Source organism: Haliotis cracherodii, unplaced genomic scaffold, assembly GCF_022045235.1.
Source record: "Haliotis cracherodii isolate W230 unplaced genomic scaffold, xgHalCrac1.p SCAF_6, whole genome shotgun sequence".
In the NCBI taxonomy this organism is placed as follows: domain Eukaryota; kingdom Metazoa; phylum Mollusca; class Gastropoda; order Lepetellida; family Haliotidae; genus Haliotis; species Haliotis cracherodii.
The window spans coordinates 7,607,878-7,896,235 of NW_027266319.1; the positions used below are offsets into that span (position 1 = coordinate 7,607,878).

Sequence of the window (288,358 nt, forward strand, 5' to 3'; positions counted from 1 at the left end):
TTACTGAGGTAGCTCCTAACATACCTTTCTCGTCCAATGGTGACATTATTTGAAGACATTTGTGGTAAACAAACTACAACAGATATTCCTGTAAAGCAAGTTGAGCTTGCATACGCTCATGTCACCTCTGTTTTTCGGGAACTGTTTTATTCCGCGGCACAACTGGTTGTTGTATGGCTGTCTGTGTAAACATGAAGTCACACGTACCACTTTAAATAAAAAAAACATTAAATAGATCCTTCGAGGCGAAAAATAGTGATATAAAAAATTATAGGAATTGACTTTCACTTTGTGTGTATTCATTGGAGTATGAGGTGAGGTGAAATGGGGTTTAACGTCGCGTCCAAGATTATTGCACTTATATAGCGTCGTTTGGAGCCCGATTCAAATTATATAACGGTAAAATGGCATTTTAGTTTCAAAATGTCAGAAAATGCGGTATCGTGTCACATGACTGTCTGGTCCATCACTTGATTTTCGGGTTAAGAATCGATTGTTCACAAGCAACTCTCGTGTGGCAGGAATATTTCTGTCGGCATCAGGACACCAAACACATTCTGTTTTATTGTGAGTGGCGGGTGCTGCCAGTTGGGCATGACGTGCTTACCCTATTCGCGAGCACTGGATCTCATCACTGATTTTGAGTGATCCATTCATATTATTTTCTACCCTAATTTGCCTTTAACGCCCAATGGACTCTGTTTCGGTGGATGGATAAGACTGTTCTCTGGCGTTGACGACAGGGATTTCCAACCACACCATTCTTTAACGAGAGAAATTCTGTACTAAGTTATTATATTGTGATAAGAGATATTGAAATGGTAACGTCACCCCTTAAACGAAGCATTTATGGTAAATGAGTCTTGGGGTATTTATTAGAATAGAATGGAGATATATTATACCCTGGAAAACCGAGGATGATTTTCCATATTTCGTTTGTAATGAAACCACAAATTGCCACCAACTGTGTGTTCCGGATTAAAAGTCACGATTGAAGGGTATCTTGACTATTCAACATATGTGGTTTAAATTATTTGTAGACTGCTAAAAAAGTGTATATTTTAAAAGCATAAGTGTGTAAATTAATGTTCGAAGATAAAGCATCTTGAGTGACAATGTCCGTAATATTAAGATACACATAAATGTGACTTGCGGCCCTTGATAGACATCGAACGTTGATCAAACGAAAAACAAACAAAAAACAAGAAAAGAAAAAAAAACAGCTTTGGTATATGCTGTGTTTAAGAATAACACTACTGTTACTGTTACTACTGTGTACTCGAATAAATTATGTCGTTCGCGAGATAAGGTTACTGCTGGTATGCGATGTGAGGTGATGAGGTCATGTGTAATTTTAGGTCTTCCAGCTACTTGGTATGACTCGATGACTATCTTTAATCATACTGAACTAACATTTCAATTCAGAAAAACACGTACGCGAATTGTAAGAATACCGAAATAAATTGTATTTATCCACTCCCAGAAAAAAATATTACCTTACGAAATGTGATTCCCCATCCTCCGGCCATTCATACATTCAATACAGCATGTACGCACGTGCTGTACAAATACATCCTGAACTGTATTGTAGTGAGGAGAATATGTCAAGTGAAGACTTAACACTCAGCCCACCACGCTCTCTATTGACAGCGCGACTTGTAAGAGTGGACTTCAGAACGCTATATAAATCTACTATAGGTTAACTGGTACTTACAGCGAGAATGTATAACGCTCTTCAAACAAATACTGAAACCCTTATTTAATTTATTGCGAATGGGGGTTTATGAATTTATATGGGTGTATGGCTGTTGCGAGAGCCCATTGAAAGGACGTTAAATTGATTTGTAAGTGTGTATGAGTGTGTAGATATGGTAGGTATGGAAAATACGTGGAGATGTTTACATAATTATTAATAACTAAAAACGTGTTACACACTAAATGTAACATTATCGGAGTGAGTGAGTGGGTTGGGTACTACACTGTTTTTAGTAATATTCAAGGAACATCACGGCAGGGGACATATTATTGGTTGGTTGGTTTGTTGTTTTACGCCGCACTCAGCAATATTCCACCTATATGACGGCGATCTGTAAAAAAGGGAGTCTGGACCAGACACTCCAGTGATTGATATCATGCGCATCGATCCACGCAATTGGGATCGATGACTTGCTTCAACCAAGTCAGCGAGCCTGACCACCCGATCCCGTTAGTCTCCTCTTATGACAAGCATAGTCGCCTCTTACGGCAAGCATGGGTTGCTGATAACCTATTCTACCCCGGATCTTCACGGATCCAGGGGGACGTATTAAATTGGGTTTTAACACTGTACCCATGTTGGGAACTAACCCGCGTGATAAGCCAACGCTTTGACAACTTAGGAACCCCCCCAAAATACTAAGCTGATAAGTAATAACAAACAAATTATGTAAAGGGTTTATTCCATCGACGAATACTATTATAGATATGCCAAGAAAATTGTACTTGGAAGGAAATAATAGGGTCAGTAAGAAAACTATAAAACAAACCATGAAAGTATACAAGGATGGCAAATCTCTGAAAAAGCAAGACCGCCTCCGTGGTCTAGTGGTAGAGCGTCCGCTCGGAGAGCGGAAGGTCCGGGGTGCGATCCCCGACCGCGTCATGCCAAAAGACGTTAAAAGATGGAACTTGTTGTTACCCTGTCTGGCGCTCGGCATTGACGACATGCTCATTTTTTTTATTGTGAGTGGCGGGTGCTACCGGTAGGGCATGACGTTTTATGTCATCGGTCCCTGCTAAAACAAGTATTGGTCGGCTCGGAGTCAGTATACTGTGTCTGAGTGGGGTATTCATGTTAAACTACGGCATGGTATCTCAGTGAGCTAGCACTATAAATCGGCATCAGTCCGGACTAGTACAAACAGCCACACAAACACACACACGTACATGCACGTCGCTATATAAGTGCAATAATCTTGGACGCGACGTTAAACCCCATTTCACCTCACCTCACCTGAAAAAGCAATGGATAACTGGAAAGGGTATAAATACTTTCTTAAACGGTTCGTGTTTACGTGTTACGCGTTTAATCCTCAACAAAAGGTGCTAAAACCAACAAGACGTGGCTTAGTCTACAAATTAACCGCTGTTCTTGACATCGATTCGTTTGCTACTATTTGAGTTAAAACAAACACTTTCAAATATATTTAAACGTGGAGTGGTTGCTGATAGTAAATAGTAACTCGCGTTGAGAGTGCTTGAGAATCCGCACATCGCTACCAGTACATGTTTGCCTCGTTTAAACAGCCGGGGTAAAGAAAGTATTTTAAAAAAATGGATTTAAACAAAAAATGACAAATTATCAAAACGTTACTAGGCTGAAAAAAGTCACTGAAACAAACAAATTTAAGGTCCAAAACACAACGCTGATGCCCTTATCAAATACATCACCATCGAATAACCATTTTTTGTTTGTTCCATTTTTGCCACCACCAAACATGGGTATACTTTATTTGCCCGGCAGTTTATACCCCGATATAACGCGTGTTTGCCACCATATGCCTCAGGGAAGTATTTATTTACAATAGAACATTCACCCATGTACTTGTCAGCTGTATAAGGGGGATTGGGCGTGACTGGTCGTATTTGTACATATCGATATTTTACTACTCTGAGAGGGAACTACTGAGACGGAGACTGGTTATGATTGTACATTGTATACACACTAGCATCATGCTGACAACAACAACGACCATGAATACGTTAACGACGATGTGGTTGCGGATGTTGCTTTCGCCCTGCTGTGCATTATGATATATTGTAATAATGTAAATGATACCAACACAGTGTATAATGCTGATGCTGTTGTTGTTGTTGTTGTTGTTGTCGGGCTGATGGTGTTGTTGTTGGTGATGATTTATTGGTTGTTGTGATGATGATGATTATTATGACTACGATGTGGTTGTGATGATGATTATGATGATGTGATGATGATGATGTGGTGGTGGTTGTGATGATGATTATGATGACTATGATGTGGTTGTGATGATGATTATGATGTGATGCTGCTGCTGATTATTATTATGACTACGATGTTGTTGTGATGATGATGTGATGATGATGATGATGTGGTGGTTGTGATGATGATTATGATGACTATGATGTGGTTGTGATCATGATTATGATGATGTGATGCTGCTGCTGCTGATTATTATGACTATGATGTGGTTGTGATGATGATTATGATGATGTGATGCTACTGCTGATGATTATTATGACTATGATGTGGTTGTGATGATGATTATGATGATGTGATCCTGCTGCTGATGCTGCTGCTGATGATGATGATTTTTTTTATAAAGACGTCCTGAATCTGTAAAGTAACCATGACTGTTCGGCTACAATACTGCACAGTTCTGTCACGATGACACTTCACAGCTTCTGGTCAGTAATGGGTCAGTGGGGTGGGTCACAGCTAACTAAGTCGATCACGTCGGTGCCCCAAACACCTTTAAATGTCGCGCCCCTCACATCCGACCTTTCACAGCCCTGGGAGTATGTCTATTCCTGACAGTGCTGTAGCATCTCTCACATGACAGGGGCACATGGCATACCGCGAGCCCCGCCCACAGGGATCCCCTAGCATCTTGTACACAAGCACCATGTATGGAGGTTCCCGGTACAGCACGCTACGATGTCCTGTATAATCTTTTACTTAGTTATCCTGTAAATCATAATCATTTTCAGTAAAGGGTGTGTATTAATATGTACGTGACGAAATGTTATCATCACTTAAGGCCATCTATCATTTGACATGAGTGACGCTGTATCATCACGTATGGCCATTTATTACTTGACATAAGTGACGCTATATCACCACGAAAGGCCATTTATTATTTGACATGAGTGACGCTATATCATCACTTATGGCCATTTATTATTTGACATGAGTGACGCTATATCATCACTTATGGCCAATTATTATTTGACATGAGTGACGCTATATCATCACTTAAGGCCATTTATTATTTGACATGAGTGACTCTATATCATCACTTATGGCCATTTATCATTTGACGTGAGTGACGCTGTATCATCACTTATGGCCATTTATTACTTGACATGAGTGACGCTATATCATCACCTAGACCGCCTCCGTGGTCTAGTGGTAGAGCGTCCGCCCGGAGAGCGCGGGGGTTCGATCCCCGTCCGCTTCATACCAAAAGATGGTAAAAGATGGTACTTGTTGTTACCCTGTCCCCAGCTACCACTATAAATCGGTATCAGTCCGGACTAGTAAAAACAGCCACACGTACATGCACGTTGCTATATAAGACCAATAATCTTGGGCGCGACGTTAAACCCCATTTCACCTCAACTCACCATCACTTAAGGCCATTTATGCAAATAAGGTAAATACCTTAAATAACTTTGTATGTGTCTTCGGAGTGTCCCCGGAGCAGAAAATGTCCTCCGTATTCCATTTCTGTCGTGAGAAGCGACCACTCTTGGCTTAGGGTGTTTCACTGTACACCGAGGATGTTACATCGATGTTCATGCTATCAGTCATTGATCTGTCTGTCCCGCACTCACAAGTCACCATGGCACCCACTTCATGTGCACCCAATCCACATTTGTGAGGGTTTTCGTTTTATCAGGAATACACTGGACACAAGCCTCAGAATGCATCTCTTCTCTTGCAATAGCGAGATGGTGTGGTAGCCCATTGGTTTAAGTGTTCACTTGTCACGACGAAGGCCCGGGTTCGATTCCCCACAATATATTTAGCTCACATTGCTGGAATACGACCCAAAGTGTATTAAAACCTAAATCACTCACTCATTCACTTAAAGATAAACGTAAACCCGTTTTATTCACTATGATTATGCTACTTGATAGCACCATGCCCGTATTCGTGCTACCACCGCACCCGAGCTCGTATGTTTCAACAAAATGGCCTCCGACTTCAGCTGACACTCCGTGATGCAACAGAAGCATTGTTCAACACGGCGTTAAACCAGTCTCAACCACTCAATCACTTAAAATATCACATTCTCGAGATGACGACCAACACATCTTAGACGCTCATCACAACAAAACATCGTAATTCCCCAGAAATTATCTTGGCATGCCGAGCCAAACCCAATGCAGATTATTTCCAGGAAAGAGCGTGTACACAAGCGCTATTAATAAAAAGGCTGTTCACATTATTCACATATGTCGACCCGTGTACATAAAAGTTTTCATTTCCCGCCGTCCATTGTTAGCCGGGAGGTGTGGCGACGCTCCCTGACGTGAGGCGAACTGTCGCCGCCAATGAGACACTGGCATCTCCAAACGAAATAAGATCCATGCACCCGGAATTCATCAACACTTTTTAAATCATTATGGGACGGGGTATTCATGGTGTTGTATTTCATTGCGTGCATTCCACCTTTTTCTCAGAAATTGTAAATTCGTTTTCAGCAACATAAAGGGCGCTTATTATGACGTAATGGGCATGCGTGGAACGGGTTGACCGTGTTGTAGTTGGTTGGTTGGTTTGTTGTTTAACGCCGCACTCAGCAATATTCCACCTATATGACGGCGGTCTGTAAATAATCGAGTCTGGACCAGACAATCCAGTGATTAATATCATGAGCATCGATCCACGCAATTGGGATCGATGACATACATCAACCAAGTCAGCAAGCCTGACCACCCGATCCCGTTAGTCGCCTTTTACGACAAGCATAGTCACCCTTTACGGCAAGCATGGGTTGCTGAAGACCTATTCTACCCCGGAATCTTCACGGGTCTGACCGTGTTGTACCACTCGGGGGATGATTTCATCTGGTTTTTCTTCTTTTTTCTTTTCTTTCTTTTTTTTCTTCTTTTTTTTTTTTTTTTGGGGGGGGGGGGGGGTGTTTGGGGGGTTGGGTGGTGGTGGTGGGGGGGGGGGGATTTCTAATTTGATAGTGTTTTTACCGTGTTTTGTGGCGTATTGTGACATACAGCACGAGTCCTAATGCACACATTGTTCCTAAATGGGATTCGACCCAGGCTGTGTAGGGGCGAGGAAACGCACTAACCACAACGCTAATACACCACAGCGCATAAGGAGTGGTTAGAGTTCCACGTATACCCGGATATATCATGTAGTATTGGTCGATTGTCGAATTTGTAACACAGATTAGTGTTCTCACGCAGCTTCCGTAGAATCTGATTTATGGTGATTTCACGGTAATGAAATTCAACACTGTTACGTATACTTGTGAAGGTCTCCTGTGATAGCACTATACCTCACTGAGTTCCATGCTCAGTTTTAAGAAAACAGAGACATGGATTGTGTACTTTAGTGGTTGTGTGATACGACTTGATTGTGCGAGTGGGTGGATGGGATAGGAAGGTCACTTTCTCCACACCCAGCTGTTGGGTGGAGCAATGGTGTATGCTCTTAACACAACCGTGGACCACATGTGTCGTGGTCGTGTTGTGTTGTTGGATGAAAAGGACTCGTCTGCTAACTCGTACATAAATAACTATTTCAAGAAGAAGAGGGTAGGGGGCCAGATAGAGAGTGAGAGAGAGTAGTGAGTGAGTGGGTTGGTGGTGAGAGAGAGAGAGAGAGAGAGAGAGAGAGGACCCACAGATAGAGAGTGAGAGAGAGTAATGAGTGAGTGAGTGGGTTGGTGGTGAGAGAGAGAGAGAGATAGGGGGTGACCCACAGAAAGAGAGTGAGAGAGAGAGAGAGGAGTGAGTGAGTGAGTGGGTTGGTGGTGAGAGAGAGAGGGGGGAGAGAGGGGACCCACAGATAGAGAGTGAGAGAGAGTAATGAGTGAGTGAGTGGGTTGGTGGTGAGAGAGAGAGAGAGTAATGAGTGAGTGAGTGAGTGAGTGGGTTGGTGGTGAGAGAGAGAGGGGGGGCCACAGATAGAGAGTGAGAGAGAGAGAGTAATGAGTGAGTGAGTGGGTTGGTGGTGAGAGAGAGAGAGAGAGAGAGAGAGTAATGAGTGAGTGAGTGGGTTGGTGTGAGAGAGAGAGAAAGAGGACCCACAGATAGAGAGTGAGAGAGAGTAATGAGTGAGTGGGTTGGTGGTGAGAGGGGGGGGACCCACAGATAGAGAGTAATGAGTGAGTGAGTGAGTGAGTGGGTTGGTGGTGAGAGAGAGAGAGAGAGAGTTATGAGTGAGTGAGTGAGTGGGTTGGTGGTGAGAGAGAGAGAGAGAGAGAGAGAGAGAGAGAGAGGGGCCCCACAGATAGAGAGTGAGAGAGAGTAGTGAGTGAGTGAGTGAGTGGGTTGGTGGTGAGAGAGAGAGAGAGAGGTGATCCACAGATAGAGAGTAAGAGAGAGTAATGAGTGAGTGAGTGGGTTGGTGGTGAGAGAGAGAGAGGACCCACAGATAGAGAGTGAGAGAGAGTAATGAGTGAGTGGGTTGGTGGTGAGAGAGAGAAGGGGGGACCCACAGATAGAGAGTAATGAGTGAGTGAGTGAGTGGGTTGGTGGTGAGAGAGAGAGAGAGAGTAATGAGTGAGTGAGTGAGTGGGTTGGTGGTGAGAGAGAGAGAGAGGGGCCCACAGATAGAGAGTGAGAGAGAGTAGTGAGTGAGTGAGTGAGTGAGAGTGAGTGAGTGGGTGGTGAGAGAGAGAGAGGGGACCCACAGATAGAGAGTGAGAGACAGTAGTGAGTGAGTGAGTGAGTGAGTGGGTGGTGAGAGAGAGAGAGTAATGAGTGAGTGGGTTGTGGTGAGAGAGAGAGAGAGAGAGAGAGAGAGAGTAATGAGTGAGTGGGTTGTGGTGAGAGAGAGAGAGAGAGTAATGAGTGAGTGGGTTGTTGTGAGAGAGAGGGGGGACCCACAGATAGAGAGTGAGAGAGAGTAGTGAGTGAGTGAGTTGGTTGGGGATGAGAGAGAGAGGGGGGGGGGGCGAGGCACGGAGGTTGGTTGCTGGCTGCCCACCAATACAAAAACAAACACTGTTGTGTAAAAATATAATTGCTTTAAATAAAATCAATGGGCTTTATATTTTCAGCAACACAAAACACTTAAATAAACACGTCCATATGAATCAAGTGCACGAGCGATTGATCGTCATATTATTAAAACAGTTCCATGCCTGATTAATGATAGCCTCAGTGTTATCTTTGACTGAGATTGTACGTGAAGTTTGTTTACTGACGAAACCAGTTCACTTACATTTCATTCAGACTGGGTCGATGTCTTTGCGGCTCTCGGGATTGTTTGCCGTAATTATCCGCTACAACTTTTCCGCCGTTTACATTCGGAACACACTCAACGAGATCGGGAACTAATCACCCAGACACACAACTAAAGGTAAAACGAAGAGGGATTAACAGCAACTAACGCCCGGAATTGTTAGAGATTATCCCCCGTATGCGAGAAGGATTATCGTCTTGACCAGACACATGGACGCCAAACTGACCGACAGGTGTAAATAGTCGACCGCATTCCAGCGTTTATCTTTCTGACCGAGTCTTGCTAATTCAAAGAGCACCAATCTTGCAACGAGTACTTGTAAAGTTTAAAAGGCCACGTATGTTGACTAACGCTCGGAAAATTGTGTTTCATGATAATTCATTAATTGCTCAAAGGTCATCCTTTGTTTTATGAGGTTAACGTCGCATTTAAGGGGTTAACGATGACATGTGTATTGCTGTAGGATTGACACCAGCCCAGTATAATCGCATGCGGCAACATAAATAGGTAAACATATCTACACAGTCTTCATTTAACTCAATGTAGAAAAAAAGAGTCAGTGAGTATTGTTTTATGCATGCCGCTTTTAGCAATATTCCAGCAATATCACGGCAGAGGACACCAGAAATTGGCCCCATACAGTAAACCCGGGCTCAAGTGTGAGGACCGCCTCCGTGATCTAGTGGTACAGCGTCCGTCCGGAGAGCGGAAAGTCGAGGTTCGAGCCCCGGCCACGTCATACCAAAGAATATTTATTGTTAATCTGTCTGACTCACTGTATTAATCGATAAAACAAGGACTGGTCGGCACGGTGTCAGTTTTCTGTGTCTAAGTTGGGTATTCATGTTAAACTGCGGTGTGGTAGCTCAGTGGCCTGGCTTAACAAAATCGGCATTAGTCCGGACGTGTACAAGCAGCCACACAAACGCACGAACGCACGCACGCACAAACAACAATCCCATTTCACCTCACCTTTAGCGTGATGAGCGAGCACATCAACCACTAGGCTTCCCACAGCCCTAATCACTGCAAGAAATATACTAACATAGATATGTTTTCTTGGTGTTTATGTGTTTGTTGTAATATTATTTTTCTTGTGGAATGTAGTTCAGAAATAGCTTCTTTAGACTAACATCTAGTCTTTGAAATGAACATATCGTACAGAAAAAACAGTTGTTCAGTTATCTTAATAAAAATATATTAAAAGGGAGCCCAGTGACTCTCTTCATTTTCAGATACTGATACTGCAGTAATCTAGACTTGCCAAACATTATAGACTTGCATGGGCTGTATTTGATATATATTTGTATCAGGGTCTGTCAGACAGACTATAGCTTCTTCAATGCTTGCTTTATTCTCTCGCATTTACGTTACACACACACACACACACGCACGCACGCACGCACGCACGCACGCACGCACGCACACACAATTGGTATTATTGGGCCACGTATGTATATATATTTACCCATGCGGAACTGACATGCCTTGATCCATTGGGCCATGGATGTACATTTACCCCTCCAAAATGTTCATGTACTCACGTTAAGGATAATTAATATACTAGCCAGGAAACATCTCCGGATATTTCCCATTGCTAGTGGTTCTCAAACGTTTGTATTTCCCCACATTGCCGACATAAGCAAACCGGTCTGTCCGGCGTGTGAGGCGGGCCCAGATCGCGGGGTGTGACGACAAGGAAGATGAAGCCAGATAATCACCGGGGCTCCTGTGTTGAAGTCGCCCATTCATCTTAAGTATGGATCCCCACCTGTGCCGTTCAAATGAAACTGAAAGCCTTATGATAATAGTGAGTGAGTGAGTTGGGTTTAACGCCGCTTTTAACATTATTCCAGTAATATCACGGCGTGTCTGCTTAATGTGGGAGGAAAGCTCGAAGTGATGCAGGTCTTAGACGTTTACCACTTCGGTGAAACCCACGAGCACGGGTATGGTGCTGACAATCCTAGAAATATAATCGGGGAGAACCGGGATTCGAACCCACAATCATAGGTTTCTGGCGTGTCCAGGGGACGCAACTCTGCACAGCGAATCGCGGCGCCTTAGACGACTGGGCTACCCGTGCCCCTGTCGGTATTGGCGTCAGCAATATTATGTATGTCTCGGCGGCTATAGGTAATCGAATCTGACCATGCAAACCAGTGGTTGACATTATGAGCATATCCCAATACGAAGTTACTTACATGAATTAAAATTGTAATGATTACAGATATATACGAACATTTTTTAATTGAATGTAAAATTGTAGGACTTGTAGACATGTAGAACTGGTACGGTAATCTAATGGATAAGGGCGTACATTCGTCGCCAAACAGCGGGGTTCGATTCCAATGATCTTAGCTTATCCACGGGTGAGTGAGTTATTGATTTACGCCAGTCAGCAATATGCCAGTCAAATCACGACAGCCTGTAAATACACAAGACTCAACTGGACAAACCAGTGGTTGATAGCATGAGCACCGTTCGACGCCGTCAGCGAGGTCACGTGACCATTGTTACGTCAAGCATAGGATGTTTGGGCCGATTCTGACCCGCGTGTTATATCCGAGGTGTGACGGAGAAGCGAAACCCCCGACATACACCTGGATGTGGTCGGGTTTTTTCATCTGTTCACCTCGAGAAAAAAACAAAAATGGTTATGTCTGTGCCAGTAAAATACTTTTAATCTCTATTATGGTATAACATGTCGTGTTTTGTGAGAATAATATCATCAAATACGAATAATTTCAGAAATTGTCTCAAGAAGTAATATTATTGTTGAAACGAAAGAGACCCGACTGGGCTTCCGTACAATGTAATACTACAATGAAAGTGATGTGGAGCGGAATGAATTACTGCGGAATGTGACCACAGAACCAGTTCTGGTGGCTCGCCTAGACAAACACTGGCCTGATCATGTTAAGGGATAATGTGGTCACGGATCTTAATTCATTCCCATTCAGGTTTTGAGTCCTCGTCGTCTGTAAATAAGGGTAGAGTTGGGGCGGGCCAAGCAGACTTGTGTTCATTGTTCAGCCGGAGCGCCTAATTTTGCTGTGCGGAGTTGCGTCCCTTAGCCGTGCCAGGAGAGGTTATTCGTGTGTTTGAATCCCAGACAAGCCCTGATTACTATCCTTACTTGGTCTATCAGCACCATGGTGTGGCTTGTCGGTTTTATCAAAATGTTAATCGTCTAGAACCAGGGCCAGTCACTCACTCACTCACTCACTCACTCACTCACTCACTCACTCATACGCATGGGTTAAAGCATTATCCTCTCATTTCCAGACTGGGTCAATGACTGTCCAAGTGAAATAAGAGAAGAAGTCTATAGCTCTCGCTCTTATATTGTTTAATTTCCCTTTTGATTTCGTGTTTTATTTAAAACTTTTCATTTTAAATATAATTTTACAAACCACGCTCTCGTTGTGCATTTGCCATAATGGATACTTCTTGAATAGCTTCAGAGAAAACTACATCACAATGTCTGCCATGTTCCTTCTGAGCAGCACTATACAGTTTGATGTATCGTAAACATCATTATATCTTCTCGTTACGTTTAGAATGTTAGACATCCTACCAAAAATATACATACCTGACTTAACCGCAATCAGACAATGGTCAAACATATTCCTCGAAAACCTGTTTAATAAGTTCGTACGTGATAAAGCGATTCCCCATAAAGCTATGTCCCAGTGACGTCAATGATAATGTACATCTACTCCACGGGCACAAGCTACCCATGAGTCCATTAACTCCTTTATTGGGAACTCTTCTAGTTATGGACCATAAACTCCTTTATATTATATTATATTTATAGTGCACATGTTTAAGGGGAGCTCATCCCGTGTCGCGCATGCGTATATTGAAAGGATCCGTAGTGGCCATTTGACTGAGCTCCTGTCTACCTAATCGAGTCAAGAAAGCCATGTTCGCTGCGCGAAACAACACTGGAGCCAGTTTAATAGACCATCTTACAGAGAGGGGTTAACTGTTTCGGTTGCATGCATGGGATGTAAAATAGAAAACATGGGTTTGGAGGGAAGAAAAACATTTGATATGAAAGACGTGGATTTATTGTGCAGAAAGGGTGTTGTTGACTTCTTAAATGTCACCATGCCACCATGTTCATGCTAAAACAACGGACCCGTGAAGATTCCGGGGTAGAATACGTCTTTTGCAACCCATGCTTGTCGTAAAAGGTGACTATGCTTGTCGTAAAAGGCGACTAACGGGATCGGGTGGTCAGGCTCGCTGACGTGGTTGATGCATGTCATCGATCCCAGTTGCGTAGATGGATGCTCGTGATATAAATCACTGGATTGTCTGGTCCAGATTCTAACTTTACAGACCGCCGTAATATAGCTGGAACATTGCTGAGTGCGTCGTTAAACAAAAAACAAAATCATGCTATAACAGCATTCTTTTATTGATTATTGACGTCGATTTCGAAAATAAATGATAGCTTATTTGTTTGTTATTTAATTCTCCAGCTATATGGCGTCGGTGTTTAAATAATCGAGTGTGAACCAAACAGTCCTGTGATTGACATCATGAGCGTCTATTTACGCAAATGAGATACGATGAAATGCATCAAACAAGTCAGCGAGCCTGACCACCCGATCCCGTTAGTCGCCTCTTACGTACGACAAGAATAGTCGCCTTATACGGCAAGCATGGTTTGCTGATGATCTGTTCTACCCCGGATCTTCGCGGCTTTCATCGTCTAATTTGTGTTTCATTACCTAACCCTAACAAATTAGATCAAGTGGTCGACACCCTCGTCTCACCAGTTTGCATAGGATCCAATGTCTCTGTTACGGATAGATGACACTAAACCTATAGAACACAGTGTTTATACTGTAGATAAAACAATAACATCCACCCGGGCGGTACAGTGAACTGACGCCATCACATATTCCAAATACCATCTAACCAAGAAACTCTGCTATGGAACGTGTCAGAATGTTCAAACTATATTCAGATGTAAATATTTCGGGAATGGAAATTAATAAATATCATCGAAACATATATAGAGAGGTTTTGGGGGATTTGTTTTGAGATAAGAGTCTTAGCCCTTTGTTATCACTACCAGTCCCATCACTCTACTTTCACTTTACTTACTTGGCTCTTCCGTTAATCATGTTTGCTCCCTCGTTACAGTGTTATCTTTGTACATAACTAAGCCCTAACTTGTGTGAACATACCCGCATGTTTATATATTATTGAATATTATTTGAATATTGAAGATGACGAGGAGGTTATATTTCCATCTCCATTATGCGGTGATCTTAGCTTCGTCTTACTTACGAGTTTAGCGACCAAAATGTCCATCTTTGTAAACCCGTGAAACCACGAGAAGTTGGGGTATATTTCACAGTCAAAACTGTGCTGAATATTATAAATATTGAATATTGTTATAAAGATAAATATTTCTTTTTTTTATATACCATTTAGTTTTGTATCGTGTCTCATAACTGTATAAGTGTGGCACTGTCCTATTTTCTATGTATATCTCCTATTGTATGCATTGTCTGAAGATGTACAGCGGTGAGACGAAAATAAATTGTCTGTTTGTCTATGTTAACTCATACGCTTACTCAGCATTCACCTGACCCGTGAAGACCCGGGGTAGAATAGGTCTTCCGCAACCCATACTTGCCGTAAAAGGCGACTATGCTTGTTGTAAGAGGCGACTAACGGGATCGGGTGGTCAGACTCGCTGACTTGGTTGATACATGTCATCGATCCTAATTGCGTGGATCGATGCTCATGATGTCAATCACTGGATTGTCTGGTCCAGACTCAATTATTTTACAGACCGCCGTCATATAGCTGGAATATTGTTGATTGCGGCGTTAAACAACAAACAAACAACAGTATTCACCTGATAAAGGGACAAGAAGTATCCCAAACACGCCGTTACTGCAATGAAGTTGTTATCCATTAAGGCTTCAAGCTTTCATAGTCGCCCTTCTTCTAAACTGCCTACCAAAGACTTCATCAATGACCCGCGAGTGTTGCGTGTGTCCTGTAACGGGTCCAGTTCCAATTACAGACCCCCCATGGCACCTGAGAGTATTTGATACCGTGTTCAGCAGCAAGTAGGGGCGTATATGGTTGGTCTTCCATACAACTATTTGTATCATATGGGCCGGATCATATGGCGGACCCAGTGATCGACTGTGACGTTGACTGCATCACGTGACGTTACAGCGACTTTGTATGTGGAGTTTGAAGCAAATGAAACAAGGGGAGACAATCAATAAGATACTTTAATGAATTAAGCAAAAATCTTTTGGATGTTGAATTTTCATGGGTACCTGCTGATACATGGGTGACTGCGTGGAAATAAGAGGGCGAAAAACGTTGCTGAGTGGGAAAGACCTTACCATCTCCATCAGAGAGTAATGTTAATTTTATTCAGTTTAAAGTAAAACAAGTATTCATTATTAAGCAAAATGGCAACAACAATGGGCATCATCCATCTCTTTAGCATGGAACCTTTATTAATAAATACAACATCTAGAAACAATAGGAGAGAAGAGGTTCTCTAAGCCAGATTTCGTCTGGGACATTGCTGTCTTGGTGTTCATGTCGGCTTTTTCTTCACGGGTCCTGCCTAGGACGACACTACCTGGATATTCGCGGGTCCTGACCAGCACGGCGCTACCTGGATCTTCACAGGTCCTGCCTAGCACGACGCTACCTGGATCTTCACAGGTCCTGCCTAGCACGACGCTACCTGGATCTTCACGGGTCTTGCCTAGCACGGCGCTACCTGGATATTCGCGGGTCCTGCCTAGCACGACGCTACCTGGATCTTCACGGGTCTTGCCTAGCACGGCGCTACCTGGATCTTCACGGGTCCTGCCTAGCACGGCGCTACCTGGATCTTCATGGGTCCTGCCTAGCACGGCGCTACCTGGATCTTCACGGGTCCTGACCAGCACGGCGATACCTGGATCTTCGCGGGTTCTGACCAGCACGGCGATACCTGGATCTTCGCGGGTCCTGACCAGCACGACGATACCTGGATATTCGCGGGTCCTGCCTAGCACGGTGCTACCTGGATCTTCACGGGTCCTGACCAGCACGGCGATACCTGGATCTTCGCGGGTTCTGACCAGCACGGCGATACCTGGATCTTCGCGGGTCCTGACCAGCACGACGATACCTGGATATTCGCGGGTCCTGCCTAGCACGGCGCTACCTGGATCTTCACGGGTCCTGCCTAGCACGGCGCTACCTGGATCTTCACGGGTCCTGACCAGCACGGCGATACCTGGATCTTCGCGGGTCCTGACCAGCACGGCGATACCTGGATCTTCGCGGGTCCTGACCAGCACGACGATACCTGGATCTTCACGGGTCCTGACCAGCACGACGCTACGTGGATCTTTGCGGGTCCTGCCTGGCACGACCTACCTGGATCTTCGCGAGTCCTTCCTGGCACGACGCTACTATTCCTGGATCTTCGCGGGTCCTGCCTGGCACGACGCTCCCTGGATCTTCACGGGTCCTGACCAGCACGGCAATACCTGGACTTTTTATGGGTCCTGACCAACACGGCAATACCTGGGGCATCCGATGCCCCGGAATCTCAAGATAAATTTTATTTATATACGAGACTCATTTCTCAGTCCCACTTGTGACATTGTGTGTACTTAAAGAAGGCGTGGGTCCACGTTTTAGGTATGAACGTGACAGTGATCATTATTTATATGCCCTCGCGTAGAAATTCGAGTAACCAAGGTAGGCCATGCGACCCACAGCTGAACAGAGGGACTGAGATTGTCAGATATTTAATTGCGATAAAGAGAAACGGCGAAAAAAATGACACAACTTTGCATATTTCGTCAAAAACCAGAGGAATTCGTGACGCTTTTATTACCTCGTTTATAATAAATACATCACATACATCATGTTAATTTGAATTAAATGTTAATGTGACGAAGAAAGTACACGGTGTTAACGTCTCGCAATGTGAGGGATGTCGTGTCGGAATGGAAAAAGTCAGGGTTTGCCATAAAATCAAAGCCGCCTCTTATCATTGAGGTTCCAACAGATTTATTATTAAGTTTATCTATAGTTTCCTGGCTTACTAACCGCTGTTCGTGTATTTATCGCAACATTACGGTATTTGCTTTGTAAAACCGCTGCGAAAATAGGACTTCAATAACGAGATCTTACTTTTTGAGACGACCCCCGGAGTGGCCTGGCACGTGCAAGTTATTCATATCCTTCAGTATGGAACTGACACGTGACGTCATAGCTGACACCTGCAATGATGCTCGTTATGCGAAACATTACGAGGCATTCGTTTGCTCATTTATCTAGTCAGTGAATTGGATGTACGGCTATTTCAGGCGTTGTGACGCGATGTGCAGAGTTCCATCCCTTAGATGAATGTCGTTTTTCTACTGTTTTGTTTGTTTGTTTATTTGTTGTTTAACGCCGCACTCATACATATTCCAGCTATATGACGGGGGTCTGAAAATAATCGAGTCTGGACCAGACAATCCAGTGATTGACATCATGAGCATCGATCCACGCAATTGAGATACGGTGACATGCATCAACCAACGCTCACCCGATCCAGGAAACATTACCTACTACTAGCACAGATTTTTTAGCAACTGTGAGCTAGTACTTGTAGGCACAAGGACGGTCTCTACGTCTCTGGAGACTAACATTTACTGCTACTTCTAGCTTACACTCGATCCTGTTAGTCGCCTCTTACGACAAGCATAGTCGCCTTTTACAGCAAGCAAGCATCTTCCTCTGCAAAAATAACATATCAAACACCCAGAACACACCCCTATCCCCAAATGGAGTTTTGCAATCATTGACTCGTGATCTGTACATCATGCTATACAGTAAAGCACACGTTTGAAATAATATTTTCAAAATGAAACTTGATAATGCTAAAAAATATCTACCCTTTATCCGGTATCCGGGTGTATCTAAAAGTCGGACTGGGTCAAATCGTGTCTCCTTGAGTTGCACAGAAGGGAAATGAAACGTGTTTGGTTGAATAGCAATCCCGAAATAGATTATGTGTCTTTGAAAACTGGAATAGAGATATTATGTTTCGAAGATAAGACATGCGTGTCTTTGTTACGTTTGCTTTGTTACTATATATGGCCCTTTATTCAGTGTTGCCGGCGGGTTCGGGGCGTGTCATCAGCGTGAGTGGTGCACCGCCATCTTGTTGGGGGACGTTGTTTACGGTATGGTGGACACCTGTAAAACAATATGTCGCGTTGCCGGCTTGTTTGCCAGCATAAATGCTGATGTCACAGATGAATTAACGATGGTGTGATTGTAAACCGTCACATGACACATGTCAAGACAACATGCTCGGAACACTTTAATGTAACTATGCTAGTACAGTAGACTACGGTTAAAACGAACACGCTTATAACGAACTGACGGATAGAACAAACTTACTTTTTGGTCCCGACTATTTGCTGTAGTTACGCTGTATATATTCTTGTAACGAACTACGGTTATAACGAACTAAAATTAGTAGTCCCTTTGAGTTCGTTTTAACCGTAGTCTACTGTATCTCTTTTGTACATTTCTTTTGTTAGCTATACACTCATCTTCTTTTCTGTTTTCCCTGGTATATGACTTACTGTATAAGCTTTTGTAAATACCATGGAGAGGGAGTCCTAAGTTGGATAACTTGTTCCCAATCCATTTCAATCTGAAAATATGTTTTAATTAAACATGCTCGGAATCTCTTATTAAGCTGTGCACAGCCAGTGATAATGACAACAAGTACTTAAAATGAAAATCAAGTGATCACTGATCCATTAGCCGGGGTAATAATTCTCTGTGGGCTCTGAGCATGATAACCAGCAAGGAAAGGCGCCATACAAATCGAGTAGTGAGTGAGTGTGTGAGTGAGTGAGTGAGTGCGTGAGAGTTTAAATTTAGCCGCTAAGTAAATATACCAGCAATATCACAGCGGGGGACACCGGAAAATGGGCTTCACACCTTGTACCCATGTGGGGAAATCGAACCCGGGTCTTCGGCGTGACGAGCCAACGCTTTAATCACGAGGCTACCCCACCACCCCCATTGGTATTAGTTTTAGTAGTGAGTGAGTGAGTGAGTGAGTTTGGTTTTACGCCGCTTTTAACAGTATTCCAGTTATATCACGGCGTGTCAGCTTAATGTGGGAGGAAAGCCCGAAGTGATGCAGGTCTCAGACTTTTACCACTTCGGTGAAACCCACGAGCACGGGTATGGTGCTGACAAACCTAGAAACATAATCGGGGCGAACCGGGATTCGAACCCACAATCATAGGTTTCTGGCGTGCCCAAGGGACGCAATTCTGCACAGCGAATCGCGGCGCCTTAGACGACTGGGCCACCCGTGCCCCCAGTTTTAGTAGTAGTAGTAGTAGTAGTAGTAGTAGTAGTAGTAGTAGTAGTTGTGGTGGATCGTTGCTCACAATATCAATCACTGGATTGTCTCGTCCAGGTTCCATTATTTACATGACGCCGCCATATAGCTGTTGAGCGTGCATTAAACAACAAGAAAAACAAAGAAATCTAATATTTACAGGCCGCCGTGATATAGCTGGATTGTGGCACCCTGCGGCGTAAAATAACAATTACAACATGCCCACAGTGCACATAGGCAGTCAAATATTAGAGGGGATGTGTCATGGTTAACGGTCCTCGAGAGTCCACCACAACTCGGCACTATCAGATACAGTGTGCAAAGTGTTATCAGCGTATCCACGGTTGATTGGGGACGGAGAAGTTGTCCGAAAGACATGCAAGTGAGATTTTATGAAAGCTTCATTTATCTCATCGTTCTGGGAGCATCAGTTTGATGTTTGAAGCTGCACTCCGCAATAAATTCGAGCCATTTGACGGCGGTCTGTAAATAATCCAGTCTGGACCAGACACTCGCTCTGGTCTTCAGCAACCCAAGGCGACTATGCTTGTCGTAAGAGGCGACTAACGGGATCGGGTGGTCAGGCTCGCTGACAAGGTTGATGCATGCATGTCATTGCTCATGATGTCAATCACTGGAATGTCTGGTCCAGACTCTATTATTTACAGACTGCCTTCACACAACTGGAATATTGCTGAAAACGACGTTAAACAACAAATAAACAATCGCTCTGTGTTTAGAGCTACCATGAAAAGTGTAACATGATTTGTTTAATGATGTAACAGAAGAAGACTTCTCTGCATACAAACCGTCATTGATATACTTGCTGTGGACATTATTCCGACACTTTTTATACATACATACATTCAAGACCTAAATAGATATATTATGTGAAGCAATAAACCGTGTCCGAGGGTTTTATGGGTTTTAAACCCGCATCTGAGGGATAAAACCGAGGGCGTCAGATAAAGGTTTTTTATTCAACTTAATAACCGATGTTTGCATTTTAAAGTTCTTGAAAAGGATGAACATCTTTTCAACGAAAAACGAATGATATACAATTCAAGAGTTGCATGCACAAGTCAAGGGTTGAGTTGTTTGTCCCCTGTACAGAATTGAACTCGACCGGCCCCTTGTGAATTTTGCACGTGCAACACAACTTTCTCGTGCCAACAACACATTCTCAACCGTAAGTTTCAAAAACAAAGACGGCAATGTGTATCTGCTTGAATTATTCAGATGATAATTCACGTTTCAATTCATGATAATGCAGAAAAACAACAACATAGTTTTCACACACTACAAAAAATAATAGTCAAAGTGGTAGTGAGTGTGTAAGTGAGTGTGTTTTTTTACGCCGCTTTTAGCAACATTCCAGCAATATCACGGCGGGGGACACCAGAAATGGGCTTCACAAATTGTACCCATGTCGGGAATCGAAACAGTGTCTTCGGCGTGACGAGCGAACGCTTTAACCACTAGGCTACCCGACCGCCCTAGCAATGGAACCGATTCCTTTATCTTTAAACATTGTAATTTTAATAATATTATGATATTCTACACTCAACAAAAAACTAACATAACTCGCCAATTCTCTGATTTACTCTTAAACATGCACTCACAGTGCCATTTGATTGTGACGTCATTGTAACCAACGATGTCACAATCTCCTGGGAAACATAGCTTGATATCTCATCCAAGCGATATCTCACGTGGATTGGTTGGTTGGTAGGTATATTGTTTAACGCCGCACTCAGCAATATTCCAGCTATATGACGGCGGTCTGTAAATAATCGAGTCTGGACCAGACAATCCAGTGATTGATATCATAAGCATCGATCCATGCATCAACCAAGTCAGCGAGCCTTACCACCCGATCCCGTTAGTCGCCTTTTACGACAAGCATAGTCACCTTTTACGGCAAGCATGGGTTGCTGAAGACCTCTTCTACCCCGGCATCTTCACGGGTCTATCTCACGTGGAAGCAATCTTGGGAGGAAAATATTATATCAGGATATGTTATCTTTAGTAACCAAAACAATGATCAATATTTATTTTACAAATGGTCATGCTTCTGTTTTAGTGAACTTGATAATATTATCGTCCCTAAGTAAGATATGATTTTCTTGTAGTCTGTTGTTACGTACGAAACATTCGTTCTAAACTATGCACCTTGCTAGGTTCTCGAAATGCCCTACAGGTGCACGAAGCGCTCGTATATGCACGTCAGCTTGACGGAAACGGAACTCTTTCACGCGAAAGACAATAAAGTAGACCAAATCAAAATGGCTGATACTACTTTAATCTTGGTCGGGATCGGTGTTTTGGTTCTTTGTTTGTTAATCACAGTCTTCTTACTGCTGGTGTATTCTGGCCTGTTCCGGACGGTGGAAGTTGGAGCCGGGCGCCCACCCATCGCTGATGTCGTCGTTGCTTACAAGTTCCTGAGGGGACCGTATAAAGAGTCGGGCCCCCAATTCACGGAGCTCGCGAAACTGGCTCCTGACAATAAATGCCTGGGGATCTTTTATGACGACCCCAGCACAGTAAGAATCTACATCTTATTTGTTTCATTATCATTGCTGCTTCTGTGCGTTTGTGAATTTTAAGGGCGTTTAAGACAGCACAATGTAGATTTATAATACTGCGCAGTAGGTGTTGAATTGAGCTGATCAATAATGCATTATGTCTACGATGTTTACATCTGTTGCGTCATTGAATTATTGATGCTGAATGTCGGAGATAACTTGGCATATTCGATTTTATAGATTCTGTGTTTGTCGTGTATACCCCAAAGGCACCTAAATACATTGCACGTTCTTGAAATAAGCTTTGTGATTATCCATGCATGTACAAACACCTGTGCCATGTCTAAATGCACATACGAAGTGGTAATTGATTAATCATCATAGTTATTTTTACACCGACACCTACATAGCATGGCTCTATGAACAAGGATGGTACTACTTACAGTGTAAACTGTTTTGAAGTTGATGATTTGTGTGTCATGGCTGTTGCATGCTATTTAAAATATTTTGTGTGGTCTATCATGCTTATTCTTTGGTTTAGCAACCTACCTGTAATATGTCACTTTCACGTTTTGGGCATGTCTGTTTAATACTAGTTCCTAATATTATAGTGACTCTCAAGTGCTGAACTGTGAACTGGTGCCTTTCGCTATTCATTATGTTTTAAATTTTTATATTCTGTGTTTCCATGGCAAAAGATTAACCTCATTCAAGTGTAGGTCATTTGGGTCAGGGAGGGACATGACCACTTGCCTCTTGGCCCAAGACTAGGTCAAATTTCAAGGGATAGGTTGTTTTCATCCCAAATCTAGTTATGTATCATAGACCACTGGTCCAAATTGCAGCAGTTTAGTTGAATGGTTTCTACTCATGTAGGTTGGGTCTCCTTCTATCATCAGATCAGCAATGATCATGAGATTAACATCAAACTTGGTATGTAGACCAGGCAACTGCATATTCTCAGCTGGTGCCTTTTCATATTCACTGATTTAATATTTTCAGTTTTTTCTCTTCCTTTGTAGAAATTTCAACTGAAGACAGGATTTAATTGTCTAGCTTATCTGGTGGCAGACTTATATACCTTTGAGTGTCAGTATTTTTCAAAGAAATGTAATACGAAATAATTCTACCTCCACATTGTGAGAACTGTTCTTAAATTTAAGAGTGAGTAGGTTTTGTTTCAAGTGTATGGCTAACAAATCTTTCACATGTAATTTTACATTCGAACAAGTGAAATGACTTAAGACAGTGTAGTTCAATATATAGGGATTTTTCTATGTGTGATTCAAACATTTTCCAAACTCATCATAATACTGATGCCTATGTGTAGCAGCCGTAAAATTTCTGAATGCCGTTATGGGATTCGATCATGGACCTTCAGATCCGACATCGGACGCCTTGTCCACATGACCAAAGAGGTTAACCCTGTCGGCAAGTTTACAGGGTAAGGGGGCGGTTGGGTAGCCTAGTGGCTAAACTGTTCGCTCGTCACCTGGTTCGATTTTAGACATGTACAATGTGTGAAGCTCATTTCTGGTGTCCCCCACTGTGATATTGCTGGAATATTGCTAAAAGCGGCGTAAATCCATACTCACTCAGAGTCACTCACTACAAGGTAAGGATGTCATTTGTTGTATGACTCCACGCCCCGCTGCAAAGGTGCGGCCGTATTCTTTATCTAATTGTTGTCACGGTTCTGATGAGCTACAGTGTTGACAGCAGCTGCTCTGTGTCAAATGGTTATTATGTTATTGTTAACTGCTCCAGGGGACACGTGTGGAGAGAATATGTTCTGACTCGGTTACGACTGCCGTCGGCTGTCACAGTAAAAGACAGTAATGAGTACACGGAACGTGAACTGTCATCATTATTGCAGAATCATGATGTTATGATTTTACATGTCAAATGACATTATAAAATATTGAATTCTGATGACCCAACAAAAGCAATAATATTATATTGACATGAATGACCACAGACATGTTATTGTTGCTGCAGCCTGTGACGTTAGATTTAAGTCCAAAGTCCAAGTCTAGTAAAATTCTGTGGTCTCACAAGCTCAGCTGATAATTAGGGATGAATGATACATCAGTGCACCGGTGCATCTTTGGTTTTCATGTGACGATATGATACATGATACAAATTATCTTCTGTATTGATACAAGATGATACAATTTCTAAATATATTACCTACAAGTACTACTCATTTTATGATGCCCACCCCAGCACTTTTGTAAGTCAAATATTCCAAAATGTTTTCAAATTCACTACTAAACATAACCACTACAAACATGTGTCTATCTTCTCCTTTTAAACCTGCTCTGGAATATTTGTAGTCAAGAATTTTCTAATGGTCGACGTAAATATGCGTATCATGATACGTATCAAATCGTAACCTAGGTATCATGTATCGTATCATGGCCTTGCTGTATCGTTTCACCCCTACTAATGATAGTCCATCTGATAACACTAAAATGTACTAGGAATGATGCTAGGACAAGGCCAAGTTAGGATAAGAAGACTCAAAAGTTTTTGGCATAATCTGTCACTGAAATTGATAATAATTAGAACCAATAACCAGTGTCGTTAAGGAGGGTTCTAGAGTGTTTAAGTTTTTTTCCAATCTCATTAAAATCAGACCTTAGTTCTCGCAACCGCTAAACAAAGATCTGAGGACATCCCATTAGAGGTCACGTCAGAACGACCTTTCATCCGACCAATCAGAGCGTCGCTTACCAGATCATGAAAGTGACAGTCGGAATGTGATTTCTAATCATGCATCCTCGAAAACTTTAACACGGGGTGTTCGGAATGATAGTTTGGGGTTTAACGACTGAATCCATATAATCAAGATCATCTATTAGCGATTCTAGAATGTTCTTTTGTTTAGGTTTCAAATTTTTAATCGATAATTTGTCAAAATATGTTTCGAAGCATTGTCGCCAATTTGAAAATAGTGCCGCAAAGCACGAGAAAGCTGCCTTCTGATTGGTCATTCCATTGGTCGGTCAAAGTTTGCGCAAGGTCGGTCTGACGTGACCCGTAATGGGATGTCCTCAGATCTTTGTTTCGCGGTAGTGAGGACTAAGATCTGATTTTAATGAGATTGGGTTTGTTCCCATGCTATTTAAATCTTGTACTTGCCTAAATTATAAACCGTTAACATTAGGGTAAGCAATGGTAAGGAAAAGTTGACTGTCAAGGACCCCTAGTAGTAAGTTTGAATCCAAAATTCACCTTGATTATATTTCTGGGTTTGTCTGCACCATTCCAATACTCATGAATTTCACCAAAGTAGGAAACGTTTAAGGTTTCCATCACAGTTGAAACTCACCCATTGCACTCATTAAACGTTTAAAGAAAACAAGAGTTCAATGCTTCGAAAAACATCGTAAGATTATGGGGAATATAAGGACAGGACCCTTTGACATTGTTTGAGTGTATGTTTGTAAATAATAACATGTCTCCTCGTTCAATTTCTTTGAGACACATGAAGCACTGGGTTAGAATTGGTCTTCAGCAACTGATGCTTGTCGTAAGAGGCGACTAACAGGATCGGGTGGTCAGGCTCGCTGACTTGGTTAATTGAAGTGAGTTAGCTACATATAACATTCACCAATGTAACTGCATTGAAAAATGCAACCTAATAGTTATGTCTACATGCACAAAGTGCATGTCAAACAGACCAGTGAAGATTCCGGGGTAGAATAGGTCTTCAGCAACCCATGCTTGCCGTAAAAGGTGACTATGCTTGTCGTAAAAGGCGACTAACGGGATCGGGTGGTCAGGCTCGCTGACTTGGTCGATCCCAATTGCGTGGATTGATGCACATGATATTAATCATTGGATTGTCTGGTCCAGACTCGATTATTTACAGACCACCGTCATATAGCTGGAATATTACTGAGTGCGGCGTTAAACAACAAACCAACCAACCAAGCATATCAAACATATAAAAATTTGCAACACAACATCGATCTTTGAACACACACAATACCTCTAGGCATTATTTACCATACTACATCACTAATCCCTGTGTGATGTGTAATTTGTCATGCTTTCGTGGGCTTGATGTCATCAATATTATGTACTGTACATCTGTCACTGAAGTGGACCACCAAATCACGTGATATATTTAGATTATCCTACTATGATAATAATTATGCATTATGTGACAATTGCCATTGCCACATAAGTATTGTAACAGTAAGTACTAACTGTATTATAAATCATGACACAGTCTCCAGATATCTGAGATTTTGTTTATTAAGACGAGTTTATGCATCAATGTTTCAACTTTGATATATTTATGGGACCAGGGTGAAACCTGGTTTTGTCAGTTGCAACTAGGTTTTAATGTCAACATGCACATGGTAACCATGGTAACAGTTAAATCAAGTTCCTTATATGGAGCCCTGCGTGTAATCATGCACCAGTTGCGTAGATCGATGGATTATATTGTCGAGATGGCCACAACATTTGACCTTGATAATCTCACACGTAGCCTGAGCAGATTAGCATAATATTGGCCATTAATGGTCTGGAGTGGTCATTAATCACTGAATTGTTTTGTTGAGACTTGATTATTTACGAACAGCTGTCATATATCAGCATTAGAAATTGGTACTAGTCCTTTTGTCCTTGTCAAACTGCCCAATAGTTAAGCCATCATAAGAGCTAGTAGAAATTTGCTATTTTTAAGAGTTTTGCTATATGGTATTATTATAAGGACCAGTGGGCTTAAAATGTTAGTTTCTACTGCTGTATATATTAGGGCAGTTATGATTCACTCGTGTATTCAGAGAATCGAACCATATCCATTCATCAATTGAATTCGTTATTCGTGGCCACTAGAATTGAATATTTATGAATATGCCAGCATGTGCATTTACATAAAAATGCCCATAAGAACATATTATATGCTTAGATTTCTTTAAAAGACAACACTCTTATCCTATTAAATTTGACAGTATTGTGGTAACCATGTCATCTGGTCATTGTCACATTTGAGCAGATACTAGTACCTGGATAAGTGCAGTATATAAATGTATAATATATTGATAATTAACAAACCATGTCAAATAATTTATGCTGTTAATGTTTCACTGAATATAACAAATAATACTTCAGCTGCTGACTTGTTATTGTATTTGTGAATTGCTATTCGTATTCGTTACCCTATATTGGTGATACGAACCATATTCGCCTCATCATTGCTCATAGTGTATTCGTTGCAACCCTAGTATATATGATGCTGGTGAGTGCAGCATTAAACTAGAAACAAACAAACAAATAATTTCCTTGAGAAATACACTATGGATGATAATGGTGTTTTGCAGGTGCCGTCCACAAAACTTCGCTATGTCGTAGCCTCCATACTGGCCGAGGGGGGAGCTCCCATTGATGAGGAGATGAGAAAGAGGTTTGCTGATGAAGGCTACAAGATTCACAACCTGCCATTTGTTACCAACGTTGTGAAGACAAGCTTCCCTTACATCAGCCTTCTGTCTATCTTCATCGCCATGTCGAAGGTGTACCCAAGGATAGCCGAGTATGTGCAGGTAAACACAGACAAGTATTTTTCATGTCTTATACTCACGTCATTATTACGAAGTGTAAGGGGTGTATAGGAATGGGTGCTCTCCGTCGGTCATGTTTTGTTTCCGAAGCAGAACTAGAAAATCATGAGAGTTATCTTAAACAAACTTGGCACATAGATAGGTCTAGTGATGAACTGGTGCGTTTTGATAGTTTTGTTTTTTTTGAAAAATCTATTTTTTTAGTTTCCATAGCAACCACTTTGACTTAGACTAATGATGGCAGTAGTGCTCCTTTCCAGAGAAGATCTTGAAAACTGTAAAATATTTCTTCACAAAACTTGGCATGTAGATAGGTCTAGTTGTAAACTGGTGGTAAACTATGGTTTCCATAGCAACAACTTTTGAAATCTTTTGAAAACTGTACAATATTTCTTGCCTTGCACACAACCGGACATGTCATATTGGTGGTGGATATGAGTATTTCATGCTTGTTAAAACCCTAAGAAGTCCTGGAATTTTAGCTTCAAATTCCCAGGTCTGGAATAGTTTTGAAAAGTAGAAAATTGTTATCAAGTCATAGGTAATTCAGTGTTAGAATTTGGCGCTAGTTTGGTAGTCCTTGCCAAACTGCTCAATAGTTAAGGTATCATTGTATGTGTCCATAATAATGATAATGGACCAGTGATGATCCAGGTAGAATAGGTCTTCAGCAACTCATGCTTGTCTTTAGAGGCCACTACATGGACTATGCTTGTCGCGCGAGGCAACTACTGGGATTGGAATGATGGTCAGACTCGCTGACTTCGTTGGTGCATGTCATTGTATCCCAATTGAGTGGATTGATGCTCATGATGTCAATCACTGGATTGTCTGATTCAGACTCAGTTCTTTACAGACAGCCATCATATAGCTAAGTGCGGTGTTAAACAACAAACAAAAAGAGAAAACTGCTATACAAACATTGATAAATGTTTATTAAGAATTTTCAACTATATTCATAGTTCATCAGGGACTCCTACAAGAGACAAAATTTATCCCTTTGGACAACTCATGCTAATTATTGCTTTGAACTGTTGAAGTTTATCAATGTAATTCATTCTATTACTTCAGAAACTCTGAATATTACGATCCAAAAACCATTTGAATATTTCAGGAACACAAACTGTGTGCCCACCCGTGCTTGGAGATTTATGATGGGAAAAACATCCACTTCATGGCCCCCTTGGCCAAACAAGACGAGTTTTACGTCCCTGAATACAACCAACTCGACCCCGAGGAAGATCCCTCGGAACTAGACGACCCAAGTCTAGCCGACAGCCTCCCAGACGACAGCATCTCCTACAGCGAACCATCCTTCAGCGAAATTAGCCAGAGCCTGTCCACAGATCTCACAGTCAGCACTGAAGATAAGGAAGGGGAGGTAATCAAAATGGCCGCCGTTCAAGCTGGTGCAGGAGAAGCAAAAAATTTAGCCGACTCCGGATTTTCTTCTGATGCAGTTCCCTCCCCTCTTTCTGGCTCTCTACAGGTGGAGGATCGTGCAGACACGGGGTCAGAGGGCAGCTCAGGGTCACCGTTTGAAGATATTAAAGGTGAAACCGATGAACTAATTAAAGAAATGAATGAACAAGCGGAGAGTAAAGAATAGTGGCTGATTTTGTTGCCGAAACAGAACAAACAAAACATGACTGGTAACGTTTTATTGTTAAGGTGTATGTCTTCTACTTGTATGGGTGCACGCTGTGATAGATGTGTGCTCTGTCAACATTTGTAATACTATATCCAATGGTGCATAACAATTAGCTTGCTGTTGAAAATGTATGGTGCATTGATTAAACATATCGTGATAGATAGGCTATTGATGACCTGGCGTTGGTAGTGTAGTTTGTGGTCCGTGTCTGTAGAAATATTTTTCTATTGTGAAGATTGTTTATTTATCACTTCAGATATTAAAATGTTTTCAACTATTATTCATACTGGTAAATATGGAATAGAATTCTAATTACCATATTTAACGTAATAAGCGCACCGCTCTTATAAGCATGATAAGCGCCTACAGCGATATTTTCTAATATATTGGCTAGTGAACAATCCCAATTAGCATCCTTCTGATTGATCAATGTACAGTAGACTTATTTATTCATGTATAATATGCACTCATGTGTTATATGCACCCTTAATTACAGGCAATTAAATTCTGGAAAATTATATCTGTCATGTATAATACGCACATACTTTTCTTTTGTATCATTAAGCCTAAACCACTATATTCTAAAAAGAGCCCCCTATTTCTAATTTTGAGAGCGTCCTGAGTGCTTATAACGTTGAATACGGTATTAAAGAGTTCATTCATGAGTACTGGTCCCCAGGCACCTGTTCTTGTTGTACGAGGCAACTTCATGGATCAGGTGGTCAGACTGGTGACTTGGTTGATGGTGGGTCATTGTATCCCAACGGCGTAGATCGTTCGTGGTTCACAATGTCAATCACTGGATTGTCTGGTCCAGACTCATTATTTACAGGCTGTCGTCATATACATACAGATGGAATATTGCTGAGTGCGGCAATAAAGAACAAAAACAGACACCTTTATGAATAATAGTTCTGTTAATCATACCCAAGTGTGATCTGTGACAAGAGAATCTGTTTCTTTGATTCCAAAATGTACGCAATAGTACAAGACCTACAATCGGGCTGACTCCCAGTCTGCCTGCTTCTGCCTCGGGTTTTGAAATGCACATCTTTTCTCTGTCTGCTCATCCATTTGATTACCCTGTCCACAATTTACGTCACCTTGGTAACAGCACTGACGATGCCTTCAGTTGTTTACTGAGGCAATTAATCCCTGGCAGGCATTTATTGTGAGCAATAGGGCTAAGGGCAGCTGGTGTATTATAACCCCCAACAGATTCCGAGGTAGAATAGGTCTTCAGCAACCCATGCTTGCCGTAAAAGGTGACTATGCTTGTCGTAAAAGGCGACTAACGGGATCGGGTGGTCAGGCTCACTGACTTGGTTGATACATGTCATCATCCAAATTGCGGAGATTGATGCTCATGATGTCAATAACTGGATTGTCTGGTCCAGACTCGATTATTTACAGACCGCCGGATTTGTAGGGTTAACAGAAATAGCAGAAACAGTATATGTTTAACGGCTAAGAATCACAAGATAGATAAGGCAGCAAATGTAACAGCCAATGAAAACAGATGTTAACGCTGCGCCGGTGGCTTTAGGCCATGCCCCCAAACAGGTTGGTTTTTGAAGGCCAATTACAGAGCATGTTATTGTAGCACTTTCAGTTGGACATTTAAATACATTCTACGAATATTATTAATTTTTCGAAATTTGATTGTATCAAGGAAAATTAATATTTGCAAAAGAATCGCAAACATTTTTTCCACTTTACAAGCCCTTTAAAATTAGGCGCCAGGATGTAATCATACCATTGGAAGGGGTGAAGTCAGACTTGTTCACTCTCTGATTAGGATGTCATAGATCAAGGGACCAAATTGTGTGTCACATCTTTAGTCACAAACGTATTAATACCATGCATGTGTAATGTGGTAGTGCATTGATCAGTTTGAAACAAAAATGTATTAATATTGTAATCTTTTTTTAAATATTCCCTTGAAGGGAAATGTTTTTAATTATACTACCAACTGCTGGCTAGTCAAGTGCAATTTATTTGTGTTTCAAAAGATTTATTTTTTGTTTCAAAGGATTTGTTTATCTGTAATGAAGATGCTTTCATCTCCGTAACCATGGCAACAATAGATATATTAACTCCCCTTCCTTGTTAAGCTAACATGACTTATTGTGTGCAATATTTACGTATATTTAAGATAATAAAAAAAGGTATCATACTAATTGATTAATTTATCATTTTCTAAGACATATATCATATTAGAAGTGAATGCAAACAGATAAAATTGATGAACCATGTTGTCCCAGTTTGTGATAGTTGTTTGTACAGAGAGGCCAGCACAGTATGTTTTCTGGTACAGATTTTCTAAGCGACCAAGCCAGGGCGTCTGAACATAATGACAGGTTACATGATGGTCAGTTGCCAAGTTGAATAATCAATGTGAAATCAGCAACAAAACATGCCAGTTTATGTAATTTTGAAATTGCCAACTTATGAAAACACAGGTGTTGATCCAGGAGAAGTGCAGGGGTTGGTAGCCTTTCTCACAGTCCCTCAACCATATTACCGTATCTCCCTTTTTGCCCAGTCCTTACTGTAATACTATAGCCCTAAATAAAGAAAGTCTAGATTTTCCTCAGATTCAGGTGCTTAATATCCTATCTCCCATTTTAAGGGTTTTGCTATATGTTATCATTATAAGGACTAGTGGACAAAAACTGTTAGTTTCTAACCCTTTTCAGGCCTTATAAAAAATTTTGATGGGTTTTTAAGACAATTGTATATTTAGAGAAAAATAATATTATTATTTTTGTAACCACTGTCATAAAGGAATTGTGAATAATATTATACAGATCTTTATTCCTACAAAAAAACCTATCAGTTATCTATTGATATCAGCCATGTTTGTTTTTCAACCATCGGTTGCAGTCCTCATCAGGAAGTAGAATTGTTTTATTTATTTTTGTCCGACCACATACATTAAATTTTCGGTAAATGATAAATATAAAAAATCAAAGGACTTACCAATTTATGTACTAACCATACTTATGTTTACAGCATTTAAAATGTTCATGATTATACATTGTAAATGTTTAGATGATATTGTCAGCATTAACCTCATTGAACAGACTTGTTTAAATGTGGATACTTCGGTAATTTGATCATTTCTTTAACTTTAATGTTTTAAATAACAAAGAAATAATTTATGTCATTTGTATTTAAGACTTACCACTGCTCTTGTGAATAGTAGTTTGAAATGTAATGCTGGGTTTTACATACATGTATTCCTCGTTGAGTCTGAATGTAGCGCTACATCTCGCTACAAACTTACATGTTTGCTGTTCACAGAAACCACAAGCAAGAACTTCTTGCATTAATTTTTTATTTCCGGGTACAAGGCAAACACATTTTCACAACACAAGAAAAATGTCTCGACCCCACTCTGAAATTCTGTTTCCTTCTTATTGCATTGGGGTTGTTTACCCACGTTGTGCTTGATTACCCAGGAAGTGCTTGATTACCAAGGTAGCGCTTTATTACCTGATTACCCAGGTAGAGCTTTATTACCTGATTACCCAGGAAGTGCTTGATTATCAAGGTAATGCTTGATTACCCAGGTTGTGCTTGATTACCCAGGAAGTGCTTGATTACCGAGGTAGTGCTTGATTACCCAATTACCCAGGTAGTGCTTTATTACCTGATTACCCAGGTAGTGCTTGATTACCAAGGTAATGCTTGATTACCAAGGTTGTGCTTGAATAAATATTAAATTCACAATGTACTGGATCTTTGTAAGTCATCCTTTTCCTATGATAGAGATTTTTCCTAAGTCTATATTCTCTGATTGGAAACTGGTTATTAAAGTTAATTACCGTACTTCATTTTCACCACTAGTTTGCCTTTTAACGAAAATAATAATTAATTTAGCGTAGCCTGAGAATAATGTTTGCATGTATCAAGTGGTGGATATATCTTCTCCTCTATATTTTGACCAGCCCTTCTCAGGTATAACTCGACATAATCACTTGCAGTCTTTGCATTTACCAGGAAATATACTGTTTGTGTTTACATTGAATTGTCTTACGCTTATCTGCTTATTTTCCAAATGTTGACTTTTCTCTTGTTTAATTTACACATTTTATCACAATTATGTGTCAAGATTTCAGCTGACATTTTGTTTTGTAGTTTATTCAGGTAAAAGTGAGGTTAACAATATCATTTTGAAAATGACAAGTTATGATTTTATGTATTTTTTTTTTCTTCGTAAATTGCATGTAACCATGGTAATGCTAAGAGCTAATGTTTTATTTATTATCTTGGTTGGAATAGGCAATGGCACATTTTAGGTTGTCTTGGTTACAAATGATATAGTTCGCCTGGATATATTATCCTCATTATCATGATAATGTATCAAGTTTTTGACTCAAAAGGAAACGATTTGAACATTTCATTATTTCATCATCTTTTGACAAGTTGGAGTTGCTGTGATTTTTCTTATCCAATTTCCATGACTGGGTTGTAGTTGTTCTTTACAGATTGACATAGGTGGTGGGATAGTGGTTAAAGTGTTTGCTGGTCATCCAAAGAACTGGGTTCAGTTCCGAATGAGTACAGTGCATCTTGGTGTCCCTAGCTAGAAATGGTATGAGACAATTCTCACTCACTGATCATCATACAGGTGTTACACAAGTGTAGTAGGGCAGGGGTTTATCAAGGATTCCAAACTAAGTGACAAGTGACAAGTTTATTTACAATTGAGGCCACATGGTCCAAACTAAGTGTCCTTGAAAGGCAAATTGAGAAATAAATATTGTTTTGTCCAAATTATTTTTAATTTTGATTTGAAGATCTTATTTTCTTATATTTATTGGTATTTTGACATTGCATTCAATGACTAAAACTAAGCAGTAACGCCGCGTCCTCTTTGTTGGCCCTTTTATCCGTGAAGTACAAATCACCTCAACAAACCCATGACTTTAGTTATAACTATGAGAACTAGAATTGTGAAATGTTCAATTCAAATTAGGGGAATTGTACTGACATTTGCTGCAGGCTGAAGCTGGTACATTTATATTGTAGATGGACATCCCGTCTAATGTTTTGTTCTGGGTTCACAGCCTTTGAATACAGATTCTCTCAGAGAAAAGTATTCATTAGACTTCCAAGCGAATCTAATGGAAATGAAATCAAGCATTGTAAGGGTTTTAGGAATGTTTAGTTACCTTGGTTTACATTGATATGTATGTTTTCGAACTGGAAAGGCGGGTAAAGAAAATTATAGTGAGACAACACCATTTAGCATGTTTAACATGGTTTGGGACTGCAGTCACATGTGGATCCAGAGGAGGGGTCCAGGGGGTCCATTGACGACTCAGGTTCGATTCCCACAGGGGTACAATGTGTGAAGCCCATTTCTGGTGTCCCCTGCCATGATATTGATGGAATATTGCTAAAAGCGGTGTAAAGCCCAACTCACTCACTTAACTGGTCAGCATAACTGCCCCCTTGCCTCTATGCTTGTGGTGACATGTAGCATCTCATATACTTACTCTTTGTTGAATAATATACACTAGTACATTCCATTGCTCTGATGTCTAGGATGTGTTGTTTAATATGCCCTCAACCAGAACATAATCTGACTTGGTGTGCGTTGAAGGATCAAGTATTTATATTACACTACTAGCTGTATGTCCTGTATATTAAGAAGTTTTATCTGTTGTAAGTTTTATTACCTACCTAAAAAACACAATGTTTTTTGTTTACAATGTTAACAATGGTTAAATTACATCCTCTGTTGTCAAGGGTAATAAATCTTTCAGGGTAAATAATCTGGACCACCACCATACCTTGAGTGCTTAAGTTCCCAGTGCTAAAAATAGATTTCCAATCAAACTGCACTGTTCTTTCAGGATTGAAACAAGAGGTGATATCACCAATTTTTTATTTGACTTTTGCTTGCCAGCACATCTGGAACGACTTGTAGTATGACGATTTCTCTTCCCTATCTGAGTACTGAAACATCTTATCTAAAAATTCTTTTATTAGTCTCGCATTCAGTGTTCAGAAGAGGCATTTTGATAACTTAGTACTCAGGAAGACATCTTGTCTGGCTTAAATATGATTTATAACAGTTTTGTGATTCGTTAAAATACATATTTAGAATTGCTCAGCTAGGGCTGCAATTGTGAATTTAGATCTATGCCGAATGTATGTTCGGAAGAGCCAATACAATTAGTTATTGATTTCAAGGTTAAAAACGAGAAAAATTCTGTGCCAAGTTAGTGATAAGACAGATGGATCTGGTGACATCACTTCCAAAGTGAAATCTGGTAATCTGGATGATTCCCCGAGAACATGCTGAAGTAGCTCACTATTGATTACCAGAGTTGTGTTGCATTGTTTAATACAGAACCCATGTTGAGCTGGAACCCTTATCAGGGATGTGCTGAAATGCACCAATGATGGTCAAAATTTACAAATGTAATACTACTTATTTCAAGACAACTCAAACCGTTTCTATTTTTCCACTAGGCAGAATTTCCCGTTTCATTATTTTGTATATTACATTTGTGTTCACTGTAATTCCTGTACATAGTTTCTTGTGTCAAGTACTCTTGGAAAGATGTTTGCGTCCAATGTACACATAAGTCAAGTGGTGTTGTATAGATCTTATTGCAGTAGCCACAAGCACATTGTATATACTTGTCCTGAAATATTGTCAGATTCTGTTGATATTATATTTAAAAAATACGCTGATGGTTTCAAATATGTCTTTACCATATTTGGCCCTATTTGGTGTTTTGCATTTTTTTTTTATCGAGGGCAAAATCATATGAACGTAACATTTAGTATTTTCATTTGTACAACAAAATATTTATACATAAATATTCTATGTTGTTAGTCAAACAGTATATTATTGCTCTGGATGAGCTATGTTTTGCCTTTCAATGGTCATGTCACTTATAATGGATGCGTAGTTTTTGTTTTATCTTAAATCATTGAACTAATTCGTATTTGCCTATAATAGATGAATGGTGGATATTGGGGAAATATTGTGTAAAACTCGCTCTCTGAGATAATTGTTATTTCAGTGTGAAAAACAATTGTTGTGAATGTGATTGTCAGAAAAGCCATGATTTCAGAAATGCCAGCTAGTTAAAATAATAACATCGATAAATTGGAAACAAAATAGTGTTCAGATAATTTTTCTAAAAACTTTTTTATTCTTTTTAAAACCGAAATTTGAATTATTTTCAAGTAAAAAGTACTAACAATAATTTTCAAGTTTGGACATATCCGCCACCCACTTATAGCACAGTTCATATTTATAAGTCATCATGATTATCATACATGTAATCACTTGTGGGGGCACGGGTGGCCCAGACGTCTAAGGCGCAGCGATTCGCTGTGCAGTGTTGCATCCCTTGGGCACGCCAGAAACCTATGATTGTGGGTTCGAATCCCGGCCCCAGTTGTGTTTCTAGGTATGCCAGCACCGCACCCATGCTCATGGGTTTAAACGAAGTGGTAGCAGCATTAAACCCAACTCACTCACTCACTGTTATCACTTGTATATTGTAGTTTGGTAAGGTTAAGCCTGATTCCGTGAGAACCATGCGCAACTATCATGTACAGTGCAGGCTTGTGAGCAGTATTTAATGTGACGTCAATGACCTTCAGGTTGTGCAACTCTGGTCTTTGGTGAGTGTGCCAAGAAAGTACATAAGAAACGAATCAGTAAATCGCCGGAGGTAGATTGTGTTAGTGTTGCAGTGTTAAGGTGGTGGAGTCATTGCTGGTTATGGGGTACATTGGGATTATTTTATTAGTTGACATAATTCCCATGTTTAGATCCTGCAGAGGGTTGTCTCTCCCAGGGGTCCCAGGCACACTCAGATTTCCCAGGGCAGAATAATAGATCCTCAGAAAACAAACGATCGGTTGGTCACAATGTGTGATGTTGCTGATTGTGTCACAACTGCATAGGTCCCCAATACCCCATGCTTGGGATAAGAGTCACATGTGGACGTGACCTGTCTCTACTGCTCCATACAAGATCAAATTAAAATCAAATTGTTTATAGGGAGCACCACAGAGATAGGCTACTGCAGCTAAGAGATCCCTGGATTGATAGGTTGCAGTATCTGTGGGATCTTGCTCATGCTATTGTCCACTGGTTTAACATACTAGCCCCATTATTTAATGACATGATATGGCAGTTAATACACCAAGGATCCCTGGGAAAGATGACTGATGGCGATATTTCCTTTTATACGTGTATAGATAGACCCATCCCAACAATACACAAGACCCTACCCAACCAGATTTTGCCCGATTTTTGAGTAGGACCTTGGGACTATACCCAACACTTTTTTTTGTGTTGATTATACAGATAATACCACCAATGAGTTCAACTGTTACAATTTAATTCTAGTCCAAAAAAGCAACCAATTAACCAAGTTATTTTCCACCTGGGCCAGTTCCACGATCGCAGCGCTAAGATGGTAACTCGTGTACTTCAACATACCTTTCTGTAGCGCTAAGATCGCTTTGTGGAACAGGACGCTGGAATCTTATTTGAGTACCTTGCATTGCTTTAATGAAATGAAGTATTCAGTGTAAATGTTTTGTAAATAAATGCTAACTTTATTAACAACAGTCATTTATGGTCATAATCGAACATGCGAACAAAGTAATTGTTGTCGCCACAATGTATTTCAAAAATAAAAATCTCTTAAATATAATTCATCATTGTTTATTGTTATTGAATTGTTCAGCAAGTGTAGCCAAGGTGTAGATGGCAAGAAATACCTGTTTGGAGAAGTCGTTAGGACAGTATGTTCTGTCATATGCACGTGATGTCCGTGAAGCTTGCTGATTTACTGGGCTCCTGTCTACCTAAACAAGTTAAAGCCAAAAGCGCCCAGCGCGTGAAGCAAAAGTGGAACCAGTTTAGCTAGCAGACGACAAGTTCAATTTGGAAGGAATATTTGCAAGTTCGCATGACTTGTAACCCGAGTTGCATATAGTTTGGTTGTCCTTTCGGACTTCAGTCTGTCTGTGAGAACATGAGAAAACATCTAGCCAGTGATGTTTTGTCTCATTGTGGCTGTGAGTGGTGCAGAATCGGAAAGGTGAGTAATTTCATGTGAACATGACTTCGGTGTTCTTTCCCTACGTCATGTACATGATCCATGTGGACCTAGTGTGGTAAATGTTCCTTTGCCTAAGTTAAAGACTGCAGCAGCTTGAACTACGATCTATTTAGAATGAATGTAAAAAATACTGCTGTGTGGCTTTTCGGCGGATTTTGTGAGAATTCCTATCAGTACTTACTAGAATGTCCATCACAGAGCAATGCAGACGGACATGTAACTTAGAGAACATAGTTTAATAGACTATTAATTGTCAAATAATTTGTTTGATATATTGTTGAATGGAAACACTCAATTGACACACCGAATAAACTGTCAAATATTCAAAGAAGTCTACCTGTAATCAAGGAAAGTAAACGAACTAAAAACGATGTCGATCACCTGTTATAGCAGCTATCAGAAGGTAAATTAGCACCACCTCTATTGTATGCACGTCATTTTATTTACACTGAAAAGGAGTCGATCATTATGTACATCCCGTAAGATGCTAGATACAAGTAGCTTTATTTAACGTCGTCTATTACATACTACATGACAGACCAACTACAGTCACATGAAAAGATCGGGTGTTGTTTAACTTTTTGGAATAGTAAAGTACAATGAGCTTAAGCTGTAAAGCTATTTTCCCAACGAAACGGTTTGAAAAATGTACAATACTGAAATACAAACAAGTAAAAGAATGTACACAAAGAACACGAATTAATGAAAAGATGACGAGGATGGTACCTGAGGATGAATAGAAGATAAAAGCCTTAAATAAAAATTTAATATAAGTAGTGAGTATACTAGAATTGACGAGTTTACGGCCGAGGTATCGGCGCAGTCAGCAAATGCACATGGGGCCGTGCCAGTTCCGGTAAGGACGAGTTTTGTTTATCGTGTTCAGTCATGAAGTCTTGCATAATGGTGTTTTTGATATAAATTAAGTTTTGACCCGTGAAGATTCCGGGGTAGAATAGGTCTTCAGCAACCCATGCTTGCCGTAAAGGGTGACTATGTTTGTCGTAAAAGGCGACTAACGGGATCGGGTGGTCAGGCTCGTTGACATGGTTGATGCATGTCACAGATCCAAATTGCATGGATCGATGCTCATGATATAAATCACAATGACTCGATTATTTACAGACCACCGTCATATAGCTGGAATATTGCTGAGTGCGTCGTTAAACAACAAACAAACAAACCAATCTTCGGTGTGCAGGCGGTTGAGAAAGTAGCCAAGTGGTTAAAGCGTTCGCTCGTCACGCCGAAGGCCCAGGTTCGATTCCCCACATGGGTACATGTGTGAAGCCCTTTTCTGGTGTCCCCTGCTGGAACATGACATTAATATTGCTAAAAGCGGCGTAAAACCATACTCTTCGGTTAGCTTGGCAATATTATTCGTATAATGCTTATATTACGGTATTTCCAGTAGCCTCAACCCTCAGCAGTCGTTGGAGATACTTCGGCATCAGCCATCCATGAACAGTAAATTGACAACACAAGTGTAAAGTATATCTAGAGCTTTATATACGTGTAAAACATGTAATATGAAAAAAACAGCTTATCACAGGTTGGCTTGTATTCATATATAATATATTGTGATAAACGAGGGTTATAAATGGTGACTTTGCAACACCACTAATTCTACGTTTTGTGCATATTTCGAATTTCATTTTTTTTTTTTAAATTCTTGTCAATCCCAGACCATTAGAGTGATGTTCTAGTTTATCTACCAAAACTGGATTCCAAAGGAGATATCGCTTGGGTTATATAACCTTGGAAATATTGCTACAATGAAATGACGTCATCGGTTACCATGACGTTACAATCAATTGACATCACTAATCCATCTGCTACCGAAGCTGGCAAGCTGTATTTGTTATACTCAACACACTGGTTATTACCGTTTACAAACTGAACAAGATGGAAGAATGAATTTGGATGGTAGATAAAATGTCACCTTCGTATATTCACATAGCTTCAGAGTTTCAAACTTTTATCAATTTGTATTTGATATTCAAAAAGACACTCGGGTGAGATCATATATTTGTTCTGTTACATGTGAAGCAAATGTAAATTCTCAAGCAACACGAATATATGTACAAGACGGCAAACCTTCTATAAATATAGGGGAACGGATGGCCAAGTCATACATAAGGGGCCGCAAGTTGATGTGCAGAGTTGCGTCTCTTGAGTGTGCCAGAGCCCTACGATCGTGGGTCCGACATCCCGGTTCGTCTTGATTATGTTTCCATTTCTGTCTGCGCCATACCCAGTCTCGTTGGTTTCACGGTAAACGTCTAACCAGCATCCTTGAGGCTTGATTATGGAAGCGTGTTTTTGTCAGTTCATTCGCATACCAAACTGACACACGGTTGCACGTATATAGATGCATTTGCTGTAGCCACGGGAACGCATCTTCTTACCTCTAGACCCACACTGTTATGGGTAAGGTCTTCCTAAAGATTAGAAAACTTGGAATTGTCCGAAATACCACCCGTTCTTAATCTTACTGCGACAATCAAGAGCCCGTGTTTCTGAACCAAACCAGAAAATGAATGGAAGTAACATTGATGTGTAATGTTGTAAGAGCATGTTTCAAGTCTCGCAAGCCGTGCTTGATTACACGAAACATTCACAGGGAAGCAATGCAATTGAAAAGTGTGACTTCCTAATTTAGTAGAATGGTATCGATATGTTTCTGACTGGGAGATGTTAAAGGACTGTCTGGTGAGGGCGTTTATGAAGAATGCGTGAAGGGGTTGACCATGCCAAGGGCAGGTCCAGCATTTTTAAAAGGGAGGGCTCCAAAATATCAAAATCCTCTCTCAGTCAGTTTTACTGCCTTCAACATACTACGTTTGGTTTCCCTGGACACCCTGGAACCCCTCCCCCAACCCCCTCTGGAGGTGCCTATGCATTGAAAGTATCTCAGTCCCGTCACGACCCGTCAGCTTAAAATTAGGAAAGCCCAAAGACACGCTGGCCAGAGACTACCACTTTTATGATACAAGAATCGGATGCCAACTGACCGAGAATCATGGATTCGAAACCTTGACCAGCGGATCCTGACAGCTAGCGGACATAATTTATTATTACCTCTGAATGTTCCCGAGAGGACACACCCGTATTTGATAGAATTCTTTCTATCTGGTAGAGCTTGATGGAAGCGTTGATTCCGGGAGCCCGGGGTAAGGAGGAGGCGGAGTGTACGGCTGAGGGGGTGGGTACTGTTCTGGGGTGTTGTACTGCGGAGGGGGTGGGTACTGTCCCGGGGTGTTGTACTGCGGAGGGGGTGGGTACTGTCCCGGGGTGTTGTACTGCGGAGGGGGTGGGTACTGTCCCGGGGTGTTGTACTGCGGAGGGGATGGATACTGTCCCGGGGTGTTGTACTGTTGAAGGGGTGGGTACTGTCCCGGGGTGTTGTACGCAGGCGCTGGACCGTACGCTACTGGCGGAGGATGATAGCCATAGGACATGGGTTGGTTGACCACAGGGGCGACGGTTGCTCCCGGATGTCCTTGACCGTCTGGTGGATTGTCGTGGTAGTACTCGGCTGGAAGATACATAATACCATATAGTGGATAAATATAATACCACACCCATTATCCTTTGTATGAGCACAAAATCCTGTAACAATAAAAATTTAAAAAGTCGCAAAAAAATCATAGACGAGGCACAGGACCCTGTAACAATAAAAATAAAAAAAGTCACACAAAAATCATATTTTTGCGACTTTTTCTATTTTTATTGTTACTGGGTCCTGTGGTATGAGATAGTTCAGTTTGAAGTAAGTTCCCCGTTAAAGGCAAAGCAGGTCTGATCAAAACATAATGTAAATCACTACTGTCTCCAAATGATTATATTTGTTTTTGTCGTGTAAATGAATACTTTATAGACACACATGACTGCGAAATCGCTCTCCAAAACGTACCAGTAAATAACACGTCTGGAAACTGGAGTTAACTCAGTTAACTCCCTTGCCTCGGGAAGATAATTCTGGACATGGTGACAAACGCAAGGAGATATAGAAGGAAGACAAGACTAACTGAAAACGGATGTCGAATCCCTTTTCTAATGTCCCCCGCCTAGATATTGATAGTAAATTGTTTAAATTTGCTTAAAACCTCGCCCACAGTTGAAACATTTGTTCCAAGAATGCTGGAAAAAATGATGTGAGCGCAAACTTGTTGGTAAAGAAACTTTGGCTCCCCATTTCAGACAGAACAAGTTTTCTGAAAGACTGAACGAGAGCCTGCATGGTAATTGTCATACTGTTGGTACATCCCGCTTCCCCTGTACTCACGCTTCCATTATTTCCTGGGGCGGCCGGGTAGCCTAGTGGTTAAAGCGTTCGCTCGACACGCGGAAGACCCGGGTTCGAATCCCGACAAGGGTGCAATGTGTGAAACCCATTTCTGGTGTCCCCCACCGTGATATTGTGGAATATTGCTAAAAGCGGCGTAAAACCATACTTACTCACTCACTTACACTCACTCCATTATTTCCTGACCGCTTCCGTGGTCTAGCGGTAGAGCGTCTGCCCAGAGACCGGAAGTTCGGGGGTCTGAGCCCCAGCTGCGCCATACCATAAAGACGTTAAAAGATGGTACTTGTTGTTATCCTGCCTGGCGCTCGGCATGAAATGGATAAAACAAGGTCTGATTGGCTCTGGTTCAGTATACTATGTGTGGGTATTCATATTAAACTACGGCATGATTTCTTAGTGGGCTAGCTCTCAAAGTCGGCATTAGTCGGACCAGTCAATCAGCCATGCGCGTAATCCCCAATTCACCACCATCTTCAAATTGACTTGTTTGTGGGTTCGAATCAGGGTTCACCCCGATCATGTTTCTAGGTTTGTCAGCACCATACCCGTGCTCTGGGTTTCACCGAAGTGGTAAACGTCTGAGACCTGCATCACTTTGGGCTTTCCTCACACATTAAGCTGACACGCCGCGATATAACTGGAATACTGTTAAAAGCGGCGTTAAACCCAACTCACTCACTCACTCGCTCTAAATGACAGTCAGAGAAGGCCTAATGGTCCTTGCTGTAGCTCACCTGACATGGCTATCATGAAGACGCCCCACACACAGCTCCACACCCAGCCGATGAGACAAGTCACTGTTGTCAGAAGTTGCAGGAATCCTATTCCAAGACCGATGCAGCAGGATCCGCATCTGGAAGAGCCGTCCATGTCCTCGTTCCGTGCACAGCAGAACGACGAGGTACCAGCTACAACTGTCCCTACACGACAGAACAACAATAAACATGGAACCTATTCTTCCAACTGACTAAAACATTTTCTTAAGACACCTCTGCCAAACGCAGAGTGTATAGTACGATTCCGACTATTATTATGAACATGTGTTTGTGAATCATTATCATATCGTGCATGGTGGAACCAGGTATCCTGACCCACCGTTGCCACCCGTCACAAATACATGCAAAGACAAGTCAATGTTTTACCTGAAAAAACACGGGAACATATAGTGTGTACTTATATTGCGCTAGCATGCTCAAAGCGTTAACATCATTACCCTGCTCATTGGATCAGTGTGCGTCAATTTGCATTCTCAACTTCCTAGGGAGTATACAACCCAAGCTGCCTTGTCAGGCGCATGAAGGTCACATTTCCATCTCATACCACCGGGTACCCTTTTTCTGCTGGGTGAACAAAGGCACATCTCGAAGACGAAACTTACTTGAACCCAACCCTGTGGTTTTACCGTATATACCCAGTAAATCGACAGCGGTCCAAATAACCGTGAATACTTTTGCCATAACTTCATATTTTAGCCTTGTGTATTACGCTAAACATTAAAAAAATAAATTCATCAATAAGTAGCCACCTACCTAGGCCAGGTACGAGGAAGTTGAGAACACAGCACACGACAGCGAGAGGCATCGGCATGGCCGGCACGGCCAACCTCTCATCCTTCCCGCGGGCTCTACCTCCTCCCATTGTGCCGCTCCTGGTCCAACACTGACAATCTGGCACAAACCACCCAAATAATCAGGCGTAGCTCCTTGTGAGGTTACAGAGGGATAGTATACTTAACCTCCTGTAACACTGGATGAAAGTGATAATCTTCACACGCTGTCTTCAAACGCGACCCCGTAAGACATTATACTGTCTCCCTGCAAAATTAAAAATGTATTAGTGGGGCCATTTCAAACGGGAAGACGCTTTGAGTTTTTTCAACTAGCCCGAGGCTCATTTTTGGATTAGTGATCAGTGTCACATAGCTAAGTTTGGGGTAAGAACAAAGTCCTTCCAGAATAAAACAAGCGCACTGACCCTGTGAATATAACAAATTCCATGCAGGCGTGTCAGCAGTACACACAGGGTAAAATTAATGATCGGTGAAGGATAAGTATTCCAGTCGTAGCGTGAACGCCATCTAACAAGCTACGTGACTATACTGGTTTCAGGCAGTTGAAACAGTAACTGTTGCAGTCTTAATCAATAAAGTATCCACAAATAATCAATACAAGCAACCAAACGTGTCATTTGGCAGCCATGTATATCTCCGTATTTGACACTGCACGAGAGTGTGAATGAACAAGCGTATACACATTTAAGAACGTGCTTCTGTTTATTCTTGGGCTCGTTCCATGGAGCTTAGACCTACGCGTGTCGTAAGTCTGTTACGATAGTCTTAAGTAAGTACGATAATCTTAGCGCAAAGATCGCTTTGTGGCACGGGACCCCTAGTCTCGAAAAGCCTCGTGTAAACTTGCACATTAGCAATCATTTTACGTTTCATTCAAGTTGTTAAAAGATCTTTGTCTACTACTTCAGCATTATATGGTATACATTAATCTATGTCAGTTAACGATCAGCGTAATTACCTTGACAGTGTCTTAACCATGAACTGAAAATGGTTACTCGACCGCGGTGAATACATATCGTCGCTCTTGAAGCAAGTATAAGTCAGAAATACACGACTGGCAAACTGAACTAATATCGACCATATATTTTCAATTTTACCTTAACACGAGACGAAAGTGTGCCGAATATCAACTCGCCTCACCGGGATCTCCATGAATTGTATACCCTATACATGACATTCAATTTTGGTCCTGGATATTAATAGTTCAGGGACCGAGTCTGTGTCTACGTGAATACATTATTCATGTCGGGGCGAAATTACTGAACGGTTGAACTGATATCATACGTCATGGTACACGCTTATATATAATGTTCTGTAGCTTTAAGGGCTCCACATATAGTATGTACGTGAACCGAAGGCACATGGAGGTCCATTGCTCAATACATTTTGTTCCGCAAGGTGTGTGTTGCTCGACGCCGCACTTGTCGATATTCCAACTCTGTGACATAGGCCTGTAAATAATCGAGTCTGACCTAGACAAACAAGTGATTGATAACATAAGCAGCGTCCCACTCCGTCTCGGTACGATGATAGGCAAACTTGTCACCGAGTCTTGACATCGGGGCACGCAACTCTTTGTGTGTGTGTGTGTGCGTGTGCGTGTGTGTGTGTGTGTGTCCCCGTGTCCAGCATGGGGGCATGTGTATATCGTGAGTTCGAATCACGGTTCGCCCTGATTATGTTTATGGATCTGTCAGCACCGAAGAGGTAAACGTCTAATACCTGAATATCTCCGGGCGTTCCCCCATATCAAGCTGACACACCGTGATAACACTAGAACTAACGTTCGAAGTAGCGTTAAACCTTATCACCCCACGAGAGCCGTTATTCATCTTGTTCTGTTTTTGTTTGTTCATTTGTTGCTTAACGCCGCACAATATTCCAGCTACATGAAGGCGGTCTGTAAATAATCGAGTCTGGGCCAGACAATCCAGTGATTGACATCATGAGCATCGATCCACGCAGTTGGGATACGATGAGGTGCATCAACCATGTGAGCCAGCCTGAATACTCGATCCCGTTAGTCTCCCCTTACAAACATAGTCGCCTTTTACAGCAAGCATGGGTTGCTGAAGACCTATTCTAACCCGGATCTTCACAGGTTATTTCAGTCGTAAGCATGTGTTCTATATTCAACGTGTGTGAGCCGAAGGCCAAAGACACTGCATCGGTTGACTGTTCTTGTGCCATTGTACCCTGCTGCATCGGTTGACTGTTCTTGTGCCATTGTACCCTGCTGCATCGGTTGACTGTTCTTGTGCCATTGTACCCTGCTGCATCGGTTGACTGTTCTTGTGCCATTGTACCCTGCTGCATCGGTTGGCTGTTCTTGTGCCATTGTACCCTGCTGCATCGGTTGGCTGTTCTTGTGCCATTGTACCCTGCTGCATCGGTTGGCTGTTCTTGTGCCATTGTACCCTGCTGCATCGGTTGACTGTTCTTGTGCCATTGTACCCTGCTGCATCGGTTGACTGTTCTTGTGCCATTGTACCCTGCTGCATCGGTCGTTTTTTATGCTGCTTCCAACCACTGGTTTGTCTCACCCCTGGTTAAGGAGATGTAACGCTGTTGAGTGCGGTGTAAAACAGCATTCACTACATCGACGTGAGTGTTGCTCATCTCAGATCGATAAGTGTACACGTGGGCCGACGACCACCGCGTGTTTATTGATTATTCAGATTGATCAAAGATTTTGTCATTTAATCTTTTTAGTAAACGGGCGAATTTTACACGTAGGGTATATTTCCAAATGGAAGGTTCGGGGGACAGTTCCACCTATACTTTCTGACATCAAAACGATGTTCTAAGCTCTGGTTAATTGCACGTTTGATTCAGTCCGATTATAGAAACACCCTGTTTGTCTGGTAATGTTATGTCGTAAATCAATCTATAGCGATTACCGAGCGCACTATTTACTGTCATTGCATACGTTTCAAACAGGGCACTAATTTATTATGTCGATTGTCTAGACCAACACTTAAATGAGCACCAGACTGGAGCAGACTCACTTTGGAAATATAAAGATACACTTAAAGAATATTTTCTTGTGAGTTTAGTTTCCACTAATAACTAGACACTGAAGATGCAGAGAGTTTTTAATGTAGATTGTTAATGCACTTATTACTTGTATGGACTCCGAATGGAGTATGATGAATCATCATTTGCAGTATCTTGAGGCAGAGGGATAAATTGACAATGGATCTGAATCACAATAAACAAAAGCGTCATGTCTAGTCGATACTATAGCATTCTTCTAGTTATTGTACTGTCCATCGTTGATAGGTTTTTATTTAATCTAAATATATGTAATAATGATCTTCTCGTCACGATATGGCTGAAATACTGCCGATGTGATGTTAAATCTTAACTCACTCACTCACTCACTGATACTAGCATTCGGCAGCAAAAGAAGAAGGGGAGCCGAAGTGCGTACTTTCTAGTGGTATTCATCGTACTGTAAGTTCGGAGTTATGCCCCTTGGTTGCTAGGAACGACAGCCTATTTACTAATGGTGGTCGAACGAAATCAACACTGCAGACGAATTTTAGAAAACATATGAAATAAAGACCCAAGTAAGACGTTTTCAGTAAGCTGTTGTCTTGCGATCCATTGAGCAACTACAACTGTCGTAACTGCTAAATATTGATTTTGATGCTTTTGAACTGGTGAAGTGGTATTTTATCAGAAGTGGTCCAGGGTGATATTATGTGCATGTTGACGTGAGTTATTTCACGAGAGGCTTTTGTTTAATTTAGTGAAGCCTCTATCTGTGTTATTTGCAAATATATTATGCAGATTAAACTGCACTGATAATACAGGCCAAGCAGTATTATTATACAGTGCATTTTTTCTCGGTAATGTTTTTCACACGGATTATTCATTGCTGATTGTTGTGTATGTGTCATTCAGACAAACTATGGCAGACACACCAAACCAACGTTCAACAGCTGTGTCTCCAGCTGTATCGGAAACATCTGGAAAGAAATCAAGTAAGTTATTGCTGCATCCCACATATTTATATTGGAAAACCCACAGGTATGTTGAAAGTATGGTTGTAAATGATGTTCTCATTACAAATGCTCCTACCATACCCACTCTGAACAAAAAGCCTTTGAGGTTAAGAAACTTGTCTAGTTCAACATATGTACATCTAAATTGATGGATGACCAAGGTTTATGAATCCCACCAGTTGTATTGCAGCATTAACTATCTATCTGGAAAGGATTGTAACTTCTGAAACACTACACAAAGGCTCATTATTTCTTATTGTTGTATGTATGTGCAGGGGTAGACACCCAGAGCTTAATCTAACTTGGCCACAACTCACTTGGATGAGGGGTTTATGTTATGTTATGTTATGTTTAAGTTTTGAACCAAACACACTCACTCACTGAACCTTTCTATTCTGTGAACCAGGACAAGACAACTCATCGCGTCAGTCTGGAAGAGTGACATTTCCTAATTCTGCCAAAACAGCATCAAGCGTAGGACTTGCAGAAGGTAAGTTTTTCATTGTATTTGTTATGTAAAACATATTCTCAGCAAGTCATATCTTGAAAAGAGATTTGAAATATTCTTATGATGAGAAGCTTTTTTTTAAATGCAACTTAGCAAAGTATCAAATTAATTTTCTGTTTCAGATGAATTTGCTTCTCAAGGCAACCCTTTCAAGATGCCCCCTGACAGTGATATCTTCATGCTGCGAGATAAAGAGAGACAGAGAAAAAAAGTGGTATGGCTCTAATTTTATGAATCATTGTAACAAATGTTTATATTTGTATATATTTATCATTCACTTTAAAGCAATAAATAAGTGACTAAAGATTAATGGAATGAAGATTACTATTGATACTATTGCAATCATATTATTTGTTTCTCCAAACAGATTCTGTGTGAATTGTTTTCAAGTGAAATGTTATTTAAGATACTCTGATGCTTTTTTAGGAAAGAGAAAAACAACGCAAACTCCATGTTCATGAGAAGACAACATATGCATCACGTGTCAACTTCCGCACAGCTGCCATGATCAACCCTACAGAATCATCAGACGAGGATGGGGAAGACGAGTCCGACAAAGCGGTTGCTGTCAAAGATGACCCTCAGTTCACAATAGCTGTCACAAGAGGTGATGAAGCAATCTAATCAAACATCTGTGTCTATCTGCACATAACTCGTTTAGATTGTGTGTGACAAGATTCTTGTTATTTGTTGAAATAATATGATCCTTTTATGTCCTTTGTTGCAATATTAATATTGACACTTGTGAATGATACATTATATATAACACTTGAAACTCAGGTGTCAAAGATTTGATACACTTACAAGTTAACTTGGTTTAAACTTCAAAGTGCTGATGAACCGTTCTGATTTGATCAGTATAGTAGTATGTTCAAAAGATCTTGATAAGGCTAATTCAATATTTTAGACTAAGCTTAATCTACAAAAGTGAAAACAATAGAAGACCCATCAGATTCAGTTTTCTTATATGTTGTTTTTAAGGCAAAATAAATGATTACCTTAGTAATTTAGAGCCATATACTGAAAGATTTCTACAATTCATATTTAGAATGACTATAAATTCCAAAGAAAAAGAAAGCAAAGTTTGAAATCAATTTTTAAAATGTATTTTCTTTCCTTTGGAATTGATTAAGGTATACTTACCTTTTAACAAGTATGTTGACCTGGACAATTCATGACAAGAAATAGACTTGGCCTATCTTAAATGTATAATTCCAGTCGTATCCACTTCATGTAACCTGTTTACATGTCTTTCACATGTCTGTGTTTCAGATCGCCATGTAGAAAAAGAATCCCTAGCAGAATACATCAGCAAGAAGAGAGAAATGTTTCTAGTTCAGGTAAAGCACCAATACATTAAAGTGAAGTCCTTTTAATGAAGACATTACCATATCCAATGAAATTGTCTGAATTACCAAAATTTTGAGATAAACCAGTCATGATTTTGTAGTAATGATGGTAATGTCCCTTAGTTCCTAAGTAGCATTACTAAGGAGTTATCACCTGGCAGGTTTTCCATCATCTTCCTGAGTCAAGGGAGATAACTGACAATAATAGTCCAGTTTCCACCCTTGACGAACTAGGCTGGAATTATGGAGTCATATTTTGGCTGGACCAATGAGTTTATGCAAAGCCCAATCAAATTCGTGTACGAAAACAACATTCGGCTCGTAAACTGATGATTTCGGTCGATTGCAGGGTTTGCAATGCATATGTACTGTCAACTTAAGAGTCAGCAGATATTTTCAAAATCTTTTCCTGTTTTAGATGATTTGATGCACTTTGCAAAGCTAGACTCGTTGTATTACAATATTGATCTTGATTATTGATCAGATCGTCTTCACTGTGCGCCGCCATTTTGTTTGAAGCAAATGCAAGTCATTTCAGAGGTGGCATAGAATGTATTGTAAGGCAACACTTTTTTTTATAGAAAAATAAAAATGGCTTAATGTGACGTGACCCGTAATGGGATGTCCTCAGATCTTTGTTTGCCGGTAGGCAGAACTAAGATCTGATTTTAATGAGATTGCCCTAGCACCGACTTGGCTATTTATGGACCACTGTTATACATCTGTAAACACTGATCTCTGTGGTATAGAACAACGTTCACTGTTTACGTGAGATAAGTTGTCTGTTCTGTTTTATTTGATACCCTGAACTATTTTTGTCTGAACACAATGAGTCTACATGCCTGATGTTCCTGTTGACAGTACTCGCTGGGAGTGAAGAGGGATGAGATGAGGAAGCTGGAGGAGATTGCACAAGCCGAGGAGCGCAAGCTGGAGCTGGCGGAGCAGTACCTGGAGGAGGATGCTGCCATGTTTGACGAGTTCCTCAAGGAGAATGACAAGAATTCTGTGGAAGCCATTAAGATGTGAGTTCTGTTCTTGGCCACAGCCCGATGGATATGGTCCATTCTGATTTCATTGTTGAGACTATGTCAGAGAGTTCGTGCACTTGTTAGCGACTAGTAATTTGTGATAGGGTAGGGCAGTAAGGTTTGGTCACGAAAGTTTGACAGCGACAGAGTGGGTGGTTCACCCAAATTTATCACAACTATTGAGGGGGGAAAGGCCATATATTATAGGGAAGGGGGTGGGGGTGTGTTCATTGAAAAATACTGCTATCAGATGAGAAATAAGTTTCCATTTCTACACTCAAGGACAACTTGTTTGGAGGTAGGGACTTGTTAGTCACTTTTGCTTTAATGGAAATACTCTGCTATTGAAAGCATTTTGCAGGTATGATGCTTTGAGCCAAACAAAGTTGATGCAAGTCATCATCCATTCTCTCTTGACTACTGGTATATATACTGAAACACTTTGAAAATTCATATTCCATTTACAGTGTATTGTAACATTTGGCAAAATGGCCACTAAAATCAAATTATGTTGTTCTGAGTAGTTAGGCATGAGATAATCAAACACACAGTTGTGTGGTACAGGTTCAAATCTCATTTGATGTGTTTGGTGATGGACCCGAGCACCAAAGCACATCTTTTCTGTGATTATGGTTGAAATGTTTGGACAGATTTATTTATACCGGTATGCAGGCAAGCCATTCATTCAGATATATGCTTACATTAAAATATTTAAACTAAGTGTCTAGATACACATAGGTAGGGTAAAGGGATTTATGTGTAAGCAGGTATATTGAGGAATGACCAAATCAGTTGGTCGAGTACAATTAGTTGAACATTACTCAAAATGTTCGCATGAGATTTCATCACATCAGATAATCCTAACTCAGGTGTGCACCCAGACAAGTATGATGAACCTACTACAACAAAATACACATAAATGATGCAATCTCATATCAGAAATTATTGAGAAGATAATTATAAAGAAGTTACCACTCTCACAATGTAAAAAATCCTTGAACAGAGGACAGTAAATGTTTACTTTTTAAGAAGAATTTGTGAAATAATCCAGTTTATTAATAAAGACTTACATAAATAAATTTCAGAGCTGAGCAGGAGACGAAGACAAAGTTGGAGAAAGTAGCGGAGATCAAGAGAATCAACGCCCAGATGATGTCAATCAAGTCTGAGATTTCCAAGTATGAGGACACACTGAAGGAATACCAGTTGTACCGGAGATTCCTGGAGGCTCTCACACCACCGGTAAACAGTCATGTTTGATAATACAGTCATGATGATAGCCATGGCGTACTTGGATCCAGATGCAGCATACTTAACATATAAACATATCCAGAATTGTCATTACATGCTATGTAGTTAACTGAAGAACTATCTATTGTAAATTATTTGTATCTATCTAGCATGTTGTTTTTAAGTGGAGCCCCATTTGCCAATAGGCTGTATCTGCACTTGTATTGGCAGGAATAGTTTGAGAAAAATAAAATTCAGTTTAACTTCCAGTAAGTTAAAACCATAAAATTGTTCGTTAAATGTTATAAATTAATTCCTTGGCCACCCTCCCACCCAAGACTTGTAACATTTATGCAAGAACCGTAATGTTTTTTCATTTATCTTTTTCCTGATTATTTGAAAAAAGTGAGCAACCTTTTTGTTGACAATGCAAACAAAGGTTCTGTTTTCACTGGATTGGTTGGGAGATGAAATGTACCAAATATTCATGAATGCACATCAAAAGAATGGTGAATCCGATTCCTTCTTCAGGAGTTTGCAGAAGAGAAAGACAAAGAGAGGCAAGACCGGAGAGAAGAGAGGAGGAAGGAGAGAGAAAAGAACGCAGCTAACCAGAAGAAGGGTGGATTGCCGGAACTTGGAGGGAAGCAGAGTTCAGCAGGGGACCTCAAGCAGAAGAAGAAGGGGCTAAGGGGGGCACTGCAGAAAGCATCAACAAAATCAAAGTAAGAACAACTTAGATTTTAAAAATCAGAACGTTTCTTTTTAATGATGCATTGAACGACAGTGGTCTCAGATGTCAGTTAGCCATGCCAGGATCCACTGGTCCATCGATTATGATCCTTGGCATATTGACACCATTTTGTGTTTTTTTTCTCACCATTCCACGACCTGCATCTCATTTGTCTAAACTTTGTCAAAATTGGCTGTTGGGAGTTGCATCCCTTTGGCATGCAAGGATCTAATGATTGTGTATTTGAATTCCATCTTTTCCCTGATTATGATCTTTGGTTTGTTATCACCATACCCATGCTCATGATATACCAAGGTGGTAAATGTCTCTGATCTGAGTCACTTCCCACTTTCCAACTACAATAAGCTGATGAATTTTGTTCAAAGCAATCTCATTAAAATCAGATTTAGTACTCTGATATGATACCTCTCTGACAACTCCTCCCCTCTGGAGGTCACGTCAAATGAGCTTTCTAATCAGCCACCCAGTGAAGATCTGGATTAGAATTGGTTTTCAGCAATACATGACACACAGGATTGTCTGGTCAAGATTCAGTTGTTTACAGACTGTAATCATATAGCTTGAATATTGCATGGAATATTAGAGTGCTGTTTTAAAAAGATATAATCTAATCAGTATCAAGGCTTGGAATGAATAAAGTAAAGCATTTGGAGCAGTATATCTAATTCCTGTATCTTGAAAATATACATAAATGGACAGCCCTGAATGTAAATAATAAAGGCAGCATGATTCTATTGTTGAGGATACACTCTGACATTTCTTAGCACCATGGAATCTATACCAAAAGGTATAATTGAAGGTATACTTGGGTTCTGTATGGGTTTTCATTTGTTGAAATATGAAATTTCAGAGGGGTAGGGGGTGTTAAATACCAAATGTATGTTGTAGGAGGCAGTAAAATTGACTGAGAGAGGATTTTGATATTTTGGACCCCTCCTTTTTAAAAGTGCTGGACCCATCCTTGGAGGTGGTAAAGAAGTTAAGCTAAATCAGGTTAGAAAGCTGACATCTGATTGGGTGAAGAAACCAGTGATCCTTCAGCTAGATTGGGCCATCATAGTTGGCTGAGGATTCACCTAATGCTGCCCTCTGTGGAGGGGTTGTCAGGTCTTCATGCAGATAGGCATCATACTGGAGTAAAACACCTGATTTCATTGAGATTGTGAGCAATCACTCACTCACTCACTCAGGTCAAGTTGGTTGTTCTGTACTGCTGTGTTCACTTGGTCCGTGTTTGTGTTGTAGGTCGGGGGAGACAGACAGTATTATTTCCTCAGGAGATCAGTCAGATGATGACAGTGATGAGGTAAGCTTCAGATTAATCATCTTCAAACATGTAGTGATTTGTCTTAAACAATATGTCTAGAATGTACATGGTGTCAAGGTCCAGACTCTTGTCCAGTCTGAAACCTCACTTACTCCCTCACTCACTCATCCCTATTGCCATGTGCAGGATCTGGAGCTGTTTTTCCAAGACCCCCAGCAACTCCTGGACATCTTTGCAGAGTTGGAGGAGCAGAACCTGTCCCTCATCCAGAACAGTCAGGAGACCGAGGAGGCTCTAGAGGAGATGAAGCAGACCATCAAACAGACCAAGAGGAAGATGTAAGTGTTCTGCCTTCATACTACCCCAGTGATCTGAGGCAGCACAACATGCTTATCTCTGCCAAGTGTGGCTGTCGTGGGTTCAAATCTCTGTTGTCATCACCTTACATATATTCATGGGTTTCATCAAAATTGAAATGTCTAGGACCTACTTCCTATCAGGCTTTCCTCCCACATCAAGCTGACAAGTCGTCATATAACTGAAGTAATGTTCCAAGCAGTGTTAAACCCAACACACCCGCATACTCATTTATAAGTGTTGAATCAAGATGGAAGATACAGTAATCTGGGATGCTGCACATGTGTTATGCCATCGATGTAGGGGTCAGTTATCCTTGGCAAGTAATATATGGGTCAGACCAGTAATATTTAAGACGTTCTATCACAAATATATCATCACTGTCAATTAAGTTGCAAACTCAGGCTTCCCGAGTAGAACTGGTGAAAGGTACACAGACATGTAATCTGAAGGATTAGATTTGAACATGTAAACCTCATGCAAGCACTTATGTCAGTTGACCAATCAGTGGTCAGGAAAATTATCAACAACCAATCAATATTTAGAAAAATATTTTGACAACTGCAGGTATGTAAAGATATGTCTCATTCAAAGCCAGTATTGGAAAATATAAGATAGCTACGCAATAAATCTGAAAGAACAATGAAGAACGAAGCTTCTTTTGATGATTAAACCTTGTTCTATCATGTCATCATTTCTGGAGATTTGAATATGCGCTCTCAATTTGATCACATCATATATTGGACAACGTTATTTTTTAGAGGGAAGTTTCTAGCTATAGTAAGTTGTTACCAATATATGTAGCTGGGCTACTCAGATAAATGCATCACTTCCAAATGCAGGAGAGATATGGTATTAGGAGAAAAGTTACAGATAACCGACGTGAGGATTGTGAGAATATGCGGGAAATACCAAACTGAACCCGCCTGTTTATAAAATGGACTTGTCTGACATTTCCGAGTTTGGATTCTATTCAGGGAAATCATCATTATTAAAACTTGCATAAATATTTTTAAAACTTGAACATTTTATCAACATCCTTATTGAGGCTATACCTAATGTTGATATCTCATTTAATAAATAAACGACTCGAAGTAATTTTTTATCACTTCACCCCTCATGGTTTATTCTCTCTGCACTGTTTTTTTGCACGATAAACAACTCTCACTTGTCATTTATTTCTTAAATATGGTTTATCTTCATATAATAATAGTGTACAGATATCCATCTAACCAGATTCTTCATGTTGCAGGGAGAATGAGACCTCAATACTACGCGAACAGATAGACAAACTAAACAATTCTATAGTCCGAGAAGAGGAGAAAGCAGCAGATTTACAAATGAAGGCAAAGTGAGTACGATGTGTCCCCCTGGCCACTGTCAGTCCATCAGTTCACCAACATTCTCTATACATGCCCAAACAACAACAACAACAACACTGTTTTCTACACTTGCTTGTACATCAGACCTCAGTTATCAACAGTGTATGAATGATTGTCTATTGCAGAATGTTCAACTATGGAGAGTTCAAGGCAGAGGACCAGGAGAAGATGCTGGGAGCCCTCAACAAGAAGGTGGAGGATGTGTACAGGAGCTGTATCGGGGACAATGAGGCCAACATCAGGTCAGTCACGTGCAGGGTGGATTGGCATGACTCTCTGTGTCTAGGGGAATTCCGGGGAAGAATAGGTCTCCAGTAAAAATGATTGTCGTAAGAATGAGGATCGACAGTGAAAATTTGTGAGCAGGTTTATTGTTTTCAGTAGCATGGATGGTTTTTCATGCTGTATGCCACTAGTTTACCTGGGACACAGTGAATTATTTCCTGGTTGAAGTTATGTATTTAGCTTATTGTTGGGTGGCAGAAAACAACATTCGCTCTCATTCATTAAGCGCATAGCTTCATGTTCAGAGTGTGTATCTCACCTATATGTGTTCCATGGAAAGTGGGGTGGCGGGGTAGCCCTGTGGTTAAAGCGTTTGCTTGTTCGATTCCATTCATGGGTATAATGTGTGATGCCCATTCCCGGTGATCCGCCGTGATATTGCTTGAATATTGCTAAAAACTTGATAAACTCATCATACTCACTCACTCATTCCATGAAAAGTCTTAGCACTAGTGGGAAAGTGATCATCCCACTACCATCATCTCAAATCAACAACAGCATATTAATTTTTGATTGATGGAAATGCAGTGGTTCAAAGCAGCTACCATGCATATAATGATTGGTTAAATGAAACTTTGTTGCTTTATGTTAATCTTTCCCAGTATTAGTGTAGCAGGGTCTATGTGTTACACAACACCTCCAATTCATACGTCAATGTGAAACTATAGTTACCACTGTTGATGGTTACAGTACGCTACAGATGTTGACGAACATCGAGAACCGTCTGGAGGAGCTGTTTGAGCAGATCGAGACAATGCCACAAGACAAGGTGGAGGCAGCAGAGAAGGTAGGTGGCCGAGTAATGGTCAGGTCGACCCTACTGATAACATATACAGACCCAGGGATTTAGGGAGCATAAGGAGACAGTCTAGTGATGTTAAATGGCTACTTCTAATGCCCTTATTTGACAGTTTATGCAACTGGAATATATGTTCTTTAGTTTGACACTTCTCAACAGTCATGTTTGTTGTTTGTATGCTCTCTGACACGTAAATAGGATTTTGTGTGGGTGTGGATGTGTGCTTGCCAGATGTGTGTCATCTTCCCTAGGCAAGGGAGGACTTCATAGGTCCAGTTTCCACCCTTGCCGAACTAGGCTGGAATTATGGTTATATTTTGGCTGGACTGACAAGTCTAAGCACAGTCCAATCAAAGTCATGTGACGAGGTCGACAACCAGTTGGTAAACTGCCGTGCAGATTTCAGTCAACTGCAGGATTTGCAAAGCATCTGTACCATCAACTTAGCATCAACAGATATTTTCCAAATCTTTTTCTGTTATTAATGAAGGTACTCACGAGATCTGATGCACTTTGTGAAGTAAGACCAGTTTTATTACAATATAGATCTCAATTATCGATCAGATCGTCTAGACAGGGCGCCGCCATTTTGTTTGTAACAAATGCAAGTTATATGAGAGGTAGAATCTGATAGGTCAAAAGGAGGGACATAGTAGAGAAATTACTCGTAATATAGCCACTTGTGGTGCTACGATCGAGCCCAGAAACTCCAGCCTGGTTCGGCAAGGGTGGAAACTGGACATTTACGGTCAGTTAGCTCCCTTGCTTTGGGAAAATGGATGGTGTGTGTGCATGTCACTTGGCGTGTCTTCTACATGGTGTGTCTGTGTGTTCCAGGCGAAGGAGAAGGAGCGACGGTTGAAGATGCGGGAGGACAAACTGGAGCAGCAGAGGATCCACCAGGAGGAGCGCGTCCGCCGTGCACTGGAGAGAGCCAAGGCCGAACCCAAGAAGAAGGTAAGACACGAGCCTAGATGATACCCGGGGGCAATGATGTCCGGGACGCAATGGTTACCTGTGCACCAAACAGTGACTGCATAGGGATTGGGTCATCACAATGAAAATTTGCGGTATTTAAATTTTGACATTTCACGGATACGATTTTAAGCTGGCACCCCTATAAATTAAAGGCTGTGAGACCCCTAATATAAGTAACCCCTGTAAATCCCTGCTACTTTTAAACTATTGTACATTACTGCACTATCACAGACTATAACACTTGTTTCACTTTACCTCAGACTGGCAAGAAGCTGGTGTTCCGTTCCGAGCCTCCCCGCCTCAAGAAGAAGGAGGATGAAGGGGCAGACCAGGCCAGCAAGGAGGAGGAGGAACTGGCCTACTTCTTCCAGTGGTAGCTGCCCCCATCACGCCTGGCCTAACTACTTGCTCTTGTCCCTGCTCAACACTGCCTTGTCCAACACATTTATGTTGGCTCAACTATACATTAATATTGTCTCAGCAGCTTCATACTGGAAAAGTGTTGATCACTGATGTTTGTTCATACCAAAGACTTCTTTGATTAATTGTTGGATATTCTTTCTGTATGTTTACTTAAAAATATTTTCTCAAAAATGAGGTACATCAAGTTATAATGGGACTTAACTTATTTCAGGTATCAACCGTACATATCATTTTCAGCTATTCTCTGTTGGTCATTTTAAATTAATGAAGAACATTTTTATCAATGTCTGTATTTGCATGGTAATAGCACTATTGTGTTATAAGCAAACATTCTGTATGTACCTATTTCCAACAGACTCTACTGACATTGCTGAAAGCCTTAATGAAAAAAAGTCAGAGGAATATATGGATCAGCAATTATTGTCATGATTTTCAACAATTGTCTTTAATGTATATTATTTTACATGACTATCAAAGTGCCAATGTTTTTTCAACAAGAAAACTAATTTCACAGAACTCTGATTATCGGGTATATAAAAAAAATGTGAAATTAGGGCCTTAATTATTGAAGAGCCTGTCTCTGTCTGTGCTTACAGTATACAATGGTAGTTTTATGTTGCATTGAACATGTTAATGACCAAATCATGATCCTACATTTCTTGACACATGGTATTCAAAGCCCATCGATACTCTGAATTAACCATGCAAGTGTCAGATTGATTCATTGTAAGAATACTTACTGTCTTGCTGTAACAAATCAATATACTGATCAATATAAAAGTATCAAAGATCTTTTGAAACCATTGTTAACAGGACAAGAGCAAGTGATGATATACAGGTTTTACTTATCTGAGAAGCATTTGGATTCAAGGGAGGCTACTCCTACAAGACCAATGAGACTGCAATATAAATGGGGCCGACATTGTGTATAGACTTTCTAGTGCTCATTATCCATTGGAGATCACTGGAAATATGGCGGCAAGCTGTCTTGTATATTATTGATTGTTATTTGTGATTGTATGTATGAATGTACATAAAGAGAATGAGCTTTTTAAGAGATGTTTCATGTAGTTATTTAAAGATTCAAGTTGTCATATTGCCAGCACAAACAGATCAGCAGTAATGAAAAGGCTGACGATTCTTGGGTAGATTAGCCTCGACTATCCAGTGTCAAGTTGCAATTCTATTATAACAAGCATGAAATACTCACATCCCCCGCCAATATGACATGTTCGGTTGTGTGCAATGCATTAGCTCCTGTGAATTATGTTCACTGGGCCTTTTTGTAAATGGCCTAATTGCAGCACTAAAAAAAGTTACTGCTGGTGTTGTTTTTCCATCTGCAGTTTATGATAGAATATGTAACTGAATTTGTAATGAGTAAGGATGAGACATATGGACAACAACTTCTTTATTACAATTAGGAGCGATGGTTTCGGTATAGGTTCCAACACTTATCTAGCAAGTGAGGTACAGAGTATGGTTGACAAGAATATATAGTGTTTATACAGTTGAGTAGGTTTAAGATCAGTTACACTGTTGTATTTGTAATGAGTTGTGTTTCTGCATTAAGTTAGTCAGTGAATGCAACAACTGTGTCCATGACACTTTTGGAGGAACATACACTCACGCAATCCAGAACTTACCAACAAGAAAGGAAATGTATTTAATACTGTGAAATGACATTATGTGCCAAGTGTGGTGAAGAAATTTTTCAAGATCTGCTCCGGAAACGAGGACTACCGCCATTTTCAGTCTAAATCAAAGCCGTTGCCATGGAAACTCAAAAACTATTTTTGTTAAAAATCCCAAACTATCAAAAGGCACCAGTTCACCACTAGACCTATCTATGTGCCAAGTTTGGTGAAGAAATATGGTACGGTTTTCAAGATCTGCTCCAGAAACGAAATGTGACAGACGGATGGCACCCGTTCCTATATCCCCCTTCCACTTCGTGGCGGGTGATAATAAATGCACTGGACCCAAGATGAAGCTAGGATAGCAAATGGGTCCAAGTAACTGAAAAGAGATTGATGGAGTTTGTGGTACAGAATTACTCTCCCGGTATTATCGCTGCCATTATTAGAATCTTGAAACTTTTCTCTCGACCCCAAATGTAATGACATGGGAAAAGGTTTATGACGACTGGCTTACTACTTCCTAGATGAATTTATGTTTGTGTTCTGCATTACGACAGTCATCACTTGTTGTAAACAAAAATGCATGGTTGTAGGCCATCCAGCACGGTGGGCAGCCGACAGTCTGTACAGTCTATCCCAGATTACCAAAGTTGCTCATGGTGGATTGGTGATATATATATATAAGACACAGACATGATATATTTCAGCATATATTTATTTCAGTTATACAAAATCCATGTGGTAAGTGATACACATGAAGTATGGTACTTACAGTGAATGTAGACAAAGTACAGTCAGTTCCGCTATCTACAAGACGATTGGTAAAGCCCTCCAAAGACATGAGGATACCCTTAACACACACCTGATGCTGGCTCACTACTTGTATGTGTGAATTTCTGTATTTCTCTGGGATGTTAATAGCATGAAAGAGACTGGTATGAGAATGAGCAAATATTCTACATGATGTCTGATGAAATTTTCAAGCAAGAGATTCATCAACAGGTCTTCAAGAATGAACCTCCACATCTTCCTTAGCTGCCTATGGTGCTAGTATACGATCTGATAGTGTACAGGTTCTTTGATAAATTATAAGTATGTTCTATGAAGGGGGCAGGTTGATTGAAAGTTGCAAGCATGGCCACGGAAAAGGCTTTCATTGATGATGCAAGATTGTCACACATGAAAGAAGGATGTTGATGAGTTTTGGCAGTTCCATTAGCATGATGTGCTATTTGCAAAAACAGCTTTTAGATAATCGCTGTGTGTCTTGAGTAGATGAAGCAGCACACAGTTCTATTTGTAATGATCATGTAATTAATGAACATGCCATAAACAAATAAGAATTTTAGACAAAATAGAATCAACAAGCAATGACAGCCATTGGTATTTCTCTGTAAACTGCATGACAATTATTACATATTTCTACAAAACAATTTGAACTGCTTACTGGATGGACAAAATTCTTGAACGTAGCCATTGTGTCCAAATAAATATCAGAAACAACACAGAAGAAATCATAAATAATTAGGAGAGTACTAAAACTGCCTTTCATGCCATCAAAATATAGGGGGCAAAATAAACAAACCATTAGATTCAATCTGAAGTCGTCGGAACTGTTTGGTATCTCATATATAGTGGGACATTCTTGAATCTCAGACACCATAAATAACATTCAAATGTTTTGATTATCATGCTTTGAGCATTCAGGATGCAATAAGAAAATACTACGTAAATTTCATGTGTAGTCTGCACGTTTAGGCGTTAGTAGTATATATAGACATACTTTAATAAGGATAAAATACACTGATAAAAGTAACAAATAGTCCGGGGACTAGCCAGATTTCATAAACAATGTGGATTGATCACTTTCTTTGAAACAATTTTGGGTACATCAGTACTACTCATAAAATATGACATTGACATTGTATTTTCAGAATAAAAATGGGAAAATGTTTTGACTTTTACTACAAGAATGGGAACAATGCGGGTTACAATGCATAGGACCTCCCAGCAGGAAGTCTGGACAACAGCACTGGTGCTATGATTGTAACATACCCACTGAAGTAGACAAGGTGGAGGCCTCTTTGCTTTCATTAATCATCACCACAGTAAATCAAGGCAAAAATACTAGATAATTAATGCTTAAAGAGACGTACAAAGAGTGAGTATGGTTTTACGCCGCTTTTAGCAATATTCCTGCAATATCACTGCTGGGGGACACCAGAAATGGGCTTCACACATTGTACCCATGTCGGGAATCGAACCCGGGTCTTCAGCGTGACGAGCAAATGCTTTAACCACTAGGCTACCCAACCGCCCCGACGGTACAAAGAAACTGTTTTGGATTCAGTAATGCAGAGATTAAGTACTGACTTTACTCTAAGTATGTTCATATCAACTATACTTGAATTATTCTTCATTACAGGAAGCATTGTGTTTTATATTGATGTAGTTGACATCCAATTGTGTTAATAGAAATTACTAAAGAGATGGTACAAAGAAAGACACTGTTTTGGATTCAGTAATACAGAGTTTAATAAGTGCTGACTTTACTTGAAATACCATCATATCAATTAGATTCTAATTCTTCATTATTAAAGAAAGAATTGTTTTTTTATTTTTATATTGATGTAGATGACATCAAATTTTGTTAATAATAATAAAATATTATGAATCAAATATCAGTATTGAGTAACCATAACCTCTAATGATGTACAAAGTACATAACTCAGACTTGTTAAAAGTAAAATGTTTCAGACAGACACAAACCTGTCAGTTTGACATTGTGTGATATATGAAAGCAAAGAGGCCCACCTTGTGGAGAGTATTGCGATAGTGTTTTAAGAATCACAGTTCTGCAAGACATCCAATCCATGCACTTCATCGTTGCATATAAGCTTTATTATTTGTTTATTTAACTGAGACTCATTGCATATAGTCCTCCGTCGTATCACCCAATTGTCGGACCCCATCATTTTGCTGACTCATCACTCCGTCGACTAGTTCAACATAAAAATAGTACATAATAAATTCATCTCTCTCTAAGAAACCGTTCAACGTATGTTCACTACATATGTAAAAGCTCATTCATCCAAGCTACAAGGCTTTCTATATACACTGTACAAAAATCTATAAAATACCCAGTAAAGAATATACTGGCATTTTTTAAAATATAGACAAGTAAAATCCAAATTGGACAAATACATCTAATCCAATTGAAATGTCTGAGATCCTTCACAAGGACCTGTTGTCAAGACAACCAAGGTAACTGTACAACCTCCGCAGTCTGGCAGCCAATCCATCTGGTTGCTGAGCAACCATTTTCCCACACACCTAATGTCTGTCCTCAACCATCCAGGCCTGCACTCGGCTCCCGTCTCATCAACAAGTTTCACCTCTTCCGCAAAAACTGATTTGCCACAAAGATGCTGAAACTGTTTCCATTAAGACTCTTAAATCATAAGATAGTGCACAATACTCAATCTTATTTGCTTTGATGGCAACTCAGCATTGAAATCAATTTCACCTAATCTGCCAAATTAATGTCCAGACTGTTGCCCTTTGACTTCAAAAAGGGTGCACCATCTTGTATTTGGCCATCTCTGAGTTACATTAAACAGCAATTCAGTATTGGAACGGTCGTGAGTTAGGCGGATAGCTCTGGAAGTAGTCCTCTCGATTCTCGGGGATCTGTCTCCGGCCCAGGTGAGGGGAGCTGTGGCCGATCGGGCCGTTAGCAGCAGTCATTCCGGGCGGATAGCGACTCATCGGGGATGAACCAGCATCTGAAAGGTGCAACAGAATCAGTTAACATCGAACTGAGATGTGTCAGTGCATGATAATGTCAAGGTCACAAAACGCAACAGAATGGAATCCATTCAAATTTCGACATTTCATAATACAATGAATTAGTGTAATTAACAAAAATAATTATTAATTTCTCACACATATTGCATGTTTTATAAACCTTTAAACTTTGACAGATCTCTAGACAATGAACTCACAAAGCAGAACCATCTTTCATGATTACAGCGCTTAGAAATTGTTGATACTTTTTATGTTATCCAGATACAAGAGATATAAAGAGATATATATCGACCAGTAGAATGGTCTACAGATATTAGTGTGAACAAGACATATATTGACAGTGTAGTTTTAGAAGCAAATGTCCTTATATATCTCTTCAAACATATACAAGCAGTTCCTCCCATAAAGTCTGATACAAAATACAGCTGCAAATAAAAGTCACAACATTGTCTGCAGAAACTGTGAAACTATCAGTAGTGGAAAACAGCTAGAATGAATGAAATCCTTATTCCCTGGCCACTAATGACAGGTACTGTAGATCCAAGTCTTGGGTTGAACCAGTGAAGATGTGAGTACGTGGAGGGATCAGTGTTGTTATATGGAAATCATTAACAAGCAATGTTGGTTGTTTGTACTTTAACACCGCACTCAGCAATATTCCAGCTCTATGTCAGCTGCCCATAAACAATCCAGTGATTGATATTGTGAGCCACGCTGTAGGGGTACATTGACACACAATAAACCAAATCAGCAAGTCTGACCACTTGTTCCATGTAGCTGTCTGACAAACATGTTGCTGGAGACTCGTCCTAAACCAGAATGCCCAATTGCAAGCCATGTTGTGACATTACTGACTTGATCTTGACCTTATGTACATTAAACTTGACTTTCCTGTCTGTATTCAAGGTAGATCATTAAATGTATATTATCAATATTATCAAGTTCAAACACACATATTGCAAGTTACAAATCACACATGTTTTGAACTGAGCTGAGGAGTTGTGTTATATATTGAGTTGAGTATAAGCATGATAGAGAGGATGATCCAGGGCCAGGAGGAGGGGGATGGGGGGTGGGGTGGGGGGTGGGGGTCTTGACCCCTACCCTTCATTCCCACGTTAGAATTTCTTAACACATCTGTCATAGAGTGAGTGAGGTCTTACGCCACTATTAGAAATAGTCCTGCAATATCACAGCAGGGTAGTCCAGATATGGGCTTCACACACTGTACCCAAGTGGAGAATCAAACCCGGTTCTTTAGTGTGATCAGCGAACACTTTAACCACAAGGCTACCCCACCCCCATTTCTGTCAATGATTTTGTTTGTTTGTTTCATTCATGCCGCACTCAGCAATATTACAGCTAGTCACCTCTTACAACAAGTAGGGTTGCTGAAAACCAATTCTAACACAGATCTTCACAGGGGTATCGGTCAATGAAAATACCCCCCCAAATCCCATATAATACAAGAAGTATAGAGCCCCTTCCGAGTTCCTGGATCCTTCCTTGATGTTATAAGATTACAGGTTTGTAGTGGGCCGGTGTTCCATCAGTGACATGGCCAGGAGGGTGGTTATACTGAAGCAGCTAGGGGATCTACTCCATGGACAATGAGACACAACGTCACGGTTCAGGACAAAACTCAGGGTTATTGTTTGTTAACTACACACAAGTACCTGGCAGGGTGGATGAAGGTTGCACAAGCTATCCTACAATGTGGGAAGTATTGAATGAACCGATAACATTTGATACCAGATATGACACAGAAACAAATTGATTTGAAATGGGACAAAAAGCTACTCTATCAGAATATAACATGTATGTCAAAAACGATTGTCACTTTGGTGCTGCAGTGGCTTATCAAGCATGACCTTTCTGTGTACACAGTGGGTGAGTGAGTGAGTGTGGTCGATGCCCTCATCTGCAAGAAGCAGTTTGTATGATGGCCGATTGTAAAGAGATCAGGATGGGATCTCACAAACCGGTGGTCGATAGTGTAAGCACCAATCCATGTCACAATAGTACAGGTCACTGCCAAGATATTATCAGGGGTACAAACTAGCTTACTAGTCCTTACAAAAACATCTCCCAGCCTAGGTCATAAAGTATTAATTATTAGATTTTCATCTCCGCCTACCTCAAGAAATGCCACCTCATATCATTTTATTGTTCCCAAAATACCTGCAGGCGAAGAAATTGTTTTGCATACCCACAATCCTTCCCCACATCCTTGCTTCATATGGATCCCTTCCATCAGCAGCTATACAGAGATGCCGTGAACCAGTAGTTTGAAAAAATAATTCCTCTTTACATAGGGAAAAATGAACAACTAACTAATATTTTCTAAAAATTTGGATGAAACTTTAACAGTCCATTATTCATGAAGCATTATGAATTTTCATTAATGGAACTATAGCAATAGTGCTAGATAACCAAATGTTGATTTATTTACCTCACAGCCATTGTGACCACCCAATACCCAATCCAGAATTTTCATTAATGGAACTATAGCAATAGTGCTAGGTAACCAAATGTTGATTTATTTACCTCACAGCCATTGTGACCACCCAATACCCAATCCAGCCTAACAAAATATGAACAGTGAGCACTAGAATCCCACAACTATCGATGTACAATTACTTAGCAAAACATTTTATAGAAAAAATGCCATTTCACACAAACATTGGCTACTGCAGTTAGAACTGCAGCACCATATATTCTCCACAGGTACATTAATCACATGCATAGACGTTGGATAAGAACCACCACAATACCATATAAAGTCTTAGCACACAGTGGCCAGCCAAATACAATGTGAAAATAATACCCTCAAGGGAAGACAGAAATCAATATCTAGTAAATACAACTTAAATAATAAAACTTGAAATCTGAAACTTGAAATCTACGAAATCAACTCAAAACAGACGAGGGTGCAACAGAATTAGAGTAAATGATCCCTCACACCCTGACTCATGGCATACCTCTCGCAGACACTCACGTATCCATGGTTACAGAGTAGTGGCTGCAATTATACAAGACATTACTTAGAACAGCCAGTCAGCGTTCAGACACCACAGATATGATGGTGTACCTTCTGTGTAAAATGGCTGTCAATTTGGATGGTGATATCAACATTGTTTTGATCATAAAATAATATCTCTAGTATGTTGATTTGTCCATCTGCTGTCAATTATCCCTTATCCAAAATGCATTTTCATTTATGCCAGTATATTCTAAAGGATAGAATGGTGGAGGCTATTCGTCTATTGTACAGTGGTCTGTCTACCAGAGGATGATAGTAAGAGCATCGATCCACAAGGGTACGACTTCACATCAGCCACGTGATACGGCAACGCTCCACGACCATCATAACCATCCAATACCCATATATGGCACCTCTTACAACAAGCATGGGTGCTCAGTGACTTAAGTTAAGTTTACACCTATGTTATTCAGTTTAAAGGATCAAAATGTGAGCCATTACAAATTTAGAATGATCTGAACTTGTCCCGTGGCCTGATCAATTCTAACACATCAGCTCATGACAACTGGTCAACTACTTAAGGTAAAAGGCTACAATATTTACGCTAATTCAAATCAAATTCCTAGGTATTAAACTTAACTGAACTTGAATTAGTAATCACGTCTATGCCAGGGAAAGACATCTATTGGAATACAAGACACAGACAGATGAAGAGACGTACCAAACACTGGCGGGGGCTTCCCCGTCCTCCGCATCAGCAACTGCACAGACTGGCCGCCACCTTGGATGATGTCAATCGCTTCTGTGTGAGTCATGTTGTCCGTCTGGTAACTGTTGATTTCAAGAATCTGATCTCCAACCTGAAGAGCACACAAGGGAGATAACCAGTGCTAACTTGTGGCCTTGAGTCAACTTTCATATTAACATCAACATATCGGCTTTAACACAGTGTGGACATAACAAATGTTTCCTGATACAGTTACTATGGGAACATCATTTATCATCAGTATCAGCTGATGAACTTGGAAGGTTTGGGGCAAATAGATGGAATAAGTTCAATATCAGTGTGAGCATTTCTTGTAAAGAGGATACAAAAATATATAATTTTACTCTACACAACCCAAGAGCGGTAAATGCTTTAATTGATGACTTGATGTTAACAAAATATTAATAATTTTCCATTTAAATTTAAAAGTATATTTTTGTTATCATATTGTCACCATGTCAAAATGAAATCTTAAACACAAACAAATTAAATAACAAACAAAGTAAAATGCATACACAAACATATACAAAGAAATTCACGAACAAATCATTCATTTCATTTGAGATGACTACAGCCACCAATATGAAAGTTCTATTACAATGGCTGGCCTTGGGCTCTCTGAACAACAGCCCAGTGGTATGACAGAGAACCATGAATGAAGGAAAGGTGAGGGGAAATGGGGTATGACATCCTAAAATTTACTAAACTCATATAGTGATGTGCATGCACGCATGTGTGTGTCTGCTTGCACTAGTCCAGACTTATGCCAGATTTATAGTTCCAGCCCACTGAGATACCATGCCGCAGTTTAACATAGATACCCCACTCAGACACAGTATACGGACTACGTGCCAACCAGTCCATTTTTTATTCCCTTTATGCTGAGGGCCAGGCAGGGTAACAAGAAGTACCATTTTTTTGGGTATGACGCGGCCAGGGGATCAATCCCCCGACATTACGCTCATTAGGCAGATGCTTTATACACTACACCATGGTGGTTGTAAGTGGAATTTAACTGAGTTCAATTCAATGCCACAATTAGTCAGCTGAATGTACGTTGTTCATAGTGGTATGTTGTTGACAGTCATATGTTGTTCATAGTCTATATTGTTCAAAGTGGTATGTTGTTGACAGTGGTATGTTGTTCACAGTCTATATTGTTCATAGCCGCATGTTGTCGACAGTGGTGTGTTGTTCATTGTTGTACGTTGTTGATAGTGGTATGTTGTTCACAGTCGAATGTTGTTGATAGTGGTATGTTGTTCACAGTCGTATGTTATTCATAGTTGTATATTGTTCATAGCCATATGTTGTTCACAGTGTTATGTTGTTCACAGACCAAGGACAATAATTTCATTGAATCTATGAATCTCAGCATCCTGGCATGGGTAAGGGGTGCAACTCTGCACAGCCCACCCGTGTCTCCACATAGCATGCTGTCACACAGATCAACCAGGACACTGTCTACAGCCAGCACTCAATCAAACAGCCACAGTGCTGAGGACCTGGTTGACCCAAGGGCCTCCCAGGGACAAATATGATTGAAGAGAACAAATCTGACGCAGCTCCTGTACTTATGTTCTTACTCCAAACCACTCGCCATGCATCACAGAAGCACATTATCTGGGGGATAGTCAAGCCATGCTCAGCGGGCCTAGCACCATCTTGTTTGAACAATCGGGTCTTTGAGTGGAGCTATAAATCTCATCACACTTCCTGCACTTCAGTAAACAATTTACAAATGTAATTCATCACCTTTACATAGTAAGGTGTAAGGTTGTGTTTTAATAAGCTGATGACAACATGAAAATTCGACAAAAACACACCATGCCCTTCAAGTGAAAATAATTCTTACACCTTAAAAAAACATGCATAAAATGTGATTTTAAAGAAGCGAATCTGAGAAAAAGGATTATCCTCATGACACAAACAGACAAACAATCGGCTCTAATCCTTCTACTTTAAAACCTTTCAGTTACCTACAAATAATATACAACATGCGGTGATCACCAAAAATGATATGGAGTTATCTCCCTTCCTACAAACACACACACACACACGACAGGCACTCTATTTATTCATGACAACCAACTTCAATGTGTTCAGTGCTTATATGGGATGAATAACAGAGTTATGCCCCTTGCTCACCCGTAATCTACAATCCACATCCGCCGCCCCGCCCTCTGCGATTCTTAACACAAATAGCGGCATGTTGTTGAACTCGCGGCCCCCACGTATGGAGAAACCAAAACCTCTCGACCCCCGATGCAGTTCCACATTGTACAGTTCTCCTTCCTCAGGCTCCTGGGAAAAAACACACGGATTCAGACATAAAGCTTCCTTACAAGCTGCAGCAGTTGGTGGGAGGCTCTCGCATATATCACCTTTCTTAATCAGCGTCTAAATATCAAATATTTCCTACTTGTTTCATCTTATCCTGCATAATACCTGACTGTGAATATCTGTTTACCGTATTTCTTAAACTAAGTAACCTATCCCTTTAGCACCAAAAAGACCTATTCCATAGCAGTCTAGGCACCAAGTCACCAAAGTGCTTGTAAAATATCAAAAGCCTACGTTGTGATGGTTCAGGGCCATAATTATTTTGACCATGGTACATGTAATTGAGTGAGTGAGTGGTGAGTGAGTATGGTTTTACGCCGTTTTTAGCAATATTCCAGCAATATCACGGCGGGGGACACCAGAAATGGGCTTCACACATTGTACCCATATCGGGAATCGAACCTGGGTCTTCGGCGTGACGAGCAAACGCTTTAACCAGTAGGCTACCCGACCACCCCTCATGTAATTGACAATAATTGAGTGAAACCAGCATAGTCGTAAGTATCGGTTATTGTTCTGCCCGTCTTGTCAACATTGCGGGCCACACAGTAATCTGACTGTCTTTTGTACAAGTTCCTCAGACTGTTACACTCAAAATAAGGAATTATAAAGATTTAAAAGAGATGAAGAAAAATGTGAAAGAACTCCACAGAAGATATTTTGTAAGTATTGCATAAAGCGGCCTCGTGATACGGAGACTACACGATGCACACAACCACACACTTGACTACGACTGGAAGAGAGACTCAGGCAGGTGTGACTGTGCAGTAGACGAAGGTGGTACTCACGTGATGGTTCTGGACGCGAGATCGAGACAGGTCTTTGGGTTTCTCAGCTGTCGGAGGAGGAAACCTGTGGAAGAAGAATTTTTTTAGAAATGATAATAAAATTACTTCTTGATAATTGTTCTTAACAAAGGTGTTCAGTGTGTTTGGTTGAATGGTCACTTTCATCTTCCTGAGGCAAGGGCATTAACTGGCTATAAAAGTCCAGTTTCCACCCTTGACAATCTAGGCTGGAAAGTTATAACGCTGATAATAAAATTACTTCTTGATAATTGTTCTTAATAAAGGTTTTCAGTGTGTTTGGTTGAATGGTCACTTTCATCTTCCTGAGGCAAGGGCATTAACTGGCTATAAAAGTCCAGTTTCCACCCTTGACAATCTAGGCTGGAAAGTTATAACGCTGATAATAAAATTACTTCTTGATAATTGTTCTTAATAAAGGTTTTCAGTGTGTTTGGTTGAATGGTCACTTTCATCTTCCTGAGGCAAGGGCATTAACTGGCTATAAAAGTCCAGTTTCCACCCTTGACAATCTAGGCTGGAAAGTTATAACGCTGATAATAAAATTACTTCTTGATAATTGTTCTTAATAAAGGTGTTCAGTGTGTTTGGTTGAACGGTCTCACTGAGCAACAACCCAGTTATTGCAGTCTGTCAGCTTGATGAAGCCTTGATGCTGATTGGCCGAGTTCAACTGACTAACTTTCTATAGAAGGGTGGTTCAATCTTCATGCAGAGAGTTATCATATCGGATCTGACTTTAATGAGATAGTTGCATTTTCACCATAGTTTCAGGATCTGTACTGGGGGCTTCAAAACCCAAACATTTCCACTGGTGGGTCATCTTAGCCCAAGAAGCACAGTCTCTTACAAAGATGAAGAAAATTTACACGTCTCCAGTTAAAGAAATATTTTCTTTTTAAAATATTTTTCAAACTTGAAGAGCAATGTGAAATATTAACACAGACTTTTACCTTAACAGTCACCAAACCCAAGCTATACATCCCTACAGGAGATGTGAGGTTTAATACAGGTGACATGTGGTAACATTGATGACCAGTACAACAGACAGCCTACCTGTCCCATGCCTGGTGGTGTGGAGAGATGTCTGGCCTTCGACTGATCTCGTTCTCCCCCACAGCCGGATACGCCATGGCATTCACCATTGAGCCCTGGGAGCTCTGCAGACAACAGAATGGTCCAATCATGTTATTGCTTGTGCAATACAAACACAAAATACGTTCATAATATCTACCATGTATTTACCGAAACCTCAGAGGCCAATATTTAGCCCCTGGTCTGAAGCAAATGTCAGTAAAAAATGTCCAGTTCATGTTGACATAGTTCTAACTAATGTTATGGCTTTGTGGAGGTGACATTCAATCAAGGCAGGACCAATACAGACGAGGAATAGACTATCATGCTTAGTTTTACATTTTTGCACTGCATGAAACATGTTTACCTTTAAATATAAGAAAATAAAATCTTTGAAAAAAAATAAAATTGATCAATATAATGATTCTTCCACTTTGCCTGCCAAGGAATCCCTGATCTATATTCACTGATAAAGAATGATGGCATCTTTCATCAAACTTGTTAATACACAATGTACTTTAAAGAAAGTTCAATCTTATTCTCATAATAAACATAATAGAAATATTACCTTTCTTATTAAAAGTATAACTGACCACTATTTGAGGAGGTATTGCATGTACTTACTCTCTGTGATGTACTGGCTGTGCTTGAGTTGTCATCTGTAACCAAACAACCACATACAATGTACTGCCAGCTCATGTTCTATCCTGGTACAGTTACGGCCAATAACAGAGCTACCAATACATTACAAGAAACAAAAACAATCACAGATGATCTCTGGTTGAATGAATTAATATAACCACAAAAACATCATTCCTAGCAATGATAGGTTAACTGAAGTAATATGAAACGAGTCATCTGGTGCAACTTGGAAATGGCGTTTTGGCTACTTATACCCTACTTTTGCTTCATTGCCATTGGATACCTTCAGTTCAGTGAAGAAAACAATAATGCTGTTCAGCATTTTTCAAATGTCCAACTTGTTATCATGGGGGGGGGGGGGGGGGGGGGGGGGGGAGAAATAATTGTTTTCTTCAAAATCCTAAATCCCAATCTTCTGAAGTCAACCCTTACGTCAAAGCATAGGGTACTGGGGATTTATCCTGCCCCAGAATCCCCACAGGAAGACAAGCATGGGCTACCAGGATCTATCCTGTCCCAGAATCTCCACAGGGAGACAAGCATGGCCTACCAGGATCTATCCTGTCCCAGAATCTCCACAGGGAGACAAGCATGGCCTACCAGGATTTATCCTGCCCCAGAATCTCCACAGGTAAACAAGCATGGGGGTACCAGGATCTATCCTGACCCAGAATCTCCACAAGGAGACAAGCATGGGCTACAGGATCTATCCTGACCCAGAATCTCCACAGGGAGACAAGCATGGGCTACCCCCTAGAATCTCACAGGAAGACAAGCATGGGCTACCAGGATCTATTGGACATGCAGATAAATAAACCCACCAACCTGAAGCCTTACCCGGTGGTGGACCAATGGACAAATTAACTGAGTAGCCTGAATCTCGGATGAGGTTGACGATGTCTTCATGGTGCATGTTTGTGATGTCGTTGTTGTTGACGGCAAGGATGCGATCACCGACGTGTAATCTGCCGCATCGCTCAGCTGGACTGTTATCTAATATGCGACCTGTAAATCCAAAGACACAAGTCAAACATGCATTTCTTCCAGATCTGGTAGACTACTGACAAGTACATCTCAGAATGATTTTTTCTTTCCAGAATAGTTTCCAAATAAATCAGCTTCCCAGCTAGACAATGATACACGAGATGTATTTGTCAGATGAAGTGTGAGTGCAGTAGTTGATGCAGCAAGACAGTGAATCGATGCTGAATTAATAAGCTCGCAATCAATGGACAGTTAGATTATCAGTAGAGGTTAACATGTCTTAGAACTAAATTAGTTGTCAAGAAAGCCATATGCAATTAATACGGGAAAACTGTTAATCTAGAAGGAGATACGGATATACTTTAAACATGTCTTAAGCTGAAAAGTAAAAAGGTTCCAATTTCTCGACATGAAACACAGCAATACCAGCACCTGTACATGAGCATGCCAATTTTGTTAGTTTTATCTCGGTCAAATTGTTTTGGATCAAGGTTTATGAACTTGCAAGCATATACAACTTAGCATACAACTAGTTCAAACCTAAAAGGAATAGACACATATGTGTAAAATGAGGAAACACAAGAAAATCATATTTTCCGGAAACATGACCAACACAATCATGCTGATGCATGAGACGTGAAATAAAGGTGAACTCACAGAAACACACGGATAAACAACTGGACAAACAACTGGAAGAAACAAACGGATAAACAACTGAATGGCACACACAGACAAACCCACGTAGTCAGATGGTTGGGGACTGATGGTCGGGATGAGTGGATGGTGCAACTGTTTGAAGGGGGTCCCGGACGCAGGGTTATTGTCACAGTATTTGAATCTAGGAAACCACTTACTGTCTAATGTCACACTGTAAGTTGATAGTGGACACTGGACATGTGGTGATAACATTTCAGCCCATTATGTTAATCTGTGATTGTGTGAGGGTACTGGATAATTCAGCAATATTTCAGGTAAATTTCAGCAAGATAGTAGAGTATTGGTAGTCTTAGGTCAATGTTAAACAGTACAGTTATGATAGTCATAGCACAACTAATGTCCTATGGATTAAAACCCAGGGTCAGTTTCACAAAGCAATACTACTGTAATGCCTATTCATTAAGATAGACTTACGACAGGCGTAGCTACGATCAATTTGTGAAAGGGGGCTCAGTTATATCCTCGAACCCAGCTGGTGTCGGTTACCATGCACGGATTTTAAACCATGAAACGAAAAACTCAATCATGTCTCTAGTTTACTTGCTATCTGTTGTCAAACTATCAGAATGAAATCCATCATCCACAACCGAGGTAGTGTGTAGACTAAGAAGGATTTTATTGTATTATACAGATTCAAACATTTGGGAGTGACATAGCTGTGTCGAATACTGAAGAGCGATCATTCACAGCAAACCCATGGGGGATAGAAACCCAGGCCATGCTGACACTGACAGTACCAACTGGGCCACCTCTGCTCCATAACTGCTAACCATCCACCAATCCCAAATGTAAGGAAGGGGAGACAACTGTGTATGTACTAAGTGCTGGCACTGTGTGCATTCTTGTGAAAACCGGTGACTTTGGAAAGTAGTGTGACAGTGAAGAAACTAGTGTAACTTGTGAATATTATCATGTTCTTAAACTTATAAATTTCAAAGTTTAATGCACATAATAATTTAAGTTTTTACTTAATCTTAGATTAAATCTGTTTGTATAATGTTTTTTAAGGCCAATTCCCATTATTCCAGCTATATGACTGTGGCCTGGATCAGACACTTCAGAGTTAAAAAACATGCCGACATTTAGTAAGTAAAACATACGCTATTACATTATGAAGTAAAACATGATCTACGCATGCAGACCTCACTATACTGTCGGAATCATTCCTCAGGAGCATGCGGACATGCCAAGTCACTGACACACGGACAAATCCACGGACTCCATATTACACAAGGTACAAACGGTTCATGTTCACTTCAAGATGAAATTCTTCTAATTCATAGAAAGGTTAACATCGTAACAGAGGTATACGGACCCCGTGGAATTTTTGTCAGTAATTTTCACTGATCATTACCATTCTTGCTTCATGCTGATTGGCTAGTTTGTTCCAACGGTTTTTTGTTTTCATTGTTTGCGAAGAGTACCATAGCAACGGGAAGTTATATGCAAGTCTCAAACAAATGAAGGTCATGTCATTCATTGTTGATTATTTCCCAAAAGATATCTGAGCTGATACCTCAATTGAAAGACACATTTTTTAACAATTTCTCAGACAGAAAATACTTTGGGTAATATAATGATGAATAATCTACTCTGAACAAACAAACTACAAAACATCCACCATACTAGAATTAATGTTAAAAGTTCCTTGCCCAACTTTGGAACTTGCAAAATGAAATCACTCGTGACTGGAACATATAATCTGTAATTCCTTGAAGCTTGTATCTCTTGTTTACATATCAGTCTGGGGTTGACTTTCAAATCTATAACATTTCCTGCTAATATGCATCATGTAATGGCCTAAAGCTTGCACTGTGCTGTCAAATGGACATAGTGCTCTTAAATCTCAGAGAAGCAGTGCAGGGATAGAAAGGTCAAGGTCAAGGTCAAGGTCAAATAGGCACACATCACACTCGTACAGATGTTTTGGAATGAAACACTGCCCACTGAGTGAATGTAATTTCACCATGGCTAGACAATAATAAGGTGTAATTTTGAAAGTTTGCCACCTTCATTTACATTTGGATTAATAATCTTTCTAATTTCTGAATCCCAAAACATATTCTGTGACTTATACTACAGACCCAGCATGGCCATATGTTAACAATTTTCCATGTCTTTGTCACATTTACATGTGCCAAAGTACATTATCACTTGCTTTTCAATATACATTTGTCACAGGGGTTTTATTATTCCTACGTGTGGCCATTAGGCACTTATTTATCCATACCATCACCATTTTAACCATGCCGTAGGCACTAAAATACAAGTAATTTGTAGCCCTGCAGTGCTTGGTACACTACTCCACCATGCATTCAGGTACTCCTCACAGCCAGCGATAGCTACACTGAAGTATGAAGTGAACACGGACAGCGATGTTAAACACGACGACTCGTGGTTCGAACACAAGGTGAGTGGGCGGTTGACAATATCGATCTCACCGATCCACGGAACACGCGGCTTGGACTTTTCTACCGATTCACTCGACGCGTCAGCATCCCCCTTGTCTGAAATTGTCAAGTCAGCACTTGCCATTGTTGGTTGGATTCTACGTCACTCAATCACGCCAGCCTTGTCTGGAGCCCTGCTTGAACGTCAGGGGGCATATAGGATTCCAGACATATCTCAGACATGGAACTGCAGCCTGACCACCAGTGGAAGTGAGTGAGTCGGGTTTTACCATGTTTTATTCTAGTAATATCTTGATGTGACACAACAGGAATGAGTGAGTGAGTGAGTTGGGTTTAACGCCGCTTTTAACAGTATTCCAGTTATATCGCGGCGTGTCAGCTTAATGTGGGAGGAAAGCCCGAAGTGATGCAGGTCTCAGACGTTTACCACTTCGGTGAAACCTACAAGCACTGGTACGGTGCTGACAAACCTAGAAACATAATCAGGGCGAATTGGGATTCGAACCTACAATCATAGGTTTCTGGCGTGCCCAAGGGACGCAACTCTGCACAACGAATCGCGGCGCCTTAGACGACTGGGCCACCCGTGCCCCCACAACAGGAATGGGCTACCCAAGTAGGGAATAGAACCCAGATCTGGGCTAGCCCACTCCCCTACCCATATTGTGATCAACACATAACCACCTAACTGTCCATTCTCTACTGCCATTTTGGCCAACCAATCCCCACCATAGCCGCCTCTCAAAACAAGCCTGGGGGTGACTCTACTCTGAGGTTCTTTCTTGTACTTAAAACTTTAATTTATGAATTTACTTATTTCATCTTCTGTGGTGATAAATTATTTATTTAATGAATATTTTGTTTTGTTGTTTTTTTTGTATTAGTGATCTACATGCAACTCCTAGTATCACACACACAAACATGTTAGATACAGTTAGATCAACACAGTCTAGCTAGTACATAAGCATATAATTTGATAGAGATAGATAGAGAAGGGTTCTAGTATAGGTGTATATATATGAAGCAGAGCGATATTCTAAGAGGTTGCAACACTGTGCATAGAATGCAAAGATAAATCAATGGACAGAATAATTGCTAAGTAAGCAAGTCGTCAAACATTAACTGCCGAACCAAAACACTAATAAACAATGATGCAAAAAATAAATGATTGTGTCCATTCCTTAAAATGTAATGAAAAAACATGATTGGTCTTTGAATTTTTTACAACACTGCACACTTTGTAGAACACCTGTTGGGTCTAATCCATCAGTGTTCATTTCAAACCTCAGCTGATTCTACCAATGTAGAATTAGTCATGCTGTAAGTAGTATTAGTCCCACAGATACTTCACATAATGCATTGCAACAGGAAATGAAGTCATCCATTTCACAGAAAAACAACCCTCAATAACATGATGGAGAGTTCAAAGGGTTAATTTCAAACCGATCAATTTATTCAAATGGTAAACGGAGGTGTGGGTTAATTTCCAATTTTCATCAATCTATGTCGTGGGTGTGAAGTATCCGTGTTGACCCTGCAAGATGGCATGCTGTGTGCAACCAAGGCACCCATGCATTACATGCCCTTCGTCTTATACATTCATAACCGGCTCTGTGGAAAGTCTGGCGGCTGTGGTGGTGAAACGTGGGAATAACTGGAAGGGTGGGGTTTGTATTGATTTGTGTCTTCGTAAGCAAAAGCATAATATCCTTTTCAGAAATCAATGTCATAATAATGATAATGAAGAAAATCTATATAATTATTATAGAACAGGCCCCCTGGGTTCACTAATCTGTCGACAGCCAATCAGTATAATTATTGTAGAATGTGCCTTACATGGGTTGATGACTCTGTTGACCGAAAATTTGCAGTTATGGTTTAAATAAACAGGCATTAATATACACTGATTGTATGGAGATTTGTCTTTATGATTCAAAGGAAAAGATAAATAAATTCCATTGGTCTGATGGATGTGTTCCTGCAACTCAGAGCAGAGTTGTCATCAAGTAAACCAAAACATCCATCGTGATGTCAATGATACATGTAAACTAGCTGTCATGAACAGTTTGTAGCTTGTCAGATAGATAGGAGAGACTCATTAACCATCAAGTACGTTTCATCTTATCATCGCAGTGAATACGTCCAAACACTCAGCCCTAATCAGGGGATACTCAACCCCAACTATGGATTCTGAAATACTCAACCCCAGTCAGTGGGGTTTTAAACATTCAACCCCAATCAGCATCTATGGCTACTTACAGTGTACCCAACACCACACAGTAGCTACCCTTAAATTCCCAACCCCACACAGTAACTACCCCTAAATACCTAACCCCACACAGTAGCTACCGCTAAATACCCAACCCACACACAGTAGCTACCCCTAAATACACAACCCCCATACAGTAGCTACCCCTAAATACACAACCCCACACAGTAGCTACCCCTAAATACACAACCCCACACAGTAGCTACCCCTAAATACACAACCCCACACACAGTAGCTATGCCTAAATACACAACCCCACTCAGTAGCTTCCTTCAAATACTCAACCCTCAATAGCTACCCCCAAATACCCAACCCCACACAGTAGCTACCCCTAAATACACAACCCCCATACAGTAGCTACCCCTAAATACACAACCCCACACAGTAGCTACCCCTAAATACACAACCCCACACAGTAGCTACCCCTATATACACAACCCCACACACAGTAGCTATGCCTAAATACACAACCCCACTCAGTAGCTTCCTTCAAATACACAACCCTCAATAGCTACCCCCAAATACCCAACCCCACACAGTTGCTACCCCAAAATACCCAACCCTTACACTGTAGTAACCACCAAATACCCAACCCAAGAACCCTAAGATTCAGATAGCAAACATCACAAATTGTGATGTGATTGCATCACTAACATCAGTCTCCCATTACAAAAAACATATCACTGCCTTATCACCTGGGATGTCTTAGATGACATGGCGCCATTAGGCAATACGGTCTGACAAGTACCATGGGTATCGTGGTATATGTTGAATCTCAAACCCCTCCAGGTCAGAATAGTCCCAGCTTTGCCAGTCAAGAACTAGCCCTCTAAGTAGGTTTTCTGATTGTTCTGAGAGAAGAATTCCATCTGATCGCCTAGCATACTATGGCTACCTGCCAGTATGGGCTTCTAGTCAGGTCATGCCTCCGTGTTGGATTTTCTCGTTAATATAGCGGGGTAAGTGTCAGATACAATTGATAATGGTTTGTTTTCTTGTAGCAATAGATCATTGGATAATGGGAGAATGAAGACAACTGCTGGCAATTTCAGGCTGTGTGAACAAAGAAGTACAATGATTTTTAGGAGACCAGAGTCAGTTTAGAATGACTCTGAAATATATTTTGTACATAATCGTCTTTGTTGTTTTTGATATAAAAAAACTATGTGTAAATACAAAAACAGACATGTCTTGTATGGTCAACAGAGCTGTTATTAGTGAGGAATATTGATGATTTCCTCACAGAACATTCTTCTTTGTCATTACCTATTATGAAAATAGTCTTCAAAACATTTTGATAACGATCAGGCAATGGCCTAGAACAAGAATTAATAAGAAGCCTTCATGAGGTTCTCAGGCACTGGTTTTTTAAAAATATAGTGCGGGCCTCCCTACATAAATGTATTCCTTGATGAGTAAAATACTTCAAACATTTTTGGGGGGGGGGGGGGGGGCGGGGGTGTTAATAAAAACGAAAAGTGCTGCAAACTTAATGATGATGCAGGCAGTGCCTGAGAAACAAGACTATTGGTTTTTTTAGCCTAACTGAGGGATTTTTAACATTAGATCACAAGTTACAGAACATGGATTCCATTTTAGCAGTTTTCTGTACATTCTGAAAGTATGAAACCAAACAGATTGCCAATTGGGAAATGTCAGTATGTTTATCAACAGGGTCGTCAATGTTTTTTAAGTCAGGTGGAGTCCAGATCACAAGTTACAGATAATGGATTCAATTTTAACAAATTTCTGTACATTCTGAAAGTATTAAACGTAACACAGACTGCCAAGTGGGAAATGTCAGTATGTTTATCAACAGGGCCGTCAATGTTTTCTGTGCCAGTCAGCCGCCAGTTTTCCACGAGCGCTCACCAAATCATTCAAGAGGAAGAAAAATGAGGACCTCGTCCCGGCGACACGTACCAATGAACTCACCTATGGTGGTCCCCGCCTTCGTCACAGAGGATATAATTACAAACCCAAAACCTTCCCGTTCTTTGCGGGTGACGGTCACGTCATACGGGAATGACTGGGATGACGTGTTAGCATTCGTCTGAGATACATCTAGATCAGAAATTACAATGGCCCCTTCAGTTTACTCATCTCATTACTCTAAAGGTCTAGAGTCAATTCCCATTATCTCGAGTGAGACTGATCAATGAAAAATGGTCGATTAAGAGGTTTCGAGATAGAGGAGTGATATAACTAGGTGAAGTCTAGATCAGAGCCCAGTTCCACAAAGCAATCTTGGCACTAAGATGATCATAACCCTTAACATTATTTAACTCATTCTTTAACAATGCCTCATGGACATCGTAGCGCTAATATTGCTTTGTGGTACGGCGCCCAGGTCATTTGCGATAGCCAGTAATTTGTGATAACCATTCGAGATAATGAGCATCGACAGTGTAGTCAACAGATATATGAATGATGATAAAAGAATGACATAAAAATATTTGCACATGAATAAAAGTTGAATAAGAGAGTTTGTTATGTGACATATAATAAATATATAAGCTTAACCATACTACTTAGAAATTAATCGATCAAATCAGTACTAATAAATCTTTTATAGCCTTTGAACATATATTAAGTGTTAAAAAAATAAAATAATTTATTTTTAGCTGAAAAAATGGACAAATACTGCTATGTAAGAGTGAGATTATTGTAAGAAATGTTACAGAGAGCATGTTAAGACTGTCATGTAATATATCAGAGACAGAGAAGAAGGAACATTTGTTCATCTGTAAATTAAGCACCTGCTCAACCCAGAAGCAACAGTAAGCATCTTCTGGCAAAGCGATAGCAGAAGAAAAGCAGTTACTCTTTAACCCTTGGCCGTGTTAAAGATGACATTTATTATTTTTTCCAGAGAAAAAATGACAGATTAAACTACAGAGAAAACATTTTGAGTTAGGATCTCAAAATTTACCATTTTCTGCTAAAAATACAACATAATAATCACACAATTATTGAATAAAACAATTTTGATGATTTTTCTCAAATCAATCCCATTCAAATACTAATTTTCAGAAACAGCCACAGTTCTTACCAAGCTGTGGATGACCCTCACGAGTGACCCTGTGCTTCACATACCTGGAAATGAGGTCATCCTCCGCCTAATGCCCAGAGTTACCCGCCCATTGAGGGAGGAGGCGCCCATGAGCTGCACGACTCGATGATGCGAGGAGTTGATGACGGAGTTGTTGTCTACAAACGTAATCTCATCTCCAGTGCGGACTCTGCCGTCCAAGTCTGCTGAACCACCGGGGACTATGTGCCCAACTGAGACCTACAAACAGTGGAAGACAAAATAATTGTACAATTTATCATAATCATAATTATTTTAGAAATTACCTCGATATCTTTTGTATTTATATGACTGACACAATTTGATGTTCATATGTTTTTCACGAGACTGTGGGCATGGACTAATATTTTTCCGTTTATGGAAGCATAAACGGAAAACTAATTACTTGGTTAGCCAATCAAAAGAATTGCAATTTATTGATAATCCTACAACATAGGATACTATTAGCCCAGGTGATGGTTATTTATCATGCACTGCTCTCTCTCGCTTGTCCCTTCTTAGTCTTTAAAAAGTAAGAGACAAATCGGATCTTGATTCAGTTGATACAATGCAAAGCAATCACTTTAGAATCTACGAGGAGTTATGATAAAACCGATACATAAGTAATCTGAAAATTATCTGCCAGACAGTCGGGCAGATTGAGGAACATTTCATGCAGCCCAACAGAAAAGTTACCAGCCACGGGCAGGTGGGCAGGCAGTTATTTCGGACACTGATCATTCTTGCATTAATATCCACCTATTCCATGTTCAATGCCATCACATTCAACACGTGATCCAACCACCTATTGCATCAGCTGGGCTTCAACACAAAAACTCCCCCCAAGTAGAAATATTATCTGAAACAAATCCCAACCATCAGGCTGCCAGGCGATGCACATCGTCTGCAACTTCATCGGCAACTGTCTCACACAGTGATGTTGCCCACAACGTACTTGTAGCAATCAAGTGTAAACATATCCATCACTTATCTTTATCTCTATCCTAATTATAAATTATTTCACTACAAGGAATAATTTGTTTCTTGATGCACAAGGGTAACCAAGGGCCATAACTCACAAACTGATCCCTAGTCATCTGGAGCATTCATTAACGCCTGAACAAATGACTCTATTTAATCGTGTCATGCACACTCTCCAGAACTACCAACACCCAGCTCCGATGACGTTCACGCCAAACGAAGTACTTCCTGATTACTCCTCCAGGTGGTGCCACTTCCAACATCATCACCCAAGTCCTGGTAGCACCCTTTAAACTCAACCCAATATCCACACCTAAGTTATTGTTTCAGTCTTTTGCTCCAGGAAGATTAACCTTTGTCACTTTAGCATATTTCTTGGAGATAAGGTGTCAAATGATCTCAACTCAGTTAGGAAGTCAATGGTCTAGAAATGATTTAGGAAGATAGAAAACCAATTACTGATCCCAAACACAACTTGCATGACACACTCCAACTGCTGTTACACCGCCACAGCCCAGTGTGAAGCCGTGGAAAGAGATCACATTTGAAATAACTTGCACTCAACAGCGTGAAGACTTGAGTACAAAAACACAGGAGAAAGTTGAACCAAAATACATTAGCTTCAAACTAAAGTTGAGTTAAAACTAGACCAGAAGCAAAAGCGGTGGTGTTGAAATCCTTATTACCCAAATTGAAATGTAGACAAACTATATTTTCCACTTTTTCCTCTTCAGTGTAAAACATGCATAAGCAGATTCATATGAAATATCTTACTCAACATTAGATAGGGATCATGAGACATTTCATACTGTAAGGTTTTGTTTGTTTGTTGTTTAACACCACTCTCAGCAATATTACAGCTATATGACGGAGGTCTGTAAATATTCGAGTCTTCACCAGACAATCCAGTGATTGACATCATGTGCATCGATCCACGCAATTGGGATACGATGACATGCATCAACCAAGTCAGCGGGCCTGACCATCCGATCCCGTTAGTCGCCTCTTACAACAAGCATAGATGCCGTTAACGGCAAGCATGGGTTGCTGAAGATCTATTCTACCCCGGATCTTCATGGGTTCATACTGTTACGTAACTGGTTCAACAGAGTGTTTATGTTTAATCAACTTGCAGTGAAGCTGCACATGCTTCACTTCCATGGCAAATATCAAATACTATTTGTATGACAACAAATCCAAGCAATCAGCACATTCAGACCCACCTGAATACCAACTATCCCTAGCAAAACTTGAGTAGTATTTATTCACAGTACAAAAGTGGCAAAAAGTGAGTTACTAGTCGAGACATACACGTCATTCATCTTGAATCTATCTTGTGAACGAACAGTTAGAAATAGTCTAAATGAAGACACCTTTTTCCCCAACTTTTTTTTCGTGAGTGTATTGGAAGATTTGTCGGCGCCTAATGAAGGTAAGGGATATTGCTTGTATTACATCTCCACAACTAGTTGCATCTGTTCCCAGAGCGCCGTATGGCTGCGATGTTCACAGTCTGTTACCTTCTGGATGTGTAACGCTCGTTTAACATCATGCCGAGATATATTGAAAGATATCGCACCTCATGTGCAGTGATATGATCCTCAGAGATCAAAAGTCAGGCTAAATGGTTTATTTGCTTCACTTGTATAAAAACTAGCATATGGCATAGACAGGAATGCACTGTATGACAAAGGTGATTACACCATATAAGTTCATAGATAACTCTGTACTGATGTTTGATGCTAGTCCTACATGTGTGAGTGAGTGGGTGGGTGGGTGGGTGCGTGCGTGAGTGAGTGAGTGAGCGAGCGAGCTGTGCCACTTATTCCAGACATGCTGTAGTGAGGGGACACCAAAGTCAATGCCTTCTGCCAGTTTTCTAATCCCCCAGGGTGGTTATTACGATGAATATGCTACTTCAACTACATCGCTGTGTGACAGCTTATTGTGGAAGAAAAGCCTGCATTGACTTAGGCCTGAGATGTGTATCTCCTTAGCTGAAACCCATGAGTGAAACCCACAACTGAAACCTGCAAGTTTCTTTACAGAGCTGATGGACTATGGATCATCAAAGTAAATCAGGAATAAGAGTGAGTGAGTGAGTGAGTGAGTGAGTGAGTGAGTGAGTGAGTGAGTATGGTTTACGCTGTTTAGCAATATTCCAGCAATATCATGGCGGGGGTCACCAGAAATGGGATTCACACATTGTACCCAGGTCTTCGGCGTGATGAGCGAACGCTTTAACCACTAGATTACCCGACCGCCCCCAGGTATTAGAACACATCAGCAGATCCTGGAACAGCTTAAGTATGTAACTCTGCCCAGCAGGTTGTGGCATAATATACAACTGGACAACAGTAATTCTCCACAATACAAATGGCAAGGTCACATCTGCCAGTGTCACAAAGCCAAGGACTATCAGAACTGAATCTGCCATTGTGACCAACATGTACAGATCCTTACTTCACTCCCCTCTCGCACGTGTTGGAAATTAATATTTTCTGTCCAAACTCTTACACTGAATGCTGCAGAATGTCAGTAAATACAGAAGTCTGATCCAAAGAAACAAGTGACTCACAACAAGAACATCTATTGACAACCTTGGGGTGCAATGACAAACAGTCAAATCACGAAGTCTGACCAACCTTTCCTCTTTAATCAGCTATTACAACAGAGTAAGGTACTTTTTACCTATAAACCCCACACCTTCAGGAGGAACTTGATTAACCGAGCCCAACTGTCAAAGTTATTTCAGTGCTTTTCTTCTCGTTAATAATTCTACTTTGCCTACATTTGCAGAGGGAGGAGGCAGGGAGGAGGCATGGAGGAGACACAATGGCAGGGAATTAATGGCCATTCAACAATCCCAGCAATGCAGCAGCCATTTCAATTTCAGTAAATTTAGAAACATGTCAATCTATTACTGCCAAGGCCATAAACACTGGCAGGCTATTTGTCTCTCTCAAGTCAACCTCCCTCAAGAATTACTGGAATTTAACTTTCTTTGTTATAGCCTTGAAAACAGAACATTTCAAGATTTCAACAGACAGCATATTGATATAAATAACATTTGTTTATACAAATCTGTTTCACGATCCTTTACTTTAAAAAATGGCAACACTGCAGCTTCCTGTGCTGCTTATAATAGCTACTTAGATCAGTCTGCCACATGTGGACCCCGCCTCACAGATCTTGCTGCTTCTTTGATCCCTAGGGTTAGTTGTGCAGTGGGGTTAGGGGAGGTTACCCCTAACTCTATCCAAAGCCTTTGAATCCCCTTTCCAATCAAGCACCCCTTTCCCATCAAGCACCCTTGATGATTATTAGGGTTAGGCACCCTTTCCGATCAAACACCCCTTCCAGATCTTTAGGATTAGGCACACTTGCCAGTCAAACACCCCTTCATGATCCTTAGGGTTAGCCATGTTAGGGTTAGGGTTGGATACCCGCCCACTCTATCGTAAGCCCTTGCATCCTTAGGGCTGGGCACCTTTTACAATCATTACGGTAAGTTGTGCGGCAGGAATGGGTTAGGTATCTCTTCAAAAATTAATCAAATGTAATTTGAGGAATAATCCATAATTTTTTATAAAGTTTCGAGTTTCACGGAGAAAATGACTACTGCGCATGCACATAAAGACAAACAATCAGGAGCTGATCACTTGGTAGACATGCACCAATTATTTGTGACAGCATCCGTGGTCCCATGGACTTCTCATTCAGCACAGCTTGGGAGCAAGGCTAGATATGGATGTTCAGTTTAAGATATGAACTCAACACTATAGATTCCATTTCCTCGAGTTATTCCAAAAATATAGGGCTACAATATATTGCCTGTCGGTATGGGAGACGCCATAACATTTACTGGTAGGGCCTGGTATATTTTGACAGTTAGGGATTTAGATTTGTATAGCAGGCTCCGTCAGCCCTGTGTGCTACGAGCCGTATACATCATCTCTCCTGCTTACATAGTGTCAGAATGTAGTGTTTCATACACTTCCTTGAGCTTACAGAGATTGTATTTCTTGGTTACCATATGGTTTAGCAACTGTGTTAGAAATAAACACTGATATCTTTTCAGCAGTGAGTTTAACCTCACCCCCCTACCCAAAACTTGATCCAAAGATCTGGGTCCCATTCCACAAAGTGATCTCAGCACTATGATTGTCGTAAGTTAGTGTTAAAGAATGGGTGCGATGATCGACTGAGCCCTATGATCAATTTGTGGAATGGGGCCCTGTATTATACACAAGAAAATAAGGGCTGTATTGTAAATTGTCTAACTTCGTCCGGAGCGCATATAAAGATTACTTGCATATTGGTGTAGAAGATGGTCAGAAAACTTAACACAGCAAATTATTTACATACAACTATAACATGACTTTCTAAACAACTATCAGACACTGTTATACATAGAAACAGGATGTGATACACAGTAATATACAGGATATATACAGGGTGTGTTTTCATATTGCCTACCCTTCAGTTCTGAATGTACAGCCCTGGATTGTTAAAACCAATTCATCATGCCAGAATAACTGTGCCTTTTGTGGGAATAAGCATTGAACAACTACAAGGCAATGAATTATAGGCAGTCAAGGCACACATTATTTCCTTTACAACTGTTTTCCAGAATGTCATTTATTTCAACTTGAACATTCCTGCTTCATGTGAACTAGCTGTCTTCACTGTAAACTCTTGTGCAGACTTGTTCAAGTCTCTAAGGCAATAAATAATAGTTAAAAATAATAATTTCTAGATTATATAAACAATAAGAACAAGTTGTCCCTATAAGAGACTGGTGTCCTTCGACTGTCCACATATCTAGACTTGCCTATTAGGAGGATAGAATTTCTACACATCCATAGATTTATCTTTCAGTAGAGCCTTGGAGCAAGGCTAACACTAGTGCTATGTACAAGTTTGCTGAACCCATGTTGGGTTACCATTGTGTTACAAAACATATCAACCATTTCAATTTAGAACTGAACAGGCAGCATGAGATTTCCAATGTTAAATGACCAAATGTAATTTCAAACTTCATGGTAGTATACTTGTTTGAAACCTCTTAAAACAAGTCATAATTGACAATGCTTGAATCAAATAAATAAGAGACATTAGTCACCGGGTCAGACCCCTGATGCAATTAGCCCCCTCTTATGAGTGAGTGAGTGAGTGAGTGAGTGAGTGAGTGAGTGAGTGAGTGAGTATGGTTTTACGCCGCTTTAAGCAATATTCCAGCAATATCACGGCGGGGGACACCAGAAATGGGCTTCACACATTGTACCCATGTCGGGAATCGAACTCGGGTCTTCGGCATGACGAGCGAACGCTTTAACCACTAGGCTACCCGACCGCCCCGCCACCTCTTATGACCAACATAGGTTGCTGGGGACCTATCCTAACCCGCAATCCCGAGGCGCCCACAGCATTGTGTCACAGACACCATGACATCACAGGCTGAGACATGATGAATATCAGTTACCTGATTTTGTATTACTTTCATTCATCTGTCAAGTTCATCTCTCGTTGTTACTAGGGATGGGTAACTTGGGTACTACATCGTAGGGTACCCACACGACTACCTGTGGTTAGTCACGTGATATATTGTTTAATCACAAAAACTCACTATAGCTTAGAGGTTACACTAAAAGTCGCTAACGTTCGTATTTATTTCTGATCATGTACACATTCCTTTTGACATGTATATGTTTGTGTAAAGATATAGCTTCACTCAACTTCAGTGTACGCATGATCTGATAATTTGATACAAGTATCTAAATTGTTTTTGCAAGGGCTGCGGTAAAACAATTCCCAATCGGACATTTTGTACCCAACTACAGTGAGGTAACTGGGTAGGGTCGGCCAATAGGGGGGTCGGGAACCCGGGTAATAAATTTGGACTCGTCCCAGCCCTAACTGCTGTTTATAACCCAGGTACCAAAATGTTACAATGGGAAACACGCCTTTCTAAAACCACCAGCGAACAGACCATAGATAGGGAAATACTTTCCACAGAAAAAATCCCAGTCCTGACTTTCAAAAACTGCCTGTAAAGTATCTTCCCAGTGATGCGCTTCCTCGAGTTTGAGGCATTTTAACACAGACTCATCCCTAGGAGCATACAAGTCTTGGTGGTGATTTAGGTAACATAATCTGTTCAAATGAATGAACAACCAGATTGCAGGCAAAGGTCTTTGAAGCCAAATAAATACCTCCTTCACATTCAAAGTCTAATTGCACTTTTATCAACACCTGTTCATTCAATGAGACGCTAGCTTTAGTGATAGCTCTAATCTATGCTTCGATCACTTGAATACCATGAATGTTATCCTGCGAAACTCACAGACACTAATCTGTACTTCAATCACTCCAATACTGTGTATGTTATCTGAAGAAACTCAGACAGATAGCATTTGAAACCAAAGGAAGTTGTATGTTTGAATTGGGTTCTGTTAGGACCATCAATTGAGACAAATGATATTTATACATAAATGAAAAACTTCATCTTGTTTTCCAAATAAAAATCACTTCCCAAGAGATATATTTTCATGAGAATCTAAGTATAATCGTGCCAGTAAGTGTTAATTAGTGATGTCATTTCCGCATTTAAGAAATTTGATTATCGTATTTTAAACTACAGACCCATAACAAACTATGACAAGTGGCTTTATAATTTCAAAAAGGGGCAAAAAAACAAACTATAACATGGATTCATTATTAAATACAAGACAATTATTTACACAACTGTACATTCAATAGAAACTAAATTCATTCTTGGACAAGCATCTGATATTCTGACATCTTACACAGATCAAAGTCTATCAGATGGGCAGGTGTCCACCAGACATTATTTCCGCTATTGACCTTCGAGACCTATCCCCCGATCTGGTCACCACAATACACAGCCCCTGCATAATGATAGGTAGTGTTTATTTGTTCTACAATCATCCTGTCTCATTTCCCCTCTTCACCCTCCTCAGCTCTGACTAATGTCTCTGTCTGTTTATTTGTGGTAATATTTTGTCCCGATGGGTTGCAGAACATTCTCTTGTGTGATGTAGGCGATGGGGATATGATTGCTACCACAACGGGATCTGCTGCCAGTATAGATGTGATGATTGGGATCATGTTTGACAGAAAAATATATTTAGGGTTCAGTTTCCAGTGAGGTAAATACTGAACGATAAATGCCAGCAGGTTGGATAAATTTGTAATTTCGATACCAAAATCATGTTTTACACTTTGTGGGCTGTATCAATGTAAGTTAAACAAAATTATGAACTATAATGTTCAGCATTAAAAACTCACATTTAACCCAAAATCTTAGAAGACAAATTAAACACTCCATCAGATATCCCACTGGGAGACTGCATCCCACCCTATAATGGTTTATGTGCTCCATCCCTCGTTATTTGGATGTTGCGGCAGCCCAGTGGTTGAAGTGTTTTTATCATCCAAAACTGGCTCCCACAGGAGATATCGCTTGGATGAGATCAAGCGATATCTACACTGTAGATATCGCTGCAATGAAATTACATCACAATGCTTTGCAGACCATTGTGATGTCACTGGTTATCATGACGTCACAATCAAATGACATCACTAATGGCTCTGCTGCTGAAGCTGTTAGCAGTACTTTTTTCACTAAAGACACTGCTAATTACTGTCTACAAATTGAAAAAGTTGGAAGAATGATGTTGGATGATAAATAAAATCTCACCCTCGTGTCTTTTGATATCAAATATATCAACACTCGTTGATAAAAGCCTCGGAATTTTTCCACTTTTATCAACTCGTGTTGATATATTTGATATCAAAAGACACTTGGGTGAGATTCTCTATATGGGTAAATTGTGTATAGCCAAATACTGCACTCACCTTTTGTTTGCATGTTATTTGAATTTTGAAATTGCTTTATATACAATTTAAAAAGAATATCCAGAAAATGGAATCGCATCTTACCTGTGAGCCTTCCTCCGTGCCGCCAATAATCCTGAACCCGAATCCGCTCTCGTGCCGATGTAAATGCACTGTCATCTCCATAAAGTGTGAGTCATCCTCACGCTGCTCAGGAAAACGATTCATATTCCTTGGAGAATGTCCTCCTGGATTAGAAAACGAAGACCCTGAATACAACGGAGGCCGTTTAGGCACTCGAGTGATATTGCTAGGCGTAGGATCCTCCGTTTCGAATGACGTGCTCTGCCTAGGCGGTCGGCCAACACCGCCAGGCGATCCTTGGCCTATTGTGTTGGCGTTCCGAGAATAGTCACTACCATAACTGCGATCGTGAACAGAGTTTTCGAAGGATTCTAACCTTCTTGATATTGGTGGTGAATTCACATCCCCCGGCCATTGCCGATTAAAATCTTGTTGGTACGATCGTCCGTGTTGCCAGGCAGGGTTTGGAGTGTACCTCCCACTTTGGCTGTAGTCACGTGCATTCTGAGAAAAATTTGGCAATGGAGTTTTACTTCTCATATCTTGAGCTGTTGGAGTTTTGGGTCTGTGAGTATCAGTTCGATAGTCCGGGCCCATACCACGATTCATTAACTCGGGCCCCGGCGTACGACTACGAAATTGTCCCGGTTTGGCATTATCACCCCTGTCGTAGCCATACCTCCCTTCTCGGTCTGTTTCCCTTCGTTCACCGAAAGAATTTTGCATAGGATAATTACTTCTAGGACTACCATAAGGATCGTGACGGAATTCAGGCCGTCGGCCCTCTTGCCGGAACCCGTGATCGTTGTGACGTTGATGGTCTCGGGGTCCCGGGGGAGGTCGGGAATTTGCATGTTCATAATTACCCGAATTATAAAAATCGGTCCGGGAATGATTATGATGGTTATTAATATCGTGGGAATTTTCATCATTCCTTAAATGTAAATCTTGTAGCCTAGTCGGCATATCCGGCCGAGCAGAAATGGGTGGTCTCCCCCTGTTGTCCATAGTAATGCCATAATTCTTTGTAGGCGTTTTGGGGCGTTCCGATGGTGTTTTGGGTCTATGTTCACTACTGGAGGGAGTTTTGGGTCTGTTCCCCATTTCCTTGGTTGGCGTCTTAGTCCTTGTTGTCGAGGGAGCATCAACTTCATCAGCATCTGTAATAACAGGGAAACACAACACCTTACACAGTGCCATAGTCGTATGTAACTCAACAATCCCAGATTCACTATCCTAGCCTGCAATATCTCCGCCATCATTATTATCTTTCCACACTTGCATATTGTTAACTCACTTCCTTGTAATGCATTCCACACCTCACTCTCGCCAACACATTTGTTTTGAATAAGCAGGCTCTAACCCACCTTCCAAAATTGATGAAATTGTCGACAATGACGGAGAATGTTATTTCCTATCAGATGTGCACATCCCAAAACCTTGGTCCGATGTGCACAGATTCTCATCCAGGAGATCCTGTTTCATACCAGAATAATTATCTCAGCACCACACGGTAACTCCAGCCTGGCTGTGAACTCTTCTAATCCGAATATATCCATCACAATTTGGATAAATAAGCTTGATTGTATCCTACCGAGTTGAACAGAGACTTAATGTTTTCTTTATCCTCTCACAACATCTGCAGCAACTCTATCAGAATACCAAACATATCTGTTATTCTATATCACTGCACTTGCAGTGGCAATGAGCAAGCAAGACACGGACCATTTCCTATAATCCTTCCTTCAGTGCTTCCTAATTCATCGAAATCCAATTACACCATTATCATGCTTCAAATTCTTCCAAAACACAATCCACAGATAGAGAACTCCATCCACTATCCATGAAGTGAAATGAAAGTGGTCTGCAAACCAAACACTGGCACCACAAGTCAGACTGGTTTAGCATGGGATACGGCGCTTATCAACCAGCGTGATGTACACTTAGATCATGTCTGAGGCAACAACCCACTGATCTTGTTCCGTCTTGACTTTACCATCTCTCCTAACAATATGCCATGACAAACAATACACAAGTTGCCCTGTGGCTCTGAGGGAGCAAATATCGCATGTTTCTTCAAGGCATACTCTGCATGGGTGCTCACTGGCTAGGAAAACAGGCAAATGTCAGCCCGGCACCAAGCCTGCCACGGAGGAGGCTGAATGGTCGAAAATATCCCCGATATAAGAAGCAGGCCGATCACTGCTTGCATCTGTTTGGAGCAAGGTGAGAAGCCTTATAATCTTAATTATGTGCAGTCTGATTGGAACATTGAAGCTCGGTGCTTATCGGAGACAGACAGGGGGAAGTGTGAACCTTGGTCTATAGGCCCGGAACTGATACTGAATGTCAGTACACCTGCTGGCTAGGTGGGTTTAACAGGGAGATGTGTGGGAGGGGTGAGGGGGGGAATGGGGTACACACTGCTAGGTGAATTTAACAGGGAGATGTATGGGAGAGGGTGATGGGGTTGGGGGGAGTAGAAGGGAGGAGAGGGGTGGGGCAAGTGGGTATACACTGCAACTTTTACTGACAGTACAATGGCTGCCTAGGTGGGTTTAACAAGGAGATGGGTGAAGGGGGGAGGAGAGGGTTTGGAAAGGGAAAGGGGGTACATACTGCTATGTTTAACATGGAGATGTGTGGGAGGGGGTGAGGTAGTGAGGTGGTGGAAGGGGAGGAGAGGGGTGGGTAAAGGGGGTATTGGGGTATACATTGGGGGGAGGGGTGGAGGTAGGGAATAGGATTGAGGAAGATGTGATGATGAAATGTTGCCGTTTCTTAACCGTGCTGCAGTATCACTTATGTTCCAACTGATGGAAGAACAGCATTGAAAGGTTTCCAAACAGATTACGACACAGAAGGGCGAGTAAGGAGTAATCAGAAAATCGAAAAATTCATCCTTTGTGACTCATTCCAAGTCAAAAACTATCAAGGAGCAGTAACGACAATTGACCTAAATAGTCCTAAATACTCTTGACCATGAAATAATGTACTGTAGAATTCACCACATTCACCCTCAAAAGAAACAGGTTCTGTGCCAATCATAACTGTATCCCACAATGCAACAGGCATTATTGTTGCTCAATCAATAACATCCAAGATTACACACACATCAAGAAATGGATTTAGACATGTAAGTCGTTACGTGATCACAGTGAACCAGCCCACTAATAGCAGGGATTTATCTAGCCTGGATCAGAGGCCGATATTCGGCCCCAAGCCTGCAGTAATTGTCAATAAAATTTCCCATACAGGAAATTGAAAACGTTCTATTTCATGTAAATATCGTTATAACTGATGTGATGGATTGGTCATGTGACTTGTATCCCACTGACAACAAGACCATACAAGACGAAGAGCCCTAATTGTATATCATTGTTTACACGCAATGTTTACATGCATTGTTAACATGCCACTGAAAATAAGCATTTAGTACATAGGAGTCGTAAATAATAGATAAATCCCAGAATAGTCAATTTGGAAAACATTCTTAAAAAATTCAAAAATATATTTGGTTCTTAAACAATCTCAATGCAATTTTATACTTTTATGCAACAAAAATACTTGAACAATGCAAATAATATTTTCAAAATACTTCTATTCACAATCAAACAATCAATCTTTGTATCAGAAAACTAAGAAACAGTCAAACATTGTATAAAAAGCTATTTAAAAAAAATACACACCCACAAATAAACATTAATTAAATTATTGAATATCTGTGAAAAGACAAGTATTTTTCAGAAAAAAGCTTCTGCAAAACAGAATTTTCAGGTTGTACATCAGTTTAAGGAACAACACAACAATGTAATCACGCAACCAACCTGCCGAGTGCGCTAACTCCGATTCCTGGCTGGAGGTATGCCCATTGTTATGGCTATCAAAGCCCTCATCAGGTAATTCTGAAATTAGAAATGTTTCGCATATTAACTCAAGTTTACGATTTCTCCCACTTTCTTGAGTTGACTCAATGCTTAACAACAGATGCTTGTGCAGTCAACAAGTATTTATTATGACAACTACAGTTTGCCTGTGATGGGCTGTGCGATGTTGATGCGAGCCTGTGCTCCATGGCACGATCAGATCGCTTCCCCTTCCTTCTCACAATCTCCCCTATCTCAGACCTTCAGATGATAACTTCTGACTGCTTTGACGATGTGCGTTCATTATCAATCCAGAAGTCCTGCATTATGAAGTTTAGGTAAGAATGCAAACATCCTATATTCCAAATAGAATTTTAACTTAAGGACTAATACTCTAGAAAATAGTCTAACCTCAGAACACTAATCCTTGTGTCAAAAACTGTATCTTTGTCTGTGTCAGTACAATATTCTTAAGAGAATCAGTCACGTAAACTAATAAAGTATTTCAAAACATGGTCATTTCCAAATGGATATTTATGAATTTCAACTTACATACACACTGAACTATGATTAAGTTGGTCTCATATTTCACATACAAACCATTACAGATACACTTCCCCATATATAAACACAATATGTAACAAGCATTAAATACTCATATCCCCTGTCAATAGGACATGTCCGGTTGTGTGGAGCACTACCGCCATATTCAGTCTAAGTCATTGTCTTTGCCATGGAAACTCGAAAAATAAATTTTCCAAAAATCACAAACTATCAAACTATCAAAAGGTACCAGTTCACCACTAGAGCTATCTATGTCCCAAGTTTGATTAAGATATCTCTCTCATGGTTTTTGAGCCCGACTCCGGAAACGAAATGTGACAGACAGACAGACAAACAGATGGACGGACAGCACTCACTCCTATGGCCCCCATTCAAGTTCGGGGGGAGGAAAGGGGCTGATAGAAATCAATACACACACTTGAATCAGCAAGTCATAGAATAGTTGATACATTATGCTGTATTAAGTCCCCAACAGTATTTAATCCAATTGTCTACAATTTCAATATCTATTGAACCAAAAACAACCTAATGCCTCCTTTCTACATGCAATAATAAACTACACATCAATATTCCAAATCCATGGCCACCATTAAAACAGAATAATCACGCCATTACCGCCCAAAACGCTGTCCGATTCTTAATATCTCTCTTTCTCGGACACCCTGTGGACATATTTCAAAGAATATCATAACAAGACGACCAGTCAATTCTCCGCTTAGCAGTAATCACCCTATCATAAAACTGTCATGAAGATAAGTGTGCTGCGAGGTCAGACAACTCATGCTTTGATGTCCCCTGGTAATTTTCTTCTCCTCAATGGGTTAATTATTCCCAAGGCCTGCACCATCTTGAGCCAGGATCAACTACCAGCCCAGACAGACCAGTAAACTGACATCCTGGCTTGAATCAGTGTCTTCATCCCTGTATCTGTGTAAGGGATGGAGGATCGTTGGTGTCATGTGAACACAGATCCATCCCATGACAACATCTTCAATTTGGCATTATGCTTCCCTCATCAAGTCGTGAACGCTATTAAGCTATTTTGAGCATTTCTACAACCTAATCCGTATAATCAGTCTCGAACCCTGTAAGTGTCTAAGAATGTCAAGTGAAATATTTTGGCATCGCTTGCTAAGGCACGTTCCACAAGTTTTTAATCAACATAATTAAGTTCTTGATCAACAACGTCCTCAGCTGTCATCATGTGATAGATTAGACTTGTCCCAGCTTGGACCTTCACCCAAGCCACTGACAGCCGGCCGACCTGCAACTTATGGACGAGAATCATGTCCACCAGCCTGTGCGTAGGTGGGTGGGTGAGTTTAACATGGCTTTGAACAGTATGTCAGTAATACTGAGATGATATCAGCTGTGGTGCAGGTATCATTCACAAAACCAGAAGCACAGACATGGTGCTGACAGACCATGAAACCATAACTGTGGCAGCTGGGATTCCAACCCAGCACTATGAGTTCCACGGTTGTCTTGCACGGCAGTTCCACTGGGCAAATTGTCAAGGCCTTTCATAACAAATATAATAGCCTAAGTAAATTTTCTTAAATTCAGCAAACTAACACCTTAATAGAAGTCATGCACTAGAGCCATTTGCATGGATAGAAGCCCGGACGCACATGGTCACGTCAGTGATTGTAATTGTCCGTTCAGTACAAAATCTTTAAAGACATGTAATGCTTATTGTAGAACTAAAATCAGATCCTGTCAAAGCTTGGGTGGCAAGTATTTTTGACATTTCAACATATTCAACATCTTGATGAAACAGAAATGCACATGTAAATATTTTCCTAAATATTTGTCATCAGGTACAAATCCAAGTCTGTTTAAGCTATTTTGGTGATTATCAGGGCTTTTCAAGACAGAGCTTAAGCTTCAAGGCCTTTTCGATCCTGTGAGAAGCCTGATGATGATTCCAAGCACAAACTTCACACAAACCTACATTGTACGTTCTCCCAGTAATCTCAGAGTAACAAGGTAATCTTAATTAGGTGGGTCCTGCATGTGATGAATGGACAGGTTCCTGTTTGTCTTGGGCCAATGTTGACCAGCTAGTCAGGTGTTGTGCTGGGTAAGTGATGTGTTTGAGCACCATTGTCCACTGCTGACATGGACACATGGCCGACCTGTTTGCTCACACCTACGTCTCATGGCGAGAGAAATGACACAGGGATTCGAGAAGGTCCCAGTCCAAACAAATTTGTTTGGTAATAAATTCACATACGCTGTTCTAATCACACATTACGTAAATGCTCAAAATAATTTGGTTTGATTAGTTTTGCACCTCTGTCTTATTGAGCTGCTTGCCGGGTTAGGGGGATTTTAAGGTAATCCTTCAGGCTTATCACCAGGATGCGTCCGTGTCCACAAGTTTGATAACACTTTTCAGAATTGCTTCCAAATATTGTACTCAAGTTGGAGTGAGTGAGTGAGTGAGTGAGTGAGTGAGTGAGTGAGTGAGTGAGTGAGTGAGTGAGTGAGTGAGTGAGTGAGTGAGTGAGTGAGTGAGTGAGTATGGTTTTACGCCGCTTTCAGCAATATTCAAGCAATATCATGGCGGGGGTCACCAGAAATGGGCTTCACACATTGTACCCATGTCTTCTCAAGTTGGAAACCAAATTTTCATTACATCTCACACAGGACTAAACTGAGGACTTTCATAGCTGTGTTGAATGTTGTTTCAAATAATCTGTCAATAATATCACTGGGACACGTAGATGTTTACAGGAATAGTGTTGACAGACAGGCAATAGTGAGTGAGTATTGTTTTACGCCGCTTTTAGCAATATTCCAGCAATATCACGGCAGGCAATATCACCAGAAATGTCCTTCACACATTGTACCCATATCGGGAATTGAACCCGGGTCTTCGATGTTATGAGCGAACGCTTTAACCACTAGGCCACCCGACCGACCAGACAGGCAGTAGCCACCATACATTTCACGTAATGTACACTTTCTGTTATTGTCCTGCCCCGTCACCAGAGGGTGCTGCTCGGTGTACCTACCTCCGATATGATTATGTCCACCTCCCTGATCCCCTGTAAAGAAGTACGCACCCGGCTGGTTGATGGGCCCTGGTTCACCGCCATGCTTCTCTTCAAAACTTTTCGACTGGAATAGGAAAGATGGCACAATGAGCATGTGGATATGTACAATTCAGTCAACCCACTATTTCAATACAAAAACAGACAGAATATGTGGCTTAAAATTACCAGTCAATTGACATTTACAATTTTTCCAGTATCTGTGATCACTGTATTTCAATAATAATTTCCACATAGTGATGAGAAGACAATACAGAAATACTCACCATTTTCATTTTTCTATTTTTATGTGATGACAGTCCTGAAAAAGCACAAAGGTCATTATACACCAAATCCACAATGAAAGTTTCATCTCCACAAATATTTCTAAAAATTTGCTTCTTTTACATAAACATTTCTGTAAATAAAATTCACAATTATACAATTAAACAAATTATTCCTTACAACCCCATGTTTGTCAGTACTAAAGTGACTTCCTGCCACATCAAACCGACACACTACATGTCAAAACCTACACTGTTAAAAGTGGCTCTTAAACCAAACTCACCAAGTCATAAGAAAATTACCAAAGTTAAGGGATACAAAAAATTTGAACTTACCTCCCCTTTGCACAATAATTTTTGTAGGTTGTCCAACAGGGCAGTCTTTCAATACACCCACAATCTGTGCATGAGACATCTCGCGCACCATAATTCCATTTATTTCCTCCAGAATATCACCTTCCATTAAACTCTTACACCGAGGCCTGTCCAGGATCTGCTTCACCTTCTGTCCGTACGGACTGTCCGCTATGGTGAAGCCAAACCCCATACTCCCCCGCACTATATGAACAATAATATGTTCTGGTTTCGAAGACATCAGATTCAACACATCGGGGGCATTGTCCGAATTAGCAAGATCGCCAGGCATGCTGTGTTGTGAGAAGCTAGTATTGGGGTTTACGTTGGCCGATCGGGCCAAATCGGGCAACGATTTCATGCTCGGTTGCGACGAGTTCAAGAAATCCATGTCCTTGGATCCCCCCGAATATGACGGCAAATGGGGCGTGATCCCGTCCTGAGGTAACGTGACAGCCACGGTAGTGATGATACGATTGGTGGGATCTGCTGGGTCAAAGGGCAGAGGGTATCCCCGGCATATGTCCAGCATGACAGTGTCTCCCGGTGGAATGGTTTGGAAGAGACTCACCACGTCCTGATGGGTATACCCCAACACGCAGCTGTTGTTGACATAGACCAGCACGTCACCTTCAAGAGAAAAACAGATACTTCAGCTTTGTCAAGTTACATTCGGAGTCTCCCTCTGATCAAACAGGCCTCCAAAATGTTCAAACGATCAAACATTATGACAGTAGGAGACCACTCTGTTTTGGATTGACTGTGTAAACCTGAGATAATTAACACAATCGCCCCCCTGGCTCGGCCTCACAATGGATCAGTCTTGGTTTGTTACAGTGTCGGTCTGATGACAATATTGACACTGACACGGGGTCGTGTCACTACACCTGGAATCCAGCACAGCAGAAGAAATAACAAAAATACAAATACATCCATGATAAAATTATCATAAATTCTAAAAATAATCATAATAATAAACTTTACAAAATAATTTTATATTCTTGTCCTACTTAGCCCACTGTGATTCAAGTGAACATTTCCCTTGCTCAAATATTCTAACTTATACATTTTTCAACAGATGAAAGGATACCTCAAGTCTTACTCAAAGGCAGTAGGGTGATAGCAAATGTGAAATAATGATTTGAATACCCCTTCACATGCAAATATGCATCAGTCAGTTTGAAAGGTCAAAGTTGGTAAAAGTATAGCTTCTTTGATGTCTAAATTGTCTGGTGAAGAGTGCAGAGGTGGCATCAAAGCCATTCCTGGCAGACACAGTGACCATATAAACAAACCTTCAGCACCATCAACAAGTCCCATATATCCACAAGCTGACACACACCTATCACATGCTGCCATTAACCTTAAAGACACTACTGTCAAATCTGCAGCTTCCACTGTTTATTGTGTGTTTATTGGTGTGGAGTTAAATAGTTTGTATTCTGTGAATACATTGATGGGGAGATAAAGAATACTTTGTTTTACTACAAAGTGGGCGGTCAGTAAAATAACCAATTTGTTCTCATCTCTACACCCACCTGAGTGCCGTTGTACAAAGTGATCTTAGCGCTAAGGTGATCGTTACTACCATTCCTTAACATAGACATGCGACAGTCGTAGTGCTAAGGTTGTTTTGTACAACGGCACCCTGATAACCAACTGATAACCAACTGATAACCAACCAATCACACATGTCCCTTGTACTCCCTGGTTCATGAGTGGTCCAATCACAGACCAGGCACCAACAATCACTGTTGCATCCCTTATTCACACCAGGATCCAAAGATCCTGAGTTCAAGCCCAGATTCATCTTCATAATGGTTTGTCTGCACCAGACCCTGATGGGTTTCACAACATGGTAAATGTCTAAGACCTGCATCACTTTGAGCTCTCCTCCCATAAAACCACCATGCCATGACATCACTGTCACTGTTGAAAACGGCATCAGCCAAAACTCACCCACACGACTCATCATCTTTCATAAAACACTTCTTATTCCCATTCCAGATATTTTTTTAAATTTCAGCATGTTAAATAATTCCTAGAAGTTGTTTGATTAAGCAGCTTGGGTCAAAACCTTTTCTACCCAACTGAACTCAGCTCTTGACATCTGTCAGAAGATTCCATGTTATTTTATGGACCCTTATCAGCTCAGCAGACTAGACTGAATAGATTTTACGAGGCTTGAGGTTGTGACTAGAGGTTCAGTTCGATGTAAATGTCTAGGACTATAGAGTCAGCAGCTAGTGCCCACTTCACACAGGCCCTACAACACATTAACCTTGTGCTGAAAGTTCAGTCAACACACCTTGACATTCAACTTGCCTCACAACTACATGCAACACTCAACTCTCAGCAGGTTTAATTAGAGTAATTATCAGACAACATCACTTGTTTGATAAAGGTTAGACCAGGGTTTAGTCTCTGAAATGGACCCATTTTAAGATTGTCTTTTTTCAACTGTCTTTTAATATAAAATAGAAAGGAGCCCAGCAAATCTCTTCATTTTCACTTTAGAAGTCTAGACTGGCCACAGGCTAGACACAACATTAGTGAAAAATACTCTACCTTTTTCATATTATCTCTTATCCTCAAATCTGGTGTAAAAAAAAGATGATGTACGAGAAAAGACGCAGTGCCAAAATCAATGCACCAAACACATAAACCTTAAGTGCATCAGTTTTCAGCTATAGTTAAAAACTGAATTGCCGGTATCTAAGACTGGATTAGACCGTTACAGGGACACCTTCCTGATAAGTGGTGTTTTCTATGGTTCGAGAAAAGGAAAAGCCAGACAAGCATTACCATCCACTGATAATGACAGGAAATACAAGATTTGCTGTAGATGATATTTTCCACATGGCTGGTTATATCAGAGGAGGTGCAATACCCGATCTGAAACACTTATCTCTATATATACAGCAGCTTCTCAGGAAGAGGTAACATGCATGGTGATGGGATTGAAGTAAGTTCTTATGTAACACATACAGACATGGATTAATAAAAAATAGAGTTTTTTGGATTACACTGAAGACCAGATCTCAATCAATCCAAAAACATGTACATCATTTCAGGGCATGAAAGTATGTCTTGCTTTTTATCTATGTTTGTTTGTTTGTTTGTTGTTTAATGCTGCACTCAACAATATTCCAGCTGTATGAAGGCGGTCTGTAAATAATCAGTCTGGACTTGACAATCCAGTGATTGACATCATGAGCATCGATCCACACAATTGGGATACAATGTTATGCATCAACCAAGTCAGCAAGCCTGACCATCCGATCCTGTTAGTCGCCTCTTATGACAAGTATAGTCGCCTTTTACAGCAGGCATGGGTCGCTGAAGACCTATTCTACCCCGGATCTTATCTCATGTAAGGCCTGTATTATGCCTTAAGTCTTTACTTCTTCTTGGCGTTGTGTGGTAGTCTAGTGGCTAAAGCATTTGCTGGTCACACCAAAGTCAAGGTTTGACTCCCCACATGGATACAATGGATACCTAACATTGAATATTGCGCTGAAAAAGCGTGCTGTTGTTCTGAGACTGTATGATTATGGAAGCACAGTGCAATGTTACGGGATGTATGGACTCTGTCAAAAACCTACACCTCTCTCTATGGTGAAAGGTGCGTGTGTAAGACTGGCTTGACTTGCACAAGTCTCTAAAGCAATAATTATTAGCTTAAATCATAATTTCTAGATCATGTAAATAATAAGAACAATTTTCCCTATAAGAGACTGGAGTCCTTACTGTCCATATATCTAGACTTGCCTATTAGGAGCATAGAATTACTACCCATCCATGGACTTTTCTTTCAGTACAGCCTTGGAGCAAGGCTTGACACTGGCCTGACATCCGTACCCAGCTCCAAGAGCTGGCAAGGTGCCCCCTCCTGAGTGTATACTCTGGTCCAGTGTTATCAACGAAAGTGCTCCTATCACTAATTGATCCTCCCCAGGTACATCTCATGCAAAGTGTACCTGACTTGCTCAATCTTGTTCCACAATATGCATCCTCTGCTGATCTCAACACGGAACACGGGGAGCCTTGATTTAATTACACACCTCACCTTCATAGTTAGGGTCAAGTGAATGTGTCAAAACTTACACTAATTGAAAAATGTTTGAAGAGCTTTCAGAGTAAGGGGCATAGAAGATGACGCTTCAATCATAATGTTTTTTAAATCTTTGCAACCTGTCTCTCCCCCCTCCCCTCCCCAATACTTTAAAAACATTTCAGTCTACTTGCCGAAACTGCGTTATTTGATCTATTAACATATTTTGGTCTAAATAAATAAATATTAGGATTCAGACATTATAGATCATATTGCATGGAAAATTAAAGCTTTGTCTTATGATGGTCTCTAGGGAAACAATTATTTAATCAATTTAAACCTATCCTGTTCCTTTAAAAGACCTCGACTGTTAGCCTATCTAGACTTGCTAATTAGCTGGATACAATAACCTGCATGACATACACAGCCACGGAGCAAGGCTAGCTGGGGTGTAGAAGCAAACACACCACTGACAAACCTTCTGCATCTGCAAGGGTTATTCTGAGAACTCTTGGTGCTTGCTGTTACGAAGGATGGAGTCGAGTGAATATAGTGGTACATCACAGCCATGTTACAGCCATGTCACAGCCATGTCACAGCCATGGTTACAGCCATGTTACAGCCATTGTTACAGCCATTGTTACAGCCACTGTTACAGCCATGTTACAGCCATGTCATGGTGGCTTGATTGTATCATGATAGGATCATAGAGGGGCGTTTCATTGGCAAGTGGCACCCAACCCTAAGGATCGTGAAGGGGTGTTTGATCGGAACGGAAACTTAACCATAATGTTCGTAAAGGGGATCCAAGAGGGGGAGGTGGGTAACCTACCTTAACCCCAACACAGATGTGAAAGCCATATCAAGCAGTCTGAGCCAATTTGCACTATACAATCTGTGCCTGGTACACTGCATTGTTACCCTTTAATGTCAGCAACATTCCATCTGTATGAAAGCAGCCTGTAAATAATTAAGTCTGGACCAGACAATCCAGTGACTGACATTGTGAGCAATGATCCACCTGAACGGAGTACGAGGGTGGGGTGGGGTGGGGTGGGGTGGTGTGGGGTGGGGTGGGGTGGAGTGGAGTGGAGTGGAGTGGAGTGGAGTGGAGTGGAGTGGAGTGGAGTGGAGTGGAGTGGAGTAGTGAGTGAGTGAGTGAGTGAGTGAGTGAGAGTGAGTTTGGTTTTATGCTGCTTTTAGCCATATTCCAGCAATATCACGGCGGGGGACACCAGAAATGGGCCGTCACATCACTAGGTCAGGACACAGTGAGCTATTTCTCTAAACACTTCCACAGACTACCATAAACTCACTCAGACAGCCACTGTGTTTTTAAATGTTTTTATTTCATTGCATCAGTGATGGAGGTTCCTGTTAGACTCTGGGCAAAGGAGAGATAAAAGCAAGAGCCCGAGGATGGAGTGTAACGCCGACTCAATATGCCAGCATCTGTAGAGCTGTAGGTAGGATAGCATCATCTCTGCCTGAATCCCCTCTGGGTGTGTAGTACCAGGCTGAACACCACACAGTCAAGATCAGGTACAGTGATAGGCCAACAAAGATTGCACTTAACTGCTGTAAACTGTGATTACTCAATTACACATCTCCACGGCTGTCAGAAAAATTGCAAGTTCTGGAGAAATGATAACTAAACTCTCTGAGTTCCTAATCTTCCTAATCTTTATTACATTGCTGGAATTTGCATTGTAGATACAATACACAAAGGGAGCTCAGATAATAAGCTTGTCGACAATTTGCCATCATTCACAATAATGGTTTGTTTTGTGACTCATGGAGGCTGACCTTACCTTGCTCATCTTAAATACAAGAGAGAGTGAATGTTGATTTATACAACAGACAGCAACTTTCCAGCTATATCTCTGTAGGCTAATGGGAGATTCAGAACTTATGGAAAATCTAGACTTCATTTAGGGACATAGTTTTACAATAAGGGCTGGTGTGGGGAGGGAAAATATCTTATGGTCCACAGACTGTGTGACAGGCTAACCGTACTGAGCAACAAGTTGACACCTGCCCATGCCGATGTGAGGGAAGGGGTAATGGGGGCCGACGTCACGTTCAAGATTATTGCCTTCTTATAGTGACGTGTATGCATGTGTGTGTGGCTGCTTGTACCATGCCGTTTTAAGTTTTATTGTGCCAGACCACTGAGATACCATGCCTGTTTGAGTATGGATATCCCCATCTGATTAAGAGACATATTCTAATCTGTTAATGATAATCATATTCAGACCCAATTTCACAACAGAAGGTGAGGTGAAATGGGATTTAACGTCACGTCCAAGATTATTGCACTTACATAGCGACGTGCATGTACGTGTGTGTGTAAGTGGCTGCTTGTACTAGTTCGGACTGATGCTGATTTATAGTGCTAGCTCACTGATACCATGCCGCAGTTTAACATGAATACCCCACTCAGACATAGTATACTGACTCCGAGCCGACTAGTCCTTGTTTTAGCCCCTTAATGCTGAGCGCCAGACAGGGTAACAACAAGTACAATCTTTTAATGTCTTTTGGTATGATGTTGTTGGGGATTGAACCCCAGACCTTCCATTCACAACAGAAAACAAATCAGATTCTCACCTGTCCGAAGTTTCCCATCCAGGTAAGCAGGACCGTTCTCAACCACACTCTTTATCTGCAGGAATTCCTCGTCCACATGATCACCTCCGATAATAGTAAATCCAAATCCACGGATACTTTTCACTAAGGAAGTTCGTATAAAATCACCCTGCAGTTCCGAGGGATTTTTTGTGAAGAACGGCTTGCGGCTATCAGCTGTTGAAAGAAGAAAGTTGGGTTTAATCGAGGTGTCAGAATAACACGTATTTATGACATATCTCAATCATCAACGAAGGGTGTATCACATTTACCCATTTCAAAAATAACCTTCCAGATTTAACATGATGTGTGTAAGTGCTGCTGTCTTGAGTGACATACACAGCACATCAATCATATAGATAAACACTAATCAGCCCCAGGCTCCGTACAATCAACTACCTGTTTCAGACCACTCAGCAAATTGGTAATAAACAATTCTAACAAACAAGTCTTTCATCTCTCTATCACAGGAACAAAAGTTAAGGAGGCTTATCTACTCGCAAGGTGGATTAACAAATCACTTTGTATATTTTTGGAAAAGATAAAAGAATACATCTTTCACAACACTCCTCTGTTCTAAATGATAATTTTCAGATAACTGATCCATATTCGGTACGTTATTTCAGGTATAGATGAATCAGCAAAAGACTCGATGTTCATAACTGTACGAGGCAAGGAGTCTAGTTCTGATTTTCCAAAAAGATTCAATATGGGCTTTCAGACGTGTTTATTTCAGGAATCGAACCTCTGTGCATTAAACAAACACCTTTACCAGTAGGCTACCCCAACAAGTACAGCCATCCATGAAACACAACAGTACACGCTCCCTCATCTCTTTATCAGTAGTGACCCGTGAAGATGCCGGGGTAGAATAGGTCTTCAGCAACCCATGCTTGCTGTAAAAGGTGACTATGCTTGTCGTAAAAGGCGACTAACGGGATCGGGTGGTCAGGCTCGCTGACTTGGTTGATGCATGTCATCGATCCCAATTGCGTCGATCAATGCTCATGATATTAATCACTGGATTGTCTGGTCCAGACTTGATTATTCACAGACCGCCGTCATATAGCTGGAATATTGCTGAGTGAGGCGTAAAACAACCAACCAACCAACTAACCAACTTTATCCTTAGTAATCAGGGGTGACTATTAGTCTGGAAATCACTATTGAGCTAACTATTGATATTGAAAGAAACTATTGCGCTAACTATTGATATTGCAAGCAACTATTGCGATAAATATCGTAAGTTTTCAGTGTATTAATATAGATGGATTTAAGAGCTGAATTAAACCTTGGAACTGAAGTTTCCTTTGAATGTGATAACCATAACAACAAAATAAAAGTAAAGTTTGAGATATGACTGATTTGTTTTTTCTTTATCCTAATGATTTAAGAAAAAGAAACTTCCGCATTACCATTTGCAAATTACTACCACTCGTGATCAATAGAAACAAAAATTTGAACAGCATTGCATGTATTTTATTGATATGGTAAATACAATTGAAACTATCGATATTCTTAACTGAAATTGATACTATCGATCGGAAACTGATTTAACAATCGATTTATTGACTTTTAAGTGCTTATCAAAAGCAATTTATTGATATTTTGATTTATCGTGACACCCCCATTAGTAATCCCACCCCATAACTGGAACTATGGCCAGTATGACTGTAAACGTCATTACCCCCTATCCTCTGTTTAATAACAGCTCTGCAAAGTCAGCTTCCATAGTGAATTATGGGCTGTAATTACCGCTGTGTTCATTCCAACCTGTGATTAATGCGGGATGGCATCAGAACCTAATGACCCGATATGGTCCTGAGTTTCTCACGTTGGCATAGCTCTGACTACCATGACAATGACAGCCTGGCCCTGGATCATCTGAACAACATTTAGATAATCAGAAGGGATTGGGACTGGCAAACCCGTTGTCCAAACCATGTAATCCTCATTTTAGTCAAATTGCGGACAAAATCATGAAACACTGGGGCCTTATTCAAATACACTACAGTGGTAAAACATGCATATGTCAATCATTTTTATTAACCATCGATATATGTTTATTTCCATAAAGGCCATAGGCCAAAATAATAAAAATACATTATGTGCAAATTTGTTGCACAGATAGACTGTTACCTCACCCCATCCCCAACCCATCCAAGACCAGACCAAAAACTATCGGTGATTAAATAGATAACAGCTATATTTCAAACTTAGCTCATGGACAAATGAAATTATAATCATCTCTATCTTTGAACATATGAAATATATATTTAGGTAAATTATGAATAATTTTCGGATGTTCATCTTGCAACAAATTAATAAAGTGTAGTACACTTGGAAATCTACGTAAGTATTCAGATAGATATCGTTGTATCAAAGTAAAATAAAACGGACACTCCCTAACAAGATGGTATTTATCTTTCAATTCAGTGATACAGAACCAATAGACATAATATCTATTTTTACATATTTACTGTTTGAAAAGAAAAGTACGAGCTAGAGCAGGTCAACAGATAACATCTTCTAGTCGTGTTGAATAACTCCCCTTTGCCCTATACAACTGAGACCAGTTAGCGTATTATTTATTGACAGAAAACAGCATCAAGTTGCTGCCAACACTTTAACAACATCCAGATTAAACACACAGCCTACGTGCTGGTGGGTATTCCGCCTCCAGAAATACCCTTGTCAGTCTTCACCTAACAGGTGCACAGCCGACCAGTTAACACGGAAACAAAAACATCACCACACTGCCAACAGTCCCTTATTGTTCTTACCAGTGAAAGATCTACGGTTCATGTTTCTACACAATCTGACCCTAGAGAAGTAACCAGAATATGTGGTAGCTTTTCTTTCATCAAAGAAATACCTGTCAATAAACGAACAATCACTGTCTGTGTATACCTTTCAAGTTTAAAGTCATAACAGGACTATATTACAGTGAGTGAGTGTGCTTGAGTGAGTGAGTGAGAGTTAAAATGGGGTTTAAAGTCACGTTCAAGGTTATTGCAGTTATATAGCCTGTTTTGTAATGCTAGCCCAGAGATACCATGCTGCAGTTTAACATGGATATCCCACTCAGACACAGTATACAGACACCTAGCTGACCAGTCCTTGCTTTATCCACTTAATGCTGATCGCCAGGCAGGGTGACAACAAGTACCAACTTTTAATGTCTTTTGGTATGACGTAGCCAGGGATCGAACCACAGACTTTCCCCTATCTGGACAGGCGCTCTATTCACTAGACCACAGAGTCAGTCGGTTAAATGAATGAGCAAGCAAACCGGTGACCGACAGCCCAAGAGAAGATCAACATTGTCAGGCCATAATGACACACGGGTTCGTTACACAGCTCTCGACCAGTATGGCTCACTGAGGTCTATTTCCCCCAGGAATCCACAGCTACGACTGCCTGGAACCCACACGCCACCCTTCAACACTGTTTACTCAGCCCCATATAGAAGCAACATACACAGTACACCTGCACACACAGAATTATTTCTGAAGTTTTTGAAGATTTTTTATCCGAGTTTCCAAGCAACAATTCAGAGGTAGACCGCAGTATCCTACAGAATGGGTAGCCAAGTTTCGACATACATGAACACGACTCCATCCCAGGACCAAGAAGAGCCAAATGTTCTTTATAAACAAGCTAATTCATTGAAAAATAAATAATTACAAAATCAGGTGCAGTGTTTCTTGTGTAAACCTGTGTCGGCAGTGCAAGTGTGCAGCAAGATAACGAGAGATACGGATTCACATTAGTTAGATAAGTCGGTGGATAACAAGGCAGGCGTCATGTTATGACTGATCCATCCCACCCAACTAACACATGGCTGTATGACATTCCTCCCTGATAGTACACATATCTACCACAGGACGAGTCCATGTACATCAGCACCTTTTAATGACAATGGACTGTGAGTGCAAATTAGCCTAACATGTAACCATCAAGTCCAATGTAACTTTGTGAAATGCAAATTCACCTGATGTTAAATTCTAAATTATTCTTCACCAAATTAGAATATTATTTAAAAGCAGGTAAAAATATAACATCTCATCCATATAGTAAATATTTAACACTATCTCATCCATATAGTAAATAGATAACATTATCTCATCCATATAGTAAATAGATAACATTATCTCATCCATATAGTAAATAGATAACACTATCTCATCCATATAGTAAATATATAACATTATCTCATCCATATAGTAAATATATAACACTATCTCATCCATATAGTAAATATATAACATTATCTCATCCATATAGTAAATATATAACATTATCTCATCCATATAGTAATATATAACATCTCATCCATATAGTAAATATATAACACTATCTCATCCATATAGTAAATATATAACATTATCTCATCCATATAGTAAATATATAACACTATCTCATCCATATAGTAAATATATAACATTATCTCATCCATATAGTAAATATATAACATTATCTCATCCATATAGTAATATATAACATCTCATCCATATAGTAAATATATAACACTATCTCATCCATATAGTAATATATAACATCTCATCCATATAGTAAATATATAATATTATCTAATCCGTATATTAAATATAATATTATCTCATCATATAGTAAATATATTGTAATATCTCATCATATAGTAAATATATAACATTATTTCATCAATATAGTAAATAAATAACATTATCTCATCCATATAGTAAATACAATTTAGGAATGGATATTTGCTTTCATTTTTATTTTTAAATATGCTCTTTAACTCCTATTTGTGTTCACACCTGTTCCCTAGATATGATAAGATGAGCTGAAATAACATATGAAGTATATTAACCATTTACCATCAGCTTTAAGACAATTTAAACAATATATTTTACATAAGAAAGAGAATTTATGGATGTCAACTTCTTTATTATGAGGAACACAATAAAGAAGTTGACATCTATAAATTAAATTCTCTTCCTTATGTGCATGACTTCTAAATGCCTTTCAAAGACTTGATATGTTTTTACTTACAAAAGATAGCCACCCCAAAGTTCATCCTAGTCCTCATCCAAATTCTACCTCCTTTCACCGGGGAACCTCGTCACATAAACTACCCACTGTATCTCCCTGAGACGGACCGACTGCACAACAACACACTGTTGTGGGAAAGGCTCCGTTAGATAACCCCCCTCCGCTTCATCACCAATTATCTCCTACATTATCAAGCCAAACGAGCAGTCACTTCCCAACGAGATACCGCTTACCTGGAAAAGTCCGACCCATCCATAATTAATACACACACAACTCCATGTAATCATATCCTTCTGGCCTAACAAAGTCTGTGTTCTGCAAACAATCACAGATTAAATAGCCATTGCTTTGATGGCGTAGCAGGTGCTTAATTTGAAAAACGCCAGCACAATATAAGAAGGAGTTGATTGCCCAAATGACAGTTATTATAACCTGCTGGCCTGGGACCCAAATCACTTGCTTATCATTGCAAGGATTAGAAACATGGTCATATTGCTGAACTAGTTTACAGGTCTGGATTTCACCGACTACTCTTTCCCAACAAAGACCTTGCAAACAGGCCTTGACAAGTGTTATGATGTAATTCAATACACAGGACTATGGATTCAGAGTGATTTATGCTTGTTAAGGCAGTTGAGGCTCCACAGGGGAGTCGATTTCCAAGATGAAATGTGAAATTTTTGTGAATAATATTATTAACTTGGTACATTATTTCTTGGCTGTACCTAGATGACTCTTTTAAGCATGTATGAGATTAAGATGTAATGCAGATTCACGTTGTGTTCAAGTCTACTGTGTGTCAAGTTTCATTGGAGATCATGTGCTGGGTAATTCACACTGGGAATTTGGTTCTTTCAACTGATTTTCTGGGTTCAACAATACCAATGGTATATAACAGATATATCACAGCTACATAAAAACTATATCACAGTGTCCAAGCCATATTGCAGCTATATCACAGCTATATCACAACTACATCACAGCTATATCAAAGCATTACTGCATATGACACAAGAAAGCTGATATATCACATCTATAACGCAGCAGTATTTCTGAAATACAATCGCAAAATCAGTTACCGTATTGGACGTAATAAGCGCCCCGATATTTGCTAATGTATTGGCTAGTGAAAAATCCCAATTAGCACCCCTACCAATTGATCAGTTTACACAAGACTTATTTATTCGCATATAATATGCACTGTGTTGAATGCAATCTTAATTATGGAAAATTAAATTCTGGAAGAATATATCTGTCATATATAAGCATTTCAGACTGTCAGTATAAACCAAGAAATTTTTATCTTTCAACTCTTTTTTTTTTCTTCACCAAAATAAAATTCTGGGCCCTGGGCGCTTATATCGTCGAATACGGTATTTATCTTAGCAATATTACATCAATATCAGCTCTATTGACACAATATACACAGAACTATTGCATTATCAAACCAATATCCCAGTAACATCCGAGCAATACTGCCCCTATACAGCAATCCCCATAGAGATACCCAGGAGGAGGAAAGTTCTGTCAAATTTAGATGTGATGAGACAAAAAATATATGCTCTCAAAAATGAATTGATCCAAATTGAAAAACAGACCCCTGAAATGTTTTTGTCTGCATCCATGGTAACACATCCACAGCCTCAGTTTGTGTTGCCTAGCTACACACAAACACCTTGTCAAGGCTCATAGGCTGGGGCAGCTTTTACAGGCACAATTCAATCTCTTTAAAGGCAGCAGCACTGTTTACTGCTATTAGAAACTGTCATACATAACAAGGCACTAGATCCACCCTGCTTATCGGCAGGTATAATAGAAGACATCCCTTGTTAATCGGACACTGAAGGTTTTATGGCTATTCAATATTCAACAAAGTATTAATAAATGAGTGCAGATGAGGCCATTCATGTCCTTCGTACTAAAAGAACCATCAAACATAAAAATATTTATGATTAGTCGTAAAGTATAACCCACAAGATGTTATATAATTGAGTGTGTGCATCAAAGTGCAAACAAATATATTTTCTAATATGTGCACAAAAACAGATTTCACCCGCACCTGCTTCCCCCCATATCAACCATCATAATGTTTATGATGAAATAATAACCATGATATCAGTTCAGTCTCGTTCAGCGTCAGAGTGATCAAAGGGACACAACTCCTGTGGCTCCAAATTGGAGATAGGCACTATCAATATCACCTATTAAGCAGGAATTCTCCATGCCCAGGTTATTCTGGGATTCATACCTTGGGTGAAACTTTGCATGAAGAAATAAAAATGTCAGGAATGAATCCACTGGGGTCATGCCCAGGGTGCCAGAGTTAGACTGATTGTAGCTAACTTGTGTCTTGTGTCTGCTGGAGAGGCCCACCTGGCTTGTTGCTGACTGCATGAGTGAGTGTGGTATTACTTAGCTTGTACAGTATTTCAGTGATATCATGACATGAGGAAAGTTCAAAGCAGACCTGTTTACCCTTAAATTGGTATTAGAGTAGTTTACTGAGAATCTGTCAGTAGTTCCAGCTATTTGTCAGTAGTCATTTTTACAAGCATGCCAGCGTAGTCGACCTCACACACGTTACAAAGATCTAATTACTGTTTCATCTTTGAGGAAGTAAGATACAGCCAGATCTTAGAGTATGAATCCTTGTATCGCTGTGCATATAAACATGCAGTTTAACAGTTCAGTCTTAGCTGACATCAAAGTCAGCAGACTTTTGTTTGGCCATTCCAAGGGGCTGCACACCTGGTTCAAAGATGGTGTAAAACAGACACTGATGGATACCAATGTGAAAACTGATTCAGCGAAGTTTTGTATGCATTTGTTCACAGATATTTACTGAATTTTGTTCCAAATTAGACGCATCATTAATTCATCAGTTAAGAACTTGATTTATATGATATTCTTAAAATACGAAAATCTGTCACCTGGATTCGTAGTCCATGTTTTTTTATCAGAAATCTGTAGGAACTACAGAGAAACTGCAAGAGTCAACAGGTCTGTCAAAGTAATCCAGGTCTTTGATGTTTACCATGAACATCATATGATACTAACAAACTAAGCATCATTATCAGGGCTTATCTGTTCTCTGTAGTATAATACCTGTGAAGATCCAGGTTAGAATAGGTCTTCATCAACCAATTCTTGTCATAAGAGGCGTCTCTGCTTGTCATAAGCGGTGACTAACAGGAACGGGTGGTCAGGCCTACTGACTTGGTTGAGGCATGTCATCGTTTCCCAATTGAGGAGATCGATGTTCATGACATAAATCACTGGACTGTCTCGTCCTGGCTTGATTATTTACAGACCACCTTCATATAGCTGGAATATTGCTGAGTGAGGCGTTAAACAACAAACAACAACAACAACAAACAACAATCTGTAGTTTAACGCCACACACAGCAGCATGCCAGGAATGTGATGGGAACATGTAGACAGGTAAATTGGACACACATACCAATGTCGATTTTATGAGTGTATTACCCAATGGGATATGATAATATGCAAACAAATACGGCAACCCCCAATCCAATCTAGTCGCCTCTTACAATATGCAGTAGAGTGCTTGAGACCAATTCTATTTCAGGTCCCTTCAAGGGACTGATGAAGATGGTGATCCTGTAAACGCTGTAACAGTCTAATCCCTCAACAGCAATAAAGGATGTTTATAGGAAACAGATTTCTGACATAAAAATGAACTTTAAAACCCCATGGTGCCTTAAAGGAGGCAGAGTGAGTGAAGCACCCATACAATCCTCTCTAAGATGCAGGATGGGACAACTGACTGTTAGTGGTTTAGCTCTAGTTTCAACATTTGTTTATTTTTGTGAAATACACAGGGCTATGAGTTATTGCAACTTGGTGAGCACACTCCCATGCATTTACAAGTTAAATATTTACATTATGATTCAGCGTTGTGGATCCTGGCTTTTGTAATGAGTCAGTGACGTTTCACGCCACTATTAACAGTATTCCGGCAACTGTGTGATGATGCTAGTTTCGGTTGCTGGGGGATGATTGTTGTAAAGCCTGCCGCATACCTGGACTTGACAACCACGATAGTGCTATAGATGCATGGCAAAGTACATCCTGTGTTTCTAGAGATCCCCAAAATATCAAAGCCTTAACGCCACTTTTAACAGAATTCCAGTTATATCACAGTGTGTCAGATGGGAAGCCCGAAGTGATGCAGGTATCAGACATTTACCACTTGGGTGAAACCCACGAGTGCGGGTATGGTGCTGACAAACCTAGAAACATAATCAGGACGAACCGGGATTTGAACCTACAATCATAGGTTTCTGTCGTGCCCAAGGAACGCAACTCTGCACAGCGAATTGCTGCGCCTCAGACAACTGGGCCACCCGTGCAACCTCAAAGCCTCTGATGAATCAGCTATGTACTGTAAAAATCTTACATACAAAGCAGGGTCCTCAGACAAGGAATAAGAAAGATGGTATAAGAAAGAGTTCATAATGTTAGACAAGATTGAAGAAAGTCTCTGGGTTCCTTTTTATTACATTTCATAACTATAACTTAACAAACGTTGTTTTTTTCTGTAAAAGTTCATTTCAGAGACTAGATGTTAGTCTATGAAAAGTCTTAAAATCTCAACAGCCTGGCCAAATATCAATTTTCAATATTGCCAATTCTATACTGACTGTCTGCAATATATACTGCCAATCTGGAAACTGACACCTAAAAAGGACAGTTCAGGTCAAATACCATGGGGCAGATAAAGTGATAACTGTTCTAATAGGCAGCAGCCTGAAAGCATCAGCCAGAGGTTGACCTGGGATCTCACACATGTAGAAACAGTTGTAGGGAAATATCATGAACACCAGTCCTACACATGGCTGTAGTTATCACATTAGTTGTGTGGAATGTAGTCTCTCAATGACCAACAGGTGGAGTGAGTCCGGAGGCGATATACAGGCAATATATGTCAAGTGGGAGATAAATCATATAGCCAATAGAGGTAGAAATATGAGAGGGGGGTGGTATCAATCATAACAAGTATATATTACACTCGTAATGGCAAAGATTCAGGTGATATGCAAAGTAGCATCATTGGCTGATCAAATGTAAAAGTGAACCAATTAACGAGATAAGATTTGAACTATGATTGGGTTTATTTGTTTGGATGATGGATTTGAATGTATTCATCAATATTTTAAAAGGAAAATGGAGAAGCGTGAAATGATATTCTATTATTCATGAAAATCACAAAACAAATCAGTTGATGTATGATACTGAGATTGACTTGAATATGATATTAATCCAGCAAAAAGGATTTGCCATTTGTCTAAACGAGTCAGTGACTTTTTTTATGCAAGACAATATGGAAGTTTGAAACCAAGATTGACTGAAATATGACATAAACCTGACCCAAAAAAATCACGATTAGAGTTAGCATGTCAGTGACTTTTATGCAAGACAACAATATGCCTCCTGTACCTGAAAATAATCAACCCTGGGCCAGGCAAACCAGTGACTGATAGCGTGAGCAACAACAGATGTTGACATGAATCTGTGTTACAGTAAGGGTTTGTGGAACAAGGCGCAGGTCACACATTCTCACCACCCATTCCTCTCTAGCCATTACCATGGATACCTACTGGAACTCTGCCCTGGCAGATACCCCTCCAATTTGTTGCCTGTTGCAAGCGAGAGAAACAATTACAGACATTAAGTGAGTGAACATGATTTTACGCCACTTTCAGCAACATTCCACCGATATGATGGGGACATCAGACAAGGGCTTTACACATTGTACCCATAGGCAAATCCAGATATGTGGACTAGGACTTGGGTCTCTTATAGGGACAACTTGTTCTTATTATTTACATCTAGAAGTTATGATTAAAACTAATAATTATTGCCTTAGAGACTTGGGCAAGTCTAACAAACACTTTAACCACCCGTTAGACTAACACCTAGTCTCTGAAATGAACATATCGTACAAAATTTTTTGGGGGTTAAATTATCTTAATAAATATATAATAAAAAGCAGCCCAGAGACTCTCTTCATCCTGATACTGCAGTAATCTAGACTTGCCAAACATTATAGACTTGCATGGGCTGTATTTGATATATTTGTATCAGGGTGAGTGAGTGAGTATGGCTTTACGCCGCTTTTAGCAATATTACAGCAATATCACAGCGGGGAACACCAGAAATGGGCTTCACACATTGTACCCATGTCGGGAATCGGACCCGGGTCTTCGGCGTGACGAGCCAATGCTTTAACCACTAGGCTACCCGACCGCCCTATTTGTATCAGGACTAACCACCAGTCTACCCTGCTGCAAGCAGAGCAATCAATGGAGAAACTATGAAGCAGTGACTGCGGACCGGGTTTGGTCTTCCACCATCGAAAGAAGCAACATACCACTTTATATCAGTAGTAGAGTCTATATTACCCTCACAATGTTTCTTCATTAACAAGACAGGTTTCCTGTCAGTCATGAGTTAGATGGGAGGAAAGTACATGATACTCGTAAACTAGACAAACGTTTTGTCTTTCACAAATGCATTAAGGCTTGACAAGAGCTGAAGTGATGCATTGTAGCTAAATGAGCCATGTGATGCAACCTAGCCAATCACAACAACAGACTCAGTGTACAGAATGCCATTAACATCTTTCGGTTCATGAATTAATGTGAGCTCCATGGTCAATTATCACATCTCCTTTCCCATGAGCATATCATCATCATCATCATCATCATCATCATCATCATCATCATCTAATAAAAACCTGCTAATACGGCATCAATATTCATCAACTCATCTGTTTGATATCCTACTGAAGCTAATGTGATTTCTGAAGTCAACACTAACACTAAAATCTCGCACTACTGAAAGTATATTATCAAGCCCTGTATATTTATACTACTGGTCTTAAATCCACTGGAATCATCATCTCATTAAAATCTGACAACGCCTCCAAAACTGTTTTTGATCATTTCTTCAACAACCAGAAACGCTGATGGCCACATCTGCCTGAGGTTTCTGTGATAAACATAACCCTAGATGATGCAGGGGATGGCATTCTCCACTGGTCAATGAGATACCAGACAGGGGGTACCATGTGGCTTTGTGTGTAAACCTGTTAGCACGGCCATTATCAGGGCCAGTTAGATCCCTATCCGGCTCCCCAGCCTGTCCAAGCCTGCCAGCTATGGCTCCAACACATGGTCCTGCCAAGACGGACCTAATTGAAGGCAAATCTCTCTAAATCCGTTGTTTGGCTATCAAATAAGTACAAGAGGATAGAGGTACTTAAAGAATATTCACCAGCCGACAGATATTATCAAGGAGATAAGCAGTTCCTAGTCTCACCAATGTAAACTCACACATGCCCATGTTAAACTTGATTGACAGTACTATTGTAGCAGCCATATTGCTGACACTAATGATTGGATTTATTCCACAGACTTTCTGACTCAAGGTAAAAGCTATGACAACACAGTGAAACGGGTTAACTCTGGTAGGAAGGTAGACTTGCTGAAATACCTTTTTCTCTATGAAATGTTCTGTTTCAGTAAGGATAGTAAGGTGACAAGTATCCAATGCCTGTCAGTTCCAAATTGAATTTCTGGGCATCACTAACACAACAAAACCTGCAAATCTGAAAACACATAATGTGAGTGAGTGAGTGTGGTTTTACGCCACTTTTAGAAATATTCCAGCAATATCACAGCAGGAGACACCAGGAATGGGCTTCACACATTGTACCCATGTCGGGAATCAAACTTGGGTCTTCGGTGTGACGAGTGACCGCTTTAACCACTAGGCTACCTTAATCATCTGAACATGCCGAGACGTCAGCCATTGTCCTGCATGAGCAGTAGCAAGCCAGAATGTCAGGATGCTACAGCTGTATGAAGTCTCCACACCCCACGACACTATTGTAGTTACATCTTAACAAAAATAATTATTCACCATTATTTTATCCAACTGATATGTAATTAATACTGTCGTCCATGTTGGAAACTGACAGGCAAAAGACAGTAGACGCTTGAAAATTTGATTTGACCATAAAAATTACAAACATTATCAAATGTTACTAGGCCAAAAACACTGTAGACATAAGGTAGAAAACACAACTAAGATACCCACATCAAGTACATCACCATGGTGTAACCATTTCTTGCTTGTTTCATTTTTAGTCGCCATCAAAAATAGGTGTAGGCTTTCTATGGCCAGGCATGCAGTTTATATACTGAAACGTCTTCACTAGTCTGTCATACAGACCATGAAACAAATATATCCAATACAGCCAATGCAAGTCTGTAATGTTTGGCAAGCCTAGATTACTGCAGTATCTGAAATTGAAGAAAGTTTCTGTGCTCCTTTTTATTATATTTTATAACTATCATTAAACAACTGGTTTTTTGGTGTGTTTTTTTGTAAAATACATTTCAGAGAACAGATGTCAGTCTACGTCTTCACAAACATCTCAGTCAGTAATGCAGGAGCCACACTGAATTAAATTATTTTGACTTCCAGCGATTGATCCAGAAATCTGGTCCCCTCCAGGATATTCCTGTCTGAAACTGATGCAGTCTGATGTCTGTGTGTCTATTTCTAGATGTTATCGTCATACACTTACTGAACACTGTTCACATTTCACCACACTTCCCTAAATACATACACCCTGTTTCAAGTCCATCAATATGGCCGCTGCTGCTGCCAGGAATGAAGGTATCACCCATGAGAGACAGTGGCAGAAGTCTGGGTGGAAACATCCCATATTGTTTGAAGTGTTGGCAAGGAAACATTCCTGTTCCATCTCACAACAATGCCAGTCACTTCGAAGTAGCGTCTTGGGTGGAGTCCGGTTCATCATAGAACACAAAAACTAGAACTTGGGAACTTCATCTCACCTGTTTAGGATTCACTGGGGTCAAAGATGAATAAGTTGGAGAAAATCAAAGATGGCTGCCAGGTAGCCATCTTGAACATGATAACTTAATTTAAAACATCTCTAATGGCAAAAAAATCCACATTTATTTAGAACCCTGTGCAAAAGGGTATTTCAAAGGTGTGAAATTGGATCATGTAAATACAAAACTATTGTGTCAACATGTCACAGAAATTTGTCCCCAAAAGACACTTTCAGAATTTGTCAAACAATGGCAAAATAACAGAACAGTTCTATTGACTATCTAGAATCATCCCAGGAGACAGTTATTTTGTACAGGAAATCAGCTGAATATCAAGCACCATGGGTCCATAACTTTCGATGGTTGGACTCAGTTCAGAATACTTCATTACGCTACAACAATATACAAAAATACTGACAGAAAGGAAACCATTACATATTATCTTCATAAAGGACACAAAGCAACCCATGCTTGCGGTTAAAGGCAACTATGCAACTAACGGGATTGGGTGGTCAGGCTCGCTGACTTGGTTGATGCATGTCATCAATCCCAATTGCATGCATTGATGCTCATATCAATCACTGGATTGTCTGGTCCAGACTTGATTATTTACAGACCGCCGTCATATAGCTGGAATATTGCTGAAGGCGGCATTAAACAACAAACCAACCAACCAACCAATCATAAAGGACACTTTTCAAACATAGATTCACACATTAGAGCAGGAAGCTTAACTCATCAAATACGGTAAGCGCACAGCATAAATAACTGTAAATGTAAGACCAGCATTATTAACCGTCTCTGCATTATTAGGTTAAGAAAAAACAAAAGGCATGAAAAACATGCCTGCAGCCATGTAATGAACTGAAGAATAGTACTGACAAACACTGCATTCTGAGACAGACCGTAATGCAATCAGTTAGCCGAGACGCTCACAACAAGAACACAAGTGGCTATATTGTGTTATAATGATACTGCAGCAGGAACGCGTTCCTCCATACTGCTACAAATATTTACACACCACACCAGAAAACCAGCCCCTCTGCCAAGCAGGTTAATGCTCCAAGCATCCCAAGTTTTAACACTTTTATCAGGAAACTTTACCACACCCTTCTTAAAAGATTTGGTGATTAGCTGCATTGATCTGTTTGCCAATGGCGCAGATGTGCATCATGAAACAGTGAAGTGAGCAGCCATTACATCAGCATGCTGACCTGGTTTAAACTAAAAAACCAAAATAATATCTGTATCTGTATCTTACAGTCTGTACGTAAAAAGAGGTGGCTTCATAAAGCAAGAAACGGCCTAACTAACAAATATGCTACAATAATGTCTCTAATTTCGAGAAGTATTTGGCTACTTAGTACTTAGTAATTTTATTGAAATGGCATAAAATTTGAAGTTACACAAATAAAGCGACGAAACCCTTTCCACAATCTTAAGAAATCTCTGCTCAATGCAAAGTCGATTTACGATTCCAACTGTATCATGAGCATGTGTTTATGAATCATTATCAAATAATTTATTAAAGAGGTGGAACAATACATCGGTGCACGGTGCATCATAAGTTTTCATGTGACGATACAATACATGATACGCTTTTTTCTGTACAAGACGATACACTTGCGTAAACATATCACTTACTACTCGTTTAATGACACCCTCCACCCCCAGCAATTTAAGTCAGTTAAATATTGCAAAATATGTTGGAGTTATCATTCCAAGCTCACTACTAAAAATAGCCACTACAAACAAGTATCTACAGCTAACTTTTCCATATGATCTTGCACTGAAATATTTTTAGTAAAATAGTTTCCACATGATTTGACGTAAATATGTGTATTGTGATACGTATTGTATCGTGGCCTTTGTATCATGATATGTATCATATTCTGACCTTGCTGTATCGTTTCAATCCAAGATTATTACATTAACCACGGAATGAAATCAATGAATTTTGTGACTGGTGAAAAGTCATCCTGCGGCTATGATGCCGAATCATGCCAGCAAGTACTCCAGACCTTAGCCCTCTGAGGTAATCCAGAGTCTATGATGTGTAAATCACAGTGCATGTGAGGAGGCTGGCATGATGATATAAAGTGTGTAATCCTCTATGGTTAACTCCCTGGATGATAACAGTGTTATTCCCTTCCAGGCAAGGCAGGGTCGCAGCACCAAGAGCAGGAGCCCTTGTAAAGGCCAGAGGGTGGGTTATGAGTGCGTAGCTACCTATTAAACAGGCCCTGGGGATTACAGGGGATATTGTGCAGCTGTTTGATGTGGCAGGAACAACTGGTTATGCTTTGTCTTCCAGACTGAAGATAGAGTATACAATGTTATAGAGAGTGGAAACAGCTTCACAAATAGGAAGCAAGATGTCCAATCCTGGAAACTTTCCTGTGTATGTGTACAGGCAAAATGGACTGTGCTAGGCAAGATAAACAAATTAAAGTTTATCATGCATAAGAGATATTTAGTCTTGAAGTTGTGTGTCCCTTGCGGGACAATTCATCATTATCTCTGATTGATTGATTGATTGATTGATTGACTCCACACTCAGCAATGTTCCAACTATATGACGGTGGTCTGTAAATAAATGAGTCTGGACCAGACAATCCAATGATTGACATCATGAGCATTGATCCACCCAATTGGGATACGATGACATGCATCAACCAAGTCAGCGAGTCTGACCACCTGAGTGAGTGAGTGAGTGAGTGAGTGAGTGAGAGCGAGCAAGCGAGCAAGCTAGCATTGTCACATCCACAATCATACATACCATATTGTCAAACCTCACAAAGTGCTCTGTGTTAAAGGATGAGAGTTGCCACAAAAGATTGCCTCGTTGAAAGAGGCCAGGTGACTGTCAAACATTAGGACCAGCATAACCACAATCCCCCAAGGGTGAAGGACTTTAGTGTGCCATAAGCAAATCTAGTGGTGCTGTAACCATCCTTAGTAAAAGTTGTGTGGCTTTTGATCACCACAAATGCAGCAAATGCAGCTTGAACACCTCAAACTCTAGGAAGCAGAAGCTCTAACATATAACACATGGCAACATCGTTACAAACAATCAGCATTTACATGTCCTATATCACACAGACTGCATCTGCAAAGTGACAACAGTGTGTCAAAAAGAAAGCCTTATTCCCACTGCACTTCACTACAGGAATTATAAACACCGCATGTTTTGTATCTCCTGATGCAGGGTGACTAGCAAAGATGTTGGAGTTCTGCCAGACACGTCGGTTCTAACCTACAGGCTTGCACATTGATGACGATGATGATGATGATGATAAACAAGGCGGATGTGGCAAAGAAGCTTAAAGGGGTACAGTGCTCCACAATCTGGTGCTCATTTCCAAGTGAGTGAGTGAGTGAGTGAGTGAGTGAGTGAGTGAGAGTGTGTGTGTGTGAGCTTAATGCTACTTTAATCTTAGTATTTCAGTTGTGTCAGCTCAGTCGGAGGAAAGATTTGCATAAAACTATACATTACAACACTGCTGTCACATGTGAACACTAGTTAGAGTGTGTAAAATCACAAAGCCGATGTGCCTTGTATATATTAATATTACCTAGCATCGTTTGAACCATACATGTCACAATATAGAAGAATAACGTCCCCTGACATCAGACATACTGTTTCTATACTAACACACTCATGACTGACCAACCAAACATTCCCCTTCAAATGCATTATGGGCCATATCCATACCAGATATCACACAGCCCGTAATGACCACTGACTGACGATGCAGCCACAGTAACGACGATGCAGCCACAGTAACGACGTGGGAGCTCTGCCAACCCCAATCAACATGCAACAGGGTATGTCAGACTTGGTATGTCACCAATGTAGACAAATAGTAAGTGTGACATACCACACTGACAGATCATGCAGGCTGGAGTAGACTGGAGGGAAGCTAGGGTTGGCTGCCGGGGGAGACTGGAATAGGCTTGGGGGAGGCTGAGGGGAGGCTGGAGTAGGCTTGGGGGAGGCTGAGGGGAGGCTGGAGTAGGCTTGGGGGAGGTTGAGGGGAGGCTGGAGTAGGCTTGGGGAGGTTGGGGTGGGGACGTGGAGATGTGTGAACGAGTAAGTGAGTGAGTGAGTAAGGTTAGGGCTTGAACGACTAAGCTTCCCACCATCCTTTCTAGGATAAAAACCCAAGAAAGCTGATCTTTGCACAACAAGGGGAAGCAACTCCATAAACTTATCACATCAGTACACAGTATTTCACTGACCAATGGTAACTTGGTCAAGATAAAGTCATGTTAAGACACGACGAAAAATGTTAACATTTCCACAACAAATTGAAACCTTACTCCATCCTCACAACACTGCAGCTCTTCAATCTCAGTTTTTATCCCGACCTCCACAAGTGCAATAACACAAGTACACCCAGGTTGAGTTGTGTGTGTTCAGCTGACAATCATAGGACCTTCCAACAACTGCAGCCTGGAAACATCCTCCTCACCTTCCCTCACAACTTGAAGCAGCACTCCTCTTTGATGCAACTCCGTTATCCCAATCTAACATGTCTCTTTATTCAGGAAGTTGTGACACACCTACCCAACACGTCTACATTATGACAACAAGAGTAGTTCTCTTTCAACCTACCTGTTTGGCCGTTCATGTTGGAGTCACTGGCTGACCTCTTAGCACTATCTTGAGGTTTCCTTGGTCGAGGATAAGTGCTTGTCCCATTCAACTCATCCTCTGAAATATCCAGAGCAACTGTTTAGAACAACAACAAGAACAATGTAACGATAGTAAAGTTCATATTTACACACACATTGTTGCATCTGAAACAGTGCCATAATGAGTGAGTTGGATTTAATTATTTCAGTTATATCCCGACGTGCCACCTTAATGTGGAGGGAAGGCCGAAGTGATGCAGATCTGAGACGTTTACCACTTTGGTGAAACCACGGACTTGTTATATAGGTCCATGGTGAAACCCATGAGCACGGTGCTGACAAACCTAAAAACATAATCAGGGCGAGCCAGGATTCAAACCCACAATCAAATGTTCCTGGCGCACCCAAAGGATGCAAATCTGCACAGTGAACCGCAGCGCCTTAGACGACTGGGCCACCCTTGCCCACAGTGCCATAGTGAACAGGGATCAAATCACAAGCCACACGTCAGTTTCACCTGCGCCTCCTACTGCACACAACAAAATTTGAAACAAAAACTTGTCTTTCCACTTTTCATTATTCAAAGATTATGTGATGGCTGGTCCATGTCGAACCCTCCTGCCAACATTTATTTCACCAATATCTGGACCCCGTTACCCTGGACAACAATGTCCAGATTAAAGAGGTTGAACTGTCGTACATGACATGAGGCTTAAGTACCTGTTTTGAGAAATTTAAAGTGTGCCTTAAAGCATACAATCACCTTTTTTTCCATTTAAAAAAACATCACTCAAATTCTACATTACAAAAAATAATTATGATAATGACGAAAAATATTGTTTAAAACTCCACCAGCGGTCCCTGCACAAGGCTTTGAGTTATAATGTAATTCAAATGCAGTTAAAAATAATTGATTTTCATGCCATTTAATTCCTGAATATATGCTTTCAGAGATGACCATTTTGTTATTACCTTTTTTAGCTGTGGAGACAGGATTGTCATACTGGGTGCGGCGGTTGACGTGGCTGAAATATACAACAGTGTGGTCAGCTCCACCATCGGGTCATCACTGCAAGCATGACTCATGAACAGCTGATCAATATGACTTCATATGCTCATCAACATGGCATCAGTAGCGGATCATTAACATCAGCTTCAATTAAACACTACCAAGCTCCAGCAATCTAGCAATGAAACTCTTAATCACTGTCACCAATACTTAATGAGATTACGGCGGTTGATGGCATTTTCCTGAGTTAATAATACAAATCATGTTTGTTTATGACGTTCAGTTTATAACTCCATACCTGTGGTAACAATGCTAACAGATGATTGTTTAATTAACCAAGCATTCACAAGCTGTCAATATTCATCAGAGCTTGTATCATCATGGGAAAAGCGTGTGTTCAATAAACAGACAATTCTGAACAGACAGACTGATTGTCACAAGGGAAAGAGAACTTAATTTGGGGAACAAAGGCTTTTGGGTGCAACTTTGTAAAACATAAAATAACTATAACATCATACAGACACAATTATATCAAGAAAATATTGACATTCATATTTTGTGATGAAATAGCATAATTATATGAAAATATAAATTGATATTGAACTCAAGAGTACTACTTTATAAGGATATCTGATGAGATTAACATGTTGTTTGACTAAAAATGCTAAATATCCTCAATACTTTCTACATGTTTGAGGGAGAAGGGGTATTTTGTTGTCAGTGATATCCCTGCAATAGTACAAAGGGACTCAAGGAAGGGGCTTCACACATTGTACCCTCGAGGGAAATCGATCCTGAGTATCACCAAGACTTAACCACTTGGCCAAACTATAATAGAGCCTACATGTCGTCGTTGTTGTTGGTTTGTTGTTTAACGCCTCACTCAACAATATCCCAGCTATATGACGGTGGTCTGTAAAAAACTGAGTCTGGGCCAGACAATACAGTGATTGATATCATGAGCATTGATCCACACAACTGGCATACAATAACATGATTCAACCAAGTCAGCAAGCCTGATCACCCGATCCCGAGTTTTGCCTGTTACGACAAGCATAGTCAGGGTTTTTCAGCAAACATGTGTTGCTGGATCTTCATGGGTCGAGAGACCAGGTAGTGTAAATCCATAGAACATAGTAGGTACATAGGGGGAGCCACATGTTGCCTGGAGAGAATTCCAACCTCTTCTTTCAAATTTGGCCCAGAATCTCATTTGAGTAACACCCTGTGAAGATTTGGGTTAGAACTGATCTTAGCAACCCATGCTCATCACAAGAGGTTGGGTGTTCATGATCATCAATGTCAATCACAGGATTGTCCCGTCCAAACTCGATTATTTAGACCAACGTCATATAGCTAGAATTTTTCTGAGAGCAGCTTTAAAAAAACAAGAAACAAACATAAAAATTTTGACCATCTCCATGCTACACCACTGACTTGCTATTGTATGTGTTTATGAACTTGCAGAACTCCCTCAGCATGTAACCATTACTTCATTAAACTCTTGTTCAAGTCTATTTTCAAGTTTGAAGTCACTGTGACTTGTCACTCCTGATTTACGTCGACTGATGGTATTGTTTGTCTGCTGTTTAACACCACACTGAGCAATGTTCCAGCCACAGGATGGCTGCCTGAAAGAGTGAGTGAGGCAGTGAGTGAGTTGGGTTTAATGCTGCTTTTAACAGTATTCCAGTTATATCGCAGCGTGTCAGCTTAATGTGGGAGGAAAGCCCGAAGTGATGCAGGTCTCAGACGTTTACCACTTCGGTGAAACCTACGAGCACGGGTATGGTGCTGACAAACCTAGAAACATAATCGGGGCGAACCGGGATTCGAACCCACAATCATAGGTTTCTGGCGTGCCCAAGGGACGCAACTCTGCACAGAGGACTGGGCCCCCCGTGGCCCCGCTGCCTGAAAGAATCAAGTCCAGAGAATCCAGGGACTGTACTTGACCAAATCTCCTATAACACCCAGTACCCTGTGAAGATCCGGGTCAGAACAGGTTTTAAACAACCCATGCTTGCTGTTAAAGGTGCCTGTTCTTGTCTTGAGGTGACTAACAGGATCGAGTGGTTAGACTCGCTGACTTGGTTGATGAATGTCATCATATCCCAATTGCGGTGATCAATGCTCATGATGTCAATCACTGGAGTGGCTGGTCCAGACTCGATTATTTACAGACTGCCGTCATATAGCTGGAATATTGCTGAGTGTGGCGTTAAACAACAAACAAACAAATCCATTTAATTCACCTCATCCCACACCTACCTCAGTGTTACCGTCTCTTGTGATTTTAATTAATTGACACCAAACCTAGGTGTCCAACATTTGCCTGTTTTCCAATGAGTGATGGCTGCTAATTTCAGTAATCCCCTCTCAACGTCCAACCTCCCCACCAACCCCATCTCCATCCTTCCACCTCTCCTCCACCGTGACACATCTTATGTCAAACACCTCAGCACACTCTCGTTACAAAGCAGCACAATTCCCCCTGGCCAGTTCGCATCCTTTGATGAATGCAATGAAATTAAACCAGTTAAAAGGCCCCAGAATTAATTAAGAAATAGTCCTGCTTTGAAATCCAGCGAAATGTCAGTACCAGGGGGCATTTCTCAGTCATAGTCAGATCAATTAGTTTACCCCGCCCCGAGCTCTGTCTTCACACAAATTATCCCCGCAATAAAATGCACGGTTGACAGATGTGTCACAACTAAACATTGCATGTTCCAATTTACTGTAATTATAAAACCTCATGATTTCCTTGTATTAGTTTACGTGTTCCACTCTACTGAAGTTAAGTACATGCATGGCCTTCCTTGTATTGGTGGACGCTGATGTGATCGGATTATGTTTCTTTGATGTTTGTGCATGTCTCGTGATGTTACAACACCTATGAAGGACAAAACCCCAGTGGATTCATACTTCTGAACTAAAAACAACTTGCCAATATTAGGCCACACTTTTTAAATTCATGTTTCACGGTTGGTTTGTTTGTTGTTTAACGCCGCACTCGGCAATATTCCAGCCATATGATGGCGGTCTGTAAATAATCAAGTCTGGACCAGACAATCCAGTGATTAATATCATGAGCATCGATCCATGTAATTCCAGCTTGTCCACACAAGGTCGGTCGAAATAAAATTTTTAAAAAAATAGCAATGTCAATGATTTATTCATTTATATGAAAGTCATTCTGCCGGGGAGTTAAAACTGCAGCTGGCTTTTTGAACATGGAACTGATATATAACATTTTGTATTTTATTAGAGAATCTATATTATGGGCGGGAGACATAATATAATTTAAAAAATTATGTTTCATTTATTTCTTTTCAAGCTGTTTTTCAGTAGAAACGTAAAATAAAAAATTGGTAGTTTCTTGTCTCTTCGAATATGTCCCATAGTGTATAAATACAGATGTAGACTCTATGGAATATGGTCCCTAGGGTAAAAATACACATATACTCACTATGAAATATGTCCCATAGTGAGTAAATCAGATATACTCACTCTATGAAATATGTCCCATAGTGTGTAAATAAGGTATACTCACACTATGAAATATGTCCCATAGTCTAAAACTACACATATACTCACTATGAAATTCGTCCCATACTGTGTAAATAAGGTATACTCTCTATAAAATACATCCCATAGTGTATAAATCAGATATACTCACTCTATGAAATATGTCCCATAGTGTGTAAATCAGATATACTCTATGAAATATGTCCAATAGTTTGCAAATCAGATATACTCACTCTATAAAATGCATCCCATAGTGTATAAATCAGATATACTCACTCTATTAAATATGTCCCATACTGTGTAAATCAGGTATACTCTCTATAAAATATATCCCATAGTGAATAAATCAGATATACTCATTCTATGAAATATGTCCCATAGTGTGTAAATCAGATATACTCTATGAAATATGTCCAATAGTATGTAAATTAGATATACTCACTCTATAAAATGCATCCTATAGTGTATAAATCAGATATACTCACTCTATGAAATACGTCCCATAGTGTGTAAATCAGATATACTCACTCTATAAAATGCATCCCTTAGTGTATAAATCAGATATACTCACTCTATGAAATATGTCCCATAGTGAGGGTCCTCCACCTTCTCCCAGCCAAACGGAAGTTCTGAAACACGGAACACCATATTAAGAAACTGATGCTGGGTTAAACCACAAGGAAACTCCAGATATTGATCCCAAACAGGAAACATATCACAATATGTGTTACAATACATGTCACACAGATACGAGAGTCTCGAAACACTACCAACAAAATGAAGCACTCAGAAACTCCAATCTCTTATATATCTCAACAAAACATTATCGAACGCACTGAATCTATCAGCATGGAAAATGACCATAACATAATAGTGCACTTCATAATTACTCCACAAAATTGAAAGACAGCAAAGCCATGTGCTGCATGGGTATGTTGAACGCTGCCAATATTTCACAGCAGGCACGTGGAACTAATCAGGCGAGGTGGTCACGAAGGGGCCGGTTCAATTCCTCAATGACCCCTGCTGTTTTGTGGCAGGAACATTAATAAAGGATGCATCAAGCCCATAAAACATACCATTAATCTCTCACAGAACACTGGAGATTTGACGTAAGCGATCACCGATAATCACAGTCTTAATACACTGTAGCACATACAGAGGTATCACCACGCCTTCTAAAAGGCTCATCAATACCATTCCACAAGTCTATACGTCGGAGCATTTGGATCTTAAACTGACAATGTCCGCATTATCCACAGAATAAAATGAAGTGCTGAATACATTCAATACAGTCAGGCATTTCAACAGAACCTGAAAGCAAGTTTTGTAGTTCACCAGTCAGATCGTAACAAGTGTTATTACAGTGAATAGAGTGAGGGCGTGTGATATTTTCATGAACACACGTCCCTTATAAAAGCACACATCCTCAAAACTAACACACGTCCCTTACACCAACACACATAGCTACATGAATACAAGAAGTTTACACTTGCAGTTTTCTAAGTTAATTGGTTTACTGGTAAGTACGCTTAACCTTTGTCAATAATTAACAAGCACAAGTACTTCTATTACTCCAAGTTTGATTACAGCATGTTTTATTCATGGATTAGGAGAGGTACAGTCATAAAGACTCCAAGATAGACTGTACGTTGGGATCACATGGCATACTGAATACATGGCATTCAAATATTGTACACTAAGTTGGGGGAGGAGTCCTCGCGTCTTGCATCAACCACAAAATAGTGGTCAGCTTTATTTACTGGCAGTTGCAAGTTGACACAAGTCATTAATCACGAACAGGTAAATATGGTCACCCATATTGGGAAGTGAACTCAGACTTCAGGTGCAGCAAGCCAGCACATGTCCCACAGACATAACCACTACAGCATGAAGAATAATAACTGCCCACAAATACCCTAATTAAACATAACACGAAACCACACAGATACCTAAATAACTGATCTATAATGAGCAGTAACAATTATCAAAATATAAATACATATGCCTTGAATTAAATAAATAATTAATGCAAGATTTCGTGACTAACTGGTAAAAGAAGACTAGAATGTGAATCCTTTCAAAACAAAAATGAACTACATAACTACAGAAGCAGTGAACCACTGCCCTAATTCAAAAGGACAACAGAAGGACAAGACAAGGTAACAAATAGGATGGACACCTGTCTCCTGCGATCCCTTCTCCACTGCAAACATCCAACAACTTGTATGAAGCTTATACAACCTCAGGTGGCCCACGGCCATGATGAAAGCCCGGTCTCCACCTCCTCCTCGTTGTTGTTGTTGTGAGCGTGCAACACCTACGTGAGTGGACTACTCGACAGAGAGCGGCAATGGTTTTTGTGCATGTCAGCTTCCCATCGCCAGGCGATCATTTACCTGGCTAAACGCATTAGGTCGCCCGAAACAAAGCCATATACACTTGTCACCACTACACTCACCCGAGTCTACCAGTAGCCATATCTACGGGTCCTAACAGTCTGCCGGGAATAATGAGGTGAAAGTATATCAGCCTGGAAGGAGTTATTGCAGCGTTTGACACACGGATCATGTTATCACCTCCACACTCCTACCATTAATATGGTTAATTGTTGATTTCAAGAAATTAACGTTTCATAAATCATGTCCGTGGATATTAACTTACATCCAAGCAGTGGTTGTACTGATTAAAACGAACCATTTTGAAAATCATAAAAGATGAAAAAAAGTTGACATTTGGAAACTTTTCTACAGAAAGGTAAAGTTTAAGAAAACAAATTCTAAATAATCCAATGAATCATGGTCATGAATTAAGTTGAAATGACTTGAGTTCATGAATAAAACAGTTTCACTCAAATATACTTCAATCATTTTAATAATATTCTTATGAAATCTATCATATTCATTTCAACTCTACATCAAAGTTATCACAAACATCCAACATTCTGATAAAACACCAAAGCGTGATGTATATGTTTACAAAGATACCACATCAAAAATTAAGTTGATGTTGTAATTCACTGGAAGTGAGCAGGAGGCAGACAACTCAATCATTCTGAATCTGTAATCTGCACTACAAACAAACATGGCCGCCATGACAAAACGCTGCATGTCGGATTCTCTGCCTAGGAAAACAAGCAATACTTTGACTCTGCACCCCTATTAGCAGAACTAATGTTGAGGAAATGGAAAGCAAACACACTGCTGTAAGACTGGCCAAACAGGTGGTAACAGGGATTAATGGAAATGGATGGGAAACTCGATCAAATGTTGGCCATGCTGCAATGGTAATCACAAGCCTTGTGAATGAGATCTCACCAGAACCAGTCTCAACTCCATTAAGACCTTTGCTTAACTCAATATATTCATCAATTACCTAACTTATTTACTAAAACTTTCAATAATGTTCTCGTTATATTCAATTGGAATCGCATATGATAATGACACAGAAATGCTATTATATACTATTCCCCCAAATAAGCCAAAACTCGTTTCATTGATGAGCGATGATGTTTGTATTCAGTTCAAATAAAAACTGTAAACCTGTCATAATCATTTAAGATTTGAAAGTGTTTTATTTTGTTTAATACCATTCCAACTCTATGACAGTGGCCTGTTAATAATTGAGTCTGAACCTGACAATCTAGTGACTGATATTACGAGCATCAATCTACGCTGTCAAGGTACAATGACATGCAATAAACCAAGTCACCGAGTCTGACCATCAGATTTTTTAGATAGCCTTATACCACCACCATAGGTTCCTGGGGACCAATTCTAGATTAGAATCTCCAAGAGGCGATCAGGGAAAATATTCCTTTCATGGAAGTTGTTTCCCTGCTCATAAACAGTTTAGATAACAAGACTACAAAGCAGAAAAAAACACTCACGCCTTCAAACAAAGTGAACCATTTGCATGATGCTGACAGCTATCACATGGTGAACATATGCCCGTATCTCCTCCTTGGTGTATACAGCTATAACACATAGCTTCAGTTGCAAATTGTAGGACAATAACAAAGCCTATCATGTTATTTCCAGCCATCTGAGCACAACGTTAACCTGAGCAACTCCTCAGTCTGGGACTTATTACAACATTCTGACACACAACTACACTGTACACTCCCAGGTGTATACAGGCTATAACAGATATAATTAGCTGCAAATTGTAGGACAAGAACAAGGCCTATCATGTTATTCCCGGCCATTTTAGCACAATGTGGCCTCAGCAATCCTCAGTTTGGGACTTAAAATGACATGCTTACACACAGGTATACACTGTACACTCCAGGTATCACAACTGCCTAACAGTAGGATGGAAGCATGCACCACCAAACACCACTGCACTGTACCTTTTAGAAAAATGCCTATGGAATTTGAAGGAAAGGTTTGTTTGTTGTTTGACACCACACTCAGTTATGTTCTAGTCAGGATCAGACAATCCAGTGATTGATATTATGAGCAACTAACCATAACATAACATTGATCATATGACATCAAAAACAATGAGCGAGTGAGTGAGCAAATATTGTCACATCCACAATCATACAGATATTATGGGCAACACGATTGATTGAGTTTGTCATGCTTCTTTTAACAAAATTCCAGCAATATCATGGTGGGGGACACCAGAAATGGGCTTCACACATTGTACCCAAGTAGGAAATCGAACCTCGGCATGATAAGCGAATGCTTAACCACAAGGCTACCCAACCGCCCAAGCGGCATTATGAAGAACAGCAAAAACTAGAATGTGTTTTACAAGCATGATAAAGACGTGTATGTGAACTAGCTATCACCAGGCACATCTATAGCACTCAACACTGTGAATGATGTCCGCCTACTGGTTCACCAGACGAAACTACACATACCCCTTTACACATGTAGACAACACACAGCTTCCTGGCTAAATGTCACAGGGGAAATATCAAAAGTTTATCATGATAAAGACATTCTAACATTTTCATCGTTTAACCAGGAAAGGATGTTTTAAGTTTCACATTCACTGTAAACTACTCTAAGATTTGCTCAAACTCACAAACCAGAGGGTAAATGCACAAAAATAATCTTCAATAACAAACCATAAGCATTCCTTCGCACTACATTTGTAAAAACTTTCAGAATTTCCTGTACAGTAACCATGGGAACCATAAAAAGTAATAAAATGGCAGCATGGATGCACTTTGGAACATCAATCTCATTTTACCTAGTTCATACACAAAGTTGTCTGTGTACTACCTGTAAAGCTTAACAAGACAGTGTAAACATTGTAGGAGCATGTAGCTATCATCACAGTTGTATACATAGTTCAACATAGTGAAGGAGTTTCAAAGAAAATGAAGGCCACATGAGGTTTGGGGCAGTGTAATCATTGTGGAAACATGGCAATATGGTGTGGCCATGAGGTTATTGGCAGGGTTAGACAAATACACAAATTGAAATAATCTGATTGGGGTAGTGGAAAATAAGACCATTGAATACACAATGGCATTTAGCAAGTGGTCAAATGTAACAATTGTCATATTTGGAAAGTGCTTTCTTCGTAAAGTACAGATTTCTAGTACTTTGGCGGGTTGAGTCCCATCTGGGATTCGAACCCACACTCCGAGGCTGGCTGAGTGGGTTAGATCGCTGACTTTGTGTGCTTGCGATTAGGTGCCTTACTTTCGGAATGTGGGTTCAAATCCCAGATGGGACTCTACCCAAAAAAGTACTGGAATCTGTACTTTACGAAGAAAGAGTTATACTAAATATAAAGTTTGTTACAAGACCTGAAAGTCCCTTAACCATTCTGCTGGACAGTTGATCTTTCCTGTTGTAGACCAAATATATCTTTAAAACACTGACTCAGCTTGGAAGGAAATCAACTCTCTATTCCTGTAAAATTAGCATTAAGTCATGGGATCTTCCAAAGTAATATATTTTATGATATTCAATCGCTTGATATACTTTTGAAACTCCTGGCTGTCCCCAGCTTCTTGTATCATGAGAAAGACATGACATTTTGATATCTACTGAGTCTTCATCCACTGGAACCAATCTATCCAAGTTGAACCTGTACTCTGCCTCCGTACCATGAACCAGGGAGGTAGAGGAAGTATATGATCCCCTCCATCCCCCTAACTTATGCCATAACCCGTATCCTGGACTGAATATACACCAGGGTGCCGTTGTACAAAGCGATCTTAGCGCTAAGGTGATCGTAACTCCCATATACCCCAATTCCCCTGCAACCTGATCTGAAATAAACACAAGGCTACATACTCACTTAGTGAAGTGTAAATCCGAAGTAATGAACACAATTGCTATTGGACTTCCGTGAGGCATGTACCGATTATGCCAATAGCATCCTACACACACACACTGAAGGAATAATAATCAAGCTGGGGGCATCAGCTTTCATCCTGTAATTGGCGCACCTCTTGGTTTGATCATAGCTAGTGGTACCCAGGGGATAGTTGGGGGGGGAGAAGATACGGAATTGGTGTGGGTGGGGGAGGGGGAGGGGGAGAAGGGGTGAGGGATGGTTGGGGTGTTTAGTTAATAGCCATCAAAGATTCTGGCACTAAATGAAAGCTGTGGTATGTTATTGACAATGACGGCATTTATGTAGCTTGAAATTTCATTAGATGTAAATGAGAGAGTTCTTGTTTGATGTTGTCTGTTGTGTCAGCGGAAAATTAGTCAGTGTTTGTGGCAGAACAGAGAGTGTGGTATGGTGTGGCATGGCATGGTGAAAGAAGGGTGTGTGTGGTGGTGCAGTGTGGTGTATAACACCACACTCAGTCAATGGACACTACCTTCCTAACACACACTCAATCAATGGACACTTCCTTCCTAACACACAATCATTCAATGGGAGACTATCTTCCTACCACACATCAGTCAATGGAGACTATCTTCCTACCACTCACTCATTCAATGAGAGACTACTTTCCTACCACACATCAGTCAATGGAGACTATCTTCCTACCACTCACTCAGTCAATGGGAGACTATCTTCCTACCACACTCTCATTCAATGGGAGACTACTTTCCTACCACAGCTCTACAATAGCTCTGATGGCAGTTGTATATAAAACATGATCCACACACAGAAAGATGTTTCTTTATCTAGTGCGCCCAGGCAGGAGATACGCAGCTGCCACGGAACTCACCATGGGATAACAGGCCTGTGGAAGCACTTATACCACACCATGGAATATCCAGCGGCCTGCACTTCTATCTGACAGCATTAGTCATTCCTGGAAACTCAAGGCATTATTTATAGAAAAGTCACACAAGTGATTCAGATGAGCAGGGCTGGGGGAGGCCCACACCCCGTTCCTTCAACACTTATTGAAAAAGATAAATAAAGAGTGAGTGAGTATGCCGCTTTTATGCCGCTTTTAGCAACAGTCCAGCAATATCAAGGCGGGGGTCACCGGAAATAGTCTTCACACATTGTACCCATGTCAGGAATCGAACCCGGGTCTTTGGCGTGACGAGCGATCCACTAGGCTACCCAACCACACTGATATATAAAGAAATCCAAGTCAGATTATGTTCACTTGAATTTTGTCGAAACAGGCAAGTAATACAAAAAACAGGAGTCCTTTGATTCTGCTGCTTATCTAGTCACTTGATATGTGAGATGTTTCAGTACTTGAACACAGATCATTAAAAAAACTGTGTTTTGACCATGACAAAGGGCAACGTGTCAGATGAATAAGTGATGAACACAATTGTCTTCAGAATGATATCTGCACAGGAGTTCTAGTGTTATCATGTCACTGCTTGACATCACTCAAGTGGGTTTCACACCTCAAGCACCATCATCAACGTGGGAACTGGACGTCGCACTGGTTTGTTCAGGTTGAACCAGGCCCGACCGCCCCGATGTGTGGAGAAGAAAATATTGTTAAAACTTCATATTAAGTGAATATCATTACTACAAAGGCAGCTGCCACCTTACAATATATACAACTCAGTAGAAGACAAGGAACACTCAATTGTTTCCATTGACTACAGTTAATTTGTGATGAGTGAGTGAGTGAGTGAGTGAGCTAAATGACGGCTGTCTGTGCATAATCGAGTCTGGACCAGACAATCCAGTGATTGACATCATGAGCATCGATCCACGCAATTGGGACACAATGTTATGCATCAACAAAGTGAGACAGTCTGACCACCTGATCCAGTTAGTAGCCTCTTACAACAAGCAGTTGCATTTTATGGCAAGCATAAGTTGCTGAAGACCAATTCTACCCCAGATCTTTATTAGTAGTAGTACCGTATATCGCTGTGTATAAGGCGAGTTTTTCGTACCTAAAATGAGGGGGCTAAGAAGGGGGGTCGTCTTATACACGGAGTCGAAGATCTCACATTTTTTTCCACTGGCGATGTCAACCGGCGTCCGATAGCCAGCCCAGCATTTGACAATAAAACTTCGCATTTCGTCCTAAATAACTGTTCAAATAACTATTTCCATACATAAACATGATTTGTATCTCTTTTCCTTGAATAAAGTTTAATAATTTCTGCAAATAAAGTTGAAATGACCCTCTCCTCGATGCAGATTGTCAAACCAGCTGACACGGTAAAACAATCAACATCCGTGAGTAGAGAGCCGGAAGTACCGGTAATCATTTGCATATTGCACATGTGACCTAACATGTGATAACCGGTGAAGCTGAAATCAATTCCCGCTGTTTTTACAGTTGTATTAACAAGTGTTGGAGACGGTGTGTACAAGTGATTGTGGAATAAAAACGCTGAATGTGAAGCAAACATAAGCCTAGTTAGTTACAACATAGTTAATTGGCGATTAAATTCCTCACCATTGTCTCTTATATGTTATTACTTCATAAATGAATTTTATTTTACGGGCACCAATTTGGTGTCGTACCGTGTAAACACAAAATGGCGACGTGTGCCGGAGTTACACACGCGACCTATCATTGTAGAAAAAAAAAAACGCAAGATAAACATATTTTTATTGCATATATAAGGTTTGTGTGCGCACTTGTGATGTGTGCGAAATACGCATCAGTCGGAAAGCGCACATTCAATCTCCAAAGTAACTAACTAACTAATTTGTGATGTCCGTGTGCGAATACGCTACAGTCGGCAAGAGCGCGTTAAATCTTCTACCGGTATATCAGTCAGACTTGTGATGTGTTTCATTCCAGGTCGCCTTATACACGGAGTATAGGATTTTGGGTTGATTTTTAAGGCGAGTACAGGGGGGTCGTCTTATACGTGGGGTCGCCTTATACACAGCGATATACGGTAGTAGTAGTAGTAGTAGTAGTAGCAGAGAGTAGTAGTAGTCTTTTTTCAAAATCACATTGGTCATTTTGGATACCTGGGAAATGGTATTTATTTGTCAACTCTTTATACTGATATAGAAAATATGACAGAGAAGTTGAAAACATTTCTATTCAAAATGATGTGCAAATCAATACATTCTGCCTAAGAATGGATAAACGCTTAGCTTCATTCAGTATTGATGGTGTTTACAGTAAACAGTGATATGGCCTTGGTTATCAAACTGGCTGTCAGACATGATTATATTGAAGTAGGGAACTCAATAGCACCTCAACGCTATCCATGAAGTAGGTCCTAATTATTGTCAGTTTACCTTGATTTACATGCTGTTAAAACGTAAGAAAAACTGCATGATGTATTGATTTTCAATTGCAAGGTAATTATCTTCACTGTATTTAACATTTCAGAACCATTATTACCCATTCAAACTTAAATGTATCAAAAAAAATATTCATTTATATTTTTAAACATTTTGTTTGGCATTTGTCTGTGTTTTGACAGGTTTTAAGGCTAAGAGTTTCCTACAGTGAGATAACACACAGACGATAAGCTGAAAGTGAGAATCTATTTAGGGAATAATGAAACAAAAATATTGATAAAGTGAGTATTGATGGCATAATAAAACATGGAAACCTAACAAACCCCATGGTTTATGTATCAGTAACTGAAATGAACAGATGCATGATAAAAACACCAGGATTAAAATGTAAATCAAAGGGGGGTAACTCTCATGGCAGGGTTTCAAATTAAACAAAGCATTAAAATGAAAGAGTAGTTTTAGATAGCTCAATGAAAGTGAAAGAAAGGGTGGAAAGACGGAAGAAAATTGCATAAACAAAGGAAACATAAACAAGAGAGGGGGAAATTGGGAACCGATACTGCAATCTCCCGAGACCTGCACTATATCAGTGTAACACGACTCTCAACCAGATAAAATTCCTATTTCCATCTCAGCAAGACCAGCCTGCAAGGAGCAAGTGCACACACCACAAACATCAACTCCAAAACTTGTGGCCATCTTACAGGGATCACCCATTCAGCCATCTTTATCCAGTCATATCGGGCACAGGACCATGTAACTAATATTCTACACGAAGTGTGTTGCTACAGAATATTAGTTACATGGTCCTGTGCATATGGGAGGGAGTGGGGTTCATGTCACACATTATAGAATGGTTATTGGATGTAGATTTGAAACAATCCACAGTCTTCAATAGAAAACTGTCGATCATTTGAATTTATGGAAGGCCAACCATAAGTTATTCATGTTGTCACAGGCAGCAGAATCCTATAAATCGTAGAACTAAATCGGCTTCAAAAACTACACATGTGTAACACATCAACCAGAAAACGTTGCCATACATGAACACTCCTACAAAACCATCAAGTAATATTCCATGCCATTTTTATTCAGAAAAGTGAATTACCAAGTCGTCGTCGTCAACCGTGGTATAAAGTTTCCGAGGAAGAGGAGGAGCTAGTGCCCACTGCCTGACTCTAGACATGTGATCCCCGAGTCCCCCAACTGTGTCACCACAGCCCCATCTGCGCATCGCTACATCGGCAACCATTTACAAAGATGTCGGCCCAATGCCAGACACAAACCCCCATCAGAAAGCCACATCCCGACAGACAAAAACGTTATTTCTCAAAACACCACCCCCAATTAAATGACCTACTTACAAAGCGTTCTCCAGATATCCCAAGGTTCTGTACATTCCGCCCAAAGGCTATTGTCCTGGTTACATCTGACATCCAGGGAGGTTTCCCTATGTCCTATCTGTGAGTGATATATGATCCCCTCCCTTCTTCTCCTCCTCCTCCCAGCTTGATGGGGGAGACCCTGCTACAGCACCACGCTGCCACCAACACTAACCCTGCCTGCCTGACGTCTGCTCCATCACACACCTTCAACATGCATGCTCACAGTTTAATTCTTTGGATAAATAACTGTATCGGCTTCTTCGAACTCTTTGCCTTGGAGGGACTATGCAAGACTCTGGAGGGGATGTGTAAGACCCGGCCATACCGGATTCGGCATGATCTTACTCCAGATAACTCGCACTATAAACTTTGCTCTAACATGACTGGGTTGTAATTCTCAGGATAAAGTCGGAGTCTCACTGATGGGCTAACAGACTGAGGATAACTGTAAATTTGCAATCAAGAAGTATCTACAGAATCGGAAATCTATTAATACACCTGTTTACTTGTTCAAATAGACCATGGGATTAATCTGCTCAAGTGTATGAGAACTGTAACGCCACAAACAGAAAAGTTCCACACTAACTTTCCTGCAAACAGCAAGATATGCCTTATCCAGATAACTTCATGAAAGAGCTAAAATGAAAGCCAAACTTTTGTCTTCTGTGCTACATGCTCTGGGTAATACTATTCTCCATGCCTCTGAAGAGGCTACACTTTCACATTAAACGGTTTCAATTGGTCCACTCTCATCGTCTAGACAGCTCTGCATTTAGACATGGTCTTTCTGCTGATGGAATGGAGTCTGAGTCGTCAAACGATATGATCACCACATTCTTCAATGAAATTGGTTCCATCTTTGTCATGGCTTGCTATATTTTTTTATTTATTTAGGAGTCCTAGCGCCCAGCCTAATCAGAGAATGGCCCATCATTTGATATAGGCACGTTTGTGCTGAATACATGGGGCATTTATACCCTGGTACATGAATAGGACTGGATGGCTAATATGGGATACCGTATTCGACGTAATAAGCACCCAGGGCGCTCTCAAAATTAGAAATAGGGGGCTCTTATTAGAATATTATTTTTGTGGAAAAAACAGAGTTGAAAGATAAATTTCGTGGTTTATGCTGAGAGCCTGAAATGTTTATGTACGACAGATATATTTTTCCAGAATTTCATTGCCCATGATTAAGGGTGCATATAACTTACGAGTGTGTATTATACGCGAATAAATAAGTCTTGTGTACATTGATCAATCGGAAGTGGTGCTAATTGGGAATGTTCACTAGTCAATATGTTAGCAATTATCGCCGTGGGCGCTTATTAAAGCGGGGTGCTTATTACGTCGAATACGGTATTAATCAATCAGCAAGACTCACTGAAGCTCAGACACAACACATGTGAACAATTTACTCATGGGAGAAGATAAGGGAACACATGAATATAAGATTTACTGTGTTCCTTAAAATGACTTCACACCAGCAAAGCAGGTCACTGAGAGTAATGTTATGACTAGCGCCTTCACAACAAGCCTGAATAATCGCTTGATTTCTTCACGGTACATTTAAAAAAGTCCCAAGAAACACCGCTTTCACATCATTATAATTTCATATCTCTACTTTTCATCAGCAGCACCAAACAGGCTACTGCATTCAATGACAAGAAAACAACAAAACCTTTGTTTACAAGGAAAGAAATTTGTTTGTTTTTTCTTCAGATGAGACACAACGGCTGATCCATACTCCCTACAAAAACTTGCACCTAACTATCACCTACATCCAATTCAGAAAGAATATTTACCTTTCAAACTAAAACAGTTTGGAATGTTTGAGATAAATCCATGTTTATCATCTGATATATACAACTCAAAAAAAGCTAAGGGCCACCCACTTCTTTGATATTACTACAGTTAATCAGTCATTAGTGTCCATCTCAGTTCGTTATAACCGTAGATTACTGTACACATACGACTAAAGAAATGTATATGTACAGTAAACTACGGTTATAATGAACTCAGAGGGACCACTAATATTAGTTCCTTATAATAATATTTCATTTAAAGCATATGTACAGCATATATACAGCAAATGGCCGGGACCAAGCATAAGTTTGTATTTCCGTTGGTTCGTTATAAGCGTGTTCATTACAAATCATTACTGTACCATATATTTCTAAGCATGTTCCTTCCAGTGTGCAAACATTCTCAACAGACTAGCGTGAGTGAGTGAGTGAGTGAGTGAGTTGGGTTTAATGCCGCTTTTAACAGTATTCCATTTATATCGCGGCGTGTCAGCTTAATGTCTGAGGAACGCCCGAAGTGATGCAGGTCTTAGACGTTTACCACTTCGGTGAAACCCACGAGCACGGGTATGGTGCTGACAAACCTAGAAACATAATCAGGACGAGAGTGAGTGAGTGAGTGAGTGAGTGAGTGAGTGAGTGAGTGAGTATGGTTTTACTGCGCTTTTAGCAATATTCCAGCAATATCACAGCGGGGGACACCAGAAATGGGCTTCACACATTGTACCCATTTCAGGACAAATCCGGGTCTTCGGCGTGACGAGCGAACGCTTTAACCACTAGGCTACCCGACCACCCCAGCAGTACATTCAACTTGGTCTACGATAGACGAAAGATGCCACAGGAATTGTTGATGAAAGTTCTTTCCTCTTAATCCGACCTTTCACGAAAGGTATAACAAAGAAAGGATTATACTGTTGTTGATGAGGATAACCTGTAAACTACATCTAACCAGAATAAACAGTCAGTGTATCCTAAGGCCTCACATTTGTTTAGTTAGTTCAAGAGACCAATTGACAAAACAAAACTGAAATTAGAAACAAAAAAAGAAAGACTTTTGACAAAATGAATTTAGCCAACTGTTTACAATTAGGTGAAAGGGAAAAACCAACAATATTTAATCAATGCTGTTTGTAAGAGGTGAGGTGAAATAGGGTTTAATGTCACGTCCAAGATTATTGCATTTATATTGCCACATGCAGGCACGTATGTGTGTGCGTGTGTGTTTGGCTGCTTGTACTAGTCCAGACTAATGCCAATTTATAGTGCAAGCTCACTGAGATACCATACCACAGTTTAACATGAACACCCCACTCAGACACACTATACTGGTGTCTGAGCCAACCAGTCCTTGATTTAGCCCCTTAATGCCGAGCGCCAGGCAGGGTAACAACAAGTACCATCTTTTAACGTCCTTGGTATGACGCGGCCAGGCGGATGTTCTACCAATACACCACAGAGGAAGTCTCGCTATTTGTAAGAAATGGTAAATTACACATATATAAAAATCTTTATTCTACAAAAAAAACACAATAAATTATCTTTTGGTATCTTTCCATGTCAAAACCTGTGATAGAGTCTATCATTGTGGGGTGGTCATTAAGCCTTGTGGTTAAAGTGTTCGCTTGTCACGCCGAAGCCCGGGTTCGATTACTGACATGGGTACAATGCGTGAAGCCCCGCCATGATATTACTGGAATATTGCTAAAAGCAGCGTAATCCCATACTCAATCACTCACTATCCTCATGACTTACACAACCAAAGAGTGAGTGAGTGAGTATGGTTTTACGCCACTTATAGCAATATTCCAGCAATATCACGGTGGGGGACACCAGAAATGGGCTTCACACATTGTACCCATGTCGGGATTCGAACCCGGGTTTCGGCGTGACGAGCAACGCTTTAACCACTGGGCTAACCGACCGCCCCCACAACCAAAGACTCATTGTCAGTGTCATGTTTGCTTGTTTGTTGTTTAACACTGCACTCAGCAATATTCCAGCTGTATGGCGGCGGGTTGCGAAAATCAGGTCTGGACCTGACAATCCAGTGGTTTTTTTTGGTTTATTGTTTTGTTTGTTTAGCCGCACTCAGCAATATTCCAGCAACATGACGGCGGTCTGTAGATAAACGAGTCTGGACCAGACAATCCAGGGATTGACATCATGAGCATTGATCCGCACAATATATATGATGGGATACAATAATATGCATCAACCAAGTCAGCAAGCCTGAAATATTCATTTCAGTATTTGTTTTTGCAAAATGTAATTATTTTCCAGAAACATATTAATCTCCAATATCTAAGACCAAGTGAAAGAATATCCCTTCTTCTCTTCAGATAAACCCCATTGCAACGCATCACAACACTGTCCAGTCAAACAGTACAGTCAGAGTTGCTTCCCCTTGACCACCCAAATTCTCACAATTCACTTACTCTGATCCCGTTCAAACACTACCCCTACAATCTGCAGTACGACTGGATAAAAACATACCCCAACAAAGATACCGGTGATATTATTATCATCTCGTTATTGCACATGAAAAGGAAGTTTGATGAGATATTAAGCCTGTCCATTCATCCTTTCACACTTTCCTCTTCACATCAACCACAGTTGGGTTGATGCATTGAAGGCCGCAGTGCATGATCAACAGTCATTAGATAAAATTAATCAAGGGTAATAGGCTTGTTGTAATATGTCCTGGATGACAACAAGCTCATCATTCACGTCCTCAAACCAAGCAGCTTTATAAGTTTCGCTGCGGAGGCGTCAATAATTTATCTGTGCAATGCCCCATAATTCGATTGGCTTCCGGACAGTATCAAAAGCCACTTAATTGTGCTATTGGTATAATATCCAGTCATGTCTAATTTCATTTGACAAGATTGAATTTTTTTTACTAAGCATGTAAAAGTTGATTATTATTTTCTCAATTCTTATACGGGTAGAAATTAATATACACAATATTTTCAATATACAATTTACACCAATTACTATTGATTATAAGGGGTGAACGCCACGTTACTGCAATATGGGACACTGGGACATTTTACTACATTCAGTGCAAAATTGATTTTAAACAATTAATTTCAACTTCCCCACACCCCCTGCTGTATGAGACAAAGCCACTATCCTGGTCAGAGAACAGGGGCTGTGTCGACAGGCTACACCCCAAGGATAGGAAGTTTAATGCAGCCTATGGCCATTCAGACACATAAAACTTGTCAAACACAGACGTAATCTCAAATCAATATTCCAGAAAACTGCACTTCAAGCATTTCAGCTCAGGGCTATTTTTTCACAATTTTTCTCATTATTTTATAGTTTGTTTTTATTTAGATTTTTATCCCAGGTTCGGCCTGTAGGCATTGTCATGGATGAACAGTTTCCCTGCTTTGTGAAAACATGAAGTTGTCAAGATGGTAGAGATTAAGTATAAACACATGCATGCTTACTGTGATGATAATAGCCAGTTTGACCCATATACAACAGGATTTGCAGCCAATACTTGTTCTACAAGAAACTCAGATATGTAATTTCATGTTTTTACCTGTCTCTTGACACCTGAGTCAAACAGGTATGTACACCTGTAATCAATACAGGTAACGGTTTCTGGTACGCTGTCACAAGCATTTAAAACATAGTAAAATATTCATACTGTGTTCAACTCAACACAAGGCCTGAAACTGGACCCCTTAATATGAGGCTAACAGCAGAGGCTAACAGCAGAGGCTCAACTGAACAAAACACTGTCAGAAAAGATACATAACAGAACTGTATATTCACAACCAAACCTTAGCTTGACATGCCCCTATCAGGTGAGGTGAAATGGGGTTTAACGTCGCGTCCAAGATTATTGCACTTATATAGCGACGTGCATGTACGTGTGTGTGTTTGTCTGGCTGCTTGTACTAGTCCGGACTGATGCCGATTTATAGTGCTAGCACACTGAGATACCATGCCGCAGTTTAACATGAATACCCCACTCAGACACAGTATACTGACTCCGAGCCGACCAGTCCTTGTTTTAGCCCCTTCATGCCGAGCGCCAGACAGGGTAACAACAAGTACCATCTTTTCACGTCTTTTGGTATGACGCGGTCGGGGATCGAACCCCGGACCTTCCGCTCTCCGGGCGGACGCTCTACCACTAGACCACGGAGGCGGTCCATGCCCCTATTAAGTGCAACTTATTAGTAAAACACTATTTCCAGTTGATGCTATTATTTCAGCAGAACCTTGATGGGGAATGCAACATAAGGTAATTTATTAACATTTAAATTATGAATATATATGTATAATAATAACTCAGTTATTAATATTCTAATGGGTTTTTTAAAACTGAACTTACAAGAATACTAAAAAAGCTAATGATAAAGTCTTTATCTTCCTGTAAATCTGAGCTTATAAGTCTATTAAGGGTAACTTTTAAATATCCAAATCAGCTTTTGATATGTAAAAATATATGCATTGTGAATATTATATCAGTGCTGATGTCCATAAAAAAGTATCAAAATAAAACAATGAAGACCCTGAAGACTGAGATATCATGCCAATATACAGAGGTTAAGTGAGTGTGGCTTGAGGCTTCTTGTATTCCATGAACATAAAATCCAAACTGATTTGTAAGGCAGCTCCGAAGTGAAAGCCCCTCTAACCAATAGTGAACATGCATGTACACCAGCACTTGTCATTAGTCAACACTGAAACCAGAACGACATTCCATCCAGAAGCACTGCTCTCAACGTATATCACTCCCTCACCTGAACAAGCAATCATGAAGGTGACAAAACGTATCCCAAAAGCCCCATATAAGCAACTTAATCAAGTAAGAAATTCCACTGAAATGGAGAAAGAACCCAGGAAACTCATACCTGAGAAGCAACTTGTCCTAAAGAGTGGTGCAAACGGAGACGACTATTGAGAGACAGACTCATGGAGAATTCCTCATTGAGATATCAGCCTCTCTTACTACATTGTCTCCGACTTCTCTTACAAGATGACATTTCCAGTAATCGATCAACCCACTCTCCAACACATTATCAAGTGGAATAAACATGTCACACGGCCTACAAACGAATATAAAAAATTAATAATTCATTTCAGTTTCATGATAAATTTAAAAGATACCTGCCTTGTAAGTGAATAAACTTGGCTGTACACTTTCCTTTTGTGCATTTCTCACACTTCCCTGATCCAACGTCGGAGTAGCCGGGGATAAATGGGGTTCCCTTCAGGGAGAGGGGGGAATGTGGTCCTTCTCCCTCGGGGGAACGTATCTTGAGGGTGGTGCACTGAATTAGGTCCATGGGGGGTGGTATTTTGGGAAGACTTTCCATGTCTTCTTGTACGTTCGTCTTCATGGTGCACTCTTGTATAAGCACCATATTCCAACATATAAATCCACAATACCATAAATCCACAATTGTCTCAGATCATCTTTCTCCAGTTGATATGTCACAAACTGTGTATCCACAACTGATTTATTCAAGTCTCATAGCAACTTAGTTTGATGACAAAATTGGTACACCCAGAGTCGTTCCTAGTCGCAGGTAAAATTTTACCAATGTATAACATCACAAACAATATATCCACATCTGATGTACCGTCAGTCTCTGATCAGCTGAACAGTGTTTGTATCCTAAAATTCAATTATGTCCTGAAAACCCAGCCATTTAACAGGGGTCTTCTACATCGTTATCAGCTATGATATTCATGTACCCGTTGACAGAAAGCATCTGTCATCATTTCTCTGCATCAAGTCACCAAACAGTTGACAGTGCCACTCTCCTCCTCAGAGGGTATCAAGATGCACAAGATAGAAAACCAAGACACATTAGATTTTCATATCATCTGCCAGGATTGAGGTCATCAGTCACATTAGGTAATCACTTGAACTGAAGCAGATAAAACCTGGGCCTTATTAGCTAAACATAAAGCCATTAAATCCAAACTTGCTGCATCTGATGTGTTTTTATCTCCATAAATGTCTCCAGACATATCTACTTAGATCACTCACTTAATGATCCTGGTGTTGACTCCACGTCTCACAAACTCATGATACAGGTCCTGATCCAGCACAAGGGAAAGTGTATAACAGATCAATATTACCCAATGAACAATAGCATCCAGCCAGTCAACACATAGTCACTTGTACTGGTAGGCTAACGTTATTGATATGTCCCACTTTCTAGGTAATAATAGCAGATTATTATACCCTGTTTCCTTCACCATCATGAATATATGACCAGTCACTCCATGTGTGTAAATTATCTCACAGCAGGGAAATAATGAGAGAATAATTCTTGCATAGGCGTGTAATTGTCCAGAATTAAACCGTTTGCCTCTCTTGAACCATTAAGTCAAGCACGAACAGTGACAGTTCCACAAATCAATATAAATGAGCAATATCCAGATTATTTTTCACGATTCCTAAGGCTGCAGGTCACCCTCATGGCAGAGATGGATGCACTTGACCGTCTGCTGTCATTTTTTCCTATAGGACCTGAGGAGGAAACGTTGATTGAGAAAAGAGCAATATCCGAGTTTTTCAAGTTGAATGTGGGTTGATCTAAGGTAGCAGGTCACTATGGTTGTAGAAAGACACACTTGACCGTCTGCTGTCAAGTGCGTCTGCTGTCACATTACCTCGGTGGCACCGTGACATGCGATCACAACCCTTGAGTCCCTGACACGTGATGTGAACCTTGGGTATGTCACAACATCGACATTAGGAATTCATGGACTGTTAACTCACAGAATTCGAACAAAGAATGCAAAAACAAAGTTTTAGCAAAGAAAAATTGTTAGCAGCCTGCTGTATGCATTTTCAAGTTGGAGGGGGTTTCAGATTTAAAAAACAACAACTGCACACTCTTGCACTTTGGTGCACATGCACATTTTGATGCTGCCTTTCCAGGGCTTCTTCGAATTAACCAATGACAGTGCTTCAATAGTTTAAACTGTCACATTCTGCCATGCCTCACACACATGGGAGAAGTTGTAGGATGTGGCTTCTGTCCTTTGTAAGATAAATTCCTGTGTGGAGTTAGCTTGGCTAGAATCACTCTCTGCTGTTCCAAGGACAGATGGCATTTAGAGACGCAAGTGATAGCTTGGGTGCAACGCAAGATCAGTGATAACTCTTTGTTTGCTTGGGACTAGGAAAACAAAAAATATTCCATTACATCACACACTTAGGCTGCATCAAATTATGTAACTCTTGAAATTCTTCACAGAAAAAAGTCAGTGATTACATCTGCCGCAAGGAATCTTGGTGACTTGGAGGCGTGTGTCTGAGACGTGAGGGTCAGGGTGTCACCCGTACATTTGCACGAAGGGGGATTACAGCACGGAAAAACTGTAGATAATGATTCACACTCCCATCTGTAGCTTGTAAACCCACGGTGATGATTGTGGGGGAGATTGAGAGTTGGGATGAGCGTGCAGACGGTCACACTGACTCACAACCAGCCGTCTGCCCCAAGGAACAATAGTCGACAGTGTGACACTGTTTGGTCAGTAATCGGAGGAGAGAATCCTCACACCTCTCCCAACCTCATAAAGCCTCTTGAAGTCCCAATGTGGTGGATTCACGGACAACCGTCAACAAGTTAACCCTTGTACTGAAGCAAATTACAGTGTATCTAAGCCAGTTTGAGTCAAGCAAACAATGTTACGTCCTCTCCCTCTTGTGCAAGTCTCTGTCAACAGGATTAGGATAAGCCCCAGGCATCTACCTCATCTAAATGGCACTGGCACTGTACCTGTACACACACACTGCAATAAATCCACACAGATCATTCAACTGATCTTAAACAACTTTTCCACTCAATAATCTCCAAGTAGTTTGTTCAGGACACAAAGTAACCACAAGATCACAAAGTGCCAACTTGTGACCATCAATGAAGTAATCAAAGTTGACTTGGAACGGAATCCAAACTGTTGCTCAGTCTGACCTCTTCACAAATAGCAGTCATGTGATAATAACATATATTCCACAGGCAGGTGGTTAATAACACGATAATCAATCCTCATTATTTGGTCCTGACTTGCCAATGAAAAGTCTCGGTGTCTGACCAATTGGGACAAAGCCTGGGTCCATACATCAAGAAATCATGGTCGTCAAAGTGGAAATCTCCTGGTTTAATTTCTTCCAACAAATTACACCTAGAACAAAGACTGGCTTGAAATTCATCAGTTGTCAAGTTGACGTCTGCTCCTTGAAAATCTTGTCCGTGTATTAATGACACTTCATGATCAGGCTTGTATACCTACACGCACATATCAAACATCACTTAACAAAGACACTTGTCAGACATGCCTCACCGACTACAACCAAACATCCCTCCTTAACAGGCACGTGGCTAATTTCATGGTCCATGGCACATAGTTACAGTTATATTAACCTTCAAGTTTAGAAACGAACTAGCACAGGCGTCAGTCTTCCTCAGTGGCTTCTATCCTAACTAATTCCTCTCAGTGTGATGGCTCCACTTCAATAACTTCACATCTGCCACATTATTATGAAGCAGCCTCGCAACTTCTGCCCCGAACCACTGAATGCACTCCCAAGCACAGGTATTGTGAGGAGTATTGTCAGATAATATTTCCTCCACAAACAGTCCAGAGAACCTTTTTGTGTGGGAGTCAAAACATTTATGATCAGACTCTGGACCAGGTGACAAGTCCTCCCTGCTTTTGTTGATAGATATCTAAAGAAAAAGTCTATCAGTTTTGCAGCGGGAAAAGAACTCCAGCTGACTTCTGCTCCAACTTGACAAAGATTACTATGTTCCCAATGTCAGGTCTCTCTGGACATATGCTTTGTGTTTATGGCTGTGGATGCCCGACTTCACCCCACATCGTTCAGCTGTTTAAAAACACACGCCTGCCATCATCCCTGTTTGCTGTGACACGCCAGCACAATCAACCGCCAGAAAAATCGTTGTCTGCTCAATACCTGTCCATCATGGATTCACGATCGGCATTTATTTCGCTTTACCAAGCACAATAACCACTTGGGTTTTGTTGACAATGACGATGAATGCTTGATATTCTCTTACAATGGAGGCACAAAGATCGAGGCCAAGCTGAACTGAATTCAGGTATCAATATACCCACACAATCTAATTAAGCTCTTCCAACTCGGTCACTCAATCTACTCCGGTGATCACTGTGTGAAATATGCCAGACATGCATCCATAAACTCTCCCTCAGTGATACTGGTGTATAAACAAGTCCCACAAACGTAAGTCATGCGCTGAATGCATAAACAATGCACTCAGTCATTCCACATCAGCTGCATATAGAACAATACGCTCAACTAAACCTCAAACTATTCCACAGGTATGGAAAATAATGAACGGGAGTTCCTCGGGGTGAACTGAGGAAATAAATGTAAATTATTCCTCGTTAGTAAGGATTCACTTTGTTAAGAGGAGTGTTTGTGTGCACTTTACAACACCCCGTCGAACATTCACTTTTCCACGGACACTTTGATGCCAAGTTCGGCTCACGCAAGCTTTGGTTTCCTGTGTTCAGTAGTTACAGATGTCAGTCAGTAAAAGTCGTTTTTTTCCATGATGACAAAAACACACAATCGGCTTTGACTAATTCATCCAGTATGCATGATAAGCATAAATCTTACCAACAATTTGGCAAATCTTCCATCTCACGTCTAAGTGGTTATGTTGTATGATAATTACAGACGTTAAGCCAAACCTGAGGTGTTTTCCTGTACAATGGCATGTGCAGTGAGAACTGGCGTCTGCCCAGACTGCCAAATGTCAATCAACCACACACGCGCAGACTTCAGATCATCCGAGTAGTTGTGAGGGGAGTCTCTTCAGACAAATACTCTGCACATTAGCGACAAGACCGTCCAGCAATGTGGAAATGTCATCCAGCTGCTTGACTTTGTGTCCCTTCACAACCCAGTATTTGCAATTGTCATGAAAAAATAGTCCCGAGAAAATGTTTTACAAGTTGAACAAATAGAATGTGACGGATCTACCGGTTACACTGATTCAAGATGTCAGCGGATGTCACATTCCACACAGAAATGAGTCCTCAAACCATACATATCATCAATCTCTTTCATTCAGAGGACAGATAATAATCAATAATTAGTCCATAATTCCTTGATTCATTGAGTCCAGTAGCATATTGATGTCTTGAAACAGACTTCGGATCCACCAAACCAGTCAATGATTCTTTCATAAACTTCCAATATACCTGCTATCAGCGCTTCAAAAAGAAAGTGATAAACTCATTTCTCAAATGCAGCGACAAGTTTGAAATGCTGACATCCGATACCAACTGTCTTCAAATGTTTAAAATTCAGTTGATAAGAAAGTCAAATGTCACGTTAATTCCCTCGCCAGCATAAATCTCATCTCCATGAGCACCAGTACACACAACTGTAGCCCTCCACAAATATAACAGTCTCTCTCTCAGTCCACAGACTGTCCCCTCAAGTCCACCGTAATCCCGGCTGTGATCGTCATTCACAGATCGACAAACCTCTTCCTATGTAAACTTAAGCCATCCTGCCAAACATTGCACTACGCTAAAGACAAACCAGTAGAAAATGTGACACACTTGTTACATCCCTCCTCTACCTTACACAAGCTCTAGACTTATTCAGTAAGAAAGTGATACGGTGCCCTACTGAACAGATATACCCCTCAGGGCCGTCCAACCTCAACAAGCCTTCACTGTGAGCAGCATGCTTCCAATGTACTCCAATCCTCCAACAGTGGGTCTACACTTATCTACACAAAGTATATCATGACCTGTCACTTTCGTTGACAGCCAGCTTGTTTGGTGGGTTTTTTCCCTCCATCCACAATGAACTGTGTAAAGCAAATGTTTCTGGTTGATAAAAGGCAAGTTGTAATCAGCTGGAAGATATTCCCTCAGACAAACAGTCTCACAGGGTTTAATAACAGAAGGCAACAAAGGGCAAATTGTTGCCAGAACCTGAATTCGGCTATCAATATCACCCAAACTTATCAGTTCTCATTAAAGGCATCAATGTTGTCCTCACATGCCTACACCAGAATATTACAAACAGAATCAGCTGTCACAATTTGCTGACTTTCAACAAATACCTGAATCAGTTGGTAACAAAGTCTGCAAGGGAGACCCAGAATAGTACAGTGCCTCATTAATCACTCCAACATAGCCTTAAATCACAGATAGACACAGGTCTCCTCTTTGTGTGTCCATCTCTCCATTGTTCAAGAGCCGTCCTATCTCAGTATGATAACTCAGGGAGTCCCTGTCACAAGTTATCACTATATTAACTCTCCCTGGTCACCAACCTGCGACCTTCACCATCCATAAATTATCTTCAACCACGATACCACTGTCTTCCTGTCAACACTCTTTCCAGCCTCCCTGACCGAAGATTTCGTCTGTCATCACGTTGTATTCCTGTGGTAAAAACCTCACCCGCTTCTTTCAAACATCTTCATCTTGATTAACTGCTTACCACTACTTCGAGGTGAGCTATTTTTGAGAATACACATTCTCTACCAATGATCAAGAAACTTGCCAATTTCTCCAATTAGAGGTGTGTTGGTTCTTCCACCAGTGAAACAGTTGACGACAAGTTCCAGTGTTATTTGTTTCACACCTGGAACACTATGTTATCCCAAGATCTGAGCAATATGTTGGTGATACTCGGTTAATTAGTTCTCAAGAGAACATTCCAGGATCCACAATACAGACATACATTCAAGCTTTACAGACAGATAAATGTAATGAGGGCATCGCTTCCCTCACCATCAAAAGTCTATACAGAGATAAGCCTCCCAACAACCCTGGCTCAGTCCAGCTATGGCTATGCACACCTGTGGAATACCCGTCAGTGCATACACACGTGTCCTCCACAAAGAAAAATAACTTCAATTTGGCCAGGTTTGCGTACAATACCATCTGTTGTTGTCCATCGAGCCAAACACCACGTCCAAACAGATATCAACATCAAAACAAAATTACAAATCAAACATGGAGACCCATGGTTATGCCTGGCCTTCCTATCAAATTCTGGTCCGCTTCATTCAAGATGCTTTGAAGTTTTACCATTTAAATGACGCATTGCAATAAAAGACTCAAGGTATCACTCCTGATGAAACTTAATCCCCCTCATCTCGTTATTTCTTTCATACAATCCTTAAGAAGATTAACCATGGAATTTTGTTTTGTCAGGAAACGCTCGTGAATATCCGCTCAGTTAATCCGTGGTCCTTGATCAACTAGGATGCCAATCATCAACCAAACTTGATAATCCTTGTCCAATCTGGAGGGTTCATCTCTCAAAGGAATAAAGAGGCTGTATCCATCTACCACACCAGTCTCCGTGACCAAGTCTCCTGATTAACCAAATATCATTTTCTTTCCAATATATGACAAAAGAACTGACAAGTCTTTCAGAGCATAAATGAGTTCACATTTTCCCCATAGCCAATACAATGGTCATAGAGAACGAAGTGTGGCTGTTGATTAACCCGAGTGCCCTCAGACCAACTGCTCATCCGAGCGGCCATGCATTAAAAGACTACACAGTGCTGATTATTGCTCGGGAAACACGCTACACGAACAATACGGGACAATAACTACCCAGCAGGGCAGATGGTCAGACCAGACACCTTTCATCCACTAAATGGACTCTACTAAGGTCATGCACATACCACAGCTTTATGTTATTAACCAGAATGCATGTTGGTCTGTATCAGCACCATGTGATATACAGCGTTATCACATGATGGATGGGCACTCTAGCCTGGCTGATTTCTAACACACTGCCAGTTGAGTGGGGTCCCGTCAGAGATGCTGATACTAGGTAAATATACACAGATATACACTTCTTGACCACAGGGAATTGGTCATTCATCATTAGTGTCACTACTTATTAGCAGTATTTATTCACTGATTATATCGCCTCCTTCTCTGTAATCACCAGGATTTCATACTCAATCACAGTATCATTGCTGAACAACATGTTTATGTTTAGTTTATCAACAGTCATTAACAAGCATTATCTAAGAGTCTGAATTTGATATTCAAGAATTGACTTCAATTTTAGTTGCATTTATGGAAATTTTAACCTAAAAACCAGTGTGCTTACTGTGTAAATATGCATGTGCGCACAGTTTCTTACATACATAACTCCATAAGCGGAAAAACAAAAACAAAAAAGATAAAAAAGTCACTCCTTCTAACTAAATATGCCAACAACTGTAACTTCACAGACTGCTAATTAAATCACTAAAACACAAAAAATGAAGACAACAGCAAGAAATCGGTGACATTCAGCGCAATTATGCACCACAAGCCCCGAGCATTCTATTTTCAGCCAATCAAAAGCAGTTATCCATTGGTGGGTGTGGCCTAATTTGTTTTCAGTTTATGGAGACAAACACAAAAGTAATTGCTTGGTTAGCTAATCAATTGCCTCAGAATCACTGACTATCTATTCATTCAGAATTGGACATTGCTTTATTATTCAACTAAATTAGTGTATCAATCTAATAGTTTCTGATTTTACCTAATTCAGAAACATATATCAATAACACAAAATCAATGTTGCTTTGTCACCTTTTAACACATATGATTACCCAACAAACACAAATAAAGAATCAAAGCCACAAAAATAACATAACAAGAACTGTGGTTCAAAAACTGAACGAATGTCCTTCTGGTTCACATTATTTCAACAGAATGCAACAAATCCTGGCCATGTCCCTATCTTCCTCTTAATCCAAGAGAAAAAAAGCATTTATAGAGAGCAGATTTCTGGTCTTAATTAGTCCCAGGGGAACGCCACTAATCTCTGTTTTGACAGGGGACCCTCCTCTGCAGCATCCCACATCTGCCCACAATACAACAGGTTGCACCAGGGACCCTCCCTCTAATCCCTACCAGTCCCCTGGGTGGGGCAATCTGTTGTACTACCCACAGGCATGTGGGCATTGCGTGCAGCTCTACCCTCACTTGAAATAGAAACAGAGATTATAGTGTTTACCTAACTACTATGTAATGCTTTCCGACTGGTATTAAGCAAGAGAATGGCGTGGTGAATTCTGTTACAACTTTCCAGGGTCCTATTGATTGAGTGGATGTGCCTATTGTCCTGTGATGAAAAGAAGGTCCTACTTTGCAGTATGTCCTAATCAAGCATATTGCCTTTATTGCAACTATCAATCATGTTCAGGAGGTTTAATACAATGCATCTCGTATCTCCACACACACATTAAGATAAATATGTCACTGGCAGATCCAGAGGGGTTGCAGGAGGTGTGTAGATGCCTCATTTCTCAGATACTGAGTCACTCATGACTTTAATATTACGTGTACCCCCCTTTATTTTTTAAATCATGGATTTTCCCCTTTCAGCCATGTAGTCCAATACAAACAAAAACCAAAAACCATATGTCATCCACTCAAATTTTGTATTATTTAAATATTTTTTAAATAATCATTCCACAATATTAAACATACAACTGACCACAACAAGTCAACCTTTTGCAAACAGTCCTCAAGACTATCAATCCAAAGCAATATTCCGCAGAGGATCTCAAGGCTAACCATATATTAGCATAGACTTACAACAATGCTAAAATCTCTTGAGGAAACCGGTGCAAGGATTGACTCAATCCAGAGTCGTGTTCTACAAATCAATCTTTGCATTCAGACAATTATAACTCCTTTACTTAACATACCACAACCATAACTTCTAAACTTAACATACGACAATCATAACTCCCATACTTCTATACTTAACAGACGACAATCGTAACTCCTATATCTAACATAACACAACCATAACTCCTAAACTTATCATACGACAATCATAACTCCTATACTTCTATACTTAACATACGACAATCGTAACTCCTATACTTGACATACGACAATCATAACTCCTATACTTCTATACTTAACATACGACAATCGTAACTCCTATACTTAACATACGACAATTGTAACTCCTATACTTCTATACTTAACATACGACAATCGTAACTCCTATACTTAACATACGACAATTGTAACTCCTATACTTGACATATGACAATCATAACTCCTATACTTCTATACTTAACATACGACAATCATAACTCCTATACTTAACATAAAACAATCGTAACTCCTATACTTGACATACGACAATCATAACTCCTATACTTAACATACGACAATCGTAACTCCCATACTTAACATACGACAATCTTAAATTCCCTGGGTAGAAGCAGCAGCAATTAGTGCACTCATTATAAGAGAGAGCCTGTGAGGCCAGGTAACAGTACCACTGCACTGTTTGTCGCAGGGGGGTGAGTACCTCCGACATCTGACATGTTGCACTCTGGTGTCGCAGTGCAGGCAGCATCCCACTAAATCATCACACACAAGCCCACACTCAAACTCACAAACCCACATCAGGATCATGTCTCATCAAAAGTAACACTGCACTTAAGCCTAGACTCACAAGAACAAATCAACACTGGACGTTTATACCCTCAATGAAAAATATCTTCACCCCAAAACAATATTCAACTTAAGAAAAATCAAATTCTAACATTTGGAATTGTTTCGCAAGCAATTTGTATGAAAGAAGAAAAATCATTATTTTTATTTTCAAAGGCCTTGATTCAGTGGGAATTACCAGTAGTCAGTAATTCAAGTAACAAAAAACATATTATCATGTTATAATCATACAATCTGTGTCCTTATTATCAAAGTTTTCAACCAAATGAATAAATGTTCCGTCTAGTTCTGCAACATGAACATGAAATGCTCCACTCTTGAAGTATGGTATGTCCTACAGGGTGGAACTATTTCATTCTTCTGCAGATTAGCCATTTAATCAATATATTAATGACTTTGAAAGATTACAAAATATTTTCCCATCATTGTATTCATTATTATGAATATTTGATAAAACATATGTTAACAATTCATTGAACACACGGGCATAAATCATGAAACAAATTCAGTCATCCATATAAGGCTTTGTTTCAGCTTTCATCCATCCCATCCCTTGGTGTAGGATAACGTGGTTTATTCATGACCTGCGGCTGTGGTATAACTGATTAATTCCTCCACTGCATGCACATATAACAGCTCTTGACACTCTGCCTCTCAAGTGTTACATTTATCCAGTGAAAGATTTAACAGCGTGATTCCGTGCGAGTAAAGAGCAAAGGGTTCACATAGGAGTCAGCAATGATATGGTTTCACAAAGCAGCCTGGAAGACATCAAGACAAACCAGTGGTCGATAGAATGAGCATCAAGCCATGCTGTCAAGATAAAGCTTCTCCAACCCTAGTAATACTTGAGGGGTTTTTTTGTTCCCATTTATGAAAGATGTCTTACTGATGTTGGGATTGAGCTCTGATCTCTAATATTCAAGCAAAAGCTTAAATCACAAGGTCATAGCTGAGAGTCATTTTGGTGGTTATCATTCTTTCAAGAACCATGCGGGGTATTGAACCTAGAACATTTGAGTGATAATAGGGATTTATCTAGGCCTCTTGAGAGACCGATATTTGGCCCCAAGTCTGCACCAAATGGCAGTAAATATTCCCAAATTGGAACTACAAATTTGCCAACTCAGGTTATATGGTAATAATTACTGTTATGACTTTGTACTGAAATATCAGATTATCACTTTTTCCCATATTTCCTGCCAAGGGGATCTTATTTGGTATCCTGGATAAATGCTTGGACTAGCAAAAGAATAAACCACTAGACTACCCTACCCAAAGTAACAGCTGAGAGGGTTGTCTTGGATGCAGGAACCGTTCATACTCAGCATCCATCAAATACCCGTCCCAGTCAGTCCCATGGTGCTGCAGTCCTATTCTGCTCACAAACCTCCACTTGAGGAGTCACCCATGAAGATCCAAGTAAAACCTGGTCTTCTGCAGCATATGCTTGTTGAAAGAAGCAACGAACGGCATGGGATGTGTCCCAGGTTCGTGGACTTGATTGATGCATGTCATCATCACTCTTTTGCGTTGACCAATACTCATGACATCAATCACTGGATTGCCTGGGCCAGACTTGATTATTTACAGACCGTCGTCATAGAGCTGGAATATTGCTGAGTGTGGCGTTACACAACAAACAAACACGAGGTGTAAAGCAGGAAAGGTCAGGTGTATGTTTTATTTTCAGAACAGGCTCAAATTAATTTTGTGACATTTAGCCTTGCAAACAGAACAGGTGCACACACACCCAGGGTTAGACCACACAGAGACACAAACTGACCTGTTCCACACTCTGGCTGATCTGAAGAAACAAATGTAAGTCCTAATCAAATGTACAAAGGCAAACAGTTGTTCAATGATACTTTTACTTCACTACACCACAAAGACTTAACAATTCAATTTGTCAAATAAAGTCGACTCCACTGAACTGCATAGCGTGTTTGCAGTTAACAGGAATTGACCGTAATTACACAGAAAAGCCTCATGAAACCTGATTCAAAGAAATTAATTATCGAAAGTGTGGCCAATCCGTTGTTAGATAATTAAACCCTTAGCCAATCAAACTGCAAGCCTTTGGCCAAAGGGAACAAAGACAGAAACTAATAGAGGTCAATGTTTGAGTAGAACAGACGACCTCCTCAAGCATCTGGTCATCTGAGTAGCAGACGTCAGTTTGCACTGGTCAGGAATGTTGAATTAATCAAACATCTACATTGGCCCCGGACTTTAATCAGACAGAAAATTGTCCGTAACTTTTGGAATGTGAATTAGATTGTCTATCGGAGAAGAAACACCACAAGGTCTTCGTGTAATAAGTTCAGATTAATTTTCCAAGATGTTTAGGAATTTACGACCAGTTATAATTAGTTCTAAATGCAGACTTATACATTATGAAGTCAGAGATCAGAAACACTCCTCATAGCGGAAGGGCATTTACTTTCATCAATTATTCCAGGGTAACACTTACTCCAATCTTCAGTATCCCTTACACTTTGCAACTTCAGACATTTCCGCTTTGAGCCAATAAAATAGTACACAAAAATGTGGACATAGTTCAGACAGTCATATCAAGTTTCTATCACTATATCTGTATATTAAAGGTGCAAGATCTAATATTCATTGATCAGGTCAATGTGCACTTTGCATATACTGAAAATGTAAACATAAATAGTTCATCTAGTCAATTTTTAAACACTCATTTTGCCCCCACAAAGTAGGTTCTCAAATGCCAAACACATATCGTATACACTTGCATATGCCTCCATTTTTGGAATACAGAGATTCACTAAACAGATGTCTTGTTCCCAACAATCAACATAACGAGTTAGGTTTTTTTGTGTGTTGTTTAATGCCACCGTCAGCAATAGTCCACACATATCACTGTGGTCTGGACCAAACAAATCAGTGATTGACCCCTCGAAACAACCAGTGTTTGAAATAATTTTAAAACCCAACAAGAGAGTAAGGTAACTGTCGCCTGCCCATCTTCAAAGTTACTGCCCTCATTCAGACATCATAAATATTGAGTGAAAAAAAATCGCAAAAACTAAGACAAATCACCTCTTGGTTCATTTGAAATAATAAAAACTTGAGAATCTACATGGAGTTATGACAAAACTGAATACATAAGTAGTCTTAAAATTATCTGCCAGACAGTCTGGCAGGTGGAGAACATTTCATGCAGCCCAACACAAAAGTTACCAGCCATGTGCAGGTGGGCAGGCAGTTATTTCGGACACTGGGTGTAACGTCCCTTGCAACCAGAAGATGATGACAAGTCACCAAGTCACCAAGACTGGCCATCCTATCCATGTAGTTACCTCTCCCGGATACACATAGGCTGCTCCAGGGGACTGTTGAAACCCAGAAACCTGAAATCTTTTGGCCAAAGATCTTTAGCTAACAAGCTAAGGTTTTTTTAACTATTTGCCACTCAACCTGACACTCTCACCTTTCGTGGACTCTTTCAAGAGCCAGTTAATGACCTTTCTGTTCAGAAATACTGTCTTTAATCTAAATGCAATAGCTTCGTTTGTATATTTGTATATATCCTTATACTTATTATTTTTAATCCCTCCAGTGCCTCAACACTGTCTCAACTGTCACATCTCAACTTGTATGTCACTATAATGATGTGTGTATCCGATCTCTTCAATCTTTATATTTGAAGCTGACAATTACGATGAGATTTCCAACTTTTTAAATGCCAGGTATCTTTGCAGTGATATATTTAATACAAATGTCAAATAGAAATCTGTTGGTATCTTTTTCAAAACTGGAAATACAACTCCAGCTTTTTGTAACATTTCTTTCTTTTCATCATTTCAATATCAAATTAATTTCAAACAGTAGGGCTAAAAAAATCCACCCGGCTGTTTGTATTGATGAATGGCAGGATGTACAGGGATTTTGGTTGGTTGGTTTGTTGTTTAACGCAGCACTCAGCAATATTCCAGCTATATGACGGCGGTCTGTAAATAATCAAGTCTGGACCAGACAATCCAGTAATTAATATCATCAGCATTGATCTACGCAAGTATGGGTTGGTGAAGACCTATTCTACCCCGGAGTCTTCACGGGTCGGATGTACAGGAAGGAAGAACTGAAGAAATGTCCATCCTACCGGGTGAGTACAGATACTTCTATGTATCACTTCATCTCTTACCGTTGTCCATAAAATATGCAAAATAATTATGAACTTAAAATACGTTTTCATGTCTCACACGTTCTAAGTAACGAAATGCATGTTGCACATATCATAAATAAGAGACATGCTTGGCAACTGTCTGTTACATAAATAAACAGGAAGTGAGTTTGTGCAGCAGGTATCGAAACTAGTTTTAAAAGGGAGAAAATTATATTTATTATTTTTGTTGTAAGCTACTCGTTACTGACGCCTTAACGTCAAAGCGAGAGTGAACAGCTGATTGATTTTGTGGGTAAATGGCTAACATATAGAGGTTTTTGATCAGGAATTGTGGTGTTAACAACAAAAAACATCATTTAATTAACAAACACGCTGAAAAAAAAGGAACATTTCTCAAAATCAGTGACAGTGTAAAAAAAGAAACAAACTGTGCAAAACGCATGGTTGAGCGAGTTTGAATGAGCGAAGATGAACATAGATGATGGGGACTCTGAACTATATGGTACTGTCTGCCGTAAATAATAACTGAGAACATAAAACTTTAAGAAATTTAACAGGGCAAGTGAAAATATTGCAAGATGAGTACAAAATATTATCTACTTGCCCTGCAGGACAAGTTGGGTTGAAGAAATTTAGAAATTACAGGGTTGTTTGACTGCATATCATACAAATTTATGTCTTGTCTAAATGACCACATAAACTACAAAAACAAAATGGCGATAAGTCAAAGAAATCTGAATTTTTGGCAGAGAAATAAAACTTTCACATCATTTTCACATACCTATTGTTTCTTTAGAATTACTACAAAGCTTTCTGAAAGCGATTTTCTTTTTTAAAATAGTTCAATTTTAGCAAACATGGCAAATCCTTATTCCATCTTTCAAACATCATAAATACATACGGTGTACATACACCTGGGAAACTCCTTGTTAATTCAATGACATCTATCAATTCTCACCTCCATATCATATTTATTTTGAGATGTCAATAGTTCACCGCATGTACACAGCCACCACATATCATAGTGAAAGCGAACACTTCAGTAAAACTTTTGAGAATGTTTTGAGAGTAGCCACACGGACAGGCATCTCTCATAACATATATAGGTAGGACCAGTCTAACAAAGATGGCCGTCTGTGAAAGTAGTCTGGATATGGGGATATTTTCCAGACCACACATTGTGTATAGAAGATGATCTGTATGGAGCGTTTGCTGAAGTGTTTACATCAAAGTCATGCCTCTGTCCAATAAAAACATCACAAAGGACATTTTCTCACACTGGCCAAAAAGTCAGATGATATGCCACGAATATGCGTCCAATGGGAGCTGGAAGGCATATCCATTTCTACACTCATTAGCAAATTCTATGCCTTTAAGACAGACATGATCAAGAAAACAGTATCATCTGACATTCCTGCACAGACTGTCGGGGGGGGGGGGGGGTGTCTTTCTAAATTGACAAACAGTCCTGAATAATTTGATTTCAGATTTGTGAATTTCCCAAAATGTCTTATCTTTATTTGAAACATATCCAATTACAATTTCTTCAGACCACAAAAACATGGGAGTTTGAAAATTCACATTTTTCTCTACTCATGTAAGGGAAAATGTTGAAACAATTTTATTGATCTTGACCTAAACAAGAATGAATGTTGGTCAATAAGATGTCACATATGGCCAACTTGAACATCAAGTAACAGCAAACAGAAAGTAATATAGATTTATACACTATACAATTCCACACAAGGCACACATCTAATGCTATTAAAGATTCATCAAAGCCATGAAATACATTGCTACAAGCCTTGATCACTTAATCTCAATGGAAGGAATAGTTTATTGAATGTTAATTCAATACTTATGACCCTTCAACCAATGAGAACTATAACAGGATTATTTGTTTCTGTGCCCTGCCCCTAGTGGCTTCGTGTGTACAATAAAATACATCTATCATATCTCAGCCACAAAACATTAAGAGATAAACATCTTAAATCCACTGGGATCCACATTTCTTTCTCTAGGAATTTTATGAAAAAAATGTTCCTCTAAAAAGAAAGTATGAGTACTTTTTGCTCTGTACTCATCTGTGGATTTAAACCTAGATAGCTTTTTCCGAAGCAATTTACATTATACTGATTTTTCATCTGAGCAGCCAATCCCCAAAAGAGTGTCAACGACGTAAACAGAAACCAAGGCAGTCTCAATGAAGTTCTACAAAGAAACAAGAGACCCAAAGACCAGAGGAACCCCTCTGGCATCGGTCTCAGCACAATTCATGTTCAGGGTTCACTACGGATCATTCTTTGTTATCCTAATCAAGGCGGACTGAAAAGATTTGCCGTTACATGAGATGTTTGCTGGGGAATAATCCAGACAAACATCACTGCTTTACACAGCCATTAAAATGCGTTTCATCTTTCGGAACATGTTTGAATACATTTGGAATTGAAATCTGACAGATGGACAATATCTTTAAAATGATGTCCCAATTTTTTCAGAGTTAGTCGAGTAGATTAACAAGGTAAACTTGGTAAACGTAAACCTCCACGAGACACCAGTCACGGAAACATGTCCCTATTTATTTTATACTTATCCGTATATTGCATTTCCAAACTGTTTAAAACATGCTCTAAATATAATTTCCAGACGTGACAACCCTGCTGTCCTACACGCATAACACATCAGCCATCTTGAAGATCAGCACTATTGTATCAGGTCTGTAAGGAATAGGACATCAAAGTGGTTCGGGATAATGTGATAGTTTCTTCCATTTACCTGTATCATCACACGACAGCATCACATGACAGCATCACTACAGCGACACAATCACTGATACACTTGAAAAACAGAAAAGTATGTTTCGGGGACCGCTAATGGAATGACATGTATCAGAAGCCCATATCAACTCAAAGTAATTTTTGCAGTGATATTGCTCTGAACACTGCAATTATCTTACGATAATTACAGTTTCTTTTTCAGCTCTGATTTCATGTAAATATGAAACCGTCAACAGCAATTATTATTACATATCCAAATCTGTGTTCGCAATTAAAGCAAGCCTGTAATTTCAACTAACTACTTTAACACAAAATAAAGAAATCTTGACGTAGAGTTTGAGTTCCAATCCCAGCAGGACATTGAGCATTAAGTATTTCTTTTTCTCTTAACATGTTTTATCCTCCTTAAAAAGGAAAATAAAAACAATAAATAAAATTCTAATTGAATATTAATTGAAAAAAAAGGAAATAAATCTAGGCGTCACACTCCACGAAACACTGACCAGACATACAAAAAATATTTGAATGAGAATTCCACTGTACATAATGAAGGTAGTCATCTATCCCAACTACTGTTACATTGTATCGAAGGCACGATATACTGTGGTGTTATTACCCGTATTCACACAAGATCTAGACCATTGTGTGGTAATCCTCACACATTACAAGTATAACACACTCTGTGTGAACAAGGCACAATGTGACGACATGTCATGACATGTTATATCCTGAGAAACACCTATAACATAAACCTTTTCATAACACAGATCAACACGATGACACTCCACTTCACTGACTGTTAGGAAAACTGTAGTCTTTGTCGTACCCTTAGGTTCTTTCTTCAAAAGAAGGAGAAAAAATTGGATTTCATTCAAGACTATATTCGGGGGATCAATTAAACAAACGTCTTTGTTTGCCCTCAGGGGGTGAGGGGATGAGTAGGAATCTTAATTCATGCACAAAAAAATCTTAAACAGGTTTGAAAAAATCAGATATTTATTTAAATCAGAATAAGTCCTCATTATTAACTGGATGTGAGATGGTGTAATGGTGATCTTAACAGCCAACAATTTGATTGGCATTCTAGAAGATGCCAAATAATTAAGAAAAACATACAACTTTACAGATAACAACTTCTGGTTTATTGCATATAGCGATGTTTCAATGTAGATTCCTACACTGTTATCAAGCTGGAGTGACAACAACCAAGTGATGAGAGGTATATATGCATGACATGTGATAAGCAGAGATTACGCTGACAACAACGGTAATAGATAACAAGGAGATAATTGGGTGAAGCCAGATGTACAGTAAGAATAACAAATAGCACACAGCTAATGAAACACACAGGGCGTGAAGGCAGATATACAGTAAGGATAAGGATTAAAGGAATTATACAGTTGAAATTCATAAAGTTGTACGCTTTTCTTGAGTATTTCAGCCCATCTACACAGGTAACCTGTCTCCAGGGTCTAGTGGATAGAGCAGAAGGGGGATGGTTCGATCCCCCGCCGCATCATACCATAAGACTTTAAAATATAATATTTGTAACCCTGCCTGGCACTCGGGTTTAAGTGGATAAAACAAGCACTGGTCAGCTCAGCATGAGTACAATGTGTGTGAGTGGTGTATCCAATTTAAACTGCAGCATGGTATCTCAGTTGGCTTGCTCTTTTAAACTGGCAAAAATCTATACTAGCACACACGCGCATGCACGCACATACACAGTCACACACGCACGCAGTCACGCACGCCGATTGATTCTGGAATTAAACCCTTGATAAGGAGTCCCTTCAAAAAATGAATAGCCTGTACTTTGTAACCAACTCGTGTTTTGAAATAGGTAAACGTGTAATTGTGAACTTTTTGACATTAAGCTTATGAGCATCATATGCAATCTGTTTTTGATAATTTTGGCTGTATAGAAAGAGCACAAAAAGGAAAAATAAGACATTCAATCCGTCTCTGTTCTACCATCTGGCCTACATTATATCCAACTCAATGTCACGAGACAGCAAATATCAGCTAAAGTTCAGGTTGGAAATGTAATCCTTCATTCAAGCAACAAGCAAAATAAAGTAATACCTAGCTCTCATTAATAAAATCATTTCCTTAGGTCACAACGAATCAATTATTAAATTTTCCTGTGAAATGAGATGCATTCATTTTTTTATGATCTGTTTTTTAAACAACTGTTCGAGGCATGTGTGTACATGTCTTGTTGATGGATGGGATTCACGTGCAGCAGGAATGTTAAATAACACTGCATATACGGTGTATTTCATCATACAAAGAAAGAATGGAACCCACACAGGGATTTTCGTGGTTCTTAGGAACAAGTGAGTCTGGTTTTACGCCGCTTTTAGCAATATTCCAGCAAATGGGTTTCACACTTTGTACCCATGCGGGGAATCGAACCCTGGTCTTTAGCATGATGAGCGAACACTATAACCACAAGGCTACCCCACCGCCACTCTCTTTGGAACAATAAAAGCATGTTTGGCGAGATCGATGATAGTGATTTTGTTTGTTGCTTAAGATCTCACTCCTCAATATTCCAGCAACATGATGGCAGTTTGTAAAAAAAAGTCCGAACCAGACAATCAGTGAATGATATTGTGAGCAACGATCCAAGGTGTCGGGGGATGATGACACACAATCAACAAAGTCGCAGAGCCAGGTAAGCCCATCCATCAGGTTCCCTCCTATTAGTAGCAAGGTTTCTAACCAAGAATCCCCATAGGTTTGTCTGCTAGTGAGGCCAGCTAGGATAAATATCTCACAAATAATTATGGAATCGTGAAGATCTGGGTTAGAATAGGTCTTCTGCAACCCATGCTTGTCCTCGGAGCTGTCTAGGCTTGACTAATGGGATCAGGTGGTCAGACTAGCTGACTTGGTTGATGCATGTTATCGCATCGCAATTGCATGGATCGATGTTCATGATGTCAATCACTGGATTGTCTGGTCCTGTCTTGATTATTTACAGACCGCCATCACATAGCTGGAATATTGCTGAGTGCGACGTTAACAACAAACAAACGTAATCAATTATGGCCTTATCATTAAAGTAACCATGACAGCACAGGGAAGACGATGGATCACAATAAAACAGAATGTGACATCAATCTACAGTCCATCGTTCAAGCAGTTTGACCCAGAAGCAGAAGCAGACATGTGAAGTAGTTTCAGAAATAATCTAACTCAACCCAGTAAAACCAGTTGACATTTTGAATTGTTCACGAGTGTTCACATCACAAACAAAGAGACTTCACATACCCCCCATATGTGCCATGACCTAACTGATAAAATAAACACAGACAGCTCCAATGTACCCAATTCGGCCATGTGGAATGGTATGACTCTCAGTAGAGTTTTCAAATTCCAAAAAAGTCAGTTATTCCAAACAGCTGTTTTGAATCAACTTCGGATTGCGCTTCCTCTTCCTTGTTGTTAACTGCTAACATCTGTCTGACTTTGTATTAAACCTGATAGACAATGACATTCTGGATGACGATGCCGGCTAGCTCATTTTGATGTCTTAATTATACATTCATTAGAGACTTAATCCAACATGTTCCAAATATGTTCCTCATTTACATTAAACTGAAAAATAATTATCACACTTTTGAGCATATTTTTTTTATATCATCCTCTAAATTGACAACAGAAGTGAAGTTTTAATTCTAAACTCAATTTGTGAATACTCATTAACACTGAAACATTTAACAAGACCTAATCAATTGTGCGTTAGCCCTAAGCAATGAAGCAGACATTATCAGCTCCAAAACCCTTGTCCCTGCATCTGTAATGGTCACATTTAACAGGGGCCACCTGCAGTTAATGTGCAGTGCAACAATAGTGCACTGGTCCATTGGCTGCACACTACACTGATTGCAACAGTAAGCTCCCCATAAAATAACATAGCCAACATTTCAATGTGAACACAAGATGATTAGGTACTGATGTCTCAGCTCTTAATATTAGTATAATCACTGCTAGCTTAACAAGTATACATAAAATAATTGTAAAATAATTCTTTTTGATGAAGTGGTATTTGTAAGTCATAAAAGAAATCTTTGTGAGTTGGAGTTTCCCTGCCGTGCATATTTGTTCCTTTTTGCATCAAGAAATGCAGATGCACTTAAACAGCTATGAAAATAGCGATGAAAATAGCCATGTAATACATTGCTAAGATATAATGTTCAAGTAAAATCAGGTTCCCAAATGGCCATAGTTCACATGGTTTTTCCCCACCTATGCAGGAATTCATATAGGCCTGCTCCGAGGCTGATATTCGGCTCCAACTGCAGCAAATGTCTAAATCTTCCCTAAATGGAATCACAAATTTCCTAATTCACGTTTATTGTAATAACTAATGTTATGGCTTGATACAGGCAAGTTATAGATCATTGACTAATCTGAGAAAAAAAAGAGATTTTCATTTCCCAAATAGACTGCCAAGAACATTCAGCTGAATACAATAAATTAACTTTCACACTGGCTTAAATAAAAAAAAAGTAAACCACTGATATAAATGGTTGGATGGTTGGTTTGTTGTTTAGCATCGCACTCAGCAATATATGACGGCGGTCTGTAAATAATCGAGTCTGGATCAAACAATCCCGTGATTAATATCATGAGCATCAATCCACACAATTGGGATACGATGACATGCATCAACCAAGTCAGCGAGCCTGAACACCTGATCCTGTTAGTTGCCTTTTACAACAAGCATAGTCGGCTTTTATGGCAAGCATGGGTTGCTGAAGACCTATTCTACCCCGGAATCTTCATGGGTTGCTGATAAAAATGAGAAGTTCCAAAGCACAAATTCTTACATATTGTTTTCAGGAATGCTGTAAGGACATCTTATATGAGATTCAAACTCTGACCTTGTGTGATGAGCAAACACACTAACCAGTGGGCTAACCACCACCATGAACAGCATGGTCAGTGCATCATCAATAGACAGACAATTTTGCTTAAAACCATTCATCAACATAGATTGCAAAAAATCATGACTGGACCAGGCAAACCGGTGACTGAACTCAACGGACGTTCCCGCAATCAGTCAATCTACAGATCTTGACCATCAGATCTCCATTTTGGTTAGCTCTTTTGACACAAGCTGTCATGACATCATACAATATAACCTGACATCCACAAGACCACAGACAATCTCTGTCCTGAAGAGCAAGTGAGTATGGTTTTACACCGCTTTTAGCAATATTCAAGCAATATCACGGCAGGGGACACCAGAAATGGGCTTCACACATTGTACCCATATCAGGAATCGAACCCAGGTCTTCGATGTGACGAGGGAACGCTTTAACCACTAGGCTACCCGACCGCCCCTGCCCTGAAGAAAATGGGACTTACCATCTTGCTCACAGTCATCCGCGGAAGGCTTCTGAAGCTTCTCGAGACGGGGATCCAGCCAGTGCGTGGTCTCGCTGTTGTGACTGAAGTGACAATACAAACCAGTGTTAGTTCACCACCACTCCCATCACATATACTACCCAACTCTTGAAAGGGATATTAAGTTATATTTCAAAAAACATATACAGCGAAACCTCATTAAATAAATTGCCATATATCAAACTCAAGTATCACAAGAAGACCTGACATCATGTCTTGGTGGGTTGCCAGTAGCACTTGCATTAAACATAAGTACTCATCAGCCTGTCTCACATTACTATAAGAACATGATAGATTTTCAATGGTCCCAAACTGAATGTTTGTTAGCTGTTGAACACTACACTCAGCAATATTTCACCTTGTAAATAATGTCTGGACCAGACAATCCAGTGATTGATCTTTTGAGCAATGATTTACACCATCTGGTTATGATGACAACCAATCCACCAAGTCACCAAGTCTGACCAACGGATCCATTAAGTCACTTTCTACGACCAGTATAGGTTGCTAGTGGCCTATTCCGACCCGGAATCCCCGGGATCAATGCAGGATAGCCCCGTGAAGATCCGGGTCAGAATTGGTCTTCAGCAACCCGCGCTTGTCGTAAGATACAACTAATGGGATTGGGTGGTTGATGCATGAAATCATATCCCAATTGCGTAGATCGATGCTCATGATCACTAGATTGTCTGGTCCCAACACAATTATTTACAGACAGCCGTCATTTTGCTAGAATATTGCTGAGGGTGAAATTAAACAAACAACAAACAAACAATAAGCAGGATGAGTAAACATGGTTTCACTACCAAAGTAATCAGTTTGGTGCCTATCAATAGTTGAGTAGTATACACGAAATGTTACATACATTCAATCACAAGAAGCTAAAAAAGAACATTTCACTTCTGTCAGTACAAAAATAATTTCAAGGCTACAGATGTACCCAGATACCACATTCTATGGAGAACAAGAATAGGTACCCTGCTGTTACTTGCATATAGAAAGGAAACCAAAATATGATATGGATGATCACAAACAAGGAGAGAACCTATGACAATTCATTCTCAAAAATGGCAGAAAATAATACCCCTATGACAGGATTCCAATGAGTACAGAAATAATGTTTCAGACAAAAGCATGCAGACACTGAAACTAAGGCATTACTTCTACCACAGAACTTTAGAAATGGCAACAGCCACATGAGCTAAGTGTAACACAAGATGCATGTCCTAGTGGCATGTCTTGTCACGGACTCAGTGCCAGGCACCTCTCACTAGCAGTCATGTTACAAGAGTCAGAAAGGCCACACTTACTTTATGCCTTGGTTTGCGGATCCGCTCACCCTAATTTTGAGAAAAGTACAGAAATATAAGATTTCAATCACACTTTTTTAAATCCACCAAAAACAAATGCATGGATAATTCTAGGATGTACCTAAATCCATTGGGTAAAATACCACAGGAAGACTTGATCTGACGTTGTTTTGAATGGGTATTCAAATATTTGTATATATACTTTTCAAATATTTGACCTTTTTCTCCTATGTATAATATCCTATCAATTCTTGGTCATGATCTGACTTTTCAAAAAGGTAAATATTTGTGATTTTCATTTACAGCAATTAAACTGACAGAAGGCAATGTGCCATGTTTTGAGTCCACTGACATCCAAACCTAGAATTATCCCTGAATATACTCAAAACAAACAATATTTCAACTATACAACTTTCTTCAACACAAAACAGCTTCCTGACTACATCTATATACATATATTTTTTTAATGTTTCACAAAACACATGAGCATGTAACCGATAGCAACTGTTTTTCATCAACAGCAAACCAGTAAACCAAGAAATGTGGCCTGAACACCATCTAGGCACGTCACACCTTTACCCAATACTCAACATAAGCTCGAAATGATTTTATAATCCTTTTGATTAGGAAATTCAACACTCAAACAAAAAGGGTTAAACAGTTCATAATGAAACTGTCATACACCAGAGTGGTTATTTGTTTTATAAAAACATCCAACACTAATAGGGTTAAATGCAAAATATTGAACACTTCAATAAAGTAATAATCTTTTCATAATCTAAATATTCAAGACAAGTTTTACAAACTTAATAATTAAAATATTCAACACTAAAACGGTTATTCACTTTATGATTAGAATATTCAACATTAAAAGGGTTATTAACTTAAAAATTAAAAGCAGGAACACTCAAAGGGTTATTCACTTTATAATTAAAATATTCAACACCTAAAGGGTTATAACCCTTCTAAGTCAGATAATGAACTGCCATCATTAGATTTAATTTCAACGGAGCAGCATTTGCTACGGTTCGTCAGCATCTCGCCGGGGCAACCAAAGGGCACCCCTCTGAATTGTCATCAACCGCCAGATTGAACTGCAACGAGATGCAACCGCCTCAGAAGCAGACTAACTTCCTGTTGTGAGCAGATCCGCTTGCTGTGCACGGTACCACAGCACTCAACATGAGATGTTACATGAGCGGCTGTCTGGTCAATAAGGAAGAGGTCTGCTACAACATTGAGGTCACAAGTCCGTTTGATGTTTACATACTTTAAAGGTGCTTGGCATGACTGTTGTGAAGGGCAGTAATTTCAACATTCATGCATCAAGAGTATCACGAACCCTTCAGATGATGAATCAGAAGCTACAGCCCACAAGTATCACCTCTCAAATCTTCAAAGATGCTGATGATGAAATAACAACAGAACTTGTAACTAATGAAAACTGGCATCAAATTGCAGATGGAACAGGTTCATAGTTTGTTCTAGGGGGAAACTGTGTGGTGGGAACACGATGCCGTCATGTGTAAGTAAGTAAATGAGCGAGTTTGGTTTTACGCCGCTTTTAGCAATATTCCAGCAATATCACGGCGGGTAACACTAGAAATGGGCTTCACACATTGTACCCATGTCGGGAATCGAACCCGGGTCTTCTGTGTAACGAGCGAATGCTTTAACCACTAGGCTACCCAACCACCCTAAGTAAGTAAGTGAGGATCTACAGGATCTAAGGATCTTTTAGAAATATCAATGCAACATTTTGGCGAGGGACACCAGACAGGGCTTCACACATTTAACCCATGTGTGGAACTGAACCTGGACCATCATCATGTGCTCTGACCACTTGGCTACCCTACAACTCCCTGAGCTATCCTGAGTGAGTGAGTGAGTATGGTTTTACGCAGCTTTTAGCAATATTCAAGCAATATCACGGCGGGGGACACCAGCAATGGGCTTCACACATTGTACCCATGTTGGGAATCGAACCCGGGTCTTCGGAGTGACGAGCGAACGCTTTAACCACTAGGCTACCCGACCGCCCGCTGAACTATCCTGACCCACAGTGTCAAGATATATATTGTTTAAAACAAATGCTGCTGCTTGGTGACACTATGTCAGCGTAACAGAACAAGTATTTCTTATTTTAACCTGAACAAAGTCCATATTACAGACTCAGATGAGTGAGGCTGTATGACACCTTTTTGTACACATTTCAGTTATTAATACGAAAATTATGCAGATTTTAGATAGCATCATATTCAAGATTATTGCACTTGCATAATGCACAGCAACATGCATGCTTGTGTGTATGTGCTGCTTGTATTAGTCCAGACTAATGTTGTTTTATAGTGCTGGCCCACTGAGGTTCCATGCCGCAGTTTAACATGAATACCCCACTCAGACACAGTAAACCGACTCCAAACCGACCAATCCTTATTTTATCCCTTAATGCTGAGTGCCCGACAAGGTAACAACATGTATAATCTTTTAACGTCTTTTGGTATGACTCGGCCGTGGGTTGGACTCTGACCTTCTGTTCTCGGGGCAGATGCTCCATCCACTCGACCATGGATGCAGTCATCAATTGGTAAAACCCCTGGGCTGGGTAAAAGGCACACAAGAATCCCCCTGCCTTTTACAATCTCACAGAAGAGCTAGTCTCCGTCCAACTGGCATTTTCAGCAAATCTGGAGCAGGTCACTGCAACACTTTGCTCATCTTTCTAACTCAAGTTTCATGTTCTGATCAATCAAAACATAAACGATTACCCTAATTTTACAGAAACAGTGTCTCAACTTCAAAAGGCACTAATTACAATGTCTTGACCTGCACAAAAACTAGACACTACACCAAGGAGCCTGGTCTGCGTTAATCTAATCTTCATCAGGGGCTGCTTCCTGATGAGTTATCACTCTAACCCAAAGGCTACCCTGCTGCTTCTAACCAGTAATATTGAACCATTACATTTTGGCGAATCCCATCATTAACTTCATAATTCATGTCCGCCTGCCGACCACATCAAAAGCTATAGCTCAATTCAATAAACCATACCTTCCATTTTTCATGCTTATTATTTTCAGCTTAAACTATTTCAAAAACGTAACATCATTTCTGATTTTAAGTGTAATTAAGGACACTAGCATTTTATTACCAAATAACAAGATAAATAAAACAGTGAGTGAGTGAGTGAGTGAGTGAGTGAGTGAGTGAGTGAGTGAGTGAGTGAGTGAGTGAGGTTTTACGCCGCTTTTAGCAATATTCCAGCAATATCACGGCGAGGGACACCAGAAATGGGCTTCACACATTGTACCCATGTCGGGAATCGAACCCAGGTCTTCGGCGTGACGAGCGAACGCTTTAACCACTAGTTTATCCGACCGCCCCAATAAAACATCAGTCAAAACATATTTATGAAATACTAATGAGTGAATCATTATGCTCATAATTTACTGAGCAACTTTCAGCAATTGTTTTTTATGCAAATAACATTTACAGTTTTATTTATTGTTTAATCTTTCATACATCCCCATGTCTCCATGCTTATTTGTATATTGAGCTATATTTTATTTATTCATGGAGGTGGCCAGGATTTGCTTCCCACCCATACAGCAAGTCCGTCTTAACAGATGCGAAAAACAGACAAATCAAAACCACAAAGGTAATACAGAGCTTATCTCACGTCTATGCTTTATGAAATGTGCACCGATTGGCTGTGTTGAGTCTGCATCCCACAGTGCACTGCACTGCTAAATCCAGGCGTGCAATGTGATGCAGTATACACTGCAGGGATTAGCTCTCCAACAGTGCATTGCATGGTGATGAAATCATCCTAATGTTTGGCACATGGCCCCACACCTGTACGGAGCTCTCTGCACTGTCTCTGGGGGACATGTCAATAATTATCTCATTATTTACTGTCTGTTTTCATTATATTATGAAGAAAAAATATAAAACTGAATGTAATTATTACAATTTTCAAAAACACAACTCAATATCCCGCATATGGTTCTTTTAGACAGAAAGAAATCTAATCATGTCTTAATTTTCTCAAACATTTTTCTAATTTTTTAGGCATGTGCAAACCAGATTTAAAAATTGTATTTTTCTTCAATTGTCCGAAAAAAAATACCCATGAGAACCAGCAATTAAAGCTCAGCACAAATGTATCTTGTAGGAGTGAGGGTATGTCTAAGTGTCTCCATCAACAATCTATGTTTGTGTAACAAATAAACTGCAGCACTGCTGCAACAAACAACCCATGTCTCCACATCATGGTGGAACACAGAAACTGAACATGTTCCATATCAAAAGCCCCACTAAGATGTCATCTGGCTTCCTATTCCCTGATCAAAAACATGGACTGTAGGTGTAAGTTTCATGCTTCAAAGAGAAGGATGATAACTTGCTCTTCCTAGATGAGGATGGAATTATGTGGCAGTCCTGATACAATGACTTCATCCCCATGTCTGTTCATAAAAATGTCTACCAACCCAAACTTGGTTCGAAGTAGATTTTAGTGAGTGGGTGAGTATGGTTTTACACGGCTTTTAGCAATATTCCAGCAATATCACAGTGGGGGGAATCGAACCCAGGTCTTCGGCATGACAAGCGAACACTTTAACCAGCACGCTTGTTGAAAAGCAACAGATTGCATTGTCCAATCAAACATCACCTACAGCTAATATGTTAGCATAGTTATTACAGCTCAAGCTGAAAAAGACCCGTGAATATTCTGGGGTAGAATAGGCCTTCAGCAACCCATGCTTGTCACAAGAGGCTGCTAAAATGATTGGGTGGATAAAATAGGCTTGCTGACTTGGTTGATACATGTCATCCTATCCCAATTGTGTGGATCGATGCTCATCATGTCAATCACTTGATTGTCTGGTCCAGAGTAGATTATTTCCGGATCGCCGTCATAAAGCTGTAATATTGCTGAGTGCAGCGTTAAACAACAAACAAACAAACAAATCAAGCTGAAAAAAGACAAACACTTTAAAAGTTACGAAATCTTAATGACTATAACAAGCCATGTCTTGCTAAAATCATTGAGTGAGCTAGTTCACCTCTGCATTCAAGCATAATAGCAGCTACAGGAGCGCCTGTAAGTAACCAAGTACCGGTGAACCAGTGGTTGATAGCATGAGCATAGACCCATGCCTCCAGGGTACAATGACACACATACGGAGATACCATACCGCAGTTAAACATGAACAACCCACTCAAACACTTATATAATGACTCCCAGCCGACCAGCCCTTGCTTAGGCCCTTAATGCCCAGCTCCAGCCATGGTAACAGCAAGTACCATCTTTTAACATCTACTGGTATGATATGGCCGGGGATAGAACTACCAACCTTCTGCTGTGTGGGCGACACTCTTAACCATTAGACCATGGAGGCAATCCTAAGCTTTTAAGACAAGCATGGTTTATTAAGGACCTATACTGTCAAAGAATTTCCACTTATTGTGTTGCTCAATAAAAAATTGTCATTTGTCTGAATTTGGGTTTCACAGTCTCAACTTGCAATGACTGTTACAGTCCATTCTTTGATAATTGCTGTTATGTGTGGCACTTCTAGGCCTGCTGTTGCAATGTGTTATCAGCAATTACCCACTACGTCTCCGACAGAACCTATTAGTACTAATGGTAATTGTTGCTTACGAAGCAATTTGGGTAAAATTGTGACCAATCAACATGGTTAGTCATTACACAGAAATATGATACATATTTCTGAAAATAACATTCAAAAGGACGACTTGCCAAATATTCAATCAATAGCACACAATATCATCCAGATATGATTTAACCCCCAGCATAGAGAACTGGTCCAGAACATGCAATCATGATGATCCCGGACATGAACAATGGCCAGATAATGTATTATGGCATGTGTAACAAAGAATATCAATCCAATCTTAGCCTCTAGTGTTTATTATCACACGACAGATCACAACCGTTTTAGCAGGGAATGACTAACAACAAGAGTGTCGGAGTTCTGTTGTTGTCTATTTTTAGTGTTTCTGTAGCCTTTGTGAGGTACAGCATCCCATTACTCATCTTCACATCACAGGTACAAATGGGGGTCTTATTGCTTACAGTTACAAAACACTTAGGTGTGATCATCCCCCAAGAACAAAGTCTAGTAGATAAAGCATTCGCTCGTAACGCTGTGGCACGGGTTTGATTCCCCACATGGGAACAATGTGTGAAGACCATTTCTGATGTCCCCTGCCCAGATATTGTTGGAATTTTGCTAAAAGCACCTTAAAACCTCACTCAAACAGTGTCACCCAACCACCCACCCATCCACCCACTCACTCACTCACAAAAGGTGCTCCTATATCTTATAACCAATGAATAGTAGAGTGGACCATATATAATGAGTACAAGAAGTATATAAGAAGACAGATTAGTTTCCACTCTGTTCTATAACTTTTGACGTTAAATGTGTTCACCATGTGTTTAACATGACCAGCTCTCATCTAATCCTTTCACTTGAATCCTTTTGACTGTCATTTCTTTGGGCAAAATCAGTAATTATGTTCTCAGTACATGAATAGTGATCATAAATCATATTTTGTGACACATCTGATGAGATAAACGTGAACCCATGCTGACCATTAGGCCACACGTTTTCATTTTATGTTTTACTGATCAATTCAAGCCTTTCCACACAAGGTCGGTCGGAACAAAATAAAAAGCTATGTTTATCATTGATTGATTGATTGATTGATTGACATTTTTGCCGTGGAGTTAAAACTGCAACTGGCGTCTTGAATCACTGATAGTGGTGCAGACATGGAATTTATATATAACATTTTATATTATATAAGAGGGTCTATATTACTAGTGGGAGACAAAATAAAAATAGATATTTTACTGTTTAATTTATGTCTTATCCAGCTGCTTTTCAGTTGTGGCTAGGGCTGGGACGAGTCCAAATTTACTACCTGGGTACCCACCCCTCTATTACCCAAACCTACATGGGTACCCACTGTTGGTCTCAGGAGAGGCCTCAACATGTCCGATTGGGAACATTTTTAGCATAGCCCTGGCAAATGTATTTAGATACATGTATTAAACAATCTGGTCATTCATACACTGAAGCCGAATTAAGTTATATCTTTACTCAACAATATGAAAAATCAGACGGAATTGGTGCATAGTCAGAAGGAAATGCGAACATTAGTGACTTGTAGTGTAACCATAGAGTTCTTGATAATTTTTTTCATTAAACAATATATCATGTGACTAACCATGGGTCCGGGTAGACCTGTGGGTACCCGGGTCCTACTCAGTACCCACCCGACCTAGGTACCTGAGTTACCCGTACCAGCCCTAGTTGTGGCGGTGGGCCTGTGAAACGAAAATACAAAGTGTGTGGCCTTAATCAGTGGCCTAATCCCACAGCTTGCCTGGTCATCCTGCCATGCACAATCACTGATCAATGCTGATAACTGTTGATCCCTTCAGCAAGATGGGCAAGTGGGAAAGAGCCAGGATATGTTCTGCAAGATGTTTCATACCTAAATCATTGAATAAACACCAGCTGCCTTGAATGGACACCTGGACCAAGGACCCTCTACCTTGTATAAACAGAGGGACCAAGGAACCTCTACCTTGAATAAACACATGGACCAAGGACCTTCTACCTTGAATAAACAGAGGGACCAAGGATCTTCTGCCTTGAATAAACACAGGCACCAAGGATCCTCTGCCTTGAATAAACAGAGGGACCAAGGACCCTCTACCTTGAATAAACACAGGCACCAAGGACCCTCTACCTTGAATAAACACAGGGACCAAGGATCCTCTACCTTGAATAAACACAGGCACCAAGGATCTTCTGCCTTGAATAAACACAGGCACCAAGGATCCTCTGCCTTGAATAAACACAGGTACCAAGGATCCTCTACCTTGAATAAACACAGGCACCAAGGACCTTCTGCCTTGAATAAACACAGGCACCAAGGATCCTCTGCCTTGAATAAACAGAGGGACCAAGAATCCTCTGCCTTGAATAAACACAGGCACCAAGGATCCTCTGCCTTGAATAAACAGAGGGACCAAGGACCCTCTACCTTGAATAAACACAGGCACCAAGGATCCTCTGCCTTGAACAAACACAGGTACCAAGGATCCTCTACCTTGAATAAACACAGGCACCAAGGATCCTCTGCCTTGAATAAACACAGGCACCAAGGATCCTCTGCCTTGAATAAACAGAGGGACCAAGGACCCTCTACCTTGAATAAACACAGGCACCAAGGACCTTCTACCTTGAATAAACACAGGCACCAAGGATCCTCTGCCTTGAATAAACAGAGGGACCAAGGATCCTCTGCCTTGAATAAACACAGGCACCAAGGATCCTCTGCCTTGAAATAAACACAGGCACCAAGGATCCTCTACCTTAGGACCCTCTGCCTTGAATAAACACAGGGACCGAGGACCCTCTACATTGAATAAATGCCTGTCTTGATTAAACGCTAGGTTGAATTTTAGTCTTTCTGTCTGCATGCTACACTGATATTGCGGAGAGGAAATATACTGTGAATCCTTCTATTTCATGTCTGTGAGGACCCATACCATACACTGCATCAGTTTCAGGCACAGAATGTGAGAAAAAACATGCTGAAAAATATCCCCTTCTGCAAAAAATAAGCGCTGTAGATGCTGTAAATCCTTGAATAAACGCTGGGTCTTGGGACCTTCCAAAATAAATAAATGCTGGCCATTTATTCAAGGATTTACAGTATCTACCCCTCTGTAGCATGGGGGAATAGAGCAGGTCCTGACACTGGGAATAGCAAATAACATGAAAAGTATTTCATTGGGCATTGAACTGACGGAAAGGGAAGTAACTCTCAAATGAATGAAACCAAATTTGAAAGAAGTTTTGTCGAGCCAGGCAATAACGTTGCCACTTTCCCATCTGAGCCACGGTGGAGATTTGTAATACAGATTTCAAAAGGCCTGTTTCACACCCAATCACTATAAAACACAGCAAAAGATTTAAAAAATTGAAACAATCCTCATGGCATGATATGAGAGAAGAGTTATACATTTATGCTTAGTATTGCTTACCACAAGAGAAGTAGCTGATCAATTAGAACAGGTTAATCTACTTAGCGACAGTTATCCGTTGTGTCAGATCAAAAAAAAATCAAACAAATTAACAGTCTGATTCTACTGAAGCAACACACATAGTATTGTTTCAACATTGTTGATATGTGGCAGACTTGTATAAACTACGTTCTTCCATCATCGGGACAAAGTCCATAAAGTTGGGGGGGATGTCACCACAGACGTCAATAATATCCTTGTCGGTATGTCTCCAGACAGGTCCTAGACAATACTGCAGTTACTAGAAAGACCTAAAAGGATGTTACACTGATTTACTTGAAACACATAAAATTTATCAACACAATCATAAATTTCACATTATCATTATTTTGCAAAACTAACATATGTCAGTTTTTTGAGTATTGAGAACCTACAAAAAGTAGAAATAGCTGATGTTTTTGTTATTGGCCAAAATCTATTATCCATACCATATTTGGTTCTTTTATGAAAGGAGCAAGGGGTAGCCTAGCGGTGAAAAGGTTCACGCATCAAACCGGGTTTGATTCCCCACATGGGTACAATGTGTGAAGCCCATTTCCTCTGTCTCCGCCATGATATTGCTGGAATATTGCTAAAAGCAGCATAAAACCAAACTCACTCACACTTTTTATGAAATTGATTTCAAATCTTATACTGCCCATATGATATGAACACATATTACCAAAAAGGGCAAAATTATGGTGAAAATATTCTCAGTAATTCTCACCGAGCTTATGAACTCATTGTCGCAATTAATTGAAGACTATTTTGTGTGTGATGTTACAGATAATCTTGTAGGATTAACTGCTGATGTCTTCCCTTAAAATATTCTTAGGAAACTCACTTTCTCAGAAAAAAAGACTATGGGTAGTAATAAAAATAACCAACTCGCAAGATCATCTGTCCCTTGGAACTTACACAACTAATTCACTTTGATAAGATTTGACTGTTTAATGGCGAATTCAGCAATATTCCAGCAACATGATGGCTATAAACACTACTGCCTGGACCAGACAATCCAGTGATTGGTATCATGAGCATCAGTCTACACAATTGGGATACAATGACCACGTCAGCGAGCCTATCCACCCGATCCCTTAAGCGGCATCTTGTGACAAGCATGGGTTGCTGAAGACCAATTCTAACCCGGATCTTCACGGAAGCTTGGGACTGATAATCCCCTAGCTTCTAGTTTACCCTCTAAATATCTCCTAGGCTTATTCCCTGCCACTAGTGCAGGTCAAGTCAGTGCTATGCTGGATGGTTTCACTCCTGGCCTCCAAGTGCAGTTTGTCTTATGAAGCTAACAACATCATATCACAGGGATTTCAAGTATATACCAGCACCAAAACACAAGCAGGTGCTTGCTTTCCTTCACAGACATAAAGAACAAAGGGAGATAATGGGGCCAGCTTGATACCATCTTGACACAAGTAGGCTAACTAGGTAGGATTCTGGAATCAGTTTAACACTGCTGACTTGTTTCCTTACAAAACATTGACGTATGGTGCTTAAGCTCGGACACTCTTCGGTGGTTAAGCTTGGACACTCAGTACAAAATTGTGCCGGTATATATAAGGGGCTTTTTACTGTAGTGTACTCAACACCAGAGGATGAGGTTTGATACGGGCCCAGTTTGGCGTACTTTCTTTCAATCACTTGCAAGTTTGGGAATTATGCCATGGTAAAACACAAGTGATGAGGGTATGGCTGAAATAAGTGAAAATCTCACTAAGACACGGGTGAAATTTTAACCATTAGACCAAGGCTGCCCTTCATAATGATCTCTAAAAGATTAAAATAATTTCATATATTGTCCAAGTTTGAAAAAGCACAAAATGGTGCTTTTATTAAACCTTCTTCAAAGTTTGACAAGTTAGTGATAAACTTATTTGATATTTTAGGAAGATTTGTAATCATAACCATTATCACCATCACCACCATCATCTGAAAAACAAACTTTGAATAACGTAAATACACCTAATCGTTAATATTTTATTTAGCCTCTCTATCACTTTGTTGTGCCTACTGTAATATTGTAACTGGATGTTGTAAATATTATGGAATCCGTTTCACAACTGCTAAAAAACCTGTACTCACTCAATATAGTAATTATTGTCTGTTTGTTGTTTAATGCCGCACTCAGCAATATTCCAGCTATATGACAGCGATCTGTACATAAGAGTCTGGAACAGACAATCCAGTGATTGACATCATGAGCATCAATCCACGCAATTGGGATACGATGACATGCATCAACCAAGTCAGCGAGCCTGTCCAACCGATCCAATTAGTTGTCTCTTTACAACAAAAATATTCGCCTCTTATGGCAAGCATGGGTTAATAGTAATTATTAAGCCTATTCATCATCATCATCATCATCATCATCATCATCACCACCACCACCATGCTCCTCGTCATCTACAATCATCTATCATGATAGCAACTGTACTCACTCGATATAATAAGCCTGTCCATCTTCTGTGAAGGCAACTTCCCAGTTGGACGGGAGTGGCCCCAGATTGGAGGCACTGTGAGCACGTTCCAGGGACTTCTTACGACTCATCGGTGGGGGCAAGTCCTCGTTAGAGGGGACAGGTGAGGGGCCACCCTCGTTTGTACTTTTAGTTCTTTTCCGTCTACCTTCACTAAAGGGATGAGAGCTTGGTAGTTGAGCTGTGGAATTGGAGCGACGGACTGGCCCGGTCGGTTCTCGGGGAGGTTTGGGGGTGCCATAGTGATTACCTGCAAAAATACTTCAGTAGGAACTATCTGGCAAAATACTTAAAAGAAGGGTACATGAAAAACTCAACAACACAATATCATATGTATGTCACAAATTATTTGGGGACTGAAAACTACCCTGTGCATTCACTGACAGTGAGTCATTTGCAGATTATTTTGTGAGCCATGCTTTGGCTGTGTTGGCATGAAGCACCTCACCTGAAGCTGAGGAGCCTTTAGGGAGACACAAGGAAGGAAGAGTTATTCCCCTTGCTTGTGATAAATAACAATGTGGGAAGAACTCAGATTGTCTTATTCCAAGGTTATTAACAAGATGACCATAAAAATAAGCTTTCATCATCCACATGTTTACATACTTGTGACTTCAAGCTTCACAGCAACAATGTGTTTATGCAATACGCTAGACTTGCACAAGTCTCTAAGGCAATAATTATTAATTTAAATCATAATTTCTAGATTATGTAAATAATAAGAACATGTTGTCCCAATAAGAGAGTGGCGTCTAGACTTGCATATTAGGAGGATAGAATTACTACACATCCATGGACTTTTCTTTCAGTACAGCCTTGGAGCAAGGTTAGTAACATGCCAGAAAGAGAGATACGGGACATAAAATGGATTTCATCACACGGAGCACACATTCTGTCAGTGTTTTATATTACCAACACTGCAAACTCTGCCACATATATCTAAGTATTTCTGAGTTTAACAGCAATCTTGATTAAATTGGGACAAGACCAGCTAGGACTCTTGAGTTAATCAGCACATTTTCCAACATGTGTTATAAAGATGTACTTGGAAAGACAATACCACAAACATACCATACAAGCAGACTGTTTTTCTGCTTGTTTAGTGTTTTACATCAAAGCGTAACATTCTAAACATGTCAGAAGGAGAAACATGATTCCTTGTCATTTCTTTACCTTGCAGTCCATGTTACCAGAATACAGCTTGCGTAATTCAAGGGAGACAACTCCTTAAGACATAAATAGCCCAACATGAACCACACATAAAATACCTTCCAATGAAGACAAACCCTAAATTCAATTTAAAGAGAACCACCAAAAAAGCGACATGTTTGGAAATGTACTCTTAAAAGGCGTTTAGGTGTGCCTTTCAGAATTAAGGCTTAAAAAAATAATAGAATTGGTTCTCGGGCAGTCTTTTGAAAATATTGTGCAGGCGGGCAGTGGTATTATTTTTTCCCTGGCTTGTTCGAACAAGTATGTAACCAAATAAACAGTTGTGTACCATAAACCTGGGAAAGGGCCTCCCTACATAAACAAGCATACAAACTCCTATTGCCGCCAATATATGCCAACACAAGATCCGAAGTTAAGCAGTTAGCTTGTAAAGGGAAGTATCTGCACGCAATAGTGGAATGCTTTGTGTTTAAGAAGGGGGTTTGAATTAAGGATTTGAATTTTTTATTTTTATGGAAATAAAAACGAACCATGCGACAGACTTTATGATGAAGTGGGCAGTGCCTGAGAACAAAGACTATTATTTTTTTAGCCTAATTCAACTAGATAATAAGCAGTAATACTGTAGAAAGTTGGTGTCCTGATTCATTCAGATTGATGATCTCCTTTTCAGTTTCTGAATCAAGATTTGTTTCATGAAGCATAATGTAATTCAAGTACCCGTAATCACTTTCATACAGTTTAACCATACACATGATGCAAAGACATTTCAAACCTTGAACCCACACATGTCATATTCAACAAAGTGTTGTTTGTTGTTTAATGCCACATTCAGCAACATTCCCGTTACATCATGCTGGCCTGCATTCCCGACAAGCATGAGTTGCTGAAGACCTATTCTACCCCGGATCTTCACAGGTGTTCAACAAAGAAAAAAGCATGTGTGAATAAGCATATTGGCGAGTGAGTGAGTGAGTGTGTGTCAGGTATTTGTGTAACAGCCTAAAGTGGGACGAAATCAGAAACAGATTACAAAACTCAGATACTATTTTGATCAAACCATTGAAAAGGATGCTGACAGACTTAATATTTAAATAAAAAGGACATCTGGGATTCAAACCCACAAATAACAGTTCCTGACAGGGATCAGGGACGAAACTGGGCCACCTGCCCCAATGTACGAATGAATGAGTGAGTTTGGTCTAATTTTCAAAACCTTTCAGTAAAATATTAGCATGTCATCATGAGTGAGTGAGTATGGTTTTGTACCAATGTGGGGAATCGAACCAGGGCCTTCAGCATGACGAGTGAGCTCTTTAAAGACCGAGAACGGTGGAATTTGCTTCAAGTTGTTGCTAATAGTTTATCAAAATGTAAGTGACAGGCGGATATGAAATTTGGAATCTACTGATAAGGGCGAGGGGACTATGATGGCTGGAATGACCTCTTTGTTTATACACAGTGGGAGCTTGCTTCTGCTGCCTGTCTCCCAATCTCAAGCATCTCCCCACTGTAAGTCCTGCACATGACTGTGGAATATATGTATTTTATGAAGAAAATAATAATCTAGAAACAAGGCTACCCCACCTTCCCTCATGATGAGGGAGGAATGAGTAAAGTTATGCAGGTCTTTGATGTTAACCACTTAGGTGGAATCTGTAAGCAAAGGTATGGTGCAGCCAAATCTAGAACCATAATCAGGGAGAATCATAGCTCTCTGGCATGCCCAAAAGATACAAGTTTGACCAGAAAAATGTGGCTCCTTTGACGACAGGGGCACCTGTGCCCACCTACCCTGCTTCAAAGAACCATGGGTGGACAATGAACTATGGAACTGTGCATGGGGCTGAAACATCATTCTACTCCTCACAGTCTCCACCTGGCACAAGGAGCATGCATGCCACCAAGACCATCAGGGAATTAGATTGGCTCAGCACTGATGTGACAAGTAACAAGCTAATGTCACCAAGCCGCTGAGAACACGTTACAGTGGTACTAGCCAGATGGCCTGCTTGTAAAATCTGTTTCAAAAATCAAGGCAAATTGACAAGGCATGAAAACATGCTGACCCATGTGTAACACATTTGTAGTTTGAATGAGTGCGTGAGTGAGTGGGTTTTAGAACAGTATTTCAGTTATATCAATACAAGGATCATTATAGGTGTCAGTTTGTAATTCAAACTCATGATCAGTGAATCTTGGCACAGCCAAGGGAGTTAACACTGCAGAGCAAGCTGTGTGGGGTTTGTTTGGTCTCCTGTGCCCCATGGAACACACTGTTACCAGCCGGGCCCTTCATCAATGAGTTCAAGCCTGGAGCCTGTATTATATTCCAGCTAATGTAACAGCACCCTCACCATCATAGATGCCACTCTCCAGCAACTCCCCCGACTTCTCCAGCACAACAAACTCCTCCATGGAGAGGAAGTTGTAGTCCACGCCGTTGACTTCCCCCGGCCTCGGCTGCCTTGTTGTACCTGTAGACAGAATAAATGGTTGAGTAGGGACAAGGTCTGATATGTCACAGCTCCCTCAAGGACTACACAGCATGGTAATATTGTAGGAAGTATCTCATTGTGAAAACAAATTAAACATCCACCCACAGTAAACACCTATTGAATGCCCACCCACAGTGAACACATATTTAACACCTACCCGGGTTGAACACATATTTAACACCTACCCAGGGTGAACACGTATTTAACACCCACCTGGGGTGAACACGTATTTAACACCCACCCGGGTTGAACACATATTTAACACCCACCCAGGTTGAACAAGTATTAAACACCCACCTAGGGTGAAAACGTATTTAACACCCACCTGGGGTGAACACTTACTTAACACCCACGTGGGGTGAACACATATTTAACACTCACCAGGGGTGAACACATATTTAACACCAACCCGGGGTGAACACATATTTAACACCCAACCAGGGTGATCATATATTTAACATCCACCCGGGGTGAACACTTATTTAACACCCACCCAGGGTGAACACATATTTAACACCGGCCTGGGGTGAACACATATTTAACACCGGCCTGGGGTGAACACATATTTAACACCGGCCTGGGGTAAACACATATTTAACACCGGCCTGGGGTGAAATCTATTGAAAACCCAAACAAGACGAACACACTGGCTCCAAATACCAATTCATCCAATAACTTAGCCTGGATGCTCAGGGCCAATTATATACACAAGGTGCTATAGAACTCCCCAAACCCTGCACAGAACTGCCACATGAACGTACAGCAGGAACAACAATCAGGCAAGATCAAGAGCTCCTACATGACTAAATTTAACAATAACTTTGACATTTTAACATCCTGCCAGTTCCGCAAGCCCAGTTCTTTCAATCACATCTATCCAACACATGTACATCTTGAAAATTCTCTATCAAGCATTGAAACCGCTGGTTTTTATTAGATCACAGCAGCTTTAATGCACTTTGAAGAACAAAGTAATTTCCAGAGACAGGTAAAATAACCCTATGCCACATTGAAGGGGCATCACTTCTGTTAACAACAAAGACAATAATAAGATGGGCTGCAGCGTCGCTGACACAATCGGTGTCGACTGCTGCTTCTCTACACAACACAGGGATGCGAGGTATCTATTCCATCTAAACATCTTACATCCCCAACATGTTCAACACACACCAGTTTTTAACAGCTAACATCTTGTAAACTGGCAAAACTGTGAATGTTAAAGCAATCCCAGTAGTAAAGACTACGTTACAGTTTCCGTACAACTGATCATCATTGCCAATGTAACGAGGCCCCAGAGGGAGGGGGGTGATGTGAGTGAGCCAGCATCAGTTAAGACTGGTTGATATGGATGAATATCACCCATTAGTAAACATTGATAAGGATATTTCAGGTGAATATGAGTGAATATAACCCATTGGGGAGGTATAAATATGGACTTTCGTCTCCGGTGGATACATACTCCAAAACAAGTGAAGCATAAACAATAAAATCCTTTCTGGTCAGTATGAAGGAATAAAGCTTATCGATGAGATATAAATATGGACACTCTTCTGGGAAAGGGAGACGAAAAAGCATTTGCGACACAATGATGTGTACATGTCTGATGGTTACCATGGTAACAGAATGAGTGGTAAGTAGGGTGTTGTGACACTATCTTCAAGGGTTATAACGAATCATTTTCACTTTACCAGTGCAACAAATAACAGAGTTATGTCCCTTTGAAATGACGTCTGCTCCTGTGCGCAGTTGTAGGAGATACAAGTTGGCAAATCACTGGGCAAATAACAATTTCTTTCACATCCTTAATTTTTTTGTGCTATCCCATTCTCCAATGGCGACACAAAAATAAAGAATGTTTCTCTTAGAAGACAGGTATTCAAATGGGGGTTGTGTGTCCAGGCAGCTAACCCCCTGACAATAAGACCTTAAGGGGAATTTATGTAAATATTTCTGAAAGCAATTATTGATAATGCATGGCTACATTATCGATACCTACAAGCAAAGACATCATTCATTTGAAGCTACCTGTACGGGGATCTCAGGCAATGCAGGACCCAGTACACACTGGTTGTTTTAAGAGCCGACTGAAGTGGGGATTGTATGGAAACAATATGCCCAAAGCCACACTCCAACAGTGATGTCAAAGCAATACACAACTGCCACAAGCTGGTTTGAACATCACGTGACCAGACTTTTCTCCTGTTTGTAAACAAACATGCTATTTTGAAATCAGAGCACACTGGCGTAATGCAAGCCTTTCAGGTTATTTACATATTGTCCTGCAAAATTATATAGATATGCTGCAACATCTGCAACAGTGAGAAGCATGACAATATATCTTTAGACATCAAAGTGACCATATCGCAAGGGATTTGACGACTGCACAACTGTCGTACAACCAATGAAAACGAATGACAAATATGCAAACAGAAACAGTTTTTCAAGATTTAGGATTTTTTAAAAATGAAAGTTAACAGTTTCATGACGTTTATCCAAATTTGTAGTCAACAAAAATTGAACAGAAGAAAAACATGTTATTTATTGACTGGACTGCGTAAAGTGTGAAGAATCTAGGTATACCACTAGGTTGACCGCATGGAACTCTGGATTGGAGAGTGGTGCTGAGCAATTGTGTGTCAGAGTACCCCAAAACTTGGATTGTTGCTTGTGCAATCGACGTCTGGTTTACTCAAGCTCAAGTATGTGAAGTCTACAATGACGAAGCCACGTTGTCGACTTCAGCATCTCACACCATACATCACATGACCTACAGTAATGCCCAATAACTACCTAGTTTTTCACAGTTGCATAAACTTGAAAGCCAATAAACAACTGGAATCGATTCAGGATCTAGTCTTCTCTCAACAAGGAGCTCTTGTAGGCAATGGCATTGGATGCCATGCTGCAGTAAAACCCAAACCTAAGCTCCAGCCCACGCCTGCATCTCCAACCTATGGTTTAACTCAAACAGTGTGTTTCCTGAAACCCGGCAATCAATATCCAATTAACAAATTACACTGTAAATTATCAATAATTCACACACACAAGAACATAGAGGAATGATTTGTAAAGAAAACAGTCCGGCTAATGGAGAGCTGTTTCGTTTTGTTTCAACATGTTTTCTTTCTCATGAATATTTACCAAGACCTTTCATCTTCAAAGACCTCGCTAATCAAATCAGAACATGTCAATTCCTTGAATAAGATTAACCTGAGACTACCTATCATTTGTAATGTTAATATTTCATAATAAGCACTGCACTTCAAGCGTCATGTTACTCCAACTGAATTTTCCTCATGAAAACAGCTGTTTTGTTACATGTCTAAAAAATAGCTTAAACAGGCACTTCTAAATGGTGATAATAAAATCCATGCTGATATATAGTTGTGGGTATTCAGTACACTCTGAAGCTTCTGATTGCCATGACATCTACACCCAAAACAGGCCTCAAAGTTTAACTTTTCCTGAGGATCAGTATTTTATTAACAGGGTTAGAAATTAACACTTGCCTGCTAGCCCGAGGCTAGTAAAAATTCCTGTGGGCTTGTACAAATTTTCCTATTTCCCCATTGTTGTAACACTACATGGGCATTTTATGTTTAACCATGCTAGTAAAGCTTTTGAGTTGAGTTCTAACCCCGATTAATCCATTGTATTTTTGTCTTTAATATTATGCAGTTGAAAAATTCAAGTAAGTGACCTGATGTTACTAATTAGCCACCTGGCATCTGCTTATATAATATTGGTCACTACATTGGAAATATCAATCGCCATGGCAAACAAATTAGTTGCAACTTTGAGGCCTGCAAAAGGGTGTGTTATTGAAGGAATATTTGTCTGCTGTGTGGGTTATATATGTGTTCATAGTGACATTTCCAAATCAAGGTAGAAAAGAAATGAAGTCAAATTATTTTAGAAATCTGACCTCTGATTGGCTCAAGAGCCCTGAGATCCTTCATTTGGTTTCATTCCATTTATACATCACAGCGTGTCAGATTGACTTTACATTAACAACATACAATATTTCAAAATCACAGACAGCAGGAGAATGGCCGGATATTTCCAAACTGAAAATACTCTTAAAAAGACTATGTAAGTTGACACAAAGTCTGTGTTAAAGTATAGCAGTTTGAAGAGCTGACTGTGAAATGGGCCCAGGCCTGACTTGATACAAAGCCACGATACCTCATGTAAGCTTGCGGATATTGCGAATCCTGATCAAGTCATGAATCATATTGTGAGTCAAAGATCACATTGTATCACAATTCCTTATCTGAAGACAGTTTGGGACTTTCGCCAGCAGCCTGACGCCTGAATCTTGAAACATTTCTTTTCATTTTGTAAGCTTCGTCAAAAACATCCTTTTTGTACAGAACAAAATGTACACAAAATGATACCAAATGCCACGTTTGGGCAAGTAGACTAGTCAGCTAATGTGTGGCAGCTAGTTTGGTTAAATGGAGTCAAATGTTTTCAGCACTAACTTAGAAAATGTGATTTCTCTAAATATTCAAGGTAATTTTTAGGTTGAAAATAGAAATACAACTCGAGAAGAATCGATAAATCAGGTGTCCATCAGGAAAAGCATCCCCACTGTGGAAACAGTATCACTAACATTTAGACAGAAAACATATTTTCACCAAAATCAATCAAAGCCAGATCAAAAACACCACAACCAGCACGTTTCAGAAACACAGTGAATTACCATCAAAATGGATAAGTAAGGACCTGCCCTCATCCAAATTTGCAACATTTCATAGACATATATAAAAATCTTGCTGACATTTTTTTTGCAAAAAGTTAGATTCTAAAAAGATCACTTCAAAGCATCCTGATGAGGTGCCGATAAGAAACTCTTGTCATATCATTTTAACAGACCTATATATCTTCCCACAGATCAAAGTAGAAAATTACAGAAGATGTAAAACGGTTGAATGAGAATATTTTGTGTAAGGTTGTTGCTAGGGTTACTTGGCACAAATGGATTATAGGGGTCCATCTTTTGGTGAACAACATCCATCACATTAAACAAGCAGTCACGACTGAGCCAACTTTTAGCCTACGAAAGACATGATGCATTTTCATATTCAGCATTGTAGCTCCATGAAGATACACATTGTACCCATGTCGGGAATCGAACCCTGGTCTTCGGCAGGACGGGCAATTGCTTTAACCACTAGGCTAACCAACCGGCCCTACAGTATTGGAATGGATCATGGCAGTAACAGATACAATAGTATAACATAATAAAACAGGCGCTAGATATCGAAGGGGTCCGTGAGATATGCTTCACAGTATTTCAATCTGTGGATCCTCTCAAACCTAACCTTTATATCATCATGGTTATGACAATGACCCCTGATGCCAATATTCATGTATTGTAACAGCTCTAATTTCAATAATTCGCGGAAAAACATAACAGGGTCCACAGTCCAAATCCACTTCATCCATTCCCCTACATTTCCCTGATTAATCCAAGAGATTAACCCACAATCAGGCAGGATCAGAATTAATCACTTAATAGCTTCCTCACTGACATTCATCAATATATGTTGTGAATCCACAGGAATGTTGTGTGAGCTGGAGATAGGTTACATACCAGACATATCTCACATGCAGGAACGATGGCAAGAATGTCAGAAAATGTCAAAAATGTTCAATTTTATTAAACCCCTTTTTCCCTGTTTGTGAACTAGATTAGGTCCCAACTGATACACCATATCTTACCAAAACTGTGTCACACGTAGCAGACTTACTTCTGCTGGGGTTCGGATATCAATTGTTAAAGTCTTCACATCTGTGATGATTGCCTTGCCAAGACAGAGGGTTAATCACTTGAGTGGGGACGTGAAAATAACATCTCAACTAGGATTCCAATGTTTAACAAGATTCAACGATCTTCAGATGCAGTCACCTTTTTCAAATGCCAGTAAATCTATAGCAGTTGTCTGAGACAAATACTCCAGTCCTGATTTCTAACACTGGACATGCCTTCTAGAAGTCAACAACATCAAGTTGTCAACTGAACGCCATCACTTTATCTTGTCAAACTGAATACCCTCACTGTATCTTGTCAAACTGAATACCCTCAACGTATCTTGTCAACTGAATACCCTCAATGTATCTTGTCAATATGAATACCCTCACTGTATCTTGTCCAACTGAATACCCTCACTGTATCTTGTCAAACTGAATAACCTCACTGTATCTTGTCGAACTGAATACCCTCACTGTGTCTTGTCAACTGAATAACCTCACTGTATCTTGTCAAACTGAATACCCTCAACGTATCTTGTCAACTGAATACCCTCAATGTATCTTGTCAATATGAATACCCTCACTGTATCTTGTCCAACTGAATACCCTCAACGTATCTTGTCAACTGAATACCCTCAATTTATCTTGTCAACTGAATACCCTCACTGTATCTTGTCAATCTGAATACCTTCATTGTAGCTTGTCAAACTGAATACCCTCACTGTGTCTTGTCAATCTGAATACCCTCACTGTGTTTTGTCAATCTGAATACCCTCAACGTATCTTGTCATACTGAATACCCTCACTGTATCTTGTCAATCTGAATACCCTCAACGTATCTTGTCAACTGAATACCCTTAATGTATCTTGTCAATCTGAATACCCTCACTGTGTCTTGTCAAACTGAATACCCTCAATGTATCTTGTCATACTGAATACCCTCACTGTATCTTGTCAATCTGAATACCCTCAACGTATCTTGTCAACTGAATACCCTCACTGTATCTTGTCAAACTGAATACCCTCAATGTATCTTGTCAAACTGAATACCCTCACTGTGTCTTGTCAAACTGAATACCCTCAATGTATCTTGTCAAACTGAATACACTCACTGTGTCTTGTCAAACTGAATACCCTCACTGTATCTTGTCAATCTGAATACCTTCATTGTAGCTTGTCAAACTGAATACCCTCAATGTATCTTGTCAAACTGAATACCCTCACTGTATCTTGTCAAACTGAATACCCTCACTGTATCTTGTCAACTGAATACCCTCACTGTATCTTGTCCAACTGAATACCCTCACTGTGTCTTGTCAAACTGAATACCCTCACTGTTTCTTGTCAAACTGAATACCCTCACTGTGTCTTGTCCAACTGAATACCCTCAATGTATCTTGTCAATCTGAATACCCTCAATGTATCTTGTCAAACTGAATACCCTCACTGTATCTTGTCAATCTGAATACCCTCACTGTATCTTGTCAATCTGAATACCCTCACTGTGTCTTGTCAAACTGAATACCCTCACTGTATCTTGTCAAACTGAATACCCTCACTGTGTCTTGTCAAACTGAATACCCTCACTGTATCTTGTCAATCTGAATACCTTCATTGTAGCTTGTCAAACTGAATACCCTCACTGTATCTTGTCAAACTGAATACCCTCACTGTATCTTGTCAAACTGAATACCCTCACTGTATCTTGTCAAACTGAATACCCTCAACGTATCTTGTCAACTGAATACCCTCACTGTATCTTGTCAAACTGAATACCCTCAATGTATCTTGTCGAACTGAATACCCTCACTGTGTCTTGTCCACCTGAATACCCTCAATGTATCTTGTCAATCTGAATACCCTCACTGTGTCTTGTCAAACTGAAAACCCTCACTGTATCTTGTCAAACTGAATACCCTCACTGTATCTTGTCAAACTGAATAACCTCACTGTATCTTGTCAAACTGAATACCCTCACTGTGTCTTGTCAAACTGAATACCCTCACTGTTTCTTGTCAAACTGAATACCCTCACTGTGTCTTGTCCAACTGAATACCCTCAATGTATCTTGTCAATCTGAATACCCTCAATGTATCTTGTCAAACTGAATACCCTCACTGTATCTTGTCAATCTGAATACCCTCACTGTATCTTGTCAATCTGAATACCCTCACTGTGTCTTGTCAAACTGAATACCCTCACTGTATCTTGTCAAACTGAATACCCTCACTGTGTCTTGTCAAACTGAATACCCTCACTGTATCTTGTCAATCTGAATACCTTCATTGTAGCTTGTCAAACTGAATACCCTCACTGTATCTTGTCAAACTGAATACCCTCACTGTATCTTGTTAAACTGAATACCCTCACTGTATCTTGTCAAACTGAATACCCTCAACGTATCTTGTCAACTGAATACCCTCACTGTATCTTGTCAAACTGAATACCCTCAATGTATCTTGTCGAACTGAATACCCTCACTGTGTCTTGTCCACCTGAATACCCTCAATGTATCTTGTCAATCTGAATACCCTCACTGTGTCTTGTCAAACTGAAAACCCTCAACGTATCTTGTCAAACTGAATACCCTCACTGTATCTTGTCAAACTGAATAACCTCACTGTATCTTGTCAAACTGAATACCCTCACTGTGTCTTGTCAAACTGAATACCCTCACTGTGTCTTGTCCAACTGAATACCCTCACTGTGTCTTGTCCAACTGAATACCCTCAATGTATCTTGTCAATCTGAATACCCTCACTGTGTCTTGTCAAACTGAATACCCTCAACGTATCTTGTCAAACTGAATACCCTCACTGTATCTTGTCAAACTGAATAACCTCACTGTATCTTGTCAATCTGAATACCCTCACTGTGTCTTGTCAAACTGAATACCCTCAATGTGTCTTGTCAAACTGAATACCCTCACTGTGTCTTGTCAAACTGAATACCCTCACTGTATCTTGTCAAACTGAATACCCTCAACGTATCTTGTCAATGTGATCATCCCCAGTATATCTTGTCAATATGAACACCCCCAACATATCTTGCCAATATGAACACCCCCCAACATATCTTGCCAATATGATCATCCCCAATGTATCTTGATAATATGAACACCCCCAATGTATCTCGTTAATATGAACATCCCCAATGCGACTTGTCATCTGAATACCCTCAATTCTTTGCTTTGTGACTGTACGGGATAGTAAATACTCACATGGTACAGTCCGCATGTAGAGATTGTCTCGGATTGTCTGCTGAAGGTCATGGTCAACCGACCCCTTAAGGAAGCGGGCATTCAGGAACAGGCGGAGATCTTTCGGCAGCAGCCCTGCAACAGATATGACATGTAGAATACGATTCAAAAATATACAAAACTATATGATGGCATTTAAATGAATTGGGAAATCCCCTTCTGAAATAGCTGCATCTGAATCTGAATCAGACTGGTCTGTGCTGAGACCATCACTATGTCAACAGGCATACCAGAGTGCTCAGCAAAGAGGGTTAACACTGTATTCAGTAATAGGGTTAACACTACTCTGCAATAGGCATGATAGGGTTAACACGACTCAGCAATAGGCATGATAGGGTTAACACGACTCAGCAATAGGCATGATAGGGTTGACACTACTCTCCAATAGGCATGATAGGGTTAACACTCCTCAGCAATAGGGTTAACACTGTATTCAGTAATAGGCTTAACCCAACTCAGCAATAGGCTTAACATAACTCAGCATTAGGGTTAACACTGTATTCAGTAATAGGGTTAACACTTCTCAGCATAGGCTTAACACTGTATTCAGTAACAGGGTTAACACTACTCTGCATTACGGTTAACACTGCATTCAGTAATAGGGTTAACACTGTATTCCACAATAGGGTTAACACTACTCAGCAATAGGGTTAACACTGCATTCAGTAATAGGGTTAACACTGTATTCCACAATAGGGTTAACACTACTCAGCAATAGGGTTAACACTGTATTCAGCAATAGGCTTAGTACTGTATTCTGCAATAGGGTTAACACTGTATTCAGCAATAGGTTTAGTACTGTATTCTGCAATAGGGTTAACACTGTATTCTGCAATAGGGTTAACACTGTATTCTGCAATAGGGTTAACACTGTATTCAGCAATAGGGTTAACACTGTATTCTGCAATAGGGTTAACACTGTATTCAGCAATAGGGTTAACACTGTATTCAGCAATAGGGTTAACACTGTATTCTGCAATAGGGTTAACACTGTATTCAGCAATAGGGTTAACACTGTATTCAGCAATAGGGTTAACACTGTATTCAGCAATAGGGTTAACACTGTATTCAGCAATAGGGTTAACACTGTATTCTGCAATAGGGTTAACACTGTATTCAGCAATAGGGTTAACACTGTATTCTGCAATAGGGTTAACACTGTATTCTGCAATAGGGTTAACACTGTATTCAGCAATAGGGTTAACACTGTATTCTGCAATAGGGTTAACACTGTATTCAGCAATAGGGTTAACACTGTATTCTGCAATAGGGTTAACACTGTATTCTGCAATAGGGTTAACACTGTATTCAGCAATAGGGTTAACACTGTATTCCACAATAGGGTTAACACTACTCAGCAATAGGGTTAACACTGTATTCCACAATAGGGTTAACACTACTCAGCAATAGGGTTAACACTGTATTCTGCAATAGGGTTAACACTGTATTCTGCAATAGGGTTAACACTGTATTCCACAATAGGGTTAACACTACTCAGCAATAGGGTTAACACTGTATTCTACAATAGGGTTAACACTGTATTCAGCAATAGGTTTAACAACTGAGTAATGGAATCAACAATGGTGTACAAAAGTGGGATAGCAGGCAGGGTAATCAGCACAGTGATGCCGTGATGAACTGTGGCGCTGGGTGAGTGAGTTGGGTTTAATGCCACTTTGAACAGTACTCCAGTCATATCACAGTGTCAGGGTAATGTGGGAGGATAGCCCAAAGTGATGTATGTCTCAAGACGTTTACCACTTCTGTGAAACCCAAGAACACAGGTATGGTGCTGACAAACCAAGAAACATAATCAGGGCAGACCAGGATTTGGGGCGCTGGGTGAGTGACGGGTCTAACTGTTACAGCAACTAAGTAGGGCACATCACCCTAATTCCGCCATCAGATTCAGACCCACTAATGTCTATGGATCTCACATGCCATTTACAGCCAGCAAAGATGAATCAATTCCCATTGAACACTCCATCTCTGTCCATCAGGCCACTCAACACCCACGACACAGGGGACAATTGTGTCACTGTTGTCTATTTAATCTCAGTACACATATCAAATTATCCTCCTTCTGGCACAGTGTTCAACCCACGGCTCGATTTAAGGAACTTGGTTAAACATGCACAACATGCATGTTGACATTAAAACCTAGTTGCACCGGACAAAACCAGGTTTCACCCTGGTCCCATAAATTTATCAAAGTTGAAACATTGATGCATGAACTCGTCTTAATAAATAAAATCTCAGATCTCTGGAGACTGTGTCATGATTTTTAATACTGTCAGTGTGAATGAGTGAGTGAGTATGGTTTTACGTCGCCTTAGCAATATTCAAGCAATATTACAGCGGGGGACACCAGAAATGGGCTTCACGCATTGTACCCATGGCAGTAATCGGACCCAGGTCTTCAGCGTGACGAGCGAGCGCTTTAACCACCCGACCACCCCAATATAGTTAATACTTACTGTTACAGTACATATGTGGAAATAGTAATCAATGGTAACCGTCATATAATGCATAATTATTGTCATTAGTTGGATAATCTAAATATCATAAGATGATTTGGTGGTCAACTTCAGAGACAGATGAAGCTTCAGTACAGTACATAATCTGGAAGTACCCAGTTTGATGACATCAAGCCCCAGAAAGCATGACAAATTACACATAACACAGGAATTTGGCTGTAGTATGGTAAATAAAGCTTACAGTATTGTATGTGTTCAAAGGCCGATGTTGTGTTAACAAAAAAAAAAAAATTTGAAATGCACTTGGTGCATCATGGTACATGTAGACCTAAATTATTAGGTTGCATTTTTCAAAAAAAGGTAACACTTGTGCATGTTATAGACAGCTGATTCAAGCCCTGCAACCAAATGCAGTAGATATTACACTTTTGCCACACTACTGTCCCACTACTGCAATAATATGTGGAGTGTCTTTACCATCCCACAATACAGGCTCCCTGGCTTGACTCAATGTCATTTCAAGGACTGTACTGATTCCAAATCTGTTACTTCCTAGTATCAGGAAATTCCCAGGAAGTTGTTAGAGGGTTTAAATGAAGGTAGCTTTTTTGTGTCTGTTGTTTTTAAACTGCACTCAGCAATATACAAGCCATATGGTGGCAGACTGTAAAAGATGGATCTGGACAAGGCAAGCCAGTGAGAGAGCAACATCCCACACCGTCAGTGTTCGATGACATACAATTAACCGAGTCATCAAGCATTATCACCTTATTGACCTCCAACAAACATAGGTTTCTTGAGACCTATATTCTAACCTGGAATCCCCACTGGGTGGAGGGAGCTTTGATCATAGTCCATGAAGGTTATGAACATGTCAATTTGTGACGTACCTTTAGCATAGCGAGTGGCTAAGTCATGCTTGGGCTGAGTGATGACATGTATTTCATGTGGATTTGTCACATCACAAATATGCATATAATAATTATTTATTATTATATTGGGTCATGGGTCATGGATATTTCAATGTCCTTGGCGACCCGTGAAGATTTCAGGGTAGAATAGGTCTTCAGCAACCCATGCTTGTCGTAAAAGGCGAGTAACGGGATCGGGTGATCAGGCTCGCTGACTTGGTTGATGCATGTCATCAATCCCATTTGCGTGGATTGATGCTCATGATATCAATCACTGGATTGCCTGGTCCAGACTGGATTATTTACAGACCGCCGTCATACAGCTGGAATATTGCTGAGTGCGGCGTTAAACAACAAACCAACCAAAACCAATGTCCTTGGCACAATCCTTATATGTTAAAAGTTCAAAATGTATGAGTCCCCTGACACATGTCACAGCAGCAATCGTCTGGGACCCCCGGAGACCCTTAATTTCAGACACTGCTATTCCACTGCATTAGTAGCTGAATCGAGTTGCAAGACAATTGATGACAATTCCAACAGCGATGTTAAACACAAAGTATATGAACACAAAATATCCTCAAAATAGCAATAAAACAAGATTACAAAAATATATTTTCCATAATCTTCAAAACATATATAGACATTGTCTATTCAAGTTATTCCACTCAGCTTCATAAACCCTCAACCTATTTATATCATGTATACATCTACCAGTCTGTCCTCAAGACTCTAGAAAATAAATTAACAAAGGAACCAACTCAAGTCTAGAATGATTCAGCAAGTGGTGAAGCATCAGTACTGAAAATTAATCTTTGTTCTCTGGGTTCCATTTATATTTTGTAGATATAATATATTTTCAAATAAGATAACTTTATTTCTGGGACTAAATTTTACACTTTACATCTACCTAATCATGGTCCAGTAAATGTGGTTTTTATTTTAACATGTTTAAAGAAATGTTTATCGAGTGACCTGATTGATATTTCATCTATTTTGTTTTTTCTAATACATCATGATAAATGCAACATCTGATACATGTGTCATTATGCTATACCTTGACCTTATAATTTTTTACCTTTAAAACAAATTAAAGATACTCACACAAATCCCCATGTTTCTTATCATCAAATTCATTCTCTACAAAACAACACTCTAATGGTCCCCTGAAGCTGGCAGAAGACTTTGATGTCAGTGCGAGACCCAAATCTGGAAATCTTGTCAAATGTGTCAAACAGGAATGAATGTTTTCACAAAACAACATGCATCCTCACACTCGAAGAAACTATTTACCTGAAGAAGACCCCCACAAAGAGATAGCCTACAAAACAACCCACAAGTGTGGGGAGCTTCAGCATGTCCTGTTCCAAGTTTTACCATAGACCATTGACAGAACTAGAGACCAGCCCTATCCCCACTGGGAAGAAAAACACTCCTTGTTTGCCTGGCGGCCACTTTGATGTAAAATACTTGCCATATTCCGTTTTGTTGGGACTTTTTACAGTAGACAGCCTATGTGAGAAAGGCAACAAAAGGTTAACACAAACTTTCACATTTTCTAACGCTGTGAACATTTGTGAAAAGAAAATTACCTAGACAAGCTGTGTATAGCCTCACTCTCCCATTAGCTCAATGGGACTCAATTAAAGGACTCTTTCCCTAACGGAGTCACGTCACACCAGCAAAAAAACATCTACACATTCATTTCCACATGCTTGCTTGCCTTTATGCTGATATACAAGATTCCAACCAGGAGAACTCCCTGGAAGGACTTTCATAAAGATTAGTTGATGATAATATGTGATAATATGAGCTTTCAAAGCAAGCAGTGGGACATGAAATCTCAATCTGAATATGTTGCCAAGAGCTCTAGATTTCATAAAGCTGTCATAGAAGTCATAAACTGGCCCTGTTTAAACTGTCAAGAAAGGAGTCCATTTTATGTGGATTAAGTTTCAACTTTATACACTTCAACCAAGTCCTTATTCCTGGTATCAGTTTGGATCAAATTCTAAAATATTGTCGTAACATAAATTGAAATACTGAAAATAAAGCCTTATGTGATTTTTCAGTCACTAATAAATATACGTTACCAGTGATAAATTTATGAACATGTATTTTTGTGATGTAGTTAAACATAAATGATTAAGTACTTAATCAGTGGATATGTATTACAAAAGTCAGTTTATCAGGACTACCCACTACAACACGGTCGCCTACTAATATCTTAACTTGATGTATTGGCTGTTTGTGTGCTGTTAAATGACCACTCAGCAATATTCCAAACACACATGACGGCAGCCTGTAAAGAACCAGATAATCCAGTGATTGACATCATGGGCAACAATCCATGCCATCAGGGTACAAGGACATATCATCCACTAAAGTCACCGAGACCGATCACAAGATCCAGTTAGCTCTGTCTCTTATGACCAGCACAGGTTACAGAGGACATATCAACCCAGAATACCCACGGACAAATAGCCTACTAAGATACCATGCCGCAATTCAACATGAATACCCCACTCTGGCACAGTATACTGACTCCAACCTGACCGGTCCTTGTTTTATCCCCTTAATGCCAAGCGCCAGACAGGGTAACAACAAGTACCATCTTTAAATTCTTTTATATGACGCAGCCAGGGATCGGCACCCAGGACCTTCTGCTTTACACTAGACCACAGAGGCAGTCCTTCAATTTGGAAAGGAAGGCTTTGGCTATGACTGCAGCAATTCCTATGCCTTAACATACAAATACAATAGTTGTAGCACAAGGAGGGGTTTGGAGAAGTGACAGGTGTGGACCTCGCATTTCAGACAAAACAAATGCGGGAAGAAGCCCGAAATGACTCTGGTCACAGACATTTGACCCTTAGGTAGACATAAGCATCATGCACACATACTACCATCTGTATTGTGCAGGCAGACCAGGATTTGAGGAGTATTGAACAGTATTCCAGGTATATCATATTGTGTCATGTTAATGAGGGAGGAAAGCCCAAATTGAAGCAGGTCTTAGACATTTTACCACTATGGTTGAACCCTTGCATGGGTATGGTGCTGACAAACCTAGAAACACAATCGGGGAGAACCGGGATTCAACCCCACAAATCAAAGGTTTCTGGCGTGTCCAAGGTACGCAACTCGGGACAGCAAATTGCAGCGCCTCAGACAGCCAGACCACCTATGTCCTCCTCTGAAATTTGAACCCGTGACCACTAAGTGCTGTTGTGAACTGTGAAAGACTGGTAAAGAAAGTTTAAGGAAGTTTAGGAAGTCTTAAAAACCAAACCAATCAATTTTTGTTATTTTAACCCTGTCTAGAACCGTTCATGACAGCAACTGTTGTGACTTTTCCATCATGTCTAATTAGCCAGTACTGACATGTTTTCTGCTTGTTTGTGCTGAAGGTTCATCCAGCACAAATCTCAGAATCTCTAAAATTCAAAAACTAAATTACTACATGATGACATAATTTGAAACATACACCCAATAAATGTCACATGACGAATCATTTTATCCAAATCTCAATCACTCAAAAGAAACCTGTCCTCGTCCAGATGTATCCTGATTAAGGACACAAATAAGGACGCAACAGCAAGACACTACATGAGATTCATTGATTCAAATTTCAAAATGAAGCAAGCAGCAGAAAAAAAATCTATCAGTCTAATATTCAAGCCACTGAATTGTTTCTTTAGCATCTAACCACCTCATTGTTCTAAACAAATATCAATAGCCACTAGAGGCTTGGGCATTATCACTTCATAAATCCATCAACACCAACACATTTTATGGTTATTGTGTTACCTTTATTAATAACGGAAGAAGTTCATGTGGGTTGATGGTGCTGTAAATCCTTTATTAAATGTCCATGCTTTTCAAAAACACCTGAAAAATGCATATATTTTTCTACATTTTCAAAAACTTTCCAAAATCAATACTGAATTACAATTCATGCCCATGTTCTGTTAGTGACCATCTTTAAAGTTATTACAGTACTTAGAGTACAACTGAACACAGGTTTATCTAAGACAAGCATTTATTCAAGGATTTACATCTTTGAGTCTGTGGAGCTGTATTGAGCCTTGATGGAAAATTATTTTCTTCCATCAATGCTGATTAGTGAATTATTATTCCTATGCCCTGATCAGTTCTGATTCATGTCATAACAAAACAGTTTGTTGCATTATATAAAACGTTAAGGTTTGACAGCATTCAGCTTTAAATCTCCGCTATGGAGATGAATATCCAGGTGTTAATGATCAAGCTCTGTACCAGGTTTGTAGAAACATTATATTACATCTTCTCCTCCATCTTCCTAAGGCAAGTGAGTTAACTCACTATAAAAGTCAAGTTTCCACCCTTGCTGAACTAGGCTGGTATTATGGAGTTACATTTTGGCTGGACTAACGAGTCTATGCATAGTCCAATCAAAATCACGCACCAAAATTGAAATCCGGTTTGTAAAGTGTCATGCAGATTTCGGTCGACTGCAGGATTTGCAAAGCATGTGCACCACTAACTCGTTGTCAACAGAAATTTTCTTAATCTTTTCATGTTTTTAATCAAGGTGCTCACGTGATTTAATGCACTTCGCGATGTAAGACTGGTTTTATCACAATATAGATCTTGATTATCAATCAGATCATCTTGACTGGGCGTCACCGTTTTGTTTGAAGCAAATGCAAGTGATACGAGAGGTTGAATCTGATTGGTCAATAGAAGAGGCATAGAAAAGACAAAACATGTAATAGCCACTGGTGGCGCTACGATCGAGTCCAGGAATTCCAGCCTTGTTCGGCAAGGGTGGAAACTGGACTTTTAAAGTCAGTTAACTCTCTTGCCTCAGGAAGATGCTTCTCCTCAAGTTATCATATGGTTGCATAAGGCTGAACAATTTTTTAAAGTTTTATTTATATTTCACTGTCTTTGGACAAGTAGGCATTATCACCAATGGTTAGGAATTCTCTAAAAATCCAAAATAAATATTCTGTTGGCTTCCTTATTGAACACTTGTTAGTTATTACTGTATTTAATATCATTCTCACCTGTAGATCACACGGTGCACATTGACTGGTTGGTTAGCAGTAGTGAGTGAGTCGGTACGGTTTTATGCCGTATTTGGCAATATTCAAGCAATATTACGGCAGGGATAACCAGAAATTGGCTTCAACATTGTTCCCATCTGGGGAATCAAACCTGGGCCTTCAGCGTGATGTGTAAACACTTTAACCACTAGGCCACCACCCATTGGTTAGCAGGAATGTAGCTGTTCATGGTACAGTAGTATCACGTTTATGTTCATTGCCGTGTAACTGAAGGATTGCTAAGTCATTGTGTTCTTTTATACCATACTCAGTGATATTCCAGCTATATGTCAGAACCAGACAATCCAGTGATTAATATTGTGAACAAAGATCCACGCCTTCAGGGTACGTTGATACTTTATCATGTTTATCAACCAAGTCACCGAGTCTGACCACCTGATCCACTGAATCACCCTTTACGTGAGGTGAGGTGAAATGGGGTTCAAAGCCGCGTCTAAGATTATTGCACTTATATAGTGACGTGCATGCATGTGTATGTGTGTGTGTGTGGCTGCTTGTACTAGTCCGGACTGATGCCGATTTATAGAGCTAGCTCACTGAGATACCATGCAGCAGTTCAACATGAATACCTCACTCAGACACAGTATACTGACTCCGAGCCAACCAATACTTGTTTTAGCCCCTTTAATGCCGAGTGCCAGACAGGGTAACAACAAGTACCATCTTTTAACGTCTTTTGGCATGACGTGGCTGGGGATCGAACCCCGGACCTTCCGCTCTCCGTGCGGACGCTCTATCGCTAGACCATGGAGGCGGTCTCACCTCTTACGACAAGCATGGGTTGCTGGGGACCTGTTATGAATGACCCCAGGCCTCCAACACAATGAAACTTCTGAAACACATTTCCTTGACCTAGGAGAGTAAACATTCTTTTCAAATTACCAATTGCTTAATAACTCATGCATCTTGCATCACACTGTATAGCATTTTGCAACAGATCATTTGATGGCTATAATTTATAATAATTTGAAAGTAGAATGCCAAAACTAATTATTCTTCATTAAATTTGTCCCTGGAATGATGCTGTTGACAATAAATATAGACAGCAGCATGGGTCACAAAACACCCACATATATTGAGACTACCACAGAACTGACTGGATCACACAATGCACAACAGAACATCAACTGCCCCGACTTCCCTTTCTCAGTAGTGTAGGGGGCGGTGGGTGAGCCTACTGGTTAAAGCATTCGTTCATCAAGCTGAAGGCCTGGGTTTGATTCCCCTCATGGGTACAATGTGTGATGCCCATTTATGGTGTCTCTCGCTGTGATATTGCTGGAATATTGCTAAAAGTGACGTAAAACCATACTCTCTGACTCACTCACTCAGTCACTAGTGTAGACTTCCTCCGTGGTCTAATGGATACAGCATCTGACAGGAGAGCGGAAGGGAGTTGGTTCAATCTATGGCTATGTCATACCAAAAGAAGATGGTATGTGTTCTTACCCTTACAAGGACTGGTCGGCTTGTTCTGATATATGGTTGAACATGCCTGTGGCACTCAAACTAGAACCCCATCACTGGGGTCCCCATGAAGATCGGACACCCTTGCACTGATAGGACACTCCTGTTCCCATGCTAGGACCAATCTCTAGGGTCAAAGTTAAGACAGGTCACTCTTCTACGTATAGACCAAACTGCAAGACAAAGCTACTTAACAAAACAAACGTGAAGACAAGGCACTCATTCTGCTCAAGCCATGAGACAAAGCACCTTCTACTGCAGCTGCCAGAAGAACTGGAGAGTCCAGAATAAATGCCAAGGATAAGACTTGTTGATGAATAAGACATGAAGCCTATGGACTGAAATATTACAGATATCGGCATTGGAGTGAGTCAAATGGGGGATGAATGTAAGGTGATTTTAATCATTTGGCAGTCCTTCTGAAACATCAATAGCTCTGAGGTACACATACTTACATCACAGTCGCATGAATCAGCTTCACCATGTTTACAGCACTTCTGACCTATCCTGCTAATGCCTTGCAGTTATCTGGCCATCTTGCATAACACAAGATTCTGTTCTTTATATTTCAAGTCACGTTGACACGATTCATTTCTTTAGTACTAGAAACTTGCGTTGTCGTTTATTAAATCCATCACTTATAAATTGAGTGAGTGTGGTCTTGCGCCACTTTTAGCAATATCCCAGCAATGCCACAGAAGGAAGACAAGCAACTGATGTTATAAAATTAAACCTAGATGACAAAACTTTGTGTGGTAATCATGACAATATGCAACAACAGAAAGTCCAATTAATCCCAGCTCTTCGAATAGGGTATCACAGTGAGACAACTTTAGGGATGACAAATTCTGGTTCATGCATATAGCGATGTTTCGATGTAGATTCTCACAAGCTGGAGTGACATAAACCGGAAGTTGTTATCCATACAGTTGTACGTTGTCTTTCTTACTTCATAACTTCTAAAATGGCAATTAGACAGTTGCTAACAAACACAGACGTAACATAGTGAGGAGACTTCAACTTTGAAACAAGACCTGAGAAGATTCCAGGGTAGAATAGGTCTTCAGCAACCCATGCTTGCCGTAAAAGGCGACTATGCTTGTGGTAAATAGTGACTAACGGGATCGGCTGGAATATTGCTGAGTGCGGCGTTAAACAACAAACCAACCAACCAACCAACTTTGAGTCGCACCAATATAAGCTTGCAACAATTTTCCTATAATAATGTTTCCAAACAAGGCTGAAAATAATACCATGATAAGAACCAGAGACAGTGTAGTCTTATCCTAGACAAACGCTACATCTCTGAAAATATATAATTTTGATAAAAACCAAACAACTACACTAAATTGAAAAGGAGCCCCAGCGAGATAGGAGATTGAGAACAGATGGAAAATATAAACCTGCCATATTTAGGGCTATAGCATAACAGTAGGAGCTAGGTGGGAGGGACAATAATATGGTTGAGGGACTGTGAGACAGACTAGTCATGACCACCCTGCTGGAGCCATACTGGCACCTGGTTTGATGGGTTCTAAAATCAATGTTTCCAATGCAGTGGACAAAATGATACAAAAGAGTAGGGGCTCCATATATCCTGACTGATGTGTTCAAATTGATTTGGAAACAATAAAAGACTTTTGAACAGTGTAGGAGATGTATTTGTCCCTGCATTGGGAATGCACGCTCTTATATCAGGATTTACTGCAGTTATTCCTGGCATTCCAGCTCGACATGTTGTGGACAATGTCCTGGCTGAAAACAAATTCAGAATCTCTTTGCCCACCAGGCTGAAAACACCTCATGTGACCGTAGGGGCCACCTGATGTAAGGAGAGTATGATCTTATGCTGTCGGTAGGGACATTTCAGCCACATCTTAGCAGGGATCAACAACAATGGGTTTCAGACACTGTACCCAGATGGGGAATAAAACCCAGACCTGCTAAGTACTGAGGCACCACTTCAACCACAAGACTTGGTCATTGCCCTGACGGACCGCCTCCGTGGTCTTGTGGTAGAGCGTCCGCCCGGAGAGCGGAAGGTCCGGGGTTCGATCCCCGGCCGCATCATACCAAAAGACGGTAAAAGATGGTACTTGTTGTTACCCTGTCTGGCGCTCGGCATTTAGGGGCTAAAACAAGGATTGGTTGGCTCGGAGTCAGTGTACTGTATCTGAGTAGGCTATTCATGTTAAACTGCAGCATGGTATCTGAGTGGGCTAGCACTATAAATCGGCATCAGTCTGGACTAGTACAAGCAGCCACACACACGTGCATGCACATCGCTATATTAGTGCGATAATCTTGGAGGCGACGTTAAACCCAATTTCACCTGACCTCACCATTGCCCTGACTGTAACAGTGAGTGAGCATGACTTGATGCTGCTTTCAGCAATATTCCAGCAATATCACGGCGGGGGACACCGGCAAATGGGCTTCACAGAACTTTAACCACTAGGCTACCCCACCGCTCACAACTATAACAGATGGGTGATATTATGCACAGTGTTATTATATACTACTCAACATTTGCTAAGAACGACACATTTTTGCTATTTGGGTTTATGGAAAATGCTGAGAATATATGTAGATGTGATCGATCATAACAAAATGCTGTCATTTCTAAATCAAAAGGAGCCCAAGTGAAACTGGAGATTCAGAACCTGAACCTATGGAAAATCTAGACTTGCTTCACTTAGGACAATAGCATTACAATAAGGGCTGGGCTGAAGGGACAACAACATGTTTTAGAGACTGTGAGAAAGGTTACTGACTGTACAATGCTCAAGAGAGGCGACTTTTCTTCCTAAGAATTGCTCATGTGGGTTTGATCAGAACTGCTCTTATCTACAGCTTGCTTTAGCCAGGGATAATATCAGTGCTTATAAACACTGTCATCAGTACTCAATCATGTGACTGCAAGCTTCTAAATTAACAAATTCCTGAAGATAAAACATGTCATTCATCACAGTTCACTAGATGTGTGTGCGCAATGGAACACATACATTGTGTTAAGGGGTCAAAGTTTGAAACACTACCAAAAAAGATCAAGTCTACTGCTCACACACATTATGCTCCTCTTGGCGTGACACAATCAACGCTGCTTTGAAACATATTTCAGTCATATCACCAGACTTTCTAAGTGTGAGAGGAGCCGCCTCTGTGGTGTAGCGGATAGGGGGTCTGCCAATAGAGTAGAAGATTCTTGGTTCGATTCCCTGGCCGTGTGATGACAACAATGTTCAATGGTGTTCAGTAAGGGGATAACACAAGGACTGGTCAGCATAAATGCTGGGGTATCCATGTTAAAAACTGTGGCATGGTATCTAACTATTCTCAGAGGCTGGCTCTATAAAACCAACATTTGTCTTGCTAAGTGCAAGCACACACACACACACACACACACACACACACACACCTGTTCACAAACGTGGCTATGTCAGTGCAATAATCAAGAACACCACATGAAACCCTATTTCTGCATCACGTCATGACCAAGGGACTCCTCATACACTTTGCTGAAACCATGGGTGCGGTGCCAAGGGGTTATACCACCAGCAGATCCTGACAAGGCTAAGGTATGCAACTCTGTCCATCATACACCATGCCCCTTACTTCCTGTCCCTGTCACTGCATTATTTTCATAACACCATCTGACAATTGGGATCAGGAAGTAACAGTGTGTGATCTGGCTGATTTTGTCAACATACTTTGCCTGTGAATTTCATGAGCGTCTGCTCCCCTGAGACTACTACATTTTGCTGAGGACAAGTTTTGTTTGTTTGTTTGTTGTTTAATGCTGCACTCAGCAATATTCCAGCAAAATGACAGCGGTCTGTAAATAATTGAGTCTGGACCTGACAATCCAGTGATAGAAATCATGAGCATCGATCTACGCAATTGGGATACGATGACATGCATCAACCAAGTCAGTGAGTCTGACCATCCAGTGCCATTAGTCGCCCCTCATGACAAGCATGGCAGGGTGGTGGCGTCATCTCTGTTGGAGCATGTCTGGCATAGTAGCTGATACATAAAAATACACTGGTTTGGTCGGTGCACAATTCCAGACAGACAGTATTGTGCAAAGGTAACAATATCTTTATATCTATTTGCTGTGAACTTCGCAATATCAATATGTTATATGTATTCTTGATATAACCTCAAAGAAAATGTTGCAGTTCTAGTTAAAAGGATGTCTGGTGGTATACGTATAAAACTGTGGGGTGACATCAGCTGCATGTTTTGTACAAATATATGTCCTGAAGCGCATACAAGTCTTATTTTAGGATATAAATATACTGTGTTTTAAATGTAGAGCTAGGTCAACTGTAAATTTAACCAAACCTGCAGAGTGAAGTTTCAAATGTTAAATTTGGCATCAGATACTGTGATTTGATACCTTTTATTGACCAATCAGAACTGAGTAACTTCCAAATTCATGGTAGAATGAGTAATAATAACCACAACCTTTCTTTTATAAGCAAAGCCAGATTCCTAACCCCAGCATATACTACATATGTTTGTCTTACGAAACCTTCATTAAGTTATTATCAATCTGATTTGCAGGGAATCAACACAAACAAAATCTACACTAGAGACAAGCATAGCCTCCTCTTCCGGCAAGCATGGGGGCTGAAGACCAATTCTTCCCGGTACTTGAAGTAAGTGGTATCACTTGCTTGATAAAGGTCCTGGCACCTGTACTGAAATGTCCCATTGAAAGCTACAGCTCTTGAATACCACTTGAACATAATAAAAGCAACAAAAAACCTTTTCATTATAATGAGAAATCTAAGAGCCCATTGTATGATTCCGAGTGTACCATCAGCATGTGTTTATGAATAACTATCAAATAGTGATGACACCAGGTTTGCAAAAAAGGTGAGCGTATTCTGACACACATGTGGCACCCATCACAAACACAAGCAAAGGCAAGTCAATTGTTCCACAGAAAATGGGAGCATATGCATAATATGGTTCAAGTAAAAATATATGGAATTGCATCAGACTTCATTTTGGCCAACGATGCATCAAACTTGGAAATGTCCTTCACATGAACCGTTTTAAGTGAGTGCGTGAATGAATGAGTTACATTTAACGCCATGACATCCACAAAGCCATGAGACTTCAACTATACTTGGCCACACAAACTCAATGCCACCACAAAATGTACACACACAGATAAACATAACTTTGATAACATATGTATGCAACATGATTCCAACGACTTGAAGCGTGTAACAGTTAAACATTACTCACACCCAAACCACACTGATACTCTTTTCAAAAACCCATGCACTAAACCCCATAAACATTCAGCCAACAAAGCCCTCAACACTAAATGTACGACTGGCAATGGAAAGTCACAAGATACAAGAGCGAGACACACTCATATTGACACGCAACTACAAGACTTAGTGCTTGAAATGAGCCTTGCCACCTTCACTGCAATAAAATGGCCATCCAGAACAATGAGTTTCCTTTTGACAATATGGTGATCTCCATGTTTGCATTAGCCCTGGTCCCATTATCATGATTATCCCCCAGTGGAACCCCGTCATGGGTCACCGAGCATGACTACTCGACTGGCAAGTGAATGACCTAGAAAAGTCCTTAGACACAAATAACCTCCTGTCAACATGGTAGACATGTTGAACATATAGACTCGATCCCTCCCAGCCATACTGAGTAGCATAGAATGTTTATATTTCATTTTCACCTCAGCTCACCTACGTCCATGTACAGGTAAACAAACAATGTGACAGCTGTTGGCATTGCGGGCATGCTTATTAACAAATAGTTTAAACTTAGCTTGGGTAAATAGCCAGAGACTATTTCAAACAAATAAGCAAGAATGAGACGAGAAAGTCAGCAGTATGTGTGAACTGATTAATATTCAACCCGTGTAATAATAGAGTACAGGGAGTCTATCCTTTGAATATCGGATAAATATGATAACGTGAAAGGCTTCAAACCAACTTTCCCATGTGCTTGTGGAACATGTGGAACCAGTTGTGTTGGTCTTACAATACTTTGTACAGAAGAACAGTAAGTCTGTGTCTGAATAACACACAGAAATGGCGTTCAATGCACCCGTTATATTATTTCCACAAAGGCAATATTGGCAATATTAATCAGCTACAAATAAAACGTTGGAGCTGGTTTAGAATCATTTAGACTATTGTGAGAGTATTGACTCAGCATCAGTCACATACACACTTGTTGTCATCGTCACAGTCATAACAGAACCAAACATATTTAAGTAGGCTATTTTTTTAAACTCCTAATCTGACATGTCAAACTTCAGAGAATGAGCCATATGTTGCTTTCTGAGTATCTTATCATAATCACACATCTAATGCCGTTAAAGAACATTGATATAAATACATATAGATAAACACTTATTTTACTCAATTCATTTGTATTTTAACATTGCATTCAGTGCAATAATGCAAAACCAAACATTACTCTCTTCGTCTTTACTGCTCCTGTAGTCAGTGATATACTGAAAATATCTCTGAAAATATATCAATTTGATACTAACAAGCATTTAAATTGAAAAGGAGCCCAGTGAGATGAACTGTGAAAATCTAGACTTGCTTTACTTAGGACAATCATTACAGTAAGGGCTACAGGTAAGGGTAAACAATATGGTTCAAGGAGTGTGAGACAGACCAAGTCACCTCTACAAACCATAACACTAGACATGTCTATATCAACATGTAGCTGGAATGTCTTTGATTCCAATTTGGGAATTTTGACATATATTTGCTCTGTGCAGGTTACAGTAAACCCCTGAGTCATCATCACATTCACCATCACAACAAGGAACTCCTACAACTTTCATGACTAAGATAAATCTCAAGCTCTGAAATCTTGATTCTGATCATCTGTCTCTCAAACATTAGTTGACCCATGAAGATCCGGGGTAGAATAGGTCTTCAGCCACCCATGCTTGCCGGACCCGTGAAGATCTGGGGTAGAATAGGTCTTCAGCAACCCATGCTTGCCGTAAAAGGTGACTATGTTCGTCGTATGAGGCGACTAACGGGGTCGGGTGGTCAGGCTTGATGACTTGGTTGATGTGTGTTATATTCCAATTGCGTGGATCTATGCTCATGATGTCAATCACTGGATTGTCTTGTCGAGACTCAATTAGGTATAGACTTCCGTCATATTGGAATATTGCTGAGTGTGCTGTTAAACAACAAACAAACAAACAAACATTAGTCTGCAGGCAAGCAACAACTCTTTTCCTTTCCTTTCCTTGTTGAGATAGAACTAAGTATTACAATTAGTTATATCACAAATCTATAATGTCTACCCCAGCTGATTCACCTACAAAAAAGGCCAAGAACAGTAATAAGGAAATGCCTCCGTAAATACTGGACGCAAAGAAATGAAACACAATCCTATGACTATTAACACAGCCGAGTTAACAAAGCACACAAGAAGTCGTGGTACCAATTACAGGGCCTTCAAATGAGTGTCAGTCAGAAGGCAATTTGGACATATCCCCTGTGGAGTGGAATTTGAAGGAAGCAGGGAGGTGGGGGGGGGAAGGATATATTCCAGCAAAACCAAGATAAGATCAGAAAAAATATTGTTTGTTTCACCTAATTCATAGCCAAGTCTACTGATATCTTAACTAAAGTCAACAAACAGAACAACATACTGTTTGACCCCACAAGTTTTAACAATGCATTTACAATTATTCAAAACCTTTATAAAGGAAAAAAACCAAAACCCTTAAGAATCAACAGACACAACATATTTTGAAATCTTATTTGCATAAATGTTTCTTTGTAGCCTAACTCAATTATTTTCATTCCTTTAATTTTGCATTTTACTCTAAAAATTCTGCAAACACAAGAAAAAATAGTGTATATCACAGGATTTTGAATATCCAGTCCTATGTCAAGTTTCCCCTTGATGTACACATACCTGAACAAAGTCAAATTAACAAGGACCGTCCGTCATGTTTATGTTGTAACGTAGGCAAATCAGAACGACCGTTGTTTGACTCAAGTAGAGAACCTTCCCTATGTTGCCCCATTTGCCTTACCAAAGTTGTGTGTCTAACCTTTCAAACTATGTACACACCTGTTATGCACCAGTATGAGGAAACACAGCGGAGAATGCCCCTGTATTACAAACAGGTGCTCTCCTGTGATATTATGTAACAAGACGCGTCCACCGGCACCTCTCCTGCTAACAGCTCTGGTATTTGACTACCTGCACTGATCACCCTGTTGATCAATTCTAGCAGGGAGGCTTTATCAGGAAGAGATATCATTGACTTTATGACACTTGGGCATCAATACTGTTACTCTGAAGATGGATTGTTATTCCTAGTTACGTAATGATTACATCATGTGGTAGGGATGAAGTGATACATCGGTGCACCATGAGTTTTCATGTGACAATACGATACACGATACGTTTTTTCAAGATGATACTCTTGCTGATATAAATTACTTACTACTCATTTAATCAGTTAATGACCCCTGGCTTTTTTGCTATTCAGATATAGCAAAATGTGTTGTAATTAGCTTCTAAAAGGTAGCTGCAACGAACATGTCGCCTATAGCTAGGTTTTCCCTTTGGACCTGCTCTAAAATATATTGTCAAGAAGTTCCCATGTGATTTGACATAAATATGCGCATCGCGATACGTATCGTATTGTGACCTATGTATCGTGTTACCTATCATGACCTTTATGTATCCTTTCTCCCCTATCACGTGAAGGCATGACAGTATATTGGTGTGTCCTGTTTGTTTGTTGTTTAAAGCCACACACAGCAATATTCCAGCTATATGGCAGCGGTCTGTGTAAATAATCAAGTCTGGACCAGGCAATCCAGTGATTGATATCATGAGCATCAATTCACGCAATTGGGATAAGATGACATCCATCAACCAAGTCAGCAAGCCTGACCACCCAATCCCATTAGTTGCCTCTAAAGACAAGCATACCGGTAGACCATAGACCTATTCTACCCCGGATCTTCACGGGTCCTGTAAGCCAGTGGGGTCTTTAGCAACCCATCCTTGCCGCAAAAAGCGACTATGCTTGTCGTAAAAGGTGACTAACGGGATCGGGTGGTCAGACTCGCTGACTTGGTTGATGCATGTCATCGATCCCAATTGCGTGGATCGATGCTCATGATATTTATCACTGGATTGTCTGGTCCAGACTCAATTATTTACAGACCGCTGTCATATTGCTGAGTGCGGCGTTAAACAACAAACAAACCAACCAATGTAAGTAAGTGGTCACTTGCTTGGTACATGCTTCCCAATGCATTATATACTACTCAGAAGAAGTCAAAGACCTCCTTCATGTTACCATAGCTTATCTGCCATGTCATGTCAGATTACCCATACTAATATGAGAGAATCTGGTGTTCTTTAACTTTTCCAGAGTGGTATACATGATGCATAGGGACAGATACTCAATCACTCAACTGAGGCAGTGTGTCTCATGTTATAGACCTCCTGAGGCAGGTAAAACAAACTATTAATTTTTATATTTTTTTGTCAGGTGGGCTAATGTGCGTGGAATGAATGTACGTTTCAGTCTTGCAATACTACTTGTTTCAGTGTTATTTTTATGATAACCACATGAAAATCCATATTATATACACATATTTACTTCTTTTTTTCTGAAGACAGTTTCTCCACAACCACATCCAAAACGCAAAAAAAATGTGCATATTCTTGTCCTGGGCCCACTTGCACAAAACGATCTTAGCACTAAGACTATTGTAAGCCTATGTTAAAGTATGGGAGTTAAGATCATCTTAGCGCTAAGATCGCTTTGGGCAAGTGGGCCCTGTTCATTATTAATTCACAATCACTTATCATTCAAGCAGGTTTGTATGTCCTGAAGTAGGTCTTAAGTCTTGAGGTTACAATCATACATAACAGTCTCGAAGCAAGATAATTACACAACCAATAAACTGCTTCTATCATGTCTATTCATTCCCCTGTGCTGATTGTAAAATAACATGATTTGTCGTGAGAATTCGTTGACAGCATGAACAAAAATTAGTGTCAGCATAAAGTATGCACATGGGAGCTGTCTGTACTGTTATTACAAGAATAGTGTCGATCCAGTGATTGATATTATGAGCATCAATCCACGCAATTGGGATCGATGACATGCTTCAACCAAGACAGCAAGCCTGACCACCCTATCCTGTTAGTCGCCTCTTACGACAAGCATAGTCGCCTTTTAGCACAAGGATGGGTTTGCTGAAGGACTATTCTGAAGGACTGATTACAGGTTTACAGGTGTGGCTATTGGCCAATAGAGACACATGGAAGGAATGATGTAGGTTTACAGGTACGGCTATTGGCCAATAGAGACACATGGAAGGAATGATGTAGGTTTACAGGTACGGCTATTGGCCAATAGAGACACATGGAAGGAACGATGTAGGTTTACAGGTGTGGCTATTGGCCAATAGAGAGACATGGAAGGACCGATACCGGTTTACAGGTGTGGCTATTGGCCAATAGAGACACATGGAAGGACTGATACCGGTTTACAGGTGTGGCTATTGGCCAATAGAGACACATGGAAGGACTGACACCGGTTTACAGGTGTGGCTATTGGCCAATAGAGACACATGGAAGGACCGATGTAGGTTTACAGGTATGGCTATTGGCCAATAGAGAGACATGGAAGGACTGATACAGGTTTACAGATGTGGCTACTGGCCAATAGAGAGAGATGGAAGGACTGATACAGGTTTACAGATGTGGCTATTGGCCAATAGAGAGACATGGAAGGACTGATACCGGTTTACAGATGTGGCTATTGGCCAATAGAGACACATGGAAGGACTGATACAGGTTTACAGATGTGGCTATTGGCCAATAGAGAGACATGGAAGGACTGATACCGGTTTACAGGTGTGGCTATTGGCCAATAGATACACATGGAAGGACTGATACCGGTTTACAGGTATGGCCATTGGCCAATAGAGAGACATGGAAGGACCGATACAGGTTTACAGGTGTGGCTATTGGCCAATAGAGAGACATGGAAGGACTGATACCGGTTTACAGGTGTGGCTATTGGCCAATAGAGAGACATGGAAGGACTGATACCGGTTTACAGGTGTGGCTATTGGCCAATAGAGACACATGGAAGGACTGATACCGGTTTACAGGTGTGGCTATTGGCCAATAGAGAGACATGGAAGGACTGATACAGGTTTACAGGTATGGCTATTGGCCAATAGAGACACATGGAAGGACTGATACTGGTTTACAGGTGTGGCTATTGGCCAATAGAGACACATGGAAGGACCGATGTAGGTTTACAGGTATGGCCATTGGCCAATAGAGACACATGGAAGGACCGATACAGGATTACAGGTATGGCTATTGGCCAATAGAGAGACATGGAAGGACTGATACAGGTTTACAGGTATGGCTATTGGCCAATAGAGACACATGGAAGGACCGATGTAGGTTTACAGGTATGGCCATTGGCCAATAGAGACACATGGAAGGACCGATACAGGTTTACAGGTATGGCTATTGGCCAATAGAGAGACATGGAAGGACCGATACAGGTTTACAGGTGTGGCTATTGGCCAATAGAGACACATGGAAGGACTGATTACAGGTTTACAGGTATGGCTATTGGCCAATAGAGACACATGGAAGGACCGATGTAGGTTTACAGGTATGGCCATTGGCCAATAGAGAGACATGGAAGGACCGATACAGGTTTACAGGTGTGGCTATTGGCCAATAGAGAGACATGGAAGGACTGATACCGGTTTACAGGTGTGGCTATTGGCCAATAGAGAGACATGGAAGGACTGATACCGGTTTACAGGTGTGGCTATTGGCCAATAGAGACACATGGAAGGACTGATACAGGTTTACAGGTGTGGCTATTGGCCAATAGAGACACATGGAAGGACTGATACCGGTTTACAGGTGTGGCTATTGGCCAATAGAGACACATGGAAGGACAGATGTAGGTTTACAGATGTGGCTATTGGCCAATAGAGAGACATGGAAGGACCGATGTAGGTTTACAGGTGTGGCTATTGGCCAATAGAGAGACATGGAAGGACTGATACAGGTTTACAGGTATGGCTATTGGCCAATAGAGACACATGGAAGGACCGATGCAGGTTTACAGGTGTGGCTATTGGCCAATAGAGAGACATGGAAGGACTGATACAGGTTTACAGGTATGGCTATTGGCCAATAGAGAGACATGGAAGGACTGATACAGGTTTACAGGTATGGCTATTGGCCAATAGAGACACATGGAAAGACCGATGTAGGTTTACAGGTATGGCCATTGGCCAATAGAGACACATGGAAGGACCGATACAGGTTTACAGGTATGGCTATTGGCCAATAGAGAGACATGGAAGGACCGATACAGGTTTACAGGTGTGGCTATTGGCCAATAGAGACACATGGAAGGACTGATTACAGGTTTACAGGTATGGCTATTGGCCAATAGAGACACATGGAAGGACCGATGTAGGTTTACAGGTATGGCCATTGGCCAATAGAGAGACATGGAAGGACCGATACAGGTTTACAGGTGTGGCTATTGGCCAATAGAGAGACATGGAAGGACTGATACTGGTTTACAGGTGTGGCTATTGGCCAATAGAGAGACATGGAAGGACTGATACAGGTTTACAGGTATGGCTATTGGCCAATAGAGAGACATGGAAGGACTGATACCGGTTTACAGGTGTGGCTATTGGCCAATAGAGACACATGGAAGGACAGATGTAGGTTTACAGATGTGGCTATTGGCCAATAGAGAGACATGGAAGGACCGATGTAGGTTTACAGGTGTGGCTATTGGCCAATAGAGAGACATGGAAGGACTGATACAGGTTTACAGGTATGGCTATTGGCCAATAGAGACACATGGAAGGACCGATGCAGGTTTACAGGTGTGGCTATTGGCCAATAGAGAGACATGGAAGGACTGATACAGGTTTACAGGTATGGCTATTGGCCAATAGAGAGACATGGAAGGACTGATACAGGTTTACAGGTGTGGCTATTGGCCAATAGAGACACATGGAAGGACTGATACCGGTTTACAGGTGTGGCTATTGGCCAATAGAGAGACATGGAAGGACTGATACCGGTTTACAGGTGTGGCTATTGGCCAATAGAGACACATGGAAGGACCGATGTAGGTTTACAGATGTGGCTATTGGCCAATAGAGAGACATGGAAGGACTGATACAGGTTTACAGGTATGGCTATTGGCCAATAGAGACACATGGAAGGACTGATACCGGTTTACAGGTGTGGCTATTGGCCAATAGAGAGACATGGAAGGACTGATACAGGTTTACAGGTGTGGCTATTGGCCAATAGAGACACATGTAAGGACCGATGTAGGTTTACAGGTGTGGCTATTGGCCAATAGAGAGACATGGAAGGACTGATGTAGGTTTACAGGTGTGGCTATTGGCCAATAGAGACACATGGAAGGACCGATGTAGGTTTACAGGTGTGGCTATTGGCCAATAGAGAGACATGGAAGGACCGATGTAGGTTTACAGGTATGGCTATTGGCCAATAGAGACACATGGAAGGACTGATACAGGTTTACAGGTATGGCTATTGGCCAATAGAGAGACATGGAAGGACCGATGTAGGTTTACAGGTGTGGCTATTGGCCAATAGAGACACATGGAAGGACCGATGTAGGTTTACAGGTATGGCTATTGGCCAATAGAGAGACATGGAAGTGGCTGATGAGCCTAGAATAGTTCTGGCAAAACTGTGTCAGGACACCCACCCCCACCCCTGAGTAACAAGGTTTACTTAAGTCACACTGACCATGCTGACACATGCCTAGAATAGTTCTGGCAAAACTGTGTCATGGCAACTCCACCCTCCCAACTATGAGAAGCTGTCATCACCATCTCATCACATTATATAACAGCCTGTTTACACAACCAGTCCTGCCATAGAGTCTGTCAACAAGCACTACCAACTTACAGCACATGACTCAGTCAGGAAAGGGATTAACTAGTTATTGTACGAGGTCATAACTGACCCACAACGAATAGCCTGATACTCTAACACAACCATCAATATACCACAGCCACTTCTTAAAAAAATGTGTGGAAAATTTATTCTTCATGGGCAATTTGAAATATTAAAGGCAATCTAACAATTGTGGTTTCTGAACTGATTATGTTCTCAGACTTTTGGTTATTACACAGAGGAATGTCCTATGTAAACCGGATAAAACATCATGAACATGTCATAATGCAATTTGTCAACAGAAGCTTAATCATCATGATCATGCCTTTCAAAACAGAAGAAATATAATAAGTAACAGCTTACATATTCACACCTACATATTCAACATCTTCTATTTATGTCAAACTTCAGCTGACACTTTTCTGTTTTAAACATGGCATAAGTTTCAGACCTACCGGGAATTGTCTGCATGTCATTATGCGATTTGTCTACACAAACTTCAATGTACCATTCAAAACAGAAGAAATATAATAAGTAACAGCTTACATATTCACACCTACATATTCTACATCTTCTTGTTTATGTCAATTACAGACAGGGTCAGTCAGGTAGCCTAGTGGTTAAAGTGTTTGCTCGTCATGCTGAAGACACGGGTTCGATTCCCAACATGGGTACAATGTGTGAAGCCCATTTCTGGTGTTCCCCGCCGTGATATTGCTGGAATATTGCTAAAAGCGGCGTAAAACCATACACACTCACACTCAATTACAGACATGTCAAACTTAGACTGACAACATGGCATAAGTTTCAGACCTAATTGTCCAAGCTGATAAACATACATAAAATATTCCACATCTCAACACTTCTAACTCAATTCTAGCTTTATGTTTATGTTGATTCACTTATACAAACATGTCTGCAAAGGCTAGGAGTGATCTTTCTAGCAATGAAAGAAAGCAGTGTGTTCTTTTAATGTTTTCCCGTTTGCAAAACTATGAATACATGACTGAGTGACATGTCACACTCTTCAAATGCTGCCTTGATGACCAGATGCTTCAGGAATCTGTCCCTATTGTTTGAAACATGGAATATTAAAGAAAAGATCTATATTAACTATTTGCTAGCAAAGAAATAAGAGATCTCTTTTGCAATGTAAATATCTTTAGGATATATAGATATTATTATATAATCAAATCTCACAAATATTTGTCTTGAAGGTGGTGGTTCTTACAAAATAACAAATGATTAGAGTATGTTTTGATATATTTCTTCATCACTTGGAGTGAATTACATGTTTACAATGCTTGGGTTAAAGAGTACATTGTTCCACGTGTGTCAACATCAAGCAGCATTGTACACACTGCTCTGTTCAAAGAGTTGTAGGACACTTGCTAAACTAGACATAATGCTACACTGTACAACTATGAACACCACGCTAAACGTTTCTGGTTGTTATGAGATTTAAACAATATAAGCATGAATGATTAAAGAGTCTTATTAAATGTGGATCAGCACATAACAATTTTCATTTGGCACCTTTATCCAATATGGGTATACAAATATTTAATGAAGAAACTGAAATTATTTCTCATCCTGTTAATTCTGAATGTGTTGATTTGATCACAATGTATATTCATTACTTATATTGTTATGTATAGAACTGAACATTACTGTTTAATCACATAAACAAGTTTCAGATGTGATGATTTTATCTACAACTTTACTGTACATACTGTGTGTAGTTTTAAACAATTGCTATGGATAATTTAAACATTTACTCGATAGGGAAAGCTTTGTCCACAAATTGGGTTTTGCTGGCAGATAACAGACTAGCCCACCACTGGGCAGGCAATCAACACTGAAATGTGCCTTTCTCCTGGCTGCCCAAAGTCTCAGATGCATGTCATTCATGCAATGTTTACATTTCACCAAGAAGTGAGGAGCAACCAAGCTATGGTGGCAGCACAACCCCAATAAAACAATACGACCGGGAAAGTAGGTCAAAGGGACCTGCAGTGACCAAGACACAACATACCTGTGCGAACCGTCTTGATCATGACCGGTGCTCCGTTTTGGCTGACTTGTTTTAACCATATACTTGCATCACGTAGGGTATATCCAGAGACCTTCTGGCCCTGGATTTCCAACATGATATCGTCAGCGAAGAGTTTCCCTCCATGGTAGTTGACTCTGTCGTGGTTGACGTCCCCAATATAACAAAACAATCCCGAATCGGCCCCTCCCTTGACGGTAATGACATCAAGACCCTCTTCTCCATGGGCTGAGGATACTATCGTTTCCTGGATCAACTGACACCAGTGACGGGCGTCTTTATTCGGTTTGGGGGGCGGCTGGGGAGGGGGTGGCATCGGTTTGCTCCGAATCATGATGGTGCTAACACGGACATACTACTACACAACACATCATAACAAATCCACAGAGAATTGAAGACGACAATAAATCCAAGTAGCTGACATTTCTCTTACACATCCATGCGTGCAATCCTCAGTTGACGACAGGTGCCCGAATACACACACCCATGCTCGCATATATCACAACCAAACTGGACGAACTTTCACATTTTGCACTCGTAATATCCTCCCGAATTGTCGAATCACTACATACTCCTTGTTGAATCCCTTCAAGGTGTCGTATCATCCGTGGGAATTCATTCTTTCGGTACCCCTCCGATTCAAACCGCTGCCATTTGATACATGGCCAACGCGCATGCGTATTAAGATGTCTACCACCATGCGAGAGGTCGTATTGTCGTAATAAACGGGGAATTCCTATGGTCACTGGCTTCTCTGGACAGCGCTGTTTACAACTGTTCGGAAAACCAGCAAACTTCAGCTAGTACGTTTGCTCTAGTGTTATGTCACAGCTGATAGCCTTTGCGTTAGAAAAAAATTCTCACTCGTCTGCTCGTTGAGACAGAAGAGCATTGTTAGATATGTGACAGAGACGATAAATCAGTCACTCAGCCAAATCTCCGGGGCTTGACGAATGCTTTGAGTATATGTAGCCGTCGATGTCTATTGGGTTCATATTGCAAATGAATGACAGCACAATGTATATGTAGTATCACCACACTAATACATGACAGAGCCACTAAGCCAACGCCCACATATATATATTGTGTAAGCGGGGCTTCTGAAAATATCTACCCAATCTTTCTGTGTAGTTCACATTTCACCAGAGACCATATATTATATGGTCTCTGATTTCACCCATTGTATTAAAGATCGTCGATATTTTAGCTGTATCGGGTGAACGCCCTGCATATTTAAATATTTTTTTTATTAATCATTACATAATTCAGCTGTAATTCAAGTGTCAACTAAAATCATCAAATTTGATAAATACGTAACGAAGATTGCACTTAAATACCTTAAAAATGTGGGATATATATCGTATACATCAAGCGTAACCATGGTGACTGGGAGCATCGTTTTTTAGCTTATAAACATCAGCATCGACAAAATCTAAAAATGGACCCCCTGAGACACGTCTATGGAAGAGTTATAGAAAGCGAGTGAAATTCCAGCATGGCAGTTTAAATGAAAAAAAAGCTTCCTGGGAGCGTCTTGAAGCAGATCACGTTACAAACCCTTATAGAGACGAGTGGGGTGGGGCGGTGTAAAGGGGGAGGGGGAGGTTGTGGGAGAGGGGACCATCTTGCCATATGTTGACAGATATGGATATTTTGTCACGTCCTTGGGCACATAATTTCATCCCCATATGTCCGCTCTCAGCGTTATTCCCCGATGTGCTGTGTTCAAATTACTGTGACAAAGTGCGTATCTTGGTAAGAACACGTAAAACCTAAAATTTATATATAATGATTAAAATTAATACTTAAACTTAATATTACAATTATAATAATTAATATTGGCTCTAGTAGATGTCCATAGTAACATTAAAACATACGCATGTATTATATAGTGATAGTGAACGACATGGACAATCAAAGACTGTGTGAACGATGGAACGCAAGGGCGGAGCCAGCATTTTTAAATTTTAAACGGGGGGATCCAAATATCAAAATCCTCTCTCAGTCAATTTTACCCCCTACAACATACTATAATTGGTTTTTGAAAGGGGAAGTGTGTGTGTGTGTGTGTGTGTGTGTGTGTGTGTGTGTGTGTGTGTAATACCCATATAATCCATTCTATATGCAAAAGGTCCAACGAAATTGCAACCTATTTGGGTAATGGAACATTGTGAACAGTAAAAGCTCTCAAGTGTTTGTGTGTATGTTAGTAAAAGAGAAACCTTTCTTCCCTTATTCATTTAACAAAATGTACTACGTTACGATATATGGATGATCCATATTCACGACAACGGGAAAATGGGTTATTTCAGTAACACTCTGCAACGAATTGTGTTCCACGCCGCTATCTCTTATTTCACCCGGCCGACACATTACTGCACTCGTTCCCGACTCACACGCTGGAAGCGAGGTGATAACGCCCGTCCCCCCGCGCGAATACCCCCTGGATTATGTGACGCCCCTGGGACAAGACAAAGAACTGACTAATTGCCTTTGAAGCAGTCCACACCTCGCTCTATTGTTACAGCCGCCGTTATTACACAAAGCCCACCCATGCGCGACCCTCATTTGATAAATCACAGCCAATAGTCCAATTAAAGAGATGCGTGTATAATTCCGATTCAGGGCTCACTGATTGATGATCCAGACCCTACATCGGAATAGGCAACGAGGTATAGATTGCGTTTAGAGGACGCTTTCATCATTTTCAATAGCATTATGAACAAGAATTAACACCAGGAACACATCAAACGCGTTTCCCTTCCAAAATTAGTAGTAACTTCTTGAAATTTAAATATATGGTTGGATAATGTTGTAAAACAATTTATTCCTTCCAACATATGTTTCATGTCGGGAACCTATGATAAGCTATGTCCGGTAGCAGGGAGACTATAACATATTATTGCATTTGGCAAACGAAATTTCATATATGAAGACATCTGGCTCTAATAAATGACGTTTTAACTAAATTACAAGCAGGCTCGCGTCCGTAAAATGTTGCATGCTAACACTGTACGTCTGTGATGATGGCTATCAGGTGTCAAAACACTCACTGTATACACTGCGCTGATTTACTCTATGCCAACAGGCTACAGGTTTCATCATTGAAAAGATTAAACTAATAGGATGTGCGTCACCAGACAGTGGTATTTCTTATTGGGATACACGCTAAGGTTGCGGTTATACTGTAGGTGAACACGTTCGCATCGTATTTATTTTTTAAAAAGGGAATAAAAATGCAAGGTTGGTGTGAGTGATATATTATTTTCAGCGTCCGTGTATTTTCTGCACGTGCATGTCCCCGATGACATTTCTGAAGGGATGTTAGACGTCTTTCCTGTTTCACGATCATAGACTGTTTTGTGCCCAAAGTATGTGGTGAGAGGAGGTGGGATGGAGTTTGCACTTATGTAGCAACGTGCATGCACGAACACGCGTGCGTGCGTGCGTCTGTGTGTGTGTGTGTGTGTGTCTGCTTGTAGTAGTCAGGGCTAATGCCAGTTTAATAGTGCCAGCCTACTGAGATACTATGCCAGAGTTTAACATTGATACTTCTAGCCACAGGGCCACGGATAGCCATACTATACTGATTACATTAAAAACAATTAATTTTAATGTAATCAGTACAGTCAGTAATTTTAATGTAATCAGTACAGTCAGTATAGTATGGCTATCCGTGGCCCTGTGCCTCTAGCCGAGAGAGAGAGAGAGAGAGAGAGAGAGAGAGAGAGAGAGAGAGAGAGAGAGAAAAAAGAAATTTGATATAAGGTTTAGACACTCTGATATCTCCACCTCCCAGCTCCTACACTACACAGTATGAACACATTCAAACACACATTCACCTCTGTTTTATAGAACGACAGTTCAACACCCTAGTGGGCAAATGATTCTACGCTAAGGAATAGAACCCGGACCATCTGCATTGTAACCGAACACACTAGCCTACCAAGCTAACGCCTATATTACCCCAGTAGAATGTTTGAAAAATGACAAATGATTATGGTCATCGCAATTAACTGCCCCTTCTATAAACTCCGGGCGTCATGTTACAAACACTAGCCTCGTTTTTTCCAGCTCAAGATAGCAGACCTAAAATCACCACCTTAAATCACCAACTGTACATCAAACACAGAGAATGGATTAAAAAGGCTAGTTCTGGGCCCAGTACTTTTACTCACGATCCCCCAACCTGCATTTGTACCCATCAGTATATGAATATATACGTTTCAACAGTTTGATGTATAACACGAAGCGTGACTTCCTGTTCAGATTGGTATTTACAGAGTATCGTATTGATTTTTTCAGGAATAAAAGGTTCCTCCATAAATCACCACCGGCCCCTGTCACAGATTGAGGACAGAGGCCGCACAGAAAATGCTCGTATCAAACCCGTTTCTTTAATCTTTTAACATATAACGTTTGTGGTAACGTTTGTGGTAACGTTACGTACCATGTTACGATTGGTATATACATACAGCATCAACATCTTTCCGGGCGGAGGCAAGGGTGGCGCCTATGCCGAATCTCTGCTCAAATCATATATTCACATGGATTTGTTTTATATCCTTTAATTGGTTTGTTAGTATCAAATAAATACTCGTTGGTTCCAATCAGCTTAGAACAGTGGACTTAGATATCACGTGATGTGCAGCGATATCACCGTTATAGTCTGTCTTACAGACCCTGATACAAATATATATATCAAATACAGCCCATGCAAGTCTATAATGTTTGGCAAGTCTAGATTACTGCAGCATCTGAAAATGAAGAGAGTCACTGGGTTCCTTTTTATTATATTTTTATTAAGATAACTGAACAACTGGGTTTTTTTCTGTACAATATGTTCATTTCAGAGACTAGATGTTAGTCTATCACCGTTATTCTGGTTGTGGGTTCGAATCCCACACAGACCCGTCTTCATTGTTGCTCGGCATGCACCATGCAGATCGTGTTCGTCCACTGAGGCGACCTAAATTACCAACAGCTGTTTCCGACCTTATACAAGGCAAGGGCGTTAACTGACTATAACAGTCCAGTTTCCCCTGGATTTATACAGTCAGTTAACTCCCTTGCCTCGCGAAGATGGCTGTTTCCCGGCTGCACTGACGTCTGTTGCAGCATAGGATCTGTGTTCATGATGTTGACCACTGGTTTATGTAGTCCAGGTTACAGTCCCACGTTGAGAATTACATAATTGTTAACGGCGTAAAATACCATTCACTCGTCAGATCTTTTTCGTCTGTCAAATACTGCTTACTGACAAATTATTAACAGCTTTCTGTACACTAAACAAGTATATGCTTAGTCATAATCCGGACAATATTGTCATGGAAACAGCAAAGATAACAGATGTAAACACCCGCAGAATAACTAAACACGTATTCTCCATACACTTACCGGTAATTAACCTATGTAACCCCAGATTCCCCCCCCCCCCCCCCCCCCCCCCACCCACCCCCCATGCAACCACGCACCAGCTTTTATTCCCCATCATTACCTCTGTCCGTGTATAACAGAGGTGTTAGGGCGTACAACAGGGTTTAATGGAGGTGTTCCGGAAAACCAATAACACTTCGTAAAGCACAGACGATGTCCATTTCACGCTTATTTTAGTCTGTGTGTTTTTTCATCACCTATCTGCCCTTGCTTATGCTACGGTTCGCTATAATTGATAGACTGCCAGGCGTGTTTTGGCGCTATGATTTCCTAAGTGGATGAGAACCATGGTTTCTACGGTGTATTGGTGCCGTTGTACAACGTATGGTAAGGCTATGTTGAGGTATGGGACTTACCTTACCTTAGCTCTGAGATCAGTCTGTCTCAGTCTCTGAACCATATTATTTTTCCCATCCGCCAAGCCCTTTCTGTAATGCAAACATGAAATTAAGCAAGTCTAGAATTTCCTCAGGTAGAGGATCTGTGGCTTCTTTTAAAATTCAATCTGTCAAAATTATATACTTTCAGAGACTAAGCGTTAGTCTACGCTAAGATCGCTTTGTACAACGGCACCCTGATATTTAGTAAAGGTTGTTAGGCCTTATGTGTGGGCGAGATGTGTTGAAAAGGGCGATGCAATTTGACGCTATTATTCCCCATGGAATAAACATTTTTTGTTTGTTTCATTTTTAGCCGCCATCAAACGCGGGTGTATAAATTCCTTTTCCCCAGCAGTTTATATCAATAGTTCGCAACGAACTGTTTACGTGTCATTGTATATCAAGCATTCACGAACTGTTTTTCTGTGGGGTGATTGTTAAGAGTAACCGCCATGCAATGCCTTCCTATGTCATCCCCGGATATAAACTGCAGGGCAAAAGAAAGTTCACTTGGAAATTGGATTTGAACACAAAATTACAGACGTTATCAAAACAGTACCATAAAACGTCGGTTAATGCAAACAATCAGATATATCGAAACAAATTATGATTCCCAGGCAGGGTGATGTACGACCTGAAGTTGCATCGGGGCCATGATGTTCGTCACGGTACCTTTCAGAAAATCGATTTTGGTTCTCAAATTCAAACGGGCAAAAAACCCACAAGAAATGGTGATGTATTTTGATACGTGTATCGTTGGACCTTACGTTTGCAGTGTTTCTGCGACTGTTTTCAGCCAAGTAACGTTTTGATAACATTTGTAATCTTTTGGTCAAATTAAATTTTCTACTGTATACTATCTTTTAACAGTATTCCAGTTATATATACCACGGCGTGTCTGCTTGATTTGGGAGGAAAGCCCGAAGTGATGGAGGTCTCAGACGTTTACCACTTTGGTGAAACCAACGAGCACGAGTATAATGCTGACAAGCATAGCAACATAATCGGGTCGGGCCGGGATTCGAACCCACAACCATTGGTTTCTGGCAAATTGCAGAAACTGTTCTAATCGAAAGAGAAGCGCACTAACTTAAAAAAGTAGTGTCGCTATTGTGGGAGCGGTTTACCCTGCATGCAGTCTAGCTTCACTGCCAGACTTAGTCGGTCATGAGTTCGAATCCCAGATGTGATCCTTCGTCTGTCACCAACACCTTGCCATGCTCGTGGGTTTCACCAATGTGATAAACTCGGTCACACTCCCTTCCACATCAGTTGACGCATTGATGTAACTGAAACACTGTTAAAAGCAACGTTAAACACAGTTCCCCCAGTCTTTAATGTACTTACACTGTCCCGTCTGATGTAAAGGTGTTGGAGCATCTTGATTTATAACAACTCATTCGTTATAGAAAAAATTCCTGAAGTAAATACTTTTCTACATAATGTTACGTGTTATCGCACCGTGGATCGTCTCATCGTCCTAACGCATGACAAAACGCGACCTCATACAACGACATGCCAGAAACCGGCAACCACGTTCAGGCAGACGACATTTCTGTTTAAAACGATGAAATCACTCGATATCTGGATACGGATTTGACAGTTTACGATGTATCGTAAAATCAAGACTGTTATCAGCTTATCAATCACATCAGGTGCAGTCATATACTGCATCGCCATAGGTAATATATTGAAAATGTTAAAGAATATTTCTTGACACAAAACCCCCCAACTCCTTGCGTGACCATGGTATCAGCCATCAGGCTCCCCTGAACCTATGGCCACTCGCACACCTATGTCAGGAAAGCAACCCGATACTCCACTCAGTAGTATCGCTCAACCCTCCCCTTTTGTGTTTGAGATTTATGCGTTTAAGTTTGTAGATAAGCGAATCGGATGTACAATTTTTAGGGTAACTGTTTCTGTCCCCGTGATAGAAATCGCATCACTCTGCACGGTAAGTCTGAGTGACTCAGACACAAAACGCGGACCTACATATTATACCTATGACTTGCCGTCGCTGGGATGATTTTTGTTTCTATGGGATATCAGTAATCTAGCTTACTCGGCTTTTCACACGCTATCCTTAGGCTGGTTCTCCAGATAAGCGCCTCCACATCAACTGTGGGATTGTTTGTCAAGTTAGGGTAATTGCTTGGGAATGTGTGAAAATGTGTATGACTAAACGCCATATCCAGCCCGCGTTGACTATTATTATTATTATTAGTTGTAGTACTAGGATATAATAATAATAACAATAATATTAACAAAAATGATAATGATAATAAATATTTGAAATGTATATGATGCAGTAATTCTAATTCTTCAAAATGAAATATCATTTGCATGAAACATCTAATAAGTAAGAGTCAAGCGATTAAAATAGAAGATATACATACTTTCTTATCGAATGTCAGACTTATTTCATCGAGTGAAGGAGACGTGTTCTCATTCTCATTCGTAAGGAGACATATATGTGGCAAGATTGTATACAAAGTCTATTTATCATACACTTTAGTTCAGTCGCATTCGACAGAAAACGGATGATGTCAGGGATTAATTTCGCAATGATCCCAAATATGAAATGACGTTCTCTCTCTCTCTCTCTCTCTCTCTCTCTCTCTCTCTCTCTCTCTCTCTCTCTCTCTCTCTCTCTCTCAACAAACACTTGAAACATACATGTATTCATTTCATATACTGATGGGTTCACATGCAGGTTTGGGGGACCGTGAGTAAAAGTACTGGGCCCGGAACTAGCCTTACTTATCCATACTCTGTGTCTGATGTACAGTTGGTGATTAAACGTCTGCCATCTATAGATCTGGGAAAAACTGATGCTTGTGTTCGTAACATGATGCCTAACACACTAGCATATGAAAGGGGCAGTTAATTTCAGTGGCCATGATCATTTGTTGATCATCTTTTACAAAATTCTACTATGGTAATAGGCGATGGTAGGTAGGCTAGTGTGCTCGGTTACAATGCAGATAGTCCGGGTTCTATTCCTTAGAGTAGAATCATTTGCTCACTAGGGTGTTGAACTGTCGTTCTATAAAACAGAGGAAAATTTGTGTTTGAATGTGTTCATACTGTGTAGTGTAGGAGTTGGGAGGCGGAGATATCAGAGTGTCTAAACCTTATATCATTTTTTTTAGAAAGTCAGTAAGCTTTCTATAACACCCGCACCCATTACTCACTCTTTGAACACAGCAGACATTTCAACAAGCCAATTTCCACTCATGCATCTCCACTTTTATAGACATGTTAATCATCGACCGACAGGCTGTACTTTTACTGCCGGCCAAAATTGAAAAAGAGTGTTTTTTCTATTCCCGCTGCCTTCAACTCGAACTCTCGCAACCTCAGAAAAATTGCTGACTATGAAAAAAAAAAGAACTTACATCTACGCCCCTTATTCAAGAACTAAGTGGCGCTGAACGCACTGCAAAGGCACCAACTGTGACCCTACACTAATAGGTAGATTTTATTATGACACTACGAATGAATAAAATTGTTAAATAACTTAGCAAGGAATTAAGAAATGAATTTCATTACCCATTTTATGTAAGGTAAAGGTATATAAAACGGCTGTGAAACATAGGCCTGGCTGGCTCACGCACGCACTCACGCACGCATGCGCACGCGAACGTGTATAAAGCACAGTAATAAACTGGCTTCTTTGAAGACCAATCCTCGTTTATCCAGTGTATTATTTCTTCATTCTGTCATTAGATATATTGTACAGTAGTATGGATAATCGAAGATGATTTAGACCAACAGGTAAATACTTTCAATACGTATAATAAATACATTACAACTAATAATATATGATCATTATTTATAAATAAAAGTGTACGAATAAATGGATACATTTCTGGTAACTGAGCTTTCTGAAAACAGCGGACGATGGTATTCATAAGCCACTTACCATACGGTGGTAGGTTGTAACTTTAATTTGATGTTGTAAATCCGTGCTCTTGATATAGAATTGATAGAGTAAGTCTTTGTTGTGATCCCACAATGCCGATACAGACATACGGGTATGTTAATCTTTAATACCATTGTTATACTATACTTGTATATTTGTAGATATACAATTCTTAATAGTTCTCATGAGAACTGGGGCTTATGTCCAAGTCTCCTAAGGTGTCGCAATTCTTTGTGCTGAGCTGTGTCCCAAGGGCGTGTCAGAAACCTACGATCGTGGGTTCGAATCCCGATTCGCCCTGATTATGTTTCAAGGTTTGTCCCCACCACACCTCTGCTTGTACAATAACACACTGTAGGTATATCTTATATCTCTTATCCATGTATATAATAATGAAAAAAAATAAGAAAAAAAATGTATATAATAATGTGCCCCTCATGGTTTATTTTCCCTGCAGTGTTTTATTGTACGATAAACAACTCACACTCGTCGTTGATTTCTTAACTATATGTATTTTTATATCACATATTAATCGGAGACTAAGTCGGAGGCTCCCACCAGTCACACGAGAGACCGTCAAATTTATTTTATGATCTCTGCTCAGACATTGTCACTGGATATAAGGAGGCTCGATCACTGATACAGGTGATGTTGTTCCGTATAGAGTTAATCGTATGGTCATAATGGATGCTGGATGTGTTTAGCACCACAAGATTCCGAAGTTCTTAATAAATGCCTTAATAAGTATTAAACGCCCTCTCTATTGGGCTGTATCTTATTCAAAGAATAATAAAAGAAGACAAAATAACTCATTTATTTAGTCAGATGGTCGGATTTCTGTGAAGGGTTTACGCCTTGAAAGATACAATCTTGGGACTGTTTAAGTCTGACTAGACCACCGCTCACACTGTCGACCTCTGATTTTCAGGTCCGGTCGACCAGTTAAGATCCGGGTGACAATAGGTCTTCAGCAACCCGTTCTTACCATAAAAGGCGACCATGTTTGTCATACCAGGTGACTAACGGGATTGGATGGTCAGATTCGCTGTCTTGGGTGATACATGCACGTGTATCCCAATTGCGTAGATCGATGCTCAAGACATCAATCATTGGATTGTCTGGTCCGGACTCGGTGTTTCACAGACCGCCGTCATAGAGCTGGAATATTGCTGAGTGCGGTGTTAAACAACAAACAAACAAAAACAATCCAAGTCAGGTCCGAATACACACCGACGTTATATAGCTGTACGATGTCTGTCAAACCCCATTCACAGCTCAGTCACTATCACATGGTAGATATCAATCTGCCCTTTGTTGTTTCACGTTTGGCATTGTGTCTACAGGGATCTTGTAAATCACGCGCCAAGTCTACACAGACATTGGTAACCGTGGCAACATCTACTTCACAGGTATCTACTCCTCTATAAACCGGTATTATCAGTGAGCGTATGCACACGCTACTTTATGTACACACAGCGAAATACCGTTCACTTGTCAACTGAAGTCTACATGTATATATTATGTCAAAATGAAAATAACGGTTTACATTGATGATGTCATTAGTCTCTTTCTCCTCATAAAGGCTGGGCCAGGACCCAGGATGCCCTATAACCTGTAAGTGAAATGTTGAAAGTGTAAAATATCAACACATAACACCTTATCCATAGTTTCACAGTCGTAGCTTTTGAAATGAAACTAATAGTGAACTAAACGTGAAGGCCCTAGTTAAAAATTGGTCTTCAGCAACCCGCGCTTGTCGTTAGAGGCGACTAACGGTCTGGGTCGCTGACTTGGTCAATGCATGTCGTCGTATCCCAATTGCGTCGATAGATGTTCATAATGTCAATCACTGGATTGGCTGGTCGTGATATTGCTGAAATATTGCTAAAAGCGGCGTAAAACCATACTCACTCACTCACTCACTCAACTGTTTACAGCTTTTTTTTACTGCTATTGACTAAAGTTTAGATAATTTGAAACACGTGTGACAGTACAAGTAGTACTCAGTTATAAACGAATGGTGGGAGTCTTCAAACTTGTTAATAGTGTCAGAATAATATTATTTGTAAAAGATGAAATTTCCAAATAGCAAGTTGACTGAATTAGCGTTGGACAAGGGCCCCTGAGTTGCTGAGCATACAGAAATAGTTGTTTTCTCGAAGCAATAGCTCGAGCTCAAACGTCAGTCCCCGTTCTTCAGCCCAAAGCCGAGGATATATTAATATCCTTTTCCGATAGGTCACCCCTGCCAAAGTGTTAAAGCCATGCTATTGACCAGGACATGAATTCACTCTCAAGCATATTTTCACTTTAATGTGTTTTTGAAATTTATTATGATGTTAAACTAAACGGGTTATTTTCACTCAGTCGTGATGCAACAAATGCGCCAATTTGTCCACACTGTGAAAATGAATGTTATTGATTATCTATACACTGCCCTCTAAGCGTATGTTATTGCACACAGACTTCCTGTCGTTGTTTTAATTATAGCTTCCATGGATAGTCTGTAAGATAAAAGGGTTTCGTTGAGGAAATCATAGGTAGCTCGGATCGTCACGTTTTCTCACTCGTAAATATTTTAACGTCAGTTATTGTTGTAATTGATATCAATTTCCATCTGAGACGTTTAAGTAGGGAAGTACTTCCTCCTCTCGAATACAGGAAATAACCTCTTCTCCTACAGCACGTGGTATTTACATTTGTATGAAATGATTGAATTCTCGATTTATACAACACTAAACATGAAGTCGTGTTTCACTTCGGGAAAAGCGTACGCCAATATTTGTAAACCTTTATAACAAAACACATCCGGTATATTTTCTTTTCTTTTTGAAACATCCTCGGTATTTGCGTGTGTCGATTTAAAAAAATGTTCTTTTACATTTCTGTCTTCAGGTGGGATAAACTGTTTCTTTTTGCGTTTTCCCATCACTTATTTGTCAAGGATTCGATTGAGAGTATTTACCGTTAAAAACATGAACAATACGTATCCTATGAATAATCATAATTATAACCTTGATTAAGTGTTTAAGATTCATTAATTTGATAAAAGTAAAAGGCGAATTTTTCATCAAGAAATGAAAAAAAAATATGTTAATTACACTTAGACAAAAACAGACTTCGTTGTGCAAATGATTTTCTGATTGCATACTTCTCGCGATTACGTGGTTATTTGAAGTCGCTTCAAATACTATTTAACAGGTGCTTGTTAGAGTTACTTCCCCTAATCTGAAAGCTGCTTCTGATTGGTTGCTTCTCAAAGCGTTATTTAGCAACAAAATGGACGACGAATGTACAGGTGTTGGAATGTGACAAGTGCTCGATATCGTATTCACAGGTATGCATGTTCCACGAGGAAGGCAGACATTGAGAATTGATAGGATGAAGTAAAATATATATTTTTGTTCATGTTAAATCTCATTCCAAAGATGACTAGACTCTTCATGTTAAAATAGGCTACCTATTTTTCAGAAGAGACCGGTGTTTACCAATGAAATTGCATTGCTGGACAGATATCCCCCAATGCACTATAAATGCCTTGTTTAGATCAGAGTTGTATATATGGTAGATAGGTAAACTACAGTTTTCAAACGAGTGAAGTTAATGAACAGGGTTGTTATTCGGTATAATTATATTGTCATTCCATGGTTACTGTTATCTTATTGATGACATCAAACATTTCTTTCACTTTAGCAACGAATAAATTAACTTCAAAGTTAATTAAATCCACCGCTGGTAAAATATGCAAACTGGCTGCTAGAGAGTCAACATGAATTATATGTTTACTTAGAATTTTCATATATTTGGTACAGTCATGCCAAAATAGAAGAATTATAGTGTTTGCAGCGGGTAACATCACCAATATTCGACAGTGACATAGTACATATGAAATAAGACATTGTTATGTATGGAAGCCTGCACTCACCATGAAGAAAATTACATCCAACAATGTGTTAATAGATCAAACAAGTCTAGATACACACAATAGTTATCCAAAAATATGAAACAAATAATATATGTACAAGGCCTGAAATATCGTTACAAACAATAAAGAAGTTGTTATCCTTAAAAATTTCTATAAAATTGTACTGAATATATACTTTTGTCATTTCAAACTGTGTCGACACAACTGATAAATTTGTATGTTACAGGCAGGGGGATCGATCAGCATCACGCGTGACAATGGAGCCAGATCCGGATGAACAGATTCACCCAGGCTTGGAATCTCTTGACTGGGGCAATGATTCTAAAGGTAATGTTTGGAACATCACAAGTTACAAACTCATTAAAATCAGATCTTAGTTCTCGCTACTGCTAAACAAAGATCTGAGGACATACCATTAGGGGTCACGTAAGAACGACCTTTCATGCGACCAATCAGAGCGTCGCTTACCAGATCATGAAAGTGACAGTTGGAATGTGATTTCTAATCTTGCAACCTCGAAAACTTTAACACGGGGTATTCCAAATGATAGTTACGGGCTTGACGACTGAATCCACACAATCTAGACCATCTGTTACCCATTCCAGAATGTGTTTTTGTCCAGGTTTCAATTTTTTTTATCGAGAATTTGTCAAAATATGTTTCGAAGAAATTAGTGCCGTAAAGCACAAGTAAGCTGCCTTCTGATTGGCTAATGTGAACTTCTTGTCAGACATTTCATTGGTCGGTCAAAGTTCGCGTAAGGTCGTTCTGACGTGACCCGTAATGGGATGTCCTCAGATCTTTATTTTGCGGTAACGATAACTAAGATCTGATTTTAATGAGATTGCACAAGTTATTACTTACTGTAAAGGCTATGTTTGGGCATAAATCTTTATAAGGTTGTCAAGCAAGGTACCTATCATGACAACGGTGTAAGGATCTATATTGAAATGTCGCCTTTACAATAAATAAAGAAGTTGTTATCCATAAATTGTGTCTACTTTGTCGTCCATCAACTTCTCAGTAATGGCAATCAACCAATTCAAGTTACCGGGGCGGTATTACTTGTTCATCAGACTGAAAAGAAGTAATTTCTGTTACATTTTGCAAAATATGAATTGAAAAGTATGGAGTTTTATTAAAGGTGTGTAATGATATTTGTTTAAATTTATATATAACATTGTTTATGCAGGCAACAGTCTGTGAAAATAATCAGTGGCAGATTTCTATCAGACTTGCTATCCTGTTACCCACAAAATATTTTCAAAGAACATCATAGGCTCATGGTAAACGATGTTACCATTTTTTTGGCATGGATATTTATTGGTCTCCAGCAACCTGTCCTTTTCGTGAAAGGCAACCTTATGGTATCCTTTGCTTCCTTGGGTAATCCCATGTTGGAGGAGCTGTGGTCAATGGTGGAACTACCTCTATGTTCAATCGGTAGCCGTAGCGTAGTACGTTGAGTCTATTGCTGTAGGTACAACACCCTCTGCCAAGTACACCAAGCTCTCCGAGCAGGCCAGGAAGCTGATGCCGGCAGAAAAAGTATGTGCCATGTTCTGTGGAGGCAAGAAGTGCAAGTACTGCACCTACAACCAGTGGACCAAGGAGCAGATGGACATTGATGGAATCTACTCCAACTGGCAAGTACCGTTAGGATTTTGTTGGGGAGGACAGTGAATTTTATCATCCAAAACTGACTCCCACAGGAGATATCACTTGGGTGAAATTGCATCACAATGCTTTGCAGACCATTGTGATGTCATTGGTTAATCAAGTGACATCAGTAATGGCTCTGCTACTGAAGCTGTTAGCAGTATTCTTTACACTGAAGACTGTTTACAAACTGAAAAAGTTGGAAGAATGATGTTGGATGAATAAAAGCCTCAGAGTTTTTCCACTTTTATCAACTCAGTTGATATATTTGATATCAAAAGACTCTCTGGTGAGATTCTCTATTTTTTTCTGAAGACAGAGGGGGCACGGGAACCCAATTGTCAAAGGCTCCGCAATCCCCCTTGCAGAGTTGTGTCCTTGGGCACACCAGAAACCTGTGATTGTGGGTTCAAATCTTGGTTTGACTGAAGGGTAGTCAGGTGATCAGGTCATATAAGCTCACAATGCACAGGATTACAGTGTGTAACTTATTCGTTTGGGTGGTGACCATGGTGATGCTGGGATGTGTATTTGGGTGAATTGCTTTTACAAGCTGGAAACTTTGTTCAAGCATGTTTCCGCGTAATGATTGAAAAGAGAAAGAAATGCATTGTGTGAGATTGATGATTATGTGAATATTGAATTCAATGTAAAGTTTACAATTTCAAGGACTTCTTGTTATTTGATGGGGTATGTTTGCTTCAGGGTGACCGACAAGATACTGGCCATGGCCAGGCCTACCAACATGGCCATTAAGGAGAAGAAGCTACTGGATGCATTTGAAGAGTAAGAACATGGAGTGGTACTGATACTTCGGCCCAGAGTTGGGCACCGAATCAACTAAATGTAACACGTTACTGTCTGTGATGACTGCAGCCGTATTCAAGCAAGGATGTACATGATGTACATTTATCCACTACTACTACTACTACTACTACTACTACTACTACTACTACTAGGTCATCTCCCTGAGCTTAGGGCGTTAACTATTAGAGTCCAGTTTCCACACTTGCCAAATTAGTCTGGAATTTCCAGGATCGATCGTAGCGCCACCAGTGGCTGTTACGAGTTATGTCCCTTCTTTGTCTGCACGTTGAAATCCATGTTGTTGCGAACGAGAAAGTTAGTTTGTTAGTGTAATGCTGGAATTCTTGTCTAGTTTGGAGAGGGTGGAAACTGGATTTTATAGTCAGTTAACTCCCTTGCATAAGAAGATGTTGGGAGGAAAGCAACTCGCTTTAAATATTTTCAATAACATATTTGATACATGAAATATATCAGGTATGGATACATAGTTTGGAACCCCTAAATTGCAAACACAGTTGGTTTTTCGTGCAAACCATGTTAAAACAGGGTTTTCATGTACTTCCTGACTGAAGTCAGGGAACAATATGTTTGTATGTGCTTACTGGTAAATTGTATCATCATTGTACTAGTGGCCCGACAATACACGGATGCATTGGTGGGTCAGGATTTGTACTTCTCAATACAAGTATTGATCACAGTTGCACACTCAGCAAAAACGTTTGATTGATTCTTACCTTCATTGTTTGCTTAAATCACTGTTATGTTAAACACTAATAAGTAGTGAGAATTAGTAGTGAAAATGTACATCTTTTCATCCATTGTGCCACACTTGTCACTGCGAACTGTAAATCGTCAGCGGCCTGGTATTTGGCCATCCTGTCTATGAAAAAAATAGCTTAGGGACCACAGATAAGAGGACATGCAAGTATCATGATAGCATTTGATTGTGAGCAAGGTATCTTGATGTGTATCGTCCCAGCCCTACATTCTACCATGACACAAACACAAACATTTCAGACACAGGGCAAGAATTGGATGAATTGGGTTCAGTGTAGAAGACACAACAGAAACATCTTGAGCAAATACGGTAAATCTTGATCTTGCATCTGTAATTAATGCAACTGCTGACCCCTAGTAAAAAAAAGCAACTCAATATAAGGGTGACCCCTGGTAGATCTTGTAGAAAATGTGTGTTCAGCTGATCGCCATTTCTGGCTTAGTTTATGAGAAAATACACACTGTAAGCTTTATGCCTGCATATAAAACCAATGCCTCAGTGTTCTCACTGGCTTTTGAAACTGACACAAGCTTTGTACAAGCTTGTAAAGGTCTTGAATTTGAGGTCCCTCTTTAAAAGCATTGATTTTTAGTGTCAACCACGAAAATAGCTTGAAAAGCCTTGAATTTATACAAAATGACATGTGCTTGTTTTTAAAAGTATCAAAAGTTTATTTTATTTGTTGGATGTTCATTTGACTGATATATGGTATGCTGGATTTAACAAAAATAGTCACAGACTAAGGCTAATAACTCAAATGAAAAAGCAAATGACAGTTGAAAGTCTTGAAAAAGGCTTCAAATTTTAGTGTCTCATTTCTCAGTCCTGGCAACTCTTAATATGACCAGTTGTCCCAACTTTGAACAAATAAAGAAACGTATGAAAATGCTGTTCAATGCGGTGTACATTCATGGCTGACAAGTTCAATGATGTCATCTCTGAAGTAACTTAGTTTGAACTAAATGTCATTTACACAAAGTTAAGTCACAATTTGTTTTTCCCTCCTAATATTTCACTTGTTTGAGACAGTCACTACAAATAGATATTTAACCTCAAAGCAAAGTGAAATGTTACTTTGTTGCACTAAATAAAGACAAGGGGAAATCCTGATGACTTTGTTAGAACATGTTTTGTTCAACAGCAAAGATTTATAAGATACTCTATTTGCCAGTCCACAGGCACTGACAGTCACATGAATTACCGGTCCAAGCCTAATTTTACCGGTAAAGAGGAACACTGTGCCTGTGCTCGTGTGTTTCACCAAAGTGGTAAACGTCTGAGACTTTCCTCCCACGTTACATTTTACTTGACTCGGGCTTCAGTCTAGTGGTTAAAGACTGCTATTGTGACATCATTATCATAATTATGTTCTCCAGCAGGAAGTGCAAGCATTGTCAGCGGTAGAAACTAACCATTTTAGTCCACTAGTTCTTATATACATATAGCAAAACCCTTTTAAAAGTTAATTTCCATTAGTCCTTATGATACCTTACCTTTTGGGCAGTTTGGCAAGAACTACAGGACTCGTGCCAATTTCTAACACTTATTGTAGTTGGGAAAGATGACATCACATTGCTTGATACAGTTCGGCCAAAAGTCTAGCTGGGTTGCTGTTACTGAATTTCACAATACATTCTCTAAATTGTTGTTGTCTAATTTTGCGCCTGAAATATATTGCCACACTTGCTTATATAATTAGGAGATAAACATACTGTGTTTTCAATGTAGAGCTAGGTTACCTGTAGATTTAACCGCGCTAAATTGAATTTGGAACCGAATGCGCAGCTATATAGAAAAGCGCCAAAATTCCAAGCTCTCTGTTGTCTCCAAAACGTAAATACATTCCCTTTGTAGATTTCTATCATGTTTTCTGCACGAAATGTATTGCCACACATCCTTTGAATATTGTAGTAACCACATCTGTGCATTTTGTAACCTGTAACTGTAGATATAATTATTTAAATATGCCTACCGAAGATTACTGAAAAAAGTACTATTCTATGAATATTAGCTTCTGCGGTGATGCGGACGTCAAACCAGCTGTTTCAATCAGAGGGGGTTTATTGTGATTTAATAGCCTCTGATTGACCAATCAGAATCTAGTAAATTCCAAATTCATGGTAGAATATAGCAACAGCAGCACAGTATTTAGCATTGTTTATGAAGTAAGATCAGTATTTACGATTGCTTCTAGGGTGGTATGTGAATATGGTGAAGGAAGTGTATTCAAATAAATATTTTCTTTCAAAGGGATGTCATCAACAACCAAATCCTAGCCTAATGTAGATTTGATACCGCTGGCGGATCACTCATGTGCAGGGCCCCGTTCCACAAAGCGATCGTAGCGCTACAACTGTCGTAAGCCTATGTTAAAGTATGAGAGTTACGATCATCTTAGCGCTCCGATCGCTTTGTGGAACAGGGCCCAGGATTCTAGTTTGTCGTGGTAGACTGAAGCCTGTGTCTTCCCCTGTTTTACAGTGCAGGTATCAAGACAGTGATCAACCTGCAGATGCCTGGGGAACACGCATCCTGTGGTGAGGGCTTGGAGAAGAGTGGCTTCTCCTACGACCCACAACAACTCATGGAGAAAGGAAGTAAGCAGTCATTTGTATTCCGGTGTCTTGATAGGCTTGTGTAGTTACCAGGTCCCCGTTCTACAAAGTGATATCTGAGCTGAGATGATTGTAACTCCCATACTTTGACATAGAGACTTACGACAGTCGTAAGGTTAAGACCATATTGTGGAATTGGTCTTCAGCAACCCCTATGGGTATTCTGGGTAAGAGCAGGTCCCTAGCAACCTGTGCTGATCATAAGAGGCGACTAAATGGATCGTGTGGTCAGACTCTGTGACTTGGTGACCTTCTCCCCCGATGACGTGGATTGCTGCTCACAATGTCGACCACTGGTTTGTCTGTTCCAAATGTGATACTTTACAGGCTTCTGTGGCGTTAAACAGGAAACAAACAAAGAACAACAAAGTTACCAGGATCTTGGATAGTTACATCAACGTTAAATAAACTAGTTCATGTAGAATGCTTTAGATACATTGTAGCAGTGTTCAGATGTTAAAGATGATTGTCATCATTATACATTTAGCAATGACTATTTAGAGGTCCTCAAACTCAAATAATACACCAGTAAAACCATTAAGATTTGATGTCCCCCTTGATTTAGAACGTGTTTGTTTGTTGTTTAACGCTGCACTGTTTTACAGCATGAGTTAGTTTATAACATGAGACTTATAACATGAGTTAGTGAGCTTCAATCTTGTGCCTGATTGAGGTAATTAAGACCTTTTTCTGAAAGAGAAAAGCAACGAATGGTTTCAAAGGTGATGACTACGACCTAGACTATGACTACACTCTGATAGGAGTGTTTTTGAGTGTGAAAGAGTACCATTAAGTTATCCATATTTTCAGTATTTTTCTGTTTTTCATGGCCAGAGGACTTAGGTGTGCTATTTTAGAAATAGTTAAGTATCATTAATACAGTTTTCCTGATAGATGAAGACAGATCTAGGTTAACATGGTTAACCGGTTTAAACTTCTTATTTAAAGAAAATGTTTGCCAGCTGCTGTTTATCAGCATCAATGTACCACATGAAGATCCACGTTCGAATTGGCCTTCAGCAACCCATGCTTGTCGTACGAGGTGACAAACAGGATCAGATGGTCAGGCTGACTACGCTGATGCATGTCATTGTATCCCAGTTGTGTAGAAATCTCATGTCAGTCACTGGATTGTCTTGTCCAGACTCGATTATTTACAGACCGCCGTCATAGCTGGAATATTGCTGAGTGCATCGTTAAACAACAAACCAACAAACTGTCATTGATGTAGTTGCTTTTGTCATGATGGTAATGGTAAATGGTGAATGAATATTATGAATTATAATTATGGGGACAAATGTTTCTGTTTTTCAGTTTTCTTCTACAATTTTGGTTGGTAAGTATTTTCTGGGAATGGAAAAATATGTTAGAAAAATTTTATGAAGGCAGATTTATGTTTTATTAATGAGGATTTTGAACTAACTTAAGACAAATAGCCTCATAAAATCAAGAGGTGGAGTAGGATGTTCCAGTTGTCTTAAGCTCTATAGAGTTATGTCCTTTAGCCAGGCATGACAAACCTATGAGTGTGGCTTCAAATCCTGGTGCATCCTGATCATGTTTCGTGGTTTATCAGCACCATACTTGTGCTTTGGGGTTTCACCAAATTTGTAAATCATTCAGGCTTTCATACGACATCAGGCAGACATGATGCTGTGATATTTCTGAGATGCTGTTGAAAGCAGGGTTCAGCTTACGTCACTCATTGAAGCAGTATTGTATAAACTGTTGTTCAAATGCTCTAAGGGGCGCTCGGGTAGCCTAGTGGTTAAAGTGTTCGCTTGTCACGCCGAAGATCCAGGTTTGATTCCCGACATGGGTACAATGTGTGAAGCCCATTTTTGGTGTCCCCTGTCATGATATTGCTGGAATATTGATAAAAAGCGGTGTAAAATCAAACACACTCACTCACTCACTCACTCAAATGCCCTTATCTGGAATGTGATGTCCACCTTAACGACAAGGCTCTGTTATTTGTTTCAGGAATGACTTCGGTGTGGCGCCAATGAGCACCCTCTTGGATATTTCAAAAGTGATGCAGTTTGCTCTGTCTGATGGCAAGGTTGCTGTCCACTGCCACGCTGGCCTTGGTGAGCAAGTCATTGCAAGTACATGTATTTCAGACCGCCTCCGTGGTCTCATGGTAGAGCGTCCACCCGGAGAGCAGAAGGTCCGGAGTTTGATCCCTGGCTGCATCATACCAAAAGACGTTAAAAGATGGTACTTGTTGTTACCCTGTCTGGCGCTCGGGATTAAGGGGCTAAAACAAGGACTGGTCGGCTCGGAGTCAGTATATTGTGTCTGAGTGGGTATTCATGTTAAACTGCGGCATGGTATCTCAGTGAGCTAGCACTATAAATCAACATCAGTCCGAACTAGTACAAGCAGACACACACACACACGTGCATGCACGTCGCTATATAAGCGCAATAATCTTAGACGCGACTTTAAACCCCATTTCACCTCACGTCACCACATGTATTTCAGAACCGAGTGTATGTCTGAAAGATGGGGACAAAAATGGCGCCTGCGGAAAGTTATTGCATAGCATTGTTAATCACGACCTTCTGGCAGTGTCAGTGGCAGGTCCATATGAAAATACCCTAATTACGGGTACATTTCAGTGTAACAAGTTGAGAAAGAAGTACTGTACCTGTATATAACAATCCATGATGCAGGCTAGCCATGACTGAATGGTAGTACATAGGACACAACTGATGACAGAGTGTTACCATGGTTACCATGTGTTTTGTTTGTGCAGATAGGACAGGACTGATGATTGCGTGTTGTCATGGTTACCATGTGTTTTGTTTGTGCAGGTAGGACAGGACTGATGATTGCGTGTTACCTGGTGTTCACCAACAGAGAGCTGTCGACAGATGCTGTCCAGTATGTTCGATCCCGAAGGTACAGTAGTCAGTCCAGACACTTGTTTCCTACAAGGCTGCAATACACCCAGAAAACAACAAACCACGACCTGATGGTTGTGCCAGTTTGCCCTATGTTGTGGAGTGTGCTCATGTTCTCAAACATTGTTTCATCTGACCCCCTTACTTCTGGGTAGTCAGGGAGTGTGTGGGACCCTTGTCAGAACAGGCTCCCAGTATACCAATGCTTGTCAAACAAGTTGATAAACATTAAGTCCAGGTGACCTGGCTGATTGTGATTCCTCATTCCCATTGTGTCCATTGTTGGTCTGAGTTGATTAATTAGCGGCTACCATAATCATGGAGTCAGTATTAAGGGGCTAAAACCAGGTCTGGTCGGCTCAGGGGCAGTTTACTGTGTCTGAGTGGGGTATCCATGCTAAACTGTGGCATGGTATCTTAGTGGGTGAGTACTATTAAAGTGGCATTAATCTTGACTAGTACAAACAGCCACATGTGCATGTCACTGTATAAGTGAAATAATTTTGAATGTGTTATTAAGCTCAATTTCTCCTCAGCATGTGTATTCACTGATATTATTTGATTATGATCTTCATGAATACGAATAATATTTGTGAGATGCTAAGCCCAAATTGAAGAATAAGGAAGAATAAAGTGCTGTTTTCATCGTTACAATGTCACATTCTAATCTGTCCAACAGGCCCAATTCTATACAGACTGGGGAACAAGTCCGGACTGTTGCTGAATTTCAAAAGTACCTGAAGCCCTTCAGGATCATCTTCGCATCTAAGTAAACATTTAATCCACTCGTAACGTTTTCTTTCAGTTGTGTACATGCTGTATATGATTCATCATTAGCTGGGCCCTGTTCCACAAAGCTATCTTAGCGCTATGACAGACGTAGGTCTATGTTAAAGAATGGGAGTTACGAGACCTGCATCACTTGCATCACTTCGGGCTCTCCTCCCACATCTAGGTGACATCCTGTGATATGACTGGAATACCGTTCAAAGCAGCGTTCACTCACTCACTCACTAAGGTTGCAGATGAGGTTGATATTTACCTTTTTAACTTTCCATCAGTCACAAGTGTTGGACTTATAGCACTATTTAGTTCTATCTTGTCTTATTTGGATGGAAAGAACATAAACACATTAGCAAGTCTGTTGATCAAACCACATGTTCTCCCATGTCTCATGTTGGACTAAACATGGATCAAAAACGTGCTCCTCTCAACATGGTAAAGATATTAAAGCCCATATTTACTAACTGTTCACTGGTCTTGCAAAGGCTGAAAAGATGGAATGCTTTTTATCCCCTGCCGGGCCAGAATGGCCGAAGGGGGATTATGTTGTGGCGCAGTCCATCCGTCCGTCTGTCCCTCCCACAGAGGGTACTAAGCTTGTGAAATCAACTCCTCCTACAGTTTCCAGAGAATATCCCTGACACTCTACACACAAGATGTCGACATGTTGATGATACGCATATCACAGTCCCGTTTCATTTCGACTAATTTTGACAGAGGTACTGCCCCTGTTTTACTGAGCTTCATTTGCCTAATTGTGAGAGAGGGTACTAAGCTTGTGAAATCAACTCCTACAGTTTCCAGAGAATATCCCTGACAATCTACACACAAGATGTCGACATGTTGATGATACGCATATCACAGTCCCGTTTCATTTCGACTAATTTTGACAGAGGTACTGCCCCTGTTTTACTGAGCTTCATTTGCCTAATTGTGAGAGAGGGTACAAAGCTTGTGAAATCAACTCCTCCTACAGTTTCCAGAGAATATCCTTGACAATCTACACACAAGATGTCGACATGTTGATACGCATATCGCAGTCCAGTTTCATTTCGACTTTTTTTACAGAGTTACTGCCCCTATTTTACGGAGCTTCATTTGCCTAATTGTGATAGAGGGTACTAAGCTTGTGAAATCAACTCCACCTACAGTTTCCAAAGAATATCCCTGACACTCTACACACAAGATGTCGACATGTTGATACGCATATCGCAGTCCCGTTTCATTTCGACTAATTTGGACAGAGTTACTGCCCCTGTTTTACGGAGCTTCATTTGACTCGTTAAAAATATTCATGCGGGGGATGTTGTTTTCTCAAAGCACTCTTGTTTTCCTTAATATTGTGTTTAAAAAGAAGTACCTGTTACATAAAATGTACTTCCATCCCCCGTTGCAGAAAGCCCATGACATAAAGCACAACGTATCAGTACATCTTTTTTTACAGAAAATAACATACTTCTCACTCACACCTTCACTCTAGTAATACAAACATACTGCATATATCAAGTGTGCATAAACTATTATAGCTCATATATCATATTGCAGTGCATGAAAGTTCAGGGCCTTAAACATTAAAGTCTTAAGTGTTTTCAAATAACCCATAATTCATCTGTAGCTCTTTCATACCTCTCCCATAACTCATCTGTAGCTCTTTCCTACCTCACCCATAACTCATCTGTAGCTCTTTCATACCTCACCCATAACTCATCTGTAGCTCTTTCGTAGCTCTCCCATAACTCATCTGTAGCTCTTTCCTACCTCACCCATAACTCATCTGTAGCTCTTTCCTACCTCACCCATAACTCATCTGTAGCTCTTCCGTACCTCACCCATAACTCATCAGTAGCTCATCTGTACCTCACCTATAACTCATCTGTATCTCTTCCGGACCTCACCCATAACTCATCTGTAGCTCTTTCGTACCTCACCCACAACTCATCTGTAGCTCTTTCCTACCTCACCCATAACTCATCTGTAGCTTTTTCCTACCTCACCCATAACTCATCTGTAGCTCTTCTGTACCTCACCCACAACTCATCTGCAGCTCATCTGTAGCCCTTTCGTACTTCGCCCATTACTCATCTGTAGCTCTTCTGTACCTCACCCACAACTCATCTGTAGCTCTTTCGTACCTCACCCACAACTCATCTGCAGCTCATCTGTAGCTCTTTTGTACCTCACCCATAACTCATCTGTAGCTCTTCTGTACCTCACCCATAACTCCTCTGTAGCTCTTTCGTACCTCTCCTATAACTCCTCTGTAGCTCTTTCGTACCTCTCCCATAACTCCTCTGTAGCTCTTTTGTACCTCTCCCATAACTCCTCTGTAGCTCTTTTGTACCTCACCCATAACTTCTCTGTAGCTCTTTTGTACCTCACCCATAACTCATCTGTAGCTCTTTAGTACCTCACCCATTACTCATCTGTAGCTTTTCCGTACCTCACCCATAACTCATCTGTAGCTCATCCGTACCTCACCCGTAACTCATCTGTAGCTCTTAAGTACCTCACCCATAACTCATCTGTAGCTCTTCCGTACCTCACCCATAACTCATCTGTAGCTCATCCATACCTCACCCATAAATCATCTGTAGCTCTTTCCTACCTCACCCATAACTCATCTGTAGCTCTTTTGTACCTCACCCATAACTCATCTGTAGCTCATCTGTACCTCACCCATAACTCATCTGCAGTTCATCTGTAGCTCTTTTGTACCTCACCCATAACTCATCTGTAGCTTTTTCCTACCTCACCCATAACTCATCTGTAGCTCTTCTGTACCTCACCCACAACTCATCTGCAGCTCATCTGTAGCTCTTTCGTACCTCACCCATAACTAATCTGTAGCTCTTCTGTACCTCACCCACAACTCATCTGTAGCTCTTTCGTACCTCACCCACAACTCATCTGCAGCTCATCTGTAGCTCTTTTGTACCTCACCCATAACTCATCTGTAGCTCTTCTGTACCTCACCCATAACTCCTCTTTAGCTCTTTCGTACCTCTCCTATAACTCCTCTGTAGCTCTTTCGCACCTCTCCCATAACTCTTCTGTAGCTCTTTTGTACCTCTCCCATAACTCATCTGTAGCTCTTCCGTACCTCACCCATAACTCATCTGTAGCTCATCCATACCTCACCCATAAATCATCTGTAGCTCTTTCCTACCTCACCCATAACTCATCTGTAGCTCTTTCCTACCTCACCCATAACTCATCTGTAGCTCATCTGTACCTCACCCATAACTCATCTGTAGCTCATCCATACCTCACCCATAAATCATCTGTAGCTCTTTCCTACCTCACCCATAACTCATCTGTAGCTCTTTTGTACCTCACCCATAACTCATCTGTAGCTCATCTGTACCTCACCCATAACTCATCTGCAGTTCATCTGTAGCTCTTTTGTACCTCACCCATAACTCATCTGTAGCTTTTTCCTACCTCACCCATAACTCATCTGTAGCTCTTCTGTACCTCACCCATAACTCATCTGCAGCTCATCTGTAGCTCTTTCGTACCTCGCCCATAACTAATCTGTAGCTCTTCTGTACCTCACCCACAACTCATCTGTAGCTCTTTCGTACCTCACCCACAACTCATCTGCAGCTCATCTGTAGCTCTTTTGTACCTCACCCATAACTCATCTGTAGCTCTTCTGTACCTCACCCATAACTCCTCTGTAGCTCTTTCGTACCTCTCTTATAACTCCTCTGTAGCTCTTTCGTACCTCTCCCATAACTCCTCTGTAGCTCTTTTGTACCTCTCCCATAACTCCTCTGTAGCTCTTTTGTACCTCACCCATAACTCATCTGTAGCTCTTTAGTACCTCACCCATAACTCATCTGTAGCTCTTCTGTACCTCACCCATAACTCATCTGTAGCTCTTCCGTACCTCACCCATAACTCATCTCTAGCTCATCCGTACCTCACCCATAACTCATCTGTAGCTCTTTAGTACCTCACCCATAACTCATCTGTAGCTCTTCCGTACCTCACCCATAACTCATCTGTAGCTCTTCTGTACCTCACCCATAACTCCTCTGTAGCTCTTTCCTACCTCACCCATAACTCATCTGAAGCTCTTTTGTACCTCTCCCATAACTCATCTGTAGCTCATCCGTACCTCACCCATAACTCATCTGTAGCTCTTTTGTACCTCACCCTTAACTCATCTGTAGCTCTTTCCTACCTCACCCATAACTCATCTGTAGCTCTTCTGTACCTCACCCATAACTCATCTGTAGCTCATCTGTACCTCACCCATAACTCATCTGTAGCTCTTCCGTACCTCACCCATAACTCATCTGTAGCTCTTTAGTAACTCACCCATAACTCATCTGTAGCTCTTCCGTACCTCACCCATAACTCATCCGTAGCTCATCTGTACCTCACCCATAACTCATCTGTAGCTCTTCTGTACCTCACCCACAACTCATCTGTAGCTCTTCCGTACCTCACCCATAACTCATCTCTAGCTCTTCTGTACCTCACCCATAACTCATCTGTAGCTCATCCGTACCTCACCCATAACTCATCTCTAGCTCTTCTGTACCTCACCCATAACTCATCTGTAGCTCATCCGTACCTCACCCATAGCTCATCCTTTACTCCTCTGTAATCACCCCAAACTGACTTACCTTGCACAGTATATGATTATGTCATGTGTATTACTTGAAAAAGCAGCCATAGTAAGATCAAACTCTACTCCACCTCAGCAAGCAGTATCGGCATATGTGTATTTACCTATTTCCTTCCAGAGATCCTGATGCTCATGAGTTCTCGCTGCGCCAGTTTCTTAATCGTCAGCAACATATACTACATGGGTTTGAAGGCAAGAGACTCAAGTACATTCCAAAAGTAGGTTCAATATAATTATGCAAGCAATTTATTTTACGTTTCCATAAACCGTTTACTGAGAGCAGCTTTTGCCCACTTAAGACCCCAGTGACCATGTTGCTAGGCTGACATCAATGGGCATTGAACTGCTAGTATATCTGGAATAAAGTTTCACAGATTTAATACATAGGATATTGTGACATGTTATATACTTTGAGTAGCTGAATTAATGGTAGGCATGCCTATACTTTTTTGATGGAGGTTCAAATGTTAAAAATGGTGACTGACTTTGTGTTAAGCAACTTCACATTGAAATGTTGCCGAGTTGTATCCCTTTGTTGTATAAGTTTATTTCACGATACAACATTGTTCTTTTATGATGTCATTTTGAACATATCCGTGCAACTTGATGATGTAAATTAGGCAATATTATTTTGAGAGGAAAGCATCTACTGTCCTATTCCCTATAGATGTAGCTGGGCAATGTTGATAAATGCAATGGCCGAATGATCCCTTCCAAAAGTGGGAGATATATGACATACAGTATTGGGAGAAAAGGTACAGATAGTCGACATGAAATGTTTTAGAATATGCAGGAAAGACCAAATTTAAGCCCCCTGTTCATAACATGGACTTGTCTGACATTGCCTCAGTCGGATTCTATTCAGGGAGTCATAATTATTTTAATAGTGGTAAATATATTTAAAGCATGTAGATTTACTAACATCCTCTAAAAGGCTGTACGTAATGTTGGTATCTCAAAGAGAAATAACTGACTTGTGGCTGTTGTTTATCGTACAATAAACAACTCTTACTCATTGGTTATTTCTTATATATAATGGCAAAGATATGAGAACAAAGGGGGAGGTGGAGCTGAGGCCGATCTCTTCTGCTCTTACAAGTGTTACTTTTTATTGAGGTTAAGTGCAGTCACTTACGGATTGGGAAGCTGATTGGGTGATTGATTATGTGTCACTTTACCTCGAAGGTATGGAACGTTGCTCACGATATCAGTCAGTCTGGTCCAGACCCGTTTGTTTACTCACCACTGACAGATAGGAATATTTTAACTACAGGAACATTTTGCTTTCATCCCATACTGGTAACATGTTTCTTTGAGAGGCATTTAGAAGTTGCTTGTTATTGCAGATCGTGTACGTGTGTTGTGAACGATTGCTGGAGATTGCCTCAAAGGGTAACTCTCTACAGAAGACCAGGAGTACGTTGTCCATGTCAGATGTACAGTCCGACATACTTAAAAGAACAATTAGTGCCAATTCTCTTGCTAAGACAAATTCGCAGATATCTGTTCGTTCAAGTGAAAATGCCATGACTGCTGAAAATTTATCAGAGACTGCCCGGAGTAAAAGCTTTGAAGATTTAAAACATAAAGATTTTAATGAAGTGTTAGAGAATAATAGCAAAGAAAATAGTAAAGGGCATAAGAAGAAAGGTGCTAACAACAAAAAAGACGATGATTGTGTCGCAGACAGTGAAAAAGATATTGAGTCCCCCCACTCAGAGGGAACACTGTCAGGGGCAGATAACTCTGCCAATGATCAGAATGTGGAAGCTTTGGATAGTGTGAGTATGTCGGGCCGTAGTGTTGACTCTGGATCAAGCAAGAGTTACTTGTCAACAAGTCCCCAAGGGTCGTCTCCCGATGATCCGTCAGTCTGGATATTGGAGGCCTTCATCGAGACAGACTATTCAGATGTTGTGCTGAAGAAGGTGGCGGATTTTGAGGTCTGTAGTTGTCTTCTGTGATGTCTGTTTCATTATGTGAACAGGAATATATGAAATGTAAGAGCACTGAAGAAGAATCATTTCAAGACATCCATCATCCAAGAGGGGGCATGGGTAGCCAAGTCGTCTAAGGCGCCGTAATTCGTTGTGCAGAGTTGCGTCCCTTGGGCACGCCAGAAACCTATGATTGTGGGTTCGAATACCAGTTCGCCCCGATTATGTTTCTAGGTTTGTCAGCACCATACCCATGCTTGTGGGTTTCACCAAAGTGAGACCTGCATCACCCCGGGCTTTCTTCCCACATTAAGCTGACACGCCGTGATATAACTGGAATACTGTTAAAAGCAGCGTAAAACCAAACTCACACACTCACTCCATCATCCCAGCATGTTCATCAGTAGTGAAGGATAATTTAATGTTTGATAAAAGCTAAACCACAAGAAAGTGGTAAATACCATGAATTGCAAGAGATCAGTGACTTACAACAACTTGACCAAAGCTCAAGGCCCTGTTACACAAAGCGATCTTAGTGCGACGACTATCATGAGCGTTCGTTAAAGTATTAGAGTTATGATTGCCTTAGCAGTAACATAGCTTCTTGAAACAGGGCCCCGGTCTTGTGATCTTTTGGTTAATAATCCATATAGTAACACTAAAATCTACTGGAAATGATGGCATTTTCGTGCTGTAAGCTCAGATGTTTTTGGCACAGAGTGTTTCAGATAAGATTAGTTTTTAGGCGAGTTAAACACTATTCCCAGGCAAGTAAAATGTCTTTCAGGCAATGTTGCTTTAGAGAGTCCATGTTTAATTTGCCACCTCCATGGTGTAATAGTGAATAGAATGCAAGAGCGGTGAGCGGAAGGTCTGTGGTTTGATCCGTGGCCACGTCATACCAAATGATGGTAAAAGATGGTACTTGTTGGTACCGGGTACTCGACAGACAGACAGACAGATACGTTGCTATGTCAACACAAAAATAGTGGGCACGACATTAAACCCCACTTCACCATTTTCAGTTTCCAGCTCTTTTAGATCACATTGCCATAGTGTCATAGAATGTCCTTATACTTTGCAGTGTGTGAGCTGTTGGATTTTTGTGGTGAACAATCACAGCTTGAACATATGCATGTGTAACTAGTGGTCTGTCTTACAGGAAGCTTTGAACCAGACCGATGAAGCATGGAGTGTGATAGCTCAGGAGCAGGATCCTGTCGTCCTCAGTCTACTCATGTGGGAGTGGCTGGACCAGCTGAGTGTAAGTAGCAGGACTTGTTCGTCCTCTGTCTCCTCATGTGGGAGTGGCTGGACCAACTGAGTGTAAGTAGCAGGACTTGTTCGTCCTCTGTCTCCTCATGTGGGAGTGGCTGGACCAGCTGAGTATAAGTAGCAGGACTTGTTCGTCCTCTGTCTCCTCATGTGGGAGTGGCTGGACCAGCTGAGTATAAGTAGCAGGACTTGGTCGTCCTCTGTCTCCTCATGTGGGAGTGGCTGGACCAACTGAGTGTAAGTAGCAGGACTTGGTCGTCCTCTGTCTCCTCATGTGGGAGTGGCTGGACCAGCTGAGAGTAAGTAGCAGGACTTGGTCGTCCTCTGTCTCCTCATGTGGGAGAGGCTGGACCATCTGAGTGTAAGTAGCAGGACTTGGTCGTCCTCAGTTTCCTCATGCGGGAGTAGCTGGACCAGCTGAGAGTAAGTAGAAGGACTTGGTCATCCTCTGTCTCCTCATGTGGGAGAGGCTGGACCAACTGAGTGTAAGTAGCAGGACTTGGTCGTCCTCTGTCTCCTCATGTGGGAGAGGCTGGACCAACTGAGTGTAAGTAGCAGGACTTGGTCGTCCTCTGTCTCCCCATGTGGGAGTGGCTGGACCAGCTGAGTGTAAGTAGCAGGACTTGGTCGTCCTCAGTATCCTCATGTGGGAGTGGCTGGACCAGCTGAGTGTAAGTAGCAGGACTTGGTCGTCCTCTGTCTCCTCATGTGGGAGCGGCTGGACCAGCTGAGAGTAAGTAGCAGGACTTGGTCGTCCTCTGTCTCCTCATGTGGGAGTGGCTGGACCAGCTGAGAGTAAGTAGCAGGACTTGGTCGTCCTCTGTCTCCTCATGTGGGAGTGGCTGGACCAGCTGAGAGTAAGTAGCAGGACTTGTTCGTCCTCTGTCTCCTCATGTGGGAGTGGCTGGACCAGCTGAGTATAAGTAGCAGGACTTGTTCGTCCTCTGTCTCCTCATGTGGGAGTGGCTGGACCAGCTGAGTATAAGTAGCAGGACTTGGTCGTCCTCTGTCTCCTCATGTGGGAGTGGCTGGACCAACTGAGTGTAAGTAGCAGGACTTGGTCGTCCTCTGTCTCCTCATGTGGGAGTGGCTGGACCAGCTGAGAGTAAGTAGCAGGACTTGGTCGTCCTCTGTCTCCTCATGTGGGAGTGGCTGGACCAGCTGAGTATAAGTAGCAGGACTTGTTCGTCCTCTGTCTCCTCATGTGGGAGTGGCTGGACCAGCTGAGTATAAGTAGCAGGACTTGGTCGTCCTCTGTCTCCTCATGTGGGAGAGGCTGGACCATCTGAGTGTAAGTAGCAGGACTTGGTCGTCCTCAGTTTCCTCATGCGGGAGTAGCTGGACCAGCTGAGAGTAAGTAGAAGGACTTGGTCATCCTCTGTCTCCTCATGTGGGAGAGGCTGGACCAACTGAGTGTAAGTAGCAGGACTTGGTCGTCCTCTGTCTCCTCATGTGGGAGAGGCTGGACCAACTGAGTGTAAGTAGCAGGACTTGGTCGTCCTCTGTCTCCCCATGTGGGAGTGGCTGGACCAGCTGAGTGTAAGTAGCAGGACTTGGTCGTCCTCTGTCTCCTCATGTGGGAGTGGCTGGACCATCTGAGTGTAAGTAGCAGGACTTGGTCGTCCTCTGTCTCCTCATGTGGGAGTGGCTGGACCATCTGAGTGTAAGTAGCAGGACTTGGTCGTCCTCTGTCTCCTCATGTGGGAGAGGCTGGACCAGCTGAGTGTAAGTAGCAGGACTTGGTCGTCCTCTGTCTCCTCATGTGGGAGAGGCTGGACCAACTGAGTGTAAGTAGCAGGACTTGGTCGTCCTCTGTCTCCTCATGTGGGAGTGGCTGGACCAGCTGAGAGTAAGTAGCAGGACTTGGTCGTCCTCTGTCTCCTCATGTGGGAGTGGCTGGACCAGCTGAGTATAAGTAGCAGGACTTGTTCGTCCTCTGTCTCCTCATGTGGGAGTGGCTGGACCAGCTGAGTATAAGTAGCAGGACTTGGTCGTCCTCTGTCTCCTCATGTGGGAGAGGCTGGACCATCTGAGTGTAAGTAGCAGGACTTGGTCGTCCTCAGTTTCCTCATGCGGGAGTAGCTGGACCAGCTGAGAGTAAGTAGAAGGACTTGGTCATCCTCTGTCTCCTCATGTGGGAGAGGCTGGACCAACTGAGTGTAAGTAGCAGGACTTGGTCGTCCTCTGTCTCCTCATGTGGGAGAGGCTGGACCAACTGAGTGTAAGTAGCAGGACTTGGTCGTCCTCTGTCTCCCCATGTGGGAGTGGCTGGACCAGCTGAGAGTAAGTAGCAGGACTTGGTCGTCCTCTGTCTCCTCATGTGGGAGTGGCTGGACCAGCTGAGAGTAAGTAGCAGGACTTGGTCTTCCTCTGTATCCTCATGTGGGAGTGGCTGGACCAGCTGAGTGTACCCCGGGTAACAAACAAACATCAGATTGACAACCCAGTCGAAACATTGGACTCAGCCCATGCCGGTTCTCTCATTATCCACGCTGACACCAAGCCTCCGAGTTTTTTACTTTTGTCGACTCATGTTGATGTATTTGATATCTGAAAAGACACTCTGGTGAGATTCTCTGTGTGACTTGTTTCAGGAACCTGCTCTGTCAGCTCAGGACTTGCTGACCCTGATGGGCAGCGAGGAGCCCCCACTGGATACCCTGTTAAAGTTGGAAAAGGTGAGACTTCTTCCTGTTTATGTCAACTGCCATTGTCTCCCTTGAGAAACTACTAACATCTAATAACATGATGGTTTTGTGGTTGAACATTTCAAATATATGTCACCCGTAATTTTCAGCAAAAAGAAAATTGGTTTGGTATCCAATGATGGCCATGCTTGGTTTCATTTCATTCTTTCTTGATTTTGTTTGTTTTGACATTGATAGCCCAGTGGTGAAATCAACACGCTTTGCTGTGTAGAGTTGTGGCCCTCAGTCGTGCCAGGATCTTCTGATTGAGGGTTGTGATTCCAGGTTTTCCTTGATGATGATGCTTGGTTTGTTCTCAACAGATATGTGTCACCAAAGTGCTGGCAGTTTTCAATGAACAACCTCTTTTCAGACTTCCTACTACATCAAGATGACTGAAGTACTGTAGAAGGGCTAAACCCAACACACTCACTCATACGCTCATGAACTCAGTCACAATGTTTGATTTCTATATCAATCAACTTAAATGCCTCTATGCCATATTTGTGACCGCCTACCAAAAGACGTTAAAAGATGGTACTTGTTGATACCCTGTCTGGCGTTCGGCATTAAGGGGCTAAAACAAGGACTGGTCGGCTCGGAGTCAGTATACTGTGTCTGAGTAGGGTATTCATGTTAAATTGCGGCATGGTATCTCAGTGAGCTAACACTATAAATCAGCATCAGTCCGGACTAGTACAAGCAGCCACACAAACACACACACGTACATGCACGTCACTATATAAGTGCAATAATCTTGGACGCAACGTTCAACCCCATTTCACCTCACCACATCTATACCATAATTGTAAAAAACCTACACCACATGAGATAGAATTGGTTCCCAGTGCCCCAATCCAAAAAGTGGTCATAGCACTATGACTGTCTTGAGCCCATGATAAAATATTGGAGTTAGGATAATCATAGTGCTAAGATCACTTTTGGGAACGGGGCCAAGCACTCCCTTGCATTTCTTTGCATGAGGTGACTATTTTGGATTCAGTGGTCAGCAGGGGAGCCTGTGTCGTCGTGAATCGAGGATGTAGGATGTTGCTAACAGAATGTCTGGCGCAGACTCAATTATTTACAGCTTGATGATACAGCTGGAATCGTGCTGACCATGGCAGGGACAGACACGACCACTGGTCCGTCCAACTGATACTAGTAACAATCTAGACAGACTTGTTTTATACCCATATCTTGTTATTATCCTCGCCACGAAGTGGAAGGGGGATATAGGAATGGGCGCTGTCCATCTGTCTGTACGTCCGGCTGTCTGTCAGTCCGTCTATTTGTCACATTTTGTTTCCGGAGCAGAACTAAAAGACCATTAGACATATCTTAACCAAACTTGGCTCATAGATAGGTCTAGTGGTGAACTGGTGCCTTTTGATAGTTAAGGATTTTTGAATAAAAATATTTTTTGAGTTTCCATGGCAATGACTTTGACTTTGGGAAAATGGCATTAGTGCTTGTTTCAGGAGCAGATCTTGAAAACCTTATAATATTTCTTGCATTGCTCACAACTGGACATGTCACATTGGCGTGAGATATGAGTGTTTCATGCTTGTTTTACATAACCACTTGTCTGAAATAAGCTGTGGACTTAAGTTGGACTTCACATGCATGGTGTGAAACAACAATCTGAGCCCTGGTTTTTCTGGTTTCTGTCCAGGGGGTGAAGTACCTGCTGGAATACCTGGCGCGGGTGATCATCAAGCTGCAGCCCATCTCCAGCAGTTTGCAGCAGGGTCTCCTGGAGCGCCTCCTGTCCCACCTCACACACCAGTCTGTACGCCAGGAGGTCCTCTCCCGCCACGGACCAGAGTCCATGGACGACTGGCCCAAGATGAGGTCCAACACCACCAAGCACCTCATCCGCTTTGTCAAGAAACTCATCAAGAGCATCAAGGCAAAGGACAAGGACAAGCAGTGAAAGAAGTGCTGTGTAGTAGTGGTGGGTGAGGGATGATGTGTGTTGGAGACAGCGTCATGGTCAAGGTCAGCTAGACAGGCAATGAAGCTGTAGAGAAGCAATAGGTTTACCACTGGGTAGATGGTGGTTGCCAGGACAGGCAATGAAGCAGTAGAGAAGCCGTAGGTTACCACTGGGTAGATGGTGGTTGCCAGGACAGGCAATGAAGCAGTAGAGAAGCAGTAGGTTACCACTGGGTAGATGGTGGTTGCCAGGACAGGCAATGAAGCAGTAGAGAAGCAGTAGGTTTACCACTGGGTAGATGGTGGTTGCCAGGACAGGCAATGAAGCAGTAGAGAAGCCGTAGGTTACCACTGGGTAGATGGTGGTTGCCAGGACAGGCAATGAAGCAGTAGAGAAGCAGTAGGTTACCACTGGGTAGATGGTGGTTGCCAGGACAGGCAATGAAGCAGTAGAGAAGCAGTAGGTTACCACTGGGTAGATGGTGGTTGCCAGGACAGGCAATGAAGCAGTAGAGAAGCAGTAGGTTACCACTGGGTTAATGGTGTTTGGTGCAAGATCATTGTCATCCTGGAGTGGTTGAGGAATGCCTCTGTAGTATTTGAATTTAGGGACCTAAGTATTCACCTTTTAACATTATTGTTATGACAAGAAAGCTTGACCTTCTATGAATTTTTAACTCTGCGTAGGGTAGTCATATAGTACAGTCAAGACAATTTGGAAACCCAACACGCACCTAGGCTTTCAGACTTAATTTTGAACACTGAAGATGATGTGTGTTGAACACGGCATTAAGCCCATGGTCACAGAACAGCAGGGACGGGGTATGAGGTGAGCATGGGCTTTGGTCCAAATTACATATGTGTTGAAGACAGCATACTGCCTGTATGTGGAGCTGTTATGAATTCTAGTCTAGTCGACACCTTTAAACCACAAGGGTATTAGTTTAAGAGGGAAAAGCTTCATGGGAAACAACAAACATGACAAGCACTTGAGCTGAACAGATCCAAGGCATCTTTCCACATGGCTGCATTGTGATAGCTCATTAATGGTGTCCATCAAGTTGTTTTTGTGTATCATACTTTTCGTTTGTGATATATTATTCACCTGTAAGAAACAGTCATTGCTTACCTGTATGAAGCCGACACCGTATGTACCTCGGAGGCGTAATGTTGGGGGAGAGGTGAGATGTTCATCCGTCCATCATATAGTCATTGTTCATGTAGCCAGGTGTTACCGTGTGCTTTCACATCCATGTATATATTGTTGCAGTGTCATTCAGGGCACCTGGTTGTAGCTGTACACATGAACACAAGCTTGTGGCTAGGCAGTTTGAAGTTTAAGGACACACGCTTTCATGTATTATATTTTGAGATATTTAGAAATCATTAGGGCTGGTCGTTTAAAAATTTAAAAAAATGATATGAATTTGATTTTGATTTTATTTTCTAATCAAACTAAGCATTCATAATGCTTCAGAATGAAATTAGTTCCCATTGATCTTTATTTGAAAATATCTTGACATTTTACTGACTTTGAAGTAAGTGGCAGAGTTACAATCCTGGCATATTTTTATCGCGTTTAATAGAGTACATATAGCTTTGTTTTCTATATACCAGATAATTTTTCTTTTTGACAAAATGACTTGTGGGCATGGTGGTTTTTCAAAATCAATTTTTGAACACAATTTTTATTTTCCCAGCTACAATCTTTTTGCTATGGTTGGTAGATCCATAGACTTGAATAATAAAAAAAGTGTTACCTAGGTGACAAACCAGTGATTGCAAATTATTTTTTGTCAAGATATAATTCTTTCACTCTTGTCAAGCATGCTGACAGTCGCGCTAGAAAACAGTGTTATGCTCCATCACAATCCACATCGTGATGGTGAAGTCTTAAAGATTAGATCATTTTTATACAAATCTGATAATGTCGTTGACATCTAATGTCATTATGTTATAACAGGATGAGTTTATTTATGGTTCCCCAGCAAAAATGGTATTGTTAACATGGTTACACAAAATGTGATACAAAAAGTATCCGATTCCTTTGACAGTTCTGCATAATACACACGTTTAAATGTCTTCTGTTTGTGGTGATATTTGTCAGTTTGTCTGGAAATCTTAAGTGTGACATGTGAATATTTTCCATGGCTATATTTAAATAATCAAGACGAAGACATCCTGTGATATTCATGTGAGTGTGTTGAAACTATGTTATTGTGTGCATGTGAGCCATCATGTAATTGTAGTAATATCTAATTATCACCTAGAAATCTTAATTATCATAAAAAATGTCTTCACCAGTCCATAAATATCATAAGAGGCGACTAACGGGATCGGGTGGTCAGGCTCTTTGAGATTGTATCCCAATTGTGTTGATCGATGCTCATGATGTCAATCACTGGATTGTCTGGTCCAGGCTTGATGATTTACAGACTGCAGTCATACCTGGATTTTTGCTGAGTGCGGTGTTAACAAATTATTGTTGTGGCGTACACATTTATGTCAATGCGGTTATTCATGAAACATCCTTTTCTTTTTTGTACATATTTAGAGTTAAGATTGTCATTAACAGCTCTGCTGAAATGTGAATGTGTTAACTAGCCTGGTATCAACATACCATATTCGACGTAATAAGCACCCAGGGCGCTCACAAAATTAGGAATAGGGGGCTCTTATTAGAATATTATTTTGGTGAAAAAAACAGAGTTGAAAGATAATGTTTATGTACGACAGATATATTTTTCCAGAGTTGAATTGGCCATAATTAAGGGTGCATGTAACACACAAGTGTGTATCATACGCGAATATATAAGTCTTGTGTACATTGATCAATCTGAAGGGGTGCTAAATGGGATTGTTCACTTGCCAATTTATTAACAAATATCGCCCTGGGCGCTTATTGGAGCGGGGTGCTTATTACGTCGAAAACGGTACTCAGTAAATGCTTGTTGGTTGTTGGTGGTTGCATGAAAATCATGAGGTACCCACTGATGGGAGTTGTATGAAAATCAAGAGGTACCCACTGATGGGAGTTGTATGAAAATCATGAGGTACCCACTGATGGGAGTTGTATGAAAATCATGAGGTACCCACTGATGGGAGTTGCATGAAAATCATGAGGTACCCACTGATGGGAGTTGTATGAAAATCATGAGGTACCCACTGATGGGAGTTGTATGAAAATCATGAGGTACCCACTGATGGGAGTTGTATGAAAATCATGAGGTACCCACTGATGGGAGTTGCATGAAAATCATGAGGTACCCACTGATGGGAGTTGTATGAAAATCATGCAGACAGTCCCACTGAGGAACTGTCTGATACTAGTTCATGATTTGTGTATGAGGTCTCAAAGCAAATTGGTGCACAGATTTAGATAATGTGTTGGTGTGTGTTTCTTTATTTGTTTTAGAGAAATGTGTTGATTTATTTAAATGTTTATTAAAACAATATCATGCATAGATGTTGCTGAATGTTACTTAGTCTAACATTTAGTCCAAAAGGAAAAAATATTACCGGTAGTTGCCAAATTGTCATTTAATATATTATAGAAAGGGACACAGAATCTCTCTATCCTGAAATTGACACATTCTAGACTTGCCAATATGTCGAAGACTTGCTTGGGAGTTTTCGATATATTTATAATTGATAGAGGTTGAGTGTTAGTGTTTTATCATCTTTCCAAACCAAGGGAGTTAACTGACTATAAAAGTCCAGTTTCCACCCATGCCGAACTAGACTGGAATTTCTGGGCTTGATAGTAGCAATTATGAGTTATGTCCCTTCTATGTCCTTCATATTGACCAATCAGATTTCACCTCTCATATCACTTGCATTTGGTCCAAACAATAGGGCGGGCCCCAGTTAAGACGATCTGATCGATAATTAAAAACGATATTGTGATAAAACGGCTTTTACTTCTCAAAGTGCACCAAATCACGTGAGTAACTTCATTAAAGATATGAAAAGATTTGGAGTTGGCGGTACACGTTTTGCAAATTCAACAATTGATCGAAATCTACATGGCAATTTATGAACTGCATGTCGATTTTGTTACATAATTTTGATTGGACTATGCACAGACTCGTCAGCCAAAATTTGACTCCATAATTCCAGCCTAGTTCGGCAGGGGTGGAAACTGGACTTTTGAAGTCAGTTATCTCCCTTGCTTAGAGAAGATGGTGTTTTGTTGGGATAAATATGTTTGGTTGTGGGAAGAAAGGACAAGACAATAGCCTAGCCTTTGTTCTCGCAACAAAATGTGTTTACCCTGACAAAGTACTACTGGCCCAACTCTCTATCTATCTCAGAGCACATGGAAACACTCAAGTTCTACAAACTATACACTGCACATCGCACAACCACCATTTACATTTGAAGCAGATTGAACAGAACAATCTCATAGAAATTGTTCGTATAGTCAAGTATTTGTTGTTTAATGCCCGTCAGGCATGAGAGTTTCACTGTATAGTTTATGGTACTTTGTCTGCAGGTAAATGTCCCCCACTGACCAAAACAGTGACCACCCATTAGACGAAGTATTTGCCTGTGCTCTGTTTCTGGGTCTGTAGGAGGGACCTTTGTTGATGCTTCTTAGTAATGATTGTTGTTATCATAATGCGTCAAGCCGAAGACCCGGGTTCGATTCCCGACATGGGTACAATGTGTGATGCCCATTTCTGGTGTCCCCCGCCGTGATATTGCTGGAATATTGCTAAAAGCGGCGTAAAACCAAACTCACTCACTCACTCACTGTTATCATAATGATCACTCATTCACCATGTTCACAGATTCAATATTTGCAACGAGATTTTACAATTATACAATGGCAATTTACCTTTAATGATTGAAATATAGATATTTTCTGATAGATTCTGTTTGTGTTAACATCAGAGGAAGTCTTATGTTAATTGTTAATACATTGTTACTTGTTTCACTGGACTCCGATGTACTGTTGTGTATATGGGCAGAGATGTAATGTGGAGAATGCAGAACTGACCTCTATTGATGTGTTGAATTCATATGAAAATATGAAATACGTTTTGATGGAAATTCATTCCAGTCTCATGGTAAACCTGAAGATTGTGGATGGGTCCATCACCAGGTTTTGGTGCTTATACATCCCCTTGTGTGGTCACAGAGTGTTATGTTTATTGGTCATCATTTTCACCCAATACTAACTATAGTCCGTTTGCTGCAAAATCATACCGATGAAATGCAAAATAGATATTAATCCGAAAGAAACAAGTCATCTTAAATGGCATGAAAGTTATTTATTTGTCCATACCAACTCGTCACCATAATTTCAGACATTGTAATAAAGTAGAGAAAAGGTTGTTTAACAAACAATTATGCAATTGGGTGGTGTTTCATTTCCTGTTGTTACAAAGGGGTCTGGGCAATAAACATAAGAGCTAAAGGACAGCGTGGAACATAGGGGTAGTCTCAACACTTTTATTCTGAAATAATTTCATTCTCCCTGTCACTGTTACTGTCAACTGAAATAAAAATTTGACTGACAGTTACATGATCTAAACCGTCTCTTTTACAATATGAAGCTTTAGTTCCGGTCCCAACTTTGTCAGCGCACCTCCTCCGACTTGCAATGATCATAGATGTGAAGTACCAAGGTTTTCAAATGACATGATAATTTCATCATGTATTGTATTGTAATGATATATTTTATTATTTATTTATTTTCATTATTATTAACTGAATAGCAGTACCAAGAATATCACTTAAATTTCTTTGATGATATTTTACAGATTCTCATTGTATATTCCATTTAATAACTGCTACAGAGAGATACGCTTGTGATTTAGACTTTTCATTTGACATGATTTTATTACAGAAAAGACAGTAGTGGGTTGGTCTTACACGCGTATTTCACGTGCGAATGTAGGGCTGTTCAGTTTACAGTGCAGACCCCCTTGTAACAACAGGCATTAGGACACCAACAATTACATAATCGTTTGTTCAAGAACTTTTTGTTTACTTCATGACAATGTCTGAAATCATAGTGACGAGTTGGTACGGACAAATAAACAACTTGCATGCCATTTATGCCACTTGTTTATATCTATTTTGCATTTCATCGGTACGATTTTGCAGCTGAGGGACCAGACACTTGTTACAGATGCTTGTGTTGGAAGGTGCACTGAATTCAACCAAAACACATCCACATCGAGCATTTTGTTTGCAGTGGGTAATGATATCATTTCCAATCACAGGTGGCAAATGTCACATTTGTTATCATGTATCAAATGAATTGCAGCAGTGTGATGATGTAATGCGTTTCAGGATCATCTAAAGACAAGACTGGGGAATTTTGGGTTTTGATATTGAAAAATTTGGTTGCTCAGGATTAAAAAACATAAAATTAAATCTTTGCCTGGTATGGGTCATTATGAATATTATAAATCTAAAATTTGAGAGCAGAATTTCAGTTTTGTGGATTGGTTGGTCTGACAGTTGATTAGGGTTTGACATTAACATGACAACGTTATATTTTGCCCTGTTTGCCATTGCAAATCCTCATTGCAGTGTATTCTGGTATGGTTGGTGACTTGATGTTATTGATTCCTGAGTATAAGTTGATATATTTTGTTTATAATCATGTTTCCTAGGTAACATGGTTTTCATTTGGCAGATAGGATGAAATTATTCAATTTTTTGCATTTAACATTAGAACATGATGTATGTTCTTTAGGGCTGGGACGAGTCCAAATTTCCTACCCGGGTACCCGCCCCTTACATGTATTACCCAACCCTACCCGGGTACCCGCCCCCCTACATGTATTACCCGACCCTACCCGGGAACCCACCCCCCTACATGTATTACCCAACCCTACCCCGGTACCAGCCCCCCTACATGTATTACCCAACCCTACCCGGGTACCCGCCCCCCTACATGTATTACCCAACCCTACCCCGGTACCAGCCCCCCTACATGTATTACCCGACCCTACCCGGGTACCCACCCCCCGTACATGTATTACCCAACCCTACCCCGGTACCCCGCCCCCCTACATGTATTACCCAACCCTACCCCGGTACCCGCCCCCCCTACATGTATTACCCAACCCTACCCCGGTACCAGCCCCCCTACATGTATTACCCGACCCTACCCGGGAACCAGCCCCCCTACATGTATTACCCAACCCTACCCCGGTACCCGCCCCCCTACATGTATTACCCGACCCTACCCCGGTACCCGCCCCCCTACATGTATTACCCGACCCTACCCCGGTACCCGCCCCCCCTACATGTATTACCCAACCCTACCCCGGTACCAGCCCCCCTACATGTATTACCCGACCCTACCCGGGAACCAGCCCCCCTACATGTATTACCCGACCCTACCCCGGTACCCGCCCCCCTACATGTATTACCCGACCCTACCCCGGTACCCGCCCCCCTACATGTATTACCCAACCCTACCCCGGTACCCGCCCCCCCTACATGTATTACCCGACCCTACCCGGGAACCAGCCCCCCTACATGTATTACCCAACCCTACCCGTGTACCCGCCCCCCTACATGTATTACCCAACCCTACCCCGGTACCAGCCCCCCTACATGTATTACCCGACCCTACCCGGGAACCCACCCCCCTACATGTATTACCCAACCCTACCCCGGTACCAGCCCCCCTACATGTATTACCCAACCCTACCCGGGTACCCGCCCCCCCTACATGTATTACCCAACCCTACCCCGGTACCAGCCCCCCTACATGTATTACCCGACCCTACCCGGGTACCCACCCCCCTACATGTATTACCCAACCCTACCCCGGTACCAGCCCCCCTACATGTATTACCCGACCCTACCCGGGAACCAGCCCCCCTACATGTATTACCCAACCCTACCCCGGTACCCCGCCCCCCTACATGTATTACCCGACCCTACCCCGGTACCCGCCCCCCCTACATGTATTACCCGACCCTACCCGGGTACCCGCCCCCCTACATGTATTACCCAACCCTACCCCGGTACCCGCCCCCCCTACATGTATTACCCGACCCTACCCCGGTACCCGCCCCCCTACATGTATTACCCGACCCTACCCGGGTACCCGCCCCCCTACATGTATTACCCAACCCTACCCCGGTACCCCGCCCCCCTACATGTATTACCCGACCCTACCCGGGTACCAGCCCCTCTACATGTATTACCCAACCCTACCCGGGTACCCGCCCCCCTACATGTATTACCCAACCCTACCCGGGTACCCGCCCCTTACATGTATTACCCAACCCTACCCGGGTACCCACTGTAGGTCTCAGGAGATGTCTCAAAATGTCCTATTGGGAACATTTTTAGCATAGCTCTGGCAAAACGTATTTAGATACATGTATAAAAAAATCTGGTCATTCATACACTGAAGTTGAATTAAGTTATATCTTTATTCAACCATATGAAAAACCAGAAGGAATGGGTGCATAGTCAGAAAGAAAAGCGAACATTAATGTTTTGCAGTGTAACCATAGAGTTCCAGATAGTTTTAGTCATTAGACAATATCATGTGACTAACCACGGCTCCGGGTAGTCATGTGGGTACCCGGGTCCTACTCAGTACCCACGCGAGCCGGGTACCCGAGTTACCCGTCCCAGCCCTAATACTCTTCTATCAGTCTTGTTTTCCTACATGGTGGCATTTCACTTTATGGGGATATTTTTGTTTTTTGTGGCACTTATCGCAGAATTGTTTTAGAGTGACCTGTCTTTTGTTGGCTACTCTGTGTACATGATAAATGAATCTCTATCCCCAAATGATGTTTTAGAAATCCACTGTCAGGATTGATTTTATGTTGAAATAGAATCTGTACATCATTGAATATATGAAAACTTATAGATACAAAATAACGTACAAATAGCCTCATTACCACATACACTGTGATATTGTAAACTGCATATCTAATAGACACTGGGTTCATAGGCCAGAAGCCAAGGTAATCCATTCCTGGTGTATACCACGTGAACACTTAATCAGCATTGACTGTAATAATGTCCTCTAAGCTGAGAATAAGACAAGTGACATTCAACAAAGTATTAAACTTCAATAAATATATATATATATGTGTGTGTGTGTGTATATATATATATATATATATATATATGTGTGTGTGTGTATATATATATATGTGTGTGTGTGTGTGTGTGTGTGTATAGTGACATTCAACAAATTGATAAAAAAGGAGTATATTAAGCTTCAATATATATATGTACACACACACACACACACTTTATTTTAATTATCTTTATGGACATCTGTAGGTTGATCGAAGTGTTTATCTTGGTTTAATGAAACGAATGAAGCAGCTGTAAAATCTCTCAGAATGGGTGAATATCTTAAATATTGAGACCTCTTTCTTTTCCAGTTTAGGGAGAAGTTCAATAGATTTCAATGTTGCATAGCCCTATAACACCTACTCCACCTACTCCACCACCATGCCCACCCCATAGTTTTGCCGTATTAAATCGTTGAATAATGTAATGTGGAATCAGAATGATACAATGTTATAATCATGATAACATGCCATGGACACACCAGACAGGTGCCATCTAGTCAGATAAATGTGCCAATATAGTACCAAGCTTTTTTTTCAGTGTTGCCATATTTCTCCATCCTCCGTCACATGTGGACACTTGTAGATCTGTAAGTTGAATGTAGGAATGATAAACATGGTTTGACTCAAAATACAATCACTCTTCATCCAGACTGTCAAACTAGTTCCTTGTGTAAGCTTTGAACACTATTCTTGTGAAAATTAAGATGTTATATTTGTTTTGTTTCGAATAGCCTGAGGCTGAAAAATTAGGTCGGGGGAATGCTCTGAAAGAGAAGTAGGTAAGGCCATGGAAAACTATGTTTCTCATCAATTACATATTTTCAGACATTTAGATTTTTTCCTTTTTCTCTGGAAGCAAATAATTGTCAGCATCTGTGGCAGAATCGTGAAGTCAAGGGAAGATTGCTCTACCTTCTAGATCCCAGCACCCATGTCATTTATAGATATACTGATATCAAGACCAGATGTTTTGCAAAACAAAACCATCATTTTAACCCTAGAATATTTTAATTATTAAATTTCTTCAAATTAATCCTTGTCATAACTCATGAATTAATATCTACAGCTTCTCCATGATCAGGTGATTCTTTAGCTTTGTCAGGGGATCAACTCTAAATTTGACAATTAGTAGATGTTCATTTGTGGATGAGGAACCTGAAATAATAAACCAGCTCCCTTGTGGTAGCCATGGTAACCATGTGTTTTGCAAGATGGTGCTGCAGTATCCATCATGTGTACCCCAGGGGGGACTTCATTAGAACTAGTCCCCAGGAACCTATGCTGGATGAATGAGGTGACAGTGGATCGAGTCATTAGACTCGCTTACTTGTTGATTGCATGTCATCGTACCCACGGGGTGGATCACTGCTTACAATATGAATCACTGGATTGTCTGGTTCAATTACCGATGCCGTCATATAGCTGGAATGTTGCTGAGTGCGACATTAAACAACACACTCTCAGACCATCATGTATATGTAGTGTTATGTTGATAACTGAGGTGAGCTGGTGCCCTAGTTTCATTGACAGTAACAAATCCAATTTAAAGATTTGGTATCAAGGGAGGTTTCCTTTCAGTTCAAGGGGGCACGGGTAGCCCAGTCGTCTAAGGTGCGGCAATTCGCTGTGCAGAGTTGCGTCCCTTAGGCACGCCAGAAACCTATGATTGTGGGTTCGAATCCTGGTTCGCCCTGATTATGTTTCTAGGTTTGTCAGCACCATACCCATGCTCGTGGGTTTCACTGAAGTGATTAACGTCTTAGACCTGCATCACTTCGGGCTTTCCTCCCACATTAAGACATGCTTAATGTGGCTGACACGCTGATATAACTGGAATACTGTTAAAAGCGGCGTTAAACCCAACTCACTCACTTTCAGTTCAATATTGTATTTTCCAGAATCTCAAAATATACATTGATAGGATTTACAAGTGTTTTGGAATGATATATGGCTTATTTCACTTACACCCTCAGGCCTGTCAAATGATAATTTTTTTTGGTTTGGGACCCCCATTAATTTCTAATCCTGGACAGCCAAACTTTTTACTTCCATGAATGATGATAATTTGAGTAATGTTCCCGGAAGTGACTTTATGTCAAGTTCCGATTTTTTGTCTTTTCAGTTATCTATTATATTTTGTTTGGCAAATCTCAAAAGGTCCATTCAGGACTTCTTTCTTGCCAGCTGATGGATGAATATTGTACCGTTTATCCATTATTTTTTTTTATATCTAACTTGGCAATCCTGCTTGCTACGTTGTATTGATTGATGATGAGAGTGATCAGGGTTTTATTCAGTATGTACAGTTGTAGAATCACTGCTTGAAGGATACATGGATTTTGTAGGTTGGAGATCAGCCCACCGCTAGTCCTATGATGAGGAACTAGAATGTTGTCATTAGTTTAAGGCAATTAGTGTCAGAATGTTGTATTCCTGGATACAGTAAGTGATTTATTCAGATTCTGAAAGTGTAAAATTATTGAACTTCTGATGTTGCCGTCTTTTAATACAATAACTGTTTTATGATGTTAAAAATATGTGCTTAGATGAAAAATCCAGTATTTTTCATTGTCTTTTTCATAAGATTTGGAAATGGTTTTGTTTGGGTAATTTCGGAAAACAGTTAAGTTTAGTGTGCAGTGCAGTGCAGGGCATTCTACAGCATACAGAATAGGGTTTTCTGTGTCAGTAAGGGAGCGGTGGGATAGCCTTGTGGTTAAAGAGTTTGCTTGTCATGCCGAACATGGGTACAATGTGATGCCATTTCTGGTGTCGTCACCGGTATATTGTTCGAATATTGCTATACGACGCGTGAACCCATACTCACTCACATTGTCTGGATTGACAAGGTTTCAATGTAGCTTTGTTTCAAATTTGTTTGAAACTTTGGTCTGCATGCTCCACATAGTTTCATTCATACGGCTAGGAACACAAATTTTTTCCCCCCGTAATTTGAGGTTGCAGGTATACCAAGTTCCCAGGCACTTCCTGTCAGAGAAAAACACCACCACTATTAATTTCAGGTGTAAGACAAAAAAAAGGACAATTATAATACCAGGGGACATAGTTGCATACTTTTAAAAATGAAGCCACCTGATGCTTTAGTTTCTGAAAAGTCGTTGCTTGAATGATTTTTATGAAAGGATTTTAATCTAACTGAACATTTTAACAGACCCCAAATTTCACATTTGTTGTTTATAAGTCACTGTCGTATGGCAGGAATATTGATGGATGCGGCATTAGAAGACAAACAAACAGTTGTTTATCAAAATTGTATGATTGGTGGATGCTAATGGTAGAGCAGAACATCTTTACCGTTTTTCGTGAACACCAGGTGTTGTCACTGTTTTTCAGAGATCCATTTATATAATGTTCATCACTATTGTGCTTTTATACTCGATGGAATCTGTTTCGGCAGACTATTACGACTAATTATTCTCCAGTGATGATGTTTTGAATTATCTCAGCATGTATAGCTAACTGTGATGATGTATTTTCATGGTCCGTCCGTCCATATATGCCTATAATATCACACTGGGTCTTTAAGAAGACCCTGTCTCAGGACATGTAACTGAGTTACAGTGACCGTCCTATTTATTACATTCCTAGAATATATTTATGTTTTAATATTAACTTTTTATGATTGCAATTAATTTCTTGCCAAATGTTTGAAATGTCATTTCATAAAATAGCTGGGATCATTTGTTATTTGTCTTTAATGTAATCCTTTTCACATTATCACTCGGGTCACTTGAATCTTGTCTTTAACATAATCCTTTTCATATTATCAGTAAGGTCACTAATTACTTGTCTTTGATGTAACCCTTTTCCCATTTTCACTGGGGGCACTTGTCACTTGTCCGTTAGATAACCATTTTCCAATTGCACTGAAAAGAACTTGCTTTTTGCCATTAACATTCACATTTCCTACTAGAAATGCCAGAATTACTTGGTACTTTTCTTCAATGTTAGATTTTTACTGCAAGCACAAGGTCTACTTTGTACTTGTCTCAAACAAACACTTTTTCAAACTGCACAGCATGAACTTGTTATTTTTTATTTGTGTTGGCTCTTTCTGACAATAGGTAAACTTGTTATTTGTCATTAATGTAAGTTTTTTCTGACAATATAGAGAATAGGTCTATAGGCGACTATGCTTGTCATAAGAGGCGACTAACAGGGTCAGGTGGTCAATCCCAATAGTATAGTATCCAAATTACATTGATGCTCATGACGTATATCACTGGATTGTCTGGTCCAGATTTGATTTTTTTAACAGGTCGCCGTCATATAGCTGAAATATTGCTGAGGTGAGCTTAGCTGTCGTCATAAATATTGGCTCTTTCTGACAATAGGCAAACTTGGTATTTGTCATTAATGTAGGCTCTTTCTGACAAGTGTGAGTTTGGTATTTGTCATTTAAATAAGCCTTGTCCAGGAGTGGATAATTTGATGCTGTTGTTAACAAGTGCTGTCAAATCCTTTTCTATATAGAAAATTTGGAGAAATTATGAAAAGATGTAAATTTATCCTCAGTTTGCAATGACAATGTCTTTGAAGCAATCCTCAAAAAGTGTACATTGAGGTTATCAGTCGAGTATTTTTTTTAGATGTGTTTTGTGATGGTAAATATCCTGTATTAGGAATTGTATTTATTGTATTTTGTGAGCCTTGGCAAGATAAATACTTAGCGTTTATGCCTAATACAGGATATTTACCATCCCAAAACACAACGTGATAACTTTTTTATCACATAATGTCATTCTTAAATTCTGTCGTCGAAAATAATCTCTCACAAATGTAACCTAAACATTGCATGTATTCCTGGAATGTGGGCTTTAATATATTACGCCACGAGCTGAGTGATTAGTCAGTTAGACAGTAACAACAGTTAATATGGTCCCAACTGAAATTTGGTTTTTAGACTCTGGCTTAACCACCAATGAAGCAAAGAGACAACTGCCTACACATAATTTTCAAGATATATTTTTTAGGCCTAAAAATTAACATTATCATTGAAGGTCGTTCACAGCTATCCATAGAACTGCTGCTGGAGTAATTGCCAATTATCAAAGGGAAGCTACTCTAGTCAATGAGTTGTCAATTTGTTAAGAGTCTGCCTGGTAATGTAACACTAATTTGTCATAACATTACAACGTTCAGTCAGATGTGCCACACAAAGACAACATGAAACAAAGTAAAATTTCAATCTTTTTTGCCGGATCAAACTTTTTTAATTAGGGAAGATTTCCCAAGCTGCAGAAGTCTACAACCACAGGTATTAAGACTGAGTTCCCAACCATCCTCTCTAGTTTGCTTCGTAGTATATAGCTCCAATGTTTCCTACACCAATGAAAGGCCTGAGTGAGCTAAGTAACTTGGACTATTCTGTTCATAATGATAACAATAATCTTAGTAACTTGTTTAGATCCTGATGGAAATCAGTAGCTGATAAACTTGGCCAATGCCATTTTTTTAAAGACTGAAAGTAACCTAGCCTTTCTTCTTTGCATATTTATCCTTCTTGTTATTTTGCTGAGAAAGCTACCCATTATGTGATAAAATTGCTTATCAAAACATATAGATTGAAAAAGCGAATAAATTCTAAACTTTCAAGTTATTTGAAGTTTTTACAAATGATTTGATGGAAGTTATTTTTTGTTTGTTTGTGATGGTCATGAACCTTTTATTACGCAAACAGAACTTTGTCTCTTGCATACAGGTTGTAAATAGTTTTGAAGTGAAGATTTCCATTTGGTTGTTAATGTTATTTATTGCACGGCCATCTGATCACAATTTTCCTTTGATGATTTCAACAGTAGTGCAGCTTTCCTCACAGCTCATTCGGAATTAGTTGGTGAATCAATACTCTGGATTAGACTTGTAAAAGCAGTATGAAATGAGAAAAAATTCAAATGGCTTTGATGTTTTACTTTGTACCAATGTTCCATCTCTTTTGCTGTGATATTCTTCTCCCATATGCTAAACCATAGAACTATAGATTGCAGGTTTGAAAAAAGCCACATCCTTTAATCAAGACATAAAGTAACGTACAGACCATGAAAGACCATGACAATGTATGTTTGTAGACAACTTACACATTGTAGTTCTTTTTAAAAAAGGATGTGTTATTACTATGTATTTGAATTGTGGATCCTACAAGGACTATTCCTATCTCTGGTTAGGATGTTATGTTTAGTTACAAACCGCCTCCGTAATCAAGTGGAGCATCTGCCTGGAGAGTGCAAGATCGGTGGTTTGATACCCGTCCGCATCAGGCCAAAAGACGTTTAATGGTACTTGTTGTTACCCTGCCTGGAGCTCTGCATTAAGAGGATAAAACAAGGGCCGGTTGTGTCTGAGTAGGGTATTCATGCTAAGCTGACTGGTACTAGCTGCCACACACACACACATGCATGTACCTTGCTAAAAAGTGCAATTGTTTTGAATTATTTCACCTCCTAATACATAATTCTGTGGAACCTCCTATGGACTAAGCAGAATGTTCATTACAGAGATTTGAGGAACCACACTGTACACTGTTTACTGATTGAATGCTTTACATGTACATTGTGAAAATAATACAGTTTTCCTTTCTGACCGATACTACAAGGAGAGTTGAAAGTTATGTTAGGTTATGTACAAGACCTGAATATCTGAATCACAACTGAATCACACTATTTGATGGTGATTTCTTGGCACATGCTCATGATGAAGGCAAAATAATACAATGGACTCTGCTTTTAGCACTGATTTCTTATGATTAAAGAAAGGATTTCGTTGATATTTTTTTTAGTAAGAGAATGTCAGTATGTCAGGTTAATCATCAACATAATGATGCTATAAAAATAAGAAAATAAGAAAAGCTAAGAATTGGACAAAACAAAAGATCACTTTAAGTTTGAAGGTTCCCATCTCAAATCTTTTCATAGTTTACATAAAAGGTTTCAGTTACCTGATAACAAGAGGACTTTATTTACAATGCTTTCACTTCTTCTCATTTCTTATTTAAGCTGACCTTATAAAGGAGTGGGTTTCAAATTCTGATGATTCCTTCATAGAAGCTTTTAAGAAGTATGCATTCCACATATGGAAAAGCCATGTAGGTCATTCTGTGGGTTGTGTAAATCTGACCTTGGACTCTGACTTTCAGTGCCATAGAGTGCATTTTACAAAGGAAATTGTTGGAAAAGGATTATCTCATTTTATCATGTTATAACTTGTTGGAGCCTCTTTGTGCATTGATGCTAGCAGGTTTATTCCCCTAATACAAATATAGTTAGCATGCCACAGCACACTCTCAAGTTTAACGTTCTGATATGTGGCTTGACATTAACCTTTGCTTTGATTTTAGAAGATGTTTGATGTTGAAGTACAATCAATGTTAATTATTATGTTTAAATCTGTTTGGAAAATGAAAGGCGCATGAAAGAAAGTACATTTTTGCAAAGAAATGTTTTCAATCCAGTTTAAAACATCTTGAAAACTGAAAAAGATCATGGAAGAAAGTATGATTTTGTACAGAAATTCTCGTTCAAATAAGATTAAATATGAAAGTAATGGTAAATTTGCAATCTGGTATTGCTGTCAAGTTAACATGCTCACTACACTGTCTGTTGTTGATGTTTTTGTGACATGTAATTCACCGTCCTGAATAAACTGTCCAATTTTTCACAATATAGAACTCCTTTTGTCATGATATACTCTGTTTTGGGGGCAAAGGTGGATCATTTGTCTGAGGCGCTGTTGTGTCTTTTGGCTGTGCCAGAAACCTATGATCTTGGGTTTCCATCTCAAATTCACTCTAAATGTCAGCACCACAACTGTGGTCATGGGTTTCACCAGATTGGTAATGCCTTTGACCTGTGAACCTTTTCTGAACATGTTATCAAGTGGAAAGTCAATATCTCACTACAAAACTGTATAACCTCAATACATAAACTTACTTTCTATTAATTGTTAAAGTATCAGCATTAATGGCTGTCACGTCATACTTCCTGGCATCGCTTTGTAAAATTTAGCGTTGGAAGAGAGCTATCCCTTAATACAAACGTTGTCACTAACAGATCTGAGTAGCTGATCTTGAAGATTACATAAAGGATGATCATGTATTTTCTTCTCGCGTCACGTTAATGCATTACAAAGAAAAAATGCTTCGTTTGTTACTTTTATCCGAATCTGAATGACTCTGATTGATCAAAGGAAGGAAGAGGGTGAACAAATGAAAATTGGGCAATACGCTGCAGATAGCGGTACCTTTTACCATGTATCATTGGGTCTGCAAGCATACAGGAAAGGCCATGGCGGTTAATAGGTGCATTCAATATGTGTACAAAAAATCGCTCAAACAAGCTGCCTGTATTGTGATTTTTCTTAACTTCTGGATGAAGGGCTCTTTCAAAAAGTATTCACTGTTCTCCAAATATATATAGTAACACTGCGCAGCACAGGAACTTGAGGTAATACGTCCTTGAACATATTTGCATCATTTGCGGTTGTTGAAATGTATCAAGTAGTAATTGGAAGGGATCGAGCCCACTCAGCATCGTAAGCAACGAGATTGTGTTACATTAATGAGGGAGGATCGATTCGATAGGTTGGAAATAGCTGTCATGGATCTGGGTTGGCACAGCCAGTTTTCAATCACGACGTGGCTGGAGTGGCTGTGATCTAACTCAGGCTGCGGCAGTGACAGACGAGACAATATAATGAGCAAAATGTCAAGATGGTGACAACGTGCTTATTTCTATAACAAGGTAAATGTATCCAACAGATGCTCTCTCCGCGGCACGACGTGCAAGGCTTGTGTATCTTGTCAGGGAAATAGCGAAGGAATGAGGAATGAGGTTGGGCCTATCTGTGGGAATTGGTTTGAGGTTTTCTTTCGTAAAGAGGTCTTCTCGGTGGTGTTGTACAAGAGTGGTGGGTAAAGAGGTCTTCTCGGTGGGGTGTAGAAGAGTAGTGGGTAAAGAGGTCTTCTCGGTGGGGTTGTACGAGATTTGATCTTTGGTAAAGAGGTCTTCTCGGTGGGGTTGTACAAGAGTGGTGGGTAAAGAGGTCTTTTCGGTGGGGTTGTAGAAGAGTAGTGGGTAAAGAGGTCTTCTCGGAGGGGTTGTACGAGATTTGATCGTGGGTAAAGAGGTCTTCTCGGTGGGTTGTAGAAGAGTAGTGGGTAAAGAGGTCTTCTCGGTGGGTTGTAGAGGAGTAGTGGGTAAAGAGGTCTTCTCGGTGGGGTTGTACGAGATTTGATCGTAGGTAAAGAGGTCTTCTCGGTGGGTTTTAGAAGAGTAGTGGGTAAAGAGGTCTTCTCGATGGGGTTGTTCGAGATTTGATCGTGGGTAAAGAGGTCTTCTCGGAGGGGTTGTAGAAGAGTAGTGGGTAAATAGTTCTCGGTGGGGTTGTTCGAGATTTGATCGTGGGTGACGAGGTCTTCTCGGTGGGGTTGTACAAGAGTGGTTGGTAAAGAGGTCTTCTCGGTGGGGTTGTACAAGATTTGATAGTGGGTAAAGAGGTCTTCTCGGTGGGTTGTAGAAGAGTAGTGGGTAAAGAGGTCTTCTCGGTGGGGTTGTACGAAATTTGATCTTTGGTAAAGAGGTCTTCTCGGTGGGGTTGTACAAGAGTGGTGGGTAAAGAGGTCTTTTCGGTGGGGTTGTAGAAGAGTAGTGGGTAAAGAGGTCTTCTCGGTGGGTTGTAGAAGAGTAGTGGGTAAAGAGGTCTTCTCGGTGGGTTGTAGAGGAGTAGTGGGTAAAGAGGTCTTCTCGGTGGGGTTGTACGAGATTTGATCGTTGGTAAAGAGGTCTTCTCGGTGGGTTTTAGAAGAGTAGTGGGTAAAGAGGTCTTCTCGATGGGGTTGTTCGAAATTTGATCGTGGGTAAAGAGGTCTTCTCGGAGGGGTTGTAGAAGAGTAGTGGGTAAATAGTTCTCGGTGGGGTTGTTCGAGATTTGATCGCTGGTGACGAGGTCTTCTCGGTGGGGTTGTACAAGAGTGGTTGGTAAAGAGGTCTTCTCGGTGGGGTTGTACGAGATTTGATAGTGGGTAAAGAGGTCTTCTCGGTGGGATGTAGAAGAGTAGTGGGTAAAGAGGTCTTCTAGTGATTGGTGAAAACGAGGGTAATATTCAAGTATACTGACGAGAAAAGAAAACTAAAACAGCCATATTTATAGTTTGCAAATCTCGAACTTTGGACTCCATTCCATCGTTGACTTTACTGTGGAATGTTGTACTTGTATCTCGAAGTTGGTATTTTCCACTTTAACAGTTTTGAAAAGCACAAGTAAGCATTTCAAGGAGTGGTGAGCAATTCTCCAAGATATATTTATAGTACCTACATCGCTGTAAACGTAAAGTGAAATTTAAACCAGTTGTTCAGCCAATTCTGTACTTCCTTAATTCTATTGTAAATTGCACATTTCATAGGCAAATTCAGGAACGTGAGCAAACAAACGTCTGTATAGTTTATGTTTTCTGTTATGTGTGTGCAAGTGTATATCAAATTATCGATATCTAAATGTCTTAAACTGAATATATTTTTGCAAATCACATACAACTTTGTGGAATTTAAGACAAGTCAATATATCACTGTCTGTCAAGTGCTTCCATTATTTGGTCTCATGAGTTTGAGATTACACAAGACCATAAAAAAGTCATCTAAAAAGATAAGATTTTAAAAGTTTAAAGTTGAAATTACTTTCAGTGTTTCGTTTTTTCAGTTCTAAAAGTTCCTCAGAATATATGTCTGAGTGAGTTGACAGCTGCGACAACACAAGACCTTTTTTAAAATTAAGTACGTTAAAATCTTCATTTGTCACGCTTTTCTAAAGGTAGGCTCCTGTTTTAAAGGTGACCTTCCATTTACTTACCTTTTTTAATACGTCTCATGTCTGGCATTACTGCATTGTGTGCTTCTGGCAAGGGACCTCCCTGCACTGAACCTGGTTCCTCTAATAGGCTAGGGTCCATTGCTAATTACCCCGTTCTCCAACATTGTGTCGGCCTGTGATTTTCTTGAGGTCAAATTAGATTGTGTGACACCACCCTGCTCTAGGTGGTTTTGGACACGACAGATATATCAATTCTGGAGTAGATATGTATTACAACCAGACAAGGGAGGCGTGACGGGACAAAGGTTGGGGCAGGAACAGTGGGGGTGGAGGAGTGTGTTGATAGTGTGAGGGTAATAAATGCTATGACTGTCGGCTGAGAAGGAGGGTAGACGTGCATGGAGGCCTTCGATTAAGCTGGTGGGAAAGACTTGATGGTGACAAAAGCCATGGGTTATGGTGGTGGGGAAGGGTTGACGGTGACAGAAGCCATGGGTTTTGGCGGTGGGGAAGGGTTGACGGTGACAGAAGCCATGGGTTATGGTGGTGGGGAAGGGTTGACGGTGACAGAAGCCATGGGTCATGGTGGTGGGGAAGGGTTGACGGTGATAGGATCCTTTATCTGGATAAAGCAGAGTCGATTGTACAATCCAGACTATATCATGAGCTTGTGTTTATGAATCACTATCAAAGAGTAATGATACCAGGTGTTCGCGAAAAGGTGAACGTATCCTGCCCCACCAGTGGCACCCGTCACAAACACATGCAAAGGCAAGTCAATTGTTCACCCGAAAACATATTGGAACATATGGCTCAGGACAAAATAGGGAATTGCATCGGACATAATTTTTGTCACTGATGCGTCAAAAAAGTCAACCATAACACTTTTTGAAAGCTTTACTGAGGCCTTGGTAGAAAGAGCATGCTCGATTGTATATCAAAATTTCTATTGGAAATGGAAAGGGTTTTGTTGCTTCATTTATTCTATTGGGGCAGCTTGAATTTCGTTAAATTGTTGTTTAGACACGTGTTGGGCAACCCCGGTAATATATGAACATGTACCTGATCAGTTACACCCCTCACAATCCCCTATCCCTGCATCAATGTCTCACCCCCTAATAACGAGGTTAAAACTCGAAAGCTCCTTCACAATGTCAGGCACATCCTTCGATTTGTCAAATCACGTGTGTGAGCCGAGGTGTTTGTGGCGTTTATTAAAATGAATCCCATGAGTCTTCTCAGATTTAATGTACAACTTGAAACAGGAAATTATTCAGAGGTAATTGAGATTTCGGATAACAAGGACGCCTTGTCGTTCATACTATCACACCAACATTTAAAGGGCATACAACAACGTCTAGTTCTACAAATCCTGCCTTCCAGTGATATGTTCACAAGAAAGGTATTGTATTTACATTCATTAGATGCTTTCTCTTTTGATAGTACTGTGGTTACCTGAGATGTATTCAGAGTTTCGAAATGATTTAACGAACACACATCCTACTTCATGAGAAACACAATATATGGATAAAATATAACGAGCTCACCATATCCCTTCACATATCATAAAATAAGTTAATAATAGTCTATTTTAATAGACGTCTAAAACGTTACTCACGTTTAAAACATGGTTCATAAACACATGCTCATGACATAGTCGGGATTGTACAATCGGCTCTGCTTTATGCAGATATTTCTATTGGATATTGAATGGGTTTTGTCGCTTTATTTACAATATAATGACGAGTTTTTAACAGTAGAATTCTCTATCATTTTCATGTTCAGCTTCTATTGATTATTGACAGGTCAAAGAATTTATCCGGAATATTGCTGCCTGTTCCTTTAAAACAGCACGTACTCACCCATTTACTTGATTTTTCATTACACCCATAGCCATTGCACTGACTCTCAGCCTGACGTTTGATTCCCCCCTCCCCCATGATGATCATAGTTTTCAGCTGACTCTGTTTCAGATTACGGACGTCGTTGGAGAGATGTTACAAGTTCTCAAGTGCAAAGTCATTATCGCACTACGTCAAAACGTTATACCCAAACTTGCTTTGGATTAATTCTTAATGCATCAGCATTTATGGCTGTCGCTTCATACTTCTTCACAGCAGATTTAGTGTTGGAAAGTGAGCGATCCCTTAATACAAAATGACGTCACTAACAGATCTGAGCAGCTGATCTTGATGTTATTAATGCATTACAAAGGAAAAATGCATCGTTTGTAACTTTTATCGGAATTTGAATGGTTCTGATTGAACGGACGAAAAACACAGATGCAAAAGCTAAAAGAAATCGGCAATTTACTGCCGTCATGCTAACAAATCAGCTGTTGACATTTTATCATGTATCATTGGATCCGCAAGCATACAGCAAAGGCCATGGCGGTTAATAGTGCATTCAACATGAGTACAGAAATCGCTCAAACAAGCTGCCTGTATAGTCAATTTTCTTCACAGCTGTGTATGAGGGCTCCAAATATATATGTAGTAACACTGCACAGCACAGGAACTTGAGGTAATACGTCCTTGAACATATTTGCATCATTTGCGGTTGTTGAAATGTATCAAGTAGTAATTGGAAGGGATCGAGCTCACTTAGCATCGTAAGCAATGAGAATGTGTTACATTAATGAGGGAGGATCGATTCATTAGGTTGGAAATAGCTGTCATGGATCTGGGTTGACACAGCCAGTTTTCAATCACGACGTGGCTGGGGTGGCTGTGATCGAACTCAGGCTGCGGCAGTGACAGACGAGACAATATAATGAGCAAAAAGTCAAGATGGTGACAACGTGCTTATTTCTATAACAAGGTAAATGTACTTAACAGATACTCTCTCTGCACGACGTGCAAGGCTTGTCTATCTTGCCAGTGAAATAGCGAAGGAATGAGGAATGAGGTTGGGCCTATCAGTGGGAACTGCAGGGAGTGGACTTTGGCGGTCAAATACATGAGCAAAACAAAGGCTGTTATTTGTTGAGGGAGTGGGCAGTGGTTGTTGAGACATGGACTGTTGAAAGGGCGAACAGTTTTTGTTTAAAGGGCGGACAATCCTTTTAGAGATGGTCGACATTGGTTTCGAGAGACGGTCAGTGGTTTGTAGAGATGGTGGACAGTGGTTGTAGAGAGACGGTCAGTGGTTTGTAGAGATGGTCGACATTGGTTTCGAGAGACGGACAGTGGTTTGTAGAGATGGTGGACAAGGGTTGTAGAGAGACGGACAATGGTTTGTAGAGATGGTGGACAAGGGTTGTAGAGAGACGGACAATGGTTTGTAGAGATGGCGGACAAGGGTTGTAGAGAGACGGACAGTGGCTTGTAGAGTTGATGGACAAGGGTTGTAGAGAGACGGACAATGGTTTGTAGAGATGGCGGACAAGGGTTGTAGAGAGACGGACAATTGTTTGTAGAGATGGCGGACAAGGGTTGTAGAGAGACGGACAATGGTTTGTAGAGATGATGGACAAGGGTTGTAGAGAGACGGACAGTGGTTTGTAGATGGCGGACAAGGGTTGTTGAGAGACGGACAATGGTTTGTAGAGATGGTGGACAAGGGTTGTAGAGAGACGGACAGTGGTTTGTAGATGGCGGGCAAGGGTTGTAGAGAGACGGACAATGGTTTGTAGAGATGGCGGACAAGGGTTGTAGAGAGACGGACAGTGGTTTGTAGATGGCGGACAAGGGTTGTAGAGAGACGGACAGTGGTTTGTAGAGATGGTGGACAAGGGTTGTAGAGAGACGGACAGTGGTTTGTAGATGGCGGACAAGGGTTGTTGAGAGACGGACAATGGTTTGTAGAGATGGTGGACAAGGGTTGTAGAGAGACGGACAGTGGTTTGTAGAGATGATGGACAAGGGTTGTAGAGAGACGGACAGTGGTTTGTAGATGGTGGACAAGGGTTGTAGAGAGACGGACAGTGGTTTGTAGAGATGGTGGATAAGGGTTGTTGAGAGACGGACAATGGTTTGTAGAGATGGTGGACAAGGGTTGTAGAGACGGACAGTGGTTTGTAGAGATGGTGGACAAGGGTTGTAGAGAGACGGACAGTGGTTTGTAGATGGCGGACAAGGGTTGTAGAGAGACGGACAGTGGTTTGTAGAGATGGTGGACAAGGGTTGTAGAGAGACGGACAGTGGTTTGTAGAGATGGTGGACAAGGGTTGTAGAGAGACGGACAGTGGTTTGTAGAGATGATGGACAAGGGTTGTAGAGAGACGGACAGTGGTTTGTAGATGGCGGACAAGGGTTGTTGAGAGACGGACAATGGTTTGTAGAGATGGTGGACAAGGGTTGTAGAGAGACGGACAGTGGTTTGTAGAGATGGTGGACAAGGGTTGTAGAGAGACGGACAGTGGTTTGTAGAGATGGTGGACAAGGGTTGTAGAGAGACGGACAGTGGTTTGTAGATGGCGGACAAGGGTTGTTGAGAGACGGACAATGGTTTGTAGAGATGATGGACAAGGGTTGTAGAGAGACGGACAGTGGTTTGTAGATGGCGGACAAGGGTTGTTGAGAGACGGACAGTGGTTTGTAGAGATGATGGACAAGGGTTGTAGAGAGACGGACAGTGGTTTGTAGATGGCGGACAAGGGTTGTAGAGAGACGGACAATGGTTTGTAGAGATGATGGACAAGGGCTGTAGAGAGACGGACAGTGGTTTGTAGAGATGGTGGACAGTGGTTGTAGAGAGACGGACGAGGACAGTGGGTAGCGCGGTATTCTTGGTGGTTGTAAAACGTGGATTGTGAGTTGTTTTATACACATATATGCATTCATGATCATGCTGCAAGTGAATTTCCAGTTTCAGCGAATTAGGTAATTTTACACTGAGTTTAGTGAACTAAAGCATGATATTCGGGTGCTCGATGTCTGTTGTATTTCTACGATTGGTTTTACACGATTTATGAACAGAATTTCGTGTTCGAATCCAAATTCTAATTAATGTGATTTTGACATAGTTGCTTTTGTTTGGTTATTGTATTTTATAGTTACCACAGCAAATGTTTAGCCATTTGTTACAATTTGCTTTAGAATTATGTAACGCAAGCAGTATTATTGACAGCAAGCAACCATAAATCTTTGAAAACATGCGTGTGAAGTGAATGTAATCATATCATATTTCAGTCGGACCCCATCATATCGAGATCCGTTATCTCGAATTTACCCATATCTCGAAGCTATTGTTCGGTCCCGATATTTTGAATTCGAGTAAACATACATAGATGTATCTCGGTACCAAGTTTGATTTTGTTATAGAATTTCATATCCTACCTGTATTACATGCTTTTTTAACAGTTTTGAAAAGTGCAAATATGTATTTCACGGAGTGTTGAGCAATTCTCCTTGAGTACAATTCCTCACACATTCATCTGTCATCGCTGTAAAAGTAAAGGATTGTTCAACAAGTTTAGTATTTTCCTTTAATCTAATTGTAAATGGCAAATGTTATTGACAAAGTAAACTTAAGTCGACATGAGTCTATATTTTTTTCTTTCTAATTACGAGAGTGCAATTATAAAAGGTATATAACATTATCGATGTCTTAAACTGGATTTTCTTTTGCCACTCACGTGCAACTTTGTTGGGAATAAAACAAGTAAGAATATGTACGTCCGTCTAGTGTGTCAGTTATTTGATCCCATGGGTTTGAGAAACCAGGCTTCGTGACGACAGCATGCTATTGGTGACCTGGTATCGTTGCTGTGATCTGTAGATGGTAGATGCAGTCTGACCAGCATGCAGTCGTCCTAAAGTCTGGTTTCTCTTCTTCGTAAGTCTTTGTATGGCGGTATTATCGATACAGGAATGTTAGATCCACGTATTGGGGTGCCGTTTATTAGAAAGGCACAAGAAAACGCAAGTGATGTTTGAGTTGCATGGTAAGCATTTGAACTTTGTACTATGGACGTTTGTTAAATTTCGTTTTGGCAACCCATTATATCCATATTTGTGTCGCTTTATGGCCGTTAGCATTCAATTTGGATACAGACTAATGTCAAAAACGAGATGGATGGATATTTCAATGATAAACTTTCATGAATTATACACGTGAAGTGACGTTTCTTTCGCGGTTAAGTATTATAGAACCGGTTTAGAGAAGCTTTTGGTGATGCTCATTTCCGTGTTTCCAGAATAAGATGATGCTCTAATCGTATTTCTAGAAAATCTTTTAGTGATGCTCTGTCAGTGTTTTAGAAGATATTCGTGGGATGCTCTATCCGTGTATATAGAACATACATAGGCGGCTTAACGAAACTTTATCCTTGACTAAACAACAGACTTTAAGGTTAATAGCTTTTATTATGAGACATGCTTACAGTTTGTTTGACACGAGTTGTTTCAAGCATGTATAGGCTATTCTGTGGAACCAAGAAATTCCATAATTTGTTTTAATATCAAATTAATCGAATTTAAAACGCGTCTTTACAGCACTTTCTTTGCAAAACTCCATGCGACGACAGTTCGACACTAACATAGGGTGCAGGTAGGTATTTCTGTCTTGTTTCAAGTTTCGCATTGAATAAGAGAAGTTAGTTTAAGCCTCGAAAATAAAATGCATCTGCGACACAACGTGAAATGTTTAATAGTCGAGATCATACCGGTCTGTCTGTGTCAGCTGATCACTGACTGACTGACTGAGTATGGTTTTACGCCGCTTTTAGCAATATTCTAGCAATATCACTTCGGGGGACACCAGAAATGGGCTTCACACATTGTACCCATATCGGGAATCGAACCCGGGTCTTCGGCGTGACGAGCAAACGCTTTAACCACTAGGCTACCCGACCGGTTCCAGCTGATCACAAACACGTACCGTATTCGACGTAATAAGCATCCCGCTCCAATAAGCGCCCATGGCAATATTTGCTGATCTATTGGCTAGTGAACAATCCCAATTTGCACCCTTTCCGATTGATCAATATACACAAGACTTATTTATTCGTGTAGAATACGTGTGTTATATGTATCCTTAATTATGAGAAATTAGATTCTGGAAAAAATGTGGAAATTTTCGATCTTTCAACCATGTTGTTTCTCACCAAAATAATATTCTAATATGAGACCCCTATTTCTAATTTTGAGAGCGCCCTGGGCGCTTATTATGTCGAATACGGTATCTTGTTTAACCCATCCGCGTCATAGCTTTCATATACTTCTCCAATGTAACTCTTGCAACGTGACACGTTATAAATGAGCAATGAAGACAGATGTTTCTTTTGTTAAATAGCTACTGACCCTTTCAGTAATGCAATGCTTGTTATACTGATATTACAACATCATCAGGTCAGTACAAGGAGCAGCTTTTCCTTCACAGAACGCAATGTTCCTGGCTTGATTCAATATATCGTAGCCGAACACATCCAACTTTGAAAAGACAGGCAGGGGAGTTGTGAGAGTCAGATTACAATCTCATTACCGAGTTACATACAATATATACACACATGTGGTTGTTGGCATAGAAATTGGTAAGACAGTGATTATACACATAGCTAAATGTTACTGGTTCTGGATAATTTAGCTTGACATCGATGTATTGCCGTTTGGCCATGGACAATTGTTGTAAATCGATGAAACCTCAGCCCCCTAAACAGTATCACTTCAGGGGTAGCCCTGTGGTTGACGAACACATTTGTCTTGCAGACACTCCAATTTGATTCCGAACATGGTTAGAACGTGCAACCCATGATTCTTGTATCTCAGTCGTGGGGTAATTGCAGTTCTGTTGAGAACGACACCACTCCCAGCTTAATCAGTTTGCAAGGATGCGTTAGGATTGATGTTTCTACTTGCTTGTAGCGGGACCTTGCAAACGTACCCTCTAATACACATCTCATGTCAGGCAATACTATAGTGTGTGCTTCTGGCCAGGGAACTCCTTGCACTGAACCTGGTTCCTCTAATAGGCGAGGGCCTATGCTAATTACCCTGTTCTCCAGCATCGCCTCGGCCTGTGATTTCTTTAAGGTCAAATTGGATCAGATTGTGTGGCATTATCCTGCTGTAGGTCGTGTACACGCGGCATATGTATCAGTTCTGGAGTAGAAAAGTGTTACAACCAGACAAGGGAGGCGTGACGGGACAGATGCCAGGGACGGGAACGGTGGGGACGGAGACGGGTGATAGTTTTTTGTTGATGGCGTGTTACACAGATGCAGCTGAGAAGTTGGGTTGATGGTGATGGTGGCCATGGGTTATAGTGGTGGTGAAGAGTTGACGGTGATAGGAGCCATAGGTTCAGGTGGTGTTTTTGGTTTGTTGTTTAACGCTGCACTCAGCTAAATTCCAGCGATATGACGGCGGCCTGTAAATAATACACTGATTGACATCATGAGCATCGATCTACACAATTGGGATCGATGACATGCATCAACCAAGTCAGCGAGCCTGACTACCCAATCCCGTTAGTTACGCCTTTTACGGCTAGCACTGGTTGCTGAAGAGTTGATGGTGATAGGAGCCATGGGTTATGGGGAAGGATAAGAGTTGATTGTGATAGGAGCCATGGGTTATGGTGGTAGATAAGAGTTGATTGTGATAGGAGCCATGGGTTATGGTGGTGGATAAGAGATGATGGTGATAGGAGCCATGGGTTAAGGTGGTGGAGAAGAGTTGATGGTGATAGGAGCCATGGGTTATGGGGAAGGATAAGAGTTGATTGTGATAGGAGCCATGGGTTATGGTGGTGGATAAGAGTTGATGGTGATAGGAGCCATGGGTTATGGTGGTGGATAAGAGTTGATGGTGATAGGAGCCATGGGTAAAGGTGGTGGAGAAGAGTTGATTGTGATAGGAGCCATGGGTTATGGTGGTGGATAAGAGTTGATTGTGATAGGAGCCATGGGGTATGGTGGTGGAGAAGGGTTGATGGTGTGAGAGCCATGGGTTATGGGGATGGATAAGAGTTGATGGTCATAGGAGCCATGGGTTATGGTGGTAGATAAGAGTTGATGGTGATAGGAGCCATGGGTTATGGTGGTGGATAAGAGTTGATGGTGATAGGAGCCATGGGTTAAGGTGGTAGATAAGAGTTGATTGTGATAGGAGCCATGTGTTATGGGGATGGATACGAGTTGATGGTGATAGGAGCCATGGGTTATGGTGGTGGATAAGAGTTGATGGTGATAGGAGCCATGTGTTATGGGGATGGAGAAGGGATGATGGTTGTAGGAACCATTGGTCATCTGAAAGTTACTGCGAAAAGAAGTGAATTGTTGGACTTCCCCACTGTTGACGAAGGGATAAAACATTCAGGGCATCCACATGCACTAGACATATAATACCACGTCATTTAAATGTCCATACCTAAAGAAATTCGAAAGACAAAAATCTTAGAAGTCTGAGAGAGGACTTTCAAACAGTCAAATTCCCCTTCATGTCGATGGGGACGGATGCCCTGGGTTGTTGTGGTAAAGGTAGGTTGATGGTGATGGTGGGCATGGGTTATTGTAATGGGGAAGTGTTGACGGGGACGGATGCCCTGGGTTGTTGTGGTAGAGGTGGGTTGATGATGATGGTGGGCATGGGTTATTGTAATGGGGAAGTGTTGACGGGGACGGATGCCCTGGGTTGTTGTGGTAGAGGTGGGTTGATGATGATGGTGGGCATGGGTTATTGTAATGGGGAAGTGTTGACGGGGACGGATGCCCTGGGTTGTTGTGGTAGAGGTGGGTTGATGGTGATGGTGGGCATGGGTTATTGTAATGGGGAAGTGTTGACGGGGACGGATGCCCTGGGTTGTTGTGATAAAGGTAGGTTGATATATGATGGTGGGCATGGGTTATTGTAGTGGTGGAGTGTTAACGGGGACGGATGCCCTGGGTTGTTGTGATAAAGGTAGGTTGATATATGATGGTGGGCATGGGTTATTGTAGTGGGGAAGTGTTGACGGGGACGGATGCCCTGGGTTGTTGTGGTAAAGGTGGGTTGATATATGATGGTGGGCATGGGTTATTGTAATGGGGAAGTGTTGACGGGGACGGATGCCCTGGGTTGTTGTGATAAAGGTAGGTTGATATATGATGGTGGGCATGGGTTATTGTAGTGGGGAAGTGTTGACGGGGACGGATGCCCTGGGTTGTTGTGGTAGAGGTGGGTTGATATATGATGGTGGGCATGGGTTATTGTAGTGGGGAAGTGTTAACGGGGACGGATGCCCTGGGTTGTTGTGATAAAGGTAGGTTGATATATGATGGTGGGCATGGGTTATTGTAATGGGGAAGTGTTGACGGGGACGGATGCCCTGGGTTGTTGTGATAAAGGTAGGTTGATATATGATGGTGGGCATGGGTTATTGTAGTGGGCAAGTGTTGACGGGGACGGATGCCCTGGGTTGTTGTGGTAGAGGTGGGTTGATGATGATGGTGGGCATGGGTTATTGTAATGGGGAAGTGTTGATGGGGACGGATGCCCTGGGTTGTTGTGGTAGAGGTGGGTTGATGGTGATGGTGGGCATGGGTTATTGTAATGGGGAAGTGTTGACGGGGACGGATGCCCTGGGTTGTTGTGGTAAAGGTAGGTTGATGGTGATGGTGGGCATGGGTTATTGTAATGGGGAAGTGTTGACGGGGACGGATGCCCTGGGTTGTTGTGGTAGAGGTGGGTTGATGGTGATGGTGGGCATGGGTTATTGTAATGGGGAAGTGTTGACGGGGACGGATGCCCTGGGTTGTTGTGATAAAGGTAGGTTGATATATGATGGTGGGCATGGGTTATTGTAGTGGGGAAGTGTTAACGGGGACGGATGCCCTGGGTTGTTGTGATAAAGGTAGGTTGATATATGATGGTGGGCATGGGTTATTGTAGTGGACAAGTGTTGACGAGGACGGATGCCCTGGGCTGTTGTGGTGGAGATGGGTTGCAATGCTGAAGGCCCTGGGTTATTGAGGCGATGTAGAGGTGACGGGGATGGGGAGAATGGATGATGTGATGACAAACACGAGACTAGTCTATGAAACTGGACTTGTCAAACTATGAAGGAAACGGCTATCGAACACTTGTGGCTGTGGCTGAAGAAGCTGTAGTTACAGATGTGAATTATGATGATTTGTTTCACTGGGGAAATGAGAACGTCTTAATATTTTCCTTTAAGGCATCTCAACATCTTTGCAGTCACGGACAAAGATAATCTAGATTAAAAAATTGAGAACGATTTGGTGGAAATTAAGTTTAATTATTGTTAGTATCCGTGGGCATTTTCTTGGACATTTGAAGAATCGAATGCTATGGAGTTTGAAATGTGTCACATGACGAAGCTTGATTGCACTATGTTGAAAATGCAGCGGATGCAGATTATTTCTACTGGCAAAGCTTGTAAAATAAAAACTTTTGTTGCATTGTGGCTCAAACACGTGTAGACCGTCCCATGGCTAAAATAGGCAAGATTTCATGTCGGTAATATATCAACATGTACATGATCAGCTCAA

General features: G+C 40.6%; 5 protein-coding genes across 17 annotated transcripts; 3 read left to right on the plus strand and 2 right to left on the minus strand.

The window, feature by feature from the left end:
• Positions 1 to 21,868: 21,868 nt before the first annotated feature.
• LOC139446776 (testis-expressed protein 264 homolog) lies at positions 21,869 to 38,033 on the plus strand. Of its 2 annotated transcripts, XR_011651933.1 has the most exons (4): positions 21,869 to 22,135; positions 27,457 to 27,678; positions 28,811 to 32,857; positions 33,034 to 38,033. XR_011651933.1 is itself a non-coding variant. In XM_071228099.1 (3 exons), exons 1-3 carry the CDS (start codon positions 21,875 to 21,877, stop codon positions 29,303 to 29,305), a joined length of 978 nt encoding a protein of 325 aa, XP_071084200.1. In that variant the 5' UTR covers positions 21,869 to 21,874; the 3' UTR covers positions 29,306 to 38,033. The 2 variants fall into 2 exon arrangements, 1 of the variants encoding a protein (XP_071084200.1); XM_071228099.1 differs by having other exon boundaries at positions 28,811 to 38,033.
• Positions 38,034 to 41,384: 3,351 nt separating this feature from the next.
• LOC139446688 (calcium-binding protein P-like) lies at positions 41,385 to 44,447 on the minus strand. The gene is made up of 3 exons (XM_071227959.1): positions 44,302 to 44,447; positions 43,507 to 43,692; positions 41,385 to 41,998 (listed from the first exon to the last, which is right to left on the minus strand). The coding sequence occupies exons 1-3, from the start codon at positions 44,408 to 44,410 to the stop codon at positions 41,589 to 41,591; spliced, it is 705 nt and encodes a 234-aa protein (XP_071084060.1). The 5' UTR covers positions 44,411 to 44,447; the 3' UTR covers positions 41,385 to 41,588.
• A 3,382-nt stretch (positions 44,448 to 47,829) lies between these two features.
• Positions 47,830 to 59,104, plus strand: LOC139445192 (cilia- and flagella-associated protein 100-like). 2 transcript variants are annotated; one of them, XM_071226320.1, is made up of 16 exons: positions 47,830 to 47,914; positions 48,252 to 48,331; positions 48,759 to 48,842; positions 48,983 to 49,074; positions 49,287 to 49,467; positions 50,133 to 50,200; positions 51,071 to 51,234; positions 52,326 to 52,482; positions 53,002 to 53,195; positions 54,470 to 54,530; positions 54,678 to 54,829; positions 56,101 to 56,199; positions 56,356 to 56,472; positions 57,206 to 57,302; positions 58,152 to 58,271; positions 58,553 to 59,104. In XM_071226320.1, exons 2-16 carry the CDS (start codon positions 48,259 to 48,261, stop codon positions 58,667 to 58,669), a joined length of 1,776 nt encoding a protein of 591 aa, XP_071082421.1. In that variant the 5' UTR covers positions 47,830 to 47,914; positions 48,252 to 48,258; the 3' UTR covers positions 58,670 to 59,104. The 2 variants fall into 2 exon arrangements, with proteins under 2 accessions (XP_071082421.1, XP_071082422.1); XM_071226321.1 differs by having other exon boundaries at positions 47,844 to 47,928.
• A 4,807-nt stretch (positions 59,105 to 63,911) lies between these two features.
• Positions 63,912 to 222,123, minus strand: LOC139445009 (membrane-associated guanylate kinase, WW and PDZ domain-containing protein 1-like). 11 transcript variants are annotated; one of them, XM_071226064.1, is made up of 26 exons: positions 221,316 to 222,121; positions 195,269 to 195,382; positions 186,151 to 186,270; positions 182,582 to 182,870; positions 171,017 to 171,046; positions 169,668 to 169,750; positions 129,612 to 129,669; positions 125,476 to 125,528; positions 124,484 to 124,582; positions 105,923 to 106,117; positions 99,241 to 99,888; positions 98,908 to 98,942; positions 98,603 to 98,708; positions 94,980 to 95,057; positions 91,174 to 92,312; positions 82,254 to 82,449; positions 81,081 to 81,221; positions 76,919 to 76,984; positions 73,602 to 73,781; positions 72,759 to 72,793; positions 72,117 to 72,220; positions 71,043 to 71,106; positions 70,060 to 70,215; positions 67,867 to 68,005; positions 67,144 to 67,184; positions 64,082 to 64,140 (listed from the first exon to the last, which is right to left on the minus strand). In XM_071226064.1, the coding sequence occupies exons 1-25, from the start codon at positions 221,665 to 221,667 to the stop codon at positions 67,171 to 67,173; spliced, it is 4,494 nt and encodes a 1,497-aa protein (XP_071082165.1). In that variant the 5' UTR covers positions 221,668 to 222,121; the 3' UTR covers positions 64,082 to 64,140; positions 67,144 to 67,170. The 11 variants fall into 11 exon arrangements, with proteins under 11 accessions (XP_071082163.1, XP_071082161.1, XP_071082160.1 ...); XM_071226062.1 differs by lacking the exon at positions 67,144 to 67,184 and having other exon boundaries at positions 63,912 to 64,140; positions 98,654 to 98,708; XM_071226060.1 differs by lacking the exon at positions 67,144 to 67,184 and having other exon boundaries at positions 63,912 to 64,140; positions 73,614 to 73,781.
• Positions 222,124 to 235,252: 13,129 nt separating this feature from the next.
• Positions 235,253 to 258,414, plus strand: LOC139445672 (protein tyrosine phosphatase domain-containing protein 1-like). The gene is made up of 13 exons (XM_071226863.1): positions 235,253 to 235,329; positions 236,483 to 236,648; positions 237,367 to 237,447; positions 240,728 to 240,843; positions 242,176 to 242,197; positions 242,845 to 242,951; positions 243,681 to 243,768; positions 244,450 to 244,539; positions 249,311 to 249,410; positions 250,539 to 251,135; positions 252,292 to 252,393; positions 254,999 to 255,082; positions 256,767 to 258,414. Exons 1-13 carry the CDS (start codon positions 235,260 to 235,262, stop codon positions 257,025 to 257,027), a joined length of 1,884 nt encoding a protein of 627 aa, XP_071082964.1. The 5' UTR covers positions 235,253 to 235,259; the 3' UTR covers positions 257,028 to 258,414.
• The last annotated feature ends 29,944 nt before the right edge of the window (positions 258,415 to 288,358 follow it).

What these genes read in the sequence shown, in the direction of transcription:
- LOC139446776 (XM_071228099.1), top strand. Translation starts at nt 21,875, where the DNA reads ATGGCTGATACTACTTTAATCTTGGTCGGGATCGGTGTTTTGGTTCTT. An exon ending in TTTATGACGACCCCAGCACA is followed by an intron (nt 22,136 to 27,456) that starts GTAAGAATCTAC and finishes GGTGTTTTGCAG; the next exon opens with GTGCCGTCCACAAAACTTCG. An exon ending in GGATAGCCGAGTATGTGCAG is followed by an intron (nt 27,679 to 28,810) that starts GTAAACACAGAC and finishes TGAATATTTCAG; the next exon opens with GAACACAAACTGTGTGCCCA.
- LOC139446688 (XM_071227959.1), bottom strand. Translation starts at nt 44,410, where the DNA reads ATGGGAGGAGGTAGAGCCCGCGGGAAGGATGAGAGGTTGGCCGTGCCG. An exon ending in CTTCCTCGTACCTGGCCTAG is followed by an intron (nt 43,693 to 44,301) that starts GTAGGTGGCTAC and finishes TCTGTCGTGTAG; the next exon opens with GGACAGTTGTAGCTGGTACC. An exon ending in CTTCATGATAGCCATGTCAG is followed by an intron (nt 41,999 to 43,506) that starts GTGAGCTACAGC and finishes TGTATCTTCCAG; the next exon opens with CCGAGTACTACCACGACAAT.
- LOC139445192 (XM_071226320.1), top strand. Translation starts at nt 48,259, where the DNA reads ATGGCAGACACACCAAACCAACGTTCAACAGCTGTGTCTCCAGCTGTA. An exon ending in AGAGACAGAGAAAAAAAGTG is followed by an intron (nt 49,075 to 49,286) that starts GTATGGCTCTAA and finishes ATGCTTTTTTAG; the next exon opens with GAAAGAGAAAAACAACGCAA. An exon ending in GATTTACAAATGAAGGCAAA is followed by an intron (nt 56,200 to 56,355) that starts GTGAGTACGATG and finishes TGTCTATTGCAG; the next exon opens with AATGTTCAACTATGGAGAGT.
- LOC139445009 (XM_071226058.1), bottom strand. Translation starts at nt 221,667, where the DNA reads ATGATTCGGAGCAAACCGATGCCACCCCCTCCCCAGCCGCCCCCCAAA. An exon ending in GGAGTTAGCGCACTCGGCAG is followed by an intron (nt 92,313 to 94,979) that starts GTTGGTTGCGTG and finishes CTGTTATTACAG; the next exon opens with ATGCTGATGAAGTTGATGCT. An exon ending in GAGGATGACCTCATTTCCAG is followed by an intron (nt 81,222 to 82,253) that starts GTATGTGAAGCA and finishes TTTCTGATCTAG; the next exon opens with ATGTATCTCAGACGAATGCT.
- LOC139445672 (XM_071226863.1), top strand. Translation starts at nt 235,260, where the DNA reads ATGGAGCCAGATCCGGATGAACAGATTCACCCAGGCTTGGAATCTCTT. An exon ending in AGGATCATCTTCGCATCTAA is followed by an intron (nt 244,540 to 249,310) that starts GTAAACATTTAA and finishes ATTTCCTTCCAG; the next exon opens with AGATCCTGATGCTCATGAGT. An exon ending in AGTGGCTGGACCAGCTGAGT is followed by an intron (nt 252,394 to 254,998) that starts GTAAGTAGCAGG and finishes GACTTGTTTCAG; the next exon opens with GAACCTGCTCTGTCAGCTCA.